We start from the raw sequence: 252,500 nt of genomic DNA, 5'->3' as shown, positions 1-252,500 counted from the left end.
TTGGCAGCTACGGGTGTGTGTTTGGCAGCTGCAGGTGTGTGTTTTGGCAGCTGCAGGTGTGTTTTGGCAGCTACAGGTGTGTTTTGGCAGCTACAGGTGTGTTTTGGCAGCTACAGGTGTGTTTTGGCAGCTACAGGTGTGTTTTGGCAGCTACAGGTGTGTGTTTTGGCAGCTACAGGTGTGTTTTGGCAGCTACGGGTGTGTGTTTTGGCAGCTGCAGGTGTGTGTTTTGGCAGCTGCAGGTGTGTTTTGGCAGCTACAGGTGTGTTTTGGCAGCTACAAGAGTGTGTTTTGGCAGCTATGGGTGTGTGTTTTGGCAGCTACGGGTGTGTGTTTTGGCAGCTACAGGTGTGTGTTTTGGCAGCTGCAGGTGTGTTTTGGCAGCTACAGGTGTGTTTTGGCAGCTACAAGAGTGTGTTTTGGCAGCTACAGGTGTGTTTTGGCAGCTACGGGTGTGTGTTTTGGCAGCTACAAGTGTGTGTTTTGGCAGCTACGGGTGTGTTTTGGCAGCTACGGGTGTGTGTTTTGGCAGCTACAGGTGTGTGTTTTGGCAGCTACGGGTGTGTTTTGGCAGCTACGGGTGTGTGTTTTGGCAGTTACAGGTGTGTGTTTTGGCAGCTACAGGTGTGTTTTGGCAGCTACAGGTGTGTTTTGGCAGCTACGGGTGCATCGATGAAACAATAACTTTTTGCTCTTTTCTAGTGACTGGTGAGAGTTTGACTTACCAGCTGACTCCGCTAGTAGTGCTCTTCTATGGATAATCTAATTGGCTGCAGTTAGCTGGGGCTAGCCTTGCTGCGTCAAGTTAGTCTTGTGTAATGTTACATTTCTATTTTCATTCAATAAAATGTGAAACCGTCCTCCTGACAGACAGCCAGATGAGGCTGAAGCTGTTCTTTGTGTTTCACATGAACTGACAGTGAAAACATCACAGCTCTTCTTTAAACACCATCAGGCTGCGTGTTCTCTACTGACTCAGGGCCCTGCTCAGGCAGTTTCACTGTGATTGTGTGATCCTTGATGTTCATTCTGTTTGGAGTCTCAGATAAATGACATACCTGTGTGGGGGTGTGAGGAAACTCCAGCTGCTGGGACAGAGACTTCCTGTTTCCATATAAACCTCCATGCCCGTGAGAATGATTTGTGTACAGCTCTGGGGTCTTCATGATGATGCTGTCCAGATCCCCAATCCAATAAGGATGAACACCTGGTTACACACACACACACACACACACACACACACACACACACAACATCATCAGAAAATCAATCATTTTAAAAATAACGAGGTAAAAATACACCCAAAACCAACATTCAAGCTACTGGTAATATGGTTTAAATGAGACTTATTCAACAGACTGCTCATGATCCAAATGCAGCCCTCCTGGCCTGTCAGTATTTTTCTTAGTGGGTATTGAGCCCATTCATAAGTGTTGACTGATGCTTCACATAATTAACTTTTGTAAATATAATGTTTGTTTTTTTTTCAATTGTGAAAACTAATTAGCAATTAAACAACGTAAAAATATATTTCCTCGTTTTACAGGTCTGACACAGGGAATGTAAAAGTCCTGTCTGTACTTCACTTTTATTCAAATATTCTAAAATAGTAGTTAAATAGTAGTTAAGTGTAGCTGAGGATCCAGCTACACTGTGCTACAATGTAACGCTGCAGCCTTGAACTGTATTACTTAGAATGTAACTAGTAGTAATCTGTTCACTCAGATTAGTGGTACATTTCATATCATCATACTCAAAGGAGTTTTGTTTGATTTATTGCTATTACTACATCAAATTTTTAATAATAACATTAGTTTGGTCCAGCAGCTCAGCACAGGTGCTAAACCACAACATATTGTCAACAGATCCTCTATAATCTCTCCCAGGCTCTATAATCTCTCCCAGGCTCTCCCATCCCTCATAATCAAAAGTGCAAGTGAATTCATGTCTGAGCCATCACACACTGCTCACGAGCACTTTCACCCTCGGCCCTCTAGAGGGTGCTGCAGGTCCTCACCCACCAAAACAGCGATTCAGTTCAAGACCCGCCTTTGTCCTGCTGCAATAAGGAATTCTGCATAATAATTTCTGACTCTAGCATCTTTTATTGTGATCCATTCAATTCTTCTCCCCTTTTTGTGCTGACTGAATGAATGAAATTCAATGTGGCTGTTTTTTAGTTCAATTGAGTTCAAATACACAGGACTCTCTCATTTCCTGATAATTGTGGATATAAAGTCTTAGTCAAATGAGCTGCTGTACTCTGGATAATTACAAACATAAAGTATTATCTGAAATCGGTTCACTTGCATCTCACACCAGTGGATGGCTGAGCACAGCACTTCTCACAATTAGGACCACATTTCCCATAAGCGGCGTGGCTTCCCAGTGCTAAAAGGATATACTCCCTGGCCTCACACCTCCCTGAAGACAATAAACATATTAGAAACAATTTCCCATCCTCCCTCTCTCTCCTTGCACCATGTGTCATTACCATGCACTCTAAAAGCTTTAGCTGGACACAGCAGCAGCCTCCTGCTGTTTGTGCAGATCTCTGCTTGAATCTGATTTGTGTATTGTACATGCTAAATGAAACGCAGTAGAGTTAATGGTTCTCACTCCTTTTGATGGAGGCCAGACAACTGGTAATTTAAGTGAGTGATAGCTGGATGATACACACTGGTTGAATTGGAGCGTGTCCAGTTGCTGGCCATCTGTCCTGGTGGGCTCGGCTCTGTCTTCTCCATTTCCCAGCATCTCTCCTCGTTTACCTCTGGGATGGGTAACTACACACACACACACACACACACACACATATCGAAACACATTTATGTAGGGGGAACAGGGATTCTCTTGAAAAAAAAAAGTTGCTGTGACAAAAATGAAATGATGACATAATTACAAATACTACAGTGGTTCAGAATTCAGTTTTGGCAGAAGTATTAGTTTACTTTCAGATGGTTGTTGTTGGCCATTAGTTCCTCGTCTGTGTATCCAGGCAGTGACAGATGATCAGATGGGGATCTGAGAGCTGGATGCTGTGGGCCTGTTGTCAGACTATGTAAATGGAGATTGTCTTCACATGTGGAGAAGTCCTGAAGAACACAACACATCAGCATAAGAAACACTCAACTGCAGCTCAACATGAGGCACACCAATGGCAGAATATACATTTAAACTTCACTTCTGCCTTACCTTCCCTGAGGGGCAAGTGAAGCCTTTTTTCTCTAAGTCTTATCAACGTTGTTTTCTCTCTATCTCTCTAAGTTCCTTAATTTGTGAAACCACGTGACTTTTATCTTTTTTTTCTTAAATTTCTGTTTTGCATTTGTTTTTGAGATAATCGCAGTGCCCACAGGAGGCTCCAGTGCACCACTAACTCTTGTTCTATACAGGACCAAAGCATTCATGTGTTTCTGTAAGGGGAGTTTTAATTACACTTAACACAAGATATAGCTATTGTATGTTAGCAGGTTGTTGTTGTTTGTTGTTTTCACTGTTAAGCAACCTCTGTTGCTGATGAAAATCAAAATGACTCAGGCAGAAACGCTCACCGACGAGATGATGTTTCAGATTCTTATTCATGGTGTGTTAAGTCTCTTTCCTCAGGCGACCAATGAAACGCACCGTTACCTCGAGTAAAATTATAGATTTCACTGGTTTGAACATTGTTGGAAACATTTTGGAAGTTTTAATGCAGAAATGTTAAATATTACACCTAAAATAAATCGCTCTTTTTCCTCTAACGAGAGTACTGAGAGTTTCTCTTGGTATGGGTATTTGTCGTTTGAATCTACTTTATACCTTTCTGATGATGAATGATTGACAGATGATGCAGGTTGTCAGTGATGCTAACTCGTATACAAACCTCTAAAAAGTACAGCGCTGGTCCAAATTGCTTCCCCTTCCCTATTGTTGCCAGTGTAATGGCCGGTGGCTGACGCAATTTACTAAAACATTTCCAAAGACTTTTTGTGTACCAATTTATGTAGATAAAGGGCCAAAGTCAAAATACTAGAATTCCACTTTAAGTCTAATCCTCAACTTTTAAGCCCTGCGTCTGATGAAAACATGGTTCATTCTCTTTATCATCATCAACTCGTCTTTGAAACCACAGGAAAGGGGCGTTTTCTGGCTGAAGGGGCATTTATGAAAAAAAAAATAGAGACTCAAACAGACACAGTGTTGAAAACAGGATCAGCTGAGCCCAGACGTCACATGTTAAACATTCTTTCCTACTGCTCCTTTTCTCCATCTTTACTTCATTCTGCTGTTCAGGTTTCCACAGGCTCTTAAAAGTGACTCAAATAGACTTGGCGTGATGACAGGGCGTTATACCGCCCAGCAGGAAAGCGACCGCAGTTACAAAAATACAAATACCTGAAAAAAACCCTCAAACTCTGCCTCCATGGCTGCTAAGGAGCAATGAAAACACACCATGCTGGGTTCAGTATGAACTGCTGTGCTCAGACTGACACATCCATACATCAAGCATGTGCTGCTCATTCCTGCTGATGCAGTTCCCTGTGTAAAGGGAAGAGTCTCTGTATATATGAACTACAAATGAGTTTTCCTACAAAAACATTTGACATTTTTAAGATTTTACCTGGAACTGGATGTACAATTACATAACACTTCCCTGGATTTCCATGAGCAGCTGATGAGCTTCCCAAAGCGTGCTCTATTCCTGCTTTGTCAGTGATGTCAGAGTGTATCAGATTTCTAGACTGTCCCTGTCTGAAATATCCTTCTCCTCCATGTTTTTCCACAAATTCCACCAGCATTGGTGAAGCCGACAGATTATATAAAATGAATGAATTTCCCTCTCACATTGCTCTTTTGTGTTGACCAAACTCAAATTCTCTAAATTCCTTTATGTGCATTACATTTCTGACCGGATTACAAAGAGCCTTGTTTGTCAGTGTTGTGGGAAGACCTGGAATGTGATTGCTGCATGAAAAACACGCCATGCCCACTCAGAAACAGAGCGGAGAGGGGACCCAGCGATTGGACTGTTGAGCCATGCAGGGCAACCATCTGCTAGTTAAGGATTTTATCTTTAACTGTTTTTTAATCTACATATTTGACTTTAAATTTAAGTGGGTGTATCATAAGGATGAGTACTCAGGAAACTTATTCATGTATGTATGACCTTTCTCCTCTCTAATTATAACTGTATATTTTTACATACCCCTGACCTTACTCAAAATCCAGCAGTCAGACTTTTAACACATTATTGGTCTTATAAAGCCTCATGTTTAGTTTTTTTTATATTGATAAGAATAGAGTGAACAATAGGTATTGAAGATCAAATTCCAGTGAAGTTAAGTGCAGGACACGAGGGTGTACAGGTTGCAGTAAGACATGGTGAAGTTCAAGACACATTAATGCAACCTGTAACAAAGTTTCAGTATACAAGCCACCCATATGTGCACACAGTACTGTATCTACTGATGAGTTGTCATTGTAGAAACTATAAATCTTACAATATTATGACCTATGTTCAGAGTTGCAGAAATACATACAAGTATTTATGAGACTGAAGATAGAAGGATAGTGTTTTTGTTATGAAAAGCAGAACCAGTGTCACACACGAGTCAGCTTCACGTGTCCACCTCTGTTACCTCACTATAGGCTGTAATGTGAATGCTTCTTGTTACCTCCGTCGCCATCCGAGCACTGCCGTTTAGAATCTGTCCGTTAAAGGGTGCCAGCTTGTCTGGGCTCAGGAAGCTGCAGCCTCTGAAGAAAAACACACAGAGACAGCTGAGAAACCACAACCTGCATGACTCATTGAAAAATACTTTATATTAGTAGAGTTAGATGGATGTGCCAGAAGTTTCACACTAAGTATGAGCATATTATTCCAGGCCACTTAGCTGATGAAAGGTATCCTGCAGAATTTTGGACCTGTTGTATTGTTATATAGCAGCATTTTTAACATAAATTCCTGCCACCAGTTTTGGGTTGTTCCACTGTCTGTCAGTTAAACTTAACAATGCATAATCATTGCAAGCTACCAATCTCAAAACTGCTAGGAACTGACTCGAGTGGTCTTGACTACCAGTGAGAATCAGCTGGCCATGAAATCAGACAAACACAATGTGAAAGCCAGCCCCTTTTTTTTAGGATGATTCTGTTATCCTCACTGAGCAGTTTGATTACCAGAACATGATGCATGATCTGGATTCGGTGCCACTTGCTTTTTCCCATGGCCACTCTCCAGTATTCTCTGAATCACTGTGTTGGCATTTGGATCCATACATATTTGAAACTTAATTTCACAAAATGTTATTATAATTGTATATAACATATTTAATATACCCTGCAGCCAATCAGAATCTCCATGACCATGGTAAAAAAATCACAGACTTCTGTGTGTGAATGTGTCGTCACACAGGAATCGGTGTACCAGATTAGACAATGTGCAGCTGTGACACCAAAACAGCGTTTCATTGGGGTGGACATGCTGAAATTCTCATCAATGAGTAGCACAAGAAGTGGCATAAAGGTCCCGAGGGAATCTTTCTATTGCCTTTCTGTATCACATCTGCCGGCCTGGCTCTTCTAGGTTCGACTTGGCGGGGCAGAGATTTGCATTTCCACCATGACTGCTTGAAAGTGTGTCTTTAACCCATGACACGCATTGTTAAGAATAATCACTAACAATGTGGCTCCGCTGCTTCAGTTCCAAACACGTTTCATTTACTACAAGTACTTCACAATAAAAGCCCCCTGTCATTTAGTTATTTAAAAGCTTTTATTATGAAGCAGTGTAACAGGAAACGTTGTCCTTCACCAGCAGTAACTAAACATGACTCCTGAGACAGCTGAAAGTGAACACATATGCAATCACAGTCATGCAGTACATTTACAAATGGATCATTACCACTAAATTCTAAGGATGAAGTCGCTGTGCTGAGTCATCAGTGTAGTTTTGAAAATCTTTCAGCAGCAGAGCTCTCACTGGAGAATGACAGTGTCACTGTCAGTTTAGTTATAATATATACTTAGGATACTTGGATCCTTGATTGAAAGCTTACTTAAAGAATACAAAATCCACAGAAAGGATTGTGATAAAATCAACATCATGTGAGATGATGTTCTGTGAGGGTATTAACTGAATGACAGACTGAAGTTGGATTCTTATCCATGGATGAACTGAGGATAGAATCACAATTCTCTGAGCTTCCTCACTGATGTTGAGGATACACTGACCATCCACAACAACACTGACCAGTGAAATAACATTAATCATCCCATACAATGTATTGTTCTGCAGGGAAATCCTAAGTGCTGGTATTTATGTGGAAGCCACTGGACACGCACCGGCCACCCCAACACTGTTGCACCCCCTCATTACAATGGCACTTTATGACGGCACAGTCATTTTGTGAAAATCTGCAAAAGGAAGTCTTCCAGCAAAAAGTTGTATCTGTGCCAAACTGTGCAGATTACAGCTCTGTGTGTTCATTTACTGTACATCTGTATTAACATGACAGTGACACAGATTACATGTTAATACAGAGTGGAAATTAACTGTTTATCTTAGTGATGACGAAGTGTAGTTTCATGTGCAGCTTTCACCTTTCTTCAGTCACTTAGAGCTGGTGCTGCATTACTACCTGTGAACGTTCGCTCCGTTCCTTCCTGGCTCCACATTAGTTTCTTTGTCCTCCGTCTGGACGCTGTTATCAGCCTTCTGTGGTCCACACACCTCCTCAGCAGGCGCTGTGGCTACACACATCCTCCAGATACTACTCTCCTACACACACACACACACACACACACACACAGAACAAGCATAAGAGGACCTCTATACTTGGGGGTAGAAAGAAAGCTTTATGAGCATATCAACCATCTGGCTGAACGAGGTGACAGGCGAGGAAAAAGAAAACGTGTTTTATAGGTGCATGAACTGGCCAACAGTGTTTGGAGGTCATGTCATTTAGGTGTCAGTTTCCCTGAAGAGGACAGTATGTGACCAGATTATTAAATACAATATAACACAGACAGAGGACGGCTGTGCTTTTTATATCTGTACTGAGGTATCTCCTGAATGCCAGATACCTTAAACACAAAATCCAACAACTGATGATCATGATAATACTCTGAATGGGTTATTGTTATTATTTTGGTTATGACAACTTTATACTTCATTCCTAAACCTCCGTTTGACTCTAACAGGTTTAGACTCAACATGAACACGGAAAGGATATGGTTACGGTGTTGTTTCTGTCTGGTAGGTAATTAACAGTGATTGATGTTCAACCTGGCATGAATTACTCCCAGAGGAAAATCTCTGCTCCATCAAGTTACTGTTGAGCTCAAACTCGGCCAGGTTTGTTGAGCAGCACAGGCTGGAGTCCATGAAATAAGACAGCAGCCAGCTGAGAGCCTTCACTGTGACTGGCATGCAATCTCTGTTGTTGATGGTTAAATTCATGAAGGCTTTTTCTGGAGCTGAAAGAGCTTCTGTGTCCTAACATGGGATGGCAATGTTGGTCAGTGCATGGTCTGTGTATCATCTGATCATTCAATTATTCCATTTAATCTGGCAAACAAAAAACAAAAAAACAAGCAAATATTTTGTTTTTTGTTTTCTGTATGCACCAAACATTGAAAACGGGTGTTTATTTTCCTATTTTCAGCCCAAAACGGAAAATATAATAAACAAGGAAACCAAAACGAATTAATGAATCTAATTTCCATTTTCCGTTATTGTTTTGCCATTTCCCACGGTACATTTCTGCTGTGCGGCCACACTTTGCACATGCTCAATGTATAGTCTAGTATCTCTGGTCGATAATTACATTTTCAATAAAGCATGATCAGATGATACACGGACGGCGCATCACTTTGGACTTACTGATATATATCAAAAACTAGAAGTTGGTTCAGTATTGTGTCTCACCCTCAAGATGTTGGATCACCATCATCAGGTCATAAAAAAAATTGGATGATTAAAAAAAACATTCTTTACAGAAACCTGTTCCTGTAAAGCATTCCCACCAGCAGTGCTGGCCCTGAGCAATGTGTCTTTGTCCATGAGGACAGCTGAAAGCTTGTTGGAGCACAAAGCCTACATTTAAACACCGAGGTAGGAATCAGTGCCGGCCCTGACCAATGTGGTGCCCTTGGCAGGATCTTAGCCGGCGTCCTCTTGCATCGCAGCCAATTTCATAATCAATTTTCATACACTCACACAGAAACTGCATGTATGTATTCAAGATTTTATTCCTTCTAAGTAAAAAATATCACACCAAATAAAAACTGAAGAAAGAAACAAGTGATAAAAATACAATATAAATAAGGCATTGTGCAAACATATTATTAGCGTGCCATCTCTCTCTTATCTATTGTCAGCCGCTTTGCAAAACGACCTCCAACTCCTTCCATGTTGCCATGTGGGTATTGTGCTCCTGGCTATCCCCATGAACCTTCAGCAAGTGGCTTGCATTGTTCCAGTCCTTTAGTCCTTCCTTATTAAGTCTGTATTCTTTTGGAGGAAACATTTAGCAGCAGAAGCAGTGCAAGCTATCATTTCTGTTACATCAGCCAGCTTCTTTTTGATTTTTTCAGCATTGACTAAGTTACAAAAGTCATGTTGACACTCTCCCATCTTTGTTTTTTGAAAATGCGTAACTGCTTTTTTATTTCATCTGGTCCTCTGTGACCTAGTCAGAAGAGATGTCCAGTCAGCAGGTCTGTAGTGCAGCCTTTAGTCCTGATGCTGTGTCACTCTGCTGTGCTGAGGTAGAGGGACAGGAGCACCTGATGCTGTGTCACTGGGCTGCTGGTGAAATATGTTGAAACTGCATCTGAAGAGAGAAGAGAAGTATATGTGACCACTGCATGTTACATTTTAATAAAAAAACAAAAACAGATGCTTGATGTGTGCTATACATAACACTAATAATGAACATGTGATGAGATTCATTCAACTTTACCTGTATCTTCTTCACGTCTTCCTCTTCTTTCCTTCTTTTCCTTCACTGGGCGCCGGATGGTTTCAGTCTTTTGGACCTTGTGATTCTGCTACAGTATCAGTAAATCTCTCTCTTTGTCTTGGGGTCTCGGTCCGGTCAGATTCAGGCAGCTGGCCTCTTGACCCCCCTCACAGAGCGAGGGCAGGTACAGTGCAACGATCCACGAACCCAGAAAAAAAGGCCTCTCCATTATTTCATAGGCTTTGCTATAAAGTTATGTTGCTATGGGCATATATGATGTTTCGAAATAATAGTAGCAATAGCATTGGTAAAAAAAATAGTATTTTATTATTATTATTATTTATTTTTTATTACTTTTTATTTTATTTGTTTCCTCCTCCCATGGATGACGGCGCCCTCAGCCTATTCCTAGGGCCAGCTCTGCCCACCAGCCTCAGTTATGCTTTGTATTTTGTGTTAATTAGCAAATGTTAGCATGCTAAGATTAGATTAGATAGTGAGCATGGTCAAAAATTACCTAAAAATGTCAGCATGTCACAGAAATTATAATCATAAGAGTATAATAAACTGTAAACGTATTACCTATATTAAGTAGGAGGAAGTTGCTTCATTTCTATTTATCATAGTTTGAAGTTTTAGAGCAATCGAACCACAACACAAAGTACAAAACCCCACAAAAACAACTTCTTAAGAAGACAAAATGCAGACAAAAATGTACCTGCATCAGTTTGCTTGATGACAATAAAACAGTCTTCTTCAATAAAGTCAGTTACTTTTTACAATATGAATAAATGAATGCAGATAACACAATGTAATTTAACAATCATGTCTAATCTGGAAATGACCAACATTACCAACAAAGAAGTGAGTCAGAGAAATGAAATGTCATTTTCTGATTGTTTCACAGCCGTTTTGAGGTCAAAACCACACAGGGTACTCACGGATCAGACCAGACCAGTTCAAAATTCACAAGTGTGCATTATACATGTGTAACATTTAAAAACATTTAACCTGTGTGCACATCTGTAGACCTCAGACATGGTAGTGTTAGTGCTGTGCAGTGTCTGTCACTCATGTCTGTGAGGTGAGTGATGAGTGACCCACAGTCTGATGGTGTCTGATATTAGCAGAATGAAGCCGAGCAGCAGAAACAGAACAACACAACAAGCCCCGTCTTTGTCTGGATGTTTGACATTCAGGCCGACACAGCTCTCAGTCTACCAACACAGTAACGCAGGGCATGTGATTATCATTACATTTAGACAAGAAGCATTCCCCACAGTGTATAACACAGTGTTAGAATGATGATGCCATGCTCAGGCTTGGGATGTACAAACAATATACACTCATCTCCAGTTGCTGAACAGATCAGTTTCTATGTCTAAGTAATAAATCTGACCACGTAGAACGTTGTGTTCAATAGATGATTCTGTTTCTGTCATCTGACAGGATTGAATGACCCTTATAGGGAGGATGCAGCAGCCATGTGTGCTGTCATGAGTGCTTTCAGCACGTTTCAGCACATGTGACTTATTATTACTATAAAATGAACATGACAATTCATTCCTGTATCAGCTGCAGTCAGTCCAGTGACTGTGGCTGAAGGCTTCGACACACTGAGGGTGAATGCCTCGTGATTATGATGTGCTAAACTTGTTCTCACTTGTTCGTTCAAAGAAATATAAATCAAATGTATCACTGTGTAAAAAAATTATGTTTTGGATCTCATCCATGTTGTCAAACTCAGGTGACTCACAGTTTAGTGAGTTACAGAGAAATGCCACACTGAATTGTCATTATGAATCCCACTGGTTCTCTACGACCTGTCTGACGCTGTTTTCAGTGTTTAGATTTGAACGGGCTATCAGGAACATATTGTGACATATCTTGTTGTCCAGCAGACTACCAGGCCCTCGAAAGTGTCTCAGGTGGTAAGAAAGCATCTATTAATCAAACTTTCTCATCCTAGCCGTTGAACAACATGAAGTACATACAGTATATTTAGCAGAGAGTCCTGTGGTCACGACCACAAGGCTGTCAGGCTTTTGTCATATGAAAGCAATGGACACAAACTAATCAGAGGCTGAATGGGACAGGTCTCTGAAGACAATTCTCCGTCTCAGTTGTTTTTATGGAATCATCGTTAAGCGACGTAAGTGAAAGTAATGCTGCTCTCACACCAGTGGGATGTATGGTACAGCAGGTTCATGCAAAACATGACCTCGTAATCTGAAAACAACATTTAATCAAACTCAACAACTATTCCCAACGTCTGCTTTACAGTTTGATTATCACACGAGTTGTCAAAAGACTTCCAAAAGCTTTGTTGACAATGTCAAGAGAAATATCACATAATATAATAACGGGCACAGCTCAACGTCACTGTCTGGTAACAACGATCATCAACCTGCTGGTGGAGCTAGCGGAGGGAAGGATCACCACAGTCAACAGAGTTGGTCTGGTGGGGACCATGAGTGTATGTACAAGGTTGCAACACATTTTTTTGTAATATTTCAGGCTGGACAAAGGTGGTGGACCAACTAATCCACTGTTTTTGTCATCCCCAGAGCAATGCTCCTACAGTGACCAAACTGTAACCAGAAAGGTGAACATTAGTCAAAGACTTTGCCTCTATCATTTCTTTATGCCAAGGATCAGTTTTATGCAGCCGTACCTTGATGCTGAAGGACCTCCTTACACTCCTTTTACTCTCCCTGAGTGTGGTGGTATGATGCACCGGGTGATCTGCCTCACTGCCTCCCCTTTTCTCCAGGGTTGACTGCTGGCTCGTCCTCCAGTGCTTGCTGTCTGTGTCTCTGTACCGTGTTTGATCCCCAGCGGTCACGTCTGTTGTCCAGCCTGGACCCCATGTCCTGCACCCGTCTGACACTTTCCCAGCATGCCTCTCTTCTGGACAGTCATCGTTAGTCTTAGAGTGACACAGGATCAGGGACCTGGACAAAAGCAGTTTCAGACATTTAAAATTACATCCCTGAAAGATGAAATACTTGAGTAATGCAGCCATGAAAGTGATAAAAAAAGACTACACCTGTCTATTTTAGTGCATGAAATTACGTAACCAGATTGACATGAGTTTGTTGAGTGAATGAATGAAACCCAACTTTACTTTGCCTTGAGCTCTAGTTGTAAGCCTTCGAGTGGTGCTTGTACCTGGAGAGCATGGCCAGCTTCTTGGAGCGGTGATTGTGGCTGCTGGTTGGATTGCTGTTACTGCTATTCCCCTGGTCCCTGCGTCTCCTCTCCATCCTCCTAGCAGCCGCTGTGCTGGCTTTCCTCCTCTGGTGGGAGTATCTCTGAGGCATGGCTGTCAGCATGTGCGTATGTGAGTGCAGCGGGATCTCAGGAACCAACACACTCCTCCCAGCCGGCCCGAAGCCTAATGGAGAGGGACGCTCTGGAGGGCAATTAGAAAATTCAGTTAGGACAGTCAGACTGCATCCGAGTGTGTAAGTGCTCTGAGAAACTGCTGAGGCAATTGTGGAGGCAAGCAGAGATAAAAGCGCTTTTCTTTCCCTGCTTTGAAAAAAAGGGTAAAAGTTTTCCTCAGTCCACATGCTGCTGCTTAATCAGACTGCTGCTGAGAGAAACACACCACACACACAAACACACACACACACACAGTGACATGCAAAGTCTGGAATGGAACATGGACAACAGCATCTGAAGAGGGGTCGAGGAGCGCAGCGAGCTCAGTTTCTCTTTTAATGGACACATACTGTGTACTCTGTGAGAACAGATAATGTGTTAGCGTCGTTGGACTGGTCCCATCAGTGGGCTGGAGTTAATGATGGTCTGTCCTCTTCAACGCCTCACACTCCAGAGAGCCCTGTCGGATGATCCTCAAATGCATTATACATGCTAGTGAAGATGGCTTCTCACATTTACCATGAACACTTAGTAAACCATGAGCAGATGCTCTTTAACTGAAGCACATAAGGCCTTTGGTCTGACATCATTATCTTGCCACCCTCCCAAACCTCCCAGTCACACAGAGCCTGACCTGCTCAGAGGTACATAGCCAGGCTAGCTGTTTCTCTCTGTTTCTTCTATGCTAAGCTAAGCTAAGCATCACCGGGCTCCAGCTGCATATTGAACGAACACACACATAAGAGCAGTATGTCTTCTCATTTAACTCTCCAGAAGAAGGCAAATCAGCACATCTCCATGTTACCCTCAATCTTCCCACAAGACATTGGATAAGACAGAAAAACGGATCACTTGCAGTCAGACCTGAGTGCTAGCTGGCTTTCTGCTCTGTTACAGTGATTTGGCAGCTCCTGCTGACAAATGCCTCTCTGTGCTGTGAATATTACAGCATGCAGGTGGAATATAACAGACCTCCTCAAACAGTAAATACTGTATAAAAGGAGGGAGGTGGAGTCACAACTCTCAGTCCCAGCAACTGAAATTAAAATAAGTAAGAAAATCTAAGACGTTCAAAACTATATTTGGAATGAATCACATTTGATTAAAAAGTACAATGAGGACTCTTTCAGTAAGATGAATGTGTTAAAATGAGAGTCCATCTCTTCACTTGTTGTGATTTAAACAGATTAGTATGTGAATATCCCTCCTGAAACAGAGAAAACAACACATGGTGGATGTGTGGAAGACAGACTTTCTTTTCTGGTGAATCTGATCCTGGAAATGTGTTTGCAATTATGGAGCATTAGTCTGCTTGTTGTGTTGGCCAGATAGACAGGAAGCAGAGACATGGATCTCTGTGCTGGAGGCCTACGAGCCCCACAGACTCCATATCTCCTCTCTTTTCATACGCTTATACACTCTGCAGCTGGATGTATGCCAGCACAGTGGGAACACTTACAGTAGTATGGAAATGAATCTTAGCTACAGTCTCTAAACTAGCTACTGAAGCATCATATTCATTCTGAGCTCTTGGTAAATATAAATGCCAAGGTGCATTTAGAAAAAGCCCTGTCACATCTGCAGCTGAAGGACCTGCTTGTGCTCCTATACTGCAGCTGAGCATATTCAGCACATATTTTGCATCTATATGCAAGCGGGCATCTATGGAGAGAAATTGCACACAGCTAGAAATGCGTTAAAGTTTGGGAGGTATTTGCAATACAGCGATTCAGTTGGTGAAGAGAAAACATATTGTTTCTGACCTTTAGCAGCCTGACTCCAGGCACAGAGGGTCAAAAGGTAAAAGCCAGCAGACTGATAGACCGGAGTCGAGCGGTGAGTTATGAGAATAGACACAAAGGGTTGAACAGCATCTTTGAAGAGCAGTTTCTCTGTAGCCAGTCAAACACATGCTCAGCACAGAAGAGCTCCAAACATAACTTTATAAAACATGAATATGAGAGGAAAATGTGGCTTTCTTTGTCCAGATTGAACAAGCAAGCAAAGAGTGAGTTTGTGTTGTCGCAGTTATAACAGCTCAGGAAACTATCAGGCTCAAAGCACATGCTTTACCAACACAGAGTGTTTGTGTTACTTATTGTTGTTTCATTTGAATTTGTCTTCTTGTGACTTAACTTTGATTCTATTTTCGCACTTTGCTTTTTATGTTTGCTTCCTGCCACAGTTTGTGCTGTGAAATGATAAACTAGTAGATAATTGTTCACAAAAAAGAAAATATGAGACATTCCAAGATCCATCATGTGACTCCTCACTGTTTTGCGGTATTTCCTGCCAACATTAGCAGGTGCTGTGGACGGGGTCAGCACTATGTTCCCACATTTCTAGGACATTTTCAAAATGAGGTCTTGTGTTCCTACATTTTCCTTCAATTTATTGGTTAGGGTCAGGGGTTAAGGAAACCCTAACCCTAAGGAAATGTGGGAACATAGGCACGCTCCCCTGTGGACGCTTCAGTGGTGCTGCCTTCGTAGCCACAAGCACTCGCTCACTGTTGTCAACTTCTTTTTTTTATCACTGATGCTTGAAATATTCTCCTACTCCACACTTCACTTTCTAATTATTTCCTGTTTGAAACCACGTAAATAGTGTTTTCGGACCTTTAGTTGAACCTCTGCTTACTCTCTTGTCATCACAGTTTGAGTTTAGCTTGTGACTTATCATGGCTGAGACAAAAATATTTAGACCAAAATGTTTTTAATGACATTTGACTGAAGTCTTTTATTTTGAAATTCTGCAGCATTTTGATAGTGACATATGTGTCTGAATTAACTTAATGTTGGTTTGTATGCACAGTTTAAGCACAGCCTCATAAAAAGCACTTGTTTCTGAGCCTTGGAGATGTTGACTGCCTCCTGTGATGTTAGCTGGAGTACACAGAGTCCAACTTTCCTCTGACACACACTCTATTCTACAGATGTGAGCACAGCAGTCACTCTGTTCAGTGAGAAAACGAAGAGGAAAAAAGGGAGGAGGGGGAGTGAGTCGGGCAGGTCATGTTGAAAGGTGTGTTTAGGAGGCTGAATAGGGTGAACAGTGTGTGTACATGTGTTCTGTGTGTGTGTGTGTTGTGTGTGTGTGCGTGTGTGTGTGTGTGTGCGTGTGTGTGTGTTGTGTGTGTGTGCGTGTGTGTGTGTGTGTGGTGTGTGCGTGTGTGTGTGTGTGTGTGTGTGTGTCTGTGTGTGTGTGTGTGTGCATGCGCTCACAGAACCACACTCTTTGCCTCTAGCTTTAGCGGGGCAGGAACTCCAGCCTAACAGAAGCTGATTGAGAGAAGGCAGAGGGCGGGTCGCTGCGCAGCTGAACAACGTGTGTGTTGTTTGGAGTTTTTTCTAGTCTGAGACGAGGCAGAACCTACAGAGGACAGCCAAGAGAGCCACCTGAAGAAAGTCAAATCAATAATTCTCAACTTTTCAATGTGTACAATCAGAGATTAATTTTGATTTAAGTCCGTAAGGGGATACGGCTGATGTTGAATTCTCTCACGGGAGGACGATTGGCTACTTTGGCCTCTTTAGTGTCAGTGTGGAATGTCCGCTTCATGCGCTGCGTGGCCGTGTGGCTGGATATAAGCCTGGTCCTATGTTTATATGCAGGGCTGTGGAGAGAGCAGGAAGCCATGCCCATCTACAGCTGGCTTCATGGGCTATTTGTACTCCAAAGGTCGCCTTGACATGGACAGACATTATGTAATCTGTGTTTTCATAAAGAACTTCTGTGTGCAAGTACACACACACACACACACACACACACAGGCTGACAAATCCAGCCCTCAGGCCAACAAGTGCATCATTTAACTTTGCTGCTCTGCAACTAATTTGATAGTTACACAAGACTCACAGACAGACCAAAGAACTAACATGTTTTTCTCTTTCTTTCCTCTCACATAATCCTTTTAGTCATATCTCAACTTGGACACCAGTCTGTGAGACACATGGTTCTGATTAGTATAGACTTGCATTCATAAACATCCTCTGAAGCGATGGGAGTGGAAGTCCTACTCACCGTAGTCGATCATGTTGCCTTTGTGCCAGCATCCACAGTGTCTGCTGGAGGTGCAAACAGAAGATCCAAGGATGGATTCACTCCAGACGGACCGGCAGAAGTCTGGACAGAATGTCAGGTCAAAAACGGAGGTATCGTTCAGAGCATGGCTCCGTCACTGTGATTCATCTGGGGTAACATGCCTGTACCTCTTCTCCTCGACCGTCCTCCTCCTCCTCCTCCTCCTCCTCCTCCTCCCTCCTTTTCCTCCCCCTCTGTCTGGAGAACACAACAGTGTGTCTCAGTCAGGCACGGCTCCCCAAAATCACTGCCCCTTTCCTGTGAGCCGGCTCCAGAGAGAAAACACACCGCACTTAACAGGGCCTGACCTCACACCTACTTTGCATCACACACTGGTCTTTTACAAGGTTCTGTGTTTGTGTGTGTGCACGTGTGTGTGTGTTTGTGCGTGTGCATGCATGTGTGTGTGTGTGTTAACGTGTGTGTGCCCACAGTATGTGTAGGTACATTCTGTATGCTGCAGAGGATGAATAGATTCTCTGTGGCCCTGTTTATACATAAGCACACAACCCTCATTTAAGTCTGTGTGTGTGTGTGTGTGTGTGTGTGTGTGTATGTGTGCGTGTATGTAGTTTTTTCCAGCCTGGTTCAGTGTTGTTGGGCCTGTAGCACTGGGCAGTAAATATACATAACTGGTGGGATTTTAGTGGCGAGGACCACTCTGGGTGAACTGAGACTCTGAGAGGGAGGGGAGGAAAAGAGGCTGCACAGGAGAACAAACTGCTCTTCTCCTGTTGTGTGTGTTCTCTTCATGTCACACATCCAGTTTGTACAACCTGGTAGCCTCTTCCTGTCTATTGACATATAACATTGCAGCCGTGCCTCTTTAACACTGACCTCTAGAGTAATTGCATAAAATAGTCAGAACAGACTTGACTTCACATACAACAAGCTTTCTCTCAGCAGTATTTACATTATAAAAACAGTTTGCAGTGTACATTGTCATTGCGCAGCAAAGAGGAAATGATGCACCATTTTTGTATGTACTAACTTTGTAATTCCACAGTTGCTTAAACTCCTCAAAGATTAAAGCTTTCACCACCTGCACTCTAATTTGGGTGAATGATCAGCAGAGAGCAGCATCCTTCCTCACAGGGCGGTGATCGTACAGGGCTTCACCACAAACAGTGTTTCAACCTGGTCCTGGGGGCCCTGCCCTGCATGTTGTACATGTTTCTCTGCTGTAACACTCCTGGTGAATGGCTCGTCATCAGGCTTCAGCAGAGCTTGATGATGAGCTGATCAATCGAATCAGGAGTGCTGGAGCAGGGAAACATCTACAGGACATACTGAGTATTTGCATGGCAGATACTGTCAGTAGACGGAGTTTGCATCTCTATGACTTTTATTGTGCCTCCCTCTAGTGGCTCATCCATGTCACTGTGGTAAGGAGGCTACGACAATGAATTCATATAGAGATGTCCCTCAGTTTAGGGTTTGACCAGCGGAGGACTTAGATTTTGTGAGGACATGATTCTTACAGCATGAAATGTGTACGGGACACAAGAGGATGTGAAAACAATGGATGAACATGCCACTGACATGAATCAGAAAAGCCAATAAGCATCATCTTCCCCTGACAATCTTCTGCAGATACGTCCAGACATCCAGCATTCATGGCATCCAAGAGGGACATCTGATCATGTGGTTGGTGGCCATAAACTTTCCACCTCTACGAAGAAAATCATTTCTTCATGGGACTAAGACGAAGAAACAGTGATTCCATTCTGGCTGCGACATTGTCCCAAACAATCACAGATGTTCTGGATTCTGCTTCATTGTCCTCCTCTCCTCACCTGACACAAATCTGTTATAGAGGGCATCAATGTTATGTCCCAGAAAGCTTGTGTTATATTGGATTTTGAACATAAAATGGACAGTTTTAACAATGGCATGTAAACATACAGAGTGAGCGAGTCTGAGGAAGAACAGTTGAACTGAAATATGAAAGATGTGCTCATTAATTCTATTCATCACACCTGTGTTTGCTGAAAACTCGACCGGGATTAGCTTCCAGACACAGGCCTGCCTCTTCAAATTGGATTTTCACTGAGCACAGAGAAAATGTACCCTTTGACACTAGAAGGCTGTTTTCACATTCATGTTTCAAACTCTGCACATACATCCAGGGGCGCTGCCAGGGATTATGGGCCCATGAAAAGAAATCTAATTGGGCCCTTGTATAGCCCGTTGAAAAAATGTGATGCTGTTTTATATAAAAGTATGCATTTTAATGATATTTTTGACTATCATTCCCATATTTGTGAAAATAACCTTGTAGTCCCACATGCAGGTCTGATTTATCTCCACAGCTGTAGACTCACAGGTGGTGGCTTTGGCTCCGGGGTGAAAAAATACATATGAGGCGATATGGTCGTTGTGATTTAATCTTCTGATTTCCAGAAAATATAAACATTTCTCTGATTGTACTGAGAGTTGTATTGAGTCACACAGTCTGCATGCATCAGAAATGTTCTCCTCTGTTCCTACTGCAAAGCAGGAAGGTGAGAGTCCCAAACTACTGACCAAACATTCTACTTTAGTGACAGCTGAATTTGAACTATATCACATATAAACATGCATAGGCTATTTTTATTTCAGAACTGTTTTTAATACATGAAAATCATTCTGAAATAAATATGGATTATAGGCTATTTTTATTTCATAGGGGGCTGCTGCTGCTGCTGCTGATGATTTATGCTAGTGTTGATAAGCTCCTTTCAGTTGAAACTTCTACAAATGATTGCCTGGCATAACTTTTATTTGCCACTATATGAGCTCACCTTGTCTCATGTCCTCAGTGACATCATCAGGAGCTGATGAGGGACCTGCTGCTGCTCCACCCTCCCTGGCTGTCTCTGAAACTGAGGGAGGGTCATGTAGTTCATGATGTTAAGCTTTGCTAGGTAATATTGATAGATAATGTTACATGACATTGTTGCTATGATACTGATTAATTCATGCTATGCAAAAATACATGCTCCAAGCTATCCTGGTTGACTGCCTCCAAGCAACAAACCAATATTAGTTTAAACCAGTCAAACAGTGTTAGCACGCTGTGACAGGACTGACATAACCTCTTAACCTGCTCATGATATAACATATAGACCTTTATTATGAGACACACCCCTTTTTCTCTTTTTGAAGACTGGATCTTATTTTTATAAAGAAAATAATTACATCTGACTAGAATCCTCCAGTAATAGTAACACACTGAAAACAAGGTAACGTGATATCTTTAAATGAACCTGTCTTGTCAGAAATTAAACTGCAGCCTAATGGTAGGTCTATTTTCTAACATAATTTAACCATCCAAATGTGAAAAACATAACAACATGTTTAGTTTAATTAAACTCTGCCTCATTGATCACCATCATCTTAAAGTTGGAATTATTCTCCACCTCAGTTCTTGGCTTTCTTAGCTACTTTTAACCCTCTGAAAATGATGTTGGATCATCTGGCATTAACATTACTGTCTTCTGAAGGCCGTCACGGCTCAGTTTTAAGATTTTTATAAACCATAAGCATCATAAAAACTTAAAATTGAAAAGAATACTCTGACACCAAACATGTCACGCTAGCTTAGTGGGAAAGGAACTAAATATCGCTCCAAATTTGAACTGTTTTCACCTCAATGTGAAATGATTACTTGTAATAATAAGTTTGAGTCAGCACTTAATGAGGATGAGATGAGGATGAGGAACCTGCTGCTGCTCAAACTGAGAAACTAGATTGATGGCTGTCTGACTGCCTTCAATCTTTACAGCTGCTGATATTATTATTAGCTTTAACTGTTCTTAAACTGTGCGAGCTGTGAACTCTGCTCATCTTTCTTCTGAAAGAAATGTGTGAGGAACTGTCTTCCTCTCCTTGCTTTCTTGCCCTTTCTGCCTTTTCCTTTGGCTCCCTGATTTTACTTTCTTGGGTAAAGACATGTTGATGAGCAGAAGCCTCTCGCTCCTGCAGCTGCAGGGTGGACTGAACCATTCTGTATTGTGAGGGGTGAGAGGGGCCTCAGACAGCCGCCACTATTTTTTTAACAGAGTACTGCCAATTTTACGTTAGTTATGACACTAATTACTTAGAAATGAAAAAATAAAATAAAAACAACATTTTTATTCCAGGCCTTTTGCGGGCCTCCTCCCCCATTGGGGCCCTGAGTACTCAGTCCCACTTTCCCCCCAGTTCAACACCCCTGCACACATCACTCTGTACAGTGAAACTCAAACATTCACCTGCACTGATTATTTACAACTCTTGACTCGCTGACAGTCGGTTGGTTCTTCAGGAGAACTTGATACCTGTTCTGTGTTCTTCTACACATCACAAGGTGACACATCTCCAGAATCAGACAGTAAAACAGTTTAGAGTGAAGCAGCATGAAGCATGGAAACAGTTACAATAAGTGAAAGCAGCGTGTCAGTGTGTTGTGAACCCGCCTGTGTCGGAGCATCACACTGTCTGAACAATGCGTCCTTTAAATAGCTGACCTCAGACCAGCTTATTGTTGGTCAACAGCGCTGTCACTTTCTGCTGCCACAAGACAACAAATCGACCATCTCACACGTTACCTTTAAACCAGCACACCCAGGGGAGCACAGGTGGGCGCAGGTGTGTTTGCTGTTTACACCACATGGGTGCTGGGTGTGAAAATGACAACTGCTCAGTCTCAAACTAGAAATGATACTTGCACTGTGCACCGCTTTGTGCTGCAAGAGACCTTGGTCTTTGACATAATCTGCCTTATTGACAAAACTGAGTACCAGTTAACTGAGTAACTAGCTGTTGTTTGCTGACACCTCGGCCTGCACCTCATCATGGTTTTAAAGTAAAACTGAAAGCTTGAAACAACATAACATGCTTCCATCCTTCTCTTGAGGATACATGTAAAGTTTGTCTGTTAATGTTAAAAAATGAGAGAGCTATTGACAAAAACAGGCCATAATAACTCATATTACAATAAGGGAGGAGGGGATGTTCATAAGTTCATGTGAAATATACATGGAAAATATTGTTGTTATTGTAGTGCGAATACTGCAAAAATGTTGGTGCAGGTGTATCTGTCCATATAACTGAAATGTATTTATATTAATCAACCCTCACACTCAACACCAATCACTCTCCTGCTGACCTGAGGAGCAGGCAGACACCTGAGCTCTGACTCAGTTCAACTGATCCTCCACAGAGCATGATCCATGAAGGTGAACGCCTATCTGGTAAATAAGTAATCATTTCTGACTTAAAAGTTGTTAACGATCCCTGAACAGCCAGGAGAAGTCATGAAGCAGTGAGGCACTGCACTGGGAAGTTCAGATGTTAAATATTGTGGTTAGTACTCTGCTCAGCAGGGGCCTGACCTTTTGTTAAAGAGGAAGATGAATGGATCAGAATCAGTGAAGCATCACAGGAGAACCGAGTCCTTCAACTGGACAATAATTGAGCATATAATCATGTGCTTTCTCCACTGATATACAGCTTCTTTGTCACACATCATGGATTCACAACCCTCACCCGCACAGTCCTTCTGTCTTTCTCGTCTACATTTGGATTTGTACACTGAGACATGAGTGTGCATGCCCATCTTATATGGACAGTCACACTCTGAGGAAACAAACAGGCTGCAGTCGCCCTGTTAGCACATTCACTGCACGTTGTCATGTACTCTGTATCCTGAGTCTTGCTTATGGTTACAGTATGGCAACCAGTACAGTAGCCTTGACATTATGCCAGAAAAAGCTAAAAACAAGATGGTTCAATATTTGAACCCCTCTCTCAAGACACAAGATTTCCCCCAAAATCAGACCAGAGGCGGCACAAGCATGTGTCACAGTGTGGCTTTCTCTCTGACCAGTTTCACAAATTACATCTTCATCTACATCTGAAACTGAGATGACCATATTATGGTTGTGTGGTCTGCCAGCGAACGCTGCCACATACACTGCTTCTACTCCAGTGTCGGAGGCGTCCACCTCAGCCCTGAACTGGAGGCCAGACAAAAGACTCTTCGGTGTCAGGTGAACACAGAGAAGAGAGTTTGGTGGAGGTGAGCGGGGTTAGAAGGGCAGCCACACTGCTGAAGTCATGAATAACATTTCTGTAGAAATTGTCGAATCCCAAAAAATATTGCAGCAGTTTATGGATCTCCGGAACTGGCCAGTCAGTCATTACCTGCACCTTGGAGGGATCCGTCCTCACTTGCCCACACTCATTAATAAAACCAAGAAAACCCACAGATAGTGTATGATGACAAACAAACAACCTGTTCTCCAGTAGATGTTGGAGCACCAACCAGACATGCTGAACGTGCTTCAGCATGTCAGAGAGAACGACGTTGACCAGGTTCTGGAAAACAGTGGGTGAACTGGTGAGGCTGAAGGACATGACCAGATAGTCAAAGTGGCCCAGGAGCCATGAATGCCATCTGCCACTCATCCTTCTGGCTAATACGCACCAGGTGATACACATTGTGTGCATTCAGTTGTGAGAAGATGGTGGCCTGAGGGAGTGATCCGACAGCTGAATGGATGAGAGGCAGTGGGTATTTGTTTTGAGTAGTTATCTCATTTAATCCTTTGTAGTCAATGTAAGGACCGAGAGATCATTCTGATTTGCCACGCCGAAGAACCCCGTCTCTTCTGGTGAAGAGGACTGGCGAAGTGAAAGAGTCGTTAATGTCAACCTCACATGGAAATGTATAATAGCTACGTTGGTCCACAGGACAAAATGTAGTAGTTTCACAATAAGGCAATAACGCCAATTAATGTGTGATGTCTCATTTTTTTGGCCTATTCTTTTCTATTGCCTGCTTTCATGTCTCCTGACCATCAACTTTCTGGCTGCGAGTACAAAAAACATGGCTGCCATTCCTTTTATTTCCAGTGTAAAATACAATATTTAAAGATAGGTATTACATTAAAATGTGTTTTGATGACATTTTTATCAAGAAATATGCACTTTATTTTCATAATTCTCACTCAGGGAATTTATGTGATCTCCAGTTTGTTAGTTTTCATGAACATTATTGCTGCTTTCACCAGAGATGATGTGGCTATTACATATTATATCATTGCCATGGTGGCTGCTAGACGCTGCTGCAGCGGAAACCACAGCTTACATGTTGTTTGTATTGCTTTTTGCTTTGTGTAGTTATCTGGGCTGTCATATTATTTGTGTTCTTTTATGGAGCTGTTTGATGGAGCTCTTTCAACCAAAAACGGTGATTTTACAGATGACTTATTTTTTCTTCTTCTGTGGATTTCCGACAGCTAGTGTAACCTGGACGTTAACTGCTATTGTTTTGCCAATTTCAAATGCATACATTTTACGCACACCTGACCATAATTAGAACCATACACCAATGACACTACAACTTCCGGTCCTGAGTTATTGCAAGCAGCACAGTGCGGCTCAAAGTGGTTTTTACAGGTAGCAATGTTTTATCCCCAGCATTGGAAGTTGTAAAAACTGAATTGAGAGTACAGTGGTGAGTTTAAGTGGATGCTAAACAAATTTGTGCAAACAGTTTTAAATATGTATCTGTTAAATGGGTGAAAATCAATTTCAATCATAATTTATCAAGCTTTGAGAGCTCCCCCATGTGTTGTCTGTTCCCATTTGATAGCTGAGGCCAAGAGCTCTTTACAGTTGGTCCCACATCTGTAACCCTTTTGTTGCTGAGTTTTCAGTTTCAGAGAGGACTGTGACAATTTGGTCTTCATCCACATACTGAAATACTCATTAGATTGAACTAATTCATACAAATTCAACACAGCCCTTGTGGCATCCACGCCGTGCCTCAAAAATAAAACGTGCATCATCTACACAAACCTGCAATAATACAAATGAAATGGGTAGGTATGCTGGTAATACTGATCATTTCATACTGTCAAGTCTGGGTCCTGTCTCCACTGTTGAGTTGTTTCACAAAAAAAGAAAGAAAAAAAATCCCCTGAGACAGAAATGGACCCTTTTTAGTTTGTAACCCTTTAAACCTTTCCTGTGTATGACAGGACGACACACCACATGCACCGCTGCCCGCCTGATTCTAGTGCTAACATTAGCTTCCTTCTTCAGCTGACCTTGCAACTGATTAACTTCTAAAAATCTTGTGTAATATTTCTAAATAATAAATAATTACTAAATACTTCCCCAGTTCCACATGTTCCTGTGTCTCAGTCCTGTTTCTCCTCAATACATCCTGATATGTACGTGACACCCACTTTCAATCAACAACTACAAAATGTACAGCTTGCTTACAGCACAGAGGAACAATACAGATTGTACAGCTGTGAATGTCTGAGTTTTGGACAGATGTGCTGCACAGTAGTTTTAGTTTTTTCTACCTGAGTAGTGATAATGACAATAGGCTTTACTGTTTTATTCCTCAACTGCACAATAGATATAATATAATCAAGTACTTACAAAGCATTAAAATGTGCTCCACCTGAACCAGCCATATCACTAAAGTGCTGTTTACCTGCATGCTGGTCCAGTAATACAATTATATAACACTGATGGGGCTTATTCTGACAAATACTTTGGATGTTTTGACTCTGTTTTTGCTGATAATACTTTTGTACTTTTACCTGCAATTGAGTATTTGTTATACAGGAGAATCTCAACTTAACTTAATTGAGTGATTTTAATACATTTTCCAGTCCGCATGTCTTGCAAAACTGAAGAGGAACCTCTGTCTGGGAGTTACAGAGAAAGTCACAGAGTGCTCTGCTAAGTATGAGTTCAGTAAAACTAAAAGCTCGCTCTTTCTATAGCTAATTCTACCCTCTTGTAAAGCGAGATTAAATGGAAAATGCAGTTTTTATTTAGACAGCAGAGGGAGCTCAAAATACAGTGAGCATAAACTGAACTATGGTCAAGAGATTTACACAAAACCCCCAGTTATGATCAGTGTGAGTTAGTGTGCATCCAGCTGACTTCCTGCTACCCCCCCTACAGACACTATGCTTTTCAGAGAGACCCCATACCAGTCTGTTACAGCAAAACTGTCATCCTGACTGTGTTGTGACTTACAGTATGCAAAGTGATACTAGAATTTGTTTTTCAAAATGTGTTTGCCATGATGTTATGTGTTACGTGTCATATTATAGTGTCATGGTTCGGCTTGCTACAAGTCCTGTATGTGTTTGTACATTGTACTCAGCACACTCTGGAACTAAACTGGACCATTTGTACATAGAAGCTCAGAAATATGCCAACTCAGAGATTCAAAAGTCCTGAGTTAGAATGGATGTATTGACATAGACCAAAAATGACCTACTACCTTTTTGTCCACGTTTAACAACCAACAGAGCTCTGCTCAACTAGGTTTAGCAGCTGAAATTGAACACTGCACCCAAGACCGACGGAGGTTAGCTTAAGAAAGTCGATACAGTACAGAGGTGATTTACAGCGGCTCTCACTTCGATTCTGAATGAAGTGTATTTACACTGAGTTAACAAGGCAGTCTATCCTATCTCAGTTCAGTAAAAGAGAAACTTGAAATGAGGCTGTGTAAAGTTGAAATGTTCTGTTTGGTAAGGAAAATAGACTTTAGATCAATTAGCGTCTTGACATTTTGAGTGTTAATTTAGTTTATTTATTCAACTAAAATCTATGAGAATTTTTGAAACATTGCAACTGCCACTGACAACTGAAAAAAACCTTTATTATACAAATTAATGTTAGGAGTCGGGACTTGATGTTAGCATTGTAACTTCAGTAGACAGTTCATAAACATCTGTGACATCCCAACACTCTGGTTTCTTCATATTCTGTTGATAGAATGTTTGTTCATTTGTTGAAAGTTTTAAAACAACTTGAATATGCTTAGGAATTGAATGGTAAATAATTCATAGAATTTGCGAGATGCTATTTGTAAAATAGTACTAGAAAGAGGGGCTCAAACATTGTCTAGTGGGCAGTACAGCTAGGTTCAATGACCAGCACTGATCTTCATGTCCCAATGAACAAAACCAGCAAGGTTCTAAGTAGGAAGGCAGTGAGGGTCCACTCCTATCACTGGAAATATTACTGGATATTGGAAACATAGCTGTTGGTATGTCACTAACACCATAATGAAAGACTCCTCTTTAATTTTTTAAATCATAAAGAATTTCTGTGCTGGAGGGACATGAGCTGCACAGTCCCAGCACAACAGTGGGGTTAATCTGGGACAGTACAGATTAATGGTGACAAAGACACAGTCATTCATCCTCTGTTGGGAAATAGGAAATGAGAACACCCTAAAGACTGATGCTGTACACAGTCTAATGTGTTCTGAGATGAGAAAGAATCAGGGGAGTGTGTTACTGTTTGAATATGTCCAACTGTGCCCGGCCCTTTAGTGTCTGCAGACTCAGCGCAGAGATGGAAGTGAGTAGTGTTAGTGAGGGCCTGAGAGAGGGCTTCCTGCTCTCAGGCTGTTTACGGCGGATGTTTTTGATCCTGTTTTCCTCTGAGGTGTGGTCCGTTTTCCTCACACAGCAAAGACTGTCTACTATGAGCTGTTAGATTCCCAATCAGCTTACAAAGAAACAAGAGACATCTACTGTTACATCTTAATAGGTAGAATAACACTTACAAACCACATGTTTTTAGAACTGCTACGGTTCACTTCATTCACCCACACAATGTTAATGTCAAATTACATTTTCAGTCATAGAAGACAAAACAATAACAGAGTGACAATGCTTTTAGTAGTTGTGATTTACATTAAGATGCTAATTACACATAAACATGTTATTTTACCTGAGACTTACTGTCTGATGGGGTGTCTTTAGGTTGTTTTGTCCTTGTTGTTGACCTCCTTGATGGTTATTGGGATATTTGACAGTGAATTACAACAACTGGACTTGTTTAGGTTTCTTGCAGGTGTCAAACTGGAATGACCTTTGAACAGAGGAGGTGTGCTGGGATATTAATTATCAGCTACCTACAATGCAGTAATGAGTTCCCTCCCCAGACAGCATATAAACCATTCACACCTGAGCTCACCTAGCCTCAGCCACCCATATGGCTGGTTGGGTAAATGACCCACAAGTGTCCCTGACTCTGAAACTCAAAGTTCACATGTGTCCTTAGTGACTCAAGAAACGAAAGGACCTGCCTGTAAGAAAAGTTGATTTTTGAGTCTCACTCCCAACTCGTCAAAAAACTGCCACTTTGCAATGGTGGCTGACCTGTCCTGCTATCCAAAACTGTCACGTTTTGCAAAAGATGCTGTATAAGACCGCATTATAAGTGTGGATAAGTCAAAGCCATTGTAGAAGCACAAAAAAGTAGGATAATGCCCCAATAAATCAAATGAGAGCAAGTCAACAATGACCTGCCTCTGAAACGCTCCTACGAGGTCTGAGGCCGCGAGGAGGACGGAACGAACCACCTTGCAGATGCAGCGTCACACAGCCTGGCTGGCTGGAAGTGAGCTGTAGTTCTTGTTCCTTCACCTGTTAAAGCAGCTAGCAGGAAAAACAGCAGCAGCTACCAGCTTTTATCAAGAGCTGCTGTTATCTTGTTTCCATACCCATTTGGCAGTAACATCACACACCCTCCACCTGGCTTTAAGACAAGAGGAAGTTACAAATGACCTCCTGGTAGATGCAGGATACATTAATCATGTTGACATCACAGGGAAATCCCACAGAGACACACACTTTGGGCTGATCACTAAGGTGATCCCTGATAGAGAAACTGTGTCTGCAGAGGTAGACTGAGACACAGCCCAGTGTCAGTGTTTGTGTTTATGGGTGAGGACAATGGCGAGCAGGGTGGGGTCAGGACAGGATATGAAGTGTGTGTGTGGAGTGGGTTTGACTTAACAATGCATACACTGTTCATCAGGAGGAAGTCTCCAACGACTGCGAGTCCAAAAAAAGATCCTGAAACATTGTGGCTCAAAGGTCAGTGTGTGGGTGTGAAAGCATCCAGCCGACCGTCTCTTCCCTGCAGGCAGGTCCACAACAAAAACAGGGTCTGAACATGGCTAAGGTAAAAGGTCAGTCATGTGCTGTGGTGGGAGCCAAAGAAGGGCTGGGCCTGGAATTAAAAATGGACTTGAGAGACAGCCAAGTTTCCACATTCTGCGGCTGAATGTGAACGGAGGGTGTTTTCAGTAAAATAGAGCAGATGTCAAGGCAGGGGAACAACTGTTTAGTTCCATCACCTGCAATAACAGCAGAGGATCACCTCCCATCACTGTGTGACTCCCATCTGAATGTGTCCTCTGAGTGGGCCTAAAATTAGATATTAAGCCTGTCAGCACGTCTCTTTACAGTTTGTTCTGTGTTACATTTAGTCTCTGAGGGATGTTTGATGCTCCATGTGGCTGATTGGCTTTTTCTTGATTCATGTGAAAATATGTAATTCAGGATGTTTAAGGTGGCTCCTGCCTCACTGAAAAGTCAACTGGACTATTAAAGTGTCCTACTTTAGTTCAGTGGTAGTTGGCTACTGGACAATGATGATTTTGATGTCACAAAATCCTCTTTACATCTATAAATTGAGCACAGAGAATATCACATCAGGAGGGCATGCTGTTTTCAGTGAATTCATTTGTTAAAAGTATACCATGCCAGATTTTTTTAGGGCAGGGTGGATTGATCCCAAAGTATCTATACTGCCAACTATCGATCTAAGCATCAGCTGGATCAATATAAATATATTCATTTATGTCATATTTATATTCCATCGACAGGTAGAACTGTCTAAAACCATTCACCGTGCAGGCTGGACACACTGGATGCATGTGGAGCGCTGCTGCATAGCGTTTCCTTTTCATTCAGTGTCCATGTCAACAGGTTGGTGAAGTGTGTGAAGTGACACGCTGCGATCCATTATCTAGAGATCCGGAGTCTCGCTTATTTCTACCGAGACACACACTCAGTTCTCCACAAAGATCAACCTGAAAACGACCTGTAGTCAGTCATGCAGACATCATACCAGTATTCCATGACAGTTTTAATGCCTGTATGTGTAAAATATGTCACAGATATGAAGTGAATACACACAGCAGGTGAGGGGCAGTTTGTTTCCTGTGCACTCTCTTTCTTTCACTTTCCCTCCCTTCCTCTCTTTCTCTCTCGTATCAGAGCTGCGTGTCAATGTTTAGAAGTTGAACTATGAGGCGAAACTCTCGTCATGACAAGGAAAAAAACCCAAATACTTACAGGAACAGCTTTCAGGTAGATTCAAGTGTTATATGATATAGCCTCTTAATTTATCTCTTAAGGTGCACCAGATTTGAATGTTGTGTGTTTTCTCATGCCATTTAAATGCCATCATGTTTTAATCTTAGCCCCACAGAGTGTGTTGGGAGGATGAGACTCATGACCTCAGTATATCTAAAATCTTGGTTACGCCCCTGCTGCTGCCATTAGTGTTGGTAACAGTAAGAGTTACAGGTTTAAATGTGAGCGGTAAACATTAAATGAAACAAAAGACAAAGGAAACTCAAGCCAAGCCAGATAATACTTGTTTTGCACATCCAAAATCTTGAGGCATAATTAGATAAAAGTGCTGTTACATTGCATTTTGTCTTTCTTTTGAAGTGTTTGCAAGGTTCACTGTGTCTGAGCCTCAGCACTGTCATTTAATCAGCCATCAATAATGTACACAGGATCAGTTTGCTCCTCTCAGGTTACTACAACAAACCTGGAAACCTAATGTGCTATCCTGCTTGACAAACAGGAAGGACATCCAGCTCATGCAGTGCTAAACTTGGGAGTTTAAGATAAAACTGACATTACAATACAGCACAGCTACAGTACAGCTGGCACCCAGACCAGGTTAGCATGACTGTGTGTATGACAATCAGAATTACCCCTCCGGCCTCGTCTCGTCTGCAAGCAGCCTTCTCCTCCTCAGAGATGGGTGTCGTCAGCGTTGCGGGGATGGGAGCTGCCCTGGGGAAAAGGATCGGCAAGTGTTTCCCTCCTGAAGCAGGAAATGGGCGAAACCTTGCCTGAAATTATGACTCCAGCATTTTGTCGTGTGAAGGAAGCCACTCCTGATAGCACAGGCTATAGGTTTCCTGTTGTGGGCCAAGAACCGTTGAGAGGCTTCCCAGCTTTGTATCATGCCATGAAAAGGCTAAAGAGCTGAAATTACAAGCGGTTAACTGTTTGATACTGTTTCATTGTTAGATTATTGCCACTGTAACACAGTAACTACATGCAGGAAGGAATTAACTGCAATTCAAGCTCCACTTTTATCTTATTCTTCTAGTTGTAATTTCAATTCTTTGACGAGATTGTTAGCAGTTTCATCTCAGTCCAGACTAATTTAGCATTCATGCAGCATTTTCCATCTTCTTATTGCATAATAGTTTTAACATCTGAATGAAGGAAATGGTAAGACTTGCAAGATGGTTTAACATTTCATTGGTATTAATATAACACTGAAGAAAGGAAAACATCATTGTATTTGTAGGATTCCATTTTTTCCACATACAAGCTCAACTACACAAATCTATTTGAGGAGGACCATTAGATGCCTTTGAAGGCTCTGGAAAGTCTCAAACCAAAGGGATGTTGGTTATAATGGAATTACCTCTTTGTTAATGCACAGTTTGTTCTTATTTGATTTATGGAAATGTGTGTTGTTTGAATCAATACGTACCTCCATTTTATCAGTCATCCTAAATACTCACTATGTGGTCACATGGTGCCCGGACACCTTCCATAACTGAACCACAATCATAGTGAGCAGGACGAGCACATTACTGAGTGAAAACCTGAGAGAGACTTCAGACACAGTCCTGGACTTCACATTTTTTCATTTTCATAATTGCAGGATACAGCCTTACTCTGAAGTGTGTTTCTATGAGTATATGTGTTTTATACCTGTATTAACATCTTGTATTTAGTGAGGCTCTCACCAATGAGAGAACAAAGAGCAGTTTAAGGTTTACTCTCATCTCTCTCTCTGTCACTGTCTCTGTTTCTCTTCCTCCGTCAGCGTCCTCTTCCTCAGCTAGCACAGCTTACTTGTAGCTTCTTGTAGCTTATAGCAGTTAGAGGTTCCTTTTTCCAGAAACTGTAAATATCAGACAGGTGAAGATCAAAATCCCTGACAGTCTGTGCTGTCACCTGATATCTTGCTGTAAAGCGTTGTCCACAGAACACACTGCCTGCTTGTTTGTGGCATGCCGGCAGCACTGCTGCTGCAGCTCGCCCTGCTGTCCTCACTGTTCACATGGAGTTTGTCTTTGATAATCATCAATAAATATGATGACCTGAATTTCCTTTACCCTGCTGAAAGAGCGAGAAAGCCCGAGGGGGAAAGAAAGTGCACAGGAGAAACTACTGCCCTTCACCTGTTGTGTGTTTCCTACATGTCTGTGACATATTCTACACATACAGACATTATAACTGTAGTGAAACTCTTATATGATGTCCATATGAATGTCTACATGTCATTGTCAGGTCTATTTAGCAAAGAACCGCATGCGTCATTGTAAAAATAGATGAGACTCCAAATCTCTGGATGAAGAGACGACACATGCTTCGTCTCTACGTCTCATGCATCATGTGTCCGGTCTGTTCCTCACTGTGATGCTACCTGCTCTCTAATGTTACAGCGTGCAGAAGTAGGGCGGCTGCAACAGAGACATTCACCCTTTTTCAAGTCAATGTCACATTAAAATGGTTCTTTTAAGGTCAAATAACTTACATAATGTTTCAATAACCTTAGTATTATTTCTGATAATACCAGTCAGGTTGACCATCTTCACCTTCCTTCCTTTTCATGAAACCAGAACTGAGGCGATGTGGTGCACAGATGAAGGACTTTTGAAAAGAAATAATTACATTTAACTCAGTGTTATTACGATATTTCTCCTATTCAAGACCTTTTCTTTTTGTTTGATATGATGCAATATGATTGCAGTCTGATTGTTGTTATCTGGTGAGTTGTATTCCTTATTTTAGTTTTACTTTTATGTATTTTCTTGTATCCTTTTTGGGAAGAAGCCCACTGTGTGTCGATCTCCACTGTCAAGTCTATAGATACATTTAGTAAACTGAGCAGAATTACTGATTAAATAGTCAGTGTTAAATCTTGAGATCAGTCACAGCCAAAGTGGAGCCACTTGTTTAGGTCGTTTCTCAGTGACAAGACTGTGTGCAAACTAAATTCCTAACAACACCTAGAATGCTAAACTTGGCAGACACTATCCAGAGTCATATCAGGGTTACCTGACCTGTGTTATTAAAGGGTTCAGCTCAGATCCAACTTACAATGCTGCATGAAGGACATCACTATATAACACATTTCATTAAAAGAGGATTTAGGTTCTTGGTTCTTACAACAACCCAGACCTTAGGACGGCTTTACTCCAGAAGTTAGAGTTTGACCTGGGTTGACCTGGAGAGGGCAGGGCAGGAGAACACAGGACGCTGCTCTGTGTACTGGGATGTGTGGGCAAGACCAAAGCTGAGATAAGAGGTAGTGACGGGGAAGATTCACATTTGCACGACACGCATGTTTTTCAATCACAAGACAACTTGCAGTAAGATGCTGTTTGCTTACAGAGATGGCTGTATGAGGGTTGACACTGTGCACTGAGCACTGAAAGTGTTAACACTACACTTTAACACTGGGTTTAAATGACTAGATAATTCTGTGTTCCAGTCGTATTTACAACTTGGAAGTGAACAGTATGTACATGTCCAAAACTGGTTAAGAATGCAGAATGCACACAGCACTGGACCTTTACTCAAGTTACTTTTGGAGCATTACTACAGTGCTGTGGGAAATATACCCAGCTTCACCATTATTTGTTTACCTCAACCCTGACAACTGAAATGGAGTATTCTGGCCTGTTAGAAAAATAATCTGAGGTTTTGAGAAATACATTATAATATTAAAATGTGTGATATTCTGAGAGAAGTGGTCATTTTTGGAGACAAAAAGTTGATTGGAATATATGTGCATATTTTCATATCAATTCTAATTTCTTTAATGTTACTATAGGAGTAGAGTTGTGCACAGAGAACAACCTGAACAACCATCAGTTATAGGAAACGGGAGGCTAAATTCCTGTGCCAAGTTCTAGTTCACTTTTACATGAGGAGCAATAATAAGCATTCTTACTGGAATCATCACAAACTGGCATGGTTCATCACGGCCCAGGACACGGTCTTCTCCATGTTGTATCACTTCCATGCCACTGTACAAGTTAGGTGTATGACAGGCTACAGAGCAGGTGCCACAAAACCCCTCTGCTTTGTTTTGATGGATACACATTTATAAAAGCAAAACCACTGAAAAGACTGTATTTTCATTTTTGGGAAAACGTATCCTTCCACTTATCCTGCCTCTGACTCAGCTGTTTCAAGGTTTCAGCGCCTCCCTGACTTTAGAACACAGCCCTCAGGCTTTGCCATCTTTGCTAGTCCAGTGCGCCCCATCTCCTTCAGATGGAGTTAGCTGAACTTCAAGGCATTAGTGGCCTGAGAGCAAAGTTCCAGGATGCTGCAATTTAGGACTTTTACCATCAACTGCCTCCTGCTTTGATGCCACAGCTCCGACATTCTCGTGTCCTGTCCATGTTCGGGAGCACCTACCTGTGCCAACAGATGTTTTCAATCATGAATCTGAAGACCAAGCACAGATCACGCATCACCGATTACAACCTCCATGCTGTTTTGCGGATTGCTACAGCACAAGACCTAAAGACGGACTTTAACAGACTGATGATGGGAAAATGGTGTCAGACATCCGTCCAGAAAACACATAGGTAAGCTTTTTTAAAAACCTGAATTAAGAATATAATAAAATGTATTTCAACCAAAATAACTTGAGTGTAATATGTGTGCAATTTAATGGTTATACTTGCATTTATTAGGTGTTTGTTGTTATTTTCAGAGCATGATGGTTGACGAGGATGAGGATGGGTTGTGATATGGAGTCTGAGGCTGAGAAAGGATCCACTTGCAGTGTTCAAGGCCAAGCAGCATCGCCTCATCAACTTCACCCAGAACTTGACCAATATAGATGTGAACTGCTAATGGACTGTTAAATACATATACTAGTTGTATATCTAGCAATGAATTCAGTGTGTTTACAGGTGTATGTGTTCAAATGTTTACTGTAATTAAAACCTTCTCTCATTAGTTGGAAGTCTGCCCTCTGCAAGGCTGTCTGCAGCTATTTATTTTTCTAAAATATCCCACATGTTTTAGCAGCTCAGAATTATTTGTTGTACCACAGTTCTGCCCCACTCAACTGTGACAAAAAGGCTTTGAACAAAGTTGATGTAATAACTTGTCTTTGATCATATTTGTCTTTGTTATTCACTTGAAAAGTTTGATCTATGATTGATGGAGTAATGTGGGTTTCCTAACCTGATAAATTGCAACAGTAAAGACGGCGGCGCGATTTGTTCGCTGCAAGCCCCTGAGAGCAAAAACAGTGCTGTTTATGTGTCTTTAAATCGTATTATGTGTCTAAAACGTTTCAACTGCACTCAAGAGGCCACTAAACTGCGAGACACAGATGCAGGACTGTGTGTTTACATCAACATGGACTGGCGCAAAATCTCTGTCCTTGTCTCCAAGTCATGTTCATCGCTGGTGGAATATGCGGTTATGAGATGTAGACCCTTTTATTTACCAAGAGAGTTTTCCTCCCTGCACATTGTAGCTGTTTGCTGTTTGCATTCCTCCCAGTGCTAATGCTAAGGAAGCACTAGCCACACTGTACATCAGTGATCTTCAAAACAAACACCTAGAGGGACTGATTATTGTCGCCAGAGATTTCAACTATGCAAATCTCAAAACTGTGCTTCCCTAAATTCCATCAACGTGGATTTTGCAACGAGAGGGGCGAACATGCTGGACCTTGTTTACACCACCATACCTGGTGTGCATACCAGGTCAAACAGTGAAGGCCTGGCTGGAAGGAGCCATCTCTGCCTTCCAGGACTGTTTTGAGAGCACTGACTGGCAAATGTTTAGGGCAGCAACCACCAAAAGCTCAACTGACCTGGAGGAGTACACAGCATCAGTTACTGTCTTCATCAGCAGGTGCATTGATGACGTCACTATCATCAAGACCATCGCCATGCGCTCAAACCAGAAGCAATGGATGACTGCAGAGGTATGTGCACTGCTGAGAGCCAGATAACACATCCCTCTGCAACTGGATCCTGGACTTTCTGACAGGGAAACCCCAGACAGTCCGGAACGGAATAACACCCGCAGCACCACCACACTGGACACAGGGGCACCTCAAGGCTGTGTGCTCAGTCCACTGCTGTTCACACTCTTGACCCACGCCTGCACGGCACTACACCACTCAAACCACATCATCACGTTGGCCAACGATACTACTGTGGTGGGTCTCAGTGACAAGAACGACGAGTCATCATACAGAGAGGAGGTGGAACAACTGATAACCTGGTGCAAAGTCAACAACCTGTCCCTGAATATAGACAAAACCAAAGAGATGGTTGTTGACTTCCGGAGAACACAGAAGGACCACGAGCCACTGGACATCCAAGGCAATGTGAAAAACACCATATTCCTCGGTGTCCACCTGGCGGAGAACATAACCTGGTCCCTAAACACCGGCTCCACCGTGGAGAAAGCCCAGCAGCGTCTCCACCCCCCATTCTCACCACTTTCTACAGAGGGACTATAGAGAGCCTCCCGGGTAGCTGCATCACCACCTGGTTTGGAAACTGCACCCAACTGGACCGCAAGAACCTGCAGCGAGTGGTGAGGAAGGCTGAAAAGATCATCGGAGTCACTCTGTCCTCCATCTCAGACATTTACACCACACGCTGCATCCGTAAGGCAACCAGCACTGTGGAGGACCCCACCCACCCCTCACATAGACTGTTCTCCCCCCTTTCGGTCTGTCACTACCAGACTACAAAACAGCTTCTTCCCCCCGGCCATACGACCTCCACGCTCAGGGACTGATCTGTTTTTGTATTTGTCTGATGCACTATTGCACCTCATGTAAAAATTAATAATAATCACACACAGTCACTTTACAAGTATTTTTGCGCTATACTAAGCAGTTACATGTTGCATTTTGGTATTGTTGTTGTTGTTGTTCTATGTTGTTGTTGTTTGTTTGCACTGAAGCTTCTTGGCTACAGTACAATGAAACATTATTTCATTGTACTGTGTGTATATGGCTGGAATGACAATAAACCCTCTTGAATCTTGAATCTTGAAATTAAAGGGATTAGTTATAATATCAAAGTAATGTGCTTTCATATTTTTACATTTATGTAAATGCTTATTCAATATTTGTGCACTTAATGTGTACGACACCATAATGTTGATGTGGCCCGGGTGAAAATGAGTTTGACCTCCCTGGACCAGAACATGCATTCAGTTGTGAACTCCTGAACTGTCGACTGGAACATAAATGAACCTTGAGAAGTTTAGGGAAGCAGAGCACTGCACTTTATCGTAGGAGGTGAAGTTTACATTTGTGTGGGCAATACGCCATACAATGAGGACATGTATGCGTGATCAGTTCACTCTCTTACCTCAGATAAAAAGTATTGCACACCTGCTTCCCTGGATTTTGTGTCATTCACAGACCCAACGTATGTCTGTCAGATGGTTCAGTGTTCTGCAGTGCAGTGCACATGGATAAACTGTTCAGAGATTACAGGACAGAACTTCCCCACCTACAAATGTTTACACTTCTGTTTTTGTACAGATTCAACATTAAAAGACAGATACACATTAGTGAGCTTCAGAGGTCTCTCCCTCGAGTCTTTAGGCTATGCTAGGCTAACCACGCCCTGTCTCCACTTCTGTAGAAACCTGGCAGACTAATATTGATCTCTCACTGGTGTAAAGAAAACAAGTTAGCATATTTTCCAAAATATTGAACTATTAATTTGTTAAAATGCTGCATTTCAGTTAGGTGTTTAAATTCCAAGGTCCTGCTGTTGGTCTATAAACAATGGTTGTTTCTCTATGTAAGTGCCCCTCCTGGCCATGACAGTGTCGCAGTGAGACAGCATGGTTCAGCCATCATCCCAAGTCTTATTTACACCTACGAGTTGGCTGCTGTGACATGTCAAAATGTGCTCTATGAAAAAGGCCTGACACAACCTGAGGTCTATGACATGACCTGAGGATGTAAATATAACCCATACAGCCTAATTGAGCACATGCTGCTGGACTAACAGCCATTCTTATTCAGTCTAATACATGTCTGATATGCAGTGAATGACATGCAGATGAGAACTACCTGAAACACAAAGCTGCAAACAAAACCGACCGTCTGATCTAAAGGTCAGTTACAGGGAAAATCAGGCAGGGTGTGACACCACTCTGATCTATATTTCCTCTTCTACAGGGAGGTCAAAGGTCAGGTCAGCCACAGAGTGACTGCCTGGAGCTGGTCTGGACTCAACAACACTTCAGCCCAGGTCTAGGTGAGACATGTACGCACTAAAGCACATAACTGTAATTTCTCATCTTGGAACCACTCAGATTTCCTTTGATTGATTAATCAGTTGAATAATAGTCTTTAGACTTTAGACTTTTATTCATCCCACATCAGGGAAATTCACTGAATTTAGTCTCAATTTACACATCAGGGAAATGTATTTAATTTAGTCTCAGAATGTAGTAAATAAAAATGACTAAGTTGCTTAATTAACTACAATTATTTAAGTATAGGTGAACCCAAAAATGAAAATAATTGCATTTTATATTTTATAATTTACAAATCTACATCTCAGAGATTTATATGTCATACTTTTACTCCACTTCCTTAATGTGACAGCTATGGTCAATAAAACCTATATTACCCTATTAAATATGTTGTTGAACATAAAATCAGATCCAATGAAATCCAAAGTTGTTGACATTAGCTGCACCCCAACCTGCTGTTGCTACACAGAAACAGATTGGAAAATTAACAAAATGATTTATTTAGCGATACGTGTGTCCCTGTTTTTCCATTTCTTTCATTCTACACATTTAGCAGCAGAACAAGACTGAACTTTCCATCATCAAACACTTAACTGAAATGATTAAATGACAAAAAAGTGTTCATATTTACAATCCTCTCTTTCCTCTATCTAGCCAAGCAGATAGTTCTGGGTTTTTTAGTCGAGGTTCTGAGATGTCTCCACATGAAAATAATGGTAATTCAGCTGACAGCATGTTGTGAGTATTACATAGAGACACTGTTTCTGAAAAGTGCAAATATCCCGAGATCCTGATAGGTGATTACATTGTTTGATTAGGTTAACAACTGAGGCTCACAAGTTTGAAAATATTATATTCTAATACTCATGAGAACTGAAGAAGCCTCTCTCATTAGAGGAAACATGTTTTTTACTGAATCATTAGTTATATCTTTAAAAAAACATGTATGCAGGGTGCCATATTAGAATGTGGTATTTTAAATGCATTTTTTAATGCTAGAAATACCGCAAAGTTAATTTAACCTCCATTTTCGGGGTGGATGCAGAAGTCTCATGGACAGATATCACCTGAGCTGACAGACATGTGGTTTTTGTCACTTTTTGTCTGAATAGATCATTTAACCAATTATAAATTTGACATTTTAAAGCACATTAGCCCCAAAACAGCATGTCAGAAACAACATTTTTAATAGTTGAAATAAATACTCCATTACATGCACGATCAAAACACTTTAAAATACTATGGGAAGTCTGGTAAATAGTGTAAAACCTATGGCACACACTCACAGCAGCTTTTACCAAATAAGAATTCACACATTGAAAAAAAACAAGCATTGAGACACTCAGATCACTCTTTCCAATCTCACAAAGCACATGTCAGCCAACCATAGGTTCACACAGCGAGGCTACATCCATCATCAAGGCTGGTGTTTTCACCGGAGCTGAAAACTGAGGTAAACTTTTCAGGTTTGAAGGCTGCTGCCTGCTGGTGAGAGCGGCTGTCAGCTGAGCCCGGGTCAGTTTCTGACAAGGTCTGAGTCACATCCAGCGCGACACTAAACCCTGCAGTGGTTGTTTTAGTGCTCCTCTTCAACCACACGAACAGACCCACAGACAGCCTTCTTCTGATGTTACTCTGACTCTACACCTGATGAACAGGGACAACCCAGGTGAGTCTCTTTGGTACGTCAGAATAGGACAGAGGCGACCGGAGCTCATGTCGCCTCTTCCTAAACTAATTCACAGAATGAGAGTTGACTGGCGGCAGAGTCCTTGGAGAGGAGCGTTCTCTGAGTGCCTGAGTGAGCAGAGTGCAGCCGTCTGACACGGCACACGCTGAGTTACGCAGGCGCTCGCGGTAGTCTGCCATTTTGGAGCTACTCTCAGGATGCTGTGCGACATCCCTGAGGCCCTGAGTGAGGAGGACACAGGCTGAAACCACACTCATGGCCCCCCCTAACACTGCAGTCTGTACCCCCTTCCCTTCAGTGGAGATACTTGCAGCTCTTCCAAGGAACTGGGGCTCTGTGGCGAACCCGACCAGGGCGCTGACAGCCTGGACCAGAGCAGCACTGAAGAGGACGCAGCGGTTCCGGGTCAGCTCGCTGGGCTGGGTTTTCACCTCTTTGACACATGCCAGGAAGGCTGTGCCGCTCGTGCTCATGCTCTTGACGCTCAGTTTGAATTGCTCTTTTGCAAAGCGATCCCTGGACCTCTCGCTAGCCAGTGACGAGATGTCTGTCAGATTCTTGAGGTTGGTGGAGATGTTCTGAGAGAGCTCGAGGAGGAGCTGTGGAGTGAGGTCTGGCAAGGGCGTGACTCGGAGGAGGCCGCAGCTCTGCTCCACTTCGTGCCGGCAGCGGGTCACCTTGTAGCGGTCCACCAGACCCGGCAGGCAGGGCTGCGAGCCGGGGGTCTCCACGGCTGCTAAGTACGCAGCGTGGGCTGAGCACTCCGTCAAAGACACCACCAAGTCTGCCATCTCCAGGAGGCGGTCCCCCACCTCTGTGAAGCGGCCCATGTTGAGCTGGCTCTGAATGTCGTGGGTGAGAATGGAGAGCTCTTTAGTCCTGGCGATGACCGTGTCGCGGCACTGGTCGAAGGTGTCGGCCACTGCCACGCCCTCAGAGGTCATGACCGGCCTGGTCTCGCTGGACAGCAGGAGGAGGTCGGCCACCAGCTGCATCTTGCCCTTACATGTGTCACAGACGGAGGAGAGACGCTTCCTCTGCTGCAAACTGCCAGTGGGTGTGCTGGTTGATCCCTCGCTAGCTGATTTGCCAGAACCACCACTAGCCATAATAAGGAGGGAAGTGGGGGAGAGAGGGTCAAACTGCTCTTCTGGAGGGGTTCACTTATCTAGATTTTCCTGCTGCTGCACACTGCATTGTACTGTTTAAGACATGTCTAAATTCCCATGAAGCCTCAGCTCACTGCTTTTTTACAAACGTGTTTAAATAACAACTGGCCACACAGTCTTCTTTAAATTCCTTCAGAGAATAGGAAATCAGCTGTACATTATATGTTGACACACAGGACATGTATTCTCAATGTAAACATGTAGAAAGAGCAAAACTCAATTACTGCATTTACTTGTGTTTGAATGACATCCCCATCATCAATGTATGTGTCTCTAAAGTATATCAAAATAAAAGTGGAAACTATGATCTGGCATATTCCCAGTTATTGGCCTTGGTTATTAGTGATTTTACAATGACAACACAACTTCTGCGTAATCAGTGTACTAAGCTACAGGCTCTTATCTTGACATGTTAATTTAAATGCCCTGAACACCATAATCCAAAAAGTCAATATTCTCATTGTAGTCCCAGAAGAATTCACAGGTTGTTGAGTTAGAAAAAATTAAAAATAAAAAAAAATCACACACACAAACTGCAGTGCCACCAAGGTGCCTTCTAAAAGGCAAAGTGCAGACTGAGAATTATAAAAAATAATGTCAAAATCTCCTTATCTTTGCAATCAGGACCACATTCCCAATTGGAATTACATGTGCTGAACTGCCTCTGTACTATTTTATGACGTTAGATGCCTTTTTTTCTTGGGGTCTTTTTACGACTACGTTCAACAGGATGTCATTTTGTGTCCACTCGCATCACAGCAAGTAGCCTGAAACAGCACCGACATCTCGTCCAACGTGTTCCCGAGGAGTGTGACCGGCCTGGTGGACTCATGCTGGTAACAAACAGGGCACCACCCGGGCAGCTCTTCTGGACAGCGGGAAGACTTGTGTTTCCCTCCAGCACCATCGTTTCATGAGTCCTCCCAAGTAAAATCCACCGAGAAGCCGACTCTTCCCTCAGCACAACCCCCTCAATCCACTTTCAACCTCTTCTTCTTCAGACACAGCCCTGGGTGAGAAGCTAGCAGTTGCTCCGGTCGCTGCGACTCCATATGCATCGTCCGCCTGTCCGCCCTCCAGCTCCTCCGCGTCTTAACTCGGGACCAGAGACCGTGAAGCCCCGCACAGCCTCCGTGGGGACCCGCCGCTCACATCCATACCAGTCGGTCCTCTGGGCGAGTTAAAGTCACTTGTCTGGGCAGGTTGTCGGCCACGAAGCCTGATCGTAGCTGAAGTAGTGTCCGTTATTCCCACAGATTCAAAGCCGAGCTGCGCGCTCCCGCTGCAGGACTATGAGGAAGCGGGGAGGGTGTGGTCGCTGAGCGGCGGCTGGACTCGGCGAAGTTGTAGCAACGGAACAACACACGTAGCCCACCGCTAAAGTTAGCTTCTCCATCAGCTTCCCACCATGTCTGTCAGCTGGCTGTTGTCTCACGTTCACGACGACGCTGGGGAAGATTCCAGTAGGACGGCGGCTACACAGCTCCGGGGAGTTTTAGGACTGCTTCACTTTGAGGACGGGCTGCTGGGCTGCCATGAGACAATCTGCCGCGTCAAGTGACGGAGGGCCCGGCCAGACAGCGAGGCCGGAACCGCGCCTGTCAAAATAAAAGCCGAGCTGGAGTCATGCACAGGCCCACAGTTCTTCTGTGTTTTCTCTGAGAGTCTGGCGGCTTTAGGAGATTCTACATTAACACACATAGGAGAGTATCAAACTATGATAAAGGAGACAGATAGATGGCATCAAACCATTTACAGCATGTTTGAATCTCTATCTCAATTTCAATCATACTTCCTTTACAACTTTAAATGAATGACTCAGCATCCAAACATGAGTTTAACTCCGAGAGACGCCTAAAACAGCAGACTGGTTAGGAAATAAATGAATTATGTAAAATATAACACATTCTCGTTTTCCAAAAGGTTTTGAACATTCAAGTGCAGAATATAGAGTGGTGTAGGGGTGATTTTTGTAGGTTAACCCTTAAATTGGCATGGCCCTGGTTCCCTCGACAAAAAGGGATTTTTGTATTAGATTTTTGAATATTTCAGAAATTAATCTCTGTGTCAAAAACAAGGTTATGATACCTCCAGTTCATCAGGATAATCTTCACAGAAGAACACCACTGTGTTATTTTTGAAGTGTAAATTAAATGTTACACATTAAATTAAATGTAGCAGTAAGAAGCTAATGTTAGCCTACAAACAGACGACATCACGGTCACATGACTGAAACGTCACCACCACTAAGAGTCTTACTGCACAATTACTATCCAGGTTTTCTATAAACTCTCCGTGTTCACTGTGAGGACGTTTAATGTCCCCGACAACCTCTGTAGTCTCATTCAGACACTCGTGAGCAACCGCCTTTTTATCACATGGAAGAGCCTGATAATAAAGCTCTGGGTCATTTAATGATGCATTTTATGTCATAGAACAAAACAAAACGAGTTTTAGGACTACAGACTACACCACTCTATAATATGCTGAGGGAAGTGGGGACTTGGACTCCTTCACTGTTAAAGAAATATAAGAACCCATCTATTCTAATTCTATTATGTACAATTAAATATGTCAGTAAATGGCCTGCAATAAAAGGTTATATATATTATATTATGTTGTGTTATGTGATGTTATGTTATATTTATTATATTATATTATATTATATTATATTATATTATATTATATTATATTATATTGTATTGATGTATTAACAAGTAGTGAGCATGTTATTATTGTGGCTGGTTGATATAAGACATTGAAAAGAACCATTATTTTGTCTCCCCTTCATTCTACGATGATTTGATATTTTTATGACATTTCTCTGAGGTTATTATTAACTGTGGATGGTGGTTAATAATGTTGGGCAGCTGTGGATCAGGAGTAGAGCCAGCGTCTTGTTATCAGAAGGTCACTGATCAGATTCCTCTGGTCTGCATGTCAAAGTGTCCTCGTGTAAGATAATGAACCCATGAACTGCTCCTGATGTGTTGGTCAGCAGCTTGCATGGCAGCCACCGCCACTATGATATATGTGCCTTTATTTATATACATACAGTATGTCTGTTTTTGTGAAGCACTTTGGTGCAAAACATGTTTGCTTTTAAAGTGCTATGTAATAGAAATAAACTTGAAACTTTACCGGATCAACTATTTCTCATTAGTGTTCACATTCTTTCAGGATATGTATTTAAAATGTGTAAGGTTACATCACTCATTGTAGCGTTTTTATGTGTTGCTTTGTGAGGAAACAGCAGTGACATTTTCTAAATGTAAAAAATCGTGGCAGACTTGCTGTTGGCTCTTAACTGTATTAAATGGCACACAATTGAGTAAAATATATATGTACTGGTCGGTTCATCACTGCTCCATAACCGAACACTGTGCTGTGTCTCATGGGCAGTGAAATGTGAAACCTGTATCTGTTGAGAATAATGATGTCAGAGACGTCATCCAGTCACCAGACACAGATGTGGATGATATGAGCTAAGAATAAAGGAAACCAGTCCAGTTTTAGTATGGCTCTATGGTTGTGTGTAGTGGAGCACGGTGGGAGAATGAGTCAGTGTGGAAGACAACATGTTGTGTTTTCTTTAAATTCTTTAAACAAGGATGCTGACGCCAAAATATCACTGGACACTAACACAATGTGTCAGCAGGAAGAGATGTTTTCATAATGCTCTTGTGCATTTTACAGGATTGTCAACTTATTGAAGTCTGCAAAACGAATACAGTTACTGTGAATCGTTGTGTCAAGGTCCTGAATTTAGTTCATTTGTTCTGAATGGAATGAATGAGCAGACTCATAGGTTTGTAGTAAAGACATTATCTTTGTTTTACATGTTAGGAGATGACGTGAAGGCATTCACCACTTTTATATATTAGGGTGAATGGACTAATTCACATTTAAACAGAGATATTTTACTTAACTTGTAGCTTCTGGTGAACATTACAGGAATGTGTTCTGGTATACTGGGTGTAAATCATTGAATATCTTGTGTTTCTTTAAAGAATCACAGATTCTATAGTTTGTACATAGAGAATGGTGAAACTCAGGTATTTTGCGTGGTATCAAATCCCCTTTTCTTGTTGGTATGAGGCTATGACGAACACACTGAGTGAATGTGAGGGCTGTTGTACTGTCAGTGGGGCTTGCAGCTGCACAGGGCACAGTGCCATTGGGTGGAGTCGGCCAGAAAGGAAACAGCTCCACAGTTTGTCAGCTAGGCTGATCTCTGATCTGCACGACCCTGCGCTCTGGTGACCTTCTCACACTGCTTTCTAACCGTCTCAATAATACAGCCACATTTTTTTACTTTAACCTTTATTTTATAGTCCACCGTGTTTCCTGCCTCTGAACTTCCTCCCTCACCCTTACTAATGGACATATTTCTATTATTGTGCACATTAAAGTGCAAAAAAGTGCTATTAAGCAAAAAAGCACCTTTCTACAAAACTAAAGACCTGGTAAATTCCTCTGATCCTACCAACAAGTTTAAGTATCCAAAGCCTGATGACACTCTCTCTGTGCCACAGAGCTCCACTGTTGTCCAAAAACTAATAATTATATGCAGACTCACCTACTCTAGAGCAGCTTCATCTCCAGGCTCCTCAATTCATCATCAACAATTAGGTTTAATGTGATAAAGCTGGATTCAAAGGACTCAAGTTGAATTTTTTTGAAATGACAATACATTTACAATACAATACAATACAATTATACTGCCGTATATGACACTGTGTACCTGTGAAACACATCAGACAGACTGGAGCTGTTACATGTGTGAGTTTTTGCATCAGAGAGCACAACGATCACTATGTTCATTGAGATCATTAGAAATGTTTTTATCTGAGAGGTGTGTTTAAAACGTTCACAATCAGCATAATATGCACTTTGTAAACTCTGTTTTTTAAAGTTGCTATGTGTGCTATTAGTACAACATCAGGAGGATAATATAAGCAGTTGTTCAGCAGAAGGAGAGCAGGATGTTACAATGAATTCATTCTGGCTTTATTTTGAAATTCCCTCGTGTGGTGTTCGTGCTACCGGTCGGCGTTTTACTGCTCTGACACGCCCCTCCTGTCTCGTGACCGGCATACTCCGGAGCCAATCAGAACGCTCCATCTGTAAGCATGGCGTCCGACTTCAGGTGGAGATGTGCGGTGCTCCTGCTCTCCACGTATTTGCTTTGCGTTTTAGCGGCTGAAAGCAAAGATAAGCCCAAGAAAAAGAAGGATATCCGAGACTACAATGACGCAGACATGGCACGGCTCCTGGAACAGTGGGAGGTGCGTTCACGGGTTGTTCTCAGTCAGTCAGCGGTCAGACTTTAGCTAGCTACTAGCCTAGCCGTTAGCAAGTAAGTACTGTTAGCTAACAACACATCATCAGTAACATGAGCCTCTCAGACTGCTAACAGCGATATCTCATCGACAGTCAGTAGTTTGTTGAAATGAGTGTGTATCGTTAGACCTGCAGTGTTAATGTTCGGTGTGTGTTAGATAACAACCACTCTATAAAACACTCTGCTACAAGTACTGCACTGCTAATGTCCCACAGGTGAAAGAACAGAAGAACCATCAGTGACAGGCAGCTAGCCACTGTACTGAAGTCAGTTTTATAACTAATACATTAAAGTAGAAGTACGTTTTTAATAGATATTCAAATTATGTCAACATGTTTCTAATCGAGTTAACTTTGAAACTCTTCCCACTCTACTGAACTCGAGCACCACAACAGTGCTGATACTAGTGACTCAGCAGGCAGAGCGGGTTGTCTACTGATTACAAGGTTGGCAGTTTGAAACCCACCACTTCCTGTCCACATGTCGAGGGTGTCCTTGAATCAGACACTGATCCCCAGGGCAGTGCATTTCTGACTGCCTCTCCCAAGTCTGGATGAAGGGGAGCATCAGGAAGGCCATATAACGGGTCTATAACAGGCCTATGGTGAAGCTTGTGGGTCAAATGAAGAATTATTGTGTTATAATGAAGTTTTCAGTGAATGAGTAAGTTTACTTACATGTTTGGTTGTAAGAAGTCATTTGCGTTTTGAGCTGTTTGCTGTTCCAGAGCTGGTGTGAAGCAATCTGAAAACCCTGCACTGGGAATTAAATGTAGCCACTCATTTCAGAAAAGTGAGCAGGTAATGAATATATGCAGGTAGATGTGATGACGGTTGGCACAGTGTGGTAAAGTCAATTGGCTCTGAAATGTCATGAGGAAGTAAGTACTTAAGCCAGTGTCATGATAAGTATTGAGACGGTACATTGTCAAAAAAATAATTCCAATAATCTGATGATGTGTTGTCGATTTTCAGACAAGAAAACAAAACAGTCATAACAATAAATGAACGAGAGCCTTCAGCTCTGTTAACACAAACTGACCTTAAACACATATTAGACATTTGACACAGGGATAAAGAGTCATTCAGTCCTTACCAGGCAGTAACTGGCAGTCCACGTTTTGTCTCTTTTTCACTGCCACTGATATGAAACAAAGTTGACATACCGGTTCGTTGAGTCCAGTTTCAAAACAACAAGTCGATGACATCATTATCGTGACAGGCCTGAGGACCATGAAACAGTAATACAAGTATCTTAAATTGCACTCAAGTACACCACTTGAGTGAATACATTTTCATCGTTGTATTCCACTACTGGATTGTATTAATGCCATGCTGAAGAGGTGTATGTTACGGTAGAAATGTTGTGAATGCATATTTCAAGAGGTCTGAACTGTGTACTAGGCCACAGTATTTTGAATGGGGTTTGGTACAACACTTGCAGCTCTGTGGAGAGTGAGACACCACAGCCCGGCTCTCTCTCTCTCTCTCCTGTGGTTCATCACGTACCAGCCATCTTAACCTCTCATGACTCACCGTACAGGATTTGTCCTCTTTGTTCCACAGGAGGATGACGACATTGAGGAAGGTGACCTCCCAGAGCACAAGAGGTCTCCTCCCCCCATCGATTTCTCCAAAGTGGACGCCTCCAAGCCAGAGGAGCTGCTCAAGATGTCCAAGAAGGGCAGGACTCTGATGGTCTTTGCTACAGTGTCAGGAGATCCCACAGAGAAGGAGACGGAGGAGATCACAGGCCTGTGGCAGGGCAGCCTCTTCAACGCCAACTATGATATTCAGAGGTAGTCACTCACTGAATTCATTCAAAGACAGCCTGAGCACATCAGTGCTTCTCTCCTGAGTGTAGCTTGTAAACCGCAGGTTTTTTGATAAACTACGACTGTGTAGCAGCTTTTCAAAAGGGCTTACTTCAAACCAGCTTGGCCTGCAGGGAATGTTTGCTGCAAGTTTCTGTCAGTTGGATTACCCAACAAATCATCATCTATCAGAAATAAGGAGTAATGTGAGAACAAAACCTGAATAAGCTTCAGTGCTTTGCTCTTGTTGAAATGTGAGGCCGTGAAACATGAAACACTGTGAGCACAGTGACATCTGGTGGTTTGTAGACATTATAGCAGCTGTTCAAAACTGGAGCCAAGGCACGAGCACAAGTCAACTCACTAACCTTTCAACTACATCTCATTGTCTTCATCAGCAGAAAGATCAGGTGACAGAAGAATGTAACTTTGGATAAATGACAGTCTGCGACTATTACTTTTAACTCCCTCCATCACATCACATCATCTTTTACTAAATGAGGACCTCATCATAGAATTCAGTTGGGTGACTTTTTCCAACAAACAGGATGTTTTGTATGAGATCCCTTAACAGTTACAATTGGTTTTATTCATCTTTTCCTGTCAACTCAACCCCCTTTTTTAATGCAGTGCAGATGACCAAAAGATCTTAACTCAAGAGAAATAATCCAAAGTGCAATACTGGTCAGAAAAATGTGAACAAAAATTAAAAGGTGAGCACATGTTCTCCAATGCTTCACATTTACATCCTTAAAAATATTGATATTGTCATATTGTCCGAATCTGAACACTCTCAGATCTTTGCACCTCTGGACTCCTTATCTCAGGCAACTCTTTCTAACATTCTGTGATATTACATTTTTGAAATAATTACTTAAATTGAAGTTGAATTTCTTTTAATTAATTCAGCTGAAATAAACAGCAGTGAAGAGTAGTCTATAGCAGTGACAGCACCACCTGGTTTCATCCACATGTCGTCCTGCAGGTTCGTGGTGGGCTCCAACAGGGTGATCTTCATGCTGCGGGACGGCAGCATGGCCTGGGAGGTCAAAGATTTCCTCGTGTCACAGGACCGCTGCATGGAAGTCACTGTAGAGGGACAGGTGTTCCCCGGGAAGGCTGCCAAGAAGGACGACGCCAAACACAAGCAGCAGAATGAAGTCAACTCCAAGAAGAAGAGCAAGAAGAAGACCGAGGGAAAGAAGCCCGACGTGGAAGGGAACAGTGCCAGCCATCTGAAACAGGAGCTGTGATGGAGTAACACTGAGGGAGAGGAGGACTAGCAGGTCCCCTTTCTTTAGGCCTTAGACGTGTTCATATAACAGCCAATCTGTGAGCAGTGAACTCATGAGGGACTGCAGGACCATATGACGGTACACTGGTTCAGAGTCAGTCAGTGGTATGAGAAAACTGAGTCCGCTCACCTCAGCTGCTGATGTATCGTCTTGTCTCTGCCTCTCCCTCACTGGAACATGTTTCACTTTGTCACAGCGTGGGAACAAGCTCTCCAAATCAGTCCTAATGTCAATTCTGTCTGGTTTCTTTAGTTATGTTCTCTTGTTTGATTATCACCCAATGAAAAAGATACGTGCACATATTGTTTGAAAGGTACTCAAAGTAAAAATGATAAAGATTTCTCTTCTCTTCTATTTTTCTGGATCAAACATGGAGTCTGTGATCAAACCTTCATGTCCTGGTCTGTGGATGAAGCACGTCAAGATTTGGTTGAAAAGCAGCACCCACGTTTTCTGTTTGATTTTTTACTGAACATGGAAATAAACTTTTGTATATAAATGTATGAGATATCTGTCATTGCCTAGGTTTGAATCACATGTCCTCCAGTGTGAGGACGCTACACTCTCATCCCACTGGTCTGTAGTTTATAGCACAGATACTGGCTTTACTGTCATGGTTGCAGTGTCATCACCTGAATACAAAATCAGTTTTCTTCATATCCCAGACTAAGCAGTATTAGAATAAAATCAAGAGTACATTTCCCTCTTAGTGGCAACAACCACTAGGTTGCTGTGCTGCACCTCTCTATGCCCACATCAATAAGGGTATATAGCTGTGTGTGTGTGTGTGTGTGTGTGTGTGTGTGTAAGACACTGTCATTAACACATGACCTTACCTCACAATGGATTATCTGCATGTAGTCCTGATGATGAATACAATCTTTATCCAGCTCTATTGAAAACTAGGTGATAACGACTCTGAACTGACTAAAGAGAAATTCCTTCTTTACTGATGTTGATGGATCGAGTATGTTCTGTTCAGCTATGCTCATATCTGAGGATCCCAACATAATCTGAAATTACAAACCAATCACCATTTTACCAGATATGTCAAAGGCATCTGGAAAAACTCACTAATCAAATAACTGAATTTCTTGAAAAGAATAGTTTAATTGAGGTCAACTTTGTTAGGCTGGTTTTTGCGTCCCCAGCTGTTTTTACTGTGAAGCACCAGAAATGTTTTGTAGACTGTGTGAAACTTCACCTGACTTTCCACCAGCATGGAGGGAGGAGATGGTGACTGAACTGTTCCTTAAAGCCGTGTTTGAGTTTGGTGTGAAGTTCACAGTTAACACCCTGTAGTACTCTTTTGTGACCTGTGTTGATTTCTTCCTGGTCATGTGGACGGAAACTGACTCGGACACTGGAAGTGACATTTGAATATTTGCTGCCCAAACGTCAGCGTCACACACAGTGTTTTAAAGATGATCCACTCCTGTATGTTGCATCAGGAGCAGACATGACCATCACAGTGACACTCAGACAAACTGTTCAGCATTATTTATTTCTGTACAAAAGTTGTCAAAGAAATTCAAAGTCATGGAGCTTCATTACTTTACAAGCCCAAGCCACATATACAACAAATCCATTTGGTGTACAGTTAAAACAAGCCAACTATACCAAGAGTCATGTGCATGTATGCAGCGAGTGTCTGGTACAAATCTTTTCAAATGTAGCTATAATGGTTTCTTACGTACAGTACACACAGAGGACAGTAATAACATTACAACTCAAAAGATGTCCCTTGTAGATTTGGGTAAACTGTGTCTGTACAATAAATAAGTAGAAAATATATCTCTTAGCAATCTGTGGAGTTTTAAAAACACATTAAACATACAAAACACTAAATTACTGCTACAACTTCCGAAAAAAGACCAGCTATTTCGGCAAAGGAAGGAGGAATTCTTTTTTTAATTTAAATTTTTCGCCAGATTGAAACGAAGATTTCTCCGTCACTTTGAAATGGGGGACATTGCACATTGAAAACCTCCCTGATTCAACATTCAGTCGATCATTTAATTGTATCTTTTATATTACTATGGGCTTCCTGCTGGTTCACTCCAAAAACACAGATGGATGGATCACAAACACTGGTATGAAACAAACATGGCAGTAAAACATCACAATATCAAATGAGCGAGTGCTCGCCATGAAAGGGAGCACGTTAACAACCACAGGTGTGACTGCAAAACAAGGAATGTTTCTCTTTTCTTCTTCTCTTTTTCTTTCTTTAGACACTTTAGTCAAATGAAGCAGGACATAAAATCACTCAACTTTTACACAATCTGTTGCACATCACAGAGACCCGCAGAGGAGGGATGATACACATACATTATACATGCGTTTGTTTAGCTGACCCACACTTTAAGTATTTGCTCCCTCTGTTGGTAGAGATGCTGCACATTTACATCATGAATCACCTAGCAACTGTGGCTGACATCATGGAGGTCCACTGGAGAATCGACCAGTAGTGAGCGATGATAATATCAAACAACCAGGCTGAAAACAGACTGTCGGAAAAGATCAACGCAAAAGTGAATCATTTAAAAGCTCTAACATGTGGCTGATGGTGAGACAGAAACAACTGGGGGAAGTCAACTATAGCCGCTTTGTTTCTTCTTGCAGTGATTTTGCGTCTCTTTGTGTAACTTTGTAGTTGTTGTGCATCTCTGCACAGAATATTATCATTATTATTATTATATCTTAATCTGCTGCTTGGCAACATGTTAATACAAAATACTTGTGTATGACTGTCATTGGCAGGATGTCAGATTCATTTATAACTATTAGCCACTGTAATAGACTTCGCTATTGGTTGCAGAACCTAATGACTGAAGAGGAACCCTCTGCAAAGAGTTCCTACCGGCTGGCTGTGCTTTGCTTTCAGCCTTCCCTCTATCTGTTTGTGACAGAGTTGCTGGAAGGCCTCAGTTGAGCTGGTTCAGGCTTCTGATCCGGATGTGTTTCAGGCACGTCCAACAGGCATTAGGAACTCCAGGACAAAGTCAGAATAAACTCAAAGGTTTACATGTCTCATCTGACCTGGGAGAGCTGTGGGATTAATGGGAAGAATTGTAGGATGTGACTGCTACTTTACCTAAATCCTACAAGGTGATGACACTCATTCAGACACTAAACCCTCAGCTCTCCTAGGCCAGGCCATATTTGGAATGGATAAGACTTAATGGAGAACTTAATTTCTGTGCTGTAAACCAGTGACACAGCTGTAGAAGTGCTGTTAAGGTAGGGGGCACATGAAGCTCTGAAAGCATCATTATGCTTCAGAAGTGTTTAGCAGATTGTCAAACAGCATTGGAGAGCTTTTGAAACAGCTACACTTGTGCTTTTAGACGCGTTAGACAAACTCATTTGTGTTCATGCAGGAGCCTCGCTGCGTGACAGAGACAAACCAGACCCAACAAAGATCCGCCTACATGCTCAGAACCGGTTAAATGATACCTGCTTTGTGTTCAAAGCTGTCAGTCAATGTAGCACTGCTGCTTTTCTTTTTGAAGACAGAGTGTGGGTCAGGAGACAAGGCCTTTCACCCTGCCTCACCCGTGACTCCTCATTTCTCTTTTAATGCAACAGTGAATGAACAAGTTAATTCCAAAGCCTTCATAGCATCATCTGTCTAACACTGTTATCTAATGGCAGAGGGAACTGACATTGTTTGCTGTAGAGGTTACAGTGCCTGTGTACACCAATAGTGAAGTCCATTAGAGGACAGACTAAGTGCCATACAAGACTGAACTGTCCGTTTTCAAAGCTTCACCTTGTATAGCTTGAGAAGAGTCAGTCAATCATTTGGCCTCAGAGAGCAAACAAGTCTACTGAGTGACGTTACTGTTAACACCAGACTGAGTTCATGTTCATGTTAGCTGGTGCACAAGGACGTGTTTTGACGGTACGGTTTGCTGACCACATCAATGATCAGCTAAATGACAAACTAACATGTAAACATAACAATGATGTTAGTGACACAATGACAAGTCAGAAACAGAACAAATACCAGTCATGCTGTCTGTGGAGACTGCCACAGTTTTGCAAACACCACTAGCTGACACCACGGTTGTGAAAGAGCTGAGGACCTCCAATATGGCCGCCAGAGGACGTGTTGTCACCTTAAGGCCTTCTGCTGAGGGGCTGCCCATGATGGGCTAGTGCTAGCCCCGGTCTTCCCCTTTATAACCCAAGAATAACATCTTTTCTTTTCACCGCCAAACTGACAAAAAAACACCAGTTGATCCTGGACCAGTGGCTTGGAGCACTGACTCTGTAGTGCTGGCAGTGTGTATGTGTGTGTCTGTACATGTTATTTAGGGGGGAGTGTATGTGAGTCAGTATCTGAGGCAACATAGTCTCTTGGCTGTCCTCCCCACTCTGCCTGCAACTCATAGCTTCATCTTATGGACCACAGGGACGGGCATGACCTGATGGACCTTGGCTCGGTCAGCGTCCACCTCCAGATGAACCCAGTCAGGGTGGAAGGAGCCCTTGAAGCCAACAAATGCCAGCTTATCTGCAGGGAGAACATTAAATGAGGTTAAACCATCACTCAGTCACCTGTTTCGAATGAGTACAACAGGGATCCAGATCCGAACCCCTAAAACTGTTGACCGTAGTCATGACATTTTTCACAAGCAGAACTCTGAGAGACGGGCCTCCATCTGTCTCCAACCATGGACAAATACAACTATCTGTATGACTTGTGCTCTGTAGTTGAGAGAGTTTGTATGATATGGATGAATAAAGACTGCATGTATAATGCACATCTGCTTATTCAGAAATCTGGAACTGCAACCAGACTGGTCTGTTGTGTCCTCAGCTGTGCGGCTGGCAGATATGGCCTACAAATTGAATCTCTGATTTTTTTTACACCAAACTCGATTTACGAGATTAATAGTTTTTTTTCCCTTCTTAAAAACAAACTACAAATGACAAAGACATTATTAAAAGCATTGCTTTTATTTGAATGCTTTGCAATTACTTCTCATACGGGACACAATGATGATTGTGATGATTCCACTAATGTTGGCTGCTTTGTAGCGAGTGTTTGTGGGCTGCAGCGGACGTTCATCTCGTAGTGAACAACAAGTGTCCCACTGTGATACCTGCGTCTGTTTGAGAGGCTGAAATAAATGTGTCAGTCCGCTGTCTTTAGTTACAACAGCCTTTAAACAAACGTTGCAGCGGACCGTGGTTTGTTCGAGGTCTGACGCTACAGGACCAAACCACTGACGAGACTGTGACTCTTTAGGAACGAACTCTTGGCTTGATGCATGTTGTTGTGTTTGTTTCTCTGTGGGAAGTCAGTGCGGGGGGGCGGAGCCTACTGTGAGTCATGGGAGCCCACGAGGAGCAGCAGAGGAGCAAGTTGAAGAGAAAATCCATATTTTCATTTTTTAAAATCGTCCTAAACCACAAACTCGAATTAATCGATTTTACTGATTTATCGGCCAGCTCTACTCTGTTGTCTTTGGTTACATCATTTATGATTGGCGTGTGCTTGTAATCAATGAGTGGACGGAGCATCCAGGCTTGTTTTACAGTTGTTGATTTAAAACCAGTTAAAACATTTTCAGCATTTTTCAGATAAATGAGCATTGGCAAGTTTTACAAGAAAATTGCTCGAGAATCAGTTTGTACATAATTGTACATGAAACATCATTATTGGACACTGAAGATGATGTTGAGGTGCTCACTCCGAGCACATTGATCTCAGTAGACCTCGGGACAGATGAAGTGAGTTACCTTTTAGTTTGAAGCCTTTTTCCGCCCCAAGTCTCTCCAGGACTTTGGTCCAGGGTCCTCTGGTAATCAGACGGCCCTTGGACGTCATCAGGACGATGGAACTAAAGAAAGGGTCGGACACAGCACCTCATTATAGACTTCACATTTGGCTGATACAAACAATCAGGAACAATTTTAAACCAACTGTTAAAGTATTAACAACAAGAGCAGCTTCTTACCCGTCTCTCAGTCCACTGACGTAGTTGTCTATCTGTGCAGGGATGCCCTGCAGGATGGAGTTCCTGAAGTCTTTGCTCTCCAACACCTTCCCATCATGCCCGTCAATGACTGTCAGCTGCACCCCGTCCTCTGGTTGGTACAACTTCCTTCCGTTCACCTGCCAAAACATGGGCAGCCAATCACACGACAGCTCTGGAATACAGCGCTGCACACTAAAACAGTGTCACAGCTGAGAAGAGCAGCCGTCAAACAACACATGAACGTACGTATATACAAAAACACTTTTAACAGCACTTTAAAAACAAACTGAGATACGTTTTATCATGTATTAATACATATTACTTCCTGTATGAGACAAAGCATACCTCAGTGAAAGCAAAGTCCTCCTTGATGTGGAAGAAGCGGGTGTTGTAGGACTCCAGTTTGACCTCCAGGAAGTGCTCTGGTGAGTGCTGAGAGGAAACACACAAACAAAGAAGAGGTTAGTATTAACACACGTTATTTGGCATTTCACAGAAACAATACGTTTTTCAAGTTTACAAGTCAGTTTTCATTCCCCACACAAAGATCAGAGATAAACAAATGAAATGAAATGATCACAGATGCAGTTATCACTTGAATATTAGGAAGAGATTACACTTATAATGGTCACTGTGGACAAACTGAGATTCAGCAGCAGAGAAAATAGGAAAGGTTGCATTAATTACAGTGGGATTAATTACAACGGCTACAAGCCTTCAACGTTTGACACCAGAGCAAAAATGTAATCATAATCCCAGTCCCAGTTTTGTCATTTGATTTTTGTTCATTGTTTTTTTTATTTCTGTGCTTTTTAAACATTTTCAAGTTTGTTCTTGTATTTCTTGATCAGATTTTCCTAAACTGTGTACTGTTTTTTTATTGTTGTTATCTTTCATGTTATTTGTCTTGCATTGTTTTTGTGCCTTTAATAAGTTGATCAGATGAAAACTCCCACATGGTGAAGTTCTCCCTGGGTGTTTTGAGTGCACATTAGGACTGTTTGAATGCTGCTCCATCAGGCAGCCCTGCTCCTGACCGAGTTTTCTACCTCACCGACTCAGAATCTTCCCTCCTGGTGTGAACAGTTTCACTTTAGACAGTAGTCCATAGTTAGACATTTTTAAATCATTGAATTGCTCCTGCCCTCTTCTCACCAGCCTGGCGTTGGGTATCTTTCTGGGCATGGGTACGTCCACAACGGGCAGCTCAGCATGTCTGGGGTAGGCCTGGGCCATGCAGTTGCTAGGTGGACTGCCTTTGGGAATGACGACTGTGATCTTCACCCTCTCACAGCCTTTGACGGAGCAGAAGGCGAACTGCTCCCTGTCGTTATGGGCCTTCACCTTCAGGAAGAGAAGGCTGCAACACACACAGGAAAGCTTCAGACATCATACGCCTCCTTCAAAACTTTGCCCCCACAGAGAAAATGAACATTGTGAAATGCAGATTTATCTTTGTTAAAATCAAATTACAGCACGGTGGATTAATAGGACCATATTTAATCTGTTTATCTTTTCAATTATTCGTCTCCTAAATCCATCTCTGTGAAAGCATATTGCATTCACCAAATACAGAAACAATTAGAGGCCTTATTCATAATTATGACTTCCACATCTCATATTTACTGGATATGAAAATAAACACTTTGGTACAATTTAGTAACAACTTGCAATAAAGTATTTAAAAATGTCTGGATTGGCCTACTGAGGTCACACACTCTGATGTCAGCTATCTCCTAATTATGACATCATTTCCCATAATTATTAGATAGTAAGTCATAAGATAAGATAATATAAGTTATAAGATTAGATAAAATATGGAAGTCATAATCATGAGATAAGGTCCCTAAAGGGTCATTCCAACTTACACTGAATTCAGTCGTTTTTCACAGTTCTTGTAATGGATTTATAGAAATAAAAGAAATTATGTGTGTGTGTATGTGTGTGTGTGTGTGTGTATGTCTGTGTGTGTGATACGTGATCTGTGTGTGTGTGTGTGTGTGTGTGTGTGTGTGTGTTTGTGTGTGTCTGTGTGTGTGTGTGTGTGTGTGTGTGTGTGATATGTGATCTGTGTGTCTGACCCAGTGTCTTCCTCCCAGTAGTAGTATCCTCTGGCCAGGTGGGAGTGGTTGATCTTCTCCCTCTGTGTCGTCCTCATGAAGACCCCGGTCTTGCGGGTCTGTTTGGTCAGGCGGTTGTGGATGTCAGAAATGATGGTGAAGGTGGTGCCTTGTGGGTAGCAGATGCCAACATTGATCCAGTCATTTCTAGGACACAACAAACAGCACAATGTAGGTACAGTCCTGGTTTCATCTCCAGCAAACCTGTTCTCACAGCCACAGTAACAACACACCACTGTCTCTAGCTGCATCTGCTCAGGTCAACACCACATTCACTGTGAATGGAGCAGAACAAACAGTTATCCAGTCCAAAGATACACAAGAAAAGCTACAAAACACATCTGCACTTTATCTGGATACCTAAATCAAGCACTGGCCATCAGATTGGCCTTGCAGAGCCTTTACAGCGCTCTCTGCATACATATATTTGACACTTGTCAGTGTAATGATTGCTGTACTGAACTTCCAGTTGGATAATTCAGTGTCTTACTTCCTATATCCAATCTGTGGGTTTCACCATTGTGGCTCTTGGTTGCAGCTTTAATCACAAGTCCAAATAAGCTGAATCAGCACAAAACAGAAAAGTCCAAATGAATGAAGTTAAAAATCTAATGAACAAATTCAACAATTCATTAACAAGCCAGAAAATGAAAAGATGGTAATCTATCTCGCTCAGCAGCTTTCCACTGAGACCGCCATCAGAGCTTCAAATCAGCACGAGGTGGCAACATTTGAATATATCTTGCTGCACAAAGCAGCCTCATTAAAACATGACCGCTAATTTCCCCTTAAAAGAGAGCAGTTGTTTTCTGAATCAAGTCAAACATTAATGGTTCATATTTCAGCTCCATCTGCCTCACTTGCTGTATTTCTCTGAACTGTAGATGGGGCCATTGGTGCAGTATATGAGAATGTGCTGCTCTGCCTCTGTCCTGTCCATGTCAGGGTGGACTCGGCTATGGGGAATAGATGGTATGCTTGAAATGACAACGAGCCTTTGAGTAGCCTAAATATCTGCAGACTTCTCTGTCAACAGCATCTGAAAGGAGGAGCACAGAGTGAGACTCTCCCCATTTCTGTGGTCAGTCTTGTTGAACAGCAGGAATGACAGGAATGAGCTGATGGCCTCCATCAGCTTACTTCACTCACCATGCATTATCTGAGTCAACTCATTTACATTTAGCAGACGCTTTTTTTCCAAAGCGACTTACAATAAGTACATTTGTCACAAGAGAGGAACCATCACATCACCGTCGATGGAAGAAAACAAAATATAGAAACAATGTCCAAGCCCTCATCTGAGGGTCAGAGCTGCTGTTTGTCAAAGATTCTTTAAGTGCTGTGATTGAAGTGCTGATGATACGAACAAACAAGAGCATAATTATTTATGGGTGGGGGGATAGGAGGGAGTCAAGCTCTGCAGGGTCGAGGTGAAGTCTGAACCAGTGATTCTTGAGTCTTTTGTGGACGATGGAGAGTGACTCTGCTGTCCTGACGTTGGTCGGGAGTTCGTTCCACCTAAGGTGCCAAAAAGAAGAGTCGCGACTTCTCTGAGTGACCTTTGCTCCCAGCGATGGCGGTACCAGCCGACCCGCTGATGTAGAAGAGTGAAGTGCTGTCTCTGGGACGTGTGGTCTGACCAGGGTTTGGAGGTAGACAGGTGCAGGTCTGCTGACGGCCTTGAAGGCCAGCACCATCACCTGGAATCAGAAGCGGGCCACACCTGTACCTTCACCTCTGAAGGGCCATCAGCACGCTTCAGACACAGCACACTCTCCCCAGGTGTCAGCTGTCTAAAGTAAGCATGATTTGAACTAGTTCATAACTAATTCCAGCCCTTCTGTGTGTTCAACACCATGAATGTCATTATCCTTCAAAGAAGATGATATTGATGAGTGATTTGATCTCATCTAAAGATGAAAGTGTTGTGCTGTGTTTCTGAATGATCCCTCTCAGTCATCACAGTGCCCGGCTGGCTGTGTCCCAGGGTGAGCCCTCAGCTCTGTCACAGGATGCTGTGTGTTTGGTGTGTCTCTGTTTGAGTGATGAAGCATCCAAATGTTGTCAGTGACACACACTTTGGCTCTGAGTTGTACACATGAAAAGTGACAGAACTGTGTGTCTGAAGATCTTCAGAGTGTCAGTGATGGAAAGCTGTTTCACAAACTGACGAGCACTGTGTCTGAATTTCTTTTAGACTGATGGTGTGTGTATGTCATCATGACATCACATGTGACTCTATGAGGAACACTTCATCAGTGACGTCATCGGTCTGTGAATACCAAACTGCAGCCACTCACAGCTGTGGAGAGAGGTCAAAGGTCATCGAGCAGGAGGCAGCGTGGGCTGGAGTCAGATCAGGGAGGACGTTCACATCGTAGCTTCTTCCTCCTCCTCTCTCTGACTGTTTGCTTCAGTGCTGCTCCAATAACAGTGTGATGGGGAGTTACAAGTAAAATTCAGGCTAAACTTCAGTTCATGCCTTGCTGAACACACCAGATGAAGCCCTCAGGCTGCCTGGTGAAGCCAAAGAACCGGGCTTGTAAACAGATCAAATGCAGCTCTGGAAGCTTTTCTCTAGGTCAGAAAGATGAATTTGTTCCTCTGGGAGATTCTTTTGTCTGTTCAGACATGAATTATCCTCCTATTTTAAAGCAACAATATCTTTCTGAACTTCTACATTTACAACTTGGTTATATAGTGTCAGAATATAGATGATGACCCGTGACCCCACTACCACATTTACTTCTGTTTGTCCCAGTCAAAAATAATAATGTGCCTGTGACAAGAGATAAGTATGGAGCTCCGAAAGGTCTCATCGTCTACTCCAGGGGGACTGGAGATCAGCAGGGAGCTCGTCGCTGTAACTTACTGGTTCTGTACTCAGAGGTTATCTTCACTGATAATGTGAGCACCAGCCCTGACATTGTTCTGCCTCCTGACAGCGATAGTCGTGCCCAGAGGCATTGTGTTTTCAGGTTGTCTGCCATCTGTCCCATTATGTGAACATGTTCTCAGGACCACCTCAGGGGATTTCTTTGAAGTTAGCACGTCCACATACAGGAACTGATTCCAATTTGGTGGTCAAAGATCACTTTGATGCTTATTGAGACAACATTTTCCATAAATGTCTGCTCGGATCAAATGATAAGTGATGACATTTAATATCCAGCAGGATATCACGGTGACCTCACAGCGTAACTTGTGGCCATATTTCACATTTGGTCAGACACTGATAAGAGACACTAATCTTGTTGTCCACCTTCACACTGTGCTGAGGGCACACACATCATGTGCTGCTGGTTCTACACGTGTGTTTGATTGTCCTTTTGTGTTTGTCAGTGAACTCATGGGCTAACAGACAAACAGCAGTAGTCCAACACAATCGCTTTGGTTTTTGCGGATGTTGAGCTTCAGGTGGTTGTCAGCTCACCATGTGATGAACAGTATATGTAAAGTCTGCATGCCACATGTAACTTCTGATGTTAATTGGTTTGTGTGCAAGGTGTGTGCTGTCTCAAGTGCAGCTCATGTGTCCACTGACTTGTTGAAGTTGATGAGCCAGATGGTGACCTCAGCAGGTGCCGCCTGGTCCCAGTGGATGGTGTAGCCTTTGGCCAGTGTGATGACGGGCTGGAACTGCTGGTAGTGTTTCCTCTTACCCAGGGCGCCCTCTAGTGTCAGGGGCCGATCAGGGTACTCATCCCTCACTATGTGCATGTTCAGGTTGGCAGGGTTACGTGTCTGGACGTAGATCTGAAGAAAACACGACCATAGAGTTAGAAGGCTGATTCCAATATTCATTTCATTTCATTCATTCATTTTATCCTTTAATCCAATCAAGCCCAATCCAACATCAAACCCAACAGCCCTGTATCGCTTGAAATTTAAACCACACACAACGGCTTAACCATAATTTAGGCTGAGCATGAAACTGTACTCACTCAGATAGCAGCCTTTTCCCCCCCCATCAACATCCATTCATTATTCCCTTAAAACTAACAAAAATCTCCCAATGTTGAACAACGTTTTAAAAAATGTCCTGGATCTGCACCAGAAGTTTTTGGGCTGAGACCAAACATAGACCTCAGAAATCTGTTCAGTGGTTTTTGCATAAACCTGCTGACAAACAGACAAACAAATGGATATGGGTGAAAAGATATCCTTCTTGGTAAAAGTCAGTAAATACACAAGATTTTTTGCAAATAACAACCTTACAAGTGAACTTTTTGTGAAACATTACAGCTGATGTTCCCGGGACACTTTGACTCTCCTTGTTGTGCTGTTATGTACGATGATCTCCTCATTGTCTCTCTTAGACACAGTGGCAGCTGTTCAGTTAAGTTAAATATTCTAAGTCGTGGAAAGGCACCTTTGAGAGAGCCATGCTAGCAGATTCAGCCTGCTGCCAGTCTTTGTGCTATGATAAGCAGACCATGTCCTGTGTCAGTCTGAGCTGTACTGGACTCTGAGGTTAAACTGAACTACACCCCTGATTCCACAAACGTCGGGGTGCTGTGTAAGAAGAACGAAACAAAAAAAACAGATTATTAACTCATCATTTCTGATGAATAATCAATTGAAACCAGTTCAAAGATGTTTATATTTAACTTTGACCTCAACAACTTCACTGATTTTTGTGAATATCTGCTTATTGTGAATTTGACATCAGCGACACGTTTCAAACGAGTTGTGACAGGAGCAACAAACACCTGTTTGGAACAGTCCACAGGTAAACAGGTTCATCAGGTGAGACTATCGTGATTGAAAGGCTCAATTGTTCACGCGCGTGGATTGGGTAAGGTTCAACACTTTGTCCAACATGACTGTATAAAGGATGTTTCTACATCCCTCAGGAACACTCAGTTTGTCTGCAAATGATCGCATTCTGGTTTCATTTATGTTTCACACAGAATCACTGATGTATAGAGTGAATATTACAAAACACAAGATAAAAAAAAAGCTTAAATATAAGGACGACATAACAACTAGAAACAGAGAGAATCTCTGGGGTGTCATCAAGAGGTGGATGAGACACCAGACCCACTCAGCAACAACTGAAGGCTGCTGTCACAGCAACCTGGGCCTCCATAACACCTGAGGACTGCCACAGGCTGATCACCTCCACGCCACGCTACACGCAACAGCAGGCCCAACCCAGTATCCACTGCATGAATGCACATACTTTTCAGAAGGTCAACTTTTCTGAATTATAAACCTTTGGTTGGTTGGTCCCAAGTAATATTGTAATATTTTGAGACACTGGATTTTAGAGTTCGATGAGCTGTCAGCTGTTATCACAGCTTGAGATATTTGACTTTTTGTAATGAATCTAGAATATAAAACTTTCACTTTTTGAATTAAATTAGTGAAAAACTGAACTTTTCCATGACATTTAATTTTGAGATGTTCCTGTACATTACCACAGCCAACTGTATGCACACACTCATGAACAGTTAGGATTATTATAATATGCTAAGAGATGCATGACTGATTTCTAATTTTACACACAGATATGTCTTATTTTTCATTTCAACGACTTTAATTGGGATATGAAAACACATGTGGTCATGGAATGGCAGATAGGGTGTGACATAAAGTAGCCTTTGAATGTGTGGAGCTTTGACTGCACTGACCCACCTGTGCATAGTGGCCGCTGCAGATAGCAGCCCTCCAGTCGGGCACGTCGATGCAGTCGGGGTGACGGAGCAGCCAGTTGTCCTCTTTCACCAGGAAGGATCCGGGATATTCGCTGACCGAGCCGTCTTTATCATGGAAGATGGTCGTCTTGTCCCCGTCCATCTGCATCTTATTAAACCAGGGACCCGGCTCCCCAAAGAACACCCGAGATGTGATCTACAGTAGAAGTGATGTAGACATTCATTTGACGCTGCTCATATATGCTTCTATTTTGTTCTCTTATACGTCACTGATGATTATATTCAGAATGCCAAAGCTCCCAAACGTTCTGTACTAATCCAATTTTTACTCTCGTCAAGGTGGAAAAGATCCAAAACAAACTGAAAACAGGACAATGCTCTTTTTGACAGATTGTTCATGACTGTTAGTGTTGAGGAGAGCTCAGAATTATTCAAATCAAGTTGCAGTTTGTTTTTTGTATTTCATGCAGAAGTGGACTCACAGGTACGTGGTCAAAGGTGATGTCAGTGACGTTATTATTGGGGCAGCTCTGCCACGAGTTATTGAGCCTGAAGCCAAAGGCGCTGGTGTGTCGTCCTTCCAGCGCCGTGTACTTCCGAAATGTGCAGTTCTGCATGTTGATGGGCCCATCATAGATCTGCATGCCCCGGATAGGAAAATCACTGCAGGGACACACACACACACACACACACACACACACACACACACACACACACACACACACACACACGCCCCAATTACAACCCATTAACGATTTACCTTTATTTAGTGGTGATGCAAAAAGTGACATGATGCTCACACAGTTCAGTGTGAATGCATGGGCTCAAATCCCATCTCACTACTGAATTTACTATTCAGTATTTTGTAGTCTTTTTCTTTCATGTTAACCTGGTTATCCATAGCAGATTAAGATTAGCACTGATCCAGGATTAGAGTCCATGCCTTAGTGCCTGACTTTGGTGCACTTTCATCCCTGACTGAAGGCAGTGTGAAGGATTAAAGACTATTTTCCACAGCTGCTCTGGACTCTGTTCACCGCATTTAGTCTAACAAGCATGTTTTTCAACCAAACTTCCAACTTGGAAACACTTACTTCCTGTATTCATTTGAACATTTCTCATTTTCATGTCTATCCACAATAGTGTGACAAGTGGGATAAGAATAAGCTCTTGTTGATCTGGACAGTGTGAAAGGTGGAATCAGACTGAAGTTGAAGAATACAGATTGTAGAAATGGGCTTTCATCGCTCAAATATTAAAAATACTAGACACTTAAATGAAAATGTGTCAGTGAAGGTTGCAGAGTTGGTAATATAAACTGTGTGGTTTTTTTACCACTTGAGCCATTATAAATATAAAATGATTCATTAGTACACATTACATTTGACTGTAATCGTACTATGATATGTCTATCAAGTGTCCATTTGGCGTTTGACCATCTGATATGTTCAAGTTCAGACGAACTAAGAAGTGGTGGTAATGTTAGAAAAGAGGAGAGAGGCTAACGGCCACAGATGACATTCTCTGTTTCTGTTCCTGTAGCAGCAGGGTTGTTCTCCAACTGGGTCGGGGCATGGGACTGATTCTACATACCAAGTCCGGCTCTCATGCATACCAGCCTCTATTAAGCTGGTACTCCACCCAGAATCTATCTTTGGGGGAATTAAATACTTTGGCTTGAAAAGTAGCTGTCAAATGTTCTCAGTCTGACCGTTCATGACGAGCAGCAGCTGTGCTCAGCTTTTTAAACCACTGCATCAGAACGTCTTCACTGTCCGTCCATGCTGGGTATGTTTTAAACACAAAGTGTTACATACTGTATAGAGCACGACACAGAAGCAGTGTCTCCAGCCATAATTTGGTAATACTTGTCACCACAGGAGTCTGTTCCAGCTGGCTTCTGTTTGAGCTGACCACATCTACAATTCTTTATGGACAAACACAAATATCTTCTTTTTACAGCCAGCTTTCAGGCCTCCAGGGGTTAAGTGTTTGAGATTCAAATATCACATATTGCAACTTAAACCAGGCTTAATTTGGCAGAAAAGGGAAAGGTGTTTAGTCTGTGTTAGATGCACAATTAAAGTGTTTGAACAGCATCTCCTGACTACATTAAAGCTTACGTGTGCTCTGCTGTCTTAGTTTTGAGTTCAGTCTCGTTCTGATCGTATTTGGGATCTTAAAAGGGAACATGCAGATGTAGAATACAGCATGTATGTTACATGTTTAAGGTTCACTTATCATTGTACAACACAGGGCTGCAGAATGAAATTTAAGTTGTCGTCCCTTTATGCTACACAAGAGAACCTGTGAATTATGTTGGAGTGTGTAGGACGAGTTCAGGAGTCTCACAGCCTGGAGAGTGCAGCAGGGTGAACAGACTGGAGCTCGCCGGTTTATTGGTAAATAAGATATATTAATATCTGTGATGAAGCTGCTTTTCTATCTCGCAGTGAACTAAGCTTGGTGCAGAATGAAGAGAATAGAATAGAATTCCTTTTGTCTTAGTGAGCTCAGTTTATAATGAATTTGCAGATGCATCTCTGTTCAGTGCAATACAACATAACATAAAAACATACAAAGAATGTCACAATATAAATATATATATACATATATAAACAATTGTATGTAAATCTGGAGTTTAGCAAAATAGAAAAATAAATATAAATGTAAATAAATAGAAAAAGGTAGTGTTTAACATGTATTTCTGTTCTGATGGCGTGCTTTGGATACAACTGCTCCAGTTCCTGCACCGACCCGTTAGAAACCTTTGGTCTCTCCATGATCTGACACTGAGAAAGACCCTCTTTGCTTAGAATAACAATTTGACTTCGGCCCCTTCACTTACACTCTGAATCCTCAAAATATTGGATTATTTCTGGGTTTATGTGACAATATTAGACTTTTTTCAATGTCTTATAAGACTTTTGGACTCCACTGTAACATCTGACAAATGACCATCTTAAAGTTTTAAGGTAACATTACATTAATCTGGATGAAGTTTCTGGGCTGTAAAACCAAAACACTGAGCAAAAATAGGCAGTAATTGTGACTTACACGCCACGTGGCAGAGTTCTGCCAGTGAGGTCAGAACCCCCGAGGCCCCAGATCCGGTTGTCAGGCAGGGGCATCCCATGATTGTCACTTTCACCCACAAACAAGGAGTTTTTCACCTGCTGATGGGAGCCGTCATCATCTGGGAACGTCCCTCCACTGCACACAGACAGAGGGAGCAGCAGCAGTGAGTGAAGTGACAGCAGCTGTAGCATCAGGACTGTTAGTGTCACTGATCCACACTGAGAACCTCTGTTTTATTCAAACATCAGGACGGAGACATTATTCACATCTGTGAGAGGAACTCCTATGTAGAGAAAATACAGCTCTAACATTTTAGGCCAAGTCGTCATGAATCCACCTAACGACAGAATATGGGTGGGTTCATGATCTCAATGTCATCACCATGGTAACTGTCATCCAGTCACAGCGAGGTGACAAGTTACAGAAGCCACGGGCAGAGAGACGGAGAGACAGAGAGAGAGAGAGAGAGAGAGAGAGAGAGAGAGAAAGACAGAGACAGAGAGGGAGAGAGAGAGAGAGAGAGGCCACAATCAACAACCTGATCAGCTCTATGTGAAGGAGAAGTGAGGCAGATGGTGGTCACACCAGATACTGGCTGGTTTTCTGACCCCCCCAATAAAGCAAAACTGCACATTTCAGAGTGGCCTTTTATTGTGTCTTAAGGCACACCTGTGCAATATTCACGCTGTCTAATCAGCATCTTGATATGCCACACCTGTGAGGTGGGATGGATTATCTCGACAAAGGAGAAGTGCTCACTAACAGATTTAGACAGATTTGTGAACAATATTTGAGAGAAATTGTTCTTTTGTGTATATAGAAAAAGTTTTAGATCTTTGAGTTCAGCTCATGAAAAATGGGAGCAAAAACAAAAGTATTGCATTTATATTTTTGTTCAGTGTAATAATGACTGACCCTCCCAGTCTTATAAAAGCCAGCAACCCTGGTATTTAATGGGGATGCCACACACTTTACACTGGGAGATCAGTTTCGCTCTGTGTATGATGCCATCAGGGTCTCCTCAGTTTGTGTTCTGTAGAACAGAAAGCTTATAGATGTAAAACTGTCACCAGACAGGGAGGCTCTTAGAAAGGGATTTGTTCCAGTTTCATCATGGAAGTGTAGGATCCAGTGAATTTGAAGCTCGAAACCAGTCTAGACTAAAAGACTTCTGAGCCTCTGCTGGACAATGATTATTTTTTAAAGGTACATAAGATTGTTGATGGCTAAGTCGACATCTTGTGGCTGGCCTGACCCACTGATCCAATAATATCACCATTTAACGAGCTAGGAACCTCTCCCCAGGATCGCTTATTGCACCTGTACATGTCCTGGGAACCTGTGCTTGTCTGTCAGGTCACGTGGGACCTCCCAGCTGACTATGGCCGTGACATCATTAGACAAAGTCAACACAGAGAGGTTGGTGACGGTGGCCCTGCTGTATCATCGGCTGTACTGACATTTAGAATGAGTGATCAGAGAGGAAGTCAGAGATGACAGAACTGTCCTCATGTCTTCACAGTGACTCTGCAGCTTCAGACCAGTTATTGTGCTGAGCGACAGCCTGTTCCATCACTGTTCAGTGTCCTCCTGCTCTCTGGTCACATCACAGTGATCTGATGCAGCATTTATGATGCTGCTTTTCATTCATGTGTTAACAGTCAAAGTACAAAGGTGTGAAATGGTGATTTAATCATATCTTATAATTACAACATGATAAGCTGCCTTCCTTTCCAAGCTGCGGTGGTAAAATCATTGCTTTATAATCACAACATCATCTCACAAATATGGAAGCAGCACAACAGAATGACAGCAGCAGCTCTCCTGTTCATTCTGCTTTATTGATATTCAAAATGTCGTAAATCACATAGAAAGTTAAAACTAAAGGTCATCTTCACTTTACCGGCACACAGACCTCGACCCTCAATGACCTGCTTACACTGACACATTCATACATTTGGAAATTCTGATGTTTGTTGAACAGAGCGCTTCAAATATGGAAACAAAAACACATTTACAATCATAAATGACTTCATGTGCTCATACATTACATACCCTGCTTTGTAAAGTCAGTTCACATTTCTCACTGATTCCCAGCTCTTTGATAATCACACCCCCAAATTACTTTTCACACTAAACGCTCAGTTTCACAGACTCCCTGTAGGGCCTCTTTCAACTCACACTCCATTCACACAGAGAGGGAGAGAGAGAAAGATGGCTGTCTGCATTCGTCACCAGTCGGTGCAAACAGCAGCTTTCTATTTCCAGCCACAGAAGAAAGAACAGTGATTTAATGAGGGAGGTCTTACCTGGCCAGAGTGAGGCCAATGCCATTATCAGCAAATCTAAACCAGAAGGAGAGAATATTATTACTGTGAGCACAGCAACAAGCTGAAGTCTCCAGGGAACACACACACACACACACACACACACAGACACACACACACACACACACACACACACACAGACACACACACACACACACACACACACACACACCCACACACACACACACACACACACACACACACACACACACACACACACACACACACACACACACACACACACACACACACACACACACACACACACACACACACACACACACACACACACACACACACAGACACACACACACACACACACACACACACAGACACACACACACACACACACACACACAGACACACACACACACACACACACACACACAGAGTCTAGAGGAGATAAAAGGTTCATTAGATAAGGGTGAATTCTCACTTTCATCTCCGTCTTCCATGTGAAACGACCTGTGCTACCTGCAGCTCATCATAAGGATATTTATCCACACTCAGTTGTTCCATGCATGCAGTACTCACTGGCAGTCGTCCAGCCAGACATCCCCTCCTCTCAGCCAGGCTCCGTGGTCCTGGTTCTTATAGGCTACAAAGTGGTGGATCAGAGCAGGGACTCTGGGTTTGAAGGGGTCAGCGTCCTGGTGGGGGCCATATCTAAACAGTGTGGTAGTGTTGATATCAATGTTCAACAGAACAAGAAGAATCGGTGTATCTGATTACAGAGCAGCCAAACAAATCTGGATCAGAGGGTTCCAGTCACATTGTTTTAATGAAGAAGATGAGGAGACAATGTTTCCTCCGCAGCTATAATGAACACATGACCAAATGTTCCTCTGTATTACATGAAACACACACATCAGCACCAGCTTTGCTGTCCCACATCATGTCCAGTGTATGTGAGGCATGCACAGTTCTATGTGAATCCCTCATGCATGACTAAAGGCTGATGTACTCATTTACATTTTTTCACTTTTTTGTTTTTGTCTCCTCGAGTCGTTTCATGAGATGTTTCTCCTCATTAGATCCGTCTCACCTACTGTCTCTGGTCCTCCTGCTTGCACACTTGGCAGTACTGTTTTGTATTTTTGGTGCACTGACTGCTGAAGACTGTAGGATTATCTCAATGAATGAATCAAAGTGCCATCACACTCCGTTCAACAGCTGAGCTTCACTTGACTTGGTTGTTATATTCCGCTTCCCTGCTTAATGCTGAAACACATCCTGCTTATATTACAGCAACAGCAAAGCAAATATATCATTTTGGATATACAAATCTACAGCCTTCCTACAGTGGGATCTTGCTGTTGGATGCTCTTATTTGTCCCATTGCCACCATCTGTTATGTGCGTCCTTCCAGGCTACTGTAAGACGGCTGAACGGGAAGACGTTATCCAACTCTGAGTTCACAGCGCTGCAGTGTTTCTCCCTCAAACTGAAAGCAGAACAATCACCTGAGCTGCTCAAACAATCACTCATGAATCTCATTGTTTCATTGGTTCTCATATTGAATTAACACATGTTGCATAACAACAACAACAACAGCAGTATGATAAATTGTGAATTAAATTGCCATCAAGCATTTTGTTCACACATAAATCCAATGATGTACCAAAAGAAGACAGGTCGCCATGACGACATGGCGACTCCCTACATTACCAGTGTGTTTGAATGCCAGCTCTCCTGCAAAAGTGTCACTTTCTACGTGCCGTTACTTTGACAGCGATGTCTAGGACATCAGGGAGAAACGGTGCCGTTCTCAGCTGCTCAAACAGTCGAGAAGAAATTCAACTCTGGAAAAACCTTAATGTAAAACACACAAGCCTTTACCTCCCGAACGCTGCCCCTGTCTAAGAACACACGCTTTACATAGACTGACTGGGTGTGAAGAGGACCAAGAAGTAAAAAAAAACAACCCAACAAAACAGATTCAATTCTTATTTGATTACACCAGCTAGTACAGTAAGCTAAGTGTATTACACAGAACTTGAAATGGGACTGATGGGCAAGTTTGGTCTCTATCCCTCATTATCAGTTCAGGGTATCATATGTGGTCAGATCATTATCCACATAAAGACAACTTGATAAGTAACCTGTGAGTAACTATAGGTCACTGCCTGACGACATCAGTCCTGCCCATGCTGTCACAGGCGGCAGCACACTCAGTTTGTCACCGCAGTGATGCAGCCGATGCTAGAAGGTGGAAACACAGATGGGTCTCTTGTCTGGTCTGAACCTTCAGCAGGACAGGCCAGTCTACGGTTCTGCTGCTCGTCTCCACTCAGGAACTCTTTCCACTACTAGTTCCTTTGACCTCCTTTGAGGCGAGGCAGTCTGTGAGAAAGCTTCCTGAGAGACACAAAGATGTCCACACTTTGAAAAGCATTACTGAACCACTTGAGTTAAGTGACACACCCACTGTGGTTCTATATTATAGCAAATACCAATTTGTCAGTGACAAAACATCAACAGGAAACATGAGCAGCACGCCCAGTCTAATCCATCATGATGGGTTAGACTGGGCGTGACGTGGCTTCAGCTCGTCGTGCAGAGTGAAGAGGTTTACAGGGTCTGACCTGGCTCCAATCAGAGACAGGAAGGGTCTCTTGTCCTTGTCGTTTGCCTGGGTGGTCTTCACTCCATTATCAAGGATCATTCCAGCCTGGGACAGGAAGAAAATGCACGACAGGTCAAGCAGTAAAAAAACACCAAACACAAATGATAAAGAATGAATCAATATCAAAAATAAGTTGTCCTTGGGTTCATTTACACACACAGACTTTTTGTTGTTTTTACTGCGCTACAGCACAACTGGTCTCTATTAATGTGTAATTAGTCTGAATAAAATATGAAAACACTCCACAGCCAGCTGTCAGTAGCTGACCTTTGAGTTGAGTTAAACATAATTTGAGTGTTATTTCCTACTTTCATGCAGGAAGAGTTTCATTTTGACAGCAATAACTCAGGCTCAGTTGATGACTACTTCACACTTTTTCTTTCACCATCCTTTCCAGACACATGTTGCACACACATGTGCAGCATCAGGTCTGAATTAGCAGCAGTGCATTCAGAGTCAATCAGCTGCAGCCGCTTTCATTTATATCATGAGTGTCAGTGAATATCCTGCTAAAGTACGTGGCCCTGACAGTTTTTGTGGTAGATTAAATGAAAGCGGCGTATCCATCTTGACCCTTCCACTTCTCACTCTGGTGCTAAAATGTAAGTGGGGAGCTGTGAATTTGTTTTAGAGCTTCATAAAGAGAAAATAACCAGGCCTTGTTCAGGACTGATACTTTGGCTGTGTTGGAGCCGGTCTTTTACCTGGATGCTACGTCAGTTAGTTGTTGATTTAAGTTGGGGTACAGCACTTTTCTGAATGGCCATCCATATACAGTCAGTGCAGTTTGTCGGTGCAGTTTGTGCAGGAGCAGATTAGTTTATCTTGCAGGTCTAAAATGGTGTCTTTCTTAAGTCCACTGTCTCTCGGGACAATGTCAGTTTGTTTGGTCAGTGTTTTAACAAATGTCAGTAACGAGTTGTCCACGGATGAGTCTTGTTTTTTAGTCTTGGGAGACTTGGTGAATGTGTTGGTGGCAGCGTATCCATCTGTGTTGTCTTGCTGGAGGTGCTGTGATTGATAAAGGCCTCCAAGTCTGATACATCCTCATTGTGAGAGAATTGTGGTCTGTGTAGATTGTAGGAGGTTGTTCCAAAAACATTTCAGGGCTAGTCTTTCTGTCTGCAGCTGGAAACAGGGTGTCACCATGTCCAATCTCACCGTCGTCACACAGCTCTTTATTTTGAAAGACCAGTGGTCATGGGGAAGCTCCAGCACTGTGTGTATGGTGTAACTTCATTACATGTGACAGACTGCGGCGGCTGGCCTAGCTTTCCTGCGCTCCAGCCAAAAAGTCAGTCAATAAATAAAATAGAAAGACAATAAATACTGGTTACTGTTTAAATCTAGTAGCAACACTTGTCACCTCAGTCTGAAAATCAACAGCCCTTGGTCAAAAGCAAGAAGCCTGTTTTTGTCGACTTCTGTCTGAAGTCTAGGACCCACGGTTAAAAACAAAAGATAGAATTTAAATGAGCAATTCTGCCACTGCTGGGTTGGATATTTGTCAGTACCAGCAACCACATTACACAGGAATATTATATATTAGGAACATTAGATAATAGAGCTTTGAAGCAGGCTGACACACTGCATTTAGACTTACACTGGATATCAGTGGCTTCAAAACAAGGAGGAATGTCAAATATCACGTATTTAGAGGTTTAAATCTCTGTAACTCATCTGGATGTGCACAAAACCATAACTCTTCCTTTGAAAAATAAAATAGTCCTTATGATAAGAGCCAACCTCCGTCAGTTTCCTGCTTCAAAACACATCCAGCAGCTCGGTGCTGCTGTTGTGAACAGCCAACCTGCAGCCCTGAAACAACCTCCTCTCTCACAAACATCCCGGGGTGGCAGCCTGACATGAGTTATGCTCCCATTAGGATGATCCAAATTAAAAGTGAAGAAGGGAAGGATAGAGTGAGATGGGAGAGAAAAGAGATCACTGTTGGGGCCAGAGAAAGGAGGGAGATAACAATAACACTTCCTCTCCATCAGCGCCTCATAAATCTCTCTCTGCTGGAGCTGCGCTGGGCCGGCTTGATGCCGCGGGCGCCTCCACACTCCGTCCTGTCCTCTCCATCTCATCCTGCTCCTTTGGCTCACTTTGCTCAGTTTCTGGTGTCTGGCCTGGATTTTGTAACCCTCACTACTCACCTATTGCTCTCCCTCTCTCTGTCACTTGGCAGGTCACACTCCACACTGTAATCTGGCTTTTTGCCCCCCTTAGCTCTCCGTGTTTTTTTAACACGCAAAACAAACACAAAAAGCAATAAATCAGTAATGAATGTTTTAGGTCATTGTGATGGAAATAATTTAGAGGGCACCTCAATAATTTAGTATCACACTCTGATGAAGTTGAGAGGCACAGACGAGGTCAATCAGAAAAAGAAAAGTAGCAGAGAGAGATCAAGCTCCAAAAGCTCCTAAAGCCCTTTAAAAGGATTTCACCCATGTATGGACACATGACACACTCGCTGCTGCCCACAGCATAGATATAAACTTGAGCCCTATTAGCCTCAAGCTGCCGCCTGCTGTCTGTTTTATGCACTCTTGTTTTTATATTGACCATGTGCACTGTTGTTTTTATGTTCTGTGAAGCACTTTGTGTCCAAAAAGTGCTATACACGTAACGTTTATTATTATAATCATTATTCCATTGGAGGCTGCTGACTCACAGTAGTTAGCAGCTGAGCAGCCAGAGGACACTGGAGGGAAAACCAGACAACACTTCCTCCATAAAATATGATCAACTTTCACCCAAATCAGAGAATAATGTGTTTTTATAGGAGTTATAAAATTGTGTTGTTGTCCAGTAATCTATGAGGCCCGGTCCCCAAAAAAAAACTCTGCTCATTCTGGTGACGTTCCTCTTTTTGCATCCATGGCAGCGACACAGAACTAAGAAAGCATTAATTGGATGAAAGGATTGTGTACCCCCTCCAGTGCAGGATGAATCATGCACATAAAAAAAACAACGTTTTTCCAGGAAGTAACAAAAAGAGCGAGACAGAGCCTCACTCTGTGATAAAAACATCTACACATTGATGTTACTTGATGGTACTTTAGGTGAATTTCATGTAAATGCTGTTGCTGAGTTCATGCCTCAGTGTTTGCAGTATGGAACTGTGGTGTGAACATTTTCTCCTGGCACATCTGACTGCTGCTTCAGGTTCTGGCTGCTCTAAGTGGCTCTGCTCCTCCCAGCATGCGTCCGTCCTCAGACTCACCCTGTAGTTGGAATGGGCTCTGTTGTTGGTGAACTGGCCCATAGGTGTGTGTTCAGTGTGTCCCGGGGAGTACTGCCCCTCTGAGGGGCCGGTGGGCACATGATGGAAGATGAACCAGAAACCTGTTTCCTGATGGGGCGCACACACACACACACACACACACACACACACACACACACACACACAAGGAAACTGTCAAGATGTATGTTTTAATTAGAATTAATGCAGAACACAAAGAACCTGTGCACATGAGCAGATTTGTGTAGATCTTTTTGTTCACACACAAACAGCCACAGCCTTCACTGTTCGTTGCCCTGTCGGTTGTTGTGTTGTTCTTTGCAGGTATGCAAATGTGAATAGTTATCACATTGGTGAGGATAAATGAGTCTCCATTCCAGCAGACGTCCCCTTGTGAAATCCCAGAAGTATGATCATAATTGGCACTCTATCATAGTGAAAGTGCGGCAGTGCCTCTGTCTGTTGTCTACTTGATTCTGAAGTTAATAGGAGTACACAGCCATTAATCTGACCTGGCAACGTGGTAATGAGACAGACCTCCACCTGGAGAGAGCTGGGGGAGGGAGGTGGGTGAGGGAAGGGAAAGTGAAAAGTAGAAGTGAGAAACTCACCTCTGAGCCTGCAGCAGCGCAGTTGATGAGGTTGTTATTGGGGTTGGCGATCCAGAAAGTTGAAGTTGCACTACAAAGAGGGAGAGGAAGAAGAGAAATGACTATGGTTATTAGCTTTCACACAAATGGTTTGGAACAGTATAGAAGTGGTAAATAAAGAAAGGAAGAACACTACCTCTCAAAAGACAGTGACAGTAACTGAGGGCAGAGTCCTGCATGCAGAAAATGCAGGCAGATTTTTGTAGATGTGTTGCTAATAATGATTTATCTTTTTTTTTTGCACGCGAGGCCTTGAAAAAAATGGCAATCGCAAAACCCGACCCGCTCTCCAGGCGTCCGACCCGATCCGCACCCGTGTCTATGTACCGACACAGTACATTATTTTTCACCCGTTTCATCCAAATTGTGCAGGTCAACCCGTGCAGGACTCTGACTGAGGGACAGAAAATGACTTTGTATTTGACTGCTATTCAATAGTCCACCTGTGCATTTCACTCCGCCACTTTCTTTCTCCAAGTGAGGAAATGAAACGATCACAGTTAAATAAATCGGCTGAATGTTAAACTATTAAAGTTATGAAATAATAACACTACTTTGTTTTATGGCATCTTCTGATCAGCAAAGCTGGACAGCTCTGCATGCACAACATGTTACATTATGTGACACATACGTATGTAATGAGCTACACAAGTTACAGCAGTGTCCTGTCATTCACTCTGTGTTAGGGCTGAGGGGCTGCATGTACCCCACCAACACACTCAGAACTACTAACTACGAGTTTCAGCAGGAGCAGAAGCAGCTACTGTGTTTAGGACCTGAACCAACAAACTATGAACATATTTGTTTAAAACAGGACCTGTCCAGGCTCTGTGCACAAAGTCAGTCAGGAGTTTCTGCTCTGACAGTGGGATAAACATTATGATGAAAGTTACAGTGCACAGCAGCAGCTTTCAATTAATGATAAACCACAACTCATAATCATGTTACCACACTCATATCTGGCACTATGGGAATATATATATATATATATAAGATTCAACAGTTTGCTTTTTAACCAGTGAAGTGTCTTTGAGTACCTTGAAAAGCACTATATAAAATATAGTTGTTATTATCCTTATTATCAGAACAAGGTTTTCTAATTTCTTAAACATTAACTAGGAAGGATGAAGGCAGAAAACATGCTTTCATGTTTTGGAAAAGCTAAAAATGTAAACACAGTGTAGTTGTTAATGTCCCACATGCAGGTGTTAGGTGCTCCCTGGTACCCAAACAAATAGCATGACATCCCTGCAAGAAGTGGACTATTTGTCATCCTGTAATATGTTTGTTTTTTTCAATTCAATCTAAATGTTTTTATGACAACGAATAATAACAGTCCTCTTGTTTTTCATCTTACTGGTACCTAACATCTCCCACTAAACTTGTGATAGACAACCTTTTTTGCTTTATCTTCTCATTCTGAAGTGAAAACTGATGTCACAGTGAAAAATGACACCATCGGTGTAGAGACTGGCTCCCTATAAACCTCGCTTTCATGTGCTATTCATTCTGCCACACCACATTCCAGCTCTGGTTTTTGTAGTAACAGATGCTTTTGGGCTGCACTTGATTTAATGACAGTACTACATCCCACAGTTATCTTTACTTTTAGTCGTCTGTACAGACATGTATTTTAGAAAAAGGGAAGCACAGCAATCTCTCTGTCTCCCTCCTCTCTTTCTTTCTTGCTTTAGATAGAAATGTTTACATCCATTGGACATCCAGGGAAAAGCTCTGCTGACGACTACAAGAAGCTGCACTGTTTATCACTCCCCACAAGAGCTGCACTGTATGTACTATGAAAAGGATACACAGCATTCTGAGATTGCACCTAAACATTTCCATTAAACTTACTTATCCAGAGCGTACACAGTCATTTCTTCCTGGTTTGCCTTGGAATGTTAAATCAAATGTGTATAAGTGCACATTCTGGAGTTTACTGGAAAGGATAAAAGTCCTGCTTAAATTTTCAAAACAACAAAAATATCATTTCAGCCTAGAAAGGTGACAAACTCATTAGCAAACAAAGTGTGGATAAGTGGATTGACTCTGCTACGTCCCTCATCTTGACCTATCTGTTAACCTCTGTTGTCAATTACGTAGCCTTAACGAGGCGGCCGCTCCTCTACCCATCACCCCCTGCTGCAGCTCAGTCTGGAGCAGAAAGGAATTAGTTCAGGTGTAATCAAGGTCTCAGCCAGCCACAATCAAGGTTCAGGCTCCCCCAGGCTCCTCAGATTGTTTTCTGTCAGAGAAATTATGAGAGAGGAAGGTCCAACAAAGATTAAGAGGCGAGCCCTTGAGCAAGGCTTTGACACCTGACAGCTGTACGTTGTGCTGGCACCATCACTCTAGAATCTCCCCACAACAACGACTACATGTGTCGGCAGGTGTGTGTCCTTTATAAATTGGATTATGCAGGGGATTAACAGAGAGATTATCGGTCTGATACGGAGTAAAGGTCACACATACTGGAAACACAAAAACACTCTGTGTCACAGTGTAACATGGATTCTGCTTGAGGGAGCGGAAACTACAGTCCATCAGCCAATCCAGTTTCCATCGAGGGAAACATTTAGGTTGTAGTGACAGCTGAATAATAAATAATGAAAGTTGAAGAGGTAAATGCAGAAAAATAGATTTAGTCTGCCTACTTTAATTAATTCATTTTGCTTTTACTTAAGGAACATTTAACTGGTTATGAAACAAGCTCAGTTTAATACTGATGCCTCGATATGACCTGCATGCAGCCAACCAGAACATCAGTAAGAAGATGGGCTGTCTCTATATAATTATTATAGGTATTCTTAATGCCTGTCACTGGGTCACATTCTGATTCATCTGTGTTGAATAAATCATAAAATGAAAACTATTTTAGTGCTAAGGATGAATTCAGAGCAGAGGTTGCTTCAGACTTTCAGAGCAATTATGACAATTCATTACCCTCATTTTCATTTTCTTATGAGACTTGGGGGTCTATTGAAAAGCATTTAAATTACAAGAACATCTCGCTTACAGTAGAACGTATAGAGATTAGACGACAGGGAGAGTAAAGATGAAGAGTGACAGGAACGTGTCAACACACACCAAGCAGATGAATGACTTAATTTCCCTGCAGTGACAGTGGAGGGCTGCCGTTATACCTAAGCTATGACCAAATATGACCAATGCAACTTTACAGAATTAGACAGTTAGTATTAAAGTATGAACAAACCATATACCAGAAATTGAACTCATCAGACCCTCTGTAGCCTGGCCTACACTCAAACTTTACTCCTCGTCCACATGGACTGTAACTTTGTGCTCGCTTATGCGTGACTGAATGCATCAAGGGAGATTACTACAGAGGTGGATGTGATTATTACATCTTTGCCTTAAACAGACAACCTCTTATGGCAGCGTTTTGAAGTTGATCCTGCATGTATCAGGGTGAATCCCACAGCATGCCCCCATTCAGTAGCTCTGCAACGCACCGTCTGAAACCTGCAGAGTGAGGAGGGTTTTCTATGGCCAGCGTGCATGTTCTTATTGACAGTGTTTCCTGTCAAAGACATCAGCTGTAAAAGACATCAGCTCCTCATTCACTCCTATGTCCATTCAGAAAGCACTTCCTCCGACCCTCACCTCTGATGGCCTCACCTGCTTCAGCCCTTTCTCCTCTGAAGATGTTCACACACTAGTGACGTCGAACCAAACCACCACCTGTTCCCTGGACCCGATTCCCTCCTCCCTTCTCCGAAACATCTCTCATGACATCCTGCCATTCCTGCATTATTCCAGCTCCTTTCAAGACAGCCACAGTAAAGCCACTCCTAAAGAAACCCTCTCTAGGCTCAGCTGACATCCGAAACTACAGACCTGTATCCCTCTTTCATTCCTCTCTAAAACCCTGGAACGCGCAGTCTACAACCAACTATCCTCCTGTCTTTGACAAAATGACCTCCTTGACCCAATCAGTCAGGGTTAGGGTTAGGGTCCACTGAGACCCTCCTCATGGTGACTGGGTCACTCGGTGCCACCAGAGCCCCCAACTCATCAATCCTCGTTCTCCTTGAGTTATCTTCTGCGTTTGACAGTCCACCAAATCCTCCTCTCCACTCGGGCTGAACTTGGCATTGCTGAGTCAGCTCTAACCTGGTTCACATCATACCTGAGAGATCGCACCTTTCAGGTCACATGGAACGGCCCTTTGTCCAAACCCTGCTTTCCTGGAAACTGGTGTTCCTCAAGGCTCAGTATTAGGACCGGTTCAGTTTTCACTATACACTCGATCACTAAGCTCTGCAATCACATCACATGGATTCTCTGACCACTGTTGTGCAGACGACACCCGAGTGTTCCTCTCTTTACCCTCATCCTCCTCCAACAGCCATGTTGTGATGCACATCTCTGAATGTCTGCAGACATCTCTGCTTGGACAGCTGCACTGGGAGAGACTGCCTGGACATGGACATGGACCTGGCAGTCACAGTCGAGGACGTCACGGTATCGCCTTCATCGGTGGCGAAGAACCTGGGCGTAATCCTTGATGATGGACTGTCCGGCACCCCCAACATTACTGACTGTTCATTGACAATTATTTCTATATTTAATTTTCGCTCCGTTAATGTGATATGTGGTGGTTTCTCTCTTGTGACAAATGTATTTATTGTAAGTCCCTTTGGACGAAAGCATCTGCTAAATGCCCTTATTGTAAATGTAAATGTAATGTAATGTAATGTAATGGGAAGGGCACTGCCCTGTACGTGCTGCGTGAGGGAGGGGGCTGCATGAGGGTGATTGACACTTCTCAGACACGCCCCTTGGTTCTGATTGGTTGTGTTGATCCGGAGTGGTGGATTCTTGCAAAACAAATTAGGGCCACTGGGTGGAGCCAGAGACAGCTGACCTGTATCTGATTCTACTGTCAGATCATAATGACAATTTTAGCAAATATAACAAGAAAATAGGTGGCAGGGACCAGAATCAACAAAAAGTCGAGTTCCTTGTAGTAGCTGTAATTTAATGAATTACCTGCCATAAAATAATCCTACAAAGTAACAATCAAAGATTAACCACAGACCAGATGGTAAAAACCTGATTGACTGCTGTACATTTAAATCTCTCTATAAAAGCAAGGAATCTCTGTCTGTCTGTCTGTCTGTCTGTCTGTCTGTGTGTGTGTGTGTGCCTCAAATATCTCTGCAGATCAGGATCAGACTGACCTGAGACTTACAACATGGCTGCTGCGTGGTTCAAGGGTGTGCAACGTCGCATTTGTTTGGACTACAACGATACCGTTAATAAATTCTTTGAGAAATGCTTTACGAATTCCGCTAGCATTGCTAACCATAGCCACCATAGTCTGGGCGCACCAGAGCCAATCACTGCAGAGCCTGACTCCATGACACACCTTAAGAAACAAGCGAATTTATACCTGCAATGGCGCGAGCTGGACCGGGATTTTGCTGGCGGTTCGGTCCCGTTCTGTTCTGTTCTGTGCATCTAAACTGACTGTTGTGGATTAATGAGACTAAAAGAGTCCGGACCGAGTCTGTTCGGGTCTGAGTAGATCCGGAGACGCGCGGACAACAAAGTGGAATCGGAATCTGTGGATGTTCGTGTGTAGCTAGCTGCTAGCCCACCCACACAGCCCACCTCCCGAGTCGACGGACAGGACCCATCAGCACGTCCAAAACCGGACTTAGGGTAAATAATGTTCGCCACGCTTTTTCGCGAACATTGCCGTCACGTTTGCTTTGTGTCTGGTGCAGGAAGAAACGGTAAAAAAGGGCTTTTGCCTTGAAAGTGACAAAAGCCTGCAAGCAGCAAGTTTGGTTGTTGAGGATAAGGGAAAGTTGTGGGAGGGACGCCGACGGTGATACAGACAGTGACAGAGATGGCGAGTTTTGAGAGTTGAGAGATTTGTGACATTTAGCATGTTTGGAGTGTATAGTTAGTGTGTAATGTAGTGTTTTGTGTAGTGTGTTTAGTGTGTAGTGTAGTCGTTTTTTTGTGTTGTGAGTCAAAACAATGAGGAGACTGCTGAATGTGGAGCAGGCAGGAATGAGCTGAGGAGCCTGAGGCATTGCCTGCATTTAAATGTTAATAGTTACATATAACTTTGTAAATTTCTAAAACTTATGCACAAATTTAGCAAACAACAATTTATATTTGCATTATAACTAATGCAATTGGTTTATTAAACTGTTTGTGGTTTTCACAGTAAAAAATCTAACTTTTTCCTACTCTGATGTTATGTTATTTTGTGATTTTAGGTCCATAGTGTTAATATAATATGTCAAAATGAAAAAAATAATTGTACAGTCACACATGTGAGGTTGTGCTGAAAATAATGACACCAAACAAGGCAAGGTAAATAGTTATTAAGGTGAAATATAATGGTATAATCAAAAATAGTCAAAAACAGCCAATTATATCCCTGACGTCCCACCTTCAAACACAACCTCATTTGGCCATCCATGAAAAGCTACTTAACCTCCCACTTTTCTATAGGAATACATGCTTCCTACGGGCACTGCACTAGTGTTTCAAATGATAGAAAAACATATTTTCTCATTTACCACTTGTGACATCCCTCATAACATTTCACTCAAACTGCCGAACTGATATTATCAGTTGTAATGACAAACAAAAAGTATTACATTTGAAACAAATGCAGTAAAAGTAACCAAGTATTTTGACTGGTGGTCAGAGACTTCTAGAACAAAACGACCTTCATCAGTAGAGACAGCTAGATGGAGGAGGGGAAACACGTTTCAACACCAAACATGACAGGGAGCAGTTAAGTGCCCCTGTAGCTGTCAGTGTGCTTAATATCGCCCATACCTTCAGGATTCATCCTCACACACACAGCTTTGCTCTCATGGTGACATGACTCAGACATTTCCAGACAAAAGCTGCTGCCTTACATGACACAATATTTTGACTGCTGGCTGTCAGAGAGGATCCAGACCTGGACCCCCACCTGCAGCAGCTCTTTCTGCTGTGTATTAGTACAGTATAGGGGTGCACAGTTAACCACAGACAGCTGATCCTTGGATCCATGCAACACGAATAGTGAGTGGACACTGACACTCACTTTGTGTCTGTTTGTGTCTGCATTTCCCTCTTTGATTCTAGATTAACCCTTTAGGCACCGGGTTTTATTTTAAAAAATACTAGATTTTGACATCTAAATTTCAGAAGGCTCTGGCTTGAATGTAGTTTGAGATAAAGATAAAGTGTAAATGAGACAAATATTGAGAATGGCTTCCTGGCGCACTGTCTCTGCTCTCTCACCCCACAGTTTGCATGGGACTTCGTCGAACATTTTGCATTGAAGCAAGACGTTTTTATGAGCTGAGGTCTAAGTACAGGATGTCTGCCAACTAGTGGTGGGGAGTATGAACGACACGTAACACTCTATTGGGAGAAAACAGCTGTTTTGTTCAGTACCGCGGTGTGTCGCAAATTTGCGACTCTGGCGCCTAAAGGGTTAAATACTGAATTATTGTTGGCCTTTTAAAAAATCACATTTCTACAATACAACCTTTACTTTACAGCACATTCCTCACTCTTGAATTTATCCTTTTTCATAAATTCTTCTGGTGTTTTTTTTTGTGGATATTTGCAGCTTAGAAAGCAGCTTTCACACGTGCACCAGGCATTATGAGAAAATCAGAATAGTTCAGTTTGCAGGTATGTGAGTGAAAGCAGCTTAGGGTAATGAGTATGAATATAAATGGAAAAATATACAGTTGAGCTCCACAGCAGCTTAACACACAGCAGCACGGCACCTTCAACCCCCACTCCATCCTCTCCTCTCCTCTCCTCTCCTCTCCTCTCATCTCCTCATTTCCATTTCCGGTTAGCATGAATGAGCGTGAGTGGTTGGTGGTGGTGGATGTGCGAGTGGCGCAGAGCTTTGAATTGTTTGCCGTCCCTGTTTATCAGATTTCACCTGTGTGTGCATGATCAGGTAAGCTTTTTGATACCTTTACTGAGTGACCGACTAATCGGTGGTTTGCCTGGTGGTTTTTGGGAGGAATGGCGTCCGCCGAGACGCCACCTCCGTAGCATAGGATAGTAACGTAGGATAGTAGCGTTAGTGTGGAGGAGGTTCTGCTGGCTGCTGGTGAGCAGGTGGGACACGACAACCTCTGCTTTGCATCGCGGATGAACAAAGCAGTGGTTGTGGTCGTTAAAGACAAGGCACAGATTTGTGTCTTTTGCCAGCAGTACACCTCCCATACAACTGCTAAGATAAATCAACAGTTCAGGAACTTGAAGCAGGCATAAAGAGCATGGAAGAGGAGTTACAGGGAGACTCAGATCCAACTAAAGGCCAGCTGCTACAAGAGAAGAGGTTGGCTTTGAGCTCCTTTCTGCAGGAGAGGGTGAAGGGGGCTCTGGTAAGGTCTCGCTTCCTTCAGCTGAAGGACATGGATGCCCCAACCTCTATCTTCTTCAACCTACCAAAACCATTGCATAGGTGGTTTGTCAGCATCTCCCAAAACATCATTACCATAGCAGCATGACAGAGGAACACGTGCCGGACCTTCATTGTCAGGTCACAGCTCGGTTCAGTTTAAGCAAGATAACCAGTTGGGCTCTCATAGCTTATTCTGTATTTAGCAGCTATTTGGACATAAAACAAATGAACAGACAAACTAAAACTTTGACCTGATGATGGCACCAGATGAAAGTTCAGGGGATCAACTTGATTATAATTCATAATTTGGGGACCATTTACATTCTAACCAAATTCTACGGCAATCGACCCAATAGTTGTTGAGACGTTTTGATAAAAAAACAAACCTGTCAACCTCATGGAGGTGCTTGGGGAAGAGCAGGGGATCTCCAACCACCAGACTCCTCCTCTGAGGACTTGGGGCTTCATCATTGTTTTCAGCCAAGCTAAATTAATGAGCCATGAACGTTTCAGTGAAAAAAGCTTAGCTCTGGTTATTAAAACCAGGCATGGTGATGTATGATAGAAGACTGTTTTGGTGTGATTGTGAATGGTAACATATTAATAAGCAGGGCGCCCCAGAAGCTCAGTTGATGGAGCCTGAGCCCCATGAATGCAGGCTGTGTCCTGGCCACAGCAGCTCAGGGTTCCAATCTGACCTTTGTCTCTTTGGTGCATGTCGACTCTCCCCTCGTGTTTCCTTTCACTCTCCAGCTTTAAAACTGACTGCCATCTCTTGCCATTTCCTCTGAAGGAGGAAGCTTGGGTAGATAATTTCTTATGTCAAATGCATGCTGAAGCAAGCGGGGTGTTAGGCTCAGCACATTCATCTGGCTCGGTTTAAATGACAGTTTCATCCTCCACATGCAGCCCACATAGCCCTGTTCCAGGCAAATCTGACTGAAATGTATTGTTCTCATCTAAGTATTTAAATTCCTCTCATACACAACTCAACAATGACAGGAGAAGAGACAGAAGGAGCCACAAGGGAGCTTTAAAAAGCTGACTGGAAATTAATCATCATAAATCATACAGTGGGGAACGTTGTTAGTGCAACCATCTTTGATTAAATGGGAATTTTTCAATCACTGTAATAAGTACACTGGGATTTGGAAATTATTACAGAATACATTGATCCAGACAAATTGGACAAAAATCCTCATTAGGAGTTCAGTGCATTGTGTATTACCAGGCTATTGTAATTGGATAAATTAGGAGAGGAAGGAGTAAAGGAGGAAGGAAGAATGAAGGGAGCAGACAGTGGAAGCTAAGATCCTGTCAGACACAGCAGCTCCCTCCAGCAGCATCCTGGTAGAGAGCAGGTGGATGACTCCACGGCAGTGAGAGCCGGTGCCATCATGCATCCCTAACCACGGCCTTTATGCTCTGCGGCTGAACGCGGAGACAGTGTGGTGAGATAAAAAAGTCCTGTGACCCGGATTTAACTGTTTTATATTCTGAGATGCACCTTCATGCTTAGAAAATAACAAAGTGAAGGTGCGAGGGGGAAACAGGCGAACACCCTAACCCTCAGCTGACAAATCTGTGAGTGCTTGCTGTGTATCACCATCTTTATGAAGACACATTTCTTTTAAGGGGACATTTGCTCAACTCAAGTTAAAGGTTTACATTGTTTTTCATTATGTTTCTGTATTTATTCATATTTATTGTGTCATTTTCTAGTTTTCCACTATTACAGGTATTGCTTTTTCCAGTAGAGAGGACAGGGACAAAAAGATGGCTGCAACACAGAATTAGATTGAGTTTAATAGCGGTGCTCATCATGTTAGATCCTGAAACAAACCATTGTGTTCCTGCATCAAGCCACGGAGTCAAAACAGAGGCCTGATGCTGAACCCCATCAGTGTTTGTTATAAAGGTTGAACGCTGTGATAACAAAGACATTCTAATAGTTTAAAAGTCAGTGCCTTGGAGTTATACTGTGATTTTTAAATATTAAAGTAGCCTACACACAAATGACACCCTGACGTTAAGTCTGCAGCTGAAAATCAGCCAGATCCCGTCAGTTGGATTACGGTAGAGTTATTTTTGTAGAAAGAAAGAAATATAAAACAGAAGTTCTGTTTTAACATACTGTTGCTTTGTTGGAGATTCATATCATCTCTTAGACCTCTGTGTTGGCTAATGATCAGCAAAGGTTTGAGGCTTCATTCTTGTCTATCCTTAGTGTTTTCTAGGCTCAAGTTGACAGAGACAGGGCAAGGACAAAGGCAACACAGCGTTGCTTAGGATAAATTGTTTCCTTTTGCTTATTATATTTTCAGGAAATTCAAAGATAAGACCACCGGAGTCACATAAAGCTCTGTATGTTGGACGCATTTAGCCAATTTATACGATTTAGACATTTAATATAATACATTGATTTCACTGGATTTGGCCCCAGTAACCTCCCCTGAAAAAAGGGGAGATAAAAACATCTCCGCAACCCTCACGGAAAAAAGCGGAAAAAGAAAACGGAACGGAACGGAACATTGATTTCAGAGTAACATGGATATTTGCAGAATTGATGGTAAGCGTTGAGGACATGTATATGTTGATCACAATAACATCTGCTAACTCTAAATAAATGCTTCTCTGTGCATAGACGGAAATAGTTTTGCTCTCCCTTCTGTTATGCAACCCTGCATTTTATAATGGATGCAGATTTTCTACATCGAGGAGGTTTTCGACAGCTGCCACAAAATGTTTGCATCCATATTAGCACTGAGTCACAAATGTGATTTTTGTATGTATGTGTTTGTGTGTGTGTGTGTGTGTGTGTGTGTGTGAGAGAGAGAGAGAGAGAGAAAGACAGAGAAGGAAATCATTTTACCAAATGATCACTTGCAAACTGTCAAGGTGTTTTCAACCTCTGCCCTTCCACAGCGTTAAACGATTTGTTTTCCATGAAATCCATTCTGGCACTGCTTATTGTCTATTTTCTTCAGTGTGTGGTCTGGAAATCATGTAGCTATTTTATTGTCTCTGTGTCTGCTCTTGTTTTCTCAGGTCAGAACAGATTCTTTAGGACTGTGAGGTTTAACAGTTCATTCATTTATAATTTCAGTTAATTCTCTATGAATTTATTCACAGTGTTTGATCTTCTCACCAGTTACATATCTAGATTTGTAGTCAATATTTACGAATAAACAAGTTTTTTCCTTTACATCTGCATCTTTAAAACACGTTCAATAATCTGCTGAATTTACCATGTGGTTCCCTCACATTTACCTCACCCCTCAGAGTCCTTCCAGCTTCTGTGCTAATGAGAAACAGGGCTGATGTGAAACAGTATCAATGTAAAACAGTGCTAATGTGAAACAGTATCAATGTAAAACAGTGCTAATGTGAAACAGGGCTGATGTGAAACAGTACCAAAGTTGAACAGTGCCGATGTGAAACAGTGCTTATGTGAAACAGTGCTAATGTGAAACAGTATCAATGTAAAACAGTGCTAATGTGAAACAGTGCTAATGTGAAACAGTATCAATGTAAAACAGTGCTAATGTGAAACAGGGCTAATGTGAAACAGTACCAATGTAAAACAGTGCTAATGTGAAACAGTATCAATGTAAAACAGTGCTAATGTGAAACAGTACCAAAGTTGAACAGTGCCGATGTGAAACAGTGCTAATGCTAAACAGTGCCAATGTGAAACAGTGCCAATGGGAAACAGTGCTAATGTGAAACAGTGCTAATGTGAAACAGATATAATGTAAAACAGGGCTAATGTGAAATAGTGCTAATGCGAAACAGTACAAATGTAAAACAGTGCTAATGTGAAACAGTTTCAATATGAAACAGTGCTAATGTGAAACTGTATCAAAGTTGAACAGTGCCGATGTGAAACATTGCTAATGTGAATAAGGGCTAATGTGAAACAGTGCCAATGGGAAACAGTGCTAATGTGAAACAGTGCCAATGGGAAACAGTGCTAATGTGAAACAGTGGCAATGTGAGTCAGTATCAATGTAAAACAGTGCAAACGAGAAACAGGGCTAATGTGAAATAGTGCTAATGCGAAACAGTACAAATGTAAAACAGTGCTAATGTGAAACAGTTTCAATATGAAACAGTGCTAATGTGAAACTGTATCAAAGCTGAACAGTGCCGATGTGAAACATTGCTAATGTGAATAAGGGCTAATGTGAAACAGTGGCAATGTGAATCAGTATCAATGTAAAAAACAGTGCTAATATGAATCAGTACCAATGTGAAACAGTGCTAACCTTCCCCCCAGCTCTACCACTGAGCTACAGCATGTGAAACAGTATTAATGTGAAACAGGGCTAATGTGAAACAGTGCCAATGTGAAACAGGGCTGATGTGAAACTGTGCCAATGTGAAACAGGGCTAATGGGAAACAGTGCTTATATGAAACAGTGACAATGTGAATCAGTTTCAATGTAAAACAGTGTCGATGTGAAACAGTGCTAATGTGAATCGGTACCAATGTAAAACGGTGCTAATGTGAAACAGTGCTAATGTGTAACAGGGCTAATGTGAATCAGTACCAATGTAAAACAGTGCTAATGTGAAACAGTACCAATGTAAAACAGGGCTAATGTGAAACAGTACCAAAGTTGAACAGTGCCGATGTGAATCAGTGCTAATGTGAAACAGTACCAATGTAAAACAGTGTTAACGTGAAACAGTGCTTATGTGAAACAGGGCTTATGGGAAACAGGGCTAATATGAAACAGTGGCAATGTGAATCAGTTTCAATATAACACAGTGCCTTTGTGAAACAGGGCTAATGTGAAACAGTGCCAATGTGAAAAAGGGCTTATGGGAAACAGGGCTAATATGAAACAGTGCTGATGTGAAAAAGGGCTAATGTGAAATAGTGCTAATGTGAAACAGGGCTAACGTGCAACAGTACCACTGTAAAACAGTGTTAATGTGAAACAAATCCATGGGAGACCCTCCCTATGACTGAGGAGGTTAGGAAGTGCATGCAGTTCGTCCCTTGTTTTACCTGCAGTCTTGGCGTGGGTTAGGCACGTATCCTGGGTAAGCTCCTTCAGTGATGTCACGGCACATTTTGCTGTCTCTGTCTGAAGGCAGCAGAGTCCCGGCTCGCACCATCAGACCCAGACAGTGGTCAAATGTGTTCCTCTCTTCTGGGCCATCCTCGGTGAAGAAACAGTGGCCTAGCGTGTCGTAGCCCACCACATTCTTTACCTGGGAGGTAATGGACATGTCACATGTCACTGATCGTGGCCCATACCCCAGATCTAACTGGGGAAACAATTACCAACAAAGAGTTCAGTCAGCTGTGAATGAATCAACTTTACGAAGCCTAACTCCTCATCTTTTGACAACTTTCTGTTATCCAACATTAGGTGTTCTCCTCTCCACAGATGCTGATTCCTTGCCAAGTGACGAAGCATTGTGAGGAAGAAGAACGTTGTCTGCACGTGTGTCCAAATGCAGTTCAGAGTCTGGTTTCATCCCGGACTCTCTGGGCACAGACTCTGTCCTGCATGTATTAAGAGAGCTTGATACTTCTAAGATGGCACCCCAAACTCTCAGATGAAGGCTGTTCAATAAGAGCATTTACTGATAACCACTCATGTGCTAAGCCAACTAAATGCTGGCAGTAGCTTTAGAATACTGTGCAGACGTGAGAGTGGTATTGATTTCCAAGATGCCTGCCCAAACTGTTTCATCTTGTCCCTAACACACGTACAAGTTATAAACGGAAACTGAGATTGAAAAACTTCAGTTAAAGTCTGCACTGACCAGCAGTCCGTTGGAGCCGTGGATGGTTAAGCAGCGGGAGAATGAGTGGTGGATGGAAAGATCGCTGACGAAGGTCGGGGGCCTGTATCCTCCCTGCTCATCCACGTCTCCATTCATATGGAAATGGACCGGATAGTGTCCCATTGTCTGCTGGCCCATGTGCTGCAACTCCATACCAGAAATATGAACCGCCCTGAAGCCTCGCTCCACCTGACAACGACAACAGATCAGTCACTCCTGCAGAGATCAGGTTGTTTAATCAATCTCATCAACGCCTGCAAAAATAATCACTGGACACAGGATGAACAGCTGATGGGTGCACTGAAAGGCAATGATAGCGATTCATCAGTCAATAAAAGACATGAGAACAGAGTGACTCGCTGATAAAAGGAAGCTTTGTTCCACCAACCAGAGGCACATCATGAGAAACCCTCTAAACCGACACTGCTTCTCACAGCTCGTGGCCAGCAAACATTGTTGGCGATACAAGGTTTAAACACAACAGTAACGGCACAACTGTCATGGGGGAGTGTGCTCTGAGGCGTTCATTTTGAAGGGCTTCACTGGAATCTCACTGAGGCTCTCTCTCTCTCTGTGTGTGTGTGTCTGTTTGTGACTGTTTGTGTGTGTGCACACCAATGATGAGAAATATGTGACATGAGCCTGAGATGGAAATTTATAATAGGATATGATAGCTCGCCCTGGGGAGAGGCATGCAGGCAGCAGAGCCACAGCCTCCCTCTCTCCGTCCTTCTTTGTTCTGCTGTCCTTTCCTGTCTCTCAGTGTCTCTCTCCACTGTCTTCTGTCCTCTTGTTGACAGCATCTGAACCTGCTCTAATCTTACTTTTAATAGTACATCAATGCATCAACATTTGATTTGCCAAATGTTGTCAAATGTGTGTGCAAATGTCCACCATGAGGTCTTGCAGGTCCAGGGGCCTCTCAGATCTCACACTGTCCCTCCTTTAGTAAAAACTCTGTTTTCACGGTCATTTTCTCTGACTGTCTGTAATCTGTGAATCACAAAGCTTAAAGAAACACACACATTTGATTGGCTGAGTAGCATCACATGTTACATCTAAGACTTAGCATCATATCATTTCTATACTGTAAAAATTTCTGTGATAGCGGTGATGCTAACATGGTCATGGCACCCCTACTCAGATTTTCAAATGTATTGCATTTCACAGGTGTGTGCAGCATAGAGCTCAGGCCTGAATCAGTCTACTGCCCTGGAAAAACACTGAATTAAATGATAATGATCCTCTCTTCTACTTCTACATAAAACATGAGGGTACAGGTGTATTCACAAAATATATCAAACTGTTCCTTTACCTTTTGTTACCTTTCAAGGGGTTCCCTTACTGTAGCATAACTGATTTCCTTCTACGTGGTCATTCATTTCTGACACAGATATTTTGAGCAGGTCAGTGATGGGACTTAATGAACACTGCTTCATTAAAATGCTATCTCAGATGGTGATGCACTGAGGCACTGTGGGGGTGGGTAGGCTCGAGGCGCGGACCACTCTCCACTTCTCAACAGGCAGTTGTCCTCTGGAGAGGAAGTATCCACGATAAATTAGCCCGAGTCCAGGGTATTGGGGCGCTGTCACTGACACAAACTGTCGTCTGATGTGAAAATCAGTGTGTAATGCAACTAATTGGTTTTAGCTGACAGTGTAGCCAGCACACATTCAGTCACACATCTGTCTCCATGGTTTAGGAGATTCCAACTGTGAGCAAATTAACAGTTGCAAGATTAAAACCACAAGCACTATAAAATAAATTATATTCCATTCAAAACTTCAGAAACAATGAGTCTATCCATCCATCCATGTTCTGCCAATTATCTGGGGCTAATCTTATTTTCTAATTACAGTTGGAGTGTACATGGTTATACAGTTTACCAGGGGGGAGAAAAACATTTTTGCAACCATACTGCCACACAGGAACGCAGATATTAGATTATTACGCAAATATCCAGATTACATTCTGTGACGAGTTTCTTTTCAATGCCTAAATTCTTGCTTCCTACTACTATACATACTACTGCAAATGGTAAACATAGCAGGGTTGATGTGAGCTATGTTAACGTTTTTGATGCGCCACAAAATCTGGTCTTCTCCATTAAAGTCTGATGGACTGCAACCAATCCAACCATCCTCCACACACCGCTTTCAAACTCACTGCATGAAAGGCATAGGCTGGCACTGGAAGTAAGTTCTGAGGTGCAAAACCATCCACAAACCTTTTCTGATTATGTGCAATGACAAAGGCATTTTTAGAATCTCTGCTTTTTAAAATATTAGGACCCTACAATACGGTGATCCTTAAGGCAAAATAACTTTATGGAAGGTTTGGTTAGGGTTAGGCAACAAACACATCCACACTGTAACTCTCCAACCGTGAGCTGCTGAATCACTGCATATGTTAATGTATTTCACCCAACCACCCTCCACAAACTCCCCCTTAAACTCAGCTAGTCCTGAACCGAGCTGTCTGGACTTGGAGCCTGAAGCACTGGGGGAGTTGTGGTGCTGTTTGCAGGATTGTTGCAGGCCAGGGATGTGCACCCGAGGGAGGGTTTGGCAAGTGGTGAATGGAATCTGTCTCAGCAGCCTTCGTCTTGTCACATGTGAATCACTTGGTTGTCTGCTCTGTAAATGACAAAGTTAGGACAAAAGCATACCTTCAAATGTCCTCCAAAAGTGTCGAAGTTGAAGAATTTGCAGGCCTCATTGCCATAGCAGCCCGGCTCCATCTCACCACGGAGAAGGATGTTACGACTCAGCAGGCCCACCTCCGCCCTCATATCCACCCCATCCACTTCTTCACCCATGTGGATGAACTGAGGCTTACCTGCATGCACACACACACACACACACACACACACACACACACACACACCATACCTCAGCTCAAGGGCTCAACATTTAATCATGACAACAAACACAGTATAGAGACATCTGTTGAAAACTGCTGCATGGATCTCCACTCATCTGCTGACAGTGCTGTCTGAAGCTTTTACTGTTTCCCTTAAACAGTCTATTCCACAGAGCTGAGCAGCGTAAACAGATGCCCATTCTCACCAGAGACTGAGAAAAGTACAGTTTGTTGATTGTTTGCCTTGTGTGTGTGTGTGTGTGTGTGGGGGGGGGGGGGGGGGGGGGGGGGGGGTCTAGGGTACAGATGACTAAGCAGATGTTTCAGGTAATTTCAAGGGAGGACGTTATTGTAAAGCTGGGTTTGTAGCACCACTTTTTCTCTCTTCAAAGGAGGGCGGTCAGCACTTTATGGTGAACACACAGAGAGAATATACATTGATGAATTACACATAGCAAACCTGAATTAATATAGAGCAGTGTGTGTGTGTGTGTGTGGGTGGGAAGAATAGTCAAGAGTTCATCCTGAAGTCAACCACAGTTAGAAACCAAACCACTTCTCTCCCACATTCAGATTCACGGTGCGATCACACAAAGCTGCTGATGGAACCAGTAACAGCCCTGTGCTATCAGCATGCAGTGTGTGATGGTGGGAGCTTGTTTCAGGTACAGGTGAAGTCAATCCAGAAGTCCAGTGTGACTGAATGCTTTTCAGACAACAAAACAATTTGTCGGTATTTTGATGGAAACTAGCTCCTAAATGTTGTGCTGAGAATAGATGTCTCAGTCCGTTTCTGGAGATGTCACTCAACTGACACTCTCAATTTTTAAAAAGAGTGAACTAAATATTCAGACATTGTAAACATTACGGAATTGGGAGGTATTTTTACTGTAAGGTGTAATAAGGGTGGTGAGCTGTTCCCCACAATATTTGGAATTTACTAGATATGTCATCAGGTTCTCCGAAAGCAATCAGCTGATATGTTTCCTCAAAAATCAACGTTAAACTGAGCTCAGAGCAGTCTGGATGCTCCCTGAGCTGCAGGCAGGTGCTACATCAGAGCTAGGTGGCGCTATAACCACAACTTCTTTGTTTATTTTTTAAAATAGCAAAAATGTTTTTAAGAGAATCACAAGCCATTCTGTTCCAAATCAGACCCCTGGCTGTGTGCTTGTAATGAGTGTGTGCCCTGAAGAGTGTCTGGTGTTTGTGCTTGTACACGTTGGGAAAACTTCATCTGAGTGATGAAATGTTTGCACCAGAGCTACAAGCTGCTCCACAGTGACTGTCAGCTCCTTCTGATGCAAGCTAGTCACCTGGTGAAGGAGCAAGGAGACCTCTTCAATGTTACCTGGCTACAAAAGTTGGACAGCAGGATTGCTACATCAACCAGATGATATGAGGATCCCACATGGTTGGAATATACTTTTAACATAAACCACAGAAAGAAGGCGGCATTTACCCACGATTTCCTTCCACAAGTGGAAGAAGACAACAATGTTGTTCAGGACACACAATGTCAGTGAGGTTCCCTGGTTCCCTCAGCACAAAGCCCCTAACTAACACATCTCCTCATATGAACATTTTTATGAGTTTTCAAGTGAAGATACAATCACCAGAGATAAAAAGCTAACTTTAGGCTATAAATGAACTACCTTGCAGTGGCGGGCCTCCAACTACACTATACTACACACACTTTACTATCAATTGATCAATTTACAAGTTACAAAGAACCAAACATTGGCCTGTAAAGACGGACTAGTGAGTAGATGAGTCTTTGTGTTCAATGTAATGACGTTTAATTTCCCTGACAACCAAATTCACCAGAGGGCTATTACGCCTCTTACAAAATGTGAAATTCTCTAAACCGTGTGATCACAGCAGACTGTGTTTCAGACTTGAACTGAAAACCTGTTACAGTTGAGATAAAAGAAGGGAACTTAGTGGATCATTTACAACTCGAGAAAGTCTCAGTTTCACATAAAACAAATGAAATTACATATCAGACTGAAAATATGTCATTGTAAAGACTACACAGCCAACAGTCGTTAGAGACGCCGTCTCGTTGAACGCTCAGAAAACTAACTTAACACTGTAGAGACCAGCGAGTGTTTGTACCATGAGTGAGTGAGATGATGTAGTTCACTGAGCAGTTTCACACAGAACTACATGATATTTCATTTATATTGCAACAAATGGAAACTTTCTTGACTTGGAAAATCTTTTAAATTGACAAACATCATATGTGTGATTCATGTCACAATTCAAACAGCATCAAAAAATGATTTGTCTCTCTTCATTCACTACCAGACAAGGTTGTTAAAACAAGTTCCCATTGGGTCCACCAGAAGGGGCGTGGCTTCGACCCTCTATAGAAAATAACATACCAACCAGGAACACTTGCTGGAACGTTGACAGATGAAAGGCAAATTTGACAAAAGAGTTCCACGCAAAGCCTCAGGTAATCCTAATAATGGTTAGTCCACCCGTCATGACAAAGAATGAAACACTAGACTAGGGTTGGGCGATATTTTTCTAGATATACAGCACGACCACCAGCTGATAACAAATCACATTGTTGGGCTTTGAGGGAGCCGCCAATCACGGCTATTCTTCTCTTCTTCACAAACTGCTGCTGTGAGGCATTTCAAAGTGTTCGAAGTCTCACCATCTCTGGCTGTCACCTCCTTCATTTAAATCTAACAGGGAACAGGTGTGGTGGTGCACAAGGCTATTTTGCTGTAACGACCTTGGACACATTCAATTAAAAAAACAACCTTTATATTGAATGTGCTCTGTGCAATATCGGCTTGTATTTTTATCTTATTTTAAAAAAGGACTTCTCGTATTGGTCAAGCTACTCTCTGACATCAGGACAGAGCAAACTGTTGCCATGTTGAACTTTGGAATGTTGTATGACCTAGTTTTTTTTTTAAGCATACCAGCACATTTTCCATTGCTCAAACCACCCACACTCACACTTGGCCTCAGCATTTTTGAAAGATATGCTAATATGCATTTTGCATAATGTAGCTCCTTGGAAAGCCAATTACACCTCAGCAAGTGATGGTGAGGCTGAGGAGAACAAAGAGGATCCCATGAAAGGCAGGCAGGAGAAAGAAAGGGGAAAATAACACAGGAAGTGGAAGAATGGTTTTGGAACGATAATGGCTTTGTTCCTCGTGTCCTTCACTCCTACACATTCGCAACCTGAACAAGGCAAATGTGTTGATTAGAAAAAAACAAAGCGATGCCAAGGAAAAAAATAAATAAATCAAAGAAGTGTGTTAACACACCCACATGCTTAATCAGTTGTTCTGCTCCTACTCCCTCCATCAGCACAGAGAACTCAACGTACAAACAAACACCTTCATTCCAGCTCAGAAGGATTCAAAGATTAGCTTTTGGATTCCACTTTACTACACTTTAGATCTCGTGCCTCCTGTACTGTTTTAGCCACAACTAATATGTGCTTTTTTGGGAATGACTCACCAGCCATTGTCATTTATTATATCTTGCGTGGAAACATTCATTGTATTTTTAGAGTTTTTGTTCATAAATCGATGAATAGTTCTTTACGAGGGATCAGCAGATGCTCCTGTACCCGGTGCCCCCCTTTAATACACTCAAAGCACTGAGACACACATCACGTGACAGCGAGGCTTTCTACATGGAGCACTGTTTTTGATAATGATCATTAAAGATGATGACGTGAGAAACTTGCACATTAACTTGTACATTGATCAGTTTGTAGAAAACCTGGATAGTAATTGTGCAGTAAGACTCTTAGTGGTGGTGACGTTTCAGTCATGTGACCGTGATGTCGTCTGTTTGTAGCCTAACATTAGCATTTACAGCTGGATATTTAATTTACACTTCAAAAATCACAAAGTGCTGTTCATCTGTGAAGATGATGAACTATGGGTATAGGTATCATAAACTGGTGTTTGACACTGAGATGTAATAATGTACTGTAATAATTCTAAATCCAATTAAAAAAAAACTTTTTGACGAGGGAACCTTCAGGGTTAACCAACAAAAATAAATAATCTCTGTAGCACAGTGCAAACAGAACAACAATTACCATAATCCCATTTCAAAATCACATCATCATTTTTGATATTTGAGTAATGTCAATACACCAATGTCTACTGGCAACTTAAACTATCCACCAAAATCAGTTTCCTTAATATATCCATGTGCAAAGTCAGCATTGATTCATTTTATACCCTGATACGGCCAAACGTTTCTGATGACTGTGCTTCCTGTTTTGGTCCGGGTTACCAGTGATGATGGATCTTAATGCTAAAGCACAATATTCTCGACAAACGTGCAATCACATTTTAGTGGCTACAGTTTTCCTGTCTCAGTAATCCAAAAAAAAAAAAACAGGTCCATAAAGCAAAACTTATCCCAGTTTTCAGCCAATACTTCTCATGTTGAAATGAGCCTGAAGAATGCTATGTGCTTCTCCAACACTCCAGGCCACTGATTCACCCTGCAACATTTAATTTCCACATTCATCATCTTTTATGCCATTTAGAACTGTCAAAAATTCAACATGTAAAACCCAGGCACAAGTTATTGGACTCAAACTGATAAATAGCCCAGGGCTATCTCTCTGTGTCTCTCCCAGCTCTTGGCTGCCAGCAACAAAAACAACACACCCTCCCTGTTTGTGTGTAACCTCGGGGCCTGGGGAATAGATCTGATTATCACTGCATGTTCAAAAACAGTGCTGCAAAGTGGCATGCAGACAGGAATTAATGAAATGGATTACAGTCAGAAGGAGTGACAGGAGCTCTGACGAGAAGCCTCGGGCCAACCAAAAAAAAAAAAAAAGGATTTCCACTCAGGACGGCCAAATAACCTGTGATGTCAGAGAGCTGAAGCAAAACAGAGAGGAGCGTGTGTGTTTGTGTGTGTTGGCAGGCAGGGGTGGAGGACGTATAATGGACTGATCTTCTGATGCGGCTGGGCAGGAGAGAAACGCCAGCAGCTCAGGCGGAGATTTTTAAAGTAATTCTGCACTCCGAGGATAAATCAGAAGGCACGCAAACTTGACTTTTTGTGGTGTGTGCATTGGTGTCGGGAGGCGACAGCAATGAGAACATGTCATGTCAGGTTACTGCTGAATTTTAGCTGCCGCGGGCACCAAGAGCTTTTCCAAGATACAAAGACAAAGGCCATTTGAACCATACAGGAGACCAGTGCAGGCTGACAGGCCTGACCTGAAGAGTCCTGCCCAATGTGTGTGTGTGATGCAGAATGAAAGAATGAAAATAGGTTTGTATGTGTGTCTGTGTTCATAATAGCATGCGTGTCAGTGCTGTGTATATATGTGTCTGTGTGAATGGGCTCAGTCAGTCCTCCAGGATGCAGGCTGAGACTTTCCCTTGGCCCTGAGTCAGTCCAAACACCTTCCACTGACGCCCTCACACTGCTCGAGGCTGTCTCTACCTGGATACTATCAGACTGAGTGTTTATGTGCAGACACACCTCTATAGCCTCAGCGTCAGCTTTCATGGAAGGCTTCCTAGGAATAAAGATGGTTTTTCCATGTGTGACTTTAATCTGTTTAGGCAGATAGAGTTGCCATAGTTTAACAGGGGTTGCATTCCAAATCCCCAAAGGCTACAGGATGAACACATTAACTCACTCTGTATTCAATAAATAAAAAATGATCTCATCCTGAAAAAATATAAGCAATTTGCCAGCAAAGACTGTCATGAAGCCATTACAATTATAACTTTCAAGATTTAAGTCCTTGTTGAGTGAGCTACATCCGTGGTATCTCGTGCTAACAGCAAGTACATTTTAATAACAGCTCTGCTCAAAATGATACATGTATTGACTGCTGCGAGCCACAAAGACACTTTGAATCAGGAATGCAACACAATGCTTTTAATGGAGTTTAAAAGCAGGAGCAGTCACTGATTGCAGATATCATTTATTGATATTTCACACTGAAATGCACCTTGGAAAAAGTGGTTAAAGAAAAACAGCAGCTGATGCTTTTCATAGCTCTGGCCATGGGTTGTATCAGGTGTGATAACATTGGACTTGCGGAGTAATTGCAGATAATATGATAGAGACCAGTTTACACCAGCACATCATGACAACATTCCTGCCAGTCTGGAGCCTCACCAGTACGCTGTCAGAACCAACAGATCCACAGAGAATGTCATATCTACTGCCCTCCACTCTGTCCTCACACACCTGGAGAATAAGAACAGCTACATCAGGATGCTGTTTGCTGACTTCAGATCAGCGTACAGCACAATCTCACCATGAAGTTGATTTGAAAACGTAACACTCTGGACTTGAGTTCAACACTCTGTAACTGGATATTGGACCTCCTCACAAGCAGACCCCAGAAATTCTGATTGGCAGTCAGAATTGTGTTCAACACTGGAGCCCCCCAGGGCTGTGTGCTCAGCCCCCTCCTGTTCACACTGTACACCCATGACTGCACTCCCAGACATCAGGAGGTCTTAACTGTGAAGTATGAGGATGACACCACCATCATCATCTGCATCATAAACAACGATTCATATCAGGAGGAGATCAACAGTCTTGCAGAGTGGTGCACAGAGAACAATCTACTGCTGTACATCAGCAAATCCATGGAGCTGATGTTGATTTTATAAAGAGGGAGGCAAAGACACACACTCCTGTCTTGATCTCCATACATCAGCACCTTGGAAAAAAACCAACCATCACCAGGATTTCAACTAATGGCACATTTGGAGGTATTCTCTAATGAGCTGCTGCTACACTGCAGAGGTGTTCTACCTGCCCTGTAAGACGGTCACCACACACATTCACATTCACAGGAGTTTTCTGGTTCATACACAGCTACAGCGATACGTGAGGCTGTTGAAACTATGTGTCAGCAGTGGAACGTAACATTGTGCTCAGGGACTATATAAATGAACATTTGAGGAGTCTTTGCTTTTGGAGTAATAGTAGATGGTAGTCAGGTAGATGGTTAGAGCTCTGGAATATTAACTCAGACATCTTTATCTTTATTATTGATACTAATATTAACTATTGCATGAGAGTTGTGTGTGCCATATACATTTCATCACATCTTCCAAATTCTCCATAAATACTCCCTAGTCTGCTCTTTGCACTGGATATGTTTGAAGGGTGAGGCCAGAGGGTCTAGAAGGGTCAGTGGAGTGAAAGCAATGAAGAAGGGTACAGTGACAAAAGTCCGGTCAGGGAAAGGTCAATAAAATCAGTTGCAGTACCCAAAGGGCATCGTGTCCATGTAATAATACACTGGAACAAATTGAAAAGTGCTCCCCCATCATAATGCGTCTGTGTTTTCTGTGCTTGACTTGCTCTATAGTCCAGCCAGGCTCAAACTGTGATTAAGCCTTTGTTGTGCCACCATCTAAAGTGTGAACAAGGTGCCTGAGTGTGCTGAAGGTTACCAGCATGCATTGCCATTTAAAAAAATGATTCAAGCAACAGTTTTCCCTTCCTGTGTGACTGATGTATTTGCCCTGCTTGTTTTACGTGTTTGGTCTTTTTTCATTAGTTTAGCTTGTTTCTTGTTCCAATGCTTTTAACCTTGTGGAGCACTTTGCAACAAGAGGTTTATGTTTTGAGTTCTATAACAGTAAAGCTGACATTACGTAGCTTCCACTTTCCTTCAAATGAAGTGACAGATTTGTGTTTGAAAATATTTCTTCCAGGGACTTTCTCATTCCTTCTGTTGCAGCCTCTCCAAAAATGTGCTACCTGCTCACTGTTGATGTTCTGAAACTCAGCAGTAAACTGTGCTGACACTCTAACAGTGGATGCAGTGTATATAGCCAACGGACTCACTGACACTGCCATATGTAGACAAGTGTAGAAACATATTCTGCTTGTGGTTATCATATGATGAAATAATATTGTATTTCTATTTAGTCATTTAATGTGTTTACATACATTTACCCTTTTTTTCATTGCTGCCGCCTTTTTAATCTACCCATTCTAAAAGAGAGGAGGTGAACTGCTATCTCAGGAAGTGTGAGGGTCCTTCCAGAAGACCCAGTGGTGGCCTCCACAGCCTAAGTTTTTTCAGCATGCTGTCCTGATCTGCATGCCACGACAGCATCCACTCACTGTCTCAGAGCACCTTTGATGGATCATCTCCACTGAGTTTCATGAAACCATGTGCACACAAAAGACACAAATTACAGACAAAATATTCACAATGTAGCTCCGTATCAAGGAGTTCATTTCTGCTGTGTGTCCTGATAATGTGACGTTGAGCATAAACAGAAACCGGAGCCACACCCTGGGACACGCTGCCTGTGTGTCAAGGCTACCGTGCTTGAACTGACATGTGTGGTGCTCACACAGGCTTATCTTTCTAAATTGAGAATGGCCATCAATAATAATGATGACTAGATATGACTGATTTTATTGGGTCAGTCGTGCTGCGCTGCAACACTCAGGTACAATATCATGGAGCATTCTGGCGTCTTCTATCATGGCACTTCTCTTAAAAGCAATTAGGTCTGTAATTACACACTATATACATTGAACTGCATCATTTTGTCTACAGAATCCACAGAATAGTTCAGATTAGATACTTTGTCTGATCAATAATCTAAAACTGAGATATGAATACATTTAGTTCTCTGTAATCTGCATTAACCACGTAACTTTCCTTAAACCCCAAATACACTTGTTGGTTGGCCATCTATTATATTGGAGGATATGAGTGGAGAAAGTAAGCTAGTGAAAACAGTCAGCTTTCAAACATGTTAAGAATACTGCTAACTGAACTGCACTGGTATAAAGAAACGTTTCCCCAGCAGCATCACACCCTTTCATTCCAGCCCTGCATGCTGACATACTGTTGGTCACTGGTTCTCTCACCTTGGACCTTGACCTGGTTGGATGTGCAAGTAGGACAGGGCAGCACGGTGAACTCTTCAGCCTGGTGCATGGAGTAGTCAGTGCTGGCCACCACCACCCGATCCCCGGACCGCCAGCCCTCAGGTTGGTCGGCCAGCTCCAGGATGCTGCTGTTGGACATAATGTCGATGGAGATGGAGGCCTGCGGACGAACTGTCGTGGGGAGAAGTGTTAGAGCAAACGTAGAGAAGCAAAGCTGACACGCACAGCTGCATTCAAACATCACACAGTCACACACTGCAACACAGTAGAAGGTGGAACCCAATCAGCAGCGTGTCTGTGTAGCAGGTCTAACAATATTACTTTTCTTTTGTTTTTCTAAGCTGACTCGACATGAGTCACCGAGCTGATCTGGCTCGTAAGTGTTGCTATATTTTCCAAAATAGTCCTCACTTCATTCTAACATACATATACCAGTTTTTCAAGGTGTTCTCAAAATAATGATAACACCCAGAACACCGTGTCTGTTTCCTGTGATGCCCACGTCCCAGGCTAGCTCCATTCCTGACCCCCCGCAGTTGATCGCTGCCTCTCAGCATCACATTTGTACATTTTGGCAATAATTTACACAGAATGACCGACAATAATGTGAGATAACTTCACAGCTGCTGGTTTATAGTTTTATGGACAGAATATGCCACTTCATCAGTTGCCTCCCAGCTGTGGCAATTCTGCCCATGAAATTTAAGAGCAGAATTGGTGATGAGGAACAACCCAGGTGAAGCCACAGAGAACCCACAGAGAGAATGTGGTCGACAGTACACAGAGTACACAGAGTACACAGAAACAACCCACTCTGGTTAGACAAGCACCAGATGGCTCATGGCACCCTGTATTTTCCCAGCACAGCCAGCAGGATTCTGTGAGGGGAACGGTCAGGAGCCTTCTCCAACTCCACAAAAAGTGTAGCCTGGGCGGAAAAACCATGAACCCCCCAGTGTCCTTGCAAGTGCAAAGAGCTGATCCAGCGTCTCAACCTCAGACAAATCCAAATCTTTCCTCCGTCTGATTTACATGGCTGGAGTATCCTATCCAGCCGATACACCTTTAACTTGTATCACCAGTGTAGTGCAGAAGAAATCATTAAACATTAAACACAGACACCATCATTGATATTATTGCTCTCTCTCTCTGTGTTATTGTGTGTTTTCATGTGAGACAAGAAGAGAAACTCAGGATTCATGAGAGGATACAGGGCTCTGTGGTTGTTACCACAGGCTGACTGGATAACAGATTAATATTCTTCCATGTTTGTTTTGTAGCAATTTTGTATCGTGAGTGTCAGAGAAGACTGTGAGTAATCAGATCTGGTCTCGTGGACAGGAGCCACAGAAGGATTTGACTGCTGATGCCTGAAGTACGACAGCCAGCATGAAAAAACATGCATGGATGGATTACAGTCAGTTTCCTGTCACAGTCACAGTCCTGTAGATCAAAGTGTGACCACCTGCTGGGACTCTAACACTAAATCATCTCCAGGCCTCAAAGACACTATTTTACAGTAGCAGACATTATAGAGCCACCATCCACATAAACTCTCCACAAACAACAAACACAAGGCCATTATGTCCTGACTGATGCACATCAGTCCACAGCGTAACTCAGATCTCTGTGGTTTACAAGGTTTCCTAAAGCAATCTGTGCCTACTGTGTACTGTAGCTACAAGTTAGCTCTGCTAGCTGACTCTGCTCAGGGCACTGCTAAGGCGCAGTGGTGTTTACACTGCTATCACAGCAGCTTTGGACTGCTAGGAGGACAAGGTTTTCAGGTGTGGGACCAGAATAGGCACCAGAACTGGAGCTGGGCAAGCAGGCAACAGGCAGAGGTGAGGAGAGTGAAGAGGACGCTGACGGAGGAAAAGGCACAGTGACAAGTGTCGGACTGGCTTTGAATCGTCGCTGACAGCCGCGCTGTATAAAAGGCTGCAGACAGACAGCTGGACCTGTTGCTGTTCAATAGTCAGTAGTATTAGCCGGATGCTAAGTTGTTTGTTTTGTCTTGTGGCACTTGATGTTTGGCTGAGCTAGTCAGGTTATCGACTCACTAGGTTTCTGATCATGAACCAAGTCATCCCCTTTCAACAGAGGTTTAGCTGGTAGCATGTCACATACAGGTGTTACTGTCTCTGGTTCAGGTGACGGTCGCTGGGCGGGCTGTGACCATCCTGTGCTGTGTGCAGTGTTTGTGCAAATTTTAGTTCTGATTCAAATTTGAGCTTTTCAGCCATTGATACCACCATGATAATCCAGATGCATGTGATCAGACCATTTCAGGCTTTTGCATTCCATTGCAAGTGTGTACATTGTTTAATTTGATGTATTTCTATTCACTTATTAGAAAGACAATGTGTGATATGATTGAGTGCATCCATCCTGATATGCATGATGTTACAGTAGATGAAAACAAAGTAATGATATTCTGTCCAATTCATTGCTGAATAGAGGACTAATGGCATGTAATTGCCGTTCAATTTTCTTTCATCCATACAGAGAGGGGATTGTAATGAAGATGAGGTCTGCAGTGTGTGTTACTGTGAAGGAAAATACTACTTCAGTTATATCAGCTTCACTCTGCGCCGCCATCAGAACATGTAGAAGACAAGCAGAGCAATAAGAGCTCTTGTGGTCCCCACGTGGCCCCACATTTCTGAGAACATCAGCTATGGTGTCCCCTCCCAGCCTACGCCCGTGGTCTTGACAATTCCTCGTGATTGAATGCATTTGTTTGTGCAATTTTATGAAAATACGATTCAACATTATTGAAGGCGGTCTGAATCGCATGTCTCAAAGAGAGGCAACCAAAGGTTTTCCTGGAATTAGTGGGTGGGTACAGTACTATGTCGCATTGTGTTTCTGTGTGGGGGGGAATTGTATAGTGATGCCAGTGGGACGTACCAGTGTCAATTTTTACAACAGATCACGCCAACACGGCCCAGAACTTTCTGCATATCACACAAACACAAACACAGACAGGCCCAGACAGAGTCAGGGATATCTCAGTGTGGTCGGAGCGGTGCTCGTCAGCTCTTCACTGGCTGTGTGGCAGCGTTCTGCTGCACCATGATGTGGGGTCCACGCATTCCAGCCATTACAGCCTGCCCACACACAACACGCTGTGAAGCACAGCTACAGTGTGTCTTATTTTAACAGCGTGTCAGATATTTGTAGACATCAATCAGCTTCACCTCTTCATCCATGCTTTACTTTAGAGGGCCATTAATCCTTTTGGAGTGTAACAAGAGTATCACATATTACATTCTCCTGTTCTTCAGAAGAAAGCAACACACACACACACACACACACACACACACACACACACAGAAGGTAAGTATTGAACAAACCCAGTTTTCCACACAGGAAGCGGACTCTGTAGTTGCGACAGAGGCCGTGAGCCTGGTCCTTGTTGAGGCAGACAAAGCCGTAGTCCTTGTCATTCTTGTGGATCACATCTCCTGTCTGGTTGGATGGTATGCCATCATGGGTCTCGGCCTGAACAAGGGGGTGAAAGGACAGAATTCAACTGAGGGATCAATCGACACTATCTGCAAAGCAATTCCTCCACACTGAAACATTCTCATTTTGCAGATGACAGCTCAAAACTTTGGAAATATGCTCCCTCTGTAACTTGAGAGAAACACACAGAGATGCCTGGATCCTGGCATCAGGACATGTTTTGTTTGCAGGCAACTAAAAGTATGTGTTTTTGTTGCACCAGACATCTGGTATTTGTCTAGTGTCTGGCTTTGCTGGCAAAGAGCAGGAATTTTATAAAGGCCACCAGTACTGAGGATAAGATCTCAGTGCTTCATCTGTCTGGACACAAGATTGAACTTCACGTCAGAGTCCGCCACAGATACTTTTGCAACATCATAACCCAAGTCTCAGTCATTTCAGCTGGCACAGCATGCACCTCTGTTCTGAGTCAACATTTCTTAATTCCTGTGTCTTCAACATCACTAAAGTTACTCTTATGCAATCCAGCAAATTTCCCTGCAGGAGAGAGCTGGTGGCATAATACAGTAAAGGCCATTCTCCTTGTTTGAATATGTGGTTTCATTTGTCTAATTATCCTCATGTCTCAAAATTAATATGCTAAACATATATTGACATTAAACTGCTGCTTCACCCCCAATCCTCAGACCCCTTTCTAAAAGAACAGCAAGACAGCGACCATCACAACATTAGTGATCGTCAGTGATACTGTTACAGCACAACACCAGGAAGTACTGATGCTGCCCCAGACACTGAAGCTCTGGATAGTGATAACTATCAATAACAATAATAATAATAATAATAATGATTTCTTCTGTGATTTTTGATAATCTATTATTATATTATTATAACAACTAATTTGCTATTGATTTTATTTTGTATCAAACAGTGAAAAAGGACAGTCCAGTGAGACAATCAGAGAACAGACAGGACAATTTGTGAGGGAAGCAATGAAGCACATTGATCAAGTTATATTGTTGCACAGCCGGCATAACAAAGAACAGCTGCAGCCCATAGTAGTGATTTTTTATGATAATGGTAAGGGTGTTGGACTCTGTGTGGGCAGACCTGGCACCACTTCTTATCTTCATGGAAGGCTAACAGCTGCTGCTTGATGGTGCCAGGCTGGATCTACTCTCCGTGCCGCGGCTGTGTCGTGTCCCAGCAGCACACTGATGGCAGTTCCTCTTTATGCCATTAATCCAACATGATTGCTTGTTGCCTGTTGATGTCAGTTTAAAGTTTTATTTCTTCAGCTCTAAAAGATGCTATGAGATGTTGTGTATGGTTGTCATTTGTATAGTTTATAAATCAGATATTCCTGTGTTGCATTCAGATACCTCACGTGCACAAGGCATTCACAGAAAACAATGTAGCATGTAATCGAGTGTCTTCTCATCTAACTGGTAACAGCCTCACTTTGTACAAGTCTTTACACTGTAACAACTGTATTAAGTTAGAGCTAATGCTGCTAATGTAGCATCCCTTTGCTGCTTTGCACTGGCTGTTGAAGCATCACCCCTCAGGTTAGAGCTGACAGCAGTCGGACTGACCGCTGTTCTGTTCAGAAACACACTACAACACACCTGGATGCTAACCTCCCTTTGCACTGACTTAAAGGAATATATTCATGTTTGTTTGTTTTTTGTGCAGCCAGTTTCTAATACGATAAACTAAACACCTTCTTCAGTAAATATGTAAATTTGTCTCTTTCGTCAACATCAGCCTTGGAGACATGACTCTGTTTTGTCGCACCCTGTTCTTAATGTAAGCTCTTCAGCTGTTCTCTGAACTGTAGATCCAGGAGAGAGACAGGTCTGATGTCTTTTTATCATAGTTTAGAACAAAGCCTGAAGAAACAGAAGTCCAGCTCTGACAAAAGTATACAAATGTGCATTCCAAAAACCTCAAACAACAAAGCCTTCTTGTTGTTGTACTGTACAGATATGGAGCATATTCCAGCTCTTCATCTAGGACTAGAATTGGGATGGCCCTTAACTTTAAGATCTAAAATGTTTCTGTATTGAACAGTTTATCTCCTCCCCTCCTACACAGCTCACTGGCCTCTGCTGCTGTTGACTGAGTCTGGGTTTCATCCATGGTGCTGGTTGTAATGTTTGGCTGTTGGGAAGTCTTCATTTCCTGTTCGGATGGCATGTTTGTGTTCAGTGATTCTCTCTTTCAGTTTCTCTGAGTTCTCCAACATAGAAAACAACTGCATGGACATTGGATGTGGTATACTACATCAGCTGTGTTGGAGTTGATGAATTCTTGGTGCTCCTCTGAAGCTGACAGCTGGTGCAGATGAATACAAGCAATGGATCACTTCCTATGATTTTCCAGTTGTTGTTGATGATTTGCTTTATCTTGTTCCCAGTATTGTTCTGTGCCTCACAGTTTATCTGTCTTATCAGCTTCTATCCTGTAATGTAGGCCTGTTGAATCATTTTGTAGGATCTACTTAGAAACCATACTTACCACACCGTTCTCAACTTCAAAATGTGATTTTTGAACCCATATCCTCTAAAGACATTGAAGCTCTTCATTTGGGATGTTCTCTATAAGATCAGGAGGGTGAAAGCTATGCACTGTGGTTCTGTCAGAGTGAAGGTGTCATCTCTGTGTGAGGTCATGTTGTAAAATTGGTTAGTAGTATCAACATATCTGTGATATGACAATGTGTGCTTAAATAAATAAATATGAGGTCCTCTCAGTATTGGCCATCAAGCTTGATCTTATCTTTGGACTGGCTGTGAGGAGAGCAAATATATTCTTCCTCTCATGAATAGATTAGTGAGGCTTGGAGTGTAATGAGCTCCCCTAGCTGTGCCTTTCTGTTGCTGATAGAAAACTACATTCCATCCATTCAGGGCCAATCGATGAGTCTCAATCAAGAGTCTTTATGTGGTTTACATCCTTCAGAGCGTCTGTTTGTACATTATATGCCTTTATGAGGCCTGCAAGTTCAAACGCGTACGCACTAAGCCCGTTTATTAAAGGCTTTTTATTTGGTATTTTGTGATCACCGAGCAAAGTACAAGTCTGCCCTCAGCCTTCTGGTTTCATTATAGCCAACACTTGAGATTCACATGAGACTGTTCAGACAATGCTTTTCATCCCGTCTCTGATGAATGGCTGCATTTCAATTCTGGACAGTCATTCCTGCTTGAAGAATTTTAAAAATTGAACGTTTTATTTCCTAAATTGGTCTTTGTTTTTGAATCATGCAGCATCTTGCACAGTAATATCAATCCTCTAAACTTAATCAGGGTAAGACAACAAACACAGGCAGGCATACAGGAATATTCTCCCAAAATGTTGGACTGCTACTTTACATGCTGAGACACGGGCCTACAGTTAAGTGATGAATAAATTTAAGATTCAAAGCATTTGATTACTTCAGTTACTATTCTTTCATCAGATGAAACTGAAATAGTTTTCAGATATTCCAAAAACAGACATCAGTTCAGGCAGTCAAACATCTAAGGAGAGAGAGATGCAGGGTTTCTGGGTAAATGTTGAAAAAACGATACCTTTGCACTGGATCCACATTTTACTGACAACACATCAGTGGATTTTCATGTTGCATTAGAGGAAAAAAATAATGACCAAGCTATCCAGCTGCATAAGCAGCTCTCATCGCTGAGGCTCGGTGACTGCATTTGATTTCAGTAAGGCGTGTTTGACTGTGCGCACACACTCATGTGTGTATTTGTGTTTGATGAAGTAAGAGACGTACCTGGATGTCCAGTGGACTGCTACACAGCCGGTCAGGGTAAGCCACGTGCAGGTCAGACAGTTTCTCCCAGTCTCCAGATCCCCTCTCATCATCCCTGTCGAACCACTCTGTCCACTCTGCCTCTGTTCACACACACACACACACACACACACACACACACACACACACACACACACACACACACACACACACCAGTAGCTCCCAGTTTATTGGTCAGACAGCCAAGCGGTAGATATTAGACTAATCTATGTCAGGGCTTTGACTCTCAGTCCATTTAGGCTGTCAGAGGGCATTTGTAGCAGAGTAATTGAGGTGCTCTCTCCTCCCATTATGCTCTCTGTCTGCAGCCACAGTGGGGATGTGCATTTGACTGTGGGCCTGAATTTCAATCTGAAGCCCGAGACATGGCAGAAGACGCTGTTGGACCTGTGTGTATGTCTGCATGTGTGCATGTACATGTAATCATATCTGCAGTTTCATTACATGAGCTGCTATCTGATGGGAAGGAAAAAGGAGCGGTTAATAACAACGGCGTAAGAGATGTAGGACATGGGGCAGACGTATTGAAGAGGGGCTGATATGATACATTACAGTTCAGGAAGAATTTAAAGAGCCACAGTGAGATGATGGAAAAATAGGAGTTTTATTTTGCTTGTGTCTTTTCATTATAACGATGGTGATAACCTGAGACTCGACACTCATTAGGAACATTTATGAATTACCTGTTACTGCTGAACATTACACAGCGAAACAAATAAAAATAACAGAAGGATAACACGAGGTTGACACGATTATTCAAAGATGAGAGGAGGAGGAGTGGGGAGAATACTTTGTACGAGTCAGCATTAATTATCTATGCAATCGTCAAAGAGGACAGAGGACCCGCCCTCTGAATATCCAGTCTGCTCTGATTGGTTATCTTGCACACGCTTGAACAGAGCAGCTGTGCTAAAATCAATTCTTATGTGCCAAACTAGTCACTAATTTATGCAAATGTGTGACATGGTTATGTCACAAAGTCATGGAAAATGTCGGGACGACTGACGAGGCGCTCACACTCGTGGAACAGTGCACGGCACGCCTGGGTTTTCTCTGGGAGGGAGGAGCTTCTGCTGGTGCAGACTTTGACCCTTTTAACATCTTTTAAGATTTCACATGCACAAAAACTTCATTAAAACACTGATGGAGAGGAAAATACTGAAAAAGCATAATAGGTGTCCTTTAATATAATTATAGTTATGATGGCCATGCAACTTCAGCTCCATTTTTATTGGCTGCCAGTGTTTGTACTGTTCATCACATCACTCTGAAAGTTACACAAACTATATTGTTCGCCACTGCTGTTGCCATCGGAGGTGATGTAGTGATTGTTGTTGTGGACGGCCCTCGAGTCTCAGCATCATACAGTGAGGTACCTATAGTACCTGTCTTCTCAGAGATACTTCTTGTGCCAGACGCACACAGAGTGCAAAAGAAACCTGCATGATTAGCACAGTGCCTACAGTTACATTTCATCATAATCCTTTCAATAAACATCAGAGTGATTTTTATGGTGGAGAAAACTACAAAGCGTGTTGATGAAACGTGGAGCCCAGCGCAGCTCTGAAGGCTTTGCAGTGATCATGTTATAAATGATGGTGACTTACACATTCAAATCTGAACCCAGATGCAGAGACACTGTTCAGATGTGTCGTCCAATCAGTTAGTCCGTAAGCCTTCTTTGGAATAGATACACTTAGCTTGTTTATTAATTACATCTTAATGCAATTGCAGCTTTTAAATGTTTATATCACTCCTTTGTTGTTGTTGTTGTTGTTGTTGTTTTTTTGGGGGGGGGGGGTGGGGGTGCAGCAGGTGGAGGTAAAGATGGTGATGATACTGAATGTAGTACTGGGTGAAAGCTGCTCAACACACAGTCAACTCTAACAAAGAGATGTTCAGGTGCAGCATGTTGGGATTTTACAGCATTACGACACATTCACTGTTCACTGTTTGTTTGCGTTACAGTAATTAGATTATGTGCTGATTAAAAAGCCTAATTGCTTCAGTTTTGTTTCTAATAATATTTTTTAGCTCTATATAAGTCTGCACTTAATACATGTGTATTTCTGCCACTATGATCTTCCTCGTGGCTTATGTAAATCCTATCTGCACCATGTTTATGTAAGTACAGCCTAACACATTATTAACCTTCACTTACTTTACTCCTGTTGCTGTTTGTACTATTTCCCCTTAAATGTATAGGAGAGAGAAACACTCTGCAAACACTGTCACAACTGAAACTGCAACTCAAGCCTGGTGTGTGTGTTTGTCACACACAGCACATGTGTTCATGGCAGAATGTCTCACATCTGTGCAACAACAACACAGCTACATGCCGTACAACTAGGGATTAAAAACTTCATCAAATTAAGTACAAGCTTTGATGTCATGTTAATTAAAATGAATCGTACATACCAATATCTTCTGTAAACATTCAAAATAATTTGCTGCAAATGTATTTTGTCAGATCAGTGACTTGGTGATGGTGATATGTAAAGCTTGACAGATTGGATGGTATGTAAATGCTGCATGAACTGCACAAAGCGGTGCTCCTGTCAGCGGCTCTGTCTGGGTGTTTAAAGTTTCAGTGTGTTTTTGTGTTTTTTATGATGTTTTATAATTTTTAACACATATATTTATTTATTTATTTTTATTAATTTTGTTCCAAAACAAAAGTTTGGCTTCTGGTGTTAAAAAAGGCTGAGTTATGGTTGCATGTGTGCTCTACACAGAGCTGATGCTGACCGACGCCATAGTGAGCATTTATACATGTGTGCTGGTGTGTTTGTGTAGTAGTGGTGGTGAGCAGCCTGCCAGCTGACTTTCCCCTTTAAACACACCAACTCCTTCAGGTCACAGCTGTGACTTGGTTTTGTCGTGCTGGTGTTTGCCATCGGGCTCCTTGTTGAGGGGCAGCCCGCCCTCCAGACATTCAGCCTGTCTGCTCTTACTCGCTCAGAGCACCTCCAGCAGTGAAGAGAAGCTACAGAGGAGGTGTATTATCTGAGAGCAGCAGCCTGCTGGTCAGGAGGGCCTGCAACAGCCTGAGAGTTTAGCGTATTGAACAGGGAAACTAGAAGCTGAAAATGTGATTCTTCCAAATGAACCCGTCACATTACTTGTGGTCTGCATTTCTGTAATGTACAGTTGCATTTCTGGGGAGGAGCGCGTCAGGCTACAGCGTAGGTCAAGCACCTCCACAGAAGCTACACCATATGTACGGTGTCAATTCATCAGTAACACATCCCATTCTGTGTGGGACTTTAGTCTTTAGTCAGGGGCGTCAGACAGCGCAATAATCTGCACACATTTTTTTAACAAGTAATTTTTTTCTATGCTTAATTACTCAAAATGTGTTACATTGAAAGCATTAAGTAGAATAAACCCTGACGTGTGAGTCGTGTGTGTAGTTACCTTGCACCCACTGGCTGCTGGTGCTGACGGTGAAATGATCTCCATAAGTCGACTGAAAAACACGAGAGCTCAGGGCCTCAGAGGAGGCTTTGGTCCCTGACAACACACACACACACACACACATCACTTACATCATATATGCTTTTCTATCACACAAACAAGAGCAGGATGGGAGCAGCATTTTGAAACTGATTGCTACCTTGATAAACAGCGTGGTCCTCCACAATAGAAGAAGAGTCACCCTTTGTCACTATAAAAGTCCAGGGATGTCTGTGGAGGAGAGAGAGAAGACTGATGACAAAGGGAAAAAAACAGGTGATTGGTTTCGATAGAGGGAAGAGGAAGTGGGGCGGGAAACGACAGAGAAAGGAGAGATGAGACCGGAGCAAGACGGAGACAGGAAGACTATCATATTATATATAATAAGACTATAATATTGCTGATGTAAAGAAGGAGTGACTGACATCCATAAGTGGGGAGTCTGTAATTAAATGAGCTATCCCAGCATGCATCACTCGCTCTCAGTGAGGAAAGAAGAAGTTCTGTGCATGTGTGTGACTCCATGTGGGTACCTGAGATGTCACGGTGTGTGTGTGTGTGAATGGAGCTGAGTGTGTGTCGAGCGCGGAGCAGTCCGGACAGAGCTTGGACATGGTGCTGGGCAGACGGCGGTGCAGTGTTGGGTTCTGCTGTCTGAGCTGACAGAGAACACTCTGGTGTGAACCAGCTGTTCAATCGGTGTGATGTGAAAAATGCACTGGCAGTGAGAAGGAGCGGCTCCGTTTTTGTTTAGAATTTGATGTCAGTGACGATCCAAAATCTCTTCAGATCTGCTTTCCCCTCTTTTAATTTACAACATGAACTTCATTCAGTTCCACCTCACTTTAATGTACATTACTAATTACATTTTGAACAATTTGATAAAATATATAAGAAAATACATTTCAAAAACTAATACGAGAAAATATTTGATTTAAGACACTTAAACAACTATCAGATCTGCAAACGTGTTTGTTGTTCTTTGGTTTTCTCTGTAAAGATAAGCTGTGAGAAACACCTCTTAATGACCTTAACTAATGAATGATACACTTACATTTATTATACATTTTCTATTGCCTTCGCCCATGGAGCTAACTGGAATTGGCCCCAGTAACCCCCCTGAAAAAGGGGGATAAAACATCCCCACGACCCTCACGGAAAAGCGGAACAGAACTGAACACTTATATTTACTTAAACTTTAGTTGATGATAATTCTATAACGTCCATCCAAATAATGATTATAGATGGACTACAGTAATTATAAAAGTAAGATAAACATCTGTTGGACCAATAAACAGCTGCTCAGTAATAACGGTTTATAAAGCATTTTATTGTCGTGAACAGGGGCTCACCCATTAACTAAGTCATAGTTATTACAAAATGTTAGCCAACTGTGTATCTACCCACAGTTAGTATGATGAGATGCAGATAGCAGAAGGTAAGAGAAGGCCAGCTGTAATAGTTACCATGGCAGGTTTGCACCCACAGTCCACATCTGGTGAGTCAGACTAAGCCCAAACAAGAAAATCCACATATCTGCCAAGTATAAAGTGGTTCAGGTGATTGGAACAAACTAGCAGCTGACCCTGGTGAAGCAAAACACAGTGCCAGTGGTTTCACTCCACTGCACTGACAGATGGCAGCAATGTGAACGCGAAGGCAGGGAAGAAGCCTGCAGGCTAGTAACATGGACGTTAATCAAGCAGGATTCATATTAGTCAAAATATCAGCCTAGTGAGTGTTTTCTGAGGAGGGAAATACATTTGTTACACTTCAAGGACACACACAAAGCATTTGGTGAGAAACACTGAAAATAAGCAGAACACGTTTACATGAAAACTCCACAGGGCACCTGTAGTAAAGTGATGAACACATGGAGGCAGGACAGCTCAAACCTCTGCAGTCACAGAGGAGCAACTGATATTGAGCCAGAACTCTTGTGGATTGCTTCTAATTAACTGTGGTGATTCTGTCAGTGAGTCAGAAGTGTTACTGTATCCACCATCTAAACAGGAATGTTAGGAAGCAGGCAGAGAATCCACCATCCAATCTATGTGAAGACAACACAATTCAGCTCGTACCTAAAAGACGCGTCACAACTTCACCACAGCTGCCGATGTTCCCTGACCGCTGAGCTTTAAAAAGCAGCAGCAGAGGTGTGATGTTGTATTTCTCCACAGCACCAGTGTGGCAGCTGCAGTAAACATATGCAAATAACATGACTGAGAATGTATTGCAGAGTCCACACTGTCTCATAAATTCCAGCTTATTAAAATGTCTCTGGGTGCGCCGCAAATTACACAGCCTCTCTCTCGTGATGACACCAGCGCTGGCCTGTCGGCAACAATGTGACGAGCGAAGGCGACAAGAGTCATTAGGCAGGAATCCCTCTGCCACCTCACCATCGCTCCCATCCATTTACTCTTTCCTCAGCATCCACAGCCGTGCAAACCGAGAAAGGGAATGTGAACTCTCACTCTGTCCTCATACCGTTTATGAAACCCTCCCAGTGTTTCCTGTGGTCTCCTCAGCGGCATTAAATTTCATAACACCGCCCGGCCCGGAGGTTAACCACAGGGCCTGCACTGCCAACATTTGCCAGCATCTTCTTTCAGCCCACAACAAGGCCTCTGATATTGTAATGACTTGCACTGAGCAAAACAAAACACTCACACAAGCTTGAGGTTGCATTTCCGACATTTTGCATTCTCTTGTGTAGAAAACAAGAGCTTAGTTGAGTCGTGTATGAGGAATGCGTCAGTGTACACATTCTTATCTGCTCTGATGCCCCTTATGTCAGTAACTTTGAGACATCTCCAGGGTTCTGCTATCATGCCATGATTCAGTTTCCATTTCTCATGCATTCCTGACATAGTAACACAAACGCACACACATCCACACGCACACGCACACGCACACACACACACACACACACACACACACAGACCTGAGCTTTTTCCACTAAACTCTTTCTGCAGAATGAGATACAGCATCACTTAAGCACACACAACAGGATTAGCTGCTACAGCATTCCATAAAAAGTGGGAGTGTGTGTGTGTGTGTGTGTGTGTGTGTGTGTAAATGACATACTGTGAGCATAGGCCTATCTTTAGGCTTCATGTCTACATCTTTGCTGCGTGTTTGGGCTGAGCATACTTCTTGCACCCGGTTTTCCTCTCACCAAACAGCAGACAGATGAAGGGAGAGACCAGCTGGCTGGACATTTAGTAGCTTAAGAGCCAGTTATTTTTCTCAGGAGTTGATGTGAACCAGGCCAAAGCCTGGAGAGGAGTGAACAGGGGACTGACTGCTGGTTGATCAGGTGGACACATGCAGCACACAGCTCTTAATGGTTGCTGACACTGCTCTGTGTCTGCTGGCTGTATAAATAACCAGCTGCCTGCTAACATGTTCACCATACACTTTATATGCCGATATTGTGTTTACAAGTCACTCCCCCACACCGAAGGGTACAATTAATGAACGAAAGAATTGATTAATTACCACTGCTATTGATTGATTGATTGATTGAACAACCATGTCTCCATGAAATAATGTGTATATACAATTAATCAGCCATAAATGAGGTTTGTAGGAAACATAATGCAGTCCACACTGTTTTCTCCTCTAGATGTATTACATAATATATGTGCATTAAAATGTTTAAAAGTGACTCAACCTTTGCTCTATGTGTTGTTGAGTTGTGGACTTGTTTGGTTGGATTGTTTCCAACAATGTTCAAGGCAGAGGCATACATTATTCTACTCAGGCTAAAATAATGTAATAACTCCGTCTGAGTCACATGAATAGATTTTCAGCAGCAATTGCAGTTATTAACAATGAAGACAACAACTCCCATGATCCCGCGCTACTTCACAACATCATCAAACTACATATGTAGTTTTTTATGGTTTTGTATGAGGGACCCCTAGAGGCAGAAAACACAAACTGTGGATTTCAAAATTATCTTGTAATGCAATATCTGCTCAAAGTGATTGCTGCATAAAACTTCTGGTCAGACATTCACAGTACTTGGTTAGTGTTAGTGAAGGATCACAGTCTTTGTTTAATAATGACAATGAGCCAAATTACAGAAAACGTGATTATGAACATCCAATCAAAAGCACAACCTTTCACTAATCATAACTAAAGTAGCTGTGGATACAAACCCCGGTGACCCATCATCCTGTACAACTCCAGTACAGCAGATTAATGTTGCGCCTCATTTACTCCAAACACGTTTGTGAGTGTGAACATGGTAGTGATTTAAAGTCAACACAACAAGGGAAATATTTTAGTCACATGTAAATGTAAATTGTAGGAGACAGGGTTGTACCTTCAGTGTGCAGGTTAAACACCTGGGTGTGATAAGAATGGAGCTTTTCTCTTTGTACAAATCAAAGTTTTGTTCAAATGCAAAAGAATGTTATTTTGTCTTAATTCAGAGGGGACATAGCTTTGGTCTTGGTTTATAGTTTTCCTTTCTTTGATTCGATCAGTAAAATAGAGGAGATATGTTTCATAGCATGATGATTACAGTAGTGCTGCCGAGGTGCTGTGGACTCCTAATCTTGTTCTCTGGATGAAAGAAAATCTGTTTGTTTGGTACGGACAAAGTGACGTCATCCGGATTTGAATATCTCTTGTAGTGAAAATGAAAACAGTGATGCTGTTGACTGCATTATTTTCTTTCCAGCTCATGTAAATAAATGAGGAAAGAAATAGAAACACATGTCAATGCCATTTATCACAGGACAACACCACCATCACAATCATTTAATCTACACATTCCCCAGAATTTTAACTTGTTGTTTTGAACTGCAATAGATTGTTCAGGTGTACCTAATGAAGTGACCACTGAGTGTGTGATAAATGTTCTCTGGAGATAGTTATTGAAAATCATTACGCGCTACAGTCTCCCAAAGAGCTGCAGGGATTCATTAATTAAAAAGACAACTATACACTGTGACTCACCTGGGGTTCCACCATTTTGTTATTAATTTATAGCAATCAATAAAAAGAATGCACCAGTGCTGCGAGCCTAAAAAAGTCTCTCCTGATGTGATGTGAGCTGAATGCCTGAGTTTATACTGGAAGACCTGAGCTCACAGTGCTCATCAGCAGAGTGTCACCAATCATTACTGATCAATCCATTCATTTATGATTGTTTTGATTATGAATATCAGTTTTGTCTTTGTTTCAGAAAATCTACCTGCCAGTTTCCAAGTTGCCAGAGGAGAGTACTATGGTGTCTTTTCATTTCAAGAACAGTTATCAGGAGCTCACCGAAATCCCAGACTGCTGATGTGCTGGCTGCCCAGCCTGGAGAGGCTCTTCTTAGCAGAGTCCTCCAAGTTGTTGGAACCCTCGTCATTGACCACCATGGCTAGTATTAGCCCCGCCTCCACGCCATCCACATACTTAGCAAGGCGACGACTCTCGTCCTTGCTGCGGTATGTATCAAACCTGTAGGAGAGAAGGGATCTTAAAAAGGTGCAGGAGAAAGTAACGGGATGTTTTCGTGTGCCTTCCATTCATCCCAAAACACAGAAACAGAGTCACTCTGCACATAAAACAAACTGTGTGGTACGTACAGATCATTTTCCCATATTTAAAGACATTTATCAGCAGGTATAGTGATCTGTGGGTCACAAAACCTCTTTTCTACATATTTTATTTTGCAACCTGGTTAAGAAGACTGTAATAACAAGGAGTGCGACAAGTTTACTCGTAACAGAGGTTCTGCAGCTGAATCAGCTGCTTCTCAAAACAATGGCAGCAAACTGAAGAGGATGAAAAAGGACTGTTGCACGCTGATATGCAGCATTTTACGGTTGAAACAAACAAGTGTTTTGAGTCAAGAAAGATGGATTATCCTTACAAGTTTACTTAAGTGGCATCTTTCAATTTAACAAGTTCCACATAAGACATACAAAAGAATGGAAATGTTTAAAGGATTATAAGTTAAATGAATAACGTTACTTAAGAGAGAAATTAATGCTCTTAAAGTGATTTACAGTGCAGAAAAGGCACCAATAAAGAATTCATTACTGAATTAATTTCCCAAGGCCCTCCGAAATCAAAACTTTAATTACTAAAATTTATTTCTCTCCAAGTCAAACACAACTGTGTGAGGACCAAAAGAATCAAATTAACCAAGGGATCTTTCCCACAGATCCATCAGGGACACTGGACACTCTGGGGACACTATGCCAGCAGAAAACTGGACAAATATACATCAGAGTTAAATAAAGACCTACTGCTGCAACAATGAAATGTGCAATTTCTAAATTAATACGATCAGGTTTAAAAAAACGAAGGTAACACATTATAGAAAGGGCATGTGCTCATTGTCACTGACACACTGAATGTAGAGCCATGTGAACTGAAGGGTCCAGTGCAGAAGTGAAATATGTCATTTATGTTTTCATTAGTATGTGACCGTAGAATGAGACCTTTATATCTAGAGATCTCTGCGCCATGTTACACCACCATGTTTCTACAGCATCCCAGAATGGACAAACCAAAAGCGCTACCATGTTTTCACATGTTTACGGCCATCATAGTGGAGGGTGAGGCGAGGGGTACTCATTGGTCGCAATTTTGCAACCTCACCAGATGCTAAATCCTACACAATGGACCTTTAAAATGACACAAAGCACTGCATGATTGAATACAGGAAAAAATTAATTGTGTCTCGCTGCGCTGGTGTTTATGTCTCTCACGGACATCTCTATAGATGTTCAAAGGGGGGAACAGAGTCTGGGTTTGAACACTGTCCATAAGGGAATGGGATTGTTTTACATCGGGATGGCACAGTGTTGTTTTTGGTGATTAGCAGTTGGAGTTTTCTCTGTGAGTAGGTTATTTAATGTCACTGAACCTTGTCAATATCTGGAGGATCCATCATCCCACAGGGAAAGAATCCCCATTTCACAAGTCCACAACACATAGACAAGTATGGATTACTTTTTAAATTGACTCTAATTCAACAGCAGCAACCACCTCATTAAAATATCATGATAATTTAATCTCAGACCACAGCCCTGTTACTATACTGTAGGTGTTGATGTTGGGTGGAAAAAGCCACAATTGGCGGTTCAAGTCAAACCTCATTAACGATAAAATATTCTTTGAAAAATGCTCAGCCTCAGTAAAGGAGCACTTAGCTTTTAATGATACTGGGCATGTTTTAGATTACATTTTGTGGGAAGCCCCTCATATCATATGAAGCCACACAGAAAAAGCAAAGAGACAGAGATCAGCAGCTTGCTTTGCTTGACAAGAGACACAAACAGTCTGAATTGGGAGAGAACCCTGGCCCTCTGCTCTCACATCAGCTGAGAGGAGCACAAACCAGCAGAGCCATTCATAAAATTAAACCACCTCGTTAAAATAAACGATTGCTTCGAGAAATATTGAGAAAAACTGTATACAGTCCTGCAACAGAAGATAATATTCTTCAGTATCTGCGCTCTCTTCCATTTCCTAAACTAGATTTCAATGCACAAAATGAGCTTAACCCTGAATGTTCTCATTGCAATAAAAGAACTGGAGTGAAAAGGCAGCTGGGCCCTGATGGCTCCGATGGCCCTGATGGCTCCGATGGCCTCGGTACAATGAGATGTACAATGCATATGCTGACGACGTGGCCCCTCTATTGCTGAGAATGTTTAATGAGTCAATCCTAAATAAAAAGCTACCAGAGTTACTATACACTGCAAATATCTCTTTAGTTTTGAAAAAAGAGAAAGACAAGACTGACCCATCATCATATGGGCCCACTGCCCTTCTAGGCCACAACCTATGACATTCAAATGACTTCTATCTTAAGATAGAAGTCATTTGAATGATTTTTAATTTAGTATGAATTAAAAAATAGTTCTCATTTGTTATAAATATACATTTGATGATGCTAGTTTCTCAATCTGGAATGGAAAAGGACCGGTTGCAGTAAAAGATCTGTATGTTGATAATGTATTTTCTTAATTTATTCAGCTTAAAGAAACAAATGCAACTCAGCCATCCAATAATGGAACAATGTCAGAGGAAATATTCTACATCTTGAAACTTACAACATTACAAAGAAACCAAATACTAAATATCTATAAAGAAAAGACTATCGTAGTTCAAAGCAATATCTGTTGTTTATCAATCATAAGTATTGCTTAATTTTCCTCTAATCTCTCATTGAACTTATCACACTCTGCATATTAATAGTTTAACCATAATCCTCATTTATTAAGTGCATTGTACGAATGTCACCTTTAATCAGTCAACGTCTAATGGCAGTTAATTAGAGGAAACAGGATTCAGTCTAATGCCCTGCTTCCTCCTCTAAAAATCACCCAATTATCTGTTTACCACACTAAAAGCTGTATATCAATTTATCTAACCTCCATCTGGAATAACAACATCGTGGATAATGAATCATGAAAGGATATAAAGGATGGCATTGATTTCCAAATGTAATATCCCTGTGTGAAACAGTGCCAGAGCCATTAGAGCTTATTTGTCTCCTTCACTTACAACCCTGTGGTTACGCCGTTTATGAGATGTCAGCCACCACATCATTTCTGCTCTAATTAAGAGTCTCATTCAGAAGCCAAGACAGCTTTTCCTTCACCCGAACCTTCACCTGTCATCGTGCAGCACCTCTCCAGTCTTGGGGTCGATGACGTGGATGATGATGCCTCGGTTCCCCCAGCTCCTCTGGAACAGATAGTTGTTCTGGTTGCTCTCTCCGGGCTGTAAAGTCTTGTTGAGGAACGTCCAAGACAGCTTCTTTTCTCCATGGATCTCTAGAGTCCCTCCCGTCCCCACGCCAATGTACTTTCTTCCAAAGTAGCTGTGTTCCTGATCACTGTCATCCAATCTAAGAACAGTGTGAGATAATGATAAAGTTTCTGCTGTAGGAGATACACTACTTGATAATAAAGGTAATTAATCACTGGTGATTATTAATACACTCGTAAATGGTTGGTCTTCAGCTTGGATTGTAAACTAATTCAAATTCTTGTTTGAAAATAACTGGAGGATGAAACACTGGCCTGGCGAATCTTCCGTCGTCACTAAATACAAGAATTAGATTAAATTTACTTCCTATGAATCAGGCGACGATACTTAACAATATATAAAAAGTGTAAAAAGAAAGAGCTTTTCAAAATAAAAGTTCTTCAAAACCGCAAGTTATAATTTGGGAAAAATTCAACACGTGGTTGAAATCTGCAGAGATCGCTAGTCTTGGAGCGTAACGCAAAAACGAAGTAAAGTACAAAAAATTAAAAGTAGAAACGAAGAGTAAGTTTCAGAGGGTAATTTCAAAAGTAAGAGCAAAAATTTTACGAGAGAGAGAATTAACGACCCGTCCTTCAAATTCACCATCACTCATAAATCATCTAATCTCAATATTTTACCCTTCACAGTTTCCATATTTCCTGTTACCTGTTGTCATTTGTTTGAATTATCATTACATTTTATTTACTCTGCATTATTTTAGTTAATAATCATATATATGTCCTTGTCTGTGCAAGTTTAATTTGATGTGGAAAACCGATGGATCGTGTAAAGAAATCACTACTTCAGAATATGAGATTGAATATAGATTTTGAAACTGAATGAATTGATTTGAACTGTTCAAGCCTAACTTGTACAGAGCCGTCCACAGAGCAATAAGCTCATCTTTAAGGTTACAGTAAATGCTTGAGAGACTTCAAGTTTAAAATGCCCTCATTTTAAAACAATTAAATTATATTACATTACTGTGACCCTCCCTGGTGAGGGATCATTACAGTCTTGTCTTAACAGAAAAGGAGAGAACGACAGTCCAATATACAGTCTACTGTGGGCTGATATATCAGATTATGGTTATTTGGTTGATCTGAACCTGTCTCGTTACTGATTAGCTGCATGTTAAACTTCATACTTCATATGTACCTTCCAAAGAGGGAGATGGTGAGGTTTCCTTTATAAGGACAGTCCGGGCTTCCGATCTGCAGTTCACCTTTGTTGCCTATCAGGATGTGTTTTGTTCGAAGCAGTATGGGCCGGTTGGTGTCAGCAATCACCAGCTTTCCTACAGGACAGAGAGAGAGAGACAGAGAGAGAGACAGAGAGAGAGAGACAGACAGAGAGAGAGAGAGACAGAGAGAGAGAGAGGGGAGAGAGAGAGACAGACAGAGAGACAGAGAGAGAGAGGGAGAGAGAGAGACAGACAGAGAGACAGAGAGAGAGAGACAGACAGAGAGAGAGGGAGACAGAGAGAGAGAGACAGACAGAGAGAGAGAGACAGACAGAGAGAGAGGGAGACAGAGAGAGAGAGACAGAGAGAGAGAGAGACAGACAGAGAGAGAGGGAGACAGAGAGAGAGAGACAGAGAGAGAGACAGAGAGAGAGAGACAGACAGAGAGAGAGACAGACAGAGAGAGAGAGACAGACAGAGAGAGAGAGACAGAGAGAGAGAGGGAGACAGAGAGAGAGAGACAGAGAGAGAGAGAGAGAGAGAGAGAGAGAGACATACAGAGAGAGAGAGAGAGAGACAGACAGAGAGAGAGGGTTGTGGGGGTGATGAAGTCTCCTGGCAGGTCTTTCATGCCCCAGTGCCCTCAGACACCTCCCGTCTTCCAGCCATTTATGGCCCTGGGCTCAGTTTGTCCACACACACACACACACACACACACACACACACACACACACGTACACACATGCACACGCACACACACACACACACACACACACACACACACACACACACACACAAACTAACACACACACCAGATGTAGCAGGCCAACCACCTGTTTCCAATCCAATGATTCCAGTTCAGCAGTGGAGGAGCTGTTGAACAGCAGACTTCACCTCCTGAGCTGCTTGCTTGCTTTCACCTCGTTTTGTCTTGAATAATGACACTCTGTGTCTTTGCACAACACTTTCTTCAAAATGCATTCAACAAGACTAAAAGCCAGATTCAGTCATTCAGTCAGAGTCACTTCCATCAAAGGACTGACCTCTTACATCAAACAGTTCTCCAGTTCAACATGACAGAGAGACTCTGCAGCCATGGAGATTGTGCTGGGAGAGCTACAATACAAGTATTAATCTATGAGACTGCTGTGTTGTCATTTGACTATCGAGATCTGATCTTCATGTATGTTAACAGCTAGTTCTGAATCTGTACTATGACGGCATGTAGAATGGGGCATTAGTGTAGCTGGAGATCCTCTCTTCATTTGGAAAGTGGAAGATTAAACCATGAAATACACCTTCATTTGAAAACCTCAGCAGGAATCAACAATAAGGAATGCCCAACTAGGACAAGTAATCATATCAGCTATCACTATCACTATGTAACCCCTCATCGGGAACACATTGTTTTTAGCTATAGAGTGAGCTAATACACTTCCTCCTTATCTCAGCTGAGAGTTGCACATGCTCAGTACCGATTACAAGAAAATGACAGCAGGTAAAGAAGTTTTTGTCATCTATGTCATCACCCTTGTGCACCTTATGATAGGTCAGGTTATGAAATAATCAAGCTAGTATCAGGGATTTGGTTGATGAAAAATTCAGTCAGGTGAGGAGGACGGTGGGTGGAACAGGTGTTGTCATGAAGGTACCAGCAGAGCTGACCGGTTATACAAGCACCATGGTTCTCTTCCATGTGTGGGGTTAGAAGTTTACTAATGAGCTGGTCGCCAAACACATGATGCATCAACGAGCCAATGACAGCACACATGAATAAAACAGCTGACCGTCAGCTGGTGTGAGCTTAACGTCAGTGCTGTGCTTTAACTGAATGTTTTATTAAACAGTTAAAGATGAGGCGACATGTACCTGTGCTGTAGGCTTCACACATGTACAACGTCATTTGTCAGTGTTTCAAGGTGGGAATCCCTTTCTGTTCTGTTCTGTCCTTTTCTTTTCTGTTGTGTTCTTGCAAAATGTTACAGTATTTCTGGTGTATTATCTTGAACTCTTGGTTATATACAGAAGTTTATCCGATGAAATGTGACTTAGTGTGACTAGCTTATCTACCCATCTCTTTCCAGAAGCATGTGGTTGATCCCTAAATCATTTGTTATCCACGCCCAATTTCATCTAATCCTATCCAATCATATTTTTAAAAAAAAGTGATTTTAATCACCTTCTCAACCTTACATCACTGGCATATTCTGTATAACATGTCACATTACAGAAGAAAACAAAAAACTCTCACTGATGAACATGAGATGGATTAGTCTGGTTTACCTCCACTGTGAATCTCAATGGAGTGGACCGTAGCTGAACTTGTGAGGAGGACCTTCCTGCCATAACCGATCTCAACACGGTGGTCTTTGTTGTGTCCTGGCATCCAGGGCTGCAGTCCTGGCTCCTTATCTGGACACACTGCAGGAGGCAGGAAATATACAAACATTTCACTGTGAGAGACCCAATCAGCTCACCAGTGGTGGAAAGTACCAAGTACCAAGATTACTGTGAAGTGAAGAGTGAATTGAAACATTCCTGCAGCAGAACATGTTATATTTTTTCTTTTCACCCTTCCTATCCAGGGGCAGGTGTCGGGATTTGGAGGCCTGGGACAAAGACCAGTGTGACAGTCCAGATATTCAGAGACCCTCTGGCGGAGGAGGCCCCAGGCCTTTTGGTAACCCTTAATGTAACAACCTCTCCCATCACATTCAGGAGGACTTAAAGATGACATCATAGACTTGAACAATGAACTGGTTAAACTGCAGCTATAGCTACAACAGTCAAATGTTACTTAGCTTTATTATTAACAGTCTGTTATGTACTCTATAATAATATGACAGTGAGTTGTCTGCAGAATCCCATTTTACAGAAAAAGTGCTTTTATTTATAATAATACTTTGTACAGTTTAGCTGAATACTTCTTCCACCACTACAACCCACCAGAAACCATTCATTCAGTTTCTGTGATCTAACAGAGGGAGGCTATCATGTCATCACTGCAAGTTCTGGAAATCTGTCAGATGACTCAGGACTGGGAACCCTTGGACACAACCACCACATCCTCTGTGGAGGAAGGCAAGATGTCTCTGAAGTAAGCTGCAGCTCCTCAGCAGTCAGACGCAGAAGGTGTCTCAGCTGTGACGATTCCAACTTCGGTTTGGTGACCTCAGAATCGCATCTCTGCTCTTTGCTGAAGATATGGTTCTGTTGGTTTTGTCATATTTGATGTGGTTTCAGAAAGCCTGGGGATCACCAGGGACCCAAAGAGGAGCTGGGAAATGTTGTTGGGTAGAGGGACGTCAGGGCCACCATTCCTGCTGCAACTGGAGCTTGACCCCAGATAGCAGTCACTGCATGGCTACTACAAGCACCGCAGTTCACAGTCAAGACTGATGAAACAAACTGAAGGCATGGATAATATATAATAATATTGATATATATAAAGTGCAGGCAGAGCGGTGATAAAAGACCAAACAAACCCTTTGAAAGAATACAAGAGATGATATAAAATCAAAATGTGGCCATGAGTCACCATTTTTCTTATCTGTCCCTGACCAAATCAACAAGCAACCCTGTAGCTGCCCTCCGTTCCCTCTAATGTGAAGGACTCACAAGAATTGATGGAAAAATTCAGCTACTTTCTGATCAAATGAAACCTTTTACAACATGCTTCAGCTGCTGCAGCCTTTAGCAGGCTTTATCGTTGCCTTGAAGAAATGTTTTGCAGCTGGAACATTGCTCTTTATAGGACAAATCTGATATACCAGAACACTTGTTTAGGCAGAAGACAACTGTAAAGAGGCATCAAGGTGAAAGAAAATAGTGTGTGTGTGTGTGTGTGTGTGTGTGTTTGTACTATACACTATCTAGCCTGTCACCTTTTATGAAAGCAGAAGGTTGGTTAGAGTCAATTTTCTTGAAGCAGTTAAAGAATATGGGAAACATTTCAAAATCATCATCAATGTGAGAGACATGGAGGGAAGAGTGTCGCAAAAAACTGGAAGTTATAGAAAAAGTTCACTAATCAATCCAAACATTAAGCTAAATAATAATACTACTATACTAAATTGCCTTTAATTACAGACACCTGAGTGCACAGTAGTCACTCACAGTAACTTCAGTGAGTCCGTGGTTCGCGCAGGTGGAGTCTCATCATCGCGATGATCTCACGTGAAAGCCTCTCAAACAGCAGCAGCGTCTCAAAACAGAAGAATGAAACTTACAGCACAGCGAGCGAGCGCAGCCGGTTTTGACATGATACATAACTGACTTATGTGGTAGGAGTTAGTCCGGTAAAGTTGGAAATATATTCACAGATTGGACATTAATATGGTCAGCCATCAGTGAGACGAGGGCGCAGGGACCGTCTACAAAATGCAACACCGAAAAGAGAAACTACAAATATATTCAATATTCACTATTATTCAGAGTGTAGTGTCACCAAAATCATTCAACACATCAGTGGTCTCCTGCTGGTTATTCTGCAACTGTTTGTTTGGAAAAAAATGTGCTTTTCCATAATTTGGGGGAATTTCTATTGGGAGAAATATTCAATACCTTCACTAATATTCAGTGTAGTGTCACCAAAATCAACTAACCCTAACCCTACTTTAAAAAAAACTGTTTTCTAATGTAACATTAACTTGATATTTGTATAAAAAATGTTTAATAGATAATCCATGTCTTATTAAAAATTATGATGTTATGGTATCCATCTGAAAGGTAAAAGCATCAAATTTTACTCAATGGCCTTTGTGCCCCTGAAAGGACCAAATTCCAGCCCTGTCTGTAACCTGATGATGCTGACTGATATCAGACTATTACAGATATATCCACCCAGTTGTTAAATTAAATCCTTATTCTTTTTTTTTTTTTTTTTTTTTTTTTACAGACATTATGCTGGAAAATATGCTCGGGCTGATGGATAATTGTTAAATTCCCAGTGAAGTTTACAGTCAGTGCAGTAATGTCTGCTTATTTATAAACTCTAAAGAATATCCTGCCTTCATTGCAGATACATTTTGCACAAGTGATAAACACACTGGAAGGATCACTGGGTTTTTATGTATAAATTCTGTGTGTGCATATACTTTACAAGTCCAAAGTTCATTTAATCTTCAGGAACACTGCAAACTTTTTGTATAAGACTCAAGTTTATCTGTTCAGTTTGTAGGAGACGTGTGAGTTGTAGCCGCTCACTAGTGCTGCACTAGGATCAGATCACCAGCGTTACCTCAGGTTTGTCAGCGTGTTCTCTGCAGATCCAATTAGTTTCTTCCCTTGTCCACTCTGTAACTTTCTCAGCACCCCAGCTATCTAAATGGGGATAAAACTGCACACAAGGTTATTGGATTGCTCACTCAAGAGTAAGAGTGACTGATAAGCCCTTTAGTTTGTGTCTGTTGTTGTCAGGATAGCACTGAGACACTGTGTGTAAATGTCCAGTCTGCCCGACAGAGTTTCAATCTGTTGCTCTCTGGTGTGTGCGGTGGTCACCTCCTCTCCCCGCCACCTAATGGATCTGTCAATGGCATTGACTGGCAAGGGACCTGAATTGTCAAGTAGATTTCCCAGAGGGCTAACACAGATTCATGGCTGTCTGTTTGTCAGTGAGTGATGGCTGTTTGGCCCTGGAGGACTCAGAGTGTCTGTGAAGTGTCAGTTTGCCCACTGTCCTGCTGCGTCTTTAAGAAACGATCCTCACTTATGTTAATAAACTATTCAGCTTCAGTCTAGCATAGGCTGATATAAGCATTGTGTCACGTTTGCTTACTACTGAGTATACTGAGCATCGAGGGTCATTCTGGACCTTCAAAATGTTGAAGTGTTTGGAGAAACAGTCTTAACTCAAGGTACACCTATTTGCTTTTATCATGAGCTTAACGACATTTACATCATGTTAAATCAAAGGAAATCACATAAATATAGCATAAAATAATCCATTACATTTTTGTCATAAACCTCAAAGTTGAAAAAAATAATGTTTTAGTAAAAATGTATTTGTGATCTGAACATTCTGTTCCCTTAATCTGTTTAAGAGGGTAATCACAAAGCAGGATTTCATTTTAGGATTGGCCAGACGGAGCCGGTCACCGACAGGAGGAGAGCTCTGAGATGACTTTTTATCTTCTGGGATTCAAAAGTGGACTTATCTTCACTCTTGTTTATCAACCTGACTGCAGCAGTTTTCTGCACAGGTGACCTCCATTGTCAGTGTTAATGTCCTGTAATGTTGACTGCTGACTGGAGCTGGAGGGGAAATGTACTTCTCTTCATGAGCGTAACGTCAAAGAGAGGAGAGGGAACAGAAGAGAGAGAATCAGAGTCTGGGCTGAGTGCTGAGCTCAGTGAGAGGTCGATCTGATAATGCAGTCACATTATGTTTAGGCTGCATCCAAATGTCCTGACTTCACAGGACTTTGTGGGCCCGTTGGCGGTTCCAACGTCCTTCCTCACTCCCCCTGACCAAACCCGGCCGACCAAATGAAACGCATCATTGCCTTGATTGAGCTTGTGGATTTCTCTGAACATTGTTTGGAACATTTGGGATAATGTAAGAACACAGAGATCTCACAGAACTGTTATTCATACTGTAGCAAGAGGACATCCTCCCTGTGACATGTGTTTCTTAAATGATACTTACATTCAAGTCTCTGCTCGTCTCTCACAGTCACTAAACTCAGCTTGCCCTGTCTTTTTTTTTCTGTTTCAACTATATGCTGCCTTTATTTCAGTAGATGAGTAAGTCCACTTATTCCTTGATTTGGAAATAAGTGGACTTACTCATATTTCTAACATAAAATGGAAGAATAGGCACAAAAAAACCCCAACATACAGCAAAAAGTTCCTCTTCAGCAGCTGTTAGCACACACATTTCTGAGTAAGCGTCTGAAGTGGGTCCTTGGAGATGTGTGGCTGCCTGTTACTGGAGTGTTTGACAGCTGCTGGGAGAAAAAGTGCTGAACCTGCTTCTTTCCTTTACTGAATTCACAATGAACTGCAGCTGAACTTCACCAGGAAACCACCAACACAGGTGAGTCAGGGAGAACTATACCACAATAATAAACCAGGTGAAATGGAGACTTCAAAGCTTTACACCCAGTTTCTTCACAAGTCTAATCACAGGCGAGGGCAAGAAAAATCACTGACTGTTACACAGCAGCTATCTGTTCAAGAGAGGTGGTGTATGATTTTCTTGAGCTACCAGTGTTCACATGTGGAGCTTGTACTTGTCTTTTTCAGAGAGGGTGAGGCCAAAGACACTTGAGCACAAAGTTAAGCTTCTGGAGAGACCATCTGGTGCCCACTCAGCAGAAGCCTCTGGCTTCATATTGTACTTCATGTTTTTTGTCAAAAAAAAAGGATAAAAGATAAAAGACGAAACCGGCACGGAAAAGTGGAAATAGAGGTGAGGCGCTCAAGCAGTGATGATGAGAAAAATACCTGCTTTTGAACATTAAAGAATCCAAATATTTATCTGTAGAGAATGAGAATGAGTTCAACATGTTCTTTTTCAATTAAAGAGAGCTGCAGCTCTCATCCTGATTAACACTGACACTCAGACTCACCCTCTGAGACATGATTTAGACAGACTATGTAAAGGACTACTGTCGTTTGAAAATACAATTGGCTGTATCACTGCTTTTTCATCCTTCTGGGGTGCAAACAGTCAGAATTAAGCTTACATTCATTAGATCTTCGATCAGCAGCCAAACATCTTCTGTGTCTGCAGCAGCAGGACTTCCCTCCTGCAGGCTGGTTTTCTTTAATGTTCCATTTATATTCACCTCATTCTGATTTATATATTTAGATACAATCGAAACGACTGTGTGGATAAATATGCACCCAGGTGTGCTGTGAATGAATATCAATACATGCCTGCCAGGATCAATTAATTATAATGAATAAACTAAGGAACTGTATTCATCAGTGAAGGTAAACACTTGGTCACTCATATCAGGTATGCCAATTTACTGCAGCATCGTTATTTTAAGAAGATATACGTTAAGCAATAAGAGGAAGTGTTTGCTTCATCTTGGCAGTGCCGACAGCTCTGAAAGGATTGAAATTGGGAGTCTGAAGTGTGCTGTGCTCACATGCTGTGTGTTGTTGTGGGGAGGACATTAACTGTCTGAACAAAAAACTAATCAGTCCAACAACACTTTGTCTGGTGAGCTGAAAGCTGCTAGTGCTCATATGTTTCACATATTGTGTACATATTAAACATTTCCAACTTTATGTGTCTATGAAGATTGTATATATCATCCTCATATGTTTCTGATTCTCTTGGATATATTCTACACTACTTAATTTTTAATGGACCAATTTCTACATGAGAGAGATCTTTCAAGCTAGTCAGTAAATCAAACAGCAGCTTTAGTTGTGGTGTAAATCACTGGGCACGGCTTGATGGATGGATTGTCTGTCAGTTGATCCACATCTTTGGTGCAGACTACAGTAACTCACAACTACTGACTTGATTGCAGATTGGTATTCTGCACAGACATTTAGGTTCTCCAGGGGATCAGATATATTGGCTGTGGAGATCCTCTGGACATCTCTAAACCTTAATCTTGAATTCAAATGACTGTGATGATGAGTTCTCTCTTGTGGACAACGATGGGAGCGGTACAGTGGCTCTGTGAGCACAACTCAACTCCACAAAATCACAACAAAAACACAGCGAGTCAATACTTTGTGGCACTGTGCTAATTAAATACCCGGTTCTGGGTGATAATGAAAAGGCTTGGAGGATAAGCTAAACTGATGAAGGAGCTTGTAATCCAATTTAAAAGTCACTGTTATATCAGCCACGTATGAACCTTTAGCATTATGTCATGTATCCTTGTGACTTGAACTTCCCTTTGAGGTACAGGCCATTTACCATCCACCCCTCCAAAAAAGCCAAGACTGAGACTGAGAGGCTGGCATTGATTAGAACGATTCTCCTACAGCGCAAAAAGCTTCTTCTATCAGTCACAATAACACTGCAGCAAAAACAGCCAGTGAGAGAGATGTGTTAAGTTTATAGTGGAAGACCTATTATAATGCCTTGAGCGCTATTACACACACACACACAGAACAGAACCAGGACCAGCTGTGCTGGTCTTGCTTGGCTCGATCCGTTTCTGCACGATTGTCAGGAGAAGAAGAATTCCCCACACAGCATGCAGACAAACACAACCCTACTGTGAGTGATTTAACCCAAAGCCTTAGTGTGGAAGTAGAGGTGATGAACATATCAGAAAAAAAGATTAGATATAAGTAAGGGATAATGCCCGACCAGGTGTCCATAAACAGGAGTTAATGGACGACGCGGAGGCCTAAGAACCGGTTGCCTCTGCGAAGTCCATTAACTTCTGTTTATGGACACCTCGAAGGGCATTATCCCGCTTATACCATGGTCACTTGCCAAAGAAAATAAATTTGGACCATTAATTTACATTTTCATGCGGTTTTCCAATCAAAATATAAAGTTTTTCACAAGCCATAACTACGTTTCCCTGGTAACGCCTGAGGGTTTGACTAATACCTGGAACAATCATTACTCTCCCGTAAGGTTCTTATGCAACGGAGACGTTGTTCACTCCTCCAGTAAACAGGACGGACCATAGATACGACTTGGCAACGGGAGATATTCTAGTCCGCTCAGCCATGAGCCAGAAAGCTAACGCTATGCTAGCAAGATTCAAAGTCAATAACATTGCGTACGGTTGACAAACAGTAAATATAATTTGACAGTATGCTAGCTAACACGATTAGCTCGCTAACCAGTCATGTCATTGTCCCCAAATCAATAGCAAGATTTTCACCAACAAATGACCGGCCGTGTGTAACGTTACTGTGGCCGCAGCCTGAAGCAGAGAGCTGAACATCGAACAGGATGAGAGATTATTCGCGTATCAGTAAGTTTAGTAGGGACGTGAACTTTCTGCAGCTTGTGTGTTACAGTCGCCACCCTGTGGTGTTCAGAGGATAAGACACTGAAGGACTGACAGTCAGACTGAACTCAGTGCTGGAAATATAATATTAAGATTTGATATGCCAGCTAGCGCATTAATTTACAGCGGTGAACAGTCAATTTGACTGGAACTACTTAGTAGGTGTCCATATATCAGGGGTTAATGGACACCCTGCAGCCAATCAGAATCGAGTATTCCCCCAGACCATGGTATAAATCAATTTAAATCCAAATGTTGTAACTTTTATACCTGAGACTAGCAGCAGTGTTGTTGGCACAGTGTGGTGTAACAGGGTGATGGTGTCTCTGTATCCTCAGAGAGAGGGAGGATCACAGTGTTACTTACATGTTCACTTCAATGTACAAGTCTGCAGCACATAACATGTTATGTTGTAATGAGTTTGCTTTGTAATCAGCGCCTACATTATGTTATCTGATACAGTCATTTGAATGATCATTTTTCAAGTCAATAAATTGCCAGTTTGTCATCAAACTGAAATATAATACTGTGAAAAAGCGTCATTACACAGCCAATAGTTTTGTAAGTGAAGGTGTCTGGTAACGTGCAGAGCTGCTCCTGTATATCAGCAGCTCACAGAACTGACCACCTCTCCTTTCACATAACTGCAGTTGTCAGTATGAACAGATTTATATTGATTTTCATCCTTTTTACTACCTTTTCTGAGCCCAGCTGGCCACGTCGGTGCTGTTGACGTGTGTTGAGCGAGACTAAAATACACAAGGAACACAAAACTATATGATATACCAGATACAACAAACTGCGACTTTATTGACTCGGAAAATCATCTTTTAACTTGACAGATGTTACATGTGTGATTTATGACACAATTCAAACAGGTTAAAACACATTATTTGTCTCTCATCACGAGCAGATGACCTCAGTTTGAGCGCATCATGTTTCATCCTCAAAGTCATCATTGACCTGAAGTACAGCTTTTCTTCATCACTTAGTTACAGAACTGAGTGTCCCGGAAAGACCCGGTCCTTCCGCTCAGTCCAGAGAGAGTAGACTCCAGCTCTGTGTCTCTCACTCTCTGTCAAAGCTCCCTCACTCATCCTGGGAAATGAATTTGATGCAGGGATTAGTCTCCTTCAACACCTCTTCAGCTGAAAATCCATAAACTGAGAGTCACGTGTTCATTCGGCACTGCAGGTGAATACTGTGCACCACCATTACCTTTAATGGTGTTCATGACAAATCGATGTTGGTTTTAAAAAAGTAACAAAATGCAAAGATTAAATTCAAAGACCATTTAAAGGGTTGTTTCATTCAAATTACAGGATGAATAGCACATCCTGAGTTTCCTCTGTTCTCACATCATGTCAGCAGCAGGTGGTATTTGTCCACTTGTTGTCACTGCTTGGCCCGTCTCTATGGTTCAGTCATAGTTCCTGGTTTTTATTTCCTGTTTTATTTTTAGCTACAAGTTAATGAATAAGTGTTAAACATGGTGTGACATCCTGCATTTTTAATTCCTCACTTAATGACTTCACAATGTTTACTGCAGATTAATTAATCCTAATGTAGTTCTGCCTTATGAAGATTCTCCTACCATTGTGTGACCTCCACAATTCATTTTTAATTTCCTCCCTTTGTGTGATTCCCCGCCTTTTTTGTAAGTTGAATAGCTCGTGGTTTGTTTCTGGCTTATATTCCTCCTGTTTTTCCTGGCTTGTGTGTTGCATTTTGATTTGTTAAATTTGTTAAGCTTTTGTGTATCAGCTTTGTATTTTTGTATTTTGTATTTTTTTCTGATCTTGGCTCACAGCTTTTGTTATTGAAAGCTTGCTTTTCGTTCTTCACCCCGCCTGCCTCCTGAGTGTCTTACGTTTGACTCCTGAATATGTTGCTAGACATAACAGGTTTAGCCTCAAACCTTTTGGAGAAAAAGCTCATGCTGCCCGCGTAGCAGTATTAGTTGTTACACTAAATTGTGTGCAGTGCATTAGAAGCTCCTGTCCTGTTCTATCATATGTGAGTTCATGATAGGCACACTTTCACTTTGTATAGATTATATTTTCAACTTTGTCTTCATCTTTTCCTCAAAATACGTTTGAGGTCTTTTTTGAGTATACATATTTCCCATAGCCCTAAATGATTTGTGCATTCTCTATTACATACTAAGTAATTCCATGTGTTTTATATGTACACTGTGTAATATACGGAGTATTTAGTGCCATCTCGCCCTGAGGTTCAAACACTCCCTCGCTCACCTCATCCCTTTTCAAAGACGTTGGAGAAGCTCCAGAAGCTACGGTGGCCCTAACGGACGAGAAATTAATTAATTAATTATTTAGAATAATTATTATTATTCTAAATGTGGACTCGTTCAAAAGAGTGACAAGTATTTCCATCTAATTCAAGTGATGAGGGGAAGATGTAACTAAAACAACTTTAAGTAAAAATAGTAATAAGGATCATAGAAAGAACTTATGGAGCACTGTGAAAAATATTCACAGAATGTATGAACTGGGTGATGACCAGACCTTTCCTCAGTCTATCTGCCACACTAAGTCATTAGGAATAAATCTAAATAAGGATTGTTAATGCTACGTCACCACCAGCTCTCTGACAGGCACAGACTGTGCTAATATTTGACTTTATACATGGTGGAATTTATTTTCAGTGAAACTAATGTACCGCTAATGAACAATGTACATTATCTGGGTTTTGTACCATTAGCAGCAGGGGGAATATATTTTACTGTCAGTTTCCGCTAATTAGTTGAGAAGTTTCTTGAGGTGTGTGTGTAGCAGCACTGCTGTGTGGTTTGGCACATAAACGAGCATGATGTTCATGGTATACACAGAGAGCATTTACACCAGAGAGATCATTAATCACTAATAATATACCCATGCATTTTTCACTAGTACTATTATATATATACCAAGAAACAACAGTGTGTTCTTTGTGGTATTCAGAGTCAACAGACGTTCATTTTTCAGCTTTATTGCTGCATGTTCCATTGCATGAATATTGAGTCAAGTTCCACACGAGATTTTTCAGAAGCATTCAACTGTATCCCACAGTAAACCATCTGCTACCATCAGATGCTGCTAAGCCACCGGCTGGGCTTGTAGGTGGACCTCAAGTTAAGTGCTGTTTTAGCAAACTTCTCTTTCCTGGGTCAAAAGTTAAGTTTCACTCTGTTTTATGTGCCATTTGGATGAACCAACCCTTTAGTAACCAGTTATATGCATGCCACATACATTACCAGCAGGGTATCATACACATCATGTACTGAACCAAAAAAGTACCTATTATCAATCTGATGACGGGGCACATCGTGCTGCATTCATTCATGTGATTCATGGACCCATCCATCATAGTCTCTGACAGCTGCTTTTTCCATATGGAGCAGATGCCACAGGTGCTACACATTTAAGTAGACTTCATGCAGGTGTTTGATAATTCACAGGAGACAAAGGAGCAGGCCATGATAGAGTGAAAGAGACACCAGAGAGCTGAGTGGAGAGCAGAGAGAAGGAGAGGGTGCACTCAGATAGCAGTGCTCTTAATGGTCAACATCGACAAAGTCACACTGCATGACAGACTACACACACACCATTAACCACACAATGCAAGTAAGCTACAAAGTGTTGTCTGTGCCACAAGACTCCATTGTTCACAAACTATATTGTCTAACTGAAATGTGTTTTCCTCTGCTAGGGCAGACAGACCTGCTCTGTATAGTACATTTCCTGTGCTGTCTGTAAGAGTAAGATTACAGGACCAGTTTGGTGGTATTTTTCTTAAAGTTATAGACTTTGTAAGTTATTTCAAAAGCATTTTTGTTAGATACATATTTGCAGAAATTGTAATTAATAAATCAAATGCTCTGTACCCGAGCGCACATTGACCAGAACTTTGTGCGAGCTGAGGAAGTGCAGCCACATGTTCCCACTCACATGCTAGCTTGACAGTGGCTAATGTTTATAATAGCCATGTTTAGTTTATGTACATTAGAATGATGCTAGGTGTTTTTTTTTTTGCATGAGTGAGACATCAGCTAGGTGGATAGGGTGAGCTATGACAATGATGCACTGTGCTCACAGTACACAGACACTGAGCCGGTTGTTCAGCAGCGTGCTAACTCAGTAGCACAAAGCACACAGCCCCTGAGCCAAAGAACAGTGCTGCTGCACCAGCAACAGACTGGTTCAGCTGCTAACGTTAGCACAAAGCATGAACCAGGCCCGGCAGACTTTTAGAACCGAGGTTCATCCTGACAGCTATTTTACTTGTGTTTTTATGGTTGTGGCATTTAACAGAGAATGTATGTATTGATTAGACTAAAAAAAAACCAAGAGAGTTTGTTGAACATAGAAAACTAGCAGCTGTCTTGACATGTTTCACACCTGGCCAGTGAGAAATAATCTGGCTCTTCAGTCTGAAACTAGTAAGCACACGTGGGCTGCTTTGCACCAGGTGTTAGACAGAGTCCAGCATGTTTACCTGAAAGTTCCTTTAACTTTTTATGTTAAAGTCTCAGGCAATTCATTCTGCATTCATTCAATTTGATGAGTCAGTTATATAAATGATTCGCATTGTCTCAACATGATAGAAAAGACTTTGAATTAAATGTCACAATGTCATAAAACTGGATGTAAAATGTACATGATGTAAATGAAATACTTTAAGTCACTGTTTGAAGCAAATTGCTTTTTGAGTGTAGACAGATTGATGGAATTGACTGTTTATATATCATGACATAAGAGTCTTTAGCCCACTGAGTCGATGAGGATCAGTAAAAATAAAAAAGTCCTTAACTCACCTGCTTGGATGCTGGGGAGCAGCAGAGCTGCCAGAAACACACAGCATGTCTTCATCTCTCTAAGCCCGCCGCTGACCAACTTCACACCTAAGGCCTTCAAAGGTTGCAGCAGACCTCCCAGTGGGCTTCAGAGGGGTCTTCAGAGTCTGAGTGCCAAGTTCACAGTGGGAGACCACCAAAGGCACCTAGAAATTCACATTGAAATGCAGAAGACTCAGCAAGACATGTACAAATGGGTGATACTAAAGTACTATCTGGTGTACAAGAATAGCAGGAGGCATGACACATCTCTGGACAGACTTGTATCACAGTGGAGGAGTCTTTCTGAACACAAGCTTCAATTTTTGATTTAGCTTCATGTTCAATAAGACAATGAAGGCAGACTCTGTTACAGACAGAACCACTGCGACATCACAGGACTGTTTGAGATAAACAGCGCTGTTTTGTAAAGAAGAGATAACTTTACTGTTATTGAAAGAAGACACATTTTAAGTTGCAGTGGCCACTGACTTTTTTATGCAAAAGCTAAACCTTGCAGCAGCGTTACCTTCAGCTGTGCTTAAACCTCGTCTGCAAGTGGTCCTCAACAACTGCTGACCATATAACTTGATGGCAATCTGTTATGGACAAAAAGCTCAGCTATGATTCACAGTTTTCAGAACTCTACAACACCACTTTGAATTATAATTTATAACTTTATTTATTCAGGAAGGTTATAAATATAACAACAATTCCAATCATGACACGAAGGCTTAAATAATTGCAGAATAAGGCTGTTGTGTTTAACTCGGCCTTGATGTGCTGTGCTAGTCTTGTTTTTCATATTTTGCAGGCCAGTGCCACGCTTTGCCTGTGTGCTGTAATAAAGAGTGTCTAGTGCATAAATCTCAAGTCTACAAAGGTTTTTCTGTCAGCTTCTACTGATCACTCAGGTCTCAACTGGGTCCAGTGGCTTTTCTTCTGCTTTTATTACAGATATTACACTTTATTTGTTTGTGCTTTAATTAAAAATGAAATACACGTATTCTTCTGGTATTCATTTACTGAGCCCTTATGCAACAATGAGTGAAGTTCTATTTAGTTATATATACAGATGTTTGTTTTTTTTTCAGTGTGAACAGCAATAAGATGACTGGGTGAAGAATATTGAATGGACACTGTCTTGTGTTTCCCTCTTGGTCCTTACTTGGCTCAACACGTTACAGTAAGTGGTCCCTCCAGTCCCGCAGGAGACTCTGAACATTAGAACAACATTAGAAGTTGCCAGACATGACGTGTGCACATCTACACGCAATAACTTGTACTGGAGGAGGGAGATAGGGAGATACTGCGATCTTCAGACATGTGTCTGACAGACAAACACAGACAGTGGCACTCACCCTGACTCTGTCCTGCTCTGTGAAAAACTGCTTTTGGACAGTCTCGCTGCAGAGCTGCCAGGCTGGCAGCAGTGACTGGTGGTTCTTGACCACAACTACATGAATAAGTTAATGAATACGTGTTAAACATGGTGTGACATCCTGCATTTTTAATTCCTCACTTAATGACTTCACAATGTTTACTGCAGATTAATTAATCCTAATGTAGTTCTGCCTTATGAAGATTCTCCTACCATTGTGTGACCTCCACAACACTGTCTGAATGGCTGTAAACTGTGTGGCACTCTGATGAGGGCTTTGATTAGATTTAATTAGCTTGTGCCGCCATGTGAGGCTGTGAGCGGAGGAACACAATAATAATCAATCATCGTTTATTTTATCGCATAATTAGCGTGCTGTTTGACAACTGGTGACAGAGTTAGTGGGAGTGTCTGTGTGCAGCCACATGTTAAACACACTGTTTACCATGCATGCATGCGTGTGTGTGTGTGTGTGTGTGTGTGTGCACTCAAAAGGTCACAGCTGTAGTGTAATCACTGGTAAACATTTCTCAGGTAATCTCCTCTGCATATTGGAATCATATGATTATCTTGTCTAGCAGCAGATTAATCCCTGAGCTGCCACAGCAACAAGAGAGAATTAAACATTTCATGTCTTCTTGCTGGCAAAGTGCCCATTTTAGCAAATATGTGACTTTTGTGGGTTGGTTACTGTAGATTTAATGACTTTAGCCGCTGCATTTCCATATGGAAATCACTGTTTATTCCAGCCTTCTACTTAAAGGGATATCTTGTTGCTGTAGAGGTTTAGGCCATGTCCACACGTACCAAAACAACCTTTTTTTCCCGTCTTCCTCGGCATCGTTTCAAGAATATTTGCGTTATTTAGAGCAGTTAAGGTCCTGCAGGAATCCACAGCGTCTCAAGGAAAACTAAGAACAGCTTAATTTTAGAATAATGGCTTTCATCAGAAAAGATGTAGAAAGATGACTGCTGTCCTCATGGTTATCACAGAGCACTATTAGCACATGCACAGAGCACACTGTGAAAAATCAATCCAACAACAATCCTCCCGTATAGTCTTTGAGACAAAATCTGATTAATTTAAACAGATGATTGAGGACACCTGGGATCAGAGAATGTAAGTGATAGCACTGCATTATTTCTCTGCTCGCTGTGCTTCATGAAATTGTGGCGAATGCTTCCCTTCAGTTGCATTATGGGGTGTGAAGGGGAACACTTTACAATAAGGGGAAACAAATTACGAATCAGAAGTTGTGAATCAATGAGGAACTAACTGCTAATTAACAACCCATTAATTATTAACTCCAAATCCAGTATTAGAGATTAGTTAATGATCAGTTCATGGCAAGTAAATTAAGGAACAAGTGATGAAAGAATCAGCAATGAAAGGGGAAAGTTAAGGACTCCACTACTTTCAGATAATTGGGTTAGGAGTTACACATGAACAAGTGGTTTGGTTTAATATCAAATAAGTAAGACATAATCCACACCTTGCTGTTGAGTTACTGGAAAATAACACACATGCATGGAGTGTGTAATATGAAACACAAAGAAAAAGGCATCCCAACATTTTCATAGATAATTGTTTATTCCATTAAAAACATGGTTACCAGCAAATAACGAATTGATCTGAACAAATGCAAATAACTTCATATCTTTAGTTTTTCTAATGAATGAAACAAGCTTACAGGATGTAGACAGGAAACTTCAGAGTACTCAGATTACTTTTTGTGTTATAACGAGTAATTTATTTGTTGTGCAATTCAAGCAATCCATTTTTCATTTAGTTTTTCAAAAAAATAATCTTTCTTTAATGGAAAAAAAAAAACGTGCCATTGACTGTGCCTGTGGAGAGTCGTCTTTGTACTTTGATGGTGTCAGTGTCAGCACTCATAGTTAACGGGCATAGTTGCATCACCAACTTGACTATAGGAGCCTGTGTTGTGTTGTTTCAATGGAAACAGATTGTTAGCAGATTGTTGTACTTCCATTCATTAGGCTGCTGAGTTACTGAATGTGGGCCATACAGAAGGCTTCAACATGACGACAATACATTCAAAGGTACATGTACAGTTGGCTACATGCTGCCTGGACAATATAACTCACAAGCACAACGAGCCGCAGAGAGGTTTTATCATCATTGTTGGTAACTCTTTTACTACTACTACTACTTTTTTTAGTAGATAACGCAATAATGTAACAAGTTACACTTTAATGGCAGTAATCGTGTTAAGTAATGAGTCCCTTTTAAAAGTAAACGTTGCAAAACACTGATCTTCAGCAGCACATGGCAACAACATGGAAACATCCTTCATGGTGATCCTGAAAGAACAAGAACAAAGTTCAGATATGTTGTCAGATCCACTGTAGAAACAGTGAGTGAGTATTGACATTATGGATTCATTCAGAGAAGCTGAGTTTACTGATGAAGCCTTGTACGTGGAACACTTTGAACCTTCATGCAGTGAGACTGGGAGATCTAGATTCTCCAGATTCCAGACGGACTGGAGTGACCCACACATCTGGTCGAGAGGAAGTAAATGTGACACTGATTACAGGGCTGTTCAGAGTAACTGTGCTTGTACTCCTGTTGATGCTTTATGAATATGCCTGTCTCATGAGGGGGCTCACATGTTTCCTTCGTAGGGCTGAAAGGCTCCTGACTTGGCAGTGAGAACCTGTTCAGTGTGTACCTGGCTCGCAGTCAGCGAGCAGCCTCAGAGGAAAACACTACACTGTTGTATTTTAGGCTTATCTATTGTATCTATAGCATCTGAGGCACCTGTGTGACAGGTGTATGACTGACAGTCATGCTAACTTTACATACAGAGGACATACAACTGAGTGAAACAACATGAGTACCTTCCAAGGAGTGACTGTACAAAATGATGTGACAGCACAATATCAATCATACTGAGGGACTCCATTTTCAGTATTAGATGATTCTGTGAAACCTTTTATGTTCAAACCCAGTGTTATCAACATGTTTGCTTACTACAGACACTGTGCTTGACAACTACAATGGTTAAACTGGTGAGTCTTCCATAATGATGTAAATGCTCCTCTGGTTTTACTGCATAAAAGTGACAATATAAAAGTTTACCACCCTGACCTCCACAGCCTTAAGTACTGTGTTTCTACAGTCAGGACACATCACTTCCTGTGCTGGCTCTGGATGGCAGTGGATGAACATCTCGTCAGGTCCAGAAAAAGAGGCAGTTCCGAGGAATGCTGGGCTGCCCACACAAGAGACAGAGTGACAGAGTAGATAGCAGGAAGCTCTTTCAGCAGGTCATGATGGATAACTGCTCTGATCTACAGGGCATCTGGCTCAACTTGCCATGCATCTGCTTACACTGGTTTGTTTAAATGTGTGACTTCACTTTCCCTGCAGTCTTACTGTCTACAAAAGAAAACTTGAAAAGTTAAGCGCAGTGACTGATGATCCCGTGGACTATCATGAGGATGACTGCGAGTCATAGACAGCTGTATTCATTGGATCTAGCGTACATAAACGAGGAATTAGAAAAGAGGCAGAAAGATGATGGGAAAGTACCAAAAGACAATATAACTGTGGAACTGACTGCAGGAAGTAGCAATCACTGCTCCCCACAGCAGAGTGAGGAGGGAAGCTTTGGCCTGCTAACGTCAGAATACACCAGAGTGTTCTGTTAAATGACCTCAGACACTCTGAGACAGAGCCTGTAGAAGCACTGCCTCTTCACATTTATAAGGTTCAGTGTAGATGGTTGGGCATCTCATCAAAAGGCTGCCTGGTTGCATTCCTGTGGAGGTATTCTATAAATGTTCAACATGGAGGAGACCCAGAACATGGTGGTGGGATGACACATCCTGTCTGGCACAACATGGTGAAAGGATGGGTCGCCTACTCGTTAACATTAAAATTCCTATTTCCAGACGACAGAGCAGAGTGAAGTATCCTCCCAGTGAAACATATATGGCATGCATCATCAGGCAGTTGATTCATTTGTTTCCTGCGAATGCAAAGAAAAAAAAGTGGATGAGCATCCACCCGAGTACAGAAACACATGTACACGTGTTACTGCAGCTCTGTTTACTGTGGCTATGAGCAGAAGCGTAGTAATCCAAGTATGATGTTTCTATGAGCGCACTTGCCTTACTGCCTTAATCGCATTATGACTGGATTACTGGTGTGCATTTAAACAGCCATTGATGTTCCCTGCATGAGAAAAATGTGGTCCCCCACCAGGAGAGGATTACATAAAAGATTCAAGACAAGAATCAACACAAGTTTCACACTGAAGCAGGGTGAAGGAGGTGAGGCTGTACAGCTCATGGCCATGGACTAACAGACACAGACTAATGCCAATAGGTTTGTTTTATTTCAGTTGTGGTTTCTGGTATTTACCTCTCCTCACCACACAGGTTAATTGCCTTTACTCAGAGCAGAGTTACAAGGGTTTGTGTGTTTGTGTGTGTGTGTTTATGTGCGAACCACTCAGCTTGTGGTCTCATTGCATATCATTTTATTTCAAAATAAACCTTTTATTCTGTTGGATTTTTCCATTTTGCCTTTCAGACTCATTACCAGGGTTGGAACCAACATTACATGGTTTTGTAAAAATCTTTAACAACTTACTTTAAATTTGTTTCAGATGTTAATTCATTTTTTGTTGTAGAACAGAAAAGATTGATTGATTTAGTGAATAATCTACTAATACAACATTATTTAGGAACTATTATGGCAATCAATTAAACACCATACCACAACGAGTATTGTAAATTCAGATTTCCTCAAAAGGTTTGAATGTAGCTGCCTTGTCGTCACCATTAGCTTTGGTTAATATATAATAGTCCTACAGCGGTTGACAGGAGCAAAAAGAAAACATCTCGGCAGTGACAGACAGAAGCTCCCTGATTAGAATGAAGTCATTATATTTTGTTATTTGGTTCTAGTGACTTTATGTCTAATATGTCTTTTAACTTCTAATGTAGCCAACTCTGACTTTACATCAAACATAGATCATGTCAGTTAAAACATATTTCCTATATTACTAATGATTAATCAATAATCGATTGTTCACGCAGCCGACTATCGATTAAGGAAGTGACTTAAAATGAACACCCCAGAGGGATGGTGTTTGACTCTTTCAGGGGTTTCAGTGAGGACTGTTAGATTTTAGTGATTATTTAAAATTAAATAATTTAAAAAATGAAAACCAGCAGGGATGAAAAATTGTTTTAAATGTTTGATTTAAACAGACAGGGACAGATAACCTTCCATTCACATCCCCCCCCCCCCCACACACACACACGCACACACACACACACACACACACACACACACACACACACACACACACACACTGCATGCATGTTCATGGTGAAAGATTATGTCTCTATTGATGTCGTAATCTAAAAACTGTGTAATCCTAATGTGTGTGGTGCAGAGAAACAGTAACATTAGGAAGTCCATTGTAAATTCAGATTTATGTGCGCGGCGGCACACAGCGCTGAGGCCATACAGTAGCTCATGTGCTTCCAGGCCCTGCTGGTTATTGGACACTTTATGAGCTCAAAGCGGCTGTGAAATTTCAAACACAAGCTGGCAGTGCTCTGACAACACTCACTCTCTAAAATATGAACTTCTGAGAGACACGACCAGTTCCCCTGTGGAACCACACACTGCCTGCCACACATACAGTGACACAGCCACACACAAACACATTTCAAGTGAACTTAAAATTTACTGAGGGTGGAGGACATTTTCAAAGCTGTTTTTATGACTTCCACAGTAACAAAGACTTGTAATTAATCTCTTGCAGAAACAAGCATTAAGTCCATGAATAGTGTGTAATAATATACTTCTGGTGAAGTTCAAAGTGTTGGGTGGAGCTCTGTTAGCTGCATTAGCTGCAGCTCTGTCTGAGGGCCAGCTAAACGCCGGCCAGATGGAGGTGAAGAAAATCTGCTGACTTCACATACACACTTTTTCCACCTACATTTATGTCTGAATACATGTTTTGATCCCGGTCTCTACAGGAAGCCAATCCCATTACAGCCTCGGGAATAACACGCTGCTGCTGCTGCTGCTGCTGCATAAGCTCACACTGCATTCCATTTAAATGAGATAGTCAGCGATAGCATGTACTTAGCATCACTGTGATGTTTCAGTCCACATCTTTTACCTTCCTGCCTCATCAGAAGTTTGGATCCAGAGTGACATCCTAGCCCCTCACACAGCCCTCCAAACAACCATCAGGGGTCACCAGTGCAGCAAGGTCCTGATCCCTCACTGGCTTCCCATCTATGATCACTGCCAACTGTGTTCTGTAGAACAGCTGCACAAGCTGCTTTCTGAGGCAGACAATGTTTTTCTATCTGATTAAGACGCAAAAAGAAGCCCTACTGATACAGAGCCTGGGTCCAACTTTATCTTTTTACATATGCTCTAACATTACAAACATCAAGTGCCAAAGGTATGTTTGAGGTGATTTAAAACACCTCGTCTCCTTTAAATAAATTGCACTGACGAGTATATACACATACAGTATGATATGTCCTCCTCACCACATCTGTTGGTCACAGTTCCTGGACAGGCCTATTAATCAAAAATGTTTGTGTTGACAATGTTTATTGTGTGTGTAAACCCACCGTGATGTCACTCATTGGTTTGTGGAATACAATTCTGAAACTTTGAGTTTGGCGTTATGGCCGTCACCATCTTAGAGCCGGAAGTGACCATATTTGGATGAAAGGGTGGAGCAAAGGGAGGATATCCTGATTGGATCTGAAATTATTCTAGACCAGATAGAAAACTGGGAAATTATTCAACTACTTTAAAGTCATTTAAAATGTCAAAACACATCAACCCCGACACACAATAGAACCCCCTCATTCTGCTTTCTGGTCAGCCAGTGACATTATTACATTATAACTGTACATAATGTGGCACCCAGATCAAATAAGAAAGGTTATTCTAATATACCTGCCATTCAGTTCAGGTTGGTATTTTAGTTGAGCAAAAGCAGGCTCAAGCGGAAATGAATTCAGACCTTGTCTGCCGTCTGGAAAAATCACAGGAAATGAAGGGGTGGTGCAGTATTCAGCAGGATGAATGAATTGGAATTGGTTTTGTTCCTTCAGGGTCGACGTGCTGCTGTGTTCCTCTACAAACAACAGTCGCCCTTTGCAGAAGCCTTATCACAGCTTTGTGTTGGCTGGACAGAGAGATGGAATAAGTCATCACTACCAGACTTTTGTGTGGAAGGGAAGAGCAGAACATCACAACCTGAAGTAATGACACAACCTTAAAGACCTGGCAACAAACCAAGTCAACTGAAAACATACAAAACGGGGCTTCTTACTGGACTGAGAGCAACATTTTTACTAGAAGTCTTCTTTGGGGGCGAGTTAAAAAGAAGTGAAATAAACTTTGTATGTATGTGATCAGTACTGCCTTGCTTAACGGTTTGATCAGAGTTTGGTGCATCCAAGAGAGAAAGAGAGGCAGAGGAGCAGCCTTCTCTCGGTCCGACTGTACTCTTTGTGTCCGTGGATTCAGGCATCCAATAATGCCCAAATACAGAGTTTAAACGACAGCCCGAAAATGACAGAGCCAGTGCAAATGCTTCATCTTCATCACTTATTATTTTTGCTGGCGACAGAGTGGTGGGCTCTGGGTGCAGCTGAACTGAAGAGAGGTTTCAACATTACTACCTACACTGTAGTGATACAAAGCTGGTTAAGAACCAGCAGAGTTCCTGCTTCAGGGAAGTAGACCAAGACCAAAACAGGCAGGAATACCTGATATACTCCAGGTATTGCCTCTCAGGCTGCCATGTCCTGTCAGTGAAGGTTGTTGGTTAAAAAAACAACTCTATCTGCATGTTTTTCAGGTAGAATAAAGTCTAATCTCTGTTTTTATTGACAGTGAATACTCCAGGATGAAAACAGGATGCATGACTCTTTTTGGCAAAACAGCACTCAAATTGTGAATCACCCAGTAAAGGTGCTGCTAACATTGGTTGTAGGTAGAGGTGGGAATCACATTCTGGGTAAGGCCCTACAGAGGCTCTGAGCAGCCCTGCAACACACTCACTGATGGCTCTGCCCACAGAGCTAAAAATATGTATATCATTAGCAACATCCTGAGGCGTGCACTGACAGTGGACTGTATGATTCACTCAGCAGCCAGTCAGCCAGCTTTGATAACAGACCTGCCTGAACACACATGGTAACCGGCAGCGTGTGTGTGTGTGTGTGTGTGTGTGTGTCTTTCCTGAAACCCAGTCTGGATTTGGTTGCAGGGAAAAAAAAAAAACTTTTGGTCACATACTGAACATGCTGTCCTCAACCTGATCCAGGTACACTTAACAAGGTTAGCGTGAGCATGAAAACATGTGGCCAGACACACATGAACACACTCCATCATACAAGAATGCACACACACACACACACACACACACACGCATGCAGAATCTCACTGGGGGTACAGCCTGTCATGCCGGCTGCTTTACACACAAAACTATACACACACACGTGCATGAAGTGATGCCCACAACAAAAAACACACAGGGCAGGCCTCAGGCAAACGTGTGTGTCACAGCTTTAACATGGTCTGCATGTTAAGTTAAAATAATAGTTAATATTTGGAACAAGCTGTTTGAATGATCTTTTTGGTTAGATGATACAAATGCACAATTCCAGCTCCTCTTGACTTGATACTTGCATACAGGTTATCATTAAATAATGATTCTGCTAGTAGTACTTGGGATTTTTTTAACCATTTGTTAGCACACTTCTTTACAGTATTAAGCTGCTTTGGCTTCGATGTGTGTCACACAAGCCCCATTTCATTAACTATTGAGATGAGAGTTTGATAAACAGGAAGCTGTCAGTACAAGAGTTAGCCAGCAATGTATGTGAGAAAGCATCTCAACAGGTAGGTACAGCACCACTGACGGCACCTGAAGTCCGCACACATTCCAGTTCTGTGAAATAGTGGGTTGATACTAATACTAAACAAGGACGACAGATGTGGGTGATAACTGGGTATAATCCACTGGCACAGTCGCTGACAGGAATGGCTTTACTTATAGACAACAGTATTTCTAAATCTGCCACAGCTGCCAGACTGTGCAGTAAAGTCAGACTGCGACATGTTGCCCCGGCTGATATCAAACAAGTACAGAGGGTGCTTTACCAGGCAGGCAGTCCGATTTCTGTCTCTGAGCTAACACAGAAAGTTTTATGAAAACACTTTGACAGGACTCTCCAAAGGTCCACTAACCATTTACGACAGTAACCATGCTGGTAAGGTCAAAAGGCCAATGTTGACTGTCAACAAACACCAGCCCCCGATTTTAAAGTCTGATGTTTTGTTGACCCATCTTTACCTCTCTTGCCTCTGTGGCACTACAGTGTCACCTGATTTCATGCTTTGTTCCAATCAGACCAGAGTTACACTTACTGCAGCCACTCCATCTTTGTCCTCTGAACTTCTTCATGTTGCTTTTCAGGGCATTTGCCTGATTCTCCTGAAAATCTCTGAGATAACCTGATTAAATTCTGTCAGCAGATATGATTAAAGACATGATATGTCTAGACACAAATAGACATTGGAATATGTGGACATTTTTAGTATGCACACGAACACAGCAGCGAGCCTGGTGTTGACACCTGCTGGCTACAGTGGAAGATCAGAGGCAGCTAGGTGATCTGAGACTGACTGACAGGCCAACATGCTCTCCTTTCAGCTTCTGTCTCTCTCTAATCCCTCTGTCACTGCAGTGAAATGATGAAATCTCTCAACAGTTACATTAAAAAGGAGGAAGGGGAGAAATGACCTCATTAACGCTGTCAGTAGCATCACCAACAGCGTGGAGCAGAATCTAGGCGAGCCCTGCAGTCACACTGTGTGATCCCTGCACAGCCCAGAGATTACAGCAGCTGAACATGTAAGTGTGATGAAATTGAAACACATGCTGCAAATGATGAAATTTATTTGACATTAGCGGTGGAGGTGGTGGTGGTGAAGGTGGGGGCAAGGTGCCAGGGTTTAGGTGGGTTGTTGTTGTTCTTTTTCTCCTGAATGTTTGAAAGAACCTTCTCTGTGTCAGTGTTGCTGTCAAGATGCTGACTGGGAAAAAATAATATGCAAGAAGATCAAAAACAATGCAGAGAATCAAAAGCACTGTAGGGAAGACGAGGTTAGCACTGCAGTCGTCAAGTATTCAACACTGGAGATAAAACAAAATATAGTAATGTGGCTAAAATTGGTGCTGATATACTTCCTTTTTAATCTATAAAAAACCCAGATATGTTTCATTCCTGTCACTGTGCTGTCTGCAATCAAGCAATGTGGTGGCCTGCCGTGCATTTTAGTCATTATGGCCCATCACAGTCCATCCCTCATCAAAGACAACAAACACGTACTCACACTGAGTCGGCAATGGACAGTAAAACCAACGAGACACTTTGCTTTGTTTCAAGCAAAGCTGATGGCACTGATGAGCATAAAGAGCCTAAAGACAGAGAGGAAGACACAATCTCATGTGGAGAGTGTTGTGTAGGTTCCACCTCATGACATACATCCCAGAGAGGCATGTGGGCCAGATGAATGTGTGCTGTCTGGGATTCACAGGCACCATAAGGTGTCAGTGCAGGCCGGAGTGTGTCCTGGTGGTGGAGGACGGGCCTGCAGCATGTCTCACTTTGCAGGACAGAGAGTTTGCATTCTACTGCAATTCATGTTTTTCTATTTGGTAACTGTAGTATTGCCATATCATTAAATATGTTTTAGCTGCCTAATGCTAACCTTACCCTAAGCATACTTTATTTGCCACAACCACAATCTTTCCCCAGCCTCATCTTTCCACAAAATACATAAATGGCTCGCACTGTTAGAAAGGAAGAATTGAAATGTAAGACAGGGACATTCACGCCTGCAGCTTTGACCTTGAGGACACATATATTTGCTACACAAGGTCATTTTAGTTTTTGTGTTGCTGAAGAAGGCCGTGAGATAAACATGACAGCTACAGGAATCTCTAAATAAGTGGGGCTCGTGTTTTCAACATTCAGTCGACTAAAAGTGCATTTTGGTAAAAGAAATAATGCAGTTTATTGTCACCATTGTTGGGAAAGTTATTTTCATGCAATATATTACTTATTAATATTTACCTTCATTTTACTTTACAATATTATTAACTGCATTGAGAAATACATCACTTATTACACTACTGTTACAATCAACCAAATGCCCAAATAACCTGTATAGAACAATGACATCTTTTTAATTAAGGTAATGAGCAGGCAGACAAAGGTTCTGTCCCATAGATTAGGAGACAGGAATACATATTTGTAATTGGCTTTTTCATATGAAACAAAATAGACCATACCTTCTATAATGTAGCCTGTAATGATACGACGAGACAAACATCTATTTCTCTGTGCCTTTTTATTTTAGTCCACAGAACAAGGAATGCATGTGTGATTCAAGAATGTAAATGAAGGTGCGCTCTGAGGATCAGGCTTCATCACGAGGCTCATTTCAGTGACAAACACACTGAACAAAGAATGTGTAGGCTCACACACACAGCCTATATTAATAAGTCATGTTGGTGTGGATGGATTCTTAAAAAAACAATAAGCGTTTCACTTCAGTCGGTAACACAGATTGTAACATGTTGTGTGACAGAACCGTAGTGATGAATTACTGAAATATAAGAATTATATTACTGTAAGAAGTTATATTTTTAATGGGTCGCCCCAACACTGATCATCACATACATAATGGTACATAGACAGCGGCACCGACAGGAGAACTGACCTAACATACGTGTTTTTGGTGGTGACGGAAACCGGAGCACCTGAAGGAACAACATGGGAACTCCACAGACAGCAGGAGCTTCCTGCTGTGCTGCCCAAGGAACAAATAATCACACAGCATCAAGTTCTTCAGAGCACAAACTCCAGAGACATGAAGCCAGGGTGCAATGTTTTGCTGAACATTTCAGTAATGAAGTGTTTTCCAGTTGCTAGTTTTAATTCACAACTCTGACTGCTAAGTTTCTGCAGAGCAGTTGTGGTTCATTAAAGGAAAATGCTGAAATTTACAGTCAAAGTGAGGGAACTACCAGCAGGAGCAGCACTGTTGTACATTCCTATGTTCCTATATTCCAGATAATATGTGTCTTATATTGTATATATTTACGTGCTATACCATTTAGGTAAATCAGTTCTTTAGAGAGCTTCTCAGCACATCGTGTGTTTCCTTGCTGTACAGACGTCAGAGGTGGTGTCAGTTTGGCTCCTCCTAACTTGTGCTCAGTTTGCAGGTGGAGCACTGAATGTTACTGAGTGTGCTTCTTTAAGCTAAGACGGACGTCATTACTCACCTTAAGAGTAGCACTGCTATTTCATCACTATTTGGCTCCCTCGCACATTTCATATCTACTTGTCCATTGTAGCTGATGTGTGCTATGATGTTTTGGAGCCATTATTTTGCACTGAATGAAGACTGATGATTAGTGTTGGTAACAGCTTACTCACTGATAAGAGATATGTAGGAGCTATGCTATGCTTTGTTTATTTCAGGTATTTCAGGTAAGGTGCCACTTACTGTATGAGGTGTAATAAGGAACAAAACAAGAGTTTCCTCTTCACATATTGTTCCTGAGTGGCTTCATTAACTAAAAGCACGGCCCACATATTTAGGCCATTAAGTCAAATCAGCCTCATTTCAACCCAAAGCTGATGACAATCTACGTTGAGATCCGTCTGACGAGGAAATTACTCCAATGCCTTGAGCCTTGAGATGTTCCCAGCCTAGCAGTTGTGATTAGCAGTTGTGGCTGGCAGAGCACTCACAGCCAGTGGGTTCCCCTGATGTGCTTAATAAATATATAAGAGTCTTGGTTTAATTACTTCTTCCAATTAAGAGTTTTCTCCCAGTGAGGAGCAGCAGCCATGCTGAGAGGTAGAGAGGAGGCGGAGTGTGAAGAGTTGACAGTCTCATGGGTTCAAAGACTGAGACCTGCTGTGCCAAGACAGGCAGTCATACAGATATACAACCACCGAGCTGCTGCACTGTTAACTAGGACACAAACACGTCCCCCACAAACAACACTGGATACAGGTTACAGCCTCACTGCAACATGTGATGAGCATGACGCAAGCACACATAAAACAAGGAATTTTAAAGACTGCAATCACATCAAACCTTGATACTTTTCATGCTTTTTAACAATTAGCACATTCAGAGTGTTTGGTTCCCCCACTTCTGATGGAATGCTTCTTCCATTGATCATTAACACAGCATTGTATTATAAAAACACACCTGGCATCACCCTCGGTGCCAAAACTGAAACCTCCAAGGACAGAGCTTACAGTAACACAAAGGAGATGCCTGGCTGCTCTGTGTAAGACAGTGTAGATACAAATTGTGTCGGGTACTCTGGGAAAAGAGAAGTGTGTAGTAAAAAGCCTTTTCTATAGTGACTCTGCCTGCAAGCCCTGATGCAGACCGAGTGGTGGAAGCATGTTGGCTTTTTTAATGACTGGCCTTTTAATAATTCATCAACTATGATAAAGGCCTTTTTAAATATTTCTTTCCTTGTTTGATACATTTTCTCTTATTCCGAGTGCCTGCCTCTCTTCTGGTTTTTGATCGTCCCAACGGTTTTTGTCTTTTCATTTGATTTGGTGATTAAGTCAGACATACAGAAGACTGAGTCCATCTGCTGTAGAACTACTCTCTGACTTCACTGCCCTGTCTGTGGCCGCTGTGTTCCTTCTGAGTGATATACAACTTTCTTTTGAATCAAACGTAACTCTAACAGAGGAAATAATGCATTTGTTGGGGACTATTTTCAGATTGATCCACATTTGGTGCTCTACTGAGTACATGGTGCATTGAGTCAAACAAAGAACAGTGTGTGTGTTCATGTTGATGAAGGATCATGACACCCGGCACCACAGGAATGTTTTGGTCTTTTCAATGATCATTTCTTGCTAAATAGAAATACATAATGTCACTGAAAACTTCTGTCTATATTCCATGAAATGCCAGAGTGGACATTTCTTTAACATGAGCACAAAAAGTGTCTGAAATATTGCTAACTTACTGCTTTCAGGCTTCAGTGCTCATGTCAACTTGTTATTCTTGTATTAAAACTGTACAACTAAACCCAAATAATGCCCATATGTTCATATTTCATATCTAAATCTGAATTTGGCCATAAACAAGAAGACTAACTTTAAATCTGTCTTTATAGGTGGTCAGAGTTGTACTAGATGATCATGTCGGGGTGAAATGCCTCTTTAGCCACAATCATAGAAACAAACAAAACACAAAGCTTACTCCAGTTTCACTGGATCTGCTTCAAATATTGCATTAAGGAAATGTGATGGACTGAACAGAGACAACCGGACGGTGTTGTATTGATCAGCTCCACACTGTAAATGAACATCAGCCACATACTGTATCTTGCTTAAGGCACTTCAACAATAGGCTGATTGTCTTTCTGCTGCTGTAGCACAAACAGAACAGACTCCTGAAGCTGGAGCACAGTGAGAGCAGTGCTGACAGGACGGACCCAGCACTGACAGATGTTGATGTTGCTCAGCATGCAGGCGCAGCATAAAGTTGTTGTCCTGCACTGCTGCTGGGTGTCCTGCACTGCCCCCTGTCCATGAATGACAAACTCCTATTTCACTGACCTGGCAACCCGGGGAATCTGCCAGAGATGCACATGCATTTTAATCCTGACACAATACACCACGAATGTTTTCTGACCCCACGTCCTGTCTGCAACACATCGGGGCAACGCTGGAGCACCAGTCAGTGCTCATTATTGGCTCAGGTGCCTTGAGATTATTCCCTTATCTATTTACTTCATTCTGCCTTATTCTAATGAAACCACCTGAGCTCTGCAGGACACAGTCAGGTGTGAAAACTAACGTTTCATAAGATTCCAAATATATCAAGTTTATGTTTGTATAAATATGTATAGAATGATGCCCCACACATGTAAACACTTTCAATTATGAGAATAGCATAGTACACTACAATATAGTGTATATATGAAGCCTCCGTAGTTTTTATAAACTGTATTATGTTGTGTTGTTGTGGGCAAACACACTATTAAACTAATGTGACAGCTCATCCTGCCTCGTTCATAGGCCTTTCAATGAAGCACAGTATTTTGTCAGGTACAATCAAGAGATCTGTGCAAAAGTATCAGATTATTATTGTACATAACCAAAGGAGACCATCTGCGAGAAAAATGGCTATTTCTGCATAACGTCTGTCACTGCATGGGATTCTGAGGTTAGGTCATGAAATCAAAATGATTTTTTCAGGCGAGGATCGATAGAGCTGAGGAAACAAGCTGCTCTGTAGTCTGGTGGTAAGACACTAAAACAGCTGTCAAAATCAACAATAATAACTTTAAATAAAGCATATATGGCTCGCCTGCTCTTACCAGGAGTCATCATGGCTACTTGAATTAAATTCCCTGCAGCACCATTCATGATGGTGTGAGGCACTCGCTTGTCTCTCTGTGGGTGGAGGGACAGAGGTTTTCCTCTTGGTTCAAGCTACTGAAAGACAGCAGAGCAATCGGCTTATTTTATATATTCACACATGAACACATGTTCTTTCAGGCCAGCAGTCTCTGTAACGTATTGTATGTGTCCTACCTATAACCAGCAGGCTACATGCAACCACAAGGTTCATCGAAGGCAGCTCGAAACCAAGTGAAACTTTGAATTAACCAGGAGATGCAGAAAACTGTGAGCCTGGAGCACTGCACCTGCTCTCCGCCAATCAACACTTTGGAAGGATGCAACACAGCAGCAGAAATACGTATGATTATGACGGAGAGTGGGTGTGTGGAGGTGGGCGGACTGGATAGGTGAGGATGGAGTGTGGAATAAATGCTGATCCTGTGGAGGTGTTGTTGGTCTAAACCAACAGAACATTTAACAGACCGACTACCTATTTATTTCATCCCTCCCACAGCCTGCACGCACAGCAACAAAACTCCTTACATGCTTGATGAGAAGCGCAACTAAAGAGCTAACAAATCTCAATTTCCTGATAAATGACTCCTGACACAGGAGGGAGCCGCTCTGATAACTTTCCTGGAAACATTGCGGATGGTTTTTAATGAGATCACCTCATCTCAATGTGCCGTGTTTCTTTGGGGGCCTTGCCAAACCGTCCAACATTTGAAAGTCAGATGAGAGGAGGGCTCTTTACTTTTTTTTTTCAAACACACACACACACACACACACACACACACACACACACGCACTCAGTGAAACAGTCAGCCCTGCCAAACCACACTATATTAGCAAGTCCAATGTGTGAAGGTGAGCTATGAAACGGTTGGTTCACTGCACTGACCTGTCACGAGCAGAAGATGGAACATTCAGCCCTCTTCTATTAATCTGGCTAAATCTCATCTGCCTGACAGGTTTGTTGATCTTTAAACCTGTAATGTGTCTGCCGGGTGCATCACATATCCAGATTGTATAACACATCCTGCAGCGTACCTACACAACCACAGCCCAGCTGCTGTGGAAGCTACAGAGACGCATCAGTGTTTAAGTGACAGGACAGGACATGAATCCATGAAGCCAAACACATCTGCACATGCTGACATGTCTCTGATTTGTAGTGATACAGTTACAATATTAATCCCACGGGAATCCAGAGGTTTAACCACTAATACAAAACTGCCAAGTATGATTCTGCACATAACTTCCTCTCTTGTTCTATTATAGCTCTTTGTTCAGTATAAGACTCCAGCTTAATGCCCATGTAGGGAGTGATCCTCACAAGCGTAATAATTTAATCTTATTTAGTCCTCAGAGGAATTTACACACTTACACACTAATACACCGTTAGTGTGTAATGGCTTAAATTAGCTGATGCTCACTAGCCTTAAACATGGGTCGATGCTGGGCTTTAATCTGATGAGCTTCAGTCAGTCATTAAGAACAACAGTGCACTGCTGGGCCTCATTAAACTGAGCCAACCTGTGTTACAGGCTTCACTGTGGGAGCTTTAACAATTAGAATACCATGTTTAAAACCATACTGAGGTACAGTTAGGCAGTCTGTCAGGGTCAAGATGTGAACACACAAGAAATAAACCCCCTCCTGAAACTATTTAACTATTGAGTGATTTGTGATTGATCACACTAAGCAAAGATTATTCACTAATGGCTGCATCAACCTGGGAGACATGAGCTTACAGGCTCCTGTTGACCCGAATGCCACCTTCTTCAACACACCATCCTCTCTGCATTGTGAATGTGCTTCACGGCTTTAAGTTCCCATTCTGAACATTGCAAACATCAGACTGTACAATTAGGTGTTAAATCCCTCTAGTGTCGGCGGTCTAGTGCTGTAGTATAGAGAGTGAGAAAAGTCAGATGGACCGGTCATACACGTGTTTCACCAAGAGTCAAGATTAATTTGATTGTTACGTAACAGTAAATTACGTAAGGTAAGAATGTTAGACGAGACTAAACTTGTTTAGTCCATTTCAACCCAATGTATGATCTTTTCCTCAACCTGGTCAAGCAGTTTTTGTGCCCAAACCTAACCACACTGCAATGGTTTCACAACGTTATTAACACTCCAAAAATCCTGATATGTTATAATATGTGAACTGTTTTGTTTTGAGCTTTATTTTGAAAGTCAAACCAGACGTTACATCTTATGTGTTATTGTTACTTGGCCGTGGAGCCCATCACATTCAAATCTTCAGGGGAAAGGTGACAGAGTGTCATCATAGTTTGAAGTTGCAGGCCAGTGTCAACCAAAAGTCAACAATTAGTTATTTTAACTGACTTAGGTAGTTAATTAATATTGCATATGTGACATATGTAACAACAGTGATATTTGTCATTCTGGAAGTCACTCAGCTGTTTGGGTATGAGGATGTGTTGGTTGACTTTACTGTGCAGGATCTTCAGACAACCCATAATCACGTACAGTGCATGGTGTTTAAAGTGGATCACCTGTTACACGTCCGTTTTTCGACTGCAGTGTGGGATGCTTTGTGTCTCCTGTCAAATCTCTCTAGCTCCACAGCCAGCTTCAATTCTCTGGCTTCAATTCATTTTCTCTGTAAATTGAATTCATATACATATAGACAATACCAAAATGCTGCCAGCATTAAAATGGGGTTCTGCATGCAGCTCTCATTGGTGTCTTGCTTGAATGAAAATGCTGTTTCTCAGGCAAGGATTAAAGGGGAGTGACTCCCACAGTCTGATTTGCTGCATAACTCTCTGACTCGGTATTCAACACCTACCGGATCATTTGTTGGATGAGACCGATGAGAGCTCAAACACAACGTTTTTCACAAATTAACATCACATGTTAGGGCGTGAGATGAAAATAGATACAGGCTGCCGTGCAAGAAGAAATAAAGTCTGAAAAGACACTCGTGTGTGCAGTCGTATCTGTGATATTCATGTGGAGGCACGTGTAGCAGGGCTGTGGTCACTCTGACTTACTGCACCAGCTCCAGAGTGAACCTCAGTGGATGATATGTATCAGCTGCACAGATCATGTAGAGCCAATCCATCTCCAGCAGATACATATATTTGACTGATTAAGTGGAAACTTTGACCTGCTGATGGCACCAGAAGAAAGGTTCAAGGATTCATCCTCTTGACAACTTTCATCTGTCAAACATGGCTTAACACACTGACTGCTGGGCCAGTTGTATAGAAAAGTGGTAAATGGATTTTCATTAATACAGCACTTTTCTAGTCAAAGGACTATTCACTGTATGCTCCAATCACCCATTCACACACACACACACACACACACACCATCCAACAGCTGTGTTAATCATCACATGTATTTAGGTTAAGCAGGACTCTAACTGTTATTAAAGGGTTAAATCAAACATATCTCTTGTACCTACTTGCTGAATGCTGCGGCTGTATGCAGCGCACTAAAATCAAATCAGCAGAATAGAAGACTGATTGAGGAATTGTGAACATATGATCAAATTCCAACTGTGATTCGCTCAGTAACCTGCAGTCACTGTAGTTCTTACCTCATTTCTGAGGATGGCATGCAATCATGAAGGCTCAAGTGTCAAATCTAAAACTGCAGATCACATGAGAAGCACAGACTGAGGAGAGACGCTATGTTGGCTTGCAGGAGCAGTATGTGTGTGTGAGCATCTGTACAGTAGGTACTTAGATTAGAGGGCGATGCTGCCTCACAGACAGGCAGATATCAGCCGCAGGGCTTTTATTGGAGACACCAACCATAAAAGCAGCATGCCATTACCTTTACAGCCATGTCGATGTGAGAAAACACAAGAAACGTCAGCCCTGCCTGTGTGTGTCTGAGATACAAGTTCAAACACACGGTGCAGATGTTATGAGGCAGGAGAAGCTACTTGTCTGTCAGGGGGACAGTAAATCTGAACAATCAAGACTGGAATGACACGGTGGTGTCAGAGAGATCTTAAGACAGTCAATTCTATCCTTTCAGCATCACACTAAATCACTCCAATCTCTCCTAGCCCTCGAACAACAATTATCCTTCAATTTAGCATTCCTCTGTGTGTGTGTGTGTGTGTGTGTGTGTGTGTGTGTGTGTGTGCGTGTGTGTGTGTGTGTGTGTGTGTGTGTGTCTGCGTGTGTGTGTGTGTGTGCGTGTGTGTGTGTGTGTGTGTGTGTGTGTGTCTGCGTGTGTGTGTGTGTGTGTGTGTGTGTGTGTGTGTGTGTGTGTGTGTGTGTGTGTGTGTGCGTGTGTGTGTGTGTCACAGCTGTGTAACTGCAGTTTTATTGGAGCAAGTAGGCGAGCTGGGGTGCAAACTGATAAATCAATGTAGAAATGAGGAAAGCAATTAAGGTGGTTATTATTTATTTTGAAGGTGGAATTTACCAACACACACACACACACACACACACACACACACACACACACACACACACACTAGTGCAAACTGAAAAACCCTGCCACGTGTCAGTGAACACATCACAACTCTGAAACAGATGTTAAGTTGAAACCACTGGTGCTGCTCAGTAATGCCTCTGTACATAATTACCACTAATACATAGTTACACATAAGGAAACCTGAGAAAAATCATTAGTTTTGTCATTCCTTTTCTTTAGGTTACACTCTAAATGAGTCCTTGCATGCAGATCTAAGCCCAACCAGGGCAGGAGTGGAAACAAAGATGGACAGAATATTTTATGGTTTTTGAAAAAGACAGAGCCTAGAAAAGACTCCAGAAGAAGAAGAAGAAGAAGAAGAAGAAGAAGAAGAGCTGCTGTGGTTTACCGTGGTTGTCTTGAGAAACACATGTAAGCTCATGACTCTGACACGGTGAGCTGAAGTCGAGCTGTTAGCGTTTGGGTATTTCCATATTTCACTCAGGGAAGGATAATGAAGCGCAACACTTCTACTTCAAATTAGAGTCGACGAAGGATTGCAAAGGATTCATGTGTTGATTGGATGGATTGACATTTTTCAAATGTTTTCAGTCCCAACCCCTAACACCTCACGTCTAATAATACACTGTTATATAATGTAAGGTTTGGAAAATGTTACAGACACTGATGAGTGTGTTTTTACCTTGCTTTACAGTGACAACTCACTGCTAACACACACAACATCATCATCGGCCTTCCACTCCTCACACAGGGTGGGTCGACACTTACTCAAGCATTGTGTAGCAGCAAAATCCAACATTGACTAGACAATATTCATGTGATTTAAAAAAACACAGTCATCAGTCTTTTTAACTTCAGATCCTACACTTCCTATCCTCCATTTATCAGTTTTCGCATCAATTCAAGCCACCTCACCAGCACGAACAGCAACGACTCAACCTGTTGTAAGCTTCTTCAACATGGTCTAAATGTCTTCAAGAAATATACAGCAGGCTTGCTTAGCTTTGAATTAGCACTGCTAGCATCTGCTCCGCAGGCATCTAACCTTAACCACAATTTTACAAAATGAATTACAAATTAGTTTGAGAATTTACACGACTACAGTATATATTATCTAATCTTGTTAAAGGGCTCTGTCCTGAAAGTTGAGTTTTTCCTCCTCTTCATATCGGCTGATATTGCACATGGTGTGTATTGTTAATAGGAAATAAGAAGTTAGCATAAACTAAGTGGCGCACTGGGAACCTGGAGGCAGGTGTTGTTGTACTATGGTGGAATGCTGAGGCCCAAATATTTACAGTCCTGAGTCATGGAAAGGCCTCTTGTGTTCAGTGTTCCCAGACCTACAGATGAGAAAATCAATATCTTTCTCATGTTAGCGTGTCTAACAGAGAGAGAGAAGACGAAGGATGTGTTTATTTTAACTTAGCACAAAGACTTAAAGCAGCAGCTACCAGCAGAACTCTAATCCTCTAGGCTGCTGTTTGAATTTGGCCATGCCTCGTCATCAGTCTATCGGCATAACTCAACACATGAACCTCGATTTGTCATGGTTACTACAGTCTCCAGTCACATGGACCCGCTGCAGAGACACAGAACCAGAGACAGCATCAGGGGGCTGTAGCATGCCGATTATCTTCCTCCAGGACACGAGAATGTGTCTCATGGTCACTCTGGGGCTGGTTGACTTGGTACATTTGGTATCACATTACGCTGAAGACAACAGGGGTCTGACTCTGTTTCATAAACAGTGTGAGAGACTGACAACCCCCTGGGAGGACACCAGAAGAAATGTGAGAAGGCTACAAATAAAACATGCTCTGATCCCCGCCGAGCACACGTGCCAGTGTGGTACGTTCTCAGAAAAGCATTTCCTTTAAAGATTATCTCAAACATAAGTTGATTTATAACCTCATTTATGGTTATTTATTTAATTCAAATACTCCTGCAGTGGTTGGATCTCCCTGATGCCATTAATTATCCCAAGATCTTTATACGCAGTAATGAGATTCTAGAGGGAGAGCCATGACACTTCAGCAGCACTTACATTCTGTGTTGTTTTATTTGGACAGTTTCTAACAAAATGTCACGCTGTTGGAGTAACTTGCCATATTAGGGACAGCAAGTGGAAAAGATATCAAGAGAGTTTTTTAGGGCTGAAATGAATAATTTATTAATTAATTGAAGATTGATTAATCGACAATTGATTAACCTGCTAAGCCCGAGCGCAGCCCAATTGGGCAATTTTTTGAGCAGCTATGGTAACATATAAGCTAAATATAAAGTTTGGTACCTGAGAAATTCTAAATAGTGCAGACGGGGCCAAAATGTGCCAAAATGTTCCAAAATGTTTATTAGCATAACGTTTGGCAGAACTAATGTTCAGATGGTTTGCTGGAGATTTGGAGCTGCATCATTCCTTTAAATAAATAAATGAATGTATTCTGTGTGCCAATTTCATTTGCTCAGATGGAGTGACATATAAATTTATATTTACACATCTGAACAAATATTTCAAGTGCTCCCTTTATTATGATACTTTGATTATTTAAATAGAGCTTGTAGTTGTAGAGATACATTCTGTCCATTATCGAGCAGAGACACAGCAGCTTGGTCAGTGGCCTTCAGCTTCAGTTCAGTTCAGTGCAAACATGTTTTGGTAGATGAGTGAATCAGTAAAATAAATGGACAAAATGTGATGTGATGTTTCAAAGAGGACCAATCACATTCCTTGCTGTGACGTGCAGGTACATTTCTGTGGGACGTGATGTCATGCATTGGGTTGGGCGTTGATTCAACAATTAGCCACGTCCCGTTCCTGGTTAGAGAAAGAATGTCTCACATGACATCAGTGATGTAAGTTATATCATTATGTATGAGAACTCACTTGTGTAACATAACTTCAAAACAAACCAGTCTGGACTCTTGGTCACAGAGGGGACGTGAATCTGGTCTCCAGGTAAAGTTCAGTGTGTGAACCATCAACCACCACATCCACTCCCTGACCTGGACCTCTCTCACTCTGTCTCCTACAGCACTGGAGGGGCGCTTCAAGAAGTGACACCCAGCCACAGTCTCACCCTGTTCACCCTGCTGCCATCTGACAAATCATACAGAAGTACCTGCTGCGTACCAGCAGACTACAGAGCAGCTTCACTCCCCACTGTGAGACTCATCATCCACACTCTGTCTCCTCACATAGACTACAACATTGCTTAATATTTAATACAATTTCAAAAAATGTACCATGTAGAGGTACAGCACCAAGCACTGACCAGGATGCTGTGTAGGACACGATGGGCTGATACTTCTGTCGTTTCATCCCTATTTATCATTACTGTCTTTAATACTCTGTAATAATAATAATAATAATAAAAGATTTTAAATCATTGCATCAATATAACACTGAAACAAACATCACCTTGACGTGTTTTATATCATTTCTGTTATGAAATATCAAAAGAGGCACATAACCAAATCTAATCTTGGCAGTCTATTATTTATCTGATCTGTCAAGGGCTTTTTCATCTAGCCACCAACAGGCATTATTATAAGGCAGGGTTGAAGCAGAACGACATTATACTCTCAGACTGGAAATCATCAGATTCTCCATGTTTAAAGTTAAGTATTTGTAATCAGATGCATTTCATCTGTCAAACAGCTGCACTCAAGTCTTCATTGCAGAAAAACGTTTGAGATAATTGTGTCTTTCCTTTACTAGTGGAAACCTGAAGGCCATTTTCAAATATCTGTACCCATCATTCATTTATTTACAATCATGCCACTAAATTTTAAAAGGAGGCAAGAGAAATGAAAGACAGGGACACATGTGACTCATCTTTAGGATGCTGGATGCTTCCTCCCAGCTCTGTGTTTTAAGACATGCTAGTTGAGGACAGCATGTCAGTCAGCTGGTCGTCCTCTGTGCTACAGACGGTGGTGCAGAGATGTCATGGCAGCTTTGGTACAGACGTTCATGTTCGCTGATGATGAATCTTACTGACTCTTCTGATCTACCCACTCACCCAGTAATGCCACCAGCATGTCGTGTTACTCTCTTATCTACCGACATCAGAATCAGAATCAGAAATACTTGATGGGGGAAATTGTTTGCATTACAGCTGCTCCCATTCAAAGTCCCAGAAATATGCAGTATAATAAAAACTACATAAGCAAGAACATCAAAAACATGACAAAAATACAAGAAATGTACATTCTACTAAAATACTAGACTATGACATTTATTCTGTTCAGACATGTGTTCACTTGTACTTGATAGCTCCAACATGGGTGGAAAGATTCATGGTTCCTAGAAAATGTTCCTAGATAGTAATTAGGGTTGAGACTAATGCTAACTAATGTGTTTTCTGTCCCCTCAGAGTTGCCGTAAGGAAGAGTTGCTGGTTTTTGTGACGTGGGAGCGAAAATGAAGTTTGCGAACATTTGCTTGTTAACTTTGTTTAGGAGTTTAGGAGTTTAGGAGTTTATTTATTTAAAACAGGGACAATGCACAAAAGAACATTAATCTCGTAAAACAAGAAAACATTTATTGAGCCAGGTTATAGCAATTTTGCTAGTTTCCGCCTGTAGTCCCTGGGCAGGTAAGAACAGATGAAAGAACGACAATATTAAAATCGTTGAGATATGACAGAATAAAAAATGATGTGATGGCCACAGTATTTTAAAAGTAGACAAAACAAACTAGCAGAGACAGGGAACGAGAGCACCGGGTCATGGAAATGCACAACAGAGCTTAGCACAACAGCACATACTCTCTCTTATTTTCATCACAAGCATTCAAACACGAGTACATACATAGATAACAGTCCAGCCATCCCCATCCCCACCATTCTCTAATAACCACACTCACACACCTATTAATAACCATACACATACATACACATACTCACATAACTCAGCAATGTGTGCAGGCTTGCTTACTCTATAACCAGAGCTTTGATAAGCATGAGAATGTGTGGGGATTTGTACATAGGATAAATTCTGTGGGAAGGGCATTCCACTGACTCATGGCCGCACATGAAAAGGAAGAACTACCAAACTGAGTTTTACGTTTTGGAATGCTACACTCACCCCTCGTGACAGATCGAGTTACTCGTGCAGTGTTTTCAGAGCAGAGTGTAACAAACTTGTTCAGAGGGGAGCAGAAGCATTGTAAATAATTTTGTGAAGTAAACAGACATTTGAGTGTATGATCAAGTTTTCAAAGATTAGAATACCATATTTAGCAAGTACATAACAGTGATGGTAATGCCGTGGTGGATCTTGAGGCTACTTTTATACAATGATTCGAGTGGTTTTGTAACTGTTGTACATGCCTGAGACCAGGATGTGATACAGTACAAAAAATGGGGGTTGATCATTTCATTTAGGTATGTACTTGATGCCTCAATGGTAAGAGAGTTTCTTATGTATCTAAAATTTGCTAGATTATATTTCAGTGTGTTACTGAACTTTTTGACATGCCCTTTAAAACTAAGTGTTGGATCTAGAGTTACCCCCAGGTTTTTAAATTGCTCTACATGTTTTATTTTTTGCCCATTTACTACAATCTTAGGATAAGTTTTAAGTTTGCACCTATTAGTAAAGAACATGGTTACAGTTTTATCAACATTTAACGTAAGGCATGAATAATTAACCTTGTTCATGACCTTTGATAATTTTGTAGCCACCTCTGTTGCACTTTTCCCATGAGTATATAAAACAGTATCATCAGCATACATTATAATGTTAACATCCTTACAGACAGAAGGCAAATCATTAATGTATAAACAGAAGAGCAGCGGACCTAAAATTGACCCTTGTGGGACTCCCAGTGTGGATGCTAGGGATGGAGATAGTGTACCATTCACTCGAACACACTGGTGTCGGCCAGTTCAGTAAGAATTCATCCAGTTTTGTACATTCATAGAGAGATCATAATTTCTTAGTTTATGTAACAGCACCTCATGATTTACTGTGTGGAAGGCCTTTCATAAATCAAGGAAGACTGCTCCCACCACTCCACCATGATCTAGGCTGGTTTTAATTTCCTCAAGGAAGTAGCAACAAGCTGTTTCAGTAGGATGTTTCTTTCTGAAACCAAATTGCATTGCATGTAAAAGGGACTTAGAATCCAGATGTGCAGTTAGTTGTTCTGCTACGACCTTTTCCATGAACTTTGAGATGCTGATAGGGCGATAGTTGCTGACCACCTGTGTGTCGCCAGATTTATGCACAGGGGTAACTATGGCAGGCTTAAGCTCACTAGGAAAAACATTCTCATCAATAGATGTATTTATAATTATAACTAAAGGTAGTATTATAGATTCCTTGTGTTGTTTTAAAAATGCTGAATCAAGACCATGTATGTCTTTGGCTTTACTATTTGTCAGGGTCAAGATGATTGTGACCTTAATGTTATGACAACTACTGCTTATTTGTACATTTACACAAACACACCATTTTACAGTCTGGTGTTACAGCCTTCAGAGCCCCAGCATGGCTCAACAGTCTGAATCTCATTTCTTACAGCCCCTGAATGAGGGTTATAAATTAAAAAATAACAGGATAATATACACATACAGTAGATGTGATTACTCAAAGGAAAAGTAAAAAATAAATAAAACTGGAGTTAAAAAAATCCTTCGAGTTGCGACTCTAAATCAAGGACAGTCTTTCGGCACTCACAGTGTGAAGTCAGTGAGTGAGTCAGTGTGTCAGTCAGTCAGAGACATTCGGTCCTATTGTACTGTTTGGTCAGGACATTTCCTCGCACCTGCCAACACTCCTGATTCTCCCCATTCTGACCCTTTCTCCCACGGCACTCCTGATTGGTTATTCTGCTGTAAATCTCTTGATTTCCTGGAGTGCTTCTCAGTTTCTGTGTGGGATGTGTTTCATGGAACCTGGCAACCGAACCCAGAGGCAGGCCCGGCCTGTCACCTGCACTGCACTCAGTTTGTCACTGAAAATAGATGAAGTAGTTCCCAGGAGGAAGAGGAACACTACTCACACTCTCCCTCACATAATATTTGCATTTGATGATCTTATATCTTTATGTAATTTAATGTACTTTGACCTATGAATGTTAATCACAATGAACATTATAATTCAAAGTCATTTTACTTTTCCATCCTTATAAATGCGTGATGTAGAGTTACATCACACAGTAATGAACACACAGGGTATTTCAGATACCTCAGAACATCTCGTCTCTCTCACAGCCTACTGTTAGCAGGTGTGCCTTTCCTTTCCTTCTCGTCTCTAAATCTCCCACCTAATGGCAGGACTAGATTAATCCTGTACAGATGGTAAAATACTTTTATAAAATTGATTGATAGGTTGCTTATAGGAAGGTAGTATTTGAAAAAAATCTACAGACTGACATTTAATCCACACAGTCAGGTTGCGTTTGACAAATCAAACTGAAAACCAGTCATACCTGATACTCTGTGCAGGTAAATAATTATAGCTGGCACCGGCAGAGCAATACTGATGTCAGTGAATTCACACAGCACAGGAAGAGAAGAGCTTTGCAGAGTTTCCCCATGCATGGTAGGGTGTCAGGACTGACGGCTATCTGCAGCTCAGCAATCTGTCAGACTTTCTCCTCTGAACCTTCGGAGAGAGGCGAGAGAGCAGGGAGAGAGACGACGTGGCTGAGAGGAGATAGAAGCTCTTTTGATGGGTTCATCACTCTCAAAAGTTCCCTTAATCACAGACAATGAAGCCATCAAGGCAGAATGGGAAAGGCACAGAGACAGACACCGAGGATTCCTCACCTCTCTCTTTTTGAGGCATTAGTCATTCTCCTTTTGCGTCTCCATCCTCCTGTGAAGCCTCATTAAGTGATTCAGTCAGTGTAATGAAAGAGAAATCGCCTAGAGCTAGTGGCTATGTATAGCGGTCAATGAATAGCTAGTCATGACCGTTAAATGTCACCTCTTCCTGCATCGGAGACAATAAGGGCCACTGGCTCAAAGGGAGACAGACAGCCTGTTCCATGGAGATCCTTTGAGGCAGTACAAGTGTCTCTCTGTCCTCTCTGCTGACCCTGAGCAGCAGACAGGACCAGGAATATCAAGAGAGGTCTGATTCTGAACAGACAAGGACCTTGCTGCAATTTATCATTTATTCATTCGTCATTTATTTAGGAAGTTTACACAAACGCCTGGGAGAACATGTTGGACCTGACTCAAAACTAACCTGAAAGAAGTAAATAAATCTTTTAATAAATCTTTTTTTAAAGAGATGCCCCATCTGAAGGGGCCCAACCACATCTGATACACAGAGTCCACAGAATAATTAGATGGGATACAGAGCGTGGTCGACCTGTACAGATCCTAATAAGAGGGAACACCACTGCCAATCCATCAATTAACAAGCCTGATAGTAATGTCCAATCAACAAGGCAGAGAAAATTCATTTGTTATTATGCACCAAAGTTTCACTGACAGATAACTGAAAGTCTTGTTTTCACCTCCTGCACCGATAACACAACTGAATTCTGCAGTTTACTGAATAAAAGACAAACAACCAATCTAATTTTAATAAATACATTTTTAATAAAGGACACAGACTTCCTAGAAGACTGTGGTCTGGAAGCACAGAGCCCCCTTCCCTTTACTCAGCAGGATGGAGGCAAAATACAGCAGAGCGGGTGCATGTAGAGCCCTATATGAGGCTGATTTTGTCTGCTAAATAAATATCACGTTAGTGAATCAGCAGTGATCCATGTTATCTCACATAAAGACCACAGCTGCTCCATGACATTTCAAATACATTTTCACTCGTTACATACTGCGTGTGTCTGTTGCTTGGTAGGTTTAGGGGGATTTTATCCTATATGCTCCAGTCTTTACCATCCTATTCTTCCATAAACTGGCCTTGCTTGATGACGCCACACCCACACACACACACACACACAACACACACACACGCACACACACACACACACACACACACACAGACACACACACACACACACACAGCTAAAGCAAGAGTCAAAAACAAAAGTGTTATAAAATCATGGCAGAGGCTGTCACACAGCACTCACGTTGAGCCTGGAAAGAACAGAACAAGGTCTGACAGCAGGGATCATGTTGGTCCTGTCTACCAGAGAAGTTATATTGGCCTAACGTGGGGTTAACACTAGACGTAGCATCTGAGACAGAAACAGGACAGTAGCAAACCAGAACAGGTCTGTGAATGATAGGCTACAACTTGTTCTGAGATCTAAACGATTTAGGGATTATTGAATGCCTCAATGGTCATAAAGGCTCAAAGCAATGAGATGTTGAAGAGTTTTAAGAAGTGGATGAAGATGGAATCCACCAAATCAGAAACAGGGTGTTTCTGAACTGAAATCCTCAATAAAGTTTGCAAAACAACTCTCACTTAGACTCCAGTGAGAGCTTTGGGGCATCTTATTGGATCACTTTAATTAGCACAATGAGTTCGATTTTGTATTTCTTACTTCTTACTTTTTTATTGTATAGTTTATTCTTTTAATATGATCATTGCTTATTACAACACCCTGTCCTTTGGCTGCTGTGATGAAGAAATGTTCCCATTTGCGGGACAAATTAAGGAAATTCTGATTCTGATTCAGTGGGATTAAAAAAATACTGTAATCACAGTGGTGACTGCGCCTTCCAGTGTAGATGTTTGTGCTTTGTGTACCCACAGTCCAGACTTGTCTTTACATGATGGATTTGTCTTTTCTGCCTACAGATCTCATGCTGACAGTTTTGTTTCACTGCCCTGTCTGTGCATAAGATACCTTATGGACGAACAGACAGAGAATGAAAAGAATGAGAAAGGCCCACGAACAGACACAGCTGAGATCTCCAGTGAAGTGGCATGTAAAAGGAAATTGTGCTGAGATGTTTGGCTGTGCTTCAATAAGCCCTGGAGCGCCTAATGAGGATCTTTATGCTGTACAGGCTGTTTTTCTCTGCTCGGCTGTCTGCTCAGATTTCCTGTCGGCTGTCATGCATCTATCTTCTTTCTCCAATCCCCAAAAAACGTTTTATCTCCTCTCCCCTCCTCGATCCCCCATTCCCCCGCCTCCCTCCTGCCTTCTACCGAGCCACTGTATTTAACACTTTGAAATAAAGATATGCTCCTCATTTCCCCACCCTCCTACTAACACCACCTGTCCTATATCCACCTTTTTATCTCCTTTAAGCATGCATGAGTGTTCTGTCTTTATCAAACTTCCAGCAAACCTCCACCAGAACAAAACTCTTGACATCCACCAGTCTGGTTTCGCGGCAGGCCACTAAACTTCCAGGGAAGACCTTTGCCGCCCAGACTCAGTAGCCCCATTACCGTTTGGATGCAGGGATCCTGCACCAACTCTCCACCTCCACCTCTGTGTGAATGTTTTGGAGGCTCTCAGTCTTTAGCAACTTATATGATAACAGAAATACTGCAGCTGTGTGTGGAGAAGCGTCTGTCCTCCTGTCTGTCCTCCCGCCTGTCCTACTGACTCTTCGTCACATTTCGACCCAAAAACAGCGTCTGTCACCGTCAAAAACCTTTAACTTACTGAGTGTTTGTGTTGAAAAAAAGTCATGGTGATGGTCAGTCCTCCAGACCGAGTCTTCAATGAACTTTCCCCCAGAAAACAGCCTCCGTCCCCGCGGAGGACAGAGTCAGACAGCGTCCAGGTTACTGATGGCGATTATGTAATTTTGGAATTTAGAGCGAAAAACGTAACTTTGTCACTTTCCAGGATGTTTGGTGGGTCAGGATCTCAACCACAACACATTATAACAGCATCAATATGATTATAAACTGTCCACGGGTTTAGATTGACAGGATGACACCGGGGAAACACCTTGAAAACACACCGACGTCATCATCATGACGTGTGCCGTCACGCCTCTTTAGGAGCCGCAGCGCCGGCTTTCTGTGTGAATTACACAGTGGTTCATCTATAAGGTGGAGATGCTTCGCTCTGTGTGAATCACCATCAGCGGAGAATATCCAAACAGCACCATGGTTCCTCTGTGTGAAAAGGGCTACTATTACCACTGAGAGCTTTGTGGTGTCCCCAGCTTCGACTGCAACAAACGTCGTTATGACACCTTCACTACTACAGCTCACTCCTGGCAGCTGGTGTGAGCATCTGACCTGGGAAGGTCAATCAGAATGCAGCCTCTTCAGCCAACCTGTTTGCTGTCCTGGCTCCAAGAAGGTGGAGCAAGCTGTCCGTTAGACCCAACTGTTTCAGCGACACACACACACACACCCACACACACACACACACACACACACTTGAACTGATTGTTGCTTGAGTAAAACCCTGAAGCTTGTGTCAGTGTGTTCCTTTAAAGATCCACTGCCTTCTTTCCTCAATTGTTCCTTTAGACACCATATGTTCAGTCTCTGATACAGCTCAGCCTTTACTACATCTGTAGCTGTCAGACATACCTGTCAGTCCCACAGACAAGATCAGAACAGTTGAACAATGCCAACATTAACAACTGAAAGAAATGGTGTGTGCACCACTCAACTTTGATCAAAAACAAGGCAATTTTATCGCTCACATTCACAATAGTCTTGCTGTGCATATTGCAAAGACCATAATTGTGAGTCTGGTGCACTCAGCAGCTCTTCTTATTATGAGAAATGGAACAGAATGCAATTTTAGCAGAGACAGATTGTGCATTGCATGTTATTAATCAGAAAATGACTTAGTTGAGAAAAAGTGAAATGCCTTTTCAGAGCTTTGGCGAAGTTAAACTAAATTATTAAACAGAAATTACAACTAAAGCTACAGCAAACAAACTCACGAGTCTGGGTGTTTCACAGAATGATTGGATGGATGGATGCATGGATGGATGGATGGAAAATGGATGGATGGAAAAATAGATGGATGGATGGATTTTTATTTTATTATTTTATTAACCTTTATTTACACAGGTAAAATCTCATTGAGACCAGGGGTCTCATTTACAAGAGAGACCTGTTCCAGGTATAGGCAGCAGCAAAAAATGGATAGATGGATGGATGGATGGATAGATGGATGGATGGATGGATAGATGGATGGATGGATGGATGGATGGATAGATGGATGGATGGATGGATGGATAGATGGAAGAATGGATAGATGGATGGAAGAATGGATAGATGGATGGATAGATGGATAGATGGATGGAAGAATGGATAGATGGATGGAAGAATGGATAGATGGATGGATGGATGGATGGATGGAAGAATGGATAGATGGATGGATAGATGGATGGAAGAATGGATGGAAGAATGGATGGATGGATGGAAGAATGGATAGATGGATGGATGCCTTTATTTCGAACTGAACGACCATCCTTGGCAATGCAACAAAAAAGAAAAGACCAGTCACTACCAGCAATAAAAGCAAATAAAGATAAGTGAATAACATTACATTATCCTGAGTCCATGCTGAGTTACATATAAGTATTTCTGCTGTTCGGGGGGAATACAGGTTAACTGATGAGCAGGTAGCAGAGGAGAGGAAGTGAAGGAGAAATCCAGTGCAAGTAGAATAAATCCAATGAAAGACAATGTAGGGGAAAGACAACAGCAGAAAATGGAGAGTTTATGTGATTATTCAGGCAGTAAATGTCAGATAAATACCAAGACATAAGAGCCCAGCTAACTCTGATCACACCATGCCTTTATCAGCCCCTGGAGCAGGCATCACGCTCAGAAATACACTTCACACATACAGTTCCCGTGTAAAATGTCAGTGGTGTGAGAGCAATCACACCTCATTAAACTTTTCTAGTCCAATCTTTCTTCCTTTGTGGCCCCTTCTCTGAGAAAGACAAAGAATGAGTTCAGGGGAAGAGGAAGATGGCAGGAAAAGAAGACAAGAACTAATTATATTGTGCTAAATGAAATGTCAGGTCAGCTTCTGTAGGATCACACAGAAGCCTCATTTTATATCAAGTACTGCATGTATGCTCAGTAAATACTATGGCTTAGTTTACTGGCCATCATAAGATACTAATTCATCATGGCACCAAGTATAGACAAAAACCGTATAGAATTATTTAAACAGTTCAAATAGAAATAATACCGGAGCAACATGAAGGTATTAGACATGGCAAAATAAATAGCAACTACCAAAACACTGAGGACGGCATTTATTTTCTGGCATTTACTTTTCGAGGTACTGTCACTGATGCAAACCATTGATTTAATGGTGCTAAATGTACATCTACTATACGCCAAATAGATGAATGCACACTACTGTACAATCCCCATCAGTGGGGATATGAGTCTGCTGAGTACTTTAGGTCATTTTATGCATTTAATCTTTTCTTTTTCAGTAAAACGGAGAATTTTGTAAGATGTGCTTGTCCAAAGAGAACCTTCTTTACTTTTCATACAGCGAGAAAGAGTTTTTACTTTGATCTGTTCAATCAACCTTTATTTAAACATGCAACGAGTGGCATTGAGATTCAAAATGTATTTTTCAAGAGAACCTGGCCAACAGTTGCACTGTTGCAGACCTAAAACATACTTAACAATTAAAATGAAGACACATAGCAGTCAAACAATATTAACTTTTAAAACATCGAGAGCCAGGTGGCCTTGCTTTCAAGACATTCAAGATTACTTTGAATGCATCCAGTGAGATCAGCTCCTGAAGATTCAGACCATTTTGTAAGTAATTCAGAAGGAAAGAAGAAGCATTCTGAGACATCTTTTTTCCAAGTTCAGTACGGACTTCAGGGACAGTTACCATACAAATAAGATATGCCAGTAGCTGAGTTTATAAGTGGACCATCCAGTGTAAGCACTTAAAGAGAAATGGTGAGTAAGGATTTTTTTATTCATAATACATCTGAGTGCTCCATGGGAGACGGTGTCCGGTGGCTGTATTGTCAAGATGTATGCATGTATATAACATCACCATAGTCCAGCACAGACATGAAGGTGGCAACAAGCAGTCTCCTTTTGTCCCTCAAAGGAAAAGCAAGACGTAGAAAACTCATTTCAGCTCTGGTTTGTCCACCAGTTGCTGAATCGACATGTGGTGTTTTGTGGTGTACGAAGACAGAAGCTGGCTGAATTTGTCAATGAAAACTGGACAAATATAAACAGAACAAAACACACAAAAATAAGCAGGTGAGCCTTCAGCAAACATGAGCCAACGGGGATTTGGCATGTAGGTCTTTAAATGTCAAAATAAGCAGGGAGCAGATCTCAGTGTCTGTTTAAAGAATAAGGGTGGATTTCGCTGCACAGTTGAGGTGCTGTGGTTCCTCACAGCTGTACACAGCACTTACACAAACTCCAGCTCAAGACCACAGACATCCAATTATAATAAGTCTGTAGGGTCAACAGTGGACAAAGAGAGTTCTATTCACCACAAGCCGGGTATATTTCTCACTTGGTGTATGTTTGTGTGCGTACATGTACTTGGTTGTCATTATGTGTGTGCTGTAGCTGTCCCTGGCATAGACAGTATACATAAATCACAGGGACCTAGTGAGCCTTTACCTAATGAGGGAACATGCTGAAGTCAGTGCTTTCTTCCTGCATCTTATGTAGGTTAGAGACACTGTGGTTGGAAAGATCACACACACACACACACACACACACACACACACACATGCACATGCACTCATGCTTGGACACCTCTATTGTCTATCTGCAGGTAAGATGGCAGCTTGTGATCTGGAATATATAATGGAGTCTCAAGATCTGTGTGTTGGGTTTAGTTATATAAAGAGATTAACAAAAGAAATGTTTTTTCTGTAAACTACTATGTGTGTGGGCCCAAATAAGACTCTGTGCTCTGTGTCGACATTAGAGACCTGCCTGCAAAACCACAGTAACATGAACATAACTCAAACACCTGTGATACGGCAAGTGTACCTGGCACCTGAGACAATGTCAAAGCTTCTCGATATCAAAACGACGTAACAACACTTGCCCATATCAGGTCAGGTGTTAAGAGGCTGAAACTGGTTACAAACTGCATCACAAATGAAATGTAATGAACTTTAATTGTTTTGCGGTGGCAGCACGAGCTCCACACAGAATATCTAAATAAACATCAGCTAATAAAATCATCTGGATGGTTAGATATCAATATGATGTGTGGGAAAATATGCTGTTCAATTATTTGAGAGAACTGAACCTTAAATATTAATTCTATGTTAGACATTGTTATTAATGGGCTGCCAGATAACTTCATTGAGAGCACACAGGATCTCATTTAGGAGCAATATTCTGTATTTATCCTGTTTCCTCTACCACGTTATCGGCAGAGAAATTCCCTGCAAATTTGATGGAGTAGATAGATATTACATCAGTGTTTCCTGGAGCTCACAGTGATGTGTCTGTTTACATCTGTGTGCCCCCAGCTGGGCTCAGCAGGGTTAAAGCCAGGTAGATAACCTGTGGAGGCAATCCTCAGGTGTCGTGGCTCTCCAAACTAGGCCAAGCACGCACACACACACACACCTACACACACACACACACACACACACCTACACACACACACACACACACACACACACACACCTACACACACACACACACACACACACACACACACACCTACACACACACACACACTTTCCACCTACAGTTCAGTATCACAGTTTAACTGGAACCCATGCTGGCCTTTATGTTCATTAAAACGTAGAAGCATATCTTGGTGAACTCTCTCAGAAGATTGTTACCATGACCTGGATGACTGAGTATCTTCAACATGTTGCTAACCATTTAGGGAGAAATGTGGTATGATAGTACGAAACAACATCCAGAAAGCTGGCTGATTACAGGAACAGATTTATTTCACCATCGAGGCACTTATATCTAAGATTGATCAGACATTTGATGAACTAATATTGCTGTTACCAAGTACTGTCAGGGAAAAGGTCTCCAAGTTTGTTGAGAAGGTACAAGCATCACAACACACTAAAGGTAAGGAGCGACAGACAAGAAAATTCCAAACTTTACAGACATGTCAAAGCAACTCACATAGAACAGAAGCTCTCACCTGGAGAAATAAAGACATCAACAACACAGCACACCTGGACATACAAGAGGAGTGGGTGAACAACTTGTCCAACAGAGAGCTCAACCAACCAGAGAAGGATGTCCTCACCAAAGGACTGAACTTTGCAGTAGCTCCAGAACAGAAACTTGTAGTAGATCTCATCACAGCAACAGAGTCAGCCATCAGAGACCACAGTCAGCAGACACAGAGGCAGAACAGTTACGGTTGAAGGTATCAGCTGCTCTTGCTAATGCAGAATCACCCCCCTCCAACCACTGAGAAAAGGCATCACTCAAAAGAGACTGGAACATCGCCATCTTGCCAGCAGATAAAAGGAGATGCACCGTGGTGCTAAACCCAGCATAATACCAAACCAAAGTCACTGATCTGCTTAACGATACTTATCCCTGTGAGACACTGAGGTGAGATCCTGCCAGTAGTTACAGAAGAAGGTTATAGAATATCTGCAAAAACTGGAAAAGACAAAGCCAGTGACAGGCCATTATGTTACTGACTGTACACCAGCTAAGCCATCCCATGTATCTATGGACTCCTCAGGATACACAAGGAAGGAGCACCACTCAGACCCAGCAGCAGCAGCATTAACTCAGTTACCTATAACATTTCCAAGCACTTAGACAGTGTCCGAGCTCCTTTGATCTGTAACACTCAGCACACTAACACATCCAAAACTCACAGGATTTAACCAACAAGGTGAGAGAAATAACACTCGACCCCAACGAGAAAATGGTTTCGTGTTATGTCACATCACTTTTTACATGGATTCCCACTCATGAAGCTGTAAAGATGGAAAAGCAAACAACTTCACCCGGATCACATGTGTGCCTTCCTCTGTCTGATGACCACCTCCTTCCAGTACAGTGAAGGCTTCTACAGACAGAAGCAGCTGTGTCATGGGCTCACCAGAGTGGTCAACCTCTACACGGACGAAGTTGAGAGCAGAGCCTTGATTACCTTCACAGGACCTGCTCCTAGACACTGGTTCAGGTATGTGGACACTCACCCACCTGCAATGCTGTCCTGTGTTTCCTCCCCAGACAGCTTAACAACCATCCACACCTGGACTCACCTAGCCCTGATGACCCACACGAAGGCCGGTTGGGTCAACAACTCACAACAACTCACCCCAACGACTCTGAAACTCAGAGCTCACACGTGTCCATAACGACTCTGTAAGGACACTCCCACACAGAGGTTAAAAACCTGCAACTCCCCTCCAGTTAGTTAGAACAGAAGAAGCCTCTTGGATGAGACGTTAAACATCTCCAAGAAACTCAAACGAGTCCAGTTTCCTACAGTAAAGCACAAATATAGAAACATATTTACATTTTCTTTTTGGGTTATTTCGCTGAACCTTATGCAGAATAAACACTCCAACTGAAGCAGATGTAATATCTTTAATCAGTCTGAAGCACCTTTAACAGGAGGTCAAATGTCAGAGTTGCATTTTGTTTTCTTTTAATGAAACCTGGACGTGCCTGAACAAAACAAAAAGATATTCTAGATAAATGATTGACATTAGTGCTTGTGATGTGAGAGTAAAAAAACACTGCATGTTGGATTTCATAGACATTAGCTAACGCTATGGTAACACAGGGCTGAGACAGCTAACAACAAGCTAACAACACAGAGAGTGATAGAAGCACAACACTCAGCATGCAGTGTACAGACGATCTGCTCGGAGGATTTACTGGCTTTGTTCTGATTTGTTCTGTCGTTTATTCTGGACCTTGTTTCCTCAAAATATTTGCACTACTTAACTCAACAATGTCACTTTCAATCATTTGCACTTTCAGTATATTTCTGTTTTTTGATATTTATTATTCTTATTGTGGTATTTTCTTGATATACTTTCATATTTTAACTATTCTAATTTTGTTCTGTGTTCACTTGTTGCACACTAGATGAAAATAAAGTCTGTCTGAGTCCTAAAGCTCGGGATGGTCAGACAACATTTCTTGGTCACCAGGGTAACGGGTAACCTGATTGGTTGCCACAGATAGCAGGACGGTGACAACCATTTCTGAAAAGTTAACAAATTCAACCAGAATTATTCGGAGCAGCCGCACAAAGTAGGTGCAGCGTTGTGAAACAAGACGTCTTTTCTCTGGGCGGCCACTGCTGCATACGCTCTCCCCTCATCTGGGAACAAGGGGACAGTAAGGACCTAAGTAAGAAATTCAGGGAACGACAGATAAACAGAAAACAGCCTCCTATGCTAACGCTGGCTCGTTCTGACTTTTTTCCTCTTTTTGATTGATAAGCACTGACACAATTTCTTCTAGCTGGCATAGTGGATGGCTCTAAATACCACAATACCCATGAGCCTCAGCTGCAGCTGCTATGGAGAAGAAGAGGTGTGAATCATAGCTGATTCAAAACACACTGTTGTTGCAGCTGGGAACAGAGTTATACCAGACTCCCAAACACGCTCAGCTATCGCCTCAACCTGCCATAGCAGTGCACTGTTGGGGGTTGTAACTGACTTCTTGAAGAAAAACACTTAATTTTCTTACCTCGGGCCATTCATTATATTAGTCATGATAATATTGTAATCAACAAACTTATTATAAGCTAAGCTTTGGGAAAGTAGCAACATCCCTAAATACGACTGGGCCAAGAAACTGTCCCAAACAGTTCATCCAGATTATCGACACCGCTTAAACTGAAAATGAGTGCACCTTCAATACAGATCAGGGTATGGCATGAAGACAAGGAAACTGTTTCCAATTTCCATTATGACATGATTAATATAGTAGGTTTTGCAAAAATGTCTGGCTGACTGGATACTGAAGTTCATTGATCCCTCAGGCTTCCTTCTTACTGTTGATTTAACCAGGACAGTGTCGTCTCCATCCAAGTGTCGGAACTGCTCCGACTGTCATTCAGCTCACAGCGGCTATGCAGAAAATGAACACTTGAAATATCACCTCCCACCTGTGCTATTATCAGTCCTATAATACAGTAGACATGCATAAATACCTGGATCCTGCAGCTCTGTAAACTTGTCCACCACACACCTGCTGCCCTCCATGTAAGGGCCAGCATCCAGATGTTCCTTAACAACCATTTCCCCCTTCGAAACAGGTAATTATGCTCCTGCAGCTTCGCCCTCGGCCTGCTAAATATGCACCATCTCTGCACATACCAACGCTCTGCCTCCTGCTACTGAGATACAGTCTGAATACCTTTACTGCATTGTTGTCATTTCACAGGTCTAATCCCCAATTCAGTGACCTGTCGACACTCGTACCAGCGCGCAGACACACACACACACACACACACACACACACACACACACACACACACACACACACACCTGGAGCACTCACATGAGTTTCAACGTGATCATAATAACATTGTTCGGAGCTTAATCTCAGTCGTTACAAGCCGAGGCATGCTGAAAAATACGGAGTAAAAATAGAGTTGAACAAACATGGCTTGGCCTGGAAATAATTGCGTGTGTTCATGTGTGTGTGTGTCAAAACTAAATAATGGAATCATCCCTGCTCCGACATCCAGAGCTGTATTTAATTACAGTACAAAATAACACAGATTTACCTCTGAGACACTCTGACCTACACTGGTCTGACAGACAAGACAAAGTGTTTCTGAGAGTGAAACACTGAAGTTGTTTTGCGCAGAGGCCGTTTCTTTGTCCGTGACATGGCGCGGTTGCCAGAGATGAGAAGTACAGATAAGTCAGATACAGAGGCGAAGGGGAACTTGAGCTTATCTTACAAGGCCAAAAAGGCGGGACAAACAATACACTCCTTCTCCAGCCCTTCAAGTAAGCACCCAGAAATTAATAGAGCATCTTTTTGATTAATGAACGCTACATCGTGCACATCGATCTGCTGTTCTAGTTTTGGAGCAATGAAAAAAGCTGCTCAGTCCTCTCCTCCCACAATCACTCTATCTATCCCAATCTTTTCCCAGCTCAGTCTCTCGCCGATAGCGGCTGCTCGTATCGACTCACTGCAACCCGTCCTGCTTATTAGACTTTCATGAAGATCGAGCAGGCCAAGTTTTCACTGATTTCATTTTGCATTTAAACCCACCCTCACAGTTTTTGACAGAATTTAGTATTCCAACCGTTTTACCTCCAACAGCACCAATCACAGAGAAGTTGGCTGTGGTGAGATGGCGTGTGTGGCTCGGTCGTCCCTCGTCACATTCATTTAGATAACAGCAAAAATACAAGACTATGGACCATTTGTTGACTGGATATGAGAGTGGGAGCACTGTACTCAGTCTATTAAAGCCTGACGAAATGTTTGGTGGGTAATCAAATGTTGAATTATTTTGATTGATCTGTCTGCTGTCTGCTGTTGAAGCAGTGTATCTTTGGAAGCAATCAGAGATAGTTAAATAGCTGTGCACCGTGACAGGACTGGCAGGATGTTTTGGACTCTGCTTATCTGAAAGCACACTGGTGCTATGAGCTAATGCAAACCAATCACCAGAATAATGTTAGCAACATACATTTCTTAGAACCACAGACATGTTGAAACTTGACATACTGTGCTAACGCTCTCACTGGGGTTAGGCACAAAAACACTTGGTAAGGGTTGGAGAAAATATTCTGCTATGGTTTAAAATACTTGGTTTGATCACCACAGACACAGCTAGAAGATGTCAACTGGTTTCAGTGGTTTCACAACCACACACGCTGAAACTCCAAGCTGTGTTGGAGCCTTCTCACCAGGTCGTGACTCCACCCCCTCTCTAAGTCAAGTCATTAACATGTAATGAGAATTTGATACGAGGTGCTTTGTTGAAGTGTCAGTGTGGTACATATGACACATACACATTTAAATGTATCAGTGGTTGGCAGAGTTGCTAACTGCCAACATTGTATCTCGGTGACTGGGCTGAGTGTTTGCTCATTAGCTCTGCACACAAAGTACAACTAAAGGTCAACAGGAATGTCGTTAGTCTTGCAGGTATTTGGTCACAATTGTCCATTTTTGTACAAGCTGTGTATGCAATGTGCTTTTCTTCAGGGGCTCCAGTTAGTTGCTGGTCTCCAATCTGCTTTGTTAAGCAAGTGGAGGTGCACGCCCCGGACATCCACCTGCCAGATTCATCTTGGATGTTGTGGAATTGGACCAGAGACCTTCCCATCGCTCACCTGCCTGTCCAGCCTTTAGGCCCCCACTGCCACAAGGAGCATCATTGAAATATTTCCCGCAGGAGGTCAGACAACATATGGAGATAAAAGCTACCGATAATATATACAGTATCCAGCATATTCTCCTGCACAGGAAGACTCTCGAGTGTCAGTGTTTTTTATTAACACAATGTGCATTCCAGCTCGCATCTACATTCATCAACACAAGTTCTGGCTTTAAAAATGCAAAAGGCATATAGGGTAGCATCCTGTGCAAAGAGAACACAGTCAGTATATAAAATACTATCTTAACAGACGTGTAGCACAGAGACAGCAGGCTGTGTTTGTCTGTGTATTTGGAGCAGGGTGTGTTCTGGAGGGACGATGGGAAGCTGGTGGTGAATACCTTGTTGTGCTGCTGTTACTCTGATTGCACAAAGCTGTGATACAAAAAGCCTTTCACCAGGCTGGTTGGGAGTGTCTGAGGAGGAACACGGCAGCTACAGCCATCTTCGTCCTCTGGGAGTAACGTGTGTGTGCATGTGTGTCTACCGTTTCTAACCACACGTTTAAAGACAACAGAATACCGAAACAACAGAAAGAAGAATTGTTTGAATTCCAACAACACTGATGCTCAGAAAACACAGTGCCAGCTTACACACACCCATCACACACACACACACACACACACACACACAGTAATGAAAGAGCAGTACGTCATCCTCTGTTTTTCCTTCATCACAGAGCATCTGACATTTCAGGGAGATTCATGGTTGGAGCTGCCAGTAGCAACAGGCTCAGCATCCTCTGGGACAGATTCTGGGGTCCAGCCACCATTCACACAGAGCACACTGCCAGCAGCAAACAAGAGGCAGTGAATGAATGTGTGAGCACACAACAGGTGATGCACTGTTCCTAACAGCACGAACAAACCCCGGCTGCTGCTATTCAAGCCAGTGTGACGCTGACACACCTGGACGCCATGAAGTGCTGTCCCTCCTTTAGTTGAGTGAGGACATGGGTGTGTGTGCAGTTAGAAAATGCATTTTGTTTTATAACATTTAGTGTCTAACCTGAAAATTTATGGCATCCATGTAAAGCTGCCATCCAGCTGACTGCGATAACGTTTCTATCTACCTCTCTGCCCGTGGCTCAGCTTCAAATGCTCTGATGTCAGAGGAATTCTTTCTCATTTCAAACACATCTATCATAGTTGTGGTGGGGTAGACTAGGAAGTGCTGGTGAATGCAGCCTTGACCCAACTCCTCCCCCAACAAATTCACTAGTCACTAGTTTGTCCACATTTTTACATTTAGTTAGCTTTCTGTGTGTAACTAAACACACAGGTACACACTACTGACTGCTTCATCTGCAGTGAGGATGCTGTGCTGCACTGAGCTGAGCAGTGGTAGCACCCTGCTCACTGCCTCTGTGTCGTCTGCTGCTCCACGTATGGACTCAGCTTAGTTTTCTGTTTTTATAGTTGTGGTTGGGTTTAATACAAGTACACTGTTAATATTTTGTAATGAGGCCTAATAAGAGATTAGTAATAAAGTATTTCCATTCACCTTACTGATTTTAACAGTTTTTGTCCTTTGCTCATTAAGCCTTTCTTTTCCCCCTCAGCAGTTTCAACCCGTCTGTTTATATTTTGATTATTGTTTAAATAAAACCTTTCATTTACTTTGACACTCATGTTTCTGCCTATTAAGAGTGTCCTCTTTTATTTCCCAACCTATCTGTGAGGTTCAAAGATTTCTTGGGGTTGAAAGTCCCCAGGTGACGTTGTTTGGCTTCCCCCTGGATTTTCCCCCTTAGTGCCCCTCACCACATAGTCATAAACTAATCAGTGGTTTTTGTATATTAGCTCATTCATTAGCTAGCTGTGGTTTCAACTGGAAGAGGCTTTTTTTACTGAACTAAGAGGTTAACTGCCTCATTAATTCAATGTAAGACACACTTGTACATAAACTGAATCAAAGTCACCAGAACAGAGAGTGTCTTTCCACAGTCACCTCTGGTTTGGTCCAAATAAATTCTCAGTTCAGAGGATGTGGAAATATTCCAGGTCTACATGCTGCTGATGTCCGACTCTCTCCCTCTCTTGTCCCTGCCTGTCGTCTCTTTTTGTCCTCGGCCATGGTCCTGGTCCGAGCTGCTGTAAACCACGCTGTAACAGACCTCTGTGGGTCTTGGAGGTTGTGTCCAGACGTGCTGGGCAGTAGTCCCAGTTCAGACTGATATACCTGAACACCCGGGTGCTAGTGGTGGTCCCAGTCCAGTCAAACTCTGAGGCCACTGGCACAACAGCTCACTGATGAGCTAATTGGCTAATGATAGCTAGCTACAGCCAAGGGTAGCTATCAAAGAGCATCAGTTGGTGGTTGCGCTGCTGATATGCTTCCCTCTGTACTTTAGGAGCCACCTTCAGAGTCTGGCCTTTAAACCTTTGCCCCTTAAAACTTTCACATCCTTTACTTTAACACTGGCAGCTGTGGGATTGATGTATGGGAGCATGATCAACCTGGCATTACCTTTTCATGTAGTTTTTTCTGAAACGAGGATTGGACTGAAGTTAATCCCATGTTGATAGTCTTGCTCCACAGCCCTCTAACATATAGCGTCACCTGAAAGCCACGGGGCACGGAGATGTGAGTCAGACGCATGATGTCCCTCAGTAATGTGAGCATGCATGTATTTCATTGGCTACCACCGTCTTTTTAGCTGAAGCTCTGCTTTGGTGACTGAAGTCTTTGTGAACCGGGTCCTCGGAGGGTCCTTTTATAAAAATACGAGATAGTTAGCCTAACATTCTTTTGCTGTGTCTCAGTTCAGAGTCTGCATCCTTCGGAGGAGCATTTGAAGTTAATTACATCATAACGCTGTGTGAAGGCTGTCCCAATTCGAAGGCTCCTCCAAATGATCCTTCTTTTCCCCTGTTTTTGGAGGATGCACCACTATGATCCTTTGCGGCCTCACATATCCCAAGATTCTCTGTGTGCCTGTAAAAGAAGAAAGAACAAAAATGTCGACATCGCGTGGTGTAGCTCGTCACTTTCGCGGGCCTGGGCAACAGAAATCGTGACGTAAGGGTAAAACATCTGGTGACGCAACCAGGAAATGCTCCAAAGGCTAGACCGTCCCATTTCACAACCGGGTCCTTCGAAGGAGCAGACCCTGAATTGAGACACAGCATTTGTTTTAATCATGTTCCCATGTGTGCTACTGGTCAAAAGGGGCTGTACTGCATATGTTCGACCTGGAGCGGCCTACGGTTACTCCAGCCAAGCAAGTATGCATCAAGAAGTCTCCAAAGTATCAAGACCCAAACGGTGTCGGTTTAAAGGGACACCAGAGAAAAATCACCAAACATTTGCATCAACCAAACCAAGCTTGACTGTAGCTGAGCCGATCTGCTGCAAGTCATCAGCCCTTTAAATAACCTACTACATTTAAAAGAATGCAGCAAAAGAAGATTCTGCAGAACTGATATTAATTTGCTTACTAAATCAAGCTCAATGTTAGTTCTGGCAGGACCAGTCTAACACTGGATGACAGGAGGAGAAGCTCGGATAGGATTAAAATCAGTGAGTGAAGCACGTATTCAAATCAGCCAACCCCCTCTAGAGGAACGAATCCCATCTGAATGGGGCTTTAGGCTTATGAGTGTATATTTGTATAATACAAATCTTGTTTAGTACAGCTGTAAGTGTAGCTGAAGCATAGATCAGCAGGTAGCTCATCTTGTTTCATTTAATTGGTATTGTTCTATGCTGGTATAATTAATACTGTCCCCTTCAGCGTTTCATTTATGGTACCACATGTCAGGTTAATAAAGGAGCCACTAAAGTAAAATGAATGAAAATGAAGGGAAATGAAGTGAGAGAGCGATGGCTGATATAGAAGCATGGCAGAGGCAGGACGAGAGAGACAAAGACACAAAGAGACAGCTCAGTCAGTCATCTTATCCCAGGCCGACGTCAAGTGCCACGACTGAAGACGCTCACATTCAATCACGGCCATAAAGGCTGCGAGCCAGCAACTCCCCGGAGCGGCCCAGACATCCTAAACCAGATCCATCAGGTCTGACGGAGAGAGGAGGAGATGGATTCCTCTTTGCAAAACAATCTTGTGCTTGGCGACAAAAGGAATCTATCACTGGAAGCAAAAACGACCAGGGCTGCCTTTTAAATACGATAACCATCAGAAGAAAGAACTGAGGAGACAGAAGAGGAGATAAATAACAGAAAAACAAGTGGAAGCTTGCGTGTAAGAGACACCTCAGAGCCGTTCACTTTCCACACACATACAGTGAAGCTGGCAGCAGACTGTAAACACACTGCACTTTATCCTGAGATTATACTGTTCTCCACAACAAACACCTTCCTCTCTCCGCAAGGAGACAAAAACAACACTGAGGCTCAGTCCCAACCAGTTTTCATGTGTTTTGGGGATTTGTATTCTGATATCCTCTTTGCATTTGTGCAGCGTGAAGTAAATGAGGGAAATGGACCCACACTTGTTTGAGTTACAGATGTGTCCACCGGCAAGTGCCTGCAGGTACATGGTGGCATGTAAGAACCCATGCAGCTATTGAATTATAAATATATCACACACAACTTCTGACTGGTTATAATACAGTCTCCATTTAATACTGATACCTCTATAAGACCTCCATATGTAAATGTGACCATCACAAACAAGACTGGCTATTAGTTATCGTAGTTACTGTTGAATCCCGTCAGTGGTCTAAAGCCAACCAATGAAACTGGAACCATTTTTTGGCTGTTGTTGATGAATGAAGGCGTCTCTCAGCCTGAGGAGAGAAGCTGCTCTGTAGTCTGGTGCTACCACAAAATCTCTTTCACTTTGCTTTGTTTATAGTGGCTGTCAGAAAAATAAAAGTTCCTTGTTGCAGCTTACCATAAACCCTGTAATTAACCCATAATATAAACAACATATAAGCACATTCAATGACGTGTTGAATGGTGGAAGTGTACAATAAATCAAACTGAAAATGACCACTGCTTCCATTCGCTATGCTAAGCTACCACATGCTGCCTCCAGCACACAAGCTTATGTTCCAAAATGTTTAACTGTTCCTTTAAATCCTATTTTAAATACAGGACTTTTACTTTGTAAACTTGTACTTACTTAAAGGGTTAATCCACTGATTTTACACATTACTATGGCCAGAATTGCACATCACCAGAGTAACCAACCAGTGATGGGACACTTCGCTCCTGCTGTGTGTGTACAGGTGCTGTGGAGAGCTACTGCATGTGTCAAGCAGAATGTAGTAGTATGAAGCCTTTTGTGACTCCAGAGGAAGCTGCATATAATCTGATTAACTGCCTCCATTAATGTCACTCAGTAGCCAAGTTGCATTATGGGTACTGTAGGCACTGTCCACAGGTCTTACATTGCTCTCCTATAACACAGTGGACTCATTATGGACATTTTAAAAAACAAATGATCCGAATTACTACAACAGAACCGTTTTATTCCACACATTCTTCCTCTGGTTCAAATCCTGGCACACTCCCCAAGACCTGTAAGTCACCCTGTAAGTGAGGGATGTCTCTTTTACCACAGTGATGACTAAACAAGCCAGTGAGTTGGGACCTCGGAGCTTTAACCCTATCTGTACTTAGATCACCCGGTCCTTCCCGCTGGGATCGCAGCCTGGAGCCAGTTCTCTTTAATTTGGCAAAAACACAGTGTAACCATGCTGAACCCGAACGCACTCCGAGAGGAAACTCTCCTTCCGACATTCCAGAAGAAAACGTCCCAAATATTTCCTGGCAGAAGTAGAGTGAGAACAGTTGAGTGGGGTCACCTCTGAGTGTGTGATGTGGATCAAATATTCAGACAGACACGTCATAAACAGATAGAAGTGAAGAGATGACAGAGGAGGACAGAAAAGCAAAGCAGACTCCCTCAATAACTTTATTCTTTTCTGACCTTATTTAGTTCCAAGAGGAGCTTAAAAGTTTTAGACATCATTTCAAATCTTATTCCAAAAAACAATCTCAGGTAGGCGTATCCTCTGCTTCCTTTGTTTTCTCCTTTGTTGTTTTTACATTTTCTCTGTCCGTCAGGTTAGCACTAGCTTGACTGAACATTTCACACTTTTTTCCACATACATGCACACGACCACTCACACTGACAGCAGCCCTGACAGATATGCAGTATTTCCGTGCATCCACCCATTCATCCTTCCTGTCCCAGCAGCAGGACATTGAAGACTTGTGCACTCGCCCGTGGTCGTTCTAGGAAGCTTCCCCAAAAAGCAGTGAACTGCACACTCCCAGCAGCTACAATATAAAGCCCTTTCACTCTTCACTCCCGTTCCTCTCCCTCTGCAGGAGCTGAAAACTCCAGCCACCATTCCCAGCATTTCCTCGCAGCTCAGTGCCAGTTCTCTAACGGGAAAATACTTCAGACACAGAATTGAAGAAGTGAATCTAATTTATCATGGCCTTAAGAGTCCTTGCAGCTAATCCAAAATGCACACACTGAATTTTGGTAATGAAATGACCAGTAATGGCATTAGCATGATGATGAAGTGATGCTATCAAAAGCAGAATTCATAAACAGATGATGGATATTTGTTGGCAGAAATCGCACCAGTTGAAGAGGCTGGAGACTACCTAGCATAGTTGTATCTGTGTGTGTGTGTGTGTGTGTGTGTGTGTGTGTGTGTGTGTGTGTCTGTGTGTGTGTGTCTGTGTGTGTCTGTGTGTGTGTGTGTGTGTGTGTGTGTGTGCTTGAAGAGGACCTCACATAAAGTGGTTCTGTATGAGTCCTTCAACCTGATGTCTTCAGATAAAAAGCTATTTCACTTTCTCAAACCTCGAGCTCACTTGTATCACAGAGAGCTCGGGTTCAAACAGTCGCACATCACTCCTGATGCTATGCAACACATAGTTTGCAAGCTATCTAATTGGCACTAGCAGTGTAACCTGAGGTTACACAGATGATCTCCTTGCACCGCACATGACACGAGAGAGAGCTCTGCAGAGGAAAAGGATGAGGAGGCTTCTTTAAAGTCGGTCACTATAAATCTGACAGAGGCTGCTGCTCACTTCCCTCCAGGTACAGCTGGCTGAAACCGATGTAATGAGAAGTATTAGTAGTTGTTAAGTTGAGACACGTTTAACATGGATAGCCCCGAGAAGTGTCACAGTGTGGCCTCAGTGCTGTATGTATAACTTTGAGGAGGTGAGTGTCTCTTCTGGAGAAGAATTACAACTAAATGAAGGTCTGAACCAGCCCACCTACTGCTAAGAGTTGGGCTGTAACAATCAATGACACCTGCTGATAGCCAACATAGAGGAAAACATTGCTCAACTGATCCCTTGCTAACACTGTTGTGGAGCAATCAATGAAAAGGTCAAGAGATCACAGTGAATCCTTGAAAGTATTTGTTTGTTTGTTGCAATCATCTTTGAACGTGTGCTGTCAAAACTGTCACCGTACAGGACAACTAATGAAAACAACCTTTTTCAAAGATGGCAACGCACAGAGGAGGGCCATTATAAGATCAGACAAGCACTTTTCTATCCATCACCTCAAAAACATTGAAAGAAGTAATACAGGTCATCCTGAAGATGGTTACTGAAGCAGGCTGTGGTACCTTCCACGTTGGCCCTATAATCCTCTGGAGCCGCTGCTCAGTCCTCGCTCCCCACGTCTGCTTTCAGAGCACAGCAAACCATGACTGACATGGCTTCATATGGCCCGGCTCTCACATCTGTTAGAAATGGGCTCAAACCGTGCGGAGAATAGAATAGAATAGAATAGAACAGAATAGAATAGAATGGAATTCCTTTAATTGTCATTGTAAGCTTGGCTTACAATGAAATCACAGATGCAAATATATTTTTATTTATTTATATATATATATATATGTATATCAATACAAATCTGGAGTTTAGCGAAAATAGAAAAATAATCTATATAAATAAAAAAAGTATATAATGTGCTAATAGTGTGCCAAATATGTAGTGTGTTGAATGCATTCTTAGTGCTTGTTGGTGTTTAGTGTGCGGATGGAAACAAACTGTCTGTGAATCTGTCGGTGCGTGTTTTGATGGATCGTAATCGTCTGCCAGAGGGCAACACACTGAGGCCTGCTACCACACAAGTCTAATCCTCAGGAGTCTTTACGGATGGGGATGGATGGAAGCCACCATAAAGCGAGCATGAAGCAAAATGTAATGTGCCGCTTACATGTGCAACACAAAACCAGCTTCAAAAGTGGAGCCATTCATCTTTCACCTTGCTTCGCTGTAGCCCCTCACACACTTTTGTTCCAGAACACTCAGGCTTCTGTCTGCTGACCCTGAATCTTTCATTTTACAGAGACAACCAGGAGCTCTACTGTTTGTTCCCTGTCGTTCTATTATTCTCAGCGGGCCTTCAGACACAGAAACTTTATTCTGCTGCGTCTGAACGTACAGATCAGACTGGATTATTCCTCTTACGCACATTAAAACCTCAGACTGAGAGCTGATTTCATTAGTGCTTCACTATGACTCTCTTAGCAGTCCATTTTTAATGTGACTTTTCCCCTGAAGCTTTTGTCTGCTTGTCCATGATGGAAGTTTATTTGATCTCTATCAGTCCACATCAGCCTGGTGTCATTCACGAGTATTAAACTGTGATGACAGATCCAGTCACAGTGTTCAGAGGACTGGTTTGTATTCACTCCTGCTCTGTGTTTTGATCAGTGCACCTGAAATAAAGTCATATTTCTTATGCATTTCTCTTTCTCCCTTTGGAGCAGAGCAGTGACTACATTAACTGAACAAAACCTCACCTGGCTGCACTTTGTTAGGGAGTTTTATTGAAACTGCAATGAGGGACCAATTTCTTTTCACACAGACAGTGAGGGAGAAGGCACACATCTCCTGTCTGAGCGCCTAATCCAATCAGCTGGCTTTTCCTCTGAGATATTACAAAGACTGTTGTTTATAATCAGGTCTGGCCTCCTGCTCCACTCATCTCCTTCTTTCTTTCTGTCATTATATGAAAAGGAGACAGGTTAATATTGAGCAGAGAGAGAATGAATGAGCTTTAGACAATGTCAAGAATTGAGCTGCATTAATAGTTTGTCTGTAGGTGTTTAAGAGGCTGAGGTCCTCTGGACACTCAGCCGGCGCTCCCTTTCTTCATCAAGGACCCCCTGCAGGGAGGACGCTCATCTTAATTGGACGTGTTCCTATTTTCCCTGCAGCTTTTGAAAATGATTGTCCATTAGTAGAACTGTAAACCGTCCTGTTCTGCTGGAAGGGTTGACCAAGCACAGAGCACACTGCTGATGTGATCTGTAGCCTGTGGTGCTGCCTCAGGGACTGTTGAGGAGCGCGTGGCCAACAGCAGTTAAGACTTGCTGGTGCTCAGCAGGCTCCTCCTGCAGCCGGTAGGACACAACTGCTCTCTGTAAGGGCATATTTCAGTTGAGCTCCAGTATTTGACTGTACCTTCTGTACTGATCATTATGCCTGGATGATGACTGGAAACAAGTGGAATTCATCAAATTCAGATTATTCTGATTCAGATAGTCCTTGTGATGTGAGGTCACATTACACCTGTAGTTTGGTTTTATTTACATAGGAACATTTTCATAACCTTTAATTTATGTTCACGCTGACTTGATGCAAACACACTGTTGGTTTTGTTCAGCATGTGGTATTGTTAACAATAAGACACACATCTGGCTCCATGGATGCAGCTGCTGCCATCTGCTTTACTGGCCATGTATGTGTTCATTTACATCAAGTGTTGCACTGATACACTGCAGTTTGGTAGGAAGAAAATATCCACTCCATGTTAGTTACTGGACAAGAGGTTCAAGCTCGTGACTAGGGATGTATATTGATAAGGATTTAGCGATTCTGATGCTTTATCGATTCCTGCTTATCGATCGGGTTTTTTATCGATTCCCAAATAGGCTGAAAAACAAGTAGTACATGAGTACAGAAAAGAATACAACCTGGTTTATTTATATAAATAAATAAACAAATAAACAATACTCAAATGAGTCCACAAGCCAAGTGGCCATTGGCTCAGGATAATCCAATAGAGGAACAAGAGGAACAACAAATAACTGACGTTATCTGCAGACTGACTACCAGAGCCAGCAGCAGCCTGACTCTGACTGCCTCTGCTATCATCTACATTACATGGATGGAAAATGCAAAATGCACAAGTGAAAGCTGGTGACACTAGCTAAATTAACCTCATTTTTATCATTATCACACAACGTTAGCCAGTTGTTTAATTTTACCTGCTGTGCTAGTGCTAGCACTGGTGCTGCTAAGTGCGTCAAACACACGGCATTGCTGGAGTATAACGTGTGTTGTGTGGCCAAATGCTTGGACATATTAGTTGTATTACCGCCTTTGGCGCACAGATCCCTCTTACGGGTATTACAGGTGACAATCCCCAAGGTGTCGTCCTTCTTTGTGAAATGCAGACAGACTTTGGATCGTTTTTGCCGAGACGACATTTCTCCACAGTGCATCGCACGTAGCAGCTCAGCTCACCTCTGCTCTGCAGCAGCTTGTGTGTGTGACATCATCGCAAATTTGCGAGTATGGTACGTTTGTTTACAGTGGCGGCGCAGCCCGGGAAGATCGATAGCGGAATCATAAAGGGTTTTTGTTAGCGATTCCAAAGAATCGTTTGACTCAGAACCCGTTCCCAAACGAAACCGGTTAACGATGCGCATCCCTACTCGTGACAGAGTGGGCTGTTAACATTAATGTGTCCTAGCTGAGCTGTACTGTTTGCTAGCTGAGTTAGCTTTATTGGCTAAGCTCTCATGCAATTTTCCTTCTGTGCAGTGACACAGAGAGAAAATCAATCTGACATGAAATTGCTGCTAAGGTCTGTGGATTATCCTGAGTAACCAGGTTATGATACCAGGTTCCATTATCTTTTAGAGAGGGCATTTTCACACCCAGTGCCCACGTTGTGTGAAGACCAAATGTACCTGTGCTCACCTGTGCACCCCTGGGTGTGGTGAGGTGTGGTCAGGCACACTGATGGTGGATTGCTATCTTGAGGCAGCAGAAAGCGACAGTGCCATAGACGAGTTATCAGCTGTTCCTCGTGCACAAATGCACATGTTAATGTAGAGATACACATTTGCTTTCTGCTGCAGGTAATGTCATTAATATTTTCCTCATTAAGGATGTATTACTCCCCTCTCATCCCACCGCTATTGATCAGGATGATCAACCCGTCCCACCTGATCCCTGGACTGAGATCCACAACATACAGAGGGACCAACACCACTCCCCCCCGCATACCGCCTCAAGCAGAGGACACGAACACTAATAGAGGGATTCCCCCGCGTCCTCCTCTCGACTCTTTCCTCATAGGAAGGCGCCTCTCGCACGTACATAGACAAAGGGTGCCGCACGCAGCATACCTAGACTCCCAGATCCTCGCTCCTACAGCTCCTTCCTCTCTCCTCCTCCTCCTCTTCCTCCTCCTCCTCCTCTTCCTCCCCCTCCTCCTCCCTCTTCCTTCTCCTCTTCCTCCTCTTCCTCCTCCTCCTCCTCCTCCTCCTCCTCTTCCTCCTCCTCCTCCTCCTCCTCCGTTTAATATCAGAGGTTTTTTTCAGCATTTAACTAGAAAATGGACTTGGATACACCATAAACACATGAGCTGCTGTGCTTTAGACCATTGTATAGATCGTCTAAATGAGGCCTGATATCCCCAAAACCCTCAACTCACACCAAAACAATGAATGGATAAATAAGAACACAGGTGTATTTTGATAGCAGGTGAATTGTCCCTTTAAAGGCTAGCTTAATATGTGTTGGCTCTGACTGGGCAAACACAACATTGTTTTTAATGAAGTCATTATACCAGGGTCAGTTGTATTTGCCCTGATAGTAAACTAAGACGAGAATGTTTCCTGTCTAGAACTCATCTCAGTTGTTTTTCTGCGCTGGCAGTTCTTCCTTCTCTTTGGCTCACAGTCAGTTTGTGTCATGCAGCTATAGACGCAGGCTCCTTGTAGTCCTTGACCTACCACATGATTAAGCACTCTACATGTGTAATTACAGAGGCAGAGTTTTTAAGTAGGCCCTTCAGACAGCTTGGATTGTGGGTTCTTTTTTTGAAGTGTGTCAGCTGTGTGTGTGTGTTCAGTGCTCTTGTGAGCAGCTGACAGTCATGTCTAAAACCGCCTCATGAAAAAGCATCATAATGATGTCATACTGTGACCCTTTTACTTTACGGAGGGAAATGTAGACCTACAGAGTTAATATATGACTGTGCCTGGGATCTGTCAGACTGAAGACAGATGTCTGAGGCTGTCTGTCTTCTGTAGGACCAATATGCTGTGTCTTCTCTGCAAATTATAACACATGGCTGATTGCACTTCAAGCAGCTCAACTCTGTTCACTTCAGAGAGAAATCTGGATCTTCTGGAAGAATTAACAAGTAGAAGGAGATTTCAGTGTAATATAGAAGCAGGAGTAAAGTAATAACACAGAAATATCTACAAGGAGCTGCTGCAGCTCAGAATAAACTTGACTTTGCTATTTCACAGCATGTCTGTCTGTGTGCACAGTGTTGAATTTGAAGGCGCAACATACATTTTGAATAAACAGCCAACAGCGCTGTGTGCAGCAGTGGGGGCGTGGCTTCTGTGGGCTGCTTACTGACTCTGCAGAATGAAGGATGATGGACTTGCACGCGATCCCTCTGATGTGAGCTCATGGGGAAGCAGACGTAAACAAAGGGAGATTAGCCAGATGCAAGGACGAAATTGTGATTTCAGAGGTGGGAGGGTGGGTAGTAACGTGTTGCAGTGATACAAAAAACAAAAGCAGAAGGTAATAAGAGTCTGGTTGAGTAGAGAGACGCAGTCAACACTGGAGTTTTTTGTTCATAGAGAACTGGAGGTGAAATTTTAAGTTTCTGTAACAAGTAGTTTGCAAGCTTATGTTGGCTTCAAGGCTGAGAACATTTACCGTTGCCTGGCAGCACCGTCAGCTGCTCCAGGATGCCTGTCTCATTGGTTTATCTGGTCCTGCTCAGAAAGTAATGACGTATTCATCCAGCTTTTATATTGTAAGATTAAGACTTGATTGATATTATTGGGGCGCCCCTGATGAGTCTGTGAGCAGCTCAGGCTTCAGACCGGATCTGTGAACCCCTCACATTACCAGATCATCTGTGCTGAACAGCGTGTTTTCAACAGGCACTGCTCCAGTAGCTTCCACAAAACTCTTAACCTTCATTATTTCACTTTGGTTGTTATATGTAACATGTTTCTAAAGTCATGGTTTAGTACAGTTGTAGTCACCAGGGGTCAAACTGGGGAACCATAAACAGCTTTTGTCTCGTGTTTAATCTTAAAGTCAAACAGTTATTTAGGGAGATTTTCTCTAGCTCAAGTTCCTGACAGGATGTAAAATAAACATGGCTGCCCACATGGATATAAGGCTGCTCAATACTGTGTTGAGGGTGTACCAGAGATCTTAATCTGAATCGTTTAAGCTAAGTGCTTAAAAACTCAACATCAGTGAGACAGTGCAGAACCGAAAGACAACATCAGCTGTCTGTGAACCGAGACCAAAGCTGCCCACGCTGAGCAGAGGTCAAAGGTCATCAACCGGGAGTGGACGGGCTGAGAAAAGGACGTTCACACCCACCGCAAGAGACAGCTTAGAACAGAGGCCACACAAAACCACCTGTTAATGTGACACATGTGAGCCAGAAAAGCTCCATCACAGCAGTCTTCAGTCCCAGTGATTTCTACAGCTCTCATGCTCCTGTGATCGTGGAGTGGAACACAAACTATATGTATAATTCATGGATTAACATTCAGACATGAGGCGCTATTATTGGTGCCCTTCTTCATCTAATTCGTTACTGATATCAACATTAAAAGTCTCTCTGTAAAATCAATTTGTAGTAGATGTCAAACTGTGAAGCTGAATGAATGACACAACATTCAACATACATGAAAAGTGTTCTGTGGTGTTGTAGAGGTTTGTGTGTGCACTTCAGTCTGCTACAACCTTTTTGCTCTCTGTAATGTTTATGGATCAATATTAGCGCAGAAATGTGGAAAAGCCTGACGTGCAGCGTGGAGAAAGTCTCCGGTGTAACATTTTTCATGAAGAAGTGGCTGAGTGGCTTCCTGTCCTCCTCATGGGATTTCTTTGGATGGTGTGTGAGCGTGACACACAGCCTGAAGGCAGGAGGCTACACTTAATGCACAAGAGCAGCCAACTCCATTCAAATTCCATAAGTCATGTGATGCCGGAGAAAACTTCTTGGACAAGTATAATATTAAATAATGTATTATTTAAATATATGACTCTTTCTGTATATTGCCTGACAGTATTCTGTGTGAAACTGCTGGAGTTGATTGGAGCGTGTCAGAGGCTGTTGCATCACCATCCATGATCCACAATATTGTTTTGATTAGATGTGATTTTCTTAATTTGTGCGCGCAATGCCTTCGACATTAGACTTAATTGGACTTTTGTGCAAATATTCATAATGCCCTTGCAACACTGGAAATCACATTTGGACGGTTATGGCTGCTAAACAATGACAGTATGAAAACAGCATAGTTGGTCTTCGGTGTAACTACACTGACAGCACAGACGCATCACTCATGACAACAACACATTTTTGAAGTGCTGCTGTGGGTTAAAAGTTCCAGTTGGAATATAATTTGTTGATGCTTAGAGAGGCTGTCTGAAGCCGGGCCAAGCCTTCCTGCCACCGCAGATCACCAGGAACACAGAGGCAACCAGAATCACACAATGCTGTGTGACAGGGACCAGATGAAGTGGGCGTAACATAGAGAATAAATAAATGTGAACAAAGACAATACACATGATACACCTCACACTGTTGCTGCAGCAGCCTCAGCACCTTCGTGCTGCGGTCATGTCTGAGGGAATCTCCTCAGGACCAGCTTCGTCCAATCAACAGTGGCCAGTTTGACACACTGCAGGGGATGCAGCAATTGGAAATCAGACTCTTTTTTCTCTCCTATAACTTCACTACACCACACTGACTTTGTGACAAGCCTGACCTGATGACAGTAAATGCAGCTCAGTGTTGTAAAGAGTACCCAAAAGTCAACATGACTAAAAATGAAGATACTGTTTGTTGTTGAGATTACATTTGGTGAAAGTAAAGTCACCCGTATACACAGTACATCATTCTTGAGCACAAAAGATAAAAGGAACAGAATCAAAAGCAATTCTTTACTGATCAATGTGCCCAAGCTTCAAAAATACAACTAAGTTATACATAGTATGTATTTATTGTGATTATCAGCCTGGATCAGATCCAATATTCAGCATTTTTTGAGTATCAGAATGTGTGTGTATTTTTTTAATCCAAGTTCTATTTAATTTGATTTAAAATGTGCCTGACTTTGACTTTGGTGCAGCATGAACTCTGCTAAGTAACTAAAGTTATCAAATGCAGTAGAGTGGAAGTATAAAGTAGCAGAAATCCTCAAGTACAAGTATCTCTAAATTGTAATTCAGTACTAAAGTGTAATTTACATTCCATCACTGCTTATGCTTGAATGCTCCAAGAATGAGCCATAAGTGGACGTTGAGTTAAGATGATTTTGACACAGTTTTCGATGTTCAGACAGGTTTAAAATCAGCGTGCTCATATTTGTGTGTGTGTGTACGTCTGCTTCACTGCCACGGCTCGGTCCATTTACTGTTTTAGTTTCTTCTTTGAAATGATTTTATATTGAATATCTTTGGGGTCTGGACTGTTGTTGGACAAAGCAAGGACTCTACAAACTCCTTGGACTTATGCTGTGGTAAAGTGCTGTGTATACTTTGTCTTTGTTCAGTGTGTATGATCTCCTCCCTCATCAGTGAGGAAAGCCTGAGATCCCCACAAGTCATCTGTAGCCATCAGGTCAAAGATCAGTTCATCTCTTTCCATTACATACTTGTAAAACTAATGACACTACACCTGCCTCAGCTGTACTTTGTGATTAGTGCTATAAAGCAATAAATCAAGACTGTCATGCTGATGTTAGCATTTAGCTCAGAGCAGCAGTGCAGTGCAGTGTTACTGACATTTTACTGCATACACAATGAACCACTCTGGGTGTTAGCTTGGCACATGTTGTTAGTCTTTGTTGATTGTGTTGTTGATTGTGTTGCTGGAAACACAACAAGCAGACTGCCACCAAAGAAATGACATGGGTGTCATTAACACACACTGTCAGGCAGGGTGGCACTTAGTTAGCTTTGGCGATGAATCAGAAGACAGCAGGCACAAGTGTGACTGCAGACTCCCCTCCACGCTAATAAATATTTACCCTCCCACTGGTAATGCAGTAAGAGAATTAGCATCAACAGCAGGGCCTCGGTCTTTTCTTCTGCAGAGAGTTACATGAGGAGGATTTTTGAGCTCGTAAGTAACAAATTATTTCCATTAGAGGGAGATTTTTAACTCGCATTTGGCCCATTGAGCTTTCATGCATAATTGATCCAGTGGTGTGTTAGGAGAGCTTGTAAGTGATGGTGATTGGTTCAGAGGATGCAAATTAAGTTGCTTTCAGTGAGGATAATGCTCAAACCCAAGCAGAGAGGCCCACAGCAGGGCTTCACACACACACACACACACACACACACACACACACACAAGCCTGCACATCTCAATGATCACAGACAAACTGAATATCTTACTTCACTCGGTCTCCTCAAACTGTTTGTGGTGTCACAGTGTATATAGAATTACACGTCTTATTTCAGTTTGAAGAAACAATCTCCCTTCAATCAAGAAGAGACACAGCTGAAAATAGATCGGTCGCTGGCAGCAGCTCCCGCGGCCCTGCTTCATCTAATATTCAGGTTGTCATGGAGGAACACTTTAAGCAAATCATTGTTGCCTTATAGAAGAAAAGACGAGTGATAATATTACTTTTGGCTGTGTGGCAGTCCAGACTCACAGCTCAGTGTCAGAGAATGTTGACCTACAGCAATCCAGGACAATTTCTGATCAACCTGCTTATCAGCAACAAGCGGCCGCCCAGCCGGTGTGATGACCTGCAGAGTGCCTTCTGTCTCGTGTTGTGTGAAGCTCACCTTGCCTCCAGCTGAAGGCAACCTGTGTTCCTCAACATGTGGCAGACAGTGAACAGCAGCGAGACCATGAGATCATGTCAGAGATTTCTATCTCATAACTTTCTGATTATTCAAATACTCTCAAGCACATTCCTAAATTCACTACAAGTTACTTGAAGCTGAACTCACCTCATGACTATAAAGACCTGCAGACCAGCAGTAGCTGGTAGTCCTTTTAAATGCAGTGTACTATAATACTGTTTAAAGATCAGGTAGAAACACTGCTAGAAGATTTTAAGGCATGATGCAGTCTGATTGTTATCTGAGCGGTGATGGACAGAGGCCGAATGCACATCATGTAAATTCATCCTAATCTAGTCACCTAATTAGGAATCAATGTTAAATTTATGCAACAACAAAAACAATTGCAATACTAATAAATTTGATATAATCCCAGCATACACCTGGCACCCACAGGAGAGCATTCTCTAGGCACTGTGTCTTCAGCAGATGGAAAGTTGAATATTTTAAACAATGTACAGACGAGCACCGTTAGTGGTCTGCAGGTCTAGTTTAAACGTGCACTGTGTACAAGTTTTAGATAAAAAGGTTTTCAAACATTAACTAAAGTTGTGAAGACACAGAATGTGAAGAAAAAGCAGTTTTGACATGATGTCAAAGACGTGTGTGTCCATGTGTTGTCTAGCAGAACTATCTAAGTTAGCGTGTTAGCCAGTGAGCCCATTGTCATGATGTATCTCAACCCCCCCAGTGCTTTACTGGGATTAACTCCAGAGGTGGACAAACGACCATCCAAGGAAAAGTTGAAGTTAAAGTTGAAAACAGGCAAGCTTGGCAGGCACATGAAGGGTGAATCTTCATGTTGCCGCTTCTTTGGACATGGGAGCACTATGAAGAGAGCCGGCCAACAGAAAGAAGTCTCAGATTTAAAGACACTATTCAACCTGTAATTCTGGTTGTGGGAGACAACGCCACCTTCTATTTCATTGAAATGTTTAATTGTCGGGACAAACTGGAAGCCCAGTTGCAACGGTCTGAGCGATCAACAGGTTCAGCAGACACTTAGGACTCATAGCACATAGCTCAGAAAACCCACAATCTGAAAGTGGAATCTGTTCTGGAGAAGGAGGAATCTGTTCAGTGCAGATGGCCTCCACCCAAGCAGAAGTACAAATGGGCCATTTTTGGTTAACTCTGCAGGACCCATCAGCTGGGACTAAGATCAGGAGAACTGTGTAGAATGAGGATGACACCACCATCATCAGCTGCATTATAAACAACGATGAGAGTTCATATCCACTTCATATATATATCTAGTTTATATCTACTGCTCAACTTCAGCAAAACCAAGGAGCTGATTGTTGATTTTATAAAGAAGGAGGCACACCTCTGTCTACATCAGTGAAGCTGAGGTGGAGCAGGTGAACAGTTATAGGTTCCTTGGAATTACCATCACTGAGAACATGCAGTATCTTGGTCATCACACATCACCACCCTGGCTACCAAAGTAAAGAAAAGGCTCTACTTCCTACGGACACTTGCAGTTACAGCTGCCTCCATTGTCCCTCCCATCTGATTGACTTTTGGCTGCCAGCCGACAGACATCCAGCTCCCAGTCGGTTCCCAGTCGGTTCCCAGCCGCTGGGCTGTTAGATCACTGTTAGACCGAACCGCCAGCAAACTTTGTTGGCCCCAGTGGACATGTTGTTTCTTTCATTAGGTAAGAACATGTTGTGGATTTTTGAATAATTACATCAATATATATTTTCCATATATTTCAGCTTTTGTAATTTTTAACACAATTAAGTTTCTTCACATGAAGTCTGCAGATATGTAGTAGCCTACCCAAATCTGTCTGTGGAAAACATTATTCTTCAGCAGGTAGTTTAGTTATGACAACCTCAAGCTAGCTAAGCATTTTTTGTCTTTACATGTGCAGTATTTATGCAGTTTGGGAAATCCCACAATCTCTGGAGCACTCAAGGCAGACTAGATATAATCACTTCACGATAACATTGTTCTAACATGCCTTTGTGGAAACACAGGAAAAAAATTGCATTTTTTTGTTTTTGGTTGGGATTGCTTCTGTGCACTTGTGTTATCCGAACATTTCTAAGAAATTCAGCATGTGAAAAGTCTAAAAGTCAAAATATATTGAAACAATATCCAACTAATCATTTCCAAAATCCACAACATGTTTAAAGCACAAAAATATATTTACCTTTTATGATGCCCCCTAACAGCACCAAGCAGCATCAGAAGACCAAACACTGCAGCCTCCATGTCAGCATGTTGACAACCAGCTCATGGATCAGTCTTCTAATTCTCCTCCTCTCTCCCTGTTTCACCTCTTTTGGGATTCACTGACAAAATACAAGCATTAAATTCACCCCCAGAGCTCTACCAAACCGTCTGACTCCACCACAGCCAAGCACAATCTCTGACAACACCCTTGTAGATATCGGAGAGAACAGAAAGAGAAAAGAGCCGTCTCCTGCCTGTGGTGGTGCTGAGACTGATAAGGCTCTAAGATCAAGAAAAGTTGCCTCATCCGTCTCCTGCTCTCTTAGGGATATCTCTTACAAACTGAAATCAGAGATTACAAACTGATTTTGATGTTGATGGATACCACCATGCTGAACAGCTACATCTAGAATGACTGCCATTCAAATCGACACACGTAACTCTGCTTGGCAGCACAGACAGAAGACTGCTTCCTCATCTTTCTCCTACTGGAAATGCACCTGTGGCCTCGTTCTTCTGCTCCCACCAACAACTAGCAGCACGCTTTCCTCTGGACTGGAACAAACAAGAATCATTCAACCATTCTATTCTGCAAATTCATCAACTTTGATCCGATTGCAATTAATTTGATTGAAAATCTTAAGCTCATTCACAAAATGGGCAGAAATGCTTTTTACACTCAAAGAATGTGTATTAATAAACATCTTGTGGCAGGCAAATTATATTCATTTATCACTTAATTATCAAGCAAAATCTTTGTTTAAACTTAAACTTAAATCTAAATGTGAAAAGGTAAGTTCAGATTCCATAACATTAATACAAATTGAAACTCATATATTAAAGAGCACCTTCACAGTTCAGGAAGTGTGAAACAAGGGAATAGCTACTTCATATGCATCAAAATCCAGACATTCAATTGATAATCATGCTGCAGAGGAGGGATCTGATCTGCATGATGAAAAGAAATCCCATGAAGCTTTATTCTCTTGCAGGTAACCTACAGGATGTGGGGTTGTTAAAGGCAGTCGTGTAAAATTCTCTTTGAAGAAATATCCTGTCTCTCTAAGAAACACCCACCAGCCTACCAGGACCAATTGTTCAGGAACATGGCACATTATGTGCCCTCTCAAATAAGACCAGACTGCATCCCCTCTGCAGTGTGTGACAATCAAGTTTTCACTGACCACTGTAATTTGGTGCCATGCACATAAGACATAGCTGATCCTGAGGAGGTCCCCTCAGACACAGAGGTGAAAGGAGGGAGACGCTCTGAGGCTGCAGCAGCAGTCCCACCACCCCGTGGCTGAGCTACACTGTCAGTACTGGTTCATTCCTCATGTTGTACCTGGCCTATCCCGGTCCATGTCACCCATTATGTCTTTTGTTTATTGTGTTTTATAACATGCATTGTATATAATTATATTAGGTAGTTTTATTTAGGCCTTTCGGTCGGGTGTCAAGGAAGCACACAACACCGTCAGAGCAAGAATGAAAGCTGGAGGAAGGAGGCAAAGAGGAGACCTCAGCACAGACAACACCAAAGACATGTGGCAGAACAACCAGAACACCACCGACCGCGACAGCAGGACTGTGTTGTACCACGCTGCCGAATGAGCTGAACACTTTTTATGCTCACTCAGCTGTAAAGTCCACTCCACCTCCTGAAGGACCAGCGACCTGCACTAACCACAGCACATGTGAGAAGAAACCTGCTGAAAGTTTATTGTTTTTTCAAAAATAAAAAAGTGGTCTACAATTAAGTAACATAACTTATTTCCAATAACATTTGTTCAGCTGGTGTTTTTTTTTTACAGTTGAGGACTTATGAGCCGACTTTCAGTGTCTTTGCAGCAGAAATTGCAGCAGAAGTTGAACTTTGTGTAACTAGTAAATGAAAACAGTATTGAAAGAGAAAAGTGAGAGCGTTAGAGTGTTGACACATTACTGTGTCTCGACTGATGGAGTCAGTGCTGTGGAAATGTCCGTGATACTGAATTAATCAAGACGACAGGTGACATGGAGAAGTGTTTGTGGATAACTATCATTTGCTGCAGAGACAAACAAAGACCCAGTCACCATTCAACAACTGAAATCAGAAGTAACTCTAAAGGCCTTGGTAAGTTGTTATGAATTGCCATTTAAGAAGGTAGAAACCTATTCCATATTGTTGTTTTTTTTTCTGTGAATATACAATACAATAAAGGCTCCAGATTTGAGTGTGTGGAGGTGGAAGCTACTGATATATAGAAGTATATAGTATAGTCAGGCTTGGGGAGTAACGGACTACATGTAACGGCGTTACGTAATTAGGATACAAAAAAACAGTAACTGTATTCCGTTACAGTTACAGAAAAAACAGACGTAATCAGATTACAGATACATTTGGAAAAAAATTGGAATTATTAGTCGGATTACAATTAAATTATATGATAATAAATGATGAATAAATGTGAATGAATTAATCTAACACTTGCCAATGCGGCAATGCCATATGCACGCGTGCACACATTACTACAGTTCATGACAAGTCAGTCACAACGACGCTCTGCTCTCAAGTGAAGCCAGACGGCTCATTATGGACTCGAGCGCTAGAGAAAAAAATGCTTTCACTGCCTGGAAATTTCGCCATTACTTTGTTTCTAAAGAAGTAAGAGGGAACAACATCACTGTACAGTGCAAGCTATGCCTCCCAGCTGTGCACACACTGCCATCGTCCAAGGACTCCACATCTAATTTAAAGAAACATTTAATGGTAAGCGAAACTGCGAACGTTAGCTAGCTACACAGAAATTCTGTTAGCTAAAGTTAACATTAGTTGGCCTGTTAACCAGACTCAGACTGTCATTGTTTCAACTACTACTGCTGTTGCTGCTACTACTAGGTATTACTACTGGGTCTGTGGGTGCTGCTGCTGGTGACCGGGATGGTACGTGTTTAGGTTTTTTGGTAGTTTTGAAGTCTCGTTTTGGTTCGCTCCCGTTTGCCCTGTTAAAATGAAGACATTACATTGTTAATACAAACTCAACACTTCCTGTGTCCTTCTCAAATTAAAAGTCCTCTTACATAAATAGCTTAGTAGGCTTTTATTGTGAAACATTTGCACGGACTTCATCGTGGAAATCTTGTTGACTTTCGAGGGCCCCATAGGCACTTGAGATGTAGCTACTGCCACCTTGTGAGGCTTGTACGTTACAAAATTGCCTGAAACACCTGCAGTGACTGAAATGGGTCACTAACACTTTAGATCACAACAAGGTATTAAAATAGCATGATTATATTAGGAAATTGTATGGGTAATTTTGGGGGACAAATAAGTGCCACACATCCTATATGTGGGGGTGTTTTACTACTGCTATTACTAGAAATAGGCCTAGTAGTTACAATAACACTAATAATAACTGTTACCATTATTATTATTATTATTATTATTGTAATATGTCATGTCATTCTTGAATACAGCTGAATAGTTAGTAGTCAATGAATAAAACTGAATAAATCTAACATACCCTACAATTAATTAAATATTTAATTTGCTTTATGTGTTCCTTAGAGGAAGTCTTTAATTGCATGTGCATTGAGGTAATCCAAAAGTAACTTAAAGTAATCAAGTTACATTACTTTAATATTGTGGTACTTGGATTACGTTACTGACTACATTTTTCAACAGGTAATTAGTAACTGTATCGGACTACATTTTTAAAGTAACCCTCCCAACCCTGAGTATAGTATATAGAAGTGCTACCAGGTCTATATACCTGCCATCATCTCAGTAGCTCACTAATTTGCTTATACACACATTTCTGTTATCACAACCAACAGAATCACTGCTGGCTTCAATAAAACTATCAACACGCACAATCACATTAGATGGTGCACAAATTCATGCATGCAAGACTGCAAACAGCATCGATTTGACATCAGAATGAATTATGAGCTACAGATGTAGAGACCTTCATTTGACTGCCTCAGTTTATTGACAAAAACCTTTTATAGAGGAGAGGTGACAGCAGCTCGACACTGAGATGTCTATTATCCTTCGGCTGTGTATTGACTGAGGATTGAGGAAATATCTGCATCAGACAAATAGAAGATAATTGGATGCTCTTCTCCCTCAATGGATTATTGTCAAATGTCTGAGCCATCATCCCCCCTGCTATCGACAAACGTTAATGCCCTCACCAAAAGTCTGCTGCTGTCTGTAGCTGCACAACCATTTCAGCAATAAATGCTCAAGAAAATGTTTCCATCTGTCAACGTGTGTTTCAGGGAGACACTTCAAAGCAATGCCTCAACAATAAGCCTACCATTCTGATTGAAGCCTTGCCTGCGTGAAGCAAAACACAATTCCCAATTCAAGGGGAAACTAACTTTAAAGCAAACAGCGAGCTCTCCTCGTGGCCTGTCTATATTCACACACACACACACACACACACACACACACACACTGCTGTACTTTTTGTACCTCAATCTGAAACTATCTCTGCCTGTCATCTGCCTCGCCCTAGGTGGGCAATCACACACACACGCAGTATTTAAGGCCTGAAGTAGAGGTAACATAGAGGAACCTGGAACATTTCAGTCAACTTTAGAAAACAAACTCTCTACTCAAATCAGTCCAGGTTTAGTTCAGAGCAGAGGAAAACTTTTCATACTCCTTTTTTTACAATGCTTCTAATATTCAAACTTTGTGGCAGAGTAACATCGTAACAACACCTGCAAGTCTGTTTGGTCAAGCTTGATCCACCTTCTGACCTGGTCTTGTTCAGTCTGACTGGTAGGTAGCTTCCAACTGAGGATCTCTCTCAACATCTGACTCTCCTTCATCATTTGTTTCAAATCTGGACCATGGTCTATATAGTTGTTTTTCTTCAGAGTAACTTTCATCCTCGTCAGTGTTTTGATGAAGACAGCTGTTGGCAGCCTCTTCACTTTGTGCTGGTGCAAAATAAGATCTGAGCAGCAGTCCAAAAAGGCTCCTAAATATCGGTCACAGCTGTGAGAATGGATAGCTTGGCAGCCTTGGTGTGGTAGCTCTGGGGGTGGGGTGGGTGCAGAGGATGATACACATTGGATATAAAAAGATGTTTATAGCTACCAGTGTGGCTCTGGAGGCCTGGCACAAAAGGGCAAGAATGTGGTCGCAATTAAAACTGTACCTTTAATTTGTGTGTTTGTGTGAGTGAGTGAGTGAAAGATCCTATATTCATGTTGTGGTTGACAGTAATGGGAGAAATTATGCTTTGTTAAATGTTGTAAGAGAGTCTTATTTAACACAAATCGTATTTTCCTCCTCAAAAGAAAGTAAAAATAATACGTGGCTGTGAGTCCTGAACTTGACCTGCTCAGCCACCATGGTTTGTTCCAGATGTGGGTCTCGTCGCTGTATCATAAGTTGAAATGACGGTCCTGGAACCAGTGACAACAAGCCGAGTCGGCTGAGTTGTAATTATGATGTTGCAGAAACAACGCAGGCGTATGAAAACAGCTACATGGTGTGGATGTGGCAGTCAGTAGCTCCTTCGATATTTGCTAAGTGTTGGTTTTAATTATATATTATATATATCAAATTTCAATATTTTTTTTCATTGCTTGTTTTTGTTCTAGTTCCAGTTTTACTTGACGATTGTATCTCTGGCCAACAGCACACTTCTTTTGGCCTGTAGCTAAGTTGATTCTCTATCAACGACCTGTTTGTTACTGGCTTGTTTCTATATCGTCTCTGCTGTGTTCACTGGAACTCTTTGGTTGGTTTGAGGCTTACACGGCAGATTGAAGCTGCTTTACTGCAAGTTATTCAGTGAAAACCCGTCCTAACCTTCGTCTCACTGGTGCATGCACATACAGCCAGTGGTCAGTGATGCGGGGAGCATGAGGTTGTAGCACAGCTGGGCACCAGAATATTCTCGCTATCTTTTGCTTTAGTTTTAAATAATGAATAGAGGTTGCATTGAAAACCGTTTTGCACTGCAAGCATCCACACAATTGCCTTGATCTGACTGCGCAACCCTGACTGAGCACACATGAAGAGATTTAATCAATTCCTGTTTTTTTTTTTCACCACCAACATTAATTCAAAACACGGGGAGTTAAATCTGTGGCTGCTGCTGCTGAATATATGAGGAGAGAGGCAGTTAAAGCTGGGCCAGCTGGAAAAGACAAACAGGCTGGTGTTAATGTGATGTGTGGAGGTGATACTCTCCTCTGATATAACAGGAGGTCCTCTCATATACTGACATCAGGTTTCCCAGGTATGTATGAATGCTGTTAAAGACAGGACTGCTCTGGTCTAATACAACATAGTTAAGACATGTTGTATTTATAGAGAAGGGGTGACTCATCGGTCTGAAGTGGAAAAACCTTTACAGAGAGCAAAGCTGGTGCTTCCTGCAGACTGACAGAGACAGGTGTACAGGTGTACAGGTGTACGGGTGTACGGGTGTATGGGTGTACAGGTGTACGGGTGTACGGGTGTATGGGTGTACAGGTGTACGGGTGTACAGGTGTACAGGTGTACGGGTGTACGGGTGTATGGGTGTACAGGTGTACGGGTGTACGGGTGTATGGGTGTACAGGTGTACGGGTGTACGGGTGTACAGGTGTACGGGTGTACAGGTGTACAGGTGTTACAGGTGTACAGGTGTTACAGGTGTACGGGTGTACGGGTGTACAGGTGTACAGGTGTACAGGTGTACAGGTGTTACAGGTGTACGGGTGTACAGGTGTACAGGTGTACGCCGGGCCGGAGCCGGTCCAGTGGAGTCCAAAGCACTACCTACTATCTGTTCTTTATTACAAATGTGTGATTTTGTGTTTTTTTAGGGTTAGGGTAAGGAGGACTTTGTGAAACCAAGTGAATATAAATGGCAGTTAGATTAATCTTGTCTCGTTCATGATCAAAAAAGCAACAAAGCGACCCAGAGACAACATAACACTGACCCACCTGATGACTCACAGCATGTCTCAGTCCTCAGTGAAGCTAAACTTTTTAACATTGACTCTTAAAAACATGTGTACTTTTAATCAGTCGTGGTTATGAGCAAAATAAAACACTGTCTTTTAAATTTCACACAATGTAATTGTTCTTTTGTTACCTCATACCGGCCTGATTAATACAACCAATCACAATGTGTGTTGACATTACTTCTACAGAGAACTTGCAACAGATGACATACAATGTTTTCAAGGTGCTATTTCCAAATCAGCAGGCCTGACATCTCATTCAGCATCAGGCATCACACATGCATCTATATGTTATCAACAACAACACGTTCACTAACGTTAGGTTGGAGACCTGATTCACCTGTTAGGTCACAGGCTGACGTCTGCAGGTTCAGCCCAAACCAGCAGTTAGTCAGAGATCTCCATGATGGGTAGAGCTGCTTTATAAAAGACAACACAGTGCATGAAATAAACACTTCAGAGACGTCAGACCGGACCACCATGTTTAACTATTTATCTCTAAATGTTGGTTACAGCTGAAAATAACAGATCTCAGAAAGTTTGACGATTTCACATCTCTGCTGCTGGTTGTGGACCTGAAAGTGACTGTTGGTGCAGCGTCACAGTGATTTGGTTTTCACTCATGTCTTTTAAAGTCCACATCACTTTGTCTGGAAGACACGCTTTCAGAAAAAACAACAACAAGGACAATAGATAGAAATCACACTGTCACAGTATCACACTATCACTGAGCCTGAGGTAGAAACCTGGTGGCGCTCCTCCAGTGATGATATTCACACAAACTGCTCTCATTCATAAAAACCAGCAGAACATGAGTGCCAGACCTCTGAGCCCTCCAAGAGCCACTTTAATAAATTACTAATAATATCTCAAACTGCTTCCATACACTTAATGCCACAAAGTATTTTTAGCTCCATTCCAAATATCAGTGTTCAAACACACATGAGGGGACAGCAGACAGGACAGTGCAGCTGTTGTGACAGCAGCCAGAAGAAATGATTGACAGCCAGCAGAGAGATGAGGGATGAAACCCGTCAACAGCAGAGTCACATGTTTTATTCAACACGCGGCACAAAGGACACACTATGGTAACACAGCGTGTACACCCTTTGTGTTAATGAATGAATATTAAAAAGTGTAGACTCCTGGGAGTGAGTGATAAGACAACGATATGAAAATGTGTGTGAGTTGGTCAGGATGAGACGGGGACAGAATCCTCCTTCCTCCTGAGAGTAATCCCTGTGGAAGCCCCGGTCTGACAGCACGGACACAGACAGAGAAATTAAAGTGAAATCCAGAGAAAAAAAAAGGAAGACAGATGAGATATTCACCAAACCACCACAGACAGCAGCCGGTGTCGCACACATTCACACAGCTCCATCTCACATTGAAGTTATAATATGGATATAAGATCATGGGGATTGTGCAGTCGGTATACAAATATGAAATGAATCTTTTTTTAATGCAAAACTGCAGTGATAGAAAAACTAGAAAATACATGTGTATTATTATTTTTCACACTGTAAATATTGCCGTGTTATCTAAGAGACAGCTTGCACCGTGACACAGCTGTTAGCAGAGGACGGTGTCAGCCTGGTCAGTAAACGTGGACCTGGTTTCACTGACATGTACTGTTGCTTCATCACATACATCACGTTCAGTATACTAGTAGATTCCTCTCCTGTGCTACTGTGATGTTTTGGGACTGACAACATTAAGATTAAAGCACAGTAAAAGTGTGATGGATATGTATTGAGTTTTTAATTTTCGACTGACTTAAGAGAAAAGACTTTGCTGCTGACCCTTCTTGTTCTGCCTTCTCAGGTAATCCTTCATTTGATGCTTAAAACTAGTTAGGACATCCACTTAAGTTCAAACATTTTTACAAAGAGATAATAATCAGATCATGTTTAAGGAGCACAGTCCCGTCCAGCAGTGGGCCAAAGTCAGTGTTTTGCAAGTCACAAGTAATCTGAAGTTGCGCTGGTGTGTCTGCGTTGTTGTTGGTGGTGGTGAGCGGATTGCCAGCTGTACTTTCTCCTTTAAACACACCAACTCACAGTTAGCGAGACACTGCGGGGACGGCCATACATACAAACTGAGCTTGAAGGACTTGGTTTGGGCACCAGGCGGCTGGTTGAGGGGCAGCCTGCCCTTCAGATGTTCAGCCTGTCAGCTCATAATCCAAGAAGAGCAGTCAGGAGGGGCTGCAGCAGCCAGAGCTCAGCATATTTAACACAGAAACTCCACGTTACTATGCCTGTTACTGGCACCAGAGGGGAAGCCAGAATATGTAAATGTACCAATCACATTCCTTGCAGTCTGCGTGTCGCTGCAGTACAGTTCCATTTCTGGTGAGGTGCAGGTGAGGCTGCACCTTCATGAGGCTACGCTCAGCCTCCATCCAGAGCTGCTGGTCAGGAGCTGTCATGGAGTGCAATTCATCTGCATTCATTTGTTAATGTGTTATCATTTCTGTAATTAATTAACTGAAATTAAAATGTTATTCTGACAGCTCTATAAATCAAGTACTTTCAAGTCCAAAGTCTCAAGTCCAAGTGAAGTCACAAGTCTATTTGTGACTCGAATCTGACTCGAGTTCATGTGATGTGGTTGAGTTGACAGCCCTGGTCCTGCTGTGTTAGAGCTCCTCTGTACTGTGAAAACCTGCCAGGTGGAGGCAGGTGGAGGCAGGCGGAGGCAGGTGGAGGGCAGGTGGAGGCAGGTGGAGGCAGGTGGAGGAGTGTGAATTGAAAAACAAATAAAAGAGTTAGTGAGTTGTCCACCGGAGTTTAACCACAGTTAAGGGACCAGCAGCAGATGTTTCCCCTGCCACTGCCTGAGGGCTGCGGTCCACCCCTTCAATATTACTAAATATTTGATGAATCTGAATTCTTCGTGTCCACAGATCTTTATTTTGAAATTAAAGGTTTATTTCAGCTTCCTTCTCTTTCATCTAATTTCCTCTTTGCAGTGTCTCTCTGCTGTTGTTCCAATAGTTACTGGTGCCGAAGTCACTCCAGTCATGTCTGCACTGCAGGGTTCATGGAGGCAGTGACTTGTTTCCTTCTAGTTAATGTGGAGCGTATTGACCGGACCACTGTCACGTTGGTAAAGAGCCCTGTGTTACTCTGAACACACAGCTCATGTTTCCACTGTGATGTCATGGTGCCAGTGGTTACAGCTAAAGCTTCATATTCACAGTCACACAGAGAGCACGCTCGTCTTATCTCCAGTCCTTGATTACTTTTAATTGATGCCATCTATCAATAACAACTCACACACCTTCATCATTCACTTCTCTCTTAGATTCTAGAGAAGTATGCACCACTGCTGGGGCTGGTGGTTGCTCTCACTTTCACCTTTATTAGTCAGCGCCTACATTACCAAAAGCACACACACACACACACACACACACACACACACACACACACACACACACACACACACAATTAGAGTCCTTCCATATGTGGATGTGTGTGTGTGTGTGTGTGTGTGTGATCTGCACCACCATTAATATGGGGTCAGGCAGTGGTATCATGTTGAGCTCTGCTGGTTCCAGAGCCCAGACGTGCTCCTTTATCTGTGTTGACAGCTCCACGCCTGCTCTGATTCTGCTTAAAAACCACTAATCACTGCTGAGGCATTCTTGGCCTGTTGTATAAAGACCCTGCAGCAGCTTCACACACTTGAAGCTACAAAACACCTCCAGCAGCGTTTCGTGTCAGAGTCTGCTCTGTGTGAAAGAGGAGAAGATATCCAGCAGTAAACAGGCTCCACCTATGTTAAGACTGCTGACTGGAAACTGAACTGAGAGCAGATTCGGGGCTCGGTAACTGGCAGCCAGGAGGGGAGGCCATGACCTTCAGACAATGACTGTGAAATATAAAATATCTGGTAATATTTTTACACTTATTTTTTTCACGAGCTCTCGAGTTTAACCGCACCGAGTTGAACCGAGTCGCAGAGCAACTTTCACTGCAGTGGGGCAAAAACTCTCCTGCAGATTTATACCTGCAGTGGCGCGAGCTGGACCGGGATTTTGCCGGCGGTTCGGTCCCGTTCTGTTCTGTTCTGTGCATCTAAACTGACTGTTGTGGATTAATGAGACTAAAAGAGTCCAGACCGAGTCTGTTCGGGTCTGAGGAGATCCGGAGACGCGCGGACAACAAAGTGGAATCGGAATCTGTGGATGTTCGTGTGTAGCTAGCCGCTAGCCGCTAGCTACACGGCCCACCTCCCGAGGCGACGGACCGGAAGCATCGGCACGTCCAAAACCGGACCTAGGGTAAATAATGTCCGCCACGCTTTTTCGCGAACATCGCCGTCACGTAGGTGCTTCCTGCAGACTGACAGAGACAGGTGTACAGGTGTACGGGTGAACAGCAAGTTTGGTTGTTGAGGAACAGGAAGTTGTGGGAGGGACCTAGGCGGATGATTGACATGCAAAGACGGTCGGTGTGTGTGAGAGTTGAGAGATTTGTGACATTTAGCGTGTTTGGAGTGTATAGTTAGTGTGTTATGTAGTGTTTGGTGTAGTGTGTTTAGTGAGTAGTGGAGTCGGTTTTTTGTTTAATGAGTCAGAATAATGAGGAGAAGCTGAATGTGGAGCAGGCAGTGCAGCTCTACATTCAGCTGGAAGGAGCACAGGCAGACCTGAGCATTGCCTGCATTTAAATGTAAATAGTTACATATAACAAATTTAGATAAACAACAATTTATATTTGCATTATAAGTAAAAAAAAAAAATGGATCGTTAAACATATTTGTGGTTTTCACAGTAAAAAAATCAAACTTTTTCTACTCGGATTTTATGTTTTTTTGTGATTTTAGGTCCATTGTGTTAATACATTATGTCAAAATAAAAAAAATAACTGTACAGTCACACATGTGAGGTTGTGGTGAAAATAATGACACCAAGTAAATAGCTTTTAAGGTGAAATATAATGGCAAAATCAAAAATAGTCAAAAACAGCCAATTATACCCTGGAATATCGGATTTCACTACAAACCTAAATATCCCTGACGTCCCACCTTCAAACACAGCCTCATTTGGCCATCCATGAAAAAGCTCCTTAACCTCCCACTTTTTTATAGGAAAACACTTTTCTTACGGGCACTGCACTAGTACAATAAAAGCTTTTATAAATAACTGAACACAGGGGACTCTTCTTGTGCAGAATGTGTAGAAAGGGAAACAGGTTTATCACCATATTAGTGGAGCTTTGTTTGGAGCTATTCTATGATAATACTGCAAGGAGGAAGAGTAATTACAGCCGCTCCCTTGACCACTAGCCAAGACAAGCGCATCATCAGATAAAGACACACCTTCAGGTAGCTAGCCCTGTTTTAATAGAATGCAAATCTCTTCAGCGCTGGGCAGACGTGCCGAGTCAGACAGAGTCGAGCACGTGACTGGAAAAGCCCCGAGAGTCACTGCAAAACCATTCTGTCAAAGCTCATCACTGAAGCTCGATGAACAGTGATCAGTGTTTGATAAATGCTTTCAAGGCCATTTTGTGGTTGATATCGTCCTCCATTACAAGCACACACAAACCGCTACACAGAGAGGAACACACTCGGCCTCGCTCAGTAACTGTACATCACGAGAGTCAATGAAACCTGCCGATCGGAGCAGTTGCTGCTGTACTTATATCTGTCAGAGGGCTCAGCCTGCAAAGTTGGTAAATTCTATTCCTGCAAATCAATGGGGTGAAATGGATAAACAAGAATGTCATTGGGTGTGTGCTACACTACGCCCCTCTTCCCATGCTTTGATCTAAATTGGACTCTTGAGAGCCAAGAAAATCACAGTGTGGAGGCCGTGGCTGCGTTGTGTAATGTCAGCTTTTAGCGGCTGCAGTGGCGCGTAGACGTGCAGATAGAGGTGGGAGTCTGTCTGGATCGCATCAGTCCACAAACAGAACAGACTCACACACAAGGCATGAGCAGCTGTATGTTGTAGTGCCAGGGCAGTGCCCGGCATTCATTTACACAGTTATCAACGCAGCCCTTCATTGCCATTTTATTGTATTAATTATGATACGGACTGGATGGAGAAGGGGTTGTGGGGTAGTAGGAACACGAGGGAAAGCAACTGTTCTAAACTACTTCACTGCCCATTAAGGAACTGATGGATGGGTTGAACAAAAAAAGGGAAAGAAAATCACCAGATTGGTCTTTGAGACTTCATCTATGAATCTGGAGCTATTATTCTCCAAAGCAGAGCAGAGCAGAGCAGAGCAGAGGAGAGCAGAGGAGAAAGCAGCCAGCAGGCCTGACCAGAGGGGAGGGACCTTTTCCTCTTTCAATTGAGGCTAGAGAGCTGATGGTTTCCTCAAGTAAACTGTGGCCTTTGGCTGCCAGCCCAATCATCCACGGTGGCAGCTCTCTGCCAGTTCTTCCCTCTGACTGGATGTCTTTGACTGCACGTGTGGATGTGTGCGTGGAAAGTCTAGCCTACACTGGAAAGTAAAGGCTCACTCTCTGCCAAGAGGACTCGTCCTCATATTGGAAAGGGATTGCTTTCAGCAGACATAATAAGAGAAAGGCCAAAAGGTTCTGTGTGTGTGTGTGTGTGTGTGTGTGTGTGTTTATTTTAGAATATCTAGAGGTCTATCGTGGTTTAACTTCAACCAATCAAATCAACAGTGTGGGGGGGGGGGGGGGGGGTCACTAGCAGCAGCAGAGCCTGTTGGCAGACCAAACTAAGAATCCTTCCATCGTTGAGCCTCCAGCGCCTCTCTGCTCGTCTGACAGCTCTAATAGAAGGTCTGACAGAACTGAACACCAGCAGCATCTGTGATAACTGTTAGGACACACACTGCTTCAGCCACTGTGTTTTCAGTCTCAAGCATGACAGACTGGTAAAATGACATAATCTCACCAATCACTGCTTCTCAATGAAAGTGATGCTACAAAATGTTGCTATATGTCTGAAGTAATCCGAGAGCACACACCACCTACCTTTAAATATCAAACTGAATTGAAACTAATCAAGAATATCTCATTTATAAGATTTAAGGTGCATGCACTGATTTTTTGGCCACATGGGGGCAGCAGAATGAGCTGAAAGATAACATCAATACATCTTTTAATCAAAGTTGAACTATCATCTTTTTAAGCTTAATGGGTTAGCAAGCACTTACAGTACTACACATCTATAAGACACACTAATCTTGACTATGTTGAAATGGCAATAAAGTACTGAACTGCATCAGCATCCACCCAGAGTGGAGTTAGTGCCCACCTGATGAATGCCAGTCTGGTCTGTCTGGTTTGGCCTCCATCCAACTCCTGAGGAAGATATGTGGCTCTTTCACGAGTCGCTAACATTTCATGTCTGCTGTCAAAACAAAACCATGAGCTCCATCATCACAGGCAACATATTGAGCATTACAGCACTTTGATCCTTTGTGTATATAAAAGATGCTGATCTTTCTGTAGATGGTTTTCTCTTTCAGTGAAGCCTCCGTCTTAATCCCCACTGCTCACGCTCACAACACAGTTCCCTCAGCTAACAAGAAGAAGCAATCACCTCCTGTGCAGCAGGCACTCAGGGCTCTGCAGCACAATGGGAGAACATTTCACAGGCTTCTCACTCATGCCATACCCTAATTTGAGCCAGCAGAATTATTTGGCTGCTTTCGCCTCTCCGATAGACTTCATTCTACTTTGCAGGAAGAGCATGAGTAATTGCTGTTCCTGGTTTGTTCAGCTGATATCTCAGATTGAGCAGCAGAGGCTCCATAGCTGTCAGACATGCTCAAGATGCACCCTAACAGCCCAACATCAGTTCTTAATTAGCAACAGCGCATTCAAATTAACTCAACCACAGCTTAGCTCATTCACATCATCCCACTAAATACCCCACCAAATTAAAACAAATTCAGAGACACAAAATGTTGTGGCCTCAACAGTCATTTGCGGTGGTTTGGGAAGTCTACTCCCCTCAGCGTTTAGAGCAGCACATCTCAAAGCTTTCGTAAACTGGATTGATTGGATTGGCTCACAGCTCAGTTCTGTCTAATGGGTGGTGTCAGTCTGAGTCTGTCACAACCCAAACTGAACATAGTGTCCCTCCAGAGAATCAAGCACCACATCCATTGATCTTGGTAGGGTTGGATACGTTCATGTCCATTTATACAGATGCTGGTATCTTTTTAAATTGTAGAAACACATGCCAAATACAGCTGCCATTGTTTCCAGCCGTACAGACCCTGGAGCAGCTGGAGAGACCCTGTTTACTCTGTGCACGGTACTCAACCTGGATACTGGACTACAAAAGACACTGATGGAATACCGACACAGTCTTGTACTATATAAAATATAAATAACTGTTAAAAGGAGCGTTAATGACAAACATTAGAGGGCAGCAAAATGCTGTTGCAGTCTGCCTGATGCAAAGAAGAAGAAACAACGCTGGCATAATAGTTTGAAATGACTTCTACCAAGGTTCATAGCCAGGTTTCAGAAATACTTACATATTGTTTTTAGTGTACTGAAGGTTATGTTGGGGAGGAATTCTTCAAACGCAGCCAAGATAACGAAAAGGCCAAAATATCTCCAACAACAACAGCAACGTGTCCACGCAGCCAGCTAGTCACATAAAGATGTCAGAGAAATGCTAACGGCTCGTTGTTCATGTAGGAGGGCTCAACTCTGTGCTGCAGGTGAGCTAATGTCATCATCATCATCATCCTCATCATCATCATCATCAATACCACCCACAGACTGACAACCACCTCCTGCCACCACTGACTCTTATTTCAGCCTGCAGTGGTTGTGTAACTTTGCTCATCTTTCTCAGAGCAGGTCACTCAGACACAAATAGTTGTCATCCTCTTCCTCCTCATTATCACCATCACTGTCACTCTTCCCAGCCTGCTCTTACTACTGCCACTCTCCTCCTCTTCATTATATCATGCTCTCTGGAGGACGCTGAAGGTGATCGGGGAACACAGGAAGGCAGCAGACAGCCACAGACAGCTCGGAGGCATCATCATTTCATCAGCTGCAGCCCAGGTTCCACCTGATCTGCACATTCTGCACCCAGAGACAGTCGGCACCAGCCACATCAGCCACAGACCAGACCCACAGCAATACGAGACAAGAGTGGATATTCAACTGTAAATAAGACTTCTAATAAAGTCTTCATTATCAGTCATGATGTCAATCACCAATATCCAGACAAACCAAAACACATCAACACTGTGTGACGCAGTCAAATGCTCCAAAGCAGCAGAGGAGATTAAATAACAAGGACTCAGTCATATACTGTGTTTAGGTGATTTCTTTCATCAGAGTGCAATTACACTCAAATTACACATGTTGACCTTTAAAGCCGGATGATGATGATGATGATGATGATGATGATGATATCTTTTACAGTTTCAACACTGTTCAACGTGACTGCATCCGTCCAAAATCTAAATGATGCCAATATTTTTAAACATTTAGCTGACATTCGTAAAATTATGAAGAGAGATTTGATTTACAGAAAAACATTAAAGTTACATTTCTACGTGCAGAGCGGCAGGTGTAGTAACGGGCTGCATCGGGGGAGTTTGGACTCTCCATCAGTATCTGACGTACACAGATCTACAGACAACAAAGCTGATGAGCATCATCCCTGCAGGTATTAAGGAGGAAAATGGTTCACTAACCTGCTGGAAGGAGACTGAAGAGCTCGGTGCACTTGTTTCCTCCGGAGCCGAACAGCAGCGCGGAGTCTGAGCGCAGCGTTCACACAGCGGAGGAGAGCGGAGACCCGCCGGCGGCTGCTGGCTGAACGGGCGCCGATCTGAACATGTTGTGTTCTCACAAAAGCGTCGTTTTGTGTTGTTGTTGAACACCACAAGCTCTTCCTCCCGAGTTATTCTTAAAGGTCTACCAGCCCGCTTGTGACTCACCTCTCCAACGCGCACGGTTTGGGCAGCATCTTGAGGTGAAGCCACAGCAGGACACCGGTGCTGCCCTCACTCTCTCCTGCTGGAGACTGCGCTGCTCCGCAGATCATCCAGCTGTCCCTCACTCTGTCATCTACACTTCAGCCCCGGCTGCACACACAGTGCGAGCTCAGCTGTGTGTTGGGCACAGCCGTGTGCTGGAAACGGAGCGGTGCTATCTGCGCGCACTGACCACAGTCCACTTACCTTCGCCTCTGGAGTCGTGGCAGGACACGCGGCGTGCGTTCAATAGTCCAGCCGGCGCGCACAAGCTGATTAGATGTACGGACCGCGACCGTCTTCAGCCCCGCGCCACGGCACTGACAGCAGGGTGCTTCCTTCCAGCAGCACGCATCGCCCGCATAGAAACCGCAATTTAACGACAGGGGGATTTTCCAGCACACCTGTGGCTCGCAGCGGCCAAATTACGCCCCGAAGTACCCACTGTGGATGCGCCCCAATGTCAACACACACACACAACATCCCCACTCCCCAAAAAAGATGTGGAAGAGTCCACGGAGACCTACCGACCTGGAGCATATAATCCACGTCCAGTCCCGGAGCCTGGGAGCCGCGCAGCCCGGAGCAGTGCAGTGATGGAGCGGAGCGCTGAGAGTGTGTCAGCCGGTGTCTGAGCGCAGAGTCACGGCCATTCCCTGTGCGGGGCGCACGGTGCAGCGCCGCCTCTATTTACTCCAGCTGGAGGAAAGACACGCCCACTGTGTGTGTGTGTGTGTGTGTGTGTGTGTGTGTGTGTGTGTGTGTGTGTGTGTGTGTGTGTGCGTCTGTGCGCGCGCGTGTGTGTGTGCGTGCGGTGTTGTAAAGTGAATATTTATATTCTGTTGGCCTTAAAGCAGTTTTGAAAGTTGTTCTGAAAATACTTTGTGGCTCTTGACGTTGTCTTTGAGCCTGAGAGTCTCTACATGTGTTGTTAACAGAGAAGAAAAACTTGTGTGCTGCTTTTGGATATCCTCACAAAAAAGACTAAAACCAAGTACCTGGGAATAATATGTCATAGGTGTCAAAGTATTTGACAATAATTCCATGTTACAAATGTGTTGAATTTCAAATCATGATAATATCCCTTTTCCACTCGTGCACGCCTCTCTAAACATACATTTTATCATAATTTCCGTGAAATAAGACAAATAATCAAAACATGTTTTTATAACCTAAATCATGAGGTAAACAGACTGGAGGCCAGGCAGGCAGCGGGTTGGTTGAGGCCAGCTAATGCCTCTCTCCCACAGAGCTGCTGCCTGACAGAAGACGGCACCATCACTGACTGATGGCAGTCACACAGTTTACACCGTCAGTGAAGCTAGGTGGAGAACACCACCAGAATCTACTTCAGGATCTGCTCCTTGGAACTACCACCAGGTTCCAAATCCATTAGACGTCTCCAAGCAAGATGAGCGGTATTTCTCTCTGCTACTCAGCTACCTAGCTGGCTAACACCAGCATTGGCTGCACTGCAGCAGCTTCATCACTCATGCACTTATCTTTATCTTTGCATGGACATTTCATGTGGCAATTAAACATATATCTTAGGAGCGATTCATTGGTTCATAGCCAGATGACCCATGACAAAAACTATTGTTTTCAACATGGACAACTGGATAAACAGGGTAGACCGGCATCAAGTGTATGATTTGGCATTATGGACTTTTTCCAATAATAGTCTCCAAAAAGACGCTGCAGCTTAAAGCAGGATGACAAAGCTTCTGAGAGGGACACGGCTGCAGTGGAGAGCCCTCAGCAGGATGGAACTGGTACTCTTTGTTTTGTGGGACTTTGTATTCTGTCCCTGTGTGACATTTCATTGCATTTTCATTATATTTCATTTCACTGGTATGTATGTGGGGTGAGAAATATTGCTGGAAAATCTAATTATTGGAAATAATAAAAGCAAACCTCTAAACCCCCCATGCTCCACTGAGACTGTGGACCATCCATTTCTTATTCTAACACCGCAGATGGTGAAGCTGACTTTTTCTCTGTGTGTACAAATATCTACAATCGTTTAACTCGCTGCGTCTGAACTGATTAGATCTTATCTACAGATGTTCCCTAGAGCACAAAAACAACAACAAACCCATTAAAGTGCTGTGTTTAACAATGACTTTCATTAACAGTGATGATTATCAACCATTAGCAATATTTAAATTAATCAAGTAATTGCTGAAGAGCTGAGTGGGAACTTTTGATTTGTTGCATTACAAAGCCAATGATCCTGACGACTGTGAACTTTAGTTTTCTCATCAATTGTGTGTGTGTGTGTGTGTGTGTGTGTGTGTGTGTGTGTGTGTGTGTGTGTGTGAGTGTGTGTGTGTGTGTGTGTGTGTGTGAGTGTGTGTGAGTGTGTGCTTGTTGGATTCTCAGGCTGGCTTTACTGAGTCAGACTGGGATGGAGCCAAAATGTCCTGTGGCTGTGTTCTGCACAGCCTTGGATACAGCTAGTTCAAGGCAAAGATGATTCACAGTCACATTTGCACCTATGGGTGAACAGCATACCTGTTTTTGTCTTTGGATTGGAGGAGGAAGCCCATGTGACCTGAGAGAACTCACACAGAAAGAGGAGAACACACTCAGCACAGAGGCCTACCCCAGCCAGGTTTCAAACCCAGGACCTTCTTGGTGTAAGGTAACAGCGCTGACCACTGCACCGCTCTGCAAGTTTTTCCATTCTTTGTTATTTCCTGACACAGTTGATGAGCCACACTGTTCGTGGCAGAACAAGAGAGTGTAACTGTGACTCCTCCCGAAGCAGACAGGTGCTGATTGGAGCAGAGGGAAAGTTTAGCAGTGAAGTTGTCCACTAACTGTACAGAGCAGGATACAGTTTGTCAGTGAATAAACTCTCAATCACTTTCCATCATAATGCTGTAGAACTGCTAAACTGTAGTCTGGTTGCTATAGTAATGGATTACATCCAACTATCAGCCACGCCTCCACTCTATGTTTGACAAAGAACACGAGTGGTTAGACAGGAAGTAACGCTGGCTTTAAACCAAAGTGGACGAGGATCTACATGTCCTGAGCTGGAGAGCAGGACTGAGGTCAGGACCGGTCCATAGAGTCTGGGGCTTCGGGACGTCAGACTTTAACTAGGATCTTCAGATCAAACTAACAGAGTTCAGACAGGCGTCTGTGCTGCACGAGGCTTTGTAGTTCCTGGCCATCTTAAATGGGACTAATCTGAAATGACATACAGTATGGCTAAATTAAGCAATATTACCCTCGAGGGTTTGCTTTAACGTCATGTGAGCACGACAGTGATGCGGTCAGGAGCAGCACTGAAGGGCTCAAATGACGTTAAAGCACACCCTAGAGGGTAATATTGTGATTATACAACTAATACCAACACAAATAAAATGTATAATCAAAATATATATTCATGTTGATGGACAATTTGCTCTCAAATTTTAAAGGTTTTTGTGAGTGTGCGTCGCATTTCCATGGAAACACATGGGGTCTGACTAATAACTGAAACAAAATCAGTCACGTCAGTAGACTCGTGTAATGGAACGTAGTTTACCATTCCAGCAAATAATCCAACCCTTAGTAACGACCTAGCAACAGAAAGGATGTTCTAGTCCCAGATGATGAACTCTGAGCTGACGTTAATGTACCAAATAATAGCCGGGCGTTTATTTGTTTAAGTCACTTAACAGACCAGGTGTTTATTTGGGACAGGCGTTTAATTCCCTCCTCACAAAAATCCGGGATGAAAATGTCACAAACTTACCCAGCTTCTCGGTGAATTCTCCGGCATCCTTCTGGGCAATAGTTGTCTTCTGCAAGTGAAGTTGTTGTGGCAGAGGAAACGATTCAGCCAACCAGCACTCGCTGCAAACTCCTCATCTCTGCTGTCACTCACGGTGGCGGACATTTGTTTCTCCATCACCCTGATCATTTTGCGGGACACTCTCTCCTGTCGTTCCCGTTTGCTGATAACTCATCCCCGCATGTTTATCTGAAGCTCCTCGCCAGCCTTCTTCCTCCCTCCAGCAGGCAGCCTGGTCCTGCTGCTGTCCTCCTCGGACAGCTCCGTTTTATTTTTTCGCCAATCTCTCCCTCTCTTGGGGTCGACAGGGAAACGTTTAGCAGCTGCTTCTCCCAACTTTTCCTCTCCTTCTTATTTTTTTGCTCCAGCTCTGACAGTTACTATGTTGCCATGGAGATGGATACACTATTTCCACAGACTTGGCGGAGTAATATTTTGAGTAATGAGTCAGGCGTGCTGTCTTGCTGATTTGAGCACGGTCTAAATGTCTTGTTGACCAATCAGATTGCTTGGTCGGAAAGACTTGTTGTATAATCAAGACATTTCCAACCGAGACATACGGCAACTGTAACAAACTGCTCGGCTCCCTTCACTGCAGCAGAACTCACTGAGGACATTTTACTGTGAAAGTTCAGTCTAACAACCCAGACATACAGTCAGCATACAGGCTCACCGTGTTCCTTCTAATCTTGGTCAAACAAAAAAGACTGAAGGTGTCTGCACGCGGTGTATTCCCATCAGCTAACTGCAGGCTCTGCAGCTCTTTCCTCCTCTGTGCTCTCTTTACAAGTGACACAATCCTGTAGCATCCACAGTTACTATGATAGGAGGAGGGAGGCAGGCATGTGACATTCTTACAGTACATGTCTGTGTAGGAGGGAGGTCACTGTGGATGGATGGGTCAACAAAACACTGTCACTTTGTTGAAGAGCGTCGCTCCCCAAACTAACAACATTTACGACCCAAACAACAGGGCTGTCACGAGTCAGGATAACAGTGCAGTATCCTGACTCAGAATCAATGCAACTCAACTAAATATATGCACCATGTGTTGTCAAGTCATAAGAGGCAGTTGCTGTGCAAGGCAACTAGATTCTCAAGATCATGCAATCATGTGATCTAGTAAACCCAATTGGCAGGCTTCAAGCTGAGGAGCGGTCTCTCAACAAGGGCTGGATTAATCTGCGTCCTATGAAGAATTACTGGCAGCTGGAACATGAATCTACTCTTTAGACCTGAATACAACACAGAACCTCAGTCCTGCTTCCAGTTTGCCCAGTGGCCACTTGCAGTATTACAGTGAAAAATTCGCCCGAGACCCAAAAAGTATTTCTCCCACAGAGCAGAGACGTCTGTAAAACATGACACCTCAAACTGCAAGCAAGGTTAATGTTTTTATTACAAATACAGGATCCATCGAGGTTTTATATGTATAAAACTTTCCTCGAGCTGAGAAAAGCCATCACAATGTAAAGTCTGTGTGCCAGACAAGAAAAACCTTTACTGCACATATTCAGTGGCCCGCACAACAAGGACGTAAACCCAGAAGAAGGAAACATTTTAAGGTATATGCACATAGACTTGGGAAGGAGTGCTGAGGGGCTGCAGCATCCTCACACATCAAACACATCAACTGCTAGAAAAAAAGTGTGAGACAGACTGGCAGCACAGGAAAAGATAGAGACGCTCATGTGTATGAGCCAGAACAAGTGTGTAATGTGAATCTACAATCCTCTAGTTTATCTGACAGTATGACGGGCTGGAGTGTGTGAGTGTGATGGAGACAGATGACTGCTGAGTGTAGACCTACTGAATGAATAGTCAGACAGTTTACCTGAACAGACAGCTGTTTGAGCAGGATTAATTGTTGTATTTATCCTTTATTTTAGCAGAAGGACCAACTGAGACCAAAGTCTCTATTTTGCAACAACATACAAAATATACAATTTACAAATATAACAGTTCATGACATTTACATACACATGTATGTACACACATTCATGCAAACCCATAACTCAACACATACTCTTTCCTAATTGGCTTAAGCTGCAACAATACTCCCTCCTCTGCTGAGTCAGAGACGACAACCAGCAGTTCTATACGGAACACAAGTGATGGGTTTGAAATTAGGTGTGTCTCCGTAGACCAGTGATAGTCCAGTACTGGCCTGTCTTCTTTCTGGTGAGCATAGTTACAGCTAGATTCCATCTGATACGTTGTCCGGTCCGGTCCGGTCCGGTGGGGCTCCGCTCTGTCACGGCTGCGTTGCGTACAGGCTCCTACACAGTGCTTCTATTTGTGCTGGATGCCAGAGCACGACACAGCAGTTCAGCTGAACTCAGCGCAGAGCAGACAGGAAGTCACACAGCGAAACAAACATATAACATCCAGTTAATAAAAAAAAGAATACATTTGTTGATGCCAGCAAAAGAACATGTATTGATTGGGACCTGCAGCATCATCTGTGTTCACAGAGATATTTCCTGCTGCTATGAAATGGCACTTAAAAATATTAGCTATTTCTTGATTGTCAAAAAACGGGTCATTAGCAGGCGAGATGTACTGGAGGGAAGATGGAGCAGGAGTGGTTTTTAATGAGTTCACTATTTTCAGAAAATGTTGTGGGGTTGTGTTCAGCATCAGTTAATGAAGAATTCAAATAATATTCAGTTGTTTAAATGCTGCCAATCACTGGCTGATTGTGCTGATTGTGCCTCCTGATCATCTGATGATGGCCTCCTGCAGCATCTTGCTGTGGCTGTGTACTCACTTCTCTCTCTGGTTGTCACCAGGGCTGCACTGCTGTTTGTTAAGGTACCACAGTGCACATACGCACGTGCACATGCACATGCACGTGCACTCGCCCATGCGATGGGCACTGGCATGCAAAACTGTTGCTACTTAATTGTAGCAAGCTATGAACGAGGTGCGGATTAATTCACACAATACTAAAAAACTACCAGCATGTTTTAAAGTGGAATCATTTGTTGCTTGCAGGGATAGGATCAGCTGTAGCCAGGATTTTATAAATACTGAGGTCATGTGTAGACCTGCTGGAAGGAGCAGTGTTGCCAAGTTAGTTACTAGCCGCTATATTTAGCGAGTTTTCAGACTCCTCTAATGACTCCAGCCTCATTACAATTAAATGCACATGGCCAGTTATGCAGATCAGGTGATGATGTCATTTAGCGACTTCTAGGACAGCCAATAGCGACTTTCCTCTGAGGAGTTGGCAACAGTGAGAAGGAGCAGCATCAAAAAGGAATCGCAAAATAATGTTTACTTGGTGAGAAAAGCTGTGGTGGAGCGGGACTCAGGCAGTGCTACACATGGTGCTGGTTGTCACACCGTAACATCGTCTGTACCGTATCTGTACTGTATTGTCTGTATTAACGTGCATGGATAGCAAAAGCATGGATATTAGCAGGGATAGTGGTAGCTGTTACTCTAACATGATGTCTTCTTGTGTAGTGGAGAGCTGCAGAGTTTGTTCATAATCAAACTGTAACCTGTAACATACATTTACTGCTACTGGACAACTTCACTGTTAAACTTTCCATCTGCTGTGGTGGCTAACAGCTGTCTGCTCTGAGCTCAGCCGACTGTCGCTGCTCATGTACTTTACTTCATCAACGCACAGAGAGAGGATTAAAAGAAAGACAGAAAGAAATTCATGTCTGGAGAACGTTTACTTTGATCAGATTGAACGTAGACAAACACACGTTCATCCTCAGTGCCAGTTGTTTCCTGATGTCTTGTGGCCAGTGTACAAGGTGTTCTGGCTGTTGGAGGTAAATAAACCATAAAGCTGTCAAACTCATGGAAGTAACATTAGCTGAAATCTGCTAATGTTAATATGTGAATGTCGTGCTCTTAAAAGAGGGGAACAGTAATAGGAGAGGAATGAGGAAAACACTCCACTCGTCTGTATCGAGTTACATTTAAAAACCAATATGAAAACACCATCAGGAGCACAGATACCATTACAAATGTACCTTTTTAACTTACTTTAAATTATTTAAATTATCTTTTTAACTAACATATTATTTAAACAATGAATTAAGTGCACAGTATGTGTTTTTAAGTAACATATTCCTACTGTCATATGGCTCTTCAGTGACAAAATAAAGACATTTATCTCACGGCAGGAGCATAAATGTGACAGTTACTAGCTTGAATGATGGACATAAGAAAAGAACCAGTCAGATAAAGCAGCACAGCTACTGGTTCTCCATGAGCTAGCTTACAGTAAGGTGAGTCAACAAAATACAAATACCAAACCAGTGTTTCCCACACATTCATTTATTTGTGGCGGTCCTCCACAATATCAACATTGGCCGCCACCTGTAACAGCAAACAAGACCATCAGCGAAAAGACTGCCTGTTCTTATATAGTAATTATCAATGCCTGTACTTGTGCGATTACATATATCACATGTAAATACATTATCTCATCACGATCCATTCTGCAGTCTCTCAAATGCAAAAAAACAAATGCACATGCTAGCAACGATCTTTAGAACAGCAGACGATGGTGTCATACAACTTTTTCAAAAGGGGGCATAGAATCAACAAAAACTGGAAGTTCCTCATCATCTTTAATTCAATGGCTCATCACACACACAAACACACTTCCTGTGTGTGACTCTGCTAATTTTAGCTCCACCTTGGAGCAAGTTGTGCCATCGGACTAAAATCTTTTGATCGGTCATTGTTCTGAAACCATGATAAATACATTACTAATTTCCATGGGTACACAACAACTGTATTGTCATTTTTTAACACACAAGGGCTTAAAACTATAGTAGAGTCATTTGTTCTACTTCTAGTATAGAAAACAGAGTGCTGAGGATCAGTCTCAGTGTGAAGAAGCTGCTGTGTAGTCTGGTGTTACAGCAGCAGGTACTCCTGTACCTGTTGTCAGATGGAAGCAGGGTGAACACCCTGTCTTTTGTCTTTGTTGTCTTTTAGTATCTTTGAGCTTTGTGCAGACATCTCACTTCACTGATGTCACTGGTGCTCTGTAGATGGTACCAGTGATGTTCTGGTGGTTTGAATCACCCTCTGTAGAGGCTTCCTGTCCTGGGCCGGGATGAACCATGCTGATTTGTGATGTTTCCAGTCAGGATGTGTTCTATATCTCTGTAAAAGTTGACCAGAATCTCGCTCCCTAAATGTCAATAGGAAGTAGAGCCTTTCCTTTCCTTTTTTACCGGAGGGTTGATGTGTGATATATTCTCATTGATGGTAATTTCAAGGAACCTTTAACTGTTCACCTGATCCACCTCAGCTCCACTGATGTAGACAGGATTGTGTGTCGTTGTCTCCTCCTTTATAAAATCAACATCAGCTCCATGGATTTGCTGATGTACAGCAGTAGATTGTTCTCTGTGCACCACTCTGCAAGACTGTTGATCTCCTCCTGATATGAATCGTTGTTTATAATGCAGATGATGATGGTGGTGTCATCCTCATACTTCACAGTTAAGACCTCCTGATGTCTGGGAGTGCAGTCATGGGTGTACAGTGTGAACAGGAGGGGGCTGAGCACACAGCCCTGGGGGGCTCCAGTGTTGAAGGTGGTGACTGCCAATCAGAACTCTCTGGGGTCTTTTAGTGAAGAAGTCCATTATCTAGTCAGAGCGTTAAGTTTCATGGTGAGATTGTGTTGAATGCTGAGCTGAAGTCCACAAACTATGGAAGAGTATAAAGTCCACGGGTGAGGAAAAAAATTACAAGAGGAAGTTTTTAATTATGTAAAAGTTGAAATATTGAGAAAAAGTTTTCAAGATTAAAGTCAACCTTTTAAAATGACACCAAATAGCACATATGACGGCCTCGACAAAATGCCTTTTGTAGATGAACTGATGAAACTGTACTTCAGAATCCGCTTTAGTACCATAGAAAGTATTTGCCTTTTAGCTCATAATCACAGTGTAGGTGTCAGCGTAAGGACTTTGAAGAGATTGTTACACTACACACAAAATGTCACACTCCAAGGATGTAGTAATGGCAGAGACTGTTGGCTCAGGCAGCTTGCGTAGCTTTCAGTCGCTCCCCTAACTGCATTTGAAGGACCAGAAGAGTTGACTTTATTTTCCACATTTCAACTTTATTAACAAAATTGTATTTCAACTTTATTCTCAATATTTTTAGTTTTTTCTGGAACTGCATGATGAAAAAACAGTTTGTAGCAAAGCCTTCTTTGATGGCAAGGTGCAACAAACCTTTATTGGCATTTATCAAACACTTTTGTACAAAGCGACTTACAACTATTCATACATGCATACACTGATGGCGGTGGCTGCCGTGCAAGGTGCCGACCAGCACATCAGGAGCAGTTTAGGGTTCAAGGACACTTTGACATGCAGACCAGGGGAGATTGAACCAGCGATGTTCTGATAACAAGATGCTGGCTCTACCCCTGAGCCACATTCGCCCCCGCGTCAGGTTAGAAGTTACAGGATTATAGTTTAATATTCTGTGTTTAATATTCAGACTTCTGTCTCATGTGCTGCACATGTACAGTTCTCATCATCAGCTCTTGGAAAAATGACATGTCTACTTTGAAAAGTTCGTGATAAATACTTCTGGATGTAAGTCAAGTCAAGCCAAATGTATTTATATAGCACATTTCATACGGCAAGCGTAAACTCACAAAGATATATTGTGGAACATAAAATAGCATATAGGATTAAAAAAATAAAATAAAAATATTACATGCATAAAAAAACATTTAGGACATCATAAAATCACACAAGAATTATTATTATCATCATTTAAAAAGGGAGATAATAATAATAATGATAATAAAAATTCTTAAAGCAAACAAGACAGAAATAAAACACACTCTTTAAACTTAACTAAAAGCTTGTGAAAAAAGATGTGTTTTTAGTTTACTTTTAAAAGAAGACACTGTTGTAGCAGACCGTTATTCATGTGGAAGAGAATTCCAGAGAGTGGGACCATAGTGGCTGAAAGCACCATGAGCTGATTTGGAGTTGATTCTGGGTGAGGAGCTCTTTATCTGATGATCTGAGGGATCTCCCTGGTGTGTATTTGGTGAGCATGTCAGCAGAAGGTTAAGAGGGAGCCAAGCCATTACAACATTTAAAAACAATAAGAAGTATTTTAAAATCAATTCTTTGTTTTACTGGGAGCCAATAAATAGATGATAAAATAGGAGTGATGTGCTCAACCCTTTTGGTTTTCGTTAGTACTCTGGCTGCAGCATTTTGAATACGCTGGAGTTTATGTAAATTCTGCTTAGAAAGTCTTAGAGATATTAGAGATATGCCTTTGGAAGGTGAGATCAGCATCTAAAATCACACCCACGTTATTGACATGCTCACATGGTTTTACAGACAGGGGAGTTAACAAGGATTGAATATTTTGCCTCAGAGCTTTAAGGACCTACCAAAAGAATCTCTGTTTTGTCCTCATTAAGTTGTAAAAAATGCTTGACCATCCAGCATCTGATGTCTGTGATGCACTGGATGAGATCATTTATTGGGCTTAGATTATTGATAGAAACAGAAATGTATGACTGTGTGTTGTCGGCATATGATTGATATGAAATATTATGTTGCTGTATGATGGACCCAAGTGGAAGCATGTACAAGTTGAACAACAAAGGACCGAGAATTGACCCCTGAGGGACTCCATATGAAATGCCAACTAATGATGGGTCATGTTTCCAGTGCATTGATGAGGCATACAACAAAACAAACATGTCTCCTGACAATGACAATTTTGTCAATCGCATAGATTTAACTGATTTACCTTAAATGACCTGCATATACAACCTAACTTTGGTAATGAGGTGGTATTATGAAAAAAGGTTTTATCGTGGTCTAACTTCACTCTTGAACCAACTCCTCACAAAGCCACAGTGTTGACAGGCTATGAAGGACGATAAGTTGATGACGGCAGAACGATCTGAAATGTTTGGATCAGCCTATTCTACAAACATCCATCCACAAAGCCTGTTTGACTTCACTGTAGTGTGATGATATTGGAAAAATGCCAGTGGCACAGCGAGTGCAATTTAATGGAAATCAGCTTTGCATGGGTGTCATTTTTTTCCACTTCATTAACTCAAGCATGCCAGGGTGACCAGCTTTATTGGGTGAACTGCCAAACCATGCTGATAATTCCTCCCTTTTATTCATAAACAGTGTCTGTTGCACAGGGGAGCTGGGCTCTGCAGCACCGGCTCACTGGGAGCATCTGCAGTGTGACACACTGAGACTCATTCAACCACAAGACACCACAGGGGAACAGGGTACAAATACGTGTAAATAGATATCACAAGTTGATTAAGACAATTATTATTTGTATTACAAGTTTTCTGAAACATTCTGTTAGCACACGCAGGTCATGGGGTTGCCCTTTGCCTTCAAATGAAGCAATACTACAGGTGAGTTTTGAAGACTGAAAGGTACGACAGCGATGCGGTCCGTTAGCATCAGCCAAGTCACAATGCAGTGACCAATCGTATAAGCCCGTGATCATGCTAGCAGAACTGACTGTCCAAAAACAGTGTTGTGTAACATCATTCATGTGCAGTCACTCAGTTTGACCTTGCACACCAACATTTTTTTCTCCATCTGGTGACGTGGACAGTCACTATTGGACTGGCATGCTAATCTACGAGTCCTCCTACAGACCCGCAGAGCACAGGCAGCAGCACAGGGAAGTTGTGGGAGTACAAGAAGCGTAGCTACATGCTATAATGGGAACAGACTGGACATGTCTCAGTAATCTCACTTGTATTCCTCAGTTTAAACACCAATTTAAATCACATTTATAATGACCTGGCTAGCATCTTGGTTGTTCACTATTATTTTTTAATCAGTCTATGCAGTAGAAACAACATGCCAGTTGCAGAGCAATGTAGCAGCTTCTTCTTTGTTCTTTAATGGTGGTGAATAAACTGCTTTGAGGTGCACTGATGCCACCATCTGGATCAGCAGGGGTTAAAGTTCACATCAACACGGCCCACAAATGGGCCACGGAGTGACACTCCCACACCGCTGCACAATGCTGAAGCGTATCGCTGCAATGCCTGATTCAGTCTGAAGCCTGTTCTGAGTGCTCTAGCCTGACATGTTTCCTCAAGTCTTTGCATTTAGCTTTCAATTCTTTGTATTTCTTCCATTTTCCATTTATTAATACAATTTATGTCTGTCCAACTGCACTCTGCACTTGGCTGCTGGCTACGATAAAACAAAGTTCTAGGTGAAGACTTTTCACTTTCTGGATCTCTTTCTTCCACCACAGGGCCAAATACATTACAAATGAGGCAATATATACTTATACCCTCTCCTGAGCAGAAATCTGAACATTGTATGAAACCAGGTCCAAAATGATTGTTTAATTTTGTTGATATATGGACGTTAGAGTGTTACAGAGGGAATTTTTCTCTTTTTATCACTCCTTAAATCAGAAAACACTATCAACAGCCATAAAAAATGAAATTTTTGCCATGTTTTCAAAAATAAAACATTCTATGAATAAGGCTATGCATCAGATATGATCAAACCCCTCTGTAAAAACATTTAGAATAGATTGGTTGGTGGATGGATATTTTACTGAAGTGGAGAAAATTGTAATTATTATAGGTTGGAAGCTGCACTTGATGTGAAGGTGGAGGTTTGGAGAGCTAATCCAGGTCAAACGGGGGAGTGGGGAGGCAGAGACGGCTAAATTGTGGGCTGGAAGGCAGACTGGCGAGGCAGGCATATGGGGATCACAAACACACATGAAGAATATTAACTAGACTTGGAAACTAGAATTGAAGTGTTATTACCACACTGTCGATCTGAAGGAGCTGGCAAAGACTGGAGTGAAGAGCTGGGTGTATATTCTGTAGGAGCCTAATTACTGGATGGGTTGCAGGCGGGCAGGCTGAATGGTAGTAGGAGGTAAATGACTGAAGGTAGCTGAAGCTCCACACCCCGACAGACAACACAGAGAGACCGAGAGGACAAAGAGGAAACAAACAAGATACCCAAGGGAGGGATAAACTGCAGAGACACACTGGGAATGTGGGAGACCATGATATATAAATGTGTAATGTGTGTAGCTACAATTAATGAACATTGTTGAACTTGTAATGTCAAGAATTGGCACTTTATTTGCTCAAGTGATTTGCTAAGTAATGATTGTCCCGGGTTCTGAAACAACGTTTTTTAACAAAGTAAAATGGATAATTAATCAAAGAAGACATTCAGTGTTGTATTTAGTTTTCATAGATTTCTTTTACAAAATCATTCAAAAGACACAGCCGTGAACAGTGCATCCATTAGCCCAGCTTCTTGGCGTTCCAGAGATCTGTACAATCAGTGACTGTCATATACATCATCGTCAATCCCATAGTTAACCTCCAGAGTGTTCAGTATGTTAGCATGTCCTCTCATCTGTTCAACACTCGGTGGTGAAACAAACTCACACACGCAGCTCAGCTGGACAAGCTCTGCTTCAGTGATACTGTAACACTTCAGTTTCAGATAACTTTACATCAGACGTCACATCCTTTTTCATTTGCCTACTTAAACATCTGCTCCAGGCATTTTACTTTATCCAGAGTCAGTTGCCCCAGTCAGGCCTTAATGTCGAGCAAAAAGGCTTTATTGGTCCGTCGGAGGAAAATTCACAAGCAGTATGTAAAGTAATGTATAAATTATATATGTGAACGATGGTGGGCATAGTTCAGACTAGCGTTAACACAACCAAAGAGCTGGTTATGGGTTGAAGACATTCAGCCTGTCTACATCACTGGAGCAGGTGAACAGTTTTAGGTTCCTTGGAATTACCATCACTGAGAACATATGGTCATCACACATCACCACACATATAAAAGTAAAATGAAATGAAAAGCAGGAATGGCTTTAGAAGATGGCCGCCATCTTACTTTTGCACCACTTAATGTATTGTGCTATTGCAACCACTAGATGGCAGAAACAGGTGTCCATGAATGAGGGCAATAGGTCTTAGTTAAAGGGATAGTTGGGGTATTTTAATGTGAAACTGTATAAGGTAGTTATCCCTGGTCAGTGTGTAACCTGCAGTAGATGACCCTCAGCTCTCCCCCTGTGTGGGGAGATAGGTACCTCATACAAACTCACATCAAAAGAACCGTCACAGAGAGCGGCCATGCAGGTAGCAGCCTCATTTAACAGCTAATTTCTAAAGCCCCATTAACTTGGCCACTTTTCATTTCAAGTCTAATAAAGTTATAGTAGGGGCACATAATATGCCTAAGCCACAACAGAAGAAGTCAATCCTCAGCAAAGAGTCCAGACAGAGCCCCTCGACCAACAAATCTCCGGTGGACGAGGGCAGAGCCAGCTTGTGCCAGCTAACCACAGAGAGTCAGCGGAGGAAAAGAGATCTCTTTTGTTGAGAAGTTAGATCGAAAACTTGGATCTTTCGCCCTCCTTGGACCTGCAAATAGGAAGAGCTCGCTGGGCATTGGGTCCCCGACCACTGAAAGACGCGCCGCCAAGATCGTTTGTGGTCAAATTTTCAAGTTACCGTATTAAAGAGGACATCGTGAAGACAGCCTGGCAGAAACAAGAAGAATTTAGAACCACGACTAGGCTACAGAAATACTTCAAAATGCAAAGAGTATGCAGAGGCCAAAACAGTGCTGAGGGAGAAAAAAATACAATTGCAGACACCTTTCCCAGCAAAGTTGAGTCTTTTTTCAAGACGAGATCCAAATCTATTACTCGGTGGAGGAGGCAACCAAAGATATGGCAGCAAGGGTCTTACCGGTGAAGGTGTTCAAGCCTCCGGACACGTGGGCAGAGAGGATTAAGCGGTTGATCTGGTGCACATCTCCTCGGGGGAACGAGCCGGAGACAACTGGGCCGCACAACACAGGATACAAGGAGAAGCTGGACACTTTTAGGAGAAACTAAACGACTCTGAGTGATAAACAGAAGCAGAAACATGCTTTTCTATGCTCAACTTCGGGGCAAGTTTTTGTTGCTGAAAGACACGAAGACTGAATAATGGGTTCAAATGTAAGATATAATATTATATTCTCTAAAACAACTGTTCATCAATAATATGATTATTAACACGTGTTGTGCTTATCTCTCCTAGGTTACCTTTGAGACAGGATGACAGATAACATTAAAGAAGTATAATGACAACAGGATTAGTTAAGGTAGTATCACACAATGTGAATGGCATTCTCAATCCCATGAAGAGGAGTAAAATCTTGAGTAAAATGGAAAAGGTAAAGGCGGGAATTGTTTTCTTCAAGAAACACATCTTTCTTAACCAGACCATGCTAAACTTAAAAAAGGGGGTTCAACCGAGTCTTCTCAGCCTCATATAAATCTGGGCCGAGAAGAGGGGTGTCAGCTTGAAATCAAAGACAAGGAGGGAAGGTATATTATGGTGGGGGAAGTTTTTAGGGGATTGAAGTCACCTTTCTGAATGTCTATGCACCACCTGGAGCAAACTGGTCATTTTTAAGGATCATTTTTTATTTAAGGTTAACTAAAGCCTAGGGCGAGGGGGAGGAGACCTAAATGTCAGACTGAATCCCAAAATGGACTCATCTCGGGGGTCCAGTCCCCAAAGCAGAAAAATCAACAGTGTATTGCAAGACTCAGGTATAGTTGATGTGTGGAGGGAGCTCCATCCCTCATTAAAAGATTTTACTTATTATTCTTTACCCGATTCCTCCTACTCAAGAACTGATCACTTTTTAATGTTCCACAAGGACGTACAAATGTGGATGGATGTGGTCAAATCATGCAGTAGAGGACTTGTGGACATATCAGATCACTGCCCAGTTCAGATGGAAATAGAATTACATTTTAAAAAGAAGATTTCGTTACGGAGGCTAAACACCTCTATATCAATGGGAAGATGAAGGAAGCGATAAAGGAGAAAACAGTAAAATATCTGGATGAAAACTTGCAAAGCAGTGCTACGAGGGAAAATGATTGCTAAAACAACTACACTGAAAAAAGAAAAAAAAACAGGAACTAATTAATTTAGAAGTAAAATTAAAAAGGTTACAAAGGGAACACAAGAGAACTCTGGACCCAAATCTAACCAAAACAATGCAACAGGTTAAAACTCAATTAAACAATATCCAATCAAAAGACATACTAAAAAACTTGCTGTTCGTGCAACAGAGACATTACAAGGTGGGTCGTAAATCAACAAAATTATTGGCCTGTAGGCTAAAGAAGCAGCAAGCTAAGAGGACCATTTATAAGGTAAGAGATCCCCAGGACAATGGAATAAAATATGATTTGGATGACATCAGCAGGAGTTTCGAGATGTTTTTACAGAAATGTATACACTCAGACAAAATTAAACAATGATGAACAAGTGACATCTGTGCTTGGGGGGCTGGACCTCCCAACAGTGTCTGATACCCAGAATGATGCCCTAAAGGCTGAATAGGGCAATTTCTAGGCTTAAGACCAATAAAATCCTAGGACCAGACGGGTACACAGCTGAGTTATTTGGGTGCTACAAAGAGGGGAGAACCCCCCTCCTGGCGGGAGGTGGTTGTAACAGTTATCCTCAACCAGGGAGGAGATGGGCAGGACTGTTTCACTAACAGACCTGTGCGTCTCTTGAACCAAGACTATAAGATGTTTTCCTCAATACTAGATTGGAGCAGATTCAGCCTGAGATCATACACCAAAATCAAACCAGCTTCATAAAACAACAGCAAACCCAAGACAACATCAGACGTACTCTACAATTCATCAGATAAACCAGAGGCAAATTGAAGCAGCCCATAATGGGATGCAGAAAAATCTTTTGAATCAGTAAATTGGTCATTTCTATATAAAACCCTGCACAAGTTTCAATTCCATGACAATTTCATATGGACAATTCAAGCGCTTTCTTAACAAACCGACAGTGAGAATAAAAAAAATGGCTCCCTCTCAGGGTCCTTCGAATTGGAGCCAGGGGTGCCCCATCAGTCCCCTCCTGTTTGCGCTCTTCATAGAGCCTCTGGGTCAACTGATCAGGCAAAATGATCAAATACATGGAGTCCCACTGCCAGGTGACCACAAGATAGCGCTGGTTGCAGATGACGTCCTGGTCTACTTAACGTGTCCGGCCCATTCTCTTCCTGCTTTAATGCAAACACTCACAGAGTTTGGATCAGTATCAGGGTACAAATTGAACTCTCATAAATCTCAGCTATTAACATTTAAATATATAACCAGTCAGCAATTCAGAGACAATTATATCATTAGGGAGGTAGACAGTATGAAGTATCTGGGTGTGCGGTTACCAAAGGACCTAACAAGACTAGCCTCAGAAAACTATGACCCCCTTGCTTTCTAACATTAGACAAGACCTAGCCAGGTGGAATCTGTTGACCTTCCTGGGATTGATCCAACGTGTTGAAATATTTCAAATGAACGTTCTCCCAAGGGTTCCGTATTTATTTCAATCACTGCCATTGGAGGTCTCAGATAAGACATTTGCAGAATGGGACAAGTGGATTTCGAGATTCCTGTGGCATGGCAAAAAACCAAGAGTCAGATACAAAACCTTCCAGGTGCCGAGGGACAAAGGGGGCTTGGCCCTCCCTTGCCTCAAAACACATTACCAAGCTGTTCAGATCAAACCCCTGATGCAACCCAGATTACTCAGTAATAGGGAAGTCGATTGAATGCAAATATCCAGCTACAGTTCACCTGCAGGCTGTTACTGGAGATAGCAATCTGAAATATCACCTGGGGGACAAACCCAACCCATGGCTGGATCTATCACTCACAACCTGGTTTAAAGTGGCTAAATCCTTTGGGTCCAAGGAGCCCGACCCGCTGATCCACCTATGTCACAGGTTTTACTCCAAATAGGCTGCATGCAAACTTTAAGTCATGACAGGAGTCTTAACATTTATTTTGACTTCTTTGTGAAATACTCGCTTAAAAGCTTCCATGTCCTGAGGGAACAACATGACCTGGCTAGACAGGATTTCTTCAGATTCTTACGGAAAAATTAGGATCTGGGATGGGAGTTTTTATTTCAGCGTCAAAACTATTTCTAAGCTGTAGAAGGGCCTTCAAGAACTAAGTGGGGTGAGCACATCCTACATTAAGGAAACATGGGAACATGAGGGAAACTTTGTATTAACAACAGAGGAATGGGAAAACGTACACAAAAAGCAATGGAAATCAACCAACTCACTGTCTTGGAGAGAATTTAATTGGAAAAATATGATCAGATACTTTACAACACCGGTTCAACAGTTCAGGCTGAGGCCGACGGCATGCTGGAGAGGCTGGAAAGACATTTTTTTTTGAGACTCAAGACAGACATTGTTGATAAATGCTGGAAAGGATGGATTGACTTTATCAACCCATATAGAGCAGATTTCAGGGAAAAGCATCAATAGTAATGTGACTCCTCCTGGCTCACCGCTGCACAGACTCACTGTTTTTCTTGGCTTTGTTTTGTTTGTTTGCACCATGAGTTCACATTGACTTTGACCTTTGAACTTTGACAAATCTAGTGGACAGTTCTGCCAAATTTGAAGAAATTCCTGTTCTTGAAAGTGTTCTTGAGATATTGCGTTCACAATATTGGGACAGACAGACAGCCAAATTACGTTCAGACGTATACAGGTGTCGCCAGCATAAAAAAACTATAATGATGGGTCAGTCGGTGGGATTATTTATCATTTCATCAAATCTGAATCCAGTATTAGTAGTGCTTAACAAATTTGAAGCCTTTCGATTCTCTAATTTTTTCATACCTTTTCGGTGACCACAATTATGTTTTTGCCATAAGTATGGTTGGTAAAGAAATGTGTTCCTGAGGTTTCGATCTAAGTGTAATTCACAAAGCATTTTAGTGCTAGAGATAGGTCCTGTGGGTGAAGTTAGGTAATCCAGAGCAGACACAGTTAAAATAATCAATAGCAAATGTAACCATAATCATATATTGGCTAACCATATTGGCTAAAAACCTTCAATTTTTTTTCTGGCATGTGTCTGTTTGGTTTGTCCGAGTGGTGTTACTGTACCTAACTGTCAGAGACAGCAAATGCACCGGTAGATGTGCTACTCAAAATCGGGATGTGAGAGTCTCATCAACCAACTGAAACAACCCAATCCAATGACATAACAGTTTGACCCAGTGCTACATGGGCAACAGTGAAATACAGTATGCAGTGCTAACTATCTGTGCCGTCTGACAGAATTATTCATCAAACTTCAAATATACTTCTCAGAGGTCAATTTGTTTGATAGTTCATCAAGCATCTGAGCTCCAGTGAGGCACACAGCACACACACTACATAATATAACTGGTTCTGATCAAAGAAAGACCACAACACATTATTAAATGATAGATGCCTATATATTAAGTCTTTTTCAACATCTGCTATACACATCACATCAGAAATCAGTTATAATTACTGTCTGTACAGTATGTGAAATTACATAACTGTCACATGAAGTGGCAAGAAGAGATTTTAAGGAAGTTCATCACTTCTCAATGCAGAGAACATCCACTGTCCCATTTCAAGCTCTGCCAGATACTGTGGCTGAAATGGTTGCGGTTCCTGTTAGCTTGTATGTGTGTGCTAACCACTTCACATCAGACTGCTTCAGTAATGAGGGTCAGTACAAAGCTGGCTTTGCCTCGACACTGATCCTCGTAAAAAGATCCGTCCAATCATACGGGACCCAGCAACTGCACCCGAGCCACAGGTAAGTGTTGTCATGTTTTGATAGTATTTACAGTTGCCTACGAGTATGGGGAAGTCAGCTTGAGATTGGCTAACTAGTTAGCTCCACTTCAGTCCACTATGCAATGGCGTTTGAAGCGAGTTTGATGTTAATTTATTACAAGGGAGCTTGGTTGTCACAGTAAAAAGACTTTAAAACGTGCAAACTGGAGATAGAGACGATGTGATGTGTGATGTGATGACGATGTGAACAGTGTTCAAGAGTTTGGAGACTGTTGGAGACAAACACAGCTTTCGCTAGCTGTTAGCCATTAGCTACATGGTAGTAACTGTAACAACACATACGAACAAACTAACATTATTCAGACACACTAACCATTCTGAAACGTCCTGATGCAGCCGCAGAGTCTGTACTACTTCAGGAGCCTCTCCTTCTGGGTCTGATTCTGGGTCAAACTGGTTGGGCTGAACGACAGCATCTCTGCGAGCCATAGCGATACATCCACCGTAAACATTAACGCATGCTACTGCTAGCGTAAGCGGCATCCTCTCCCTGAGAGTGACATGTAGCAAACAAGGCAGGCGTTGACAGACGGAGCTCATTAGCATTTAAAGGTGCAGGCACAGAAACAGCCTGCTTTCAGTAGAGCTCAGTAGAGCAACTTTTAGACAGCTGGAATGCGGGACCACGGATGGGTTTGGGGCAATGCATATCGAATACAGTCAGTACGTTTACATGCACAGCTTAGTTGGATTACAGCCGTAGTTCGACTATGCTACTCAATCAGACAATTGTAATTGTCTGAGTATACATGCCTGTGAGAAAATCGAATTATTGGCCGGAGCATGTCATACCCCGGTACGATAGGTGGCGCTGTACCCATTTCAACTAGTGGTAACAGAAACACCTCCGGGTGACCTCTTTACGTCAACAGCAACAACAAATTCTGACTCAGCATTCGAGAAAGATGGTGTACGAAGCTACATCTTTCTACATTTCGTATATGGTGTACATGATAATTACACAAACTAGATGCACAATGGCGCTCTTGCTTGCGGTGATTTTGGAGGAAAGGAGCCGCCGCCGTCCTTCTACTTCTGGGTCACCACCCCGGGAAAAAAATCTCAAGCCTGCTTAGAGCGCAAAATCCGATCCAATCTGATAGAACGTATACATGCAGGAGTAATGCGACTTTCAATTGAATAATCTAGGTGTTTTAATCTGACTATGGGAAATCCAATCCGGTCTGATTTCAGTCAGACTCAAGTGTATACATGCATCTTAGAAATCCGATCATAGTCGGACTAACCAAATAATTAGGTTTTCTCAAGTGTCATGTAAATGCACTAAGTGTTGTTGGACCTCTGACAGCTGTGTGAAATTGATGAAAAACAGTATAATATGGGACCTTTAAGATACATATGTGTGGCCTGTAAAGATTCTGAATGGATCCAGACCTATTTTAGCCCTGAATGGTCTGCCTCCAACTCCTTTTAGAACTGATAACAGCAATAACAGTAATGACAGCAGCACTGCATTTGTCTCTTTTTGTCAACATTAAGGAAACAGCCATCTCCTATAAAACCAGGGGCTTGTTCAGTGTGAGCATGTTGAGGCAGTATTTGATAAAGGTCTGATTATGTAGTACGAGTTCAACACACAATATGAAACCTCTGTTGCCTCCTGAGCCTCCAGCTCTGTCTCAGCGAGTCCACTGCAGAGCCAAACCTGCTGGAAGAATAAACACCCACAGTCACATGAGATGCTGCTCTGATCTGCAGCTCTTCACTAACAGGAGGAGTGATTACTTTTGAACTTTTGGGACAGAAAAGTGTAAAAAAAATCTTCACTCCTGTTTATCAAGCTAAATCCAGCAGCAGCAGCTCCTGAGCTAATAGCAGTGATCAAATCAAACAGGCAAATCTATAAAAAACGGTTTGTAATATTAGACTTTTAATTCAGGATTGAAATATTCAATAACTGTACAAAATGAAGTTCAGGCTAAGGTAATCTTACTAGGCCTGGAAGGAAAACAAAACAAATACTGCTTCTCTAACAGTGATGAACTCTCTTGTTGTGTAGTGTTTTTAATTTTCACTGCTCTAACTTGCTTTTACTGAGGAAATCAGTGGCAGTATTCTGCAGTCTGGTAGGGGGATTTTGGTATCAAATATCTATGGGTGGTTCTACATTCTCAGCACAAAAAATGCTTTGACAGAACTGCTCAAACAGCTGGAAAAACAATCGACCGTCTGCAGATTTATATCATAACCACGCACACCAAAGTGAGTGACAGTGGGACTACAACCAGGCTTCAGTGGCTGCAGAGGATTGGGAGGAGGGTTATGCTAAGACAGTGGCCGACATCATAATCTGTGGAGGGTTCAACTTCTTCATAAGCTTTTGCATGACTCAGCACACAGCAAAAGGGATCTGGGTAACATTTAAAGTGTTAATGTCTGGATAGGCAAGGCCACTGGTAGATGTAGAGAATCCCATGTACATAGTCTTATCTATGTACATGGGCGGCTGTAGCTCAGGAGATAGAGCGGGTCGTCTAGTAATTGGAAGGTCATTGGCTCGAACCCCAGCTCCCCCCAGCTGCATGTCCTTGAGCAAGATACTGAACCCCAAATTGCTCCTGATGAGCAATGAGCCTTGTATGGCCATGCAAGAAAAGTGTAAAAAAAATCTTCACTCCTGTTTATCAAGCTGAATGCAGCAGCTCCTGAGCTTATAGCAGTAATCAAACAGGCAAATCTATAAAAAATGGTTTGTAATATTAGACTTTTTATTCAGGATTGAAATATTAAATAACTGTACAAAATGAAGTTCAGGCTAAGGTAATCTTACTAGGCCTGGAAGGAAAACAAAACAAATACTGCTTCTCTAACAGTGATGAACTCTCTTGTTGTGTAGTGTTTTTAATTTTCACTGCTCTAACTTGCTTTTACTGAGGAAATCAGTGGCAGTATTCTGCAGTCGGGCCATCAGTGTATGAATGTGTGTGTGAATTGGTGAATGTGGCAAGTATAATATAGTGCTTTGAGCAGTCAGTAGACTGGAAAAGCACTATAAAAAATGCAATACCATTTATCTGCATTTCAAATATTGTACATCTATGATTAACAAGTGGTCATTTGAAAGGATCAAAGGCAGCAGAAGATGATCAGAGCCTGGGTTGGAGTGGAGCCTGGGCCTTAAGAAATTCTGCTGAAAAATGAAAGCTTAAGTGCCAAATAGAGAAAATAATTTCACAATAGAATTAGTAATGGGTCGGGAATGGACCTCTGTGGCACTCTGATTCAGTACTATCAACAACAGTATTCCTTCTTCCTGTAAGCTTGAGTGTGACATCATCTACACCTAAACACTGAAGAACTGATCAACTCAGTGCTTTTTAGAATTCACTAGAAAGCAGCATGGAATGTTTTTCACCCACAGTGGGGACAATGTCACTGATTACTCAAATTGCAGCTGTCACATCAGGAAGCACAGATATTGGATGAAAATAGGTAAGGATGTACGTTTTTTGTGCTCTGACCAAACCAAGCTGTGCCAGCATGAGCCACGCTGGTGTCATTTCATACAGCATACCGGTGTGGTGGGACATCAACAGGGTGGAACATCAACAGGTAAGAACCACAAGGCTCGGTCAGGAAGGCTGACTGGCATGGTGACTTTTCCTCATTAGATTTACATTTTTTTGTTTTTCAGAGACAGTTACTACAACAGCACAATGGGAGACAAAGACATAGTGAGTTATATATCTGTTGGAAATGTGACAAAGAGTCGGCAGGACAGACAGGAGGACAGACACTTTTCCACATATGACTGTGGTATTTTTGTCCTCACAGGAGATGCTGCTACCATATTCCTGCTGTTTGGTCCAGTAACGTTGCTTTGTGGGTTGAAGTTTTTTTTATTTTACTTTGATGAGTGAAGGATCTGTTTGTTGTCAGACTGGACGCCATCAGAACATCACACTCTGTCACCTCTGTTGCAGCTCAGTTACTACTTCCGCTGGCAGATCAGAGGCGTAACCGATGTTTCCTCCCATTCCACCTCGGTAACTGTCACACAGTCGGCGAGGCGGGGTATTGCCGCAGGAATTACGCCTTGAGAAGACAGTGTGAATGGGGCTACTGACGACAAAAGAGACAAGAATGAGTTATCTGATGTGATTCTATGACTGAGAACCTTCAGCAACGTGTCATGTGCTATTTCCAAACTGTATGTTAAGTGGCTGTCTGGTGTAATAAATGAAGTAATAAATGTGTTTGAAGACAGCTGGACATCATAAAAATGAACTGAAAATGAAAAGTGATCAATTGAATATATTGACTTTTTCATTAAGATATAATTTGATGGGAATTAAATACAATTTCACTTTTTCTATAAAACTAATACTCAATAAGTCAATGCATTCAATTCCAAAATAAAGTGTCATTGCATCATTTAAGTTGACATATTGCAATCATAACTTCATTCTGTGGACATTTCAATTAGGAAAAAGTTTTATTTTAGTGCCATTTTTGTTTCAGAAACTGTTCAAGCTATTAGGAATTATTCATTGAATCAATTTACATACTTTAAGCTTTTAATGTATTCAAATATAAGATCTGGGCACTTTCTTGTGGATGAAAGTGTAAAGTGCACTGTGGGCTTAAAGTTCTTTTTATTTTCTCATGCTACTATTGCCAGATAAAGTGTCACCTGTTATAATGCACCGGGATATAATGAACAATTAATACACTTTATACAAATACACAAAAAAAGACCCTCAAACCACATTTCACAGTAAACGCTTCCTACGCCCACGACCTCACATATATATACTGTCATGTGTGCTGTTGAGATGACACTGACACAGCTAATGTATTGCTTATCTAGTAGTGAATGCAGCCAGTTTGTCATGGTTGTTGACATCACTGACGTCACCACTTGTGCAGGAAGCGTGGGTAGATGATGGAGGCACCAATGGATTCGTCCTGAGCAGTACTTGGTGACGATTTTCTGTATTTGTTCAAAAAAAGAGAGAACTGTTACCTTGCATGGCAGCTGGTGCAGTTGGCGGGATACATGTATGCAGACTGTATGCACTGTTGCTGAACATGGCCAGTGAACCATTTCACATCACAGCAGGAACTACTGGCAGCTACAGGTGTGGTTGAGGTATAACGATCAGCTGCAGTTGTAGCAACTCCTAAAGGGGCTAGCATAGCTGCTATAGTATCAGTTCTGTCAGCATTGGAGAGGTCATTTCATTAAAAGTACTCCAAAGCTACTGAAAGCCCTGAAGGTTATTTTTAATAAATGGAAAACATGTTTCTGCTCTTCTTTCGACTGGTTCCAGTAAGGGTTGGTGGTAGCGCTCTCCTACTGTTGGTTTGATTGATTGATTGATTGATTGATTGACGTGAGCTCTATACTGTCACACCTGGTGCCAACTACTTTGCCAGTGCCTCTTCTTCAACAGATTGGTACAGGTCAGGATAGGTGAACTGACCCTTCAAGATGAGCTGGAAGGATGCAGCTCTTGAACACAGAAACAATTCAGTCAGACACACACTTCCATGCATCCTTTATTCCATTATAAGCATTAAAACATCCTTCGTGCTGCTTTCTTGCAACAACAACCACATGTATGACAATCTGTTTCACGGCATGTTTAAGGCTTTTTTTATGTTTTACACACTATTACCAAAATCTGGTTCTACAAGCTTCATTTGCCTTTCATTTGCATATTGTGATTCCAGTGTTAAATCAATGATACTAGAGTGCCCTGTGTAAGGGCTAATATGTATAGAGAAGATATTGAAGAATATTATTACAGAGGATTATCGTACAAACCAGCTTCAGAGACAGTGTAAATCTATCAACATTTACTGGAAAACCTCATAAAAATGTCAGTATCAAAACAATAATCAGGACTAAAGCAGGGTCTTCATTTCCTTTAAAAAGAGGAGCTAGAGGAAATATGCTAGATATGATCGAGGCTCGTTATCCAAAAACATCAGCTGACATTAGCTATAATGAGAAAACACTAATACCCAACTGACAAACCACTTCACAGCAATACACGGATCAATCAAACGATCATCACAAGTTGCTATGCAAATATCCCTCAAATACAGTTCTTCTCTGAAAATAGTTTCAGCACTTACTTCAATGTAATAGTGTCATACGACTCCTAACTTCATGTGATTGTTTAACTTCATCCTCAAGTTCTTACTTAGTGTTTTAAGTTCATGTTTTCATTTGCAGGGTAAAAGAACAAATGATTCAAGTACAATTGATACAAGTTGAAATATCCACAACTATGAGAGGTGATCTGCATGCGTCGTTCACTTCCACATTCCATTTCCCCACCGGGGTTCTTTCAGATGTCTTTGGAGTTCAAGCTGGGATGAGAGCAAACTATCACAGGGTTCAACAGACATGTGCTGGAAAAAGACAGCAAGCCTTCCTCTTGCTCTCTACTGCAGGCAGGAACACATGGCTGACAGAGGAGGATGACAGTGGTTGGGCTGAATTTGGTTTTAGTACCTTCGCTGTCATTTCTGTCTTCTCCAAACTGTCCGACTTTCACAGTGATTGACTGATTGATTCCTCTGATGAATAGCAGCAGTTATCAGTCCCCCTGAAGACCACCAGTGCCTTGTTGTAGTCGACAGGACCGGGTGAAATGTCCACAAACATAAGGCTTCATTTGTCGCGTGAAATGATAAATTACGCACACACAAACCAACGGTCAGCATGTTCACCTTGAATACCATCAAGTGGAGCAGAGTTCACAGTTGAGTGTGTTCTGTCTGCAGGTAAACCCAGCACCATGCTCCCTGGCTTCGGTTTACAGTACTGAGTCAAGTGTGCATCTCAAACAGCTGTCAAGTCTCATTAACACATGATCTCCAGTTAACAAACACTTAGCCAGGACACATGCTGCTCTCTTCTACTGAGGTAAGCTTCTGTATTAAACAAAATGTGGGAAAGCCATTGCTGCATTGCTTAGTGACAAGGTGACACAACTGCTGTGGCAACTCAGATACAATGAGTGAGAATTTTGTGAGAATATGGACTATACTGGACCATGGTTTATGGAGAGAAATCACTTCTCTAACAGCGGCTTCACACCAGGTCCTGGGATATCTACAGTATTTGTATTCCTCTAACACAGGTTGATTTAAATCAGTGTACTTAACGATCTGAAGAGCCATTTTTTAAATCATTTAGGCATGTGGTAAATTCAGCATTAGATTCATCCATAAGATCCACCTGCCACCTGTTTGTCACTGTGTATCATTCTTACATTTATGAACAGGAAAACCAATTCTAAATGTTGGAATTTTATTGAAACAAGTACTGCTATTTGTGTGCTGAATTTACCAATGGCTCCAAAGTAAAGTAACTTCAGTATTTTCCCCCAGAATTGTATGTGTTTGCCAAAGCAAGCTTCTTAATAAAGTTTGGTGTAAACGGCTCCCTGCATGAGAAAGTAGCATGCATCAGGACTACAAAGGCCAGATGTGCAGGGGGGCACTCTGGTTAACAGCTTATAAGCACATACACCCACTGAACAGAAACTTCTACCTGCAATTAAGAAAAACATGGAATGCAGATTAAAAAAAAAAGAAAACATTTACATATCCAAACACAGAAAAAATCATTACCTGAAAATATCTGCACATTAAAAGTGCAATTGTTTAATCAACCCTGAATGGTAACTTAAAAATACAGAAAAAGTAAAAAACTTCATTTGCATCCTGAGGCGCAAAATTGATACTTCTTCACCTGGTATAAAAGAATACAAAAATCAAGCTTGAACATTGAAAGACTGTCAGTCAAAAGAAAAACAAGGGGTTGTGGGAGAAACAGGGAAGAAGAAGGAAACGTGACAGACTGAAGCTCAGAGTGAGACGTGTGGCAGACAGAATGAGTGGAAAGAGAAGGAGGCTGAAAGCTGGAGTGGGAAATTAAGTGCAAACACCGTCTAGGCCCAGGTTCACTGGAAAACTGTGTCCACATGTACGAGCACCAGCCAGGTTTTGAGGACACTACATGTTAAGCCTAAGCTTAACACCTGACTGATACTGGTCTTATCCTCGGCCGCACCTCAACAATCTAAAACCACCTCCTGTTCCAGTCCACCACATATTCCAACCCTGAAATGGTTCCATGGAGAGGGGGAGAAGAGTTCAGCCCAGCCCCGTCCATTTGCTAAGAGAGGAAGCTGGGACATGATAAGGAGGAGGCTTCTTGAGTGTGTTGAGATGAACCCTGGCCTGAGTGCTGAGCTCCCTTCAGGAGGTGGGAAGCTCGAAGGAGATGAACTGCTTGAGTCTGTCCAGGTACTGAGCGTACAGTTCAATGTCGTTGTGGCCGGCTCCTTCCACCCACAGGGGCTCGACAGCACGGGGGCAGCGCTCGTACATTGCCAGACCGTGGGAGAAGTCGATCACCTCGTCCTCCGTACCGTGGATCACTAGCACCGGGGACGCCACCTTGGACACCTTGTCAATACTATGAAGAGGAAAGAGACAGAAAGAGACTGTGGGTAACACTGACCTTGCTGTCGTACCATACCACATCATTTACTCTACAGTGACACACAACAGATACACCTGTTATCTTAAGAACATTTACAATAAAACAAGATTTAAAATCAAACAAACAATCTGTTGGTTTTTTTTTATTAGCTGAAGCTGGTCAGTGTTGAAACTATGCAGGAACAGACTGAATTAGCCAACAATGTGAAGTCAGCAGTTATAATTTTATTTTTCAGAGCACCTGAAGTACTGTACATGCCTGTAAATGTCAGCACACGTCATTTTATGTTAAGTATGTGAATCAAAATGTATTGTTTGTGAACAAACGTTTATTGCGGTCGCTATGCTAGCCTCCATTAACGCATTAATGGGAATTCCCATTATGTGTTTGCATTGAGCTAGCAGGTTCTTGTTATGTTATCGATTTGGGAATAGAATAACGTCTGGTATAGTTTTTCCACATGGACAGTTTGCAGTTCACATACTGTTGGTTTCATACTAAAAAATATCCTGTTGATGTTGTTAAGGAATTTCAGTCACAGTCAGTGGCTGAGTTTTGTTAGTTTTGAGGAGAAGTCCAACTCTTTTTCTTTTTATATGGTAACTATAAAGATGCACTCTCAGGTACTGATATTTGGCACTGAATTATTTCATGTGAACTGGTTCTTGGTAGTACTGACCTAATGGTGGCACAAGATACTTCTATTCTCTATTTGATTTTAATACTTTTTTTCTCATTCAGAACATCATCCGCAGACTCATCAGGAGCATGCCCAGAAGTTGTCAGGAGTGCATACAGGAACGCAGGGGCCATACACACTACTGAGTCACATTATGAGTTGCTGTGAGAAAATTCATACAAGTTGGATCAGCCTGTGATTTTAATCTTTGAATCCAGCCCTCAATGGGTTGATTTTGGTTTCCACTGACCGTTGTTACATCATTTAGTTCTCAACAAATGACACAATGTACATCAGTAAAGATTTTCAACTTGAGTGATTTGTTCATCAAGATCTGATGTGTGATTAAAGTGTTCCCTTAATGCTTTTGAGCAGTATAGTTGTATGAACGATCACACCAGCGGGTGGAGCACGTCTCTGAAACACAGAGTGTTGCTGCTTCTCCGTCAGGATGGAGTCGGCTCCGTGCAGCAGTCTGAAAACAGCCTCAGACTTGAATCTTCCTCCACCATGTTTCACTGTGGCATCATTCTCTCTCCTGTCCGTCTCCTTACATACACCCTTCTGTTACTGACTCTTACCTACTACTGTGATCATCAGATTCATCAGCAAATAGACTTTTTCCATCACCAACTGTGAAATTCTGGTCTTTCTTAGCCCTCCTGAAGTGTTTGTCCTTGTTTCCCTGCTGGGGTGGTTAACGCTGTTTGTCCTCTGAGGCACTACAATGACAGGACGACTGCTGACTGGACTCCTGTGTTGTTTATTAAATGAATTCTGCATCTGTGATGAAGTTGCTTTTCTATCTCTCAGTGAACTAAGCTTGATGTATTTCCTTTTTGATGGTTTGCTCACTTTGGCTCTGTCTGATCATGCTTTGGATACAACTGATCCAGTTTCTGTAAAGTTGTCTTGAGTTACATTCACTGATGCTACAGGAACTTCTAGTCTAGCTACAAGTTCACGATGAGAAAGCCTGTCTTTGCTTAGAATAACAGAATAATAATAATATAATAGATAATAGAATAAGTGACTTCTGGGACTGTCATTTACTTTCTCAATCCTCAAACTTTCTGATTATGTCCAGGTTTACAAGAGTGATAATATAAAATCATAATATTCAATGTGGTCTCAGGCTTTTGGACACCACTGTACATATATCTATTCATAAATACATGTATGGGAAGTTTGGAACTCTACAGGTCACTGACAACTGACCAAACTTCACCAGCTGACCTGGTCAGAAACTCTGGAACAAGTGAGGACCTTTGACACTGAGTTGAGACTGTTTCATTTAGTAACATAGTGACAACTCTAGATCAAAAATCCAAACAACTGTGGGATTCCATCAAACATAATCACATAATCTGGCTCTGAAATCATGCTCGATTAAACAGGCTGCACAAGAAACACGTCCTTGCAATTTCAATGTGAATGTCAGTTTGAATTTGGCCAGTTCTTGGCCATGATGGATGAAGTCCATTAGAAGTACAATCAGGAACACATATGAGAAAGACCTCGAATCTAACCACAAAGGTCTATAATAACATCATATCAAAGTCACTGTGTGCAATTACAATTACTTTGAGCTCATAACAGTGAAACCAGGGGAGACAGCGGTGGCACTGTGTGTGGCTCCATTACTGTGATAAGGTCAGACAAATTAGTGAAGATGCCAGAATTGATGTCATCTCCAGGCATGTCAAACAGAAGTTCAAATGTTAGTTTAATCACCCTATTTTTCAAGCTGCTCTGTGATCATTCACTACAACACTGTGGCCTTTTCAGGCTGATGTTTGTCCTTGTTGGAACTCCCCTAGCTCTTGTTCAGCTGTTGTTCATTAATTCAAACTGTTTAGTGAACGTGATGTGTGGAAACATTGTCTCTTTCCAAAGAGAAAAACATGTTGTGTAAATGTGTCTGTGTATAAACACTCTCACCAAGTTCGGTAAATGATGATCAGCTCTGTTGTGGCTTGAATGGAACTGTTTAAAGGTCCAGTCCCTGCCATGCATACAGATCCATTACTCATCATCCTCGACCATAACTAGGTGCGACAGCTAAGCCTCTGTACTGCCCTGCTGTTCAGATAGAGGTTAGGTGGAAGATTAGCACGGGGAAATTATTGTGAGCTAATTTCATTCCAGATGGGATAAAACTATTACTGCTGACTTCACAGCTGGGGTGCACAGACTGAATTATGGCAGGCGTGGCTGTCACACATGCACATTATCTCTAACGTTTGAACAAATATGAGCTCACAGCTACACACAGTCAACTCTGACAGAGGAGTGAATTACCACTCTAACAATGGCAAATGGTTTACAGACACCATTAAACTCAGGGTTTAATTTTTTTGTTAAACAATTTCAATATAATCTGAATCCTGCCAAAGCCTGCATATGATCCAATAACATCTAACTGTCACTACTAGCCAGAAACAGGCTAACAGGCTAGTCTGTCACAACCTGTAACATCAGCAGCAGTTGATGATGAAGTGATGATGGATTATGAATCTGACACATTAGAGTAACAGCAGACAGTTGACTGGTAACACCTGAGATGGTGCGATATGTGTTTGACTGGCTAAATGAGGGATACTAGGTCTGTAACTTAATGTGACTAGATCAGCTGATCATTCTGCTGGCTGAAGAGGTTTTTGCGGTTCGGAACAGATGAGCCACCGTGGTGACTCCTACAGGGAACAGCTGAAAGGGAAATGAGGTGGTTGTATTAGGGGAAATAAACATGCCTGACTGTCCGAGCCGAGAGTTTCGATCATCAGCACCTGACAGACTTTATGATGCTCTATAAATTAACTCTTCATTTACTCAGCCATATTTTGGGCCTTGTTTGGAATGTAGGGTGCCCAGCGTAAGACAAGCTACAAATATTTTCCAATATTATTCATTATTACTATATTGTTCATTTTTGACTATTATTCTTGTGTATTGTATTATTGAACTTTCCTTTGGTGGCTGTGATGCACACATTTCCCCATTTGCAGGACTAAAGCAATTTCTGATTCCGACAACCTGCAGCTATTCACATTGAAAATAATCTGACTCTAAGATAAATCACAAAAAAAGAAAAAACAACCAGACTGACACTTGTGATAAGTTTTCAACCCCAGAAATCAACTTTGACCAAAAACAATCCCTCAGAAGAACGGTACAACTTCTGTGTGATGTAGAATAAAAAGTGGGCCAGACCCCAGCATCACACTTGATTGGAGGAGCCCTGGTATATGCTGACAGTGGGCTCTCCTGCTGGTTTCTATAGACACCCAGCTGGGGAGCTTTGACAACCAACATCTTGTTGTTCCACACAGACACATGCTGGGACTTTGATGATATCTATCAATCTGTTACATGGTTATTTTGTTTGTGAGACGCTTTTTGCTGAATGAGTGCTTCTAGTATCAGGATCACAACAAGCCCAAAGTTACTGCAGCTGCAACATCCCGGCAATGTGTTTACTAGCTAGTAAAATGTTTTACAGTTTTCTTGGCCCTGGTATTCTGCTGGACAACAAGGGGAGAGAAAGACAAGAACCAATGCATCTCTCTCACCCTCTGCTTGTATCCCACAACCACATCCATCTCCATGTCTTGTCTTTTCACTCAGGCTTCTCTATGCTGTACCATCCTCAGTCCTAACAGGCTTGACACACAGGACGCGTGTGCAGCACTGCTGCATGTCGTTACCTCTTGCTTTCCATGTTAACAGGTTAGACCGTTCACACAGGATGCTTGAGACGCGCTTCAAGCGTGACACGCAACCTTTGTGAACTTAAACACGCCAGTGAGTGACCTAAGCATTTTTTAAAAGTGCCTTCTTTAATTAGGCTACTTGTTCTCTTAAAACTAAAACACTTTTACATTTGAGGGGCACATTCCGAGTTAAAATGTAATCGACATCTTGGGTAGAAATATCTGTGAGAAGTGAAGCAGAGGAAAACTGTCCTAACTGTCTACCTTAAATCTTTTTTATCCAGGTTTCAGGCAGAATTGGATTACCAAATCTGAATCTGAATCCTCAGGATCAGAAAGCTTTTGATCTGCTTTGAAACACCCAATTTCCAGATCAGAATTGAATCTAGTCCGACCAATACAATCCTGCAAGATCATTTTGAAGTAAAGCCCCTGGTCCACATAAACTGCACTCACAATCCTCATTATAGGTGACTATCAAAACAAATGTCAGAGTAAGTACAGCAATAACTAGCAGATAAACTAAATATGACTGAGGTTTTTGTCCTCATATATCAAACAACAGAGGTGTTGATCATTTGTCAGTAGTTTGTGCAGCTGTTGATCTGTATTGCATTACACAGAGTCCTTTCTTTAACCTAATTGATTTAAGGGGATGGACAAAATAATAGAAAGACATGTCAGTATAACAAAATTTTACACCACCATTAGGTCTTATTCATGTATAATTAAAAAAACATCAAAGTGTAACTAAATCTTAGCTGAATCAGCTTGTCAGAAAGGGATAAACACACATCCCTTGGCTGATGCTTGACTGATATATCAAAATCATTCATATTTAGCACACCTTAATACACAAATTTACACAAAGAAGCATGTCAAAATGTATGTGCCAATGGGTCCAATCTTGCAACACTTGCCTGAAACTGACACTTAATAGAATAGAATAGTCTTTATTGTCATTGTACAGGAGAGTACAATGAAATTGTTTATTAATTAATATTCCGCACGATGCTACACTGCAGACTACAAATCTGTGGAGACACCCAAGACTCATTAAATTTTAACATGGTCACACTGTTCACTATTTGGTTACATAGGCTGTAATTGCCTTGTGAGACTAAATTATGAGCCCACTGAGGTGGCATGGTACGACGATAACATCCAACTTCTTGGCTCTGAAGTAGCCTAAGCACAAGTTTTTGGTCAAACAGTTTTGTGCTGAAGCAACAGCTTTTCATTTTGTGCACGGTGCAAACACAAACACAAGATTGAGGCTAGTAAGAGTTTGTTTGGTGGTTTTGGCAAGTTATTAATTTTTTTAAACCAATAAACAAATACACACAAAAGCTCACACCATTCATTACGTGACTTACCAGTTTGACTGCACTGAAGTGCACTGACACATGGCTGGGATGAATAATTATGCTGGATATGGCTTTAGTATTTGAATGTTAAATACAGTTAAAGAATGCAGCGTTTTGTTACATGCCGTGTTCCAGTTTAATGCTTGCTTGTTTCACCTACCTCATAATTACTCCAGTTAGTAATTCTACATGTGTCTATCAAATAACATCAGTTTCTTCAAGACACTGCAACAATGATATTGTATATGGTATGGGTGTTTTATTACTGATACCCTAATTAGCAATCTGGGAAACAAATATTCTTGAGATGGCATGATGTGTGTGACCCATGCCTTTAGTGTGTTCAAAGTTTGATTAATGGTGCCAAAGCTCTGACAGTATCATCACTAGCGGGCTGCTGCATTCCCCGGTTTCAGAAAGAATAACGTTGTGAGACCATTGGTTTCAGCAAACAACACGCATTCTCTTTTCCATATTGCACAATGTCAGTCAAGCACTAGTGTCACCAAGTGCTTGTCATCACCAAGCAATCCCAAAACATTCAACAACTGGAGCTCAACATAATTCTGGATGAGAGACGTGATTTCCTGAGGTGAGCAAGTTGATAAAATCATTTTACTCCTAGTCTTAAAGTCAAGACTAAACTGTGTCTCCGTGAGGATTTTTGGCCAAGGGCTTTATATCAGGGGCATTACTGATGGCAAATCTAGGCGTTTTGTATGGATACTATTAGTTTCATAAGACCCAATTAATTTCTGATTCTTTGTTTAATCTTTATGCTCTGCATTCACTAGCTGGCTAAAACGCCCCCGCTCAGTTTTAATAACACTTCCTAAAATACAGCACTAAGAGCAAACTGAACCATTAGTAATGTGTAGTAATAGCTGTCTCTCGTCCAGTGTGAGGCGCTTATAAAATATGCTACATTAAGTTGTCCAACTCCCACCGTTTTATCAGCACTAACTTCACAGATGGTTGAACTGATGTAACTGATTAAAATGATCAATCCACCTCAAGATTCTGCTTTGGACAACACTTAATATGCAGTAACAGCAGGCCCCTTTTCTGACTTCTAAGCAGGAGTGATAACATGACATCTGCAGCAAGATGGATTTAATTGAGCAGCAGTTCCACCTAAAACCTCTGCATATTAAAAGCCATTTACTTTGTCGCGTGTGGCTGTAAATTCAGAAACTGCAAGTTGGTACCTTTTCTGTCATCCCTAAAAAAAATCAATCACAGCCTGCAGTGGGAATAAAGTACTGTCTAAATGTCCCTTTATCCAGATCGGAACCAGAAGTTAATGGGTGCATCAATTCAGTAGTTTTTGTTTAATCCTGCTGACAAACCAACCAATCAACAAAGGGAAATGGGTGAAAACCTTACCTCCTTGGTGAAGGTAACAAGTAGAAAGCAATGGCACTTTGTGTTTGGCCATAGTATGGTAGGGTGGGAAAACTGAATAAATTACAGGAAAACAGTTGTTCAAATTCCATCACATTATTGTGCAGCAACACACAAGAAATTAAGCATGCAAGCTACAATAACACTACTTGAAAAATCAACTAGAAAACAGACTTTATGGTCGAGATCACAGCTTTTTTTTTATATATCCCTGCTTGTGTCTAGTGTATTCTGTGATTAGAATGCTTCAGGCACATCCATAATGTGAAA

At 42.2% G+C, this 252,500-nt stretch overlaps 4 protein-coding genes and 1 long non-coding RNA gene across 11 annotated transcripts in view; 2 read left to right on the top strand and 3 right to left on the bottom strand.

Moving 5' to 3' along the window:
- il16 (interleukin 16) overlaps positions 1-17,556 on the bottom strand; it is a 45,737-nt gene extending 28,181 nt beyond the window's left edge. For 2 of the 3 annotated variants that reach the window (XM_030413635.1, XM_030413636.1), the window contains exons 1-8: positions 17,361-17,556; positions 13,122-13,365; positions 12,625-12,904; positions 7,626-7,765; positions 5,661-5,742; positions 2,952-3,095; positions 2,681-2,786; positions 1,059-1,207 (exon numbers count right to left, since the gene is read on the bottom strand). In XM_030413635.1, coding sequence (XP_030269495.1) covers positions 1,059-1,207; positions 2,681-2,786; positions 2,952-3,095; positions 5,661-5,742; positions 7,626-7,765; positions 12,625-12,904; positions 13,122-13,365; positions 17,361-17,373 — 1,158 coding nt within the window. In that variant the 5' untranslated portion in view covers positions 17,374-17,556. The remainder of the gene's footprint in view (positions 1-1,058; positions 1,208-2,680; positions 2,787-2,951; positions 3,096-5,660; positions 5,743-7,625; positions 7,766-12,624; positions 12,905-13,121; positions 13,366-17,360) is intronic. The other variant, XM_030413637.1, reaches the window with a different exon arrangement.
- Positions 17,557-39,997: 22,441 nt separating this feature from the next.
- tlnrd1 (talin rod domain containing 1) lies at positions 39,998-43,268 on the bottom strand. The gene has a single exon (XM_030415388.1). The coding sequence runs from the start codon at positions 41,624-41,626 to the stop codon at positions 40,562-40,564; it is 1,065 nt and encodes a 354-aa protein (XP_030271248.1). The 5' UTR covers positions 41,627-43,268; the 3' UTR covers positions 39,998-40,561.
- A 3,511-nt stretch (positions 43,269-46,779) lies between these two features.
- mesd (mesoderm development LRP chaperone) lies at positions 46,780-50,641 on the top strand. The gene is made up of 3 exons (XM_030414201.1): positions 46,780-46,974; positions 48,596-48,828; positions 49,829-50,641. The coding sequence occupies exons 1-3, from the start codon at positions 46,819-46,821 to the stop codon at positions 50,094-50,096; spliced, it is 657 nt and encodes a 218-aa protein (XP_030270061.1). The 5' UTR covers positions 46,780-46,818; the 3' UTR covers positions 50,097-50,641.
- A 982-nt stretch (positions 50,642-51,623) lies between these two features.
- Positions 51,624-216,715, bottom strand: cemip (cell migration inducing hyaluronidase 1). Of its 5 annotated transcripts, none has more exons than XM_030414196.1 (29): positions 216,561-216,715; positions 137,298-137,482; positions 124,818-124,955; positions 122,510-122,648; positions 121,212-121,448; positions 117,860-118,039; positions 112,734-112,804; positions 112,535-112,630; positions 109,079-109,200; positions 105,189-105,336; positions 101,809-102,000; positions 92,732-92,901; positions 90,040-90,249; positions 89,273-89,478; positions 75,804-75,873; positions 75,175-75,303; positions 71,902-71,987; positions 69,851-69,982; positions 69,299-69,334; positions 66,969-67,124; positions 64,394-64,574; positions 63,892-64,107; positions 61,796-62,007; positions 58,213-58,398; positions 57,287-57,491; positions 56,477-56,563; positions 56,111-56,268; positions 55,893-55,993; positions 51,624-54,660 (listed from the first exon to the last, which is right to left on the bottom strand). In XM_030414196.1, the coding sequence occupies exons 2-29, from the start codon at positions 137,350-137,352 to the stop codon at positions 54,533-54,535; spliced, it is 4,047 nt and encodes a 1,348-aa protein (XP_030270056.1). In that variant the 5' UTR covers positions 137,353-137,482; positions 216,561-216,715; the 3' UTR covers positions 51,624-54,532. The 5 variants fall into 5 exon arrangements, with proteins under 5 accessions (XP_030270056.1, XP_030270055.1, XP_030270060.1 ...); XM_030414195.1 differs by having other exon boundaries at positions 216,565-216,715; XM_030414200.1 differs by lacking the exon at positions 216,561-216,715 and adding an exon at positions 216,241-216,355.
- On the top strand, positions 56,264-58,070 carry LOC115580184 (uncharacterized). The gene is made up of 2 exons (XR_003983822.1): positions 56,264-56,592; positions 57,290-58,070. It is a non-coding gene; the product is annotated as an uncharacterized LOC115580184 (long non-coding RNA).
- Positions 216,716-252,500: the final 35,785 nt, after the last annotated feature.

The sequence above is a fragment of the Sparus aurata genome, chromosome 4 (genome assembly GCF_900880675.1).
Source record: "Sparus aurata chromosome 4, fSpaAur1.1, whole genome shotgun sequence".
In the NCBI taxonomy this organism is placed as follows: Eukaryota; Metazoa; Chordata; class Actinopteri; order Spariformes; family Sparidae; genus Sparus; species Sparus aurata.
This window is presented reverse-complemented; position numbering and strand designations above follow the sequence as displayed.

Excerpts from the sequence above, each read along its gene's own strand:
- tlnrd1 (XM_030415388.1), bottom strand. The coding sequence starts at position 41,626 with ATGGCTAGTGGTGGTTCTGGCAAATCAGCTAGCGAGGGATCAACCAGC.
- mesd (XM_030414201.1), top strand. The coding sequence starts at position 46,819 with ATGGCGTCCGACTTCAGGTGGAGATGTGCGGTGCTCCTGCTCTCCACG. Across the intron at positions 46,975-48,595 it reads GGCTCCTGGAACAGTGGGAG|GAGGATGACGACATTGAGGA; the intron begins GTGCGTTCACGG and ends TTTGTTCCACAG. Across the intron at positions 48,829-49,828 it reads GCCAACTATGATATTCAGAG|GTTCGTGGTGGGCTCCAACA; the intron begins GTAGTCACTCAC and ends GTCGTCCTGCAG.
- cemip (XM_030414196.1), bottom strand. The coding sequence starts at position 137,352 with ATGAAGACATGCTGTGTGTTTCTGGCAGCTCTGCTGCTCCCCAGCATC. Across the intron at positions 121,449-122,509 it reads ACCATCTCCCTCTTTGGAAG|ATTGGATGACAGTGATCAGG; the intron begins GTACATATGAAG and ends CACTGTTCTTAG. Across the intron at positions 112,805-117,859 it reads ATCAGCAGTCTGGGATTTCG|ACATCCCTGGACTTTTATAG; the intron begins GTGAGCTCCTGA and ends TCTCCTCCACAG.